This window comes from Capricornis sumatraensis, chromosome 9 (assembly GCF_032405125.1).
Source record: "Capricornis sumatraensis isolate serow.1 chromosome 9, serow.2, whole genome shotgun sequence".
NCBI lineage: Eukaryota > Metazoa > Chordata > Mammalia > Artiodactyla > Bovidae > Capricornis > Capricornis sumatraensis.
In genome coordinates, this window is record NC_091077.1 from 60,678,062 (window position 1) to 60,930,184 (window position 252,123).

Genomic DNA, 252,123 nt, shown 5'->3' on the forward strand with positions numbered 1-252,123 from the left:
TTATTGAAACATATTATATATCCATAATGTGCCATAAGTGATAAGGTAGTCCTCTATACCACTAACATGAAAAGAGGTCCAAATGTTAAGTTAAAATTTTTTTGATTCAATAAATTGTGTTAGAGAAATTATGAAGTTTGTATATTGTTGATGGAAACATAAAATGGTGCAGCCACTACGGATAACAGTTTGACAGTTCCTTAAACAGTTAAAAAGAGAACTATTATTATATGATCTAGCAATCTCACTTTTGGATATATACCCCAAAGAATTGAAAACAAGGTCTCCAAGAAATATTTGTACACCCATGTTCATAGCAGCATTATTCACAACAGATAACACATGACTGCAGCCCAAGTGTCTGTTGACAGATAAATGGATAAGCAAAAGGGATATTATTCAGCCTTAAAAAGGAAAGAAATCCTGACATATGCAACAACCTGAAGGACATGCCACTAAATGAAATTAGTGAAAGTGTTAGTTAGTTGCCCAGTAGTGTCCGACACTTTGGGACCCCATGGACTCTCTACTAGTCTCCTCTGTCCATGGAATTCTTCACGCAAGAATACTGGAGTGGGTAACCGTTCCCTTCTCCAGTGGATCTTACCTTCCCAGGGATTGAACCCAGGTCTTCTACATTGCAGGCAGATGCTTTACCATCTGAGCCACTAGGGAAGCTCAAATGAAATAAGCCAGTAACCAAATACTGTGTGATTCTGCTTATATGAGTCACTTAGAGTAATCACACGCTAGTAAAGTAATGCTCAAAATTCTCCAAGCCAGGCTTCAGCAGTACATGAACCGTGAACTTCCAGATGTTCAAGCTGGTTTTAGAAAAGGCAGAGGAACCAGAGATCAAATTGCCAACATCTGCTGGATCATGGAAAAAGCAAGAGCATTCCAGAAAAACATCTATTTCAGCTTTATTGACTATGCCAAAGCCTTTGACTGTGTGAATCACAATAAACTGTGGAAAATTCTGAAAGAGATGGGAATACCAGACCACCTGACCTGCCTCTTGAGAAACTGTATGCCGGTCAGGAAGCAACAGTTAGAACTGGACATGGAACAATAGGCTGGTTCCAAATAGGAAAAGGAGTACATCAAGGCTGTATATTGTCACCTGCTTATTTAACTTATATGCAGAGTACATCATGAGAAACGCTGGGCTGAAAGAAGCACAAACTGGAATCAAGATTGCTGGGAGAAATATCAAGAACCTCAGATATGCAGATGACACCACCCTTATGGCAGAAAATGAAGAGGAACTAAAAAGCCTCTTGATGAAAGTGAAAGAGGAGAGCAAAAAAGTTGGCTTCAAGCTCAACATTCAGAAAATGAAGATCATGGCATCTAGTCCCATCACTCCATGGCAAATAGATGGGGAAACAGTGTCAGACTTTATTTTTGGGGGGCTCCAAAATCATTGCAGATGGTGATTGCAGCCATGAATTTAAAAGACACTTACACCTTGGAAGGAAAGTTATGACCAACCTAGATAGCATATTCAAAACCAGAGACATTACTTTGTCAACCAAGGTCTGTCTAGTCAAGGCTATGGTTTTTCCTGTGGTCATGTATGGATGTGAGAGTTGGACTATGAAGAAAGCTAAGCGCTGAAGAATTGATGCTTTTGAACTGTGGTGTTGGAGAAGACTCTTGAGATTCCCCTGGACTGCAAGGAGAAACAGTCCATCCTAAAGGAGATCAGTCCTGGGTGTTCATTGAAAGGACTGACGCTAAAGCTGAAACTCCAATACTTTGGCCACCTCATGCGAAGAGTTGACTCATTGGAAAAGACTCTGATGATGGGAGGGATTGGGGGCAGGAGGAGAAGGAGGAGAAGGAGAGGATGAGATGGCTGGATGGCATCACCGACTTGATGGACATGAGTTTGAGTGAATTCCGGGAGTTGGTGATGGACAGGAAGGCCTGGCATGCTGCAATTCATGGGGTCGCAAAGAGTTGGACACAAGTGAGTGACTGGACTGAACTGAACTAGAGTAATCAAAATTATACAGTTATAAAGCAGGATAGTGGCTGCCAGGGGCTGTGGGGGAGGGGAGAATGAGGCATTATGATTTAATGAATATATAGTTTCAGTTTTATAAGATGAAAAGAGTTCTGGAATTGGATGGTGATGATAGTATCACAACATTATGAATGTATTTAATACCACTAAACTGTACAGTTAAATGTATGAGGTGATAAGTTTACATGTATTTTACCATAATAAAAATAATTGTAAAAAAATTGTGTGCAATAGTACCAAAAAAGAATAAAATATGTAGGAATAAGTTTAACCACAAAGATGCAAGACTTGTATAATAAAACTACAAAATATTGCTGAAAGAAATTAAAGGAAGTCTAAATAAATGGACATCTATGTTTGTGGATTGAAGACATAATGTTGTTAAGATGATAGTACTCCCTAAAGCAATCTACAGATACGATGAAATCTCTAAAAAAAAATTCAAATCCCACAAATTCTGTTTTTAGAAGTGGAAAAGCTGATTCTGAAGTTCATATGAAATTTCAAGGAATTCCAAGAAGCTGAAACAATCTTGAAAAAGAAAAACAAGTATGAAGACTCACCCTTCTTGATTTCAAAATTTACCACAAAGCGGCATTAATCAAAACAATGTTATTGGCATAAATATCACCTACATTTAGATAAATGGAATTGAATTGAGAGTCCAGAAATAAATCTATACATCTTCAGTTGGTTTTCAACAAGGGTACTAAGACCATTCAATGAGGGAAAGAACAATCTCTTCAGCAAATGATGCTGGGACAACTGGACGTCTACATGCAAAGGATGAAGTTGGACCACTCCCTCACAGCATATACAAAAGTTAATTCAAATTGGAAAAAAGATCTAAATATAAGAGTCAAACTATGAAACTCCTAAAAAAGAAATCATGGGGGTAAGTGTTCATGACCTTGAGTACGAGCAACAGAAGAAAAAATAAATTGGAGTTCAACAAAACTAAACATTTTTCACTGGGATGTAATTGACATATTAATTTCAGGTGTATAGCATAATGATTTTATATTTGTGTATAATGTGAAGTAATCACCACAGTAAGTTTAGTTAACATCCATTACCATACATAGTACAAATATTTTTCTCTTGTCCTGAGAACTTCTAGGTTCTACACTCTTAGCAACTTTCAAATATGCAATATAGAATTATTTTTAAATTTTTTTATTGAAATATATGATAGTTAATTTACAATGTTGTGTTACTTTCAGGTGTACAACAAAGAGGTTCAGTTATATACATTATATATATATTCAAATACACATATAATATGTTATATATTAGATTCTTTTCCATTATAGGTTATTACAAGATATTGAGTATAGATCCTTATATTATTCAGTAGGTCCTTGTTGGTTATAAAATACAGTGTTATTAACTGTAGCTGGGGCTTCCCTGGTGGCTGATTGGTAGAGAATCCACTTGCCAGTGCAGGAGATGCAGGTTTGATCCCTGGGTCAGGAAGATCCCCTGGAGAAGGAAATGGCAACCCACTCACTATTCTTGCCTGGAGTGGATATCCCACGGACAGAGGAGCCTGGCAGGGTACAGTCCATGGGGTCAGAAAAGAGTTGGACATGACTTAGTAACTAACAACAGCAATAACAATTGCTCTCTGTACTTTTTGAATGTGGTAGCTGGACTTTCAAAGATATATATGTTTTTTCCTGCATACCTGCTTTGTGTCATAAAAACAAAGTTTCTGAAACATAGAATAAAAAAAATATTTAGGTTAAAAAACACTCGTTAGTTTTTGCCCTATTTTATATTTACTAAATTAACAGATATTACTTAACATAAATTAGACAGATATTTAAAAAAATTTTCAAACAACACAGAAATCTTTAAAGTATACACAGACTACTCCTAGCTTACTTTCAAAGGGAAAATACACTTACAATAAAATATTTTTCAGTAAAACAAAGGCATCAGAGAAAGGGTCATTTGTTTTTTAACATCCCTTTTCCTTTTTTTCCTCTGAATTTTCTAGAATGATATCTATTATTCCATGTTGGAAAATGTCTGTAATTTACTGAGTTTTTCAACATAAAGCTGCCAGTTTCAAGCTGCTGATGAAGCAGTGCTGACCTGACCTTGACCTCCGAGCAGCCCTTGGACACTTCCCTCTGGCCCCACTCTCTGCAGCCTCCTTGGCTCAGACCCTGGGCCTGGCCTTTCCCGCTGCCCTCAGATGGCCTTTCCTGCCTGGCAAACTGTTCACCAGTCTCCATCTTAGGTCTCCTTAACCCTTGGCACTCACTGGTGGAATTAGGGCACAGCAGAGAGCAAGGTGCTTCCAGATTCCTCTCTAGGAGGAACGTGGGGGTTCTTTGGAAGGTATGTTTGTCCAATAAGCACAAGATTTTTACTTTGACAGTATGCTAATAGTATGCTATGGGCTTCCCTGGTGGCTCAGTGGTAAAGAATCCGCCTGCAATGCAGGAGAGGTGGGTTAGATCCCTGGGTCAGAAAGACCTCTGGAGAAGGAAATGGCAACCCACTCCAGTGTTCTTGCCTGGGAAATCCCATGTCCATGAGGTCACAAAGGCTCAAACATGACTTAGTGACTAAAGAACAAATAGTATGCTATAGTCAAATAAAAACAATGTTTTCCAAAGAATTTTTTATTCATGCTTTGTTAGGCTGAGCAAACATTAACTGTCCATTTTTAAACTGTCCATTTTAAAGAAGGCAATATGCAGGTATTGGGGGAAACCGATGGAGATGAAGGAGTGAGCCAGCTCTGGGACCACCCTCCCTGTCCCCCTGTATGGTGACAGTGGGGAGAACTCGGTGTTTGGCTGCCAGTCCCCACCCTGCAGAGGGGAAAGGAAAACAAAGACGCCTCCAGACTCCCTGTCTCCAGACTTGTTGGAAAACCTCCCTGGTCTGCGCCATGGTCTGGGACTGACGATTGAGAAATTTTGTTCTGAGATTTGTTTTCTGAGTCTTTCCTGGTCGTGACTTTTCTGCTCTGTTGTTCTGTGCACACCTCTGAGGTGATGCTAGGTCAGATCAAAGTGAACTGGTCAGAAACTTCCAAGGTCCTCTGGCAGTTGATGCAGCAAGGTCCTTACTACTCCTGGATAACCCCCCATTGCCTAAAATCGCTCAATTTGGGACTATCCTCTTTGCATTATCACTTCTAAATTTCTATTTCAAAACAAACGAGAAATTCATTTTCTCCCCTGCACTATAAAAATAAACAACTGTGTCAAATAAGAAAAAGTAGACACCCCCCGACCCCTGCTAAAGCCACAAAACATCCGCACACCCAATACTTAAAGGCAATCACTGTGACATTTTGGAGTATTTCTTTGAAGTCTTTAGGAATAACTGTCTGAGTCATTATTATTGTTTTATATAGCTGTAATCATTCCATATATCAATTTTGACCCTGTTTAATAAAACCCATTTCAAAAGAAGTATTTTTTTCATGTTACTGTATATCCTGGCTCTGCTGTGGTATTAGCTATGTTACCTTGGGTATGTTACCTACCCTCTCTGTGCCCCAGTTTCCTTATCTACAAAATAGGCTAAATATCAGTATTTACCTTATAGGGTTCCTGCTAGGATCCAGCAAGGTAATGCTAGTGAAATGCTTTGCCAACAGCTCAATGCAATAAATGTTAACAATTCACCTACAGCTAGCATAGACATGGTTGATCTGGTTTTTTGGCTCTCATGAACAGTTCTACAGTGAACACCTCTGTGTCTGAAGGCTTGTCTGTGCTGAAGATTAACTCCTTGAGAGAGACTCCTGAAATGGAATAGCTGAAACAAAGAATCTAGAGCTTTAAAAAAAATTTTTGATATTGATTGTTATAGCCAGGAGAGGAAGAATCTTGGTTTGATTTACTATTGATTACCAGCTTTATTGACACAGGACTGACATATAACATTGTATAAATTTAACATGTACAATGTGATGACTTGATACATGTAATTATTGTGAAATGTCACCACAATACCACAATTAACATATCCTTCACCTCACATAATTACTATTTTGTTGTTATGGAGATCCTGGTTTTAAGTGTAAATCTTTTCTTTGCTGGTCGAGACCTTGAGCACCCCTTCCAACCTGAGCACTCACAACTTCAGTGGTTGTGAGTTTAGAAGCCTTCTCTCTCTGAACAAGCCTACCTGGGAGTATGGTAAGACATCTTGGCATCCTATCTGTTAGAATAACCCTAAGGCTGTCTGTAAAACTGAGACAAGGATCTCATCCAAGGTGTGGTGAGGAGTAATTAATGGCTAATGGTTGGAGCTGACTTTTGTCCCCTTGGTCATAACAGACCTTTGAATTGCTTGGCCACTTTTGAGTTTCTCAGGAAAAGTGATAACAACACTAGGCCAAAGTTCGTGCTGTTTGGCCAGGCTGCCTGCCTCCAACACCCATGAGGCTGTGTGGGGGTAGAGGGGTTGATCGCAGCTCTGAGTGTTGGGCCAGGTTCATTGGGGTTGATGTCACTGGGATAGGAGACATTGCTCCTTTGATCCTCCCACACATCACACCATAGGAAATATCCCCATGCTTTGCTTATCTACCGCCCCAACTCCTGACACAACTGAAGGCTAGAGGTTTTTAACACGACATAAACAGAGGACTTGGAAAGACATGAGGCTGAGCTCTGATCTGAGGGACTAATCAAAACCATGCTTGTCCTTCTCCATAGCCCCACTTCCCAGAAAGACTAGATCAAAATTGCCTGCATTTGGGTCTGGGGATCTGCATTTTACCAAGCCCTCCAGAGGAGTTTGGTCATCAAGCCAGTGTGTAAAGGAAACACAGAGATTATATATATGCAGATGATATCTGCTCAAAAGCTTGCAAAGTCTCCCCACACTTCACCCTAAGCCAAGCTCTTGAGTAAGGCATGCTGGACTTCCGTTCTCCTGCCCCGCCAGCCCCATCTCCCTCCTCCCACCTCACTCACCATCCACTGCAGCCCTTCTGGAAAGTTCCTGGCACCCAAATTTGCTATGGACCTTTTAAAAAAGTTTTTAAAGTTTATATTGGAGTATAGCCGATTAACAATGTTGTGATAGTTTCAGGTGGATAGCAAAGGTGCTCAGCCATACATATACATGTATCCATTCTCTGCTATGGGCCTCTGGACCAGGTGCCCTTGCTCTTGCTATTCTGTTAGCTTGGTAAAATCCTTCCAAACATTTAAGGCCCAGTTCTAGCTCCAAGTCTCCATCTCTAGGACACTCCCTTTCCCAGTCCCAGCTAGAAAGAATTCCTTTTCCTTGGAGATCCCACAGACCCTCCCCATCACACCCTCACATGGCTCTGGCCACTTTTCACACTACTCTGTAGTGTTTGTTGGCTTCATCTCCCCAAATAGTCTAGAAGCTCTGAAAAGGCAGTCCCACATCTGGTTCATCTCTGTGTCCCCAGAACCCAGGGCAGGGCTTCCTGTGTCTTAAGGCTTGTTTCAGGGCAGTGGGGCCCTCTGGCCCAGGAGCTGGAGCTGGGCCCCTACCATCTGCACAGCCTCCAGGATAGTGGGGACCTCTTCTTCGCCCCACCCCACCCCAACCATCCCTCAGAGGCAGTAGCTGCAAATTGGTGACAGTCAGTCTCCATTTGAACTTACTGCCTGATCAGTTCTGGGCTTTTGCAACCAAGGTTGTGTCCCAGGGGTGGGGAGACCCAGAGGTATTCAGGAAACAGATGGTCCAGGTCTGAGCAGCAGCTCTAGGCTGGACCGTGATCACCCCAGTGTGTTTTCCTCTCTCAGAAAGAGTCTCAGAAGCCCTAGTACAGGCATTTCAAGAGCATCAGGGAGGGAAAGTCCCCAAGGCCAAGCACATAAGTTTAACAAAAATTGATCCTGTTTGCTTAACTCAAATGGGTGTTTATTAGGTCTAGTTGGTTTATAACAAAGGTATTTATTAGGTCTACCTGGCTTATTGAAAGACTTCTGTTTCCTTACTGACCTTCTGTGCCTCCTATAACTTTGTCTCTTCTATAGATTAGAAAGCAAATGCTTCTTTAAAGATTGATTTTATTGTCCTTTAGAGATTTAGCCTTGGAGTCCTGAGTATCCTGTTTGTCTAGATGAACTTAATTCTTGATTGTAAGAATAAACTTTTCACTTCTCTGAGCTCTTGGTTAATCCAGCATGTGAAATATTGGTTACTGGCTGGAATGCAAAATCTCAGTGGAGAAGGTCTTCTATGCTTGATCATCTGAGGGGTGTGTGATTTCAAGCAAGGTTCTACATAAATCAGTCCTGAATCTCCTATTCAACCAAGTCACAGTTCCCTTCCTCCTCTCTCCTTCCCACCTTCTATTCTTCCATCCCTACTTTCTCCTGTTTCCTCTTTCTTTATCCTCCTGCCATTTTTCTTTCTCCCTTTCTTTCTCCTCCCAAAGTTCTGTTCAGTTCAGTTCAGTTCAGTCGCTCAGTCGTCTCCGACTCTTTGCAAACCCAGGAATTGCAGCATGCCAGGCCTCCCTGTTCATCACCATCTCCTGGAGTTCACTCAGACTCACGTCCATCGAGTCAGTGATGCCATCCAGCCATCTCATCCTCGGTCGTCCCCTTCTCCTCCTGCCCCCAATCCCTCCCAGCATCAGAGTCTTTTCCAGTGAGTCAACTCTTCGCATGAGGTGGCCAAAGTACTGGAGTTTCAGCTTTAGCATCAGTCCTTCCAAAGAAATCCCAGGGCTGATCTCCTTCAGAATGGACTGGTTGGATCTCCTGCAGTCCAAGGGACTTGCAAGAGTCTTCTCCAACACAACAGTTCAAAAGCATCAATTCTTCAGCGCTCAGCCTTCTTCACAGTCCAATGCTCACATCCATACATGACTACTGGAAAAACCATAGCCTTGACTAGACGGACTTTAGTCGGCAAAGTAATGTCTCTGCTTTTGAATATACTAATATAGGTTGGTCATCACTTTTCTTCCAAGGAGTAAGCGTCTTTTAATTTCATGGCTGCAGTCACCATCTGCAGTGATTTTGGAGCCCAAAAAAATAAAGTCTAACACTGTTTCCACTGTTTCCCCATCTATTTGCCATGGAGTGATGGGACCAGATGCCATGATCTTCGTTTTCTGAATGTTGAACTTTAAGCCAACTTTTTCACTCTCCTCTTTCACTTTCATCAAGAGGCTTTTTAGCTCCTCTTCACTTTCTGCCATAAGGGTGGTGTCATCTGCATATCTGAGGTTCTTGATATTTTTCCCGGCAATCTTGATTCCAGCTTGTGTTTCTTCCAGCCCAGCGTTTCTCATGATGTACTCTGCATATAAGTTAAATAAGCAGGGTGACAATATACAGCCTTGACGTACTCCTTTTCCTATTTGGAACCAGTCTGTTGTTCCATGTCCAGTTCTAACTGTTGCAAACTTGCATTATCATTTTTCTATCCAATCATGTATCTGTATTTTTTCTTTCCTTCATTTATCTATCCATCCAGTTATCCTTTCTTTCTTCTTTCATTCAACCATTCATCCTACTGTCTGTCCATCTATCCATCCATCCATCCATCCTTTCTTTCTTCCTTCCTCCCATCTATCCACTCATCTGCTCATTTTTAGCATCATTAACACCAGACAGGGCTCTAGTGACTTGAACTGTCTGAGCTTAAAGCAAATGTAGTAGGAAAAATCTTACAGTGAGGAATTGGAGTGAAGAACCCTGATTTCTAATCCTCATTTTCTTCCCAGGAACCAAGTGTAAGCAGTGGTGCTCACAAACTTTTTACAGAGTGAACCAGGCATATTGCCTGACATTGGGGGTGAAAAAGCCTTGGTCACCATTCTCAGGGACAGAGAATAACAACACAGCCTAAAAGAATCACAGTCTGGTGCCCTGTAAGGCTGAAGAGGGGAGACTTCTCAACTAGAGGCAATTAAAAAGTGTTTGCTGGAGAAGTAGATGCCTGGTTGGGCCTTGGAGAATGAGCATTTGTTGTAAGGATCAATTGAGATGGTGGCATGTGAGACTGTAAAATGTAAAATTGTTACAGAGTGATTTTTAAAATGTATTATTTTATGTGTTTATTTTTACTTTTTATTTTTTGGCCATGTGGCATGTGTGATCTTAGTTCCCCAGTCAAGGCTTGATCCCATGCCCCCCGCCTTGGACGTGCAGAGTCTTAACCATTGAACTGCCAGGGAAATGAAAATAATGTATACTGAGGGAGAGGGAGAGGGTGGGATGATTTGGGAGAATGGCATTGAAACATGTATACTATCATGTAAGAAACGAAGTGCCAGTCTATGTTTGATACAGGATACAGGATGCTTGGGGCTGGTGCATGGGCATGATCCAGAGAGATGATATGGAGTGGGAGCTGGGAGGGGGATTCAGGATTGGGAGCTTGTATACACCCGTGGTGGATTCGTGTCAATGTATGGCAAAACCAATACAGTATTGTAAAGTAAAATAAAGTAAAAAAAAAAATGAAAAAAATGTATAAAATCATTAAGATATTATGATGCTAAACAGCATGTAGACTAATGACGACTGGCCTGCCTATAAAAGGCATCTGCCAGAAGCACTAGCAGATTCCTATGCAATTCTTAAGATTCAAAGACAAGTTTACTGGGATTGGAATTGGACACACATAGCAGCGAGGCCAAGTGAGGAGTACTTCAGAGTGTAGGCTTTGGTATCAGACCTGCTTGGGTCCAAGACTTGGCTGTCACTTGTTGTCCATCACCCTTCTGTGGAATGGGGCTGATAGCTTAAGGAAGATTAAATGGGATGTATATATTGAGGTTGGGGTTTCCCAGGTGGTGCTAGTGGTAAAGAACCCAACTGTAAGTGCAGGAGATGTAAGAGATATGGGTTTGATCCCTGGGTCGGGAAGATCGCCTGTAGGAGGGCATGGCAGCCCATTCCAGTATTCTTGCCTGGAGAATTCCATGGACAGAGGGACCTAGTGGGCTATAGTCCATAGAGTCACAAAGAGTCAGACATGACTGAAATGACTTGGCACACATGTGATGGGGTCATGCTTATGGTAGGTGCTCTGTAAACATCAGCTACCTCTCCCAGCTGCTCAAGGGGAGAGGACTCACTGTGATCTGACTCATACTGTTGTGAATTCATGTTTGTTTGTTTAATCTGCCACCAAATAACCAAACATGTAACCCTGGGGAAATGACTTGTTTTCTCTTGGCCCTTACCTTCCTTTTCAGTAAAGCCTCTGTAGATTCTTATAACTAAAACAAGATAAAGATCTTTAAAAATTGAAAAACGGGAGTCTATGCCTCAGCAGTGTTCGCTTTGGCACTGTTTACCACCAGGAGGTGGAGAACGGGAAATAACACTGAAGTCCAAAAAGAGTTGACTTTTGAAATACATTATGAGACTCTCTTCTTTAGCAGTGTAAATGTTGAAAAATAATAGGTCCCATGAGAAACAAGATTTTTTTCCTCTTCTTGAATGAAAATTCCCTCAGCACCCAAAACATTGCCCATCATATAAAGGTGTTTGGTATGAATGAATAAATAATACTGTCAAATTAATTTCCCAGGGCCATCCTTGAGGAATGCCCCTTTACTATTGTTTTGCTACATGGCATATACAAGTAGACCAGAAGGGCTAGTGGTGGTTTTTGAGAGACTGTGTTGGGGGAATAGCAAAGTCAGATTACAGAGAGAATGGAGCTACCAAGTGGGGTGTTTGAGAGTGCTTGCTGGATGGTGAGCAATGCAACTCTCTTTTCCATGGCCCACAAAGTCTTCAGTGAAATATGCAGTGCCTGCTGGTTCTTTTGGGATTGGATGTATTTTTGATGGGTGAAATGAAATACCGAGACTGGCCTCAGTTGGAGAATACCCGTGGGTATCCAGTCACATCTGAGTATAACGTGGAGGAAAGTGTAATGACGTGGAAAGATGTTTGCAATGTATTGTTGAAGAAAATAATTGGGTGCAGGAGGGAATGTGCAATTGCAGTCCCATTTTGATTAAAATAGAAAAACATCTGTTTGTGTCAGAATGGTGAGATTAAGGAATTTATTTTTCCTTTCTGATTATTCATGCTTTACATTTTCTTTAAGGAACATGTACTGCTTGTGAAATTGAAAATAATGGGAACTGCTGGATGAATTGAAGCTGTCCTTACTGTGTCTGACTGGTTGGTAGGGAAATTGAGCTAGAAGTGAAGTGACATTGTCAAGGTCAAGCCAAGACTGAGTGACTGAGTAGCCCATTGATTCATGGCCAGTTCAGTGACCTTTCCATTCGACTGGAAGGAAGCACCTCCAGGGTAGTGTTTTGAGCGCCTTGGACACACAGCATCTGAAAGCTCTGAAAGGCTGGACCTTCCCCTCTCCCACTTACTCCCTTTTGCTGTCCAGGGGACAATTATTGTCCAGGAGAGTGTCAGTGGCTGTAAGTGCATTCCTTCTTCTCCCATTTCAAAGGACACTCACCAGGTTTTCTTTTGCACTTCAGGTCAGTAACATGACCCTCAAGCTCCTCTGGGCAGAGAATCATGTCAGCAGGATGGGCTGTGAAGCCTCCTGCAGATTGAGCCAGTTATAATCTGTGACTCATATCTGCAGATAACAATTTTCTGTAAAGGTGTCTGCTGAGTGAGAGGCACACACAGAGAGACAGAGCTGGAGGGACAGCTAGGAAACATACCTAGGAGCGTAAACCTACAACTCTGGAACTGAAATAGTCCTTCGTGATCACCCGTCTCATCTCTGGATGAGCTTTAAACTGAGGCTCAGTTTACACAGGGCAACAGCACAGCCAGTGCCTGAACTCAGGCAGTTTTTGCTTCTAAACCATCTCTCCAGTCCATCTTTTCCTGCTCTTTCTCCCCACACCAGCCCATAGCTGCTGCCACACATCTCCCTCGGTGATCTTCCTTCAATTCAGGGTTCTGTCACAGGGGGCCCTGGAACCATGTTGAGGAACTGAGACTTTAATTTGGGGGAAGGAGACAGCATGGAAGAATTTTTAGAGTTAGATCTGGATTTCAGGTGGTGGATTTCTGAATGCTGTGTATAAGATGAGCCCAAGGAAGTTCAAGCAGACTCAGGGAGACCCAGGAGGGGGCTGCTGTAACCATTCAGAGTCAGAGGCAATGGCAACCTGGACTAAGGCTGTGGTGATGGAGAGGGAGAAAACTGGGTAGTCTCCCTGCCTCCTCAGGCCCTCACTGATCTCACGAGGCACTTAGGAAGAGGGTCAAAGGAGTATCATCCAATTTAATACCTAGTGATGGGATTATCCCACGTCCCTAGGGGCTCAGTGGTAGAAAATCCGTCTGCAAGGTAGGAGATGCAAGTTGCATCCCTGGGACAGGAAGATCCTTGGAGAATGAAATGGCAACCCACTCCAGTGTTCTTGCCTAGGAAATCCCATGGACGAGGTGCCTGGTGGGCTACAGTCCATGGGGCCGCAAAATATCAGACATGACTGAGCAAGTGAGCACTCTCAATGGGATTATATTTGTTAGGATATTTTAGGTGTGACTATGTAGAAACCCAACTCAAACTAACTTAAGCTCAACACTGTTGAACATTGCCAGGCTTGTGTTAGGTGTTCAGTAAATGATGAATGAATGAATGAATGAATGGCTCTTGACTCCTAGACCATTGTTCTTTCTACTACACATTAGGCAATACTCACTTAAGCCTAAATTCCATAACCGTAACGATGCTAAAGGCCATCTCGTCTGGGCTTGCACCCAACTCAGGAATCTCTTCTACAACATGCCTGACACATATCCATTTGGCTGGTCTTTGGAATTCTCTGGGGACAGGACACTCACTACTCTAAAAAGCAACCCATGTTTAAAAATGAAAAACATGAAAATAGATATATGGTTTAAAAATCAGCTTTATTGAAATATACATTACATACAATAAAATACACCAATTTAAGTATAACGTTTAGTTTGAAAAACATATATAGTTATGTAACCACCACCACGAGGCCCCAAACTTTGCTCTGTAATCTATTGTTTTTCCCAATCTCTGCACTCTACTTCCTCTTACTATAATTGTGCCTTTTCTAGAATTTCATTTAAATGGAATGATGCAGTATTCAATCTTTTGAGTCTGGCATTATTTCACCTAACATAATGAATTTGAGATTCTTCTCTGTTGTTGCATATGTCAAAAGTTTGTTCTTTTTTATTGCTGAACAGTATTCATTGAATAACGATTACCACGATCTGTTTATTCATTCGATTTGTTTAGTCGGTCTGCCATTTGGAGTTTTTCTAGTTTTTGGCTATTGTTAATCTACTATGATGATTCACCTATGCATCTTTATGTAAACTTTAAAAAAATTTCTTTTGTATAAATACGTAGAGTGAGATTTCTTGATCATTTGGAAGGTATATGTTTAACTTTTTAAAAAACTGGCATACTATTTTCCAAAGTGGTGTCATTTTGTCTTTGAATTATTTTTCATTCCTGTTGATATTGTATGAGAGTTCCAGTTGCTCCACATTGTTACAATTGCTGAATATGGCAAGATTTTGAAATTTCAGTCATCACAGGGAAGGGGTAGTGGTATTGCATTGTGAGGGTCATTTATGTTGCCCTAATGACTGGTACGGAGAAGGCAATGGCATCCCACTCCAGTACTCTTGCCTGGAAAATCCCATGGACAGAGGAGCCTGGAAGGCTGCAGTCCATGAGGTTGCTAAGGGTCAGACACAACTGAGCAAGTTCATTTTCACTTTTCACTTTTCACTTTCCTGCATTGGAGAAGGAAATGGCGACCCACTCCAATGTTCTTGCCTGGAGAATCCCAGGGACGGTGTAGCCTGGTGGGCTGCTGTCTATGGGGTCGCACAGAGTCAGACACGACTGAAGTGACTTATGAGTCACTGGCATATTGAGTGTAGCACTTTCACAGCATCATCTTTCAGGATTTGAAATAGCTCAACTGGAATTCCATCACCTCCACTAGCTTTGCTCATAGTGATGCTTTCCAAGGCCCACTGGACTTCACATTCCAGAATGTCTGGCTCTAGGTGAGTGATCACACCATCGTGATTATCTGGATCATGAAGATCTTTTTTGTACAGTTCTTCTGTGTATTCTTGCCACCTCTTCTTAATATCTTCTGCTTCTGTTAGGTCCATACCATTTCTGTCCTTTATCGAACCCATCTTTGCATGAAATGTTCCCTTGGTATCTCTAATTTTCTTGAAGAGATCTCTAGTCTTTCCCATTCTGTTCTTCTCCTCTATTTCTTTGCACTGTTCACTGAGGAAGGCTTTCTTATCTCTCCTTGCTATTCTTTGGAACTCTGCCTTCAGATGCTTATATCTTTCCTTTTCTCCTTTGCTTTTCGCTTCTCTTCTTTTCACAGCTATTTGTAAGGCCTCCTCAGACAGCCATTTTGCTTTTTTGCATTTCTTTTCCATGGGGATGCTCTTGATCCCTGTCTCCTGTACAATGTCACAAACCTCCGTCCATAGTTCATCAGGCACTCTATCTATCAGATCTAGTCCCTTAAATCTATTTCTCACTTCCACTGTATAATCATAAGGAATTTGATTTAGGTCTTACCTAAATGGTCTAGTGGTTTTCCCTACTTTCTTCAGCTAACAAATATTTATTTACTTACTCTGTGTCATTTACAGTGAGGGTTGTTGTATCTAAGAATAAGACTCAATTCCTGGCCTTGATTTGTTCATAGTCTTGTAGGAGGAAATGGAGACTTAAGTGAGAAAATGTTTTCACTCAAGTTGTTAGTGCATCAGTCATGGTAAGCCCAGGATACAGGGAAGCCCACTCTCCAGCCAGGTGTGATGTTGGGTGGAAGATTTGAGGTGGGGTAGGGCAAGGAGCTGAGGGGAGCTTCCACTGAAATTCTGTCATCACAGAGATGCAGGCATGTTACCTTTCATTTATCATATTAAAATATATTTTTGAATATTATGTATCATCCGTTTCACATATATAGTATATACATATTCAAATTATATATATCTACCTATCAAAGAATTCCTAAGTGATTATAAAACATCAAAGCAGATTTATACTAATTGTATATATTATATACTTTTACTGTGAGGTTTCATTAAAGGTCTTTCATTTAAGATCTATATATACACATACATATATTTATTTATTGACTATTCAGTTCTTCCACTTGGGTTGGGTCAACACTGGGTGCGTACAATCAACGAGAGAGGTTAGGGTTGCTATTGCCCTTGAAACTGAAAGTCAGAGAGCTAGAAAACTGACCCCAAATCACTCAAAAGCACAGCCAATCTTTGAACCCAAATCTTGGAACTTTAAGTCCAAATACTGCTTAGAATAGTATCTGAGCACAGTTGGGACATTTGAACCACAATTTTAAGGATAACCTACTCTAATCAGTTAAAGTTAAGGTCCAAAGCATTATGGTTTGGGTTATTTTCCAGAATTTTCCAAGTATTTATCCAAATCCCTCATTTAGCCTGTGAGGCCATGAAGGTACAGAGGGAATAGCCACACAGTGACCCAGGATCCAAGTCCAGGTCTCCTGACTCCATGCTGTCATTTTATGACAAAAGCATGCTGCTTCTTAGTGCTTACAGACTTGCTGAGTCTGTTTAATGGCAGCAGTCTGTACTGCTGTGGGCTAAGAGGTGAATGATAATGAGAAGACAGTCTCAAGAGACCTGAGCTCAAATCTTAGTCCTGCCACTTCCAAGCTGAATGACTTTGACAAGAAATGTAGCCTCTCTTGAGTCTCAGTTTCCTCATCTGTGTAATGGGGAAAATAACACCACCGACATGATACATTTGCTGGGAGGCATCAAAGAACAAAGCATGGAAATCCCTCCTCCTGAACTCTGGATTTCACTATTTGTTGAATAAATGAAGGAACACAAGCACTTAGTTCCCTGCTGCGCTCATAATAGCACTGGATAAATTACACAATGATCAGTTTTCTATTTAATAATTGCACTAAAATTATTTTTTATGAAGATCAAATTAAAGAAAATTTGAGTAGAGAACATTTTCACTAAAATCAAAACTCAAATACATAGTCTTCATTTCTCCATGTTTTCTCCAAAACTTAATCCCATTTGGAAATTGCATTAAAATGATTTATTATTAAGAAGTTGAAAATAACACTACAGAAATCCTGAAAGTATGTTTATAAATAAAACCCACCACCAAAGTACACTACCAGTTTTTATTTCTCCTATTGCCTTACAACTTTTATTCAGAAATTTTTTTTCTTCATTGGAATCAGAAAGTCTCTCTCTACTTCAAATTATACAATAAATAAAGCTCATGAACTTTGTGCTTATGATTTCTAATGGTTCCATGCTATTCTATACAGTAGAGTCATTCCAATAACTGAGAGAAACTCAGCCCCTGCAGGAAATTATAACATATTATTAAAACTGTGTTAATCAGGCTGGGACTCAAACCCAGCAAAAACCCAGAATGGGACTTGAACCTATGGGCCAGGACTGAGATCACACACCTGGTCTCAGGACTTGGTGAAGCTCAGGTTCTTGATGACTCATCACAGAAAGAATTCATTCGTTGGTAAGAAGTGGTTTATTTAGAGAGAAACACACTCCACGGACAGAGTGTGGGCCATCTCAGGAGGTGAGAGTGGCCCCAGGGTATGGAGTTGTCAGTTTTTATAGAGGTGGGTAATTTCACAGGCTAATGAGTAGAAGGAATACTCCAGCTATTTGGGGGAAGGGACAGGGATTTCCAGGGATTGGGCCACCTTTCACTTTTTGACCTTTATAGTTGGCCTTGGAACTGTCGTGGCACCTGTGGGTTTGTCAATCAGCTTGCTGATATGTTACATGAGTGTATACTGAGACTCACAGTCTAGTGGAAGTTGACTTGTCCATCATCTTGGACCTATTTGGTTCTAATCAGTTTATGCCGTGTCCTCGGGCTATGTTATTCTTTTAAAGGTTATGCCCATACATACAGTGGAATAGTAAGTACTCAGCCATTACAAAACAAAACCAAAAATGAAATAATGCCACTGCATCAACATGGATGTACCTAGAGAGTGTCATACTGAGTGAAAGAAGTCAGAGAAGGAGAAATATCATATGACATCCCTTATATGTGGAATCTAAAAAGAAAGATACAAATGAACTTACAAAACCAAGACTCACTCACTTAGAAAATGAAAATGTGGTAGCTTAAGGGATGACAACTATTTATGTGTTCATGGTTCTGCAGTGTGGTCAGAGCTTGATGGAGTTGCTGTACACAGTACTAACCGAGGCAGCTTCACTAGGGCTGGGGGCTCCAAGATGGGTTTATTCAGATGTCTGGTGTTGCATTCCGGGAGTTGGTGATGGACAGGGAGGCCTGGTGTGCTGCGATTCATGGGGTCGCAAAGAGTCGGACATGACTGAGCAACTGAACTGAACTGAACTGGTGTTGCAGCAGCGGAGGCTAAAATGGCTACAAGTCGGCTGGTTTCTGTTTCTGTGGCCCCTCATCCTTCAGGGCCTCTGTCTCTCTATGTGGTCTATTTGGCATGTTAGCAGGGTTTCTTTATGCAGTGACTGGCTTCCCAGAGAGTGAAAGTAGAAGCTCCCATTGTCCTGACTCCTAGGGCGGGTACTGGGATAGCATCCTTTCTGCTGAGTTCTCTTGGTTAAATCAAGTCAGAAAGCTAGTCTGAAATCCAGGGGAAGAACTAGATGCCACCCCTGATGTCAGAGGAGCAGTGTTCATGTGTGTGGGAAACACTGTTGGTTACCCTTTTGAGCAAGGCTTCAAACACAGGCCTGCCTGACTCCAGGCTCCAGACCCAGTCTCCCTAGCCCCAGCCCACCTTAGTGAATATTTTTGCCTGGCTAGCTTGTTCTCTTCCTTCTACTGATTTCTAAGGTGAACTCCCAGGAAGAGGGAATCCTGGTCAAAAGGCAGGCCTATTGCTGGGCTCTATGCTGAGACAAGTCGGCATCTGCAGAGCAAAGTGATCTCATGAACTTCTCCTTAAGCATCTTGCTTAAGTCTCCTCCTCCTCTTCACAAAGGAGATCCAGGTTTCATTTTATTCCTTCTATTTCTGCACCTCCTTTGACAGAGGAAATCTTGGCTCCTGGTATGGAGAACCTCTTCGGGGCTTCTCGGGGACAATAAAGTCAGCAGAGTCGTGAGGATCAGCTGCTCCTGAGCTGTGTAGATTAGTGTTCCCTGTGGGGCAGAGGCACCTCTGGCAAAGGCACCTGATGTCCTTTTGGAGAGGAAATCATATTATATCTAATATTATATATCTCGCCTATATTATATCTAGACCTTTTTCGTGGGCTATGGACCCCTCCTCATGTTGATGTTTTTAAATGCTTTATATCAGCTACAAACAATTTTTTAAAACTCAATTATATTGAAACAGTTATCACAAGATAAGAAATTTTGATATAGTAATATATATATATTTCTTCATTAACACATGAACAGCAAGATCTAATTGGTCTGATAGTTACCCTAAGTTTCAAAATAGTGATGAATGTAAATGACATTTTGTGATGAGATATGAAATATCTGTGATTTCTATTGGTGCCAAAGTTATAGGAACTTTTAATACTGCTGTGAAATATTTGCTACATTCATAATAGAAGGAAATGCTAAATTTCACTTAGAAGTTAATCGAAAGAGATATAATTATTTCACATTCAAATTAATGGTCTCTTTTTAAGAACCTTGGTTGGGGAAAGCAAGGGTGTTGAATGAAACAGCTTGACTCTAGACTCAGAGGTGGGCATGTAACCCAGTACTGACCAATCGGAGCAGGGATTGGCCTAGTGACAGGCATTTGAGCCAAATTGATATAATCAGAGTGAATCCCAGTCCTTTGCTAGGCAACTGGCACAGCTCCTTTGCTGGGCTTGCTAAGAGGATTGGGTTTAGGCCTGGAGCATACCACCTTGCCATCACCAGGACAGAACCTGTCCCAGAATGAAGCTTTCAGAGGAAAACAGAGCTGAGAAATGAACATCCACATCTTCCTGGTGATATTCCTCCTTTAAATGTGTTAATTAATGGAAGCCAATATATTATCTGTTAAAGCCAGGTTAAGTAGGGTTTTTTATTAATTGCAACCAAAGCAGCCACAACTAATGCTCTATAGTCCCAAAGCTTAGCAGAATGCCTGGCACAAAGTAGATGGGTCATGAAGGAATGATGAATGAGTTTCAAACAATGTAGTAACATGATTGATATTATTCACTAAACTCATACATGCAGGTCTGGCTTGATTGTGTATTAAAAGATGAAGTCTATACTCAAAAGAAGCATTCCACAGGCTTTTGTTGATTGAATGAATAAAACAGTGCATCCATTGTCATTATTTTCTATCCCCAGCTTTGTATAGTCTTTAGTGATATAACTAGGACCATATAACCACCTGAAGAATGTAAGTCTAGAAACACGATGCGCCAGCAGTTACAAATCAAGTCCATGGCACATTCACCCTGGGGAGAGCCATGCAGCAATTTGAAAGAATTAAAAGACACTTGCTGCTTGGAAGAAAATCTATGACAGACCTAGATAGCATATTAAAAAGCAGAGACATCACTTTGCTGACAAAGATCCATATAGTCAAAATTATGGTGTTTCCAGTAGTCGTGTATGGATGTGCAAATTGGACCATAATGAAGGCTGATTGTTGAAGAATCGATGTTTTCAAATTGTGTGCTGGAGAAGATTCTTAAGAGGACAGCAGGGAGATCAAACCAGTCAATCCTAAAGAAATCAACTCTGAATATTCATTGGAAGGACTGATGCTGAAGCTGAAGCTCCAATATTTTGGCCACCTGATGCAAAGGGCCGACTCATTGGAAAAGACCCTGCTGCTGGGACAGATTGAGGGCAGGAGGAGGAGGAGGGCAACAGAGGATGAGATGGTTGGATGGCATCACCAACTCAATGGACATGAGAAGGACAGGAAGTCTGGCATGAAGTGCTGCACTTCATGGGATTGCAAAGAATTGGACATGACTTAGTAACTGAACAACAGTTTGAAGAAATATGTAGATCTGCATGTACTGATTGGAGAAGGTGATGGCACCCCACTCCAGTACTCTTGCCTGGAAAATCCCATGGACAGAGGAGCCTGGTGGGCTGCAGTCCATGGGGTCGCTAAGAGTCGGACACGACTGAGCGACTTCACTTTCACTTTTCACTTTCCTGCATTGGAGAGGGAAATGGCAACCCACTCCAGTATCTTGCCTAGAGAATCTCAGGGATGGGAGAGCCTGGTGGGCTGCCGTCTATGGGGTCGCACAGAGTCGGACATGACTGAAGCGACTTAGCAGCAGCAGCAGCAGCATGTACTGATATGGAAAGACCTCTAAGACATATTAAGAAAGAAATTACAAAATAGTGATTATAGTAGGATTCCATTTTTGTTTAAAAGTCTCAATTGAAACTTTGAAGGTTTCTAGATTTTATAGGTATAAAAAGCAAAGAAAAAATCTCTTTTTTTCCCCTTTTCTGTAAGGCAATTCATGAAACAGTAACAGTGGGCACCTATGGGGAAGGAGTGATATTGGGTGAAGGTGATCATAGAAGCTTGTCCTTTCTTTGTATTGTTTACATTATTTTTGTTTTTTAAAAATATTCGTTTAACGTGTTTCTTTGGCTGCCCTGGGTCTTTAGTTGCAGCATGTGAACTCTTAGCTGGAGCATATGGGATCTAGTTCCCTGACCAGGGGTTGAAATTGGGCCCCCCGCACTGGGAGCATGGAGTCTTAGCTATTGGATCACCAGGGAAGTCTCTTGTTTGCGTTTTTTTATACAAGGATAAAAATAACTGTATCACACGTAATTTAAAATAATTTGTAGCGGAGGACTTGCCTGGTGGTCTGTAGTTAAGACTCTGCACTTTCAATGCAGAGGGTGTGGGTTCGATCCCTGGTTGGGGCACTGAGATCCTTACATGTCAGAGGGCAAGGCCAAAAAGTAAAAAAAAAAATTTACAATGAAAAATAATAACTCTGACAGAAGGTGGACTATTCCCTTTCAACCGATCTTTCATCTTTGGAGTTGTCTGCCAGCATTCTTCAGGGAAGCTGAAGAGCACAGGGCTGCGCCCGCCATACTGTACCCAGGATGCTCCACTGCACCCACGATGCCACACTATGTCCTCTATACCTTGCCCTGCCTGTGAGGCCATGCCCCTTTCCCTGGGACTCTGAAGGTCTGGCTGCTCCAGGAGCCAAAGAGCTTCCACCCCATATAAAACGCTCCTAGGGTGGCCTACTGACCTGGATTCTCCGCTCAGGATCCTGACTCCAACCGTCTCTGCTGCCAAACTACACGTGGCCCGAATGATTTCCCCTGCAAAGGGGAGAGGGAATCAGCATCTCACAGTCAGGGCTCTGGTCTCGGTGGGGAGACACCCTTCAAGGCACGTTTGGGATGGCCCACCCAGTCCAAGCGCATTGTTGTGCAGACGGGGAATCTGAGTCTCAGCATGGAGAAGAGGTTTGTCCAAACGTGAGTTCGGTGCCCAAGTGGGACTCCAAACTGATATCCAGTTCAAAGCTCATTTTAGGGAGGGTTCCTACCAGTTCCATCATAGCTACTCCTTTATGTTGAGATCTTAAGTCTCTGAAATGTCCCTGCTACAATGCAAATGGGCTACTTAAATAACATAGATGGCAAGTTACATTTTATTTATTATAAAAACAAAATTAAAACAAAACACAAATGAAAATATGAAAAGAAATGATTTCCACCATCCTCATCATGTTTTGTTTGTTCACACTTCTTATGTCACTCTAACATATACACTTTACATGTACATTTATGCATACAACTACAATCACTTTATAAACATTTCTATAACCCTATTTCACTTAATGTTATATATATTTTCCTGTACATTTTCCATATAGCTTTCTACCTTCTGCAAAGTATCTTCATTGTTTTTGAATTATAAAATATTTCAAACATACAGAAAAGCACGAGGAACAATGCGCTACACAGATTTAACAAACACTGATACTTTTGTTTGTTTTTAATTTTAAATTTATTTATTTTTAAACTTTAGTTTACTTTACAATACTGTATTGGTTTTGCCATACATCAACATGATTCCACCACAGGTGTACACGTGTTCCCAATCCTGAACCTCTCTTCCACCTCCCTCCCCATACCATCTCTCTGGGTCATCCCAGTGCACCAGCCCCAAGCATCCTCTATCCTGCATCGAACCTAGACTGGCGATTCATTTCTTATATGATATACATGTTTCAATGCCATTCTCCCAAATCATCCCACCCTCTCCCTCTCCCACAGAGTCCAAAAAGACTGTTCTATACATCTGTGTCTCTTTTGCTGTTTCGCATACAGGGTTATTGTTACCATCTTTCTAAATTCCATATATATCAAACGCTGATACTTTAAAAACATTTTTGAGATTAAAAACAAGATCACAGGTACAACTGGAGCTCTCTTACATACAATGTACTCTAATCCCACCAGGAGAAGCTACATAACTTGCAGGGTCTAGTGCAAAATGAAATGCAGGAACCCTTATTTAAAATCATCATGAATTTCAAGTCGGCAGCAGCAGAGTAATTAACCACGTGCAAGGCCAGTGTGACTTCAAGAGTGAGGTGGCTCACCCATAAAGCCAGTCCTGGGTCCCCGCTCTCCTCTCAATTTCCTGAAATGAGCTGTGCCTCTGCTGTTCCATGTTTGTGCTTTTACTTCATATATGGGTACTGGCTAATGCAATGGGGTATTATTTTGCATATTTAAAAATATTACATGCATAGTATAATACTGCATGTATCCTTAGGGTGCCTATTTATCTCACTCATTGCTTTTGTAATTCATCTTTGTGGATTCATGCAGCTGTTATTAATTTTCACAGTTGTCTAATATTCCATTGTGTGATCTCACCACACAGTTCATTTTTTCCTGTAACCTGTATTTTTTTTAACCATAATTAATAATACTGCAATGAACTCCCTTGAACACAGTTCTCTGTACACATGTGTGAGCTTTTGTCTACTGTCTATAACTAGGTGTGGAATTGAACTGCTCTGTCTTACTAGATGCTAAGGTTCTTTCCAATTTTTTGCTTGATATCAGTGTGCTCCCCCTGTATGTCTCCTCTCGTCCCATAGTCATCTGAAAATACTCAGGAGAACCCTTATGAGCTGCCTCTTCTCTAAGACTCATCATCCACTGAAGCCAGAGCGTGGATGTCCTGACTCTTCCCTGTAATCAGCCCATCCTTTCTTATCTATGACCAAAGCCTAGTGATCCCACTCTAAAATGTGGCCTCCACCCATTCACTCTTCCAGATCCCTCCTACTACTTTCATTGTCTTGGCTCAGGATCCCACCTCTCCCATGGGCTCTTCTCCCAGCCCCACCCGGCTTTCAGCCCTCCAGCTTCCTCCATGAAAACACTTATTACAGGGCTTTCCTGGTGGTCCAGTGGTTAGGAATCTGCCTGCCAGTGCAGAGGACATGGGTTCAATCGTGCTCCAGGAAGATTCCACATGCTATGGGGCAACTAAGCCCATGCCCCACAGCTATTGAGCCTGTGCTCTAGAGCCCACAAACGGCAACTACTGAGTCCACATGCCACAACTACTGAAGCCCATGTGCCTAGAGCCTGTGCTCCTCAACAAAAGAAGCCAGCCACTGCAGTGAGAAGCCCGAGCAGCACAACCGGAGAGCAGCCCCCGCTCGAACTGCAACGAGGAAGCCCGAGTTCAGAGATGAGACCTGGTGCACTCAGAAGTAAATGATCTTTTTTCAAAAAGGACTTATTACATCCTAGCAAACTGCATGTTGACTGGTCTCTCCCCTGCATATTGTGGAGATCAGAGCTGTGAGTTACAAGAGAGCAAAGACTATATTATGGTTACCATTTGTGGGCCTGTAGCACAGTGCCTAGCATCTGGCAGATTCTAAAAATACTTATTGAATCTATCTATTTTTCTATCTCAGTTCAGTTCAGTCACTCAGTCGTGTCCTACTCTTTGCGACCCCATGAACCGCAGCATGCCAGGCCTCCCTGTCCATCACCAACTCCTGGAATTCACCCAAGCCCATGTCCATTGAGTTGGTGATGCCGTCCAACCATCTAATCCTCTGTCGTCGTTCCCTTCTCTACATAAACATTATGCTGTAGCAGTCGCAGTTTTTGAATCAGATCCTTAGGATACGTTTCCAAAGGAGCATTATTGATGATTTAGGAAAATCCCATGGATGGAGGAGCCTGGTAGGCTGTAGTCCATGGGGTCGTGAAGAGTCAGGCACAACTGAACGACTTCACTTTCACTTTTCATTTTTATGCATTGGAGAAGGAAATGGCAACCCACTCCACTGTTCTTGCCTGGAGAATCCCAGGGATGGGGGAGCCTGGTGGGCTGCCGTCTATGGGGTCGCACAGAGTTGGACACGACTGAAGCGACTTAGCAGCAGCAGCAGCAGCAGCAGGATAATGAATGTGAAGTTCAAAGTCCTTTGTAAGTTAACTTGATCCACACAAAATTCTAGGTCAGGTAGGACAGACAGGTTGATCCTTAAAAAGGTCCCAAAGTGATAGAGTATAAAGATATTCACAAACAATAGGTACTCAGGCATTCTTACCATCTGCTTGCCTTATTTGCTAGAGATACTAAATTTAAATGTTGCCCTTTAATTCAGGTAACTCTTTAAATGTTGCTGTATTATATATGTAATACACATATATATGTATTTTATACATCTAATTATGTTATATATATACATATAAAATAACCTGGTAGAATTTACATCTCTGTAAAAAAACAGAATAATTCATATCACTGGACCTTTGTTTCTCCATCTATCAAATGGGTATAATGAGGGACCATTATACCTGTCCCACCTGTCTAGGATCATTTTGCTCTGTGGACAGATGAAGAAAAAGCAGGTGTTTCTATTCCTACCCCACTTCATTATCCCCATGCTTTGTGCACAGTCATTAACAAGCCAGAGGCGAGTGGGTGAAAACCTGTTCTTGAAAAACTGGGAAGCGGTCGTAGATGACTCCACAGCTGTTTGGTGCCCCCCACCCGCTGACTTGGGAACCCTTTTCATCATCTGTAGTGTGTAAAAGAGACTGTGATCTGCTAAGTATCCCCTAAATGTCCTGGTGAGTTTATAAGTTGGCCCTACAGGGAGAAGAGGGCAACATAAAGAAATGCTTTGCTTATGCTGGACTTTCTTTTTTTATTCTGACTCCACTGTGTGGCATATGGAACCTCCCCAAACCTGCGCCCCCTGCAGTGGAAGCATGGAGTCATAACTGCTGGATGACCAGGGAAGTCCCATGATAGAATTTCAACCACTGAAAGCTCTAGTCCCCAGTTCTGAGACCCTCGGCTGACACAGCTGGGTGGTTTCTTCCACAGGCGCAACCATGAGGAGAAGTCTGTCTTGTGAAGATACCTGATCACGATGGGTCCAACCTGGAGCCCCGGCTTCTGTCCCAGCTCTGTCCCGAAGGGGTGTGTGGCTTCGGCCACGTTCTGCTACGTGTGCAGTGAAGCCTATGGGTAACATACACTCCACAATTCTCAAGTTCTACAGTTCAATAGGAGACGGAGCCAGCTCTCCAAATTAACAATACAAACTGTGTGACTTCTTAGTTCCTCTTGGCTTGAATCCCTGCCTCCTGGGACTGCAGAAATAGGTGGGAAATAGGTGTGTCAGACTCCCTGGCCTGGGTCAGAGAATCACCGAGTTGTGGGTGGCTGGCAGGAAACTTCAGTGATGATCAAGACTCATGTCCCCTCCCCCATTCACTAGCAAAAATTTACTAAGCAATCGTTCTGAATAGAATGTGGGCAGGGGTGGCAGCTGTTGTGTTCACTGATTTATCCATGGTTCACATAATCCCAGCTGGCACATAGTGGGTGCTCATCAAATATCTATTGACTGATGGGTAGTTTCCTGCAGCACAGTCATTTAGGGGAGCCTATTAAATGCAGATTCCTGGGCCCACTGTCGACCTATTGAATTTTAATCTCTGGTGACAGGGACCAGGTATCTGTCATGACTGGGGTCTGGGGTTTACACCGTGCACAGATCTGGCTTCAGATCTCAGCTGTGTCTCTAACTGCTTGGTCTTGGACTAATCATTTCAACCCCTTTTAAGCATTTGTTTCCTCAGTCATAAAATGAATATCACACTGCCAAATACTCAAGGTGTTGAAGTCAATCTGAGATGATAATAAGCTCAGTTGTCTGGCACATGTGCAGAAGAAACTGTTAAGTTTGGGCTGGTACCTATAAACACCCATAATATCTGGGCTACAGGGTTCAGTAGAGGTTGATTTAGCTCAACTCTTTTGTTTTCTACAGGGATGGAAACAGCCTCAGAGAGGGGACGGTGATTGGAGATTATATAGCCCTTTAGGGTTCTTGAGGGCTATTATGGATCAGAGAATGTGAAGAGGTTGAGGATCTACTGAGTGGCCTTTAATAAAGGAATCCTTGGGATAAGATGCTTTTGTAAAAGAAGTTAGATATCTCAGGTCAGGTGCCTTCTCATCTGAGTCTCTTGCCAAAGAGTAGCCCATTCTGAGGACACAGGGATTAGTGAGAAAGGCCCTGTAGCTGGGCAATTAAAGAAAAAAGCTTTTGGGTGGTGCTGTTGAGGGCTTCCCTGGGAGGCCCTGTCTGGCACTGCAGCTCTGCCAGGCCAAGGCTGGTGATGGCTAGTCTTGAGGACCCTCAAAGAATGGCCTCTGGGGGATAAGGGGCATAACACCAATCAGAGGTGAGACTGGATCTGGGAGGGACGCTTCTTGGAAACAGCGTCCTGGGAGGCTCTGGCTCTGATGTCTACAGGCAGCAGCAAAAAAGCGTGGCCTCAGGAGAGCACATCTTTAGTGCTGAAGGTGATGACACCGGTGACCGTGGTGATGATGATGAGTGTGAGAATCAGCACTTCCTCTTTGCAGGCTACAGAACCAAGCAATTAATTTTACATGCATTGTTCCGTTCAGTCTTCTTAAGATCCCTACCTGGTGGAAACAGGCTTAGAGAGGTTAAGTAAACTAGCACAAAGCTAGTGAGCACCAGGATTCAAATTCAGACCTATTGGAGTTCAAGGTAGCCAGCAGCATATAAGCTCTGGAAGAGAGGAAATTAACATTGGCCAGGGCTTCGGGGGACATATATTTCACCCCCATTTTTACAGATGAGGAAACAAAGGACTACAGAGGTTAGCACTTCTCCCATGAAGTCAGGGACTGTACCAAACACTTTGCATATGTTAGCTTCTCGATCATCATAACACCCCTCTTAAGTAAGTAACTCTATGGTCCCTGTTTGTGTAGATGAGAAAACCAAAGCCTGAGAATAAATGACTTGCAGGTGCTTGAAACCAGGCACTCTGACTAGAGGGCCCACGCTCTTAACTCCCTGCGTTGCCCAATATTGGAGTGAGATGTGATGGGCTGGACCAGAGCCTGGGACTGCTGACTCCCAGGCTAGAGCTCCAAAGCTCCATGTAGGCTTTCTCTTGGGATCCATTGTTCCTTAAAAGTGCCCTGAACTAAAGCCCAGAGAGTGAAATCACGCCCTCTGGTTCTGGGAACCTCAGACTGGAGAAGGAAGCTCCTGCGCTGGTGTTCAAGTCTGAGCAGGTGTGCTGGGGACTCTCCCTGTACTCTCCTTTCCTCCTCCGGCTGGGAGGGAGCCAAGTAGGGTGGGCAGGGTGGGGCAGGCCTTGCTAGCTTGGGGTGGGAGGAGAGCGGGCGGCAGGAGGGCCCAATACAATTGGTTGAAATCTTCCCGCCTTTCTGCCTTTACCCAGGCGGTGCCCTCACCTCTCGGCTGGCAAACAGCAGGGCATGATGATAAAAGTTCAAGGCCGGCGTCAGGAGGCCTGGGGGCTCTGGATCTGGCCCTGGCACTCACTCCATGCATACCCTTGACCCCAGGCCGTTTTCTTATCTATGAAATGTGTGGTGATGGTAATGGGAGATCTAAATCCTCTGGGATTTTTAGTTAACACATTACTAAGAACCTACTATGTGCCTGGCACTGGAGACAGTATGTGCAAAAGTAAACTCAGGCCCTGCTTTCATGGGTCTTTAAAGTCTAGAAGGAAGAGGTCTGAAGATCAAATCTTCACTGTAACTACGGTAAAATGGCAACTGTTACCAGTGTTTTAAAGGTCTGCAGAGCTAAGGCAGCAGGGAATGATGGAAGTGGCAGAAGAGGGAGTTGACAGTCCGAGGCGCAGCAGGGAAGGATACAGTAAAGATGTGGTTTACTCGGTGAATGTCCGTGGGCAGGGAACAGTATTCAGTAGTTGGATGGCTTACCCAAGAAATGGGGAGGCCAGGGGCCCAGCAGGCAGCTGGCCACTTCAAGGCACTGTGGCCATGGTCAGAAAAGGAGTTAAAGTTTTCGGGGGCGAAGTACATAGTGAAGGAAGCCAGAGAGAGAGATGGCTAAGAATATGGGTCAACGCATCTTCCAAAGAAAAGATTTTTTTAAAAAAAGCTTCCCCCTCCGAGGAGCCTTCCTTGATTTCTCCACCTTTGACCTATGGTATCCCTCCCTCTCTGGCTGCAGCCCAGCGAGACACTCAAGCCTCCAGGGCAGTCAGACCTGGGCTTTGTTTTCCTGTATTAAACTACATCGTGGCTTCAAACGAGGTCCTCTGCCTTCTGAGGCCTCAGTTTCCCCAGCTGTGCCGAAGCAGGTTGTCTCTTAAGGACCCGCCCAGCGCTAACGCAACGTGATTCGGTCGGCAGGAGCAGTGGGCTGCCTGCATTGCTGCGCAGGCATCGGGCTGCTGGCTGAGTACCGTCACCCGGCTGCGGGCGCTCTCCTCCCGGGCCGGGGGCCGCGGGCGAGGATCCCGGCGCCACACATTGCGCAGGAAAGTGGGGGTGCGACCCCCGGCTTGCGCTGGCGCCCTGCGGCCCCGCCCCCGCAGCCAGCGGCCCTGCGGCAGCGGGGGCCTGAGCTCCGCCCTCCCTCCTCCCGCCGGCCGCCCTCCCTCCTCCCGCCTCCCTCACTCGCTCGCTCCCTCCCTCCCCCCGGCCGGCTCGGCGCTGACTCCGCCGCACGCTGCAGCCGCGGCTGGAAGATGGCGGGGAACGACTGCGGCTCGCTGCTGGACGAGGAGCTCTCCTCCTTCTTCCTCAACTATCTCGCGGACACGCAGGTAAGATCAGCAGGGGCCACGGCCGGGGAGCCAGGGCCGCTGAGCTGCGGGGGCTGCCGCCGCAGCTGCGGAGGCCGGGAGACAGCGGTGGGCGCATTGAGGGGATCGGGGGTTCCAGACTGCAGAGCCCCCTTCCATGCACCCTGCGATGCACTTCTTTCTGGGGACAGGTAGCTGGAGGTCCCCCCACCACGCATGCCGGACCGTTGCGGTCGCTACGGCCGCTGGGGAGGGTCTAGCCTTGGTTGCTTGGAGTCCGGCCCACCCCCACCCCCCCACCCCGCCCGCTGAGCTGGGGGGTTCGGTGCTTCCTTGAAGAGGCTGAGCCGCGTCAGGTGTTGGGGACCCTCATGCTGAGTCTGGGTGCAGAAGGCGCGCCCTCAGGCTCCCGGCACTTGCTGCCGTACTTTCACGTGGACTTGTGGCCCCGGCGCAGGCGCCTGTCCTGGTCCCCGGAGTCCCCTGATCCTCCGGTCCTGGGTACCCGGTCTTCTACAGCTAGCCCCCCCGAGGCTCTCCAAAAGCTCCCGCAGCGCGGAGTTTTCTGCCCATTGCCCGCTGAAGGCATAGGGGTCTGCAGGGCACGTGGACATGCGGGCGGGGATAGCACCTTCCTGGTTTCGCTACCCGGTGGAGCCCCCGGGGGCGAAAGCCCGGCAGGATGGGGCCGGAGGACTGTCTGGGGGCGCCTGGGTCCCCCTGCAGCGCGCGGCCCCTGGTGCGCGCTCGGCGATGCTGGGGGAAGGGCAGGCGAGGCGGCGAACCCGGCTCAGGCTGCGCCTGGGAGACCCACTGGCGACACGCGCGTGACATGAGAGGGTGCTCCGTTGGGCCGGGAGGGGCGAGGAAGCTGGTTACTTGGAAACGGGGGCGGAGGGGGTTTGCTGCTGGGATAAACAGCCGGGAAAATGCCCGCACAGGGAGTGCGCGCCCCCTACCCGTTCCCCAGTTTTCCCCACCCCTTGCCTGTTGCAAGCATAAAGTTTGGCCCCATAGTTAGGGTTTTTTCTACGGCCACCCCGGCACCGGTAGCGGGGAGGCTGAGGGTGAAGCCGAGCCGCGAATGAGACCCCGGATGCGGATGCACGCGGGAGGCAGAGGGGCTGCTGGGCTCTACCGGGCGCGGCTTGCTAGGGCTGGTTTGGTACCTGGAGTCTGAGCGCCGGTGCCGGCTTGTTTTGCATAACACTGGAAGGGAGGGGGAGGGGGGCGGGATGTGGGAGGGGAGAGAGGGAAACTTTGCTTCTTGTTATATCTGCCTGTCTTTGGGCGGCAGCAGCTGTCATGGGACCGGGTGGGCGGGGAGAGGCTTGCTAGCTGACTCCTTGCCGTGAGATGCGACTTGGAGGGGACGCAACAGCCGAGACGTTCAGCTCTGGGGGACTCTGGGTGGCGAGTCTCGCTGGCTGCTGGAACCGCGCGGCGTGGCGGGGTGTCGCCGAGAGGAAGCCCGCCACGCGTAGAAGAAGGCCGGTCCCTGATCGCTGCGGACGTCCATGCGTCAGGGAGCCGCGGGGCCTCGTGGTCGGTGGCGGGATCGTTTGGGTGGGTTCCGGGCAGGGGCCGCAGGGGCTAGTGGCGTATGATCGCGCTTCTCCAGGCCCGGGGAAAAGTGTGATGAGTGGTCTGTGCGCGGTAGTGTGTATTGGTGTGCACACGCCGCGCGCACCGGGCGCGTACCTTTACCTCTGACGAAACTGCAGCGGAGCTCCAGCGGCAATCACGGGGCGCCGGCACTCGCCCCGGGCCCCTGTCTGCTCCGAAGGCCGATCCCAGCCTCGGCACCACCACCGCGCCCACAGCCCTCTAGTCCCCAGCCCTCTAGCCGACAGTATGGGGCCGGGGGGAACTGGATACAGAGCGGGCAGAGTTGCTGCTAGGAAAGTTCTGCCCTCGGCCCTCTCGCTTGTCCGGGGGTGTCTCCAAACCACTCTACTAAGACGCGGATGTAAGAGGCCTGAAATAGCCAGAGACTCGTCCAGAGACCCACAGGAAGAACTCGTCCACTTTGGACCCGACCCAAGGTTTCAACACCATCTTCTGTGTTCTTCGGCTCACATTTGCTCTTTTAGCCGTCCAGAGTGCCTACCCAGCAGGCAAATTTCACCTAAGGAAACTAGAAATTTGGGTAATCGTGTATCAGCAGAAGCAGTGCAGTGGAAGTTAATCTGGGACGTTTTGCTTTTTTTATGTAACCACGTGATGGGCTGAGGCCCTTCGGGTGATCTCTGTCGTCCCAACTTGGGAAGTGTAATTGATAGGGGGAGCTTTGCCGCCGCCCCTAGAAGGCTCCGAGAGCCAGCCGGAAGAGGACCTGGGCGGGTCTTCGCGGGCCTCCTCATTTTACAGTTGGGGATCGAGGCTGAGAGGGCTGGACGGCTGGTACAGGACCACACAGCCAGTGGGTGACAGAGCCACCCAGGGCTCCTGACTCCAGGTCCTGTGTGTTACCTCGAAATAGCACTGGACTTGGAGTCAGAAGGCCTGAGTGGAGTCGCCTTCCCCACTCTCTGGCTGGGTGACCCCGGAGCAAGCCATTTTAACCCTTCAGCCTCCTTTCTCCCATCTGTCAAATGGGGCTGGTGGTGCCGGCAAGAGAAGCCCAAGGCCCGGTGGTTGGGGGTGAGCACTATTTGCATGTGAAATGTCTGGTCCTTCCTGTAACTTCCTCTCCTCCCCCAGACCCTCCCTGGCCCTCCCCTTCACTGTCTCCCCCTTAGGAAGGGGTGGGGAGAGTGAGTAGAAAGGTAATTTATCGGCTTTATCCCAAAGACTTGTCTTTGGCAGCTAATCCAGGGTTAGATAGAGGGAGGATTTCTGTTGTGGAGACAACTTATACCCATTCAGGTCAAAGTTCAGAAATTCAACAGATTAAGGCTTGTGAAAGTTTCTTGGAAAGGTTTGGGGCATGTGTTGCAAAGGACTCTGTGTGGGCTTCTCTTTGTTCCGGGCCCTGCCTGTAGTGCCCTCACCCACCGTCCCTGCGTGGCCCTCTCCTCTAGCAGGCCTCTCTAGCCCAGCTTGCCCTGCTTTCTCCAGCCTCTGGTTGTCTTAGTCTGTGTTATACAACCAAGCATTTTGTGTGAGAGTCCTGTGGCCCAGTAAGATTCTGGAACTGGAGTTGTGCCTTTCATGTCTTTGTGCCCCTGGTCACCTGTCACTGTGCTGAGCTCCTTTGCTTAGCTCTTGGCTAGGCACAGAAAACAGACAAGGGACACTCTCAGGCTGGTTGGGGGAACAGCTGGGCCGAGTATGGGGAGAGAGGAATGCAGAGGGCTGCAGCTGTGGGCAGTGACTTAGGCTCCAGAGACCACATAGTAAGCCCATACTAAATATGGGTTGTTTGAAGACACTTGGGACATCAATCATAGATGTGCAAACTGTCAGAGATGGCAGGATCTTTATAAATCATCAAGTCCAACCCCTTATCATTTAAAAATATTTAATAATAGAATTGTTAGGAAATACTGGCAAGCATAAAGAAAAAAAAAAAAAGAAAATATGAAATCTTACCCAAACATAACCACCATTAATTTTTATATGTGTTTTCTGACTTATTCTTTCCTATTGATTCCTATGGATTATATTTTTGTACAAAAATGGAATCATTCTTTGTATAGTAATTGTAACTTGGAATCACACCGTTCCAACATGCTTTTTTTGTCCTCCAAACAATATACTTTCCACATCAGCAAGTATTCTACCTAGTGTCTTAATATCTTAATGGTTATGTAATATTGAGGGTTGAACCAAAAGGTATTTAATCAATCCTTTGTTGTTAGTCATGTAAGTAGTTTATATATATATATATTGCTCTTGTAAGCCATGCTGAAATGAATATCTCTGCGTATGTCTTCTTTTCTTCATTTAAATTCCTAGAAATGAATTACTCTGTCAAAGGAACTATGCAGGCATCTGGTAAACACATTTCTGGATTGCCTTCTAGAAAGATTGTGCTAATTTGCACACTAGCATTGTATGGGAATGCCCAGTTCCCCATACTCAGAAAACTCTTGGCATTTTAATTGTTTTTCATTTTTACCAGTCTATTCATCAATAAATTTTGTCACCTTATTGGTTTAATGTGCATTTCTTTGATGACTTATGCTGCTGAAACTTTTCCCCAAATGATTTTGGGCCATTTATGGTCTGTTCTGTGAAATGTCGTGTTAGTGAAATTGGCCCATTTTTCAGTTGGTATGCTGTTTCCTCGTTGTTCTAAAACTGGATCTGAACACCCGAAGGAGTACCTGCCAGACGGAGAACTGGAAAAAATGGCTTGACTACTGTTGACTTGCTTGGTCTGGAATGCTGTTGCCTCCACAGCCCCTGAAACCAGGGCTAACTTCTTTTCCAAGTCAAAGTTCTGGCCATCTATGGGGCAGGTTGAAGTGTAACCTTTGCTGGGTGCCTTTACCCACTCTTCATCTGTGTGAGACCCAGGAGACTTAAAAAACTTTTTCACCTGAGCGCAGAAGGGGACACATTGCTGGCCCTGTTCACCAGAGACCCAGGGTTCACTTTCACTGGGGCTTCCTGGCTGGTGCTAATGATCAGGATGCTTATGGAACCCAGGAAAGGCAATGGCCCAGCAACTGGGCCCTGGGGGTTTATGTTTCCCCTTCACCCTAGGGCCTTCCTCTCCCCAGCTGCTGCAGGCTAGCCAGAAGCTTCATCATTGCCAGGATGTGAGTCACCCTTTTCCTTCTCTCTCTGGAACAATAGAAGGAATACTGGTTTGAGTCAGAAGAAGCCTTGCAAATGGGGGCTTATGCTGGGAAGCGAGTCCCTAACATGAGCATTGCAGTATTAATAGCTATCTCCTCCTGCATTATCATCATCATCAATGCCATTTATTGAGCATCCTCTATGTGCTGTGTGCTCTGCTGAGCCTTCTGTTTGCATTATTACATTTCATTCTCATAAAGATTCTACAAAGTATCAGTTCAGTTCAGTCGCTCAGTTGTGTCCGACTCTTTGTGACCCCATGAATCACAGCACGCCAGGCCTCCCTGTCCATCACCAACTCCCGGAGTTCACTCAGACTCATGTCCATCGAGTCAGTGATGCCATCCAGCCATCTCATCTTCTGTCGTCCCCTTCTCCTCCTGCCCCCAAATCCCTCCCAGCATCAGAGTCTTTTCCAATGAGTCAGCTCTTCGCATGAGGTGGCCAAAGTACTGGAGTTTCAGCTTTAGCATCAGTCCTTCCAAAGAAATCCCAGGGTTGATCTCCTTCAGAATGGACTGGTTGGATCTCCTTGCAGTCCAAGGGACTCTCAAGAGTCTTCTCCAACACCACAGTTCAAAAGCATCAGTTCTTCAGTGCTCAGCCTTCTTCACAGTCCAACTCTCACATCCATACATGACTACTGGGAAACCATAGCCTTGACTAGACGGAGCTTAGTCGTCAAAGTAATGTCTCTGCTTTTGAATATGCTATCTAGGTTGGTCATCACTTTTCTTCCAAGGAGTAAGCGTCTTTTAATTTCATGGCTGCAGTCACCATCTGCAGTGATTTTGGAGCCCAACAAAATAAAGTCTGTCACTATTTCCACTGTTTCCCCATCTATTTGCCATGAAGTGATGGGACCGGATGCCATGATCTCCGTTTTCTGAATGTTGAGCTTGAAGCCAACTTTTTCACTCTCCTCTTTCACTTTCATCAAGAGGCTCTTTAGTTCCTCTTCACTTTCTGCCATAAGGGTGGTGTCATCTGCATATCTGAGGTTATTGATATTTCTCCCGACAATTATGTCATTATTCCCATTTTACAGCTGAGGCATTTACAGTTTCAGAAAACTCATTGACTTGCTGAAGATGATCTACCTGCATTACCTTGGAATAAGTGGAAATGGCAGGATCAGTGGGCAAGGTCCCCAGACCTCTTGATTCCAAGTTCCATGAAGATAGGGACTACTCTCTTTCTCTTCATCGTCTTCCAGCATTTTGAGCAAATGAAGGCAAATTGTCGAGAGAAGGCAGAACTACTTCTCTAGGTCTCTGTTCCTCAATCTATGAAATGGGGGTACTAGGCCCTAACTCTCAGGATTGGAAAATAATAGAATGTACGTAAAATGAGCATCTGTTGTGCACAAAACTTGGAATCCTTCTGTCTCTGAAACACTTTAGAAGGGCAAGATCAAGGATAGAAGGATAGAATTAACTCCTGCCCATGCAAACTTTTCTCTGTAAGAAAGGGAAGCACAATTCTTGTGATAAGGATGGAGGGAACCCAAATAAAGTCATTTAGAAGAGAATGAGCAGGGTTGTTTACTGTCTCTCCCTCTCCAACATAGGTGAATGCCTCAGTTACATCCTGTGGACACTCAGCTGATGAGGAATCAATTGAACTGGATTGACCTTCCTGTTACTCTCCCTGACTTCCAGTCTGGGTCCTTGTCCATTCACAACTGGGTTCCTGTATTTACTATCACACCAGACTTTGTCCTCAGACCCGGCGGCAGACCAGTCCTCCTAGAGCACATGTCTGATGCCACCCCGTTGCTCACACATCATGCATGGCTGCTTGCTGTTCTTAGTTGCTCAGTCGTCTCCGACTCTTTGCGACCCCATGGCCTGTAGCCCGCCAGGCTCCTCTGTCTGTGGGGATTCTTCAGGCAAGAATACTGGAGTGGTTTGCCATGCCCTCCTCCAAGGGATCTTCCCAACTCAGGGGCTGAACCCAGGTCTCCTGCATTGCAGGTAATTCTTCACTGTCTGAGCCACCGAGTACTCTTAAATGCAAACCTAAAGTTTAACTTCATGCGCAAGGGCCTTCAGATACTTGAGGTTGAAGAGTTAGGCCCCTGACTTTATCCTAAGCTGTCTGCTTTCTCTTTGGGATCCTGGCCTGCCCCAGGCTATGTCATGAATCTTCCAGGAGGTATTGGCTCATGCAGCTATTTTCTGTCTTCTGTTGGAATTTCTACTATTTGCATTATTCATCCTGCACAAAACTCAGCTCCCATGCTATCATTTTAGTGACCTCTCACATCCAGGTACCACTGCTTCATCCCATGTGTAGCAGAGAGCATTCTGAAGTCAGCCTGCCTGGGTTTGAGTCCTGGTTCTGTGATTTACCAGCAGTGAGACCTTTAGCATGTCACGTGACTTCTCCGAATTTCCGTTTCCTCAGGTGTACAGATAATGATAATAGTACCTCCCTGATAAAGCTGTTTCACTATGGAGTCAATGAAAATCAAAGGACATATGGATTTAAAGCACCTAACAGAATGCATGGCATAGAAGCACTCGATGATAGATGCATCTCTTGTAACATATGTCTCATTAAGTGTTTAGGAAATCACTCCAGATTGTTAAGCTCCATGAGGGCAAGGATTTTTCTTCACTTTGTTAAACATTTTTTTCCCACAATGAATAGACAAATGCCTGGAACACAGTAGCCATTCAGAATCCTCTCTGGGTGAATAAATGAGCTAGACTATGAACCTTTTCAGAGCACGGGTTCATCAGACGAGGCAGATTAAAAAATCTTTTGGAATGACCTGAAAGTTCCTCTCCAGACATTCATCCCCAGCATTTTAATATATTCATAGGCTACCTGTGTTTCAAGCGCCTGCTCACACTTGACCACTCTGAAAAGCCTGTGAAGCACACTGTTCTGCTGACATGGAGGGTGCCGCTTACTATCTGCTAGTGCTTCGTTTTATTTTCCATGCAGCATGCAGGATCTCAATTCCCTGACCAGGGATCAAACTCATGTCCCCTGCAATGGAAGTGCGAAGTCTGAACCACTGGACAGCCCGAGAAAGCTGTGCCTGTGTGCTTTTATCCCTATAAATAAAATGACAGCTTAGAAAGGGCAAGAAAAAATATTTTTCTCCTGGTCTGGTTTTGTGTTTACCCATTAGGTAGGCAAATTTTTGAGCAGAACAATGTTTTATATGACTAGGTGTTAGGTTCTCTGCAAAGAACTTTGTATTTTAAACATTTTATGATGGAAAATAGCGAACATACACAGCCAAAGCCAGTGGCAGGAAGGGAATTGAGACTATCCATGCCACTGTCACCGGCTTTGGCCATTTTTGACGAGGCCACTCTTGTTCGTCCACTCACAGACCACATGTCATCTGTGGCTGTTCAGTGTGCATCTGTGAAGAGACTTTTGAATACTGTTGCAATGGTTTCTTCCAGTGTGAGATTGCTTCTGTTTTCCCCATTTTGTAAGTGATGAACTTGAAGCACAGAGAGGTTAAAGCAGTCATGCAGGGTCTTGGAGCTAGTGAGTGTCTAACCTGGGATTTGAACATGGGTTCTTGAGCAGTTGCTGGTGGCTCAGATGGTAAAGCATCTGTCTACAATGCGGGAGACCCGGGATCGATCCCTGGGTTGGGAAGATCCCCTGGAGAAGGAAATGGCAATCCACTCCAGTACTATTGCCTGGAAAATCCCACAGACAGAGGAGCATGGTAGGCTACAGTCCATGGGGTTGCAAAAGAGTTGGATATGACTAAATGACTTTACTTTCTTGAGCAGCTCACTCTCCTCAGCTTGGGAGGGACCTTGGAGCACATCAAATCGACTCCTACCATCCCAGGAGAAGGGACCCTGGGCAGAGAAGGAGAAGCCACCTTGTTGGATGATGCCCAGGTCTCCTACTCCCTGACTAGTTCTTTTCTGGTATCAGAACTTGAGGGGAGGGTGGGTCTTGGCTCTGGGGGAGGGACAGGGTGATGGTTCGAGGAGAGACTCTGCTGCCCGAGGTGGCCAGGCTTTGTGGTGGCTGTAGAGTCCTGGGGTGCATATCACCAACTCCTGGAACAGGCTGCAAGTTCTTCCAGCCTTCACTGTGCCTAAACCCCAGTGAGTTCACCCATTCCTCTTGCAGTTGACCTTTGTTTTTCAGTCGCTCAATCGTGTCTGACTCTGCGACCCCCATGGACTGCAGCACGCCAGGCTTCCCTGTCTGTCACCAACTCCCAGAGCTTGCTCAAATCATGTCCGCTGAGTCAGTGATGCCATCCAACCATCTCATCCTCTGTCATCCCCTTCTCCTGTGTTCAATCTTTCTCAGCATCAGGGTCTTTTCCAATGAGTCGGCTTTTAGCATCAGGTGGCCAAAGTATCGGAACTCCAGCATCAGTCCTTCCAATGAATATTAAGGATTGATTTCCTTTAGGGTTGACTGGTTTGATCTCCTTGTAGTCCAGGGGATTCTCAAGAGTCTCTTCCAACACTACAGTTCAAAAGCATCAATTCTTCAGCACTCAGCCCTCTTTATGGTCCAACTCTCACATCCATACGTGACTATGGGAAACACCATAGCTTTGGCTCTACAGATCTTTGTTGGCAGAGTAATGTTTCTGCTTTTTAACATGCAGTTGACCTTGGGTTTTCTCATTAGGTGCTCAGGACCATCCCTTGAGGGAGACAGGGTTGGGAGACAGAGCTGAGAGGAGGAAGCTGGCCTGAAGGCACATAGCTAGCTAGGCTCCTGCCCTGCCCTTCCTTTAAGGCAGAGCCTGAGTTGCCACCTGGGCCCCAGGTCTAGAGTAGGGGACCAGAGAGACTTTTACAAGTCAAGGGCAAAGTCTTTCATTAATTATCCCCAAAGGCCTGTAATTACTGCTCTTTTAGGGAAGAAAACAAAGGTTTGCTCTAATTATTTGTTTCAGTGGTTGAGAGGGCTTTGAATCCTAAGATTGTACCTTGCTTGGGGTGAGCCCTGTGGGCTTTGGCACAAGAGTTTTTTGTGTGTGTGTGTACCTTAGCACTTTTATCTAGGAAATAGGACTGATAGTAGCACATACTTAAGGGGTTTTCTGGGGAAGGGAATGGCAAGCCACTCCAGTATTCTTGCCTGAAGAATTCCTTGGACAGAGGAGCCTGACGGGCTGCAGTCCATGGGGTCGCACACATGACTGAGTGACTAACATTTGCACTCGGGCTTCCCTGGTGGCTCAGATGGTAAAGAATCCGCCTGCAATTCAGGAGACCCAGGTTTGGTCGCTGTGTTGGGAAGATCGCCTAAAGAACGAAATGGCTACCCACTTCAGTATTCTTTGCTTGGAGAATCCCATGGACAAAGGAGCCTGACAGGCTAGTCCACGGGGTTACAAAGAGATGGACAGGACTGAGCAAGTAACACTTTTACTTTTTCAAGGGGTTGTACAAAAGGCTGTTTGAGATGATGCCTGTAAAGTGTTTAGAAATGCTTAGTATATAGGAGCCATTGTTAAAAAACAGACAAATATAATTCAGACTTGCTATTTATCTTCCCACTGAACTCTTGGTCCTTGATCCTGTCTTAGCCCTGAGGTTCCTAGTATTATGATTTCCTTCACCCTGTCTTTCTGGGGGGACTAGAAAGGAATCCCCTCCAGCCTTAGCCAAGTGTTCCAATGCTGACTTTTCGAAAAGCAAATCCAGTTAGATGCTACTTAAAGAGAGGAGAAGAAATATCCGTGATTAAGAGCTCTGGGCTTTAGAGTTTAACTGCCAAGGGTTTAAATTTGTATTCTACCATTTACTAGCTGTGTGACCTTCACCAAGGGTCTTAACCTCTCTGACTCCAGTTACCTCATGCAAAACTGGGGATAATTATAGTATGTTCTTAAGATAACTGCAGGAGAGAAATGTGCCTGCCACATTGCCTGACATATAGTAAGCACCCACCTGACATATAGTAAGCCACTGTGAAGATAACAGTGGTAATTATGTAAATACACCAAGGTAGACTTGAGCTTTCAGGGAGTTGGGAGTGCCTTAGAGACCATCTTCCTCAATGCCCTTACCTTGAGGTGAAGAAGCAGACAGGGAGCAGACTAGGGAATGCCTGCATATCACCCAGCCTGGCTGCTGTCTGCTTGGCCAGAGCTGGCTCTGCATAGCAGGGACTCAACTGTCTGGGCCCCACTGTCTGGGAACTCAGCCGGGCGAGCCCTGCTCGGCTGAGATGGATGCTCCCCAGCAGCTCTGCTGCCGTGTTCTTTCCTTGTGCTTGCCTGGCAGAACAGAGTCATTTAGCAGAGGGAGAGTGAGGAGACGTTAGAAACCAGGCCCTGAGCAGTTGCAGCAGCCGGCCCACGAGTGGCTCCCTGATGTTGCCATGGCAAACAGCCTTGGCAACGTGGCTGCTTGAACCTTATTTCTGGTCTCAGGCTCTTCTCAGAGAAGTGTGGTACCCAGGACATTGGGGAGGGCCCTGCCCTGGTTCTTTGGCACTGAGGATGACCCAGCCTCCATGCTGCTAATGACCCCAGAGCCCAGGAACCCCTGCTCAAAACATCTGCAGGCTCATGCTCAGTGACCTGCAGAAGCAAGGTCCTTAGTACAGCATCCAAGACCTCAAATGCTTACCCATTTATCCATCTATTTGTCCATCTATTATTCCACTACTGTTGACCATGCAGCACTGTACCCATTGCCACAGAGCAGAACAATATATTATTTTTAACATGAATCCTGGTGTTCCTAGACTGCCCTCCTCTTCAACCATATCTTTGAACAGTGATGACGATGAGAACAGTTAAAAACTGCTAACCCTTTCAAGAAGAGCATTTAATTTCAGAGGAACCCCATGAAGTGGGGTTTACCCAACTTTGCAATTGGGTAAAGTGAGGCTGACTTCCAGTTTATGGTGCTAATATTGTTTTGCAGTTCCTTCCCTATGCCTGGCAACCCCTAGGACCCCTACCATGAGGTATCTGTTGCCCCTCCCCAACTCCAGCAGCATCCTTCAAGGCCTCAAGGGCTGCCTCCCCTAAATCCCCCTCTGAGAATTGCTCCCCCTTTGCTCTGTGATCCTATAGTCTATGACAGAATTTGCATCTCCTATCTTCATTTTGTATTCTGTCACCCTGATTAGTTTGTAGCTGCCCTTTAGCCCCTCCAAAACAAAGCACATGGGGAAACTGGCTATGGTTTTGAATGTCCTGGTGAGGCATCAGCAAAGGATTTTGTTAGTATTGTTATTAATAACAGTAAGCATAGAAAGTAGCTAACATTTCATGATCACTTAATATGTGCCAGGTACTAAGATAGGACCTTCAGGTACATTGTCAGGTAAAGGATTCTCAGCTACTTGGAGAGGTCGGTGCTATGACAAACCAGAAAATTAAAGCTACCAGATGTTCAGTGACTTGCCCCCTGTCACCCAGACAGACAGTGGAAAGGCTGGGATTTGAGCCTAGGTTTGCCTGGCTTCAGAGCTCATGGTCTTGCCCACTGCAGTGTGACCAGTCTGGCTGAGCATATAGCAAGGACTGGAATGGGGGTGATGGACAGCGGGATGGGGGCGTCTAAACTTGGCCTCAGCTGGGGGGTGCTCACTGGAAGTGAGCGGATGTGGAGGAGACAGAGTGCAGGGGCCTCAGAGTGGCATCCCTATAGCAGAGATGTGGGTATGGAGGGGTGCAGAGGAGAGTTTGCTTTGGGGGAAGATTTGTATGGGGAGGAGACCTCTATTTATTCTGGACCTTCCCTGGAGCCTTGTTAAATGCAGAACTCTGGTCCCAGCCTGTGATAACTTTTATGTGTTTATTCTTTATGTTCTCTCTTCTCTGACCAGTCAGGACCAGAGCTCCCTAAGGAAAGGGATCTTGTCAAGCTGGTTCAACATCAGATCTCCCAATGCCTTGACAGCGGCTGGTATACTGTAGGCCCCCAATAAATATTTGTTGAATTACTAAATGAATGAACAAATGCCATTTGATCTTTCAGGAATGTCACCAGCCATTTGCCTGGCCACAGAAGCCCCTTCTCTGTGTGTGGAGCTAGGATGTGTGGGTGAGGGGAGTTTAGGAGGATTGTGCTAGTTCCCACAAGGAACCCACTGCCCTTGTCTCCAAGATAAGCCTTGCACACAAAGTAATCAAAGGACAAATATCTTTTGGAGCCTCCAGAACCTCCTATCAGAACACACCTCTAGCGGGCAGGTCTTTGTGGAATGTTAAAACACGGGGTTAGGAATCCAGTCTGTTGCTCTGGCCCGACTGGGGAGGGGCTCAGAGCTTCCAGAATCTACAGGGAGGGATTTGGTCAAATGTCGCTATGTCTTCCAGGGAGACCAAAAGCAACACCTTACACCAGGCCTCATGTCCATTGCCCAGCTGCTTATTCCATTGGGTCTGGCCTCCACTCTGGAGGAAGAAAGTAGAGAGGGAATTCAGAGAGGTAAAGGGATCATTCAGGAACCCAGGACTATACTCTCTAGCCCAAGAGGATTAGCTCTAAGCCAGATCCATCATTCCTTGCTCAGAATCGCCTGGAGACTCAGTCTCTTCCATAGAAGATCACCCCTCACCCTTCCCACCTAGGGCCAATTCACTCCTTGTTTACACACAGTTCTTACAGGCTTGGCAGTCCTGTCCAAGCCTCAGGATATTAGAAGCAGCAAGTCAGTTCTGTTAGTGTGTCCACACAAGCGTGGGGTGCAGGGTGCGTTGCAGAAACACGTGGATTCAGCACTGAAAGCCACTGGGGCCTGAGCAAGCAGCCCCCTTATTCTGAAAACATTACTGTGCAAAAGTACAAAGCTAATGCCTCATAGAGACAGTGTATCATCCCCAAGGAAAGGTATATTCTGATCAGTGGTCTCTGTTCAAGAAAGCAAGAAAGTGAAATGTATTTTGGTGTCACTATCTAAAACAGGAGGTCTATCAAGAGGAGGAAAAATTCCAAAGTTGTCTATAAATGAAGCTTATTGTGAGCACACATTATTTCTTAATAATGGCTGCTGAAGAAGGAGTTGGTCTAGCTGTAAAAGTTTCTTTGAAAGCTGATGCAGTCTTGTCACGTGAGAGGTTGTCTTTTGGATTTCCAAGGCTGCAGGGAATAATAGAAAGGGCCCGTGTCACATACTGACTGGCTTCAAGAAACTGTAGCCTCGTGATGAAAGAAAGCTGACTGTCTGTTTTAAATCTTAGTTTTATGGCTATTAGCTGTATGACCCAAGGAGTTAGCCACTCTGCTCCTGTTTGCCAGCTCCCAAATGGGAATAATAATAGCTCCTACCTGCCAGAGTTGGTAGAACTAATCAGTAGTTCTCAGCCATGACTGCATATCAGAATCATCAGTGTAGTTTAAAAAAAAAATAATAATTATACGTCTGAGGCCATCCCAGACTTATTGAATGAGGATCTTTGAGAGCAACCCCTTAAGTGTCTGTGTTTTTCGAAAGCTCCCTGTCATAGACACCCTTCTTTGGTCCTAAACAAGCAGATACTATTTGTAGAGTGTCTGGAATGAACTCTCTTGTCTCCTCCCTTCTCTGTCCTTCTAGCGTTAGTCCAGAGCACAGGATACAGATGACCCAGAAGCAGATAGAAGGCCCCTTTATGATGCCTGTGTAAAGCAGGGTGGCTCCCTTATCTGGCATTTCTGCTTGACCTTCACGTTAATCTCATGTTATAGCAAGAGGAGAGCCTATGTGCCTGCTAATTCACTTCAGTTGTGTCCCACTCTCTTCAACCTTGTGAACTGTAGCCCACTAGGCTCCTCTGTCCTTGGGGATTCTCCAGGCAAGAACACTGGAGTGGGTTGCCATTCTCCTCCAGGGATATTCCCTACTCAGGGATCGAACCCACGTCTCTTGTGTCTCCTGCACTGGCAAACAGGTTCTTTCACTGCTAGCACCACCTGAGCAGCTTTCCCGTTTTACAGAGGGGCAGGTGGAGCCACAGAGGGTGATCTGATATGATCCTGCAGTGAATCAGATATTTGTCTTTATCTCTCTGTCTGTCCCACTAGAGCCTCAGCCACACACACACACACACACACACACATTTCTGGGGCAACTCAGGAGGTGGGGATCATGATGACTACAAAGGGCGTGGGTTGGAAGAACGAGAAAGGAGGGAGCTCGAGGGAAGCTAGGCTGCTTACAGACCCTTAAAGACCCATCTACAGGCTGGTGCAGGTTGTCCTACCAGGCTCTCTGATGGTGTAGAGCTGGAAGCCAGTTCTCCTGATGCCGTTAGTTGTCCTCCCAGCTCTATGCACTGCTTCTATGGAGAAGACAGGGTTTGGCTCCAGTGATAATAGGAGTAATCTTCCAGCTATGTGGTGAGGCCTTTGCACATGCTGTGCCTCTGTCAGGAACACTCTTCCCAGGCTCCCTCGCCTCCTGCAGATCTGCTGAGACATCACCTCCTCAGAGAAGCCTTCCCTGGTCTTCCTGTTCTGTCCACTTTCTGTTGCAGTGCCATGCCCTCTTTTCTTTAAGGTCTTTAACCATCCCAGGTACTTTCTTGTTTATTACTTTTCACCCCATTGAGTGGCTGTTGCCCCATCAGGACTGGATATTGCCCATCTGGTTCCCACTGCACGCCCAGAAGCTAGCCTAGGGCCTGATCCATGGTTGTTGTTCATCGAATGTTTCCTGAATGAATGAATTGTGTTGAGCCCTTACTCTGTACTGGCTATAGTGCTGAGTTCACTTAACTCTCCCAACAACCCCAGGACATACAGCCCCAAACTTCAGATGAGGGGCCTGGGGCTCAGAGGGTGAGTGTGGGCCGGGGGACTAGCTTCTCTGCTGCCCAAGACACACACAGGCACCTGGGGTTCCAATAGCACCCTGCCCCCGACGAGTCATGCCCCAGTGCTCCGGTGACCTCATGCCACTTTCCTCCTTGGGTTGGGCAACAGCACCACCCTCTCTTGTGGGTGTCACCACGGGCACCTGTCCAGCAACACCCAGGCCTCCAGCACTTGCCCTTTGTCCTGGTGGCCAAGGGAGTGGCTGCCTGGCGTGTACTTTGTAGACCAGCCCCTGCAGGAAGGTGGCTGTCTCCCTCCTCTGGAGGTGGTCTCAGACCAGTCAGTGCAGCAGGTGAGCCTAGAGGACAATGATGGTATCTTGTGTGTGTGTGTGCTAAGTTGCTTTAGTGGTGTCTGACTCTGTGGCCCTATAGACTGTAGCCCGCCAGGCTCCTCTGTGCATGAGATTCTCCAGGCAAGAATACCAGAGCGGGTTGCCATGCCCTCCTCCAGGGCATCTTCCCAACCCAGGGCTGCAAACTGCCTCACTTACATCTCCTGCACTGGTAGATGGGTTCTTTAGCCCTAGCGCCACTTTCCTAGAAGCTTGTTTCCCTAGAGACAAAATGGGCCCAGTTTAGAGGATTGGAGTGTGGGGAGAGCAGAGTGGGCGAGAGCAGTGGTCCCCAAACTTTTTGGCACCAGGGACCAGTTTCATGAAAGACAGTTTTTCCATGGACCAGTGGGAAGGGGGATAATGGTATCAGGATGATTCAAGCACATTACGTTTATTGTGTACTTTATTTCTATTATTATTACATTGGTTCCACCTCAGATCATCAGGCATTAGATCTTGGAGGTTGGGGACCCCTGGGCTAGAGAATTAGGTCAAAAGCATGAGAGGAAGGAGGGGAATGTAGAATCTACACCAGAATGAGAAGTCCTCTTCTGCTCAAGTTCATGCATGCTAAGTCACGTCAGTCATGTCCAACTCTTTGCAGCCCCATGGACTGTAGCCTGCCAGGCTCCTCTGTCAAGGGATAATCCAGGCAAGAATACTGGAGTGGGTTGCCATGCCCTCTTCCAGGGGATCTTCCTGACTTGGGGATCAAACCCACATCTCTTATTTGCTCAGGTGACCTCACAGTAAATTTTCAAGGATCTAGTTGTGGGACAACCAGAGGAGGAGAGGTGTCAGTTGGTTCCAGTAATGGACTCAGCCTGGGGTCTGGATTGTGAGGGGCAGTGGAAGGCAGAGTAGGACAGTGGTTAAGACTGGAGCTCTAAATCGGGGTCTGAGTCCAGAATCTGTCATTTAGCAGCTGAGTGGCTTAGGGAATGTTACTTAATCTGCCCAGGTCTCAGTTTCCTCAGCTGTGAAATGGGATGATGGTAAGTACATCGACGAGTGGTTGCAACGATATAGTGTCTGAAGAATTTAGTGCGGTGTGTGGAGGTGGTTCTTCTCCGTAACAGTGGCAATCAGTGACTGGTTGGTTTGATGACAGATGGATGGCAAAAACCGGTAGACCCCATGAGTTACAGAACCGTTGATTATCAGTTGGTACCTTTTCCTTTCTCTATCTGTGTGGCATTCACTTCCTCTGTGTAGGAAGCTACAATTGCAGGTTTGAACAAGCCCTGCTTCCCATCCTGGGAAGAACAGGTCCACAGATGGCTGTGGAGGGTGGCCATTACAGAGGGAGTGTCCAGGCAGCTCATGTAGCAGAAAGAGGACTGAGCAGAGAGCTAGCTGACCAGTGGGGGAGGGCATCCTAGAGAGAGGCCATCGTGTCATAAGGCGCAGCATGTCCTGTGGCTGGTGAATGAGCAGTGAGTGACTGCAGGGGGACATGGACTCCTTCCCCATCGGTGGAGGCTTTGAGCTGGCTGGATGACTCCTGTGAGGGGGAAGAACATGCAGGATGAGCTAAGTGTCTAGAAGAATCACAAGTAGGAGCACCAAGATTTCCACCCGTAGGAACTAGCAGGAGGCTGCTCCGAAGGAGTGGGGAGGTTTTGGGAGTGGGGGTTGACTCGATCTCCCCCCAGCCTCACAGGCAGGATGGAATGAGTGCTATCACCCTGTGGTCTATGCAGCCCTAGGTGTGAGTGGAGGCACAAGGCTGGAGCACAGCTTCTCACCTGCAGAACTGACCAAGGTCCTTTTGCCCAATGAGGCAGTAATCTCCATCACGGTGGGGCCAGCCCCACACAGCCACCGACTACTTGATGGACAGGGAGGAGGCTAGTAGCTTTACAGAAGAAGCCGTTAATAAATTTAATGATGAGAATGATAATTATTGCCATAATTATTATTACTATTACTCATCTCACTTCTACTATTATCCCTTTTAGCATATTACTGGGAAGTCCTCATAGTATTTTATAACCTCATGAAAATTTCCATTTTCATTTTACAGATGAAGAACCTGAGACCCAGGGATATTGAAATGTCTTACCCAATAAGGTCAATGTCTTACCTCTTAATTTGAGAAGAATATGGCATTTGTGGCCCCCAAGTTCTGCCTGGTCAAGAAGGCATGGCTTTGGAAAGGGGCCCTCAGCCATTCACGTCTGTGCCTTGTCTAGACTGAATTCCCAAGATTATCTTGAATTCTCCTTGGGGCAATGATCCTCAGTCTTTATCCACTGTGTGATTTTGCAATAGTTGCAACTCTCCCAGAAAAGTATAATTTCCAGCAACTCTTCTTTGAGTTAGGGAAGAGAAAAATCTTGTTTAGAGGATTCTGTAGCTGTCCTGGAGATGAGAGAGCTAAGAGTGCCATGGTGAGAACATAGTTCTTAGGGTCTGGAGGAAGGCCTGGATTCGGGTCCTGCCCATCCCTTTCCACTGGGTAATCCTGGACAAGTCTCACCTCCTCTCTGGGCTTGAGTTTCCCCACCTCTACCATGCTGTGACTTATCCTTTTTCTGTTATGGAGGCTCTCTTGCTTTTGTAAGTTTTGTTTGGGGCAGAACTGCCGGGTGCTAGATAGAGGGAGAAGTTTGGATACCAGGGGCAGATGGAGCTGGGGGACCATCACATCTCAGATGGGCATGTGATTTCCTTCCATCCAGGGGGCAAAGCCAGGGTCAGGCCCTCAGCTCCCCAGGTTGTGGTTCCTTTGCTGGTGACGGGTGCCGACTTGTCTTTGAACTGCAAGTTGGAAGAAGTTTGTCATGGGATCATGTGCCTTAAATGTGTGGGTTTGTAAAGAGAAGAAGGCGGAGGAGGAACTCCAGGCAAGAGAGTCCCTGATTTCCAATCTCCCCGGTGAATCATGGAACACTTGGATAAGACACTCATGAGGGTGGAAAGATGAGGTGAAAATCAGGAACTTCAGGCCAGATTTTTTTAAAGGAGCAAATTATTCAGAATCCTATTGATAGATTATATCTAAAATTGATTTCTTCCTCCCCCCCTCCCCCACAGCGCTATGTTATCTATCTGGAATCATTCTTTTATCTGTAAAACTGCCTTTCAGCTTTCCTCTCTGTTTTAGTTAAAAAAATTTTTTTTTAAGAAGGGAGGAAAGGTGTTAGTGAACTCTGAGATACCCCGAGGGTACTGCAGACTTGGCTGTGGGTGCTCTCTGAGGCCACTCGTGGGCCCTGGCCCATGGAGTCTTTCACATGCAGCTCCTGCTGGCTCAGCCACGAGGTCTGCAATTATTTAAAGAAAGCTCACAGCAAGTGGAAAAAGAGCGACCGCACTTACCGTTACCATGTGGCCAACAGGCAATTCAACACCAGAGCTACCCAACTCCCTCTGGCCCACACCAGCTGCCAGATCTTGCAGCAGGGAGATTAGGTGACAGAGGGACTGATGGGCAGGTCCACGTGCGCCCAGTGGGTGCACGCAGGCAGCCTGGCCCCGCTTTAGCCCGGCAGACAGCATTCGCCTGCATCCAGGGGAAGCTCTGCTCTGAGCCTTCCAGAGCAAGTTAGTTAAAAATCAGGTTTGTTGGGTAATAAAGGAAGCTAACAATAATGGAATTTGAAACAAACATCTGATATCATTGTAACTCAGACATTTGTCTACTTGGTCCATTTTGTTGCTGTTCAGTTACTAAGTTGTGTCTGCCTCTGTGCGACCCCGTGGACTACAGCACACCAGGCTTTCTTGTCCTTCACTATCTCCCTGAATTTGCTCAAACCCATTGAGTTGGTGATGCCATCCAACCATCTCATCTTCTGTCGCCCCCTTTTCTTGTCCTCAACCTTGCCCAGAATCAGCGTTTTTTTTCCATAATTCACCATTAATCCCCAAGTGTTTTGGAGAAATAATTTATTGCCTTAAGTTTTTTAAAAATATCTTTGTTGTTTTTTTCAACAAATATATATGTTTTAAAATTAATATTCAAAATATTAAAATCATTTTAATAAAAATTTAAAAACATTAAAAAAAAATTCCAGTGTTAGGAGCTAACTTGCCAGAGAAAGTGAGAGGCCACCCCCATCCTGTAATCTCTTACCCTCAAGAAACAACCACTCTTAGCATCTTGATTGTGTTTAAATGCCTTTTAACTGAATATGTCACTCTCTGTTTTATTTTTATGTACATTGTATTTTCTTGTTGTAAAAGTATCAACTCTTAATTTATTATTGAAATTTAAGAGAGTACAAATAGGCCAAAAGGAAACAAAGAATCTCACACCCAGGAACAACCAGTCAAAGGCAGTCATTTTTTATTTCTTGGCTTGTTCTACCACCAGCCAAACTTCCCTCCTTGGGCACACTTCCGCCTTCCAGTCCTTTATGGACTGATTTCTGCCCATGGCCTTGAGAAACAGTTAACTTTGACTGAAGTCCTGGTTTAAATGTTGCCTACTGTGTGACCTCTGTCCTTCTTCATAACACGGGATCAACCCCTGCATTGCCTTGAGAATGCACCTATCATGGATTTCAAAGCTAATTGCACATTGTATCATAAACAGATGTAAGGCAGTGTTATTACTTCACCAGCCTGCACCCACCACAGTTACGCTATTGTTTTAACTCAGACCATATCAAGTTTGGACAGTATCTGATCACCTCCAAGAGTTTCACATGACCCATCACCATTATCTCTCAGAATTTAATCATCCCAGAGATTTGGCTTTTATTCCACACACACATTTTTTTCTCCCACACACATATTATATCAAATCTTTTTATATATATTTGTTAGTATGTACAGAGCAAGTTAAGCACCCTTGCTGGTAGAGAAGGTATTTAAACCCAGATTTCCCGATTTAGAATTCTTGACTCAGCCAGACCATTTAAAGTGTTCACTGATCCACCTTGTGATTGAGGCTGCAATTGGAGCTGACCCAAGGGGAAGAAATTGGGTGGGGGTCATGTGGAGCAGGTCCTGGGAAGATCCAGCCACCTAGCAAGTTAATTTTCATACTGGTTTCAACATAGAGCATCGTTCAATGGGAAAGAAACAATAGACTTGCTTTTGTATTTATTTTGAAAACTTAATATGTGATCCTCCTTGAAAAAAATTGTAAAAGTTACAAAGGGAAGTCCTCTCTCCCATTCTCGTGCTCCTGTCCCCGCAGCAACCCTGCTACCAATTTCTAAAATGTCCTTCCAGAGAAAAACTGTGTAGCATATATACGGTCAAACTTCTGCCCCCATTTTTTGCACAAATGGTAGCAGCTAAGATTATTGCCTGTGGGTTGCTTTTTTTCCACTTAATATTATATCTTAAAAGATAATTTCTTATCAGTGTATAAAGAAAGGTCTACTTCACTTTTTATGTTGACTGTAGTTTGCTTAACCAGTTTTCGATTGGACATTTTGGTTATTCCTAATTTAGCGCTCCTACTAGTCTGTAGTGAATATTTTTGTATGAGCGTTATTTTACACTTGTGAATGGATATGTTAGGATAAATACTGCCAAATGGAATTGCCCAGTTAAAGGATGTATGCATTTTTTACTATTATTTTTAACTCTGTTATTTATTTTGCAAGGCCACACCTTGCAGCCTGTGGGATCTTAGTTCCCTGACTAGGGGTCGAACCAGTGCCCCCTGCAGTGGAAGTTCAGAGTCTTAATCACTGAACTGCCGAGGAAGTCCTAGGTGTATGCATTTAAAATTTTGATGAATGTTACCACATTCCCCTTCATGAGATTACATCAGTTTTGCATTCCCACAGAAATGAATAGGAAATGCTTGTTCAGGAACACAGCATGGTATTAACTTTTTTTTATCTTTGTTAATCTGGTGTTTCTTTGAAGTTTTAGTTTGCAGACTTCCTCTCATGGTGAAGAGTCACTTGTGTTTCCTTTCCAGTTGACTGCCTATTGTGTTGTTGACTCTTCCCGGTTTACATGGATGTGCTTGCTTTCCCTCTACTTTCCCTTACAATACCCTGGCACCTTCTTGGGCACCACCCTCCTCTCTAGCACCTCAGGTGAAGCGGAAAGCCCAGTGGACTAGAGCTGGAATCTAGATCCTGGTCCTGACACCTACCTGCAGTGTGACTTCACTAGTCACTTAAGCTTTCTGAGTCACTTTTTCCCACTCTGTAAAGTGAGGCTGTTAGTTCAAGAGCAGTGTTGTTGGATAGATTAGATAATCCATCTAAAAAGTGTTTGTAAACTGTAGAAAGCTGTAAAAACATAAAATTGCATGAATATTTACTTAGTTTCAGATGACTGAAAAAAAATTTTAGATTCTTAAAACTGGAGAGCCATATCATCTGGGTAAATAGCGATCAAATAGGTGGGGAAAGTGAGGCCCAGAGAGTAGACCTGCCAGAGCCCCAAGTCAGATACTGGTCTGGCCCAGAATAGGGTCCCAAGCTGTCTTACTACAGTGAGTCGTAGTTATGTGCAGTTTCTTTGAGAGCATTGTGATTCATACGGTTAATTATTCTAACTTCTACAGTGTCTCTGTTTCAGTGGAATGCCTTGTGGCTGAACCCCAAGAGCCCGTGGCTCAGAGCTGAGAGATATCTAGTTTGGAATCCCAGTTCTTCCCAGTGTTAACTGCAGACTCTACGCTAGGTGACTTCACCCTCTGGGGCCATGATTGCCTTCTCTGAAGAGCAGAGAGGGCTGTTGAAAGGATTACTGAGACCACAAAGGTAGAGCCTTGCCTGTCTGGCTTGGTAGGTGGCGTCATTATTACTGTTTGTCTGACACCTTGGGTTCAAGGCCTTGCACTGTCCTCCCCTTGCTGGTTGGCCATCTTACTTCACCTCTCTGAGGAAGTGTTAGCAGTTCTGGCTATACAGAATGGATTTGAAGAAGCAGTGAACTTTGTATATAAAATGCTAACCATGTAGGAGGCATCAAATAAAAAAAATAAGTTATTTAAAAAATACTGAATGAATTGTTTATTATGTGCTGACACTGGTCCAGACTGAGGATCTAGCAAAAAGAAGCAGGGTCCCTGGCCTAGGGAAGCCTACATCCTAGTTTATTGTTGTTCTTGGTCATAGTAAGGGCTGCAGAGTCTGGCCATAGTTAAGTCCTGATGTGGATTCTGCTTGACCTAGAACCCCGAGGACACACACTCTGAGGTCATTTGGGGATTTTTCCTGCTCCTGTAGACTCTGCAGATCACTTCCTGTGAAATGTTCTTTTTCTGTAATCCCAGAAAATATGACTCAACCTGCCTTCCCCTTCCCCAAATGGGGATAGGAGTTGGGGCGGGGCTCATCTGATGACCTGTGCGTGGAGGGGACCAGAGCTTTCTTGACTGCAGCTGCAGTTCTAAGATCCAGTGCCTTGTCTGACTTTCCATGGAGATAGGATCTGGCTTCCTGACCCCTGGGCCTGGATCACCCTGCCTGGTTCATTGTTCTTCTGGCTGCAGGGAGTTTCCATCTCACTCCACCTGTATTTAATGCCCATTTCCTGTGGTTGGACAAGGGGGCAAAGTGATAGACTCGGTCCTGACTGTGGGGAACTGGCACAGGGAAACAGAAAAGGAACATGATTTCAGCTAGTAATCAACTTTAAGAACAAATAAGACACGGACTGTTTGTGACCCTTTGGACTATAGCCCGCCAGGCTCCTCAGTCCATGGGATTCTCCAGGCAAGAATACTGGAGTGGGTTGCCATTTCCTCCTCCAGGGGATCTTCCTGACCCAGGGATGGAACTCACATTTCCTGTGTCTCCTACATTGCAGGTAAATTCTTTACTTGCTGAACCGTCAGGGAAGCCATTTGTGTAGAGGCCTGAGAAATAAAAAAGGAAGCAACCTCTTGGGGAAAAGCTGTTCTAGGTAGTGGGGAGCAGCATGGGCAAAAGCCTGGAGCAGCTGGGTCTGTCAGTCTTCACAAGAAACACCCACTACTTGTGCAGCCAGGATCCCAGGGGAGGCTGCATAGAGACCTGGAGTTTGAGCATCTTTGCAGAGCAGGTGATGTGCTAGTTATAAATCAGAGTAGGCCCTGCCTGAGGGGATCTGCTTGGGAGAGTTGAGTGAATACATCTGTATTTTAGCCCATCGCTTAGGCTACAATATTTCTTTGAAGTGAATAGAATGCACAAGGCCTTTCCAAGGTGCAGAATGGAAGCCTTTGCTAATTCAGAGGAGCTCCAGCAGGCTGTCCTAACAGATGAAGGCTACCTCACTGGCTCTCCATCTAGTCGTGTCAGCATCCTAAGGCACCCTCGATGCAAAGTCAATTTCCACTTAGATCTGCGATTTAACGCCCGGCTGCTCGGAGAGCTACAGAGAGTCGAGGTCAGCGCGGCTAATTGGGTTGCTTAATAAGAAGGAGATTCTTAGAATTGGAATAACTAGGCCCAGGGCAGGGTCACAGAGTGGAGAAACCACAGGGCTAGAGGAGGAGGCGAGGCCAGGAGGAGAAAGGAAGGCCCAGCCAGAGGAAAGCGCTGATCAGAGAGCTGACGAAGGTGAATGTGGGGGCCTTGGACTCCCATAGACTCCGCTGCCCTGGGAGGGAGTCTTGTTGCCCCAGAAGTTTAGAAAGAGACCCGGTGGGCAGCTTGGGACATTTTTTGGTCTTTTTCTAGAAAAATATATGTATTTATTTATTTGGCTAGGCCGGGTCTTAGATGTGGCTTGGGGGGGGGGATCCTCAGTCCTCTTTGTTGCATGTGGGATCTATATTAGATGCAGCATGTGGGATCACGCTCCCTGACCAGGGATCGAAACTGGGCCCCCTGCATTGGGAGTGTGGAGTCTTAGCCACTGGACCCCTGGTGATTAATCTCTCCTAGCAACAGCCTAGATGATGGAATCTTTTTCTCCTTCCATCTCCCTTATGCCCTTAACCCCCATCCCACACATGGTAGTGTCTGTGGGCAAAGCCAGCTGATCGTGGGGACAGGTCTACCACGTAGTGGCCATGTGAGCTCAACGGTGGTAAGGTTGTATACTCAGCCAATTCGTGACCTACTGCGGGGTGGAGTCTGGCTAGGTAACCCTGCCTTTGGGACAAATCCAGCCTCCACCTTGTTCTTAGGCCAGCGTTCACTTATTCGTCCATTCCCTTTCACCTCATCCATCATCCATCCCAACTCTGTTGGGAGCTAGAGGCGCAGCAGGACAGCCTGTCCCCACTGTCTTCAGTGCTCTGGGAAGAGGACAGAGTGGACCCGAGCACTGAATGCGTCATTATTATGGTTATACTCATCACTGAAGCCGGCAGTTACTGTTGTGAGACGGACCTCAAAAGATAGGGAGTTGGCTGGGGGGGTTGGATCCAGGCGGGATCTTCTGTGTGGTCGTGTGCTGGGCCAGGTGCCGCCTTGTGGGAGCAGGGGTCCTGTCTGGGGGCTCCCCGCCTTGGGGATTCACAGATGCCTGCAGGCCGGTTCTGCCCATGGGCTTGAGCCTGCTTCCAGGCTCCAAGGTGTCCTCTCTCTCTGTTGTGGGGTCATATCTTGCTTTTTATTTTAATTCAACAAATATTTGAATAACCACAAATGTTTATACTTATACATTTTTCACATTTTTACTTCCAGTTTTAAAGCAGATATAATTAAAGAATTGGACAGTAATTTTATACATTCACAATTCCTCTGGTTCACAGAAGAGTTACTTCTGCTTTGTTTTTCTTTTTTTCTTTTTAAGTTTTTATTTATTTATGTTTATTTGGCTGTACTGGGTCTTAGTTACAACACCCAGAATCTTTAGTTGCAGCATGTGGAATCTAGTTCCCCAACCAGGGATTGAACCCCGGCCCCCTGCATTGGGAGCTCAGAGTCCTAGCCCCTCAACCACTAGGGAAGTCCCTTTGAAGTATAAAACAAACATTTATTAAAATTTTAATTACAAAAGAATTAAATATTTTTTGAAAAAAGTTAAAGATATAGGTACGTCCTCCAAAAGGAAATAAAGACCACCCATAATTTCAGTATCCAGGCGTGGCCACCATGAATGCTTCTTCTTTCTTCCCATAAACAGTTTTCCTTAAAAAAGAGATCAGATCATATTGTCTTTGTGACTTTTCACTTAGCATTATGTTGGATAATATATCCTTATTAAGATCTCATTAATCTTCATTAAGGTTTATAGAAGGTCTTTTCCCTGGCCTTCCCTGGCCTTTTTTAATTCACTGTTTTGATGCCAGCACGATAATACTTCTCATGGCTGTAGCTAGAGATTCTGTTTTGTGGTTTGTTCAGTTATGTTTTACTCATGACCTCAGGCAAGTAGTTGACTCCTGTTTGCCTCTTTATTTATTTGTAAAAGGGAGAAATCACTGTACCTGCCTCTTGAAGTGAATGTGCAGGCTGGATGAACAGATGGGCCTGGTGCCTAGAGAATGCTGTACCAATAGCTCTGCCACCATGAAGCAGGAGGTGAGGGAAGGGGTACCACCATTCCTGATTCAGTGGCCAGGAGCTGGAGACTCAAGTCACCTGCCTTACACAGCTGACCAGAGTTGAACTTGAGCAGCATATAAATGAAAAAGTTGTGGTGCTGGGCTGCTCTCTGGGTAGGCATAGAATGTGGAGATGGAGCTCTCGCCCCTCCCCTTGTCCTCACAAACCAGAGGAAGTGCATTTGGTTAAGAATGACCCACATCCAGCACCAGGCCTGCTTCTAGCAGCAACGATGGCCAGCTGCAGGGCTGCTTCTTGGGAGCTGGTGAAGGGTCTGGCCTCCAAGAGCCTCCCAAGCTGGGGGCTCCCAACACCTGTCCTGAGTGTGGAAGCCCAGAGGGACTGAGCTAGTGACCCACACGTCAGGCAGTGTGTTAGTGGCAGAGCTGAGATTTGGATCCAGAGATTTCCTACCACATTTTCCATGTTAGATTCTTTCACCAGTGTGATAGAGCCTCTGTTATGTGCAAGGAGCTGTGGGGGTGCAAAGAAGGGCTGCAGTCTTTGTACATATATGTAGGAGATGTAGCAAGGGCCAAGGACGCAGCAGGGCCATCCACTGATTCAGTTGTTCAGCACACACCCATGGTCTGCACTGTGCACACAGCTGTGAGCAGGCAGACCGCATCAACCAGCAGACAGCAAGCTGTCAGAAGGTCGAGGCTGTTGAGTCAGCCCAGTGAGGGACATCACATCGTGGGTGGCAGTTGCTGGGAAAAACTGCTGGGGGTTGAGACTTGAGATTGGGCTGCCCCAGCTGCAGTGCCCCTGAACGCAGGAGCAGGGCCTTGGCATGGAAGATAGCTCAAGGTAGGGCTTTTGAGTCAGATCTACTTGAGTGCTGGGTCTGAGGACTCTGCCATTTATCAGTCTTTGTGACCTTGGGCAAGTTGCTTGGCTTTTCTGAGCCTCCTACCCTGTTTTAAAAGGGTGCAAGAATAAAATGCACCCTTTTAAAATGAAAATAAAATGAAAAAGCTGGTTTAAAATGCAAGTTCAAGAAACTAAGATCATGGCATCCTGGCCCATCACTTACTTCATGGCAAATAGATGGGGAAACAGTGGAAACAGTGACAGACTTTATTTTCTTGGGCTCCGATATCACTGCAGATGGTGACTGCAGCCACACAATTAAAAGATGCCTGTTCCTTGGAAGAAAAGCTATGACAAACCTAGACAGCATATTAAAAAGCAGAGACATTACTTTCTTGACAAAGGTGCATCTAGTCAAGGCTATGGTTTTTCCAGGAGTCATGTATGGATGTGAGAGTTGCACTATAAAGAAAGCCGAGCGGCAAAGGAGTCATGCTTTTGAACTGTGGTGTTGGAGAAGACTCTTGAGAGTCCCCTGGACTGCAAGGAGATCCAGCCTGTCAATTCTAAAGGAGATCTGTCCTGAATATTCATTGGAAGGACTGATGCTGAAGCTCCAGTACTTTGGCCACCTGATGTGAAGAACTGACTCATTGGAAAAGACTCTGATGTTGAGAAGGATTGAAGGCGGGAGGAGAAGGGGACGACAGAGGATGAGATGGTTGGATAGCATTACCAACTTGATGGACATGAGTTTGAGCAAGCTTCAGGAGTTGGTGATAGACAGGGAAGCCCGGAGTGTTGCAGTCCATGGGGTCTCAAAGAGTCGGACACAACTAAGTGACTGAACTGAACTGAAGAATAAAATGATAATAAACAGACATCATGTGTCTCCAGCAGTCATAGGGTTATCCTCACTAACTTCTTTGCCACTGTCCCTCACAGCAGCAGGTATGTAGAAGTCTGGGACATGTTGGGATTGGCATTGCTTGTTTGCTGTGGAGTGAAATGTAAGTGGAGCCCAAATGCTATGCAAATATGACAGACACTGCCCTACCAATGATCTAAGCACCTGCCACGCAAATAAGAAAGCCCCCGTGACCTGCTGTGTCTGGCTGCTCCTGGTAGAGGCCGAATCATTTCTGGAATTTGCCCTGAGGTGTGGCAAAATCCCATCTGACCTGGTCCCTCAGCACCCGGTGTTCCAGTGAGCCTTCTGGGAGAACCTGCCCTCCCTGAAGTAAAGATAAAAGAAAAGACTCCTGCCCTGAGCTGCAGGTCAGGGTGGAGGGGAGCAGGGTGAATTCCTTCTGGAATCTGGGCATATTTCCTGCTGTTCTAGTTATTTTGTTCAGTGACTGATGCTAGCTCCATGTCCCGCCCCTTCTCGCACACTCACAACACTGTTTTGGTTTTGTGGGCCCTGGAGGGGTTGCTTGGAGTCCAGTCCTGCTTCTGTGGCTTATTAGTTTGATAGGCTGCGGGTCCCTGCTGTCCTCAGTCTCCTTGTCCAGAACGAGGGAGCGCATGTTCTCTCTGGGCCCATGGACACTGGCAGCACGGCCTCATCCTGGGGGCTGGGGATGGGGAACAGGATAGCACACGTTTAAAGAGCTTAGTGCACGGTGCCCGTTGCTGTGAGCGCTGCTGCTTGCTCTCCCAGCTAGAGTGTCTGCCCCTGCCTTGCTGTTCCCTCCTTAGCTCTGTCTACTCCCCATTCTGTTCTCTGGTCAGACCCTCATCCTCCCTGGGTTCCCGTGAAGACTGGTGTGAGTGATGGTGTAAAGTGCAAGGGCAGAGACAAGCAGAGGGGCACATGGGGTGACTTTGGTCAGGAGGCCCTCGTGGTGGCCTCCGCGGGCCTCTCTGCTGATCCTGGCCTGACTCACCCGCTAAGGCCTCTCTCTGGATGGCTCTTGAGCTTTCCCAGGCCCCAGCCTTCTCTTCTGTCCTGAGGAAGAATTCCAAGACTCTCAAGAACAGAAGAGATTTTAGAGGCCATCCCAGCCAACGTCCTCCCGGACGGACAGGACTTAGATTTCCCAGTTGCTGCTTGTGCACGCAGGACAGGGTGCTTGCTATCTCTGGAGGCTCTCTGTTTTGTTGGGGGGACAGTTTTGGGGACATATGGGTGTTGAGCTGAATCTGTGAAGTCTATCCTTTGGCTCTCCCGGGAGCCCCCTTGGTTCCTTTGGAGAGGTGAACTGGCTGGCCCCTGCTCCCCTCGTCTCCCCTTCCCTGGACCTGTAGCCTCCCTCCCTCTGATCCTTGGCCCCGGTCCTCCAGTTCTCAGGCTGGATTCCTGGGGGAGCCAGGTGGAGTGAGAGCTTTGACATGGCCCCAGGTCCTGGGGTGACTCTTGAACTTTTCTCTTTTTTTGTTATAAAAGTTGTTAACTTGCTTTGGTTCTGAAGTTGAATAAAAGGCATCAAGCGCTTGGTGTGTTTCTCTCTCTCTTTTTATTTTGTTGTCAGGGGCTGTTGGTCATGAAGCATGGATTTTGGGGAGAAGAGAAGGTGTTTTAGGTCTTTATTGAGGTCCATTGTACGCTGGGTCATGGGTGTGGTGTGGGGAGTGTGTACATCTCGGGGATTCAGGGTGTGAGCGTGAGAGCCCCAAGGCCTTCAGAGAGCCTGTGCTCCTGGGGCTGACTAACACAGGGGCAGAGCCCTCATGTGGAACTCTGAAGATAGTGTGGACTTGTTTTACATAAGAATGTTGAAACAGAAAAGTGTGCATGTGATTTCATCGACTCTGAAAGCCAGGTACAGGCCCCACCTAAGAACTTCTATCTCAGTCTTTCTCCTTCATTGTACAGACAGAGAAACTGAGGTCCAGAGAAGTACCCTCACACTTCACAGTGAATGGTGGGAGGGCAGGGAGGCTGGGGAGGAAAGAAGCGCTCAGAGCAAGCCCAAGTGGTCAGGTGGCTCAGCCTGGAGCGGGGCTGGTGGGGTGTGCCAGGATGGGGAGGGAGGTAGGTGAGAAGGACCCTGAGGGACAGAGGCTCAGGATGTGATGTCCTCCAGCCCCGCTGAGGGGGCTGGATCCAACGTGGGGACTGGAGAGCAGGAGTGGGAATTGGTGAGAGATATGGAACCTGTGAATTCGTGTCATCAAGACAGGCTCCAGTACAAGGATGACGTGATCCTTGGCCAGTGAAGGTGCCAGACTGAGGGAGGCCAGGTGCTGGGTTGAAAAGACCTCAGCTGCCACTGTTTCAGAATTTTCCAGGGGAAGACCTGAGCCCGCAAGGGCAGGCAGCTAGGATAAAGTTAGTGAGTGTGAATGAGAGACTTCAGAGTTCCAAGGGAAGTGTGGTCTGCTTGTTGATTTAGGGCAGCAAGCAAATCAGGATATTTCATTCAAGTATTTATTTAGATGCATTTGAGGAAATGTAGCTATTATGTGTGTGTGTGTGTGTGTGTGTGTGTGTATATCTTACAAGGATGAATCTAAGGAGAAAAAAGGAAAGGATTTAAAGAAAAATTTTGGGTAAAAAAATCACTGGAGGGGTTACAAAGATATGGTAAGACTCAGGCAGCTGGCATGGGAAGCATAGCACTCTAGTGACCATTGATTGACCCGGGCTGAGTCCTGAATCCTGAGTCCTTTGCCCTAAGGTTGGGATCCACATAGGGCAAAGCATAGGCCCCAAACACTCGTGCCTCCTACTTCCCTCTTAGGACAGGCTTTCTCCCAAGAATGGCGCAGCAAACGAGGGACCCAGGGGGCCTGGAGCTACTTAGGGCTTTTCTCCAGGACCTGAGCTTCGACCTCTTCCAGGCTGATGGAGCAGAACCGGCTGGGAGCTGAAGCCCAAAGACATGGGGCTGGGCTCTAGCGTAAGTTGCTCCTAGCTCTGTGACTCAGGAAACTAAAGGAACAGTGCCATACGTCCTGCTGGGCTGTGAGATAGGGAGGCTGGGAGAGCTGCCTTGGGCCTGTGCAGTGATGGGCTCGGATAGGCCTTGGCTGTCTCAGGGCAGGGAGGGTGCAGGCTCAGTCAGGACTGTGACTGGGGCTGCCAGTAGACAAATGGCAGGAAGTGATGGAGGTGCCCCTCCCTAGGAGGGTCTGCTGGTTAGAGCAAGTCTGGTGCCCATCAGGATGGTGTCTGATTCACTTATCTGTGTACTGCTTACTACCCCTCCTGTCATTGGATAGAAGGGGTGCTGGGGGAGGAAGGAATGTGAAAATGCGAGTGGAAGGTACTTATTAATGAATGGGACTAGAGTTGCTTACCGCCAGTGCCACCAGCACTTCCCCAGTGGTGCTGGTGGTTAAGAATCCACCTGCCAAGCAGGAGACGCAGGTTCAGTTCCTGAGTCGGGAAGATCCCCTGGAGGAGGACATGGCAGCCCGCTCCAGTGTTCTTGCCTGGAAAATCCCACGGACAGAGAAGCCTGGCAGCCTATAGTCCATGGGGTCGCAAAGAGCTGGATATGACAGAGCGACTAAACAGCAACGACAAAGAGTTATTGATGGCCAAAATGCAAGAACGGGCATTTCCCCCTAGGATTTGCTGGAAGGAAACCAACTGATGTTTGACAGGTAGGGAAGTGTTAAGGGGGTACCCCGAGATAACAGGGGGCTTCCCTGGTGGCTCAGACAGTAAAGAATCTGGCTGCAATGCAGGAGACCTGGGTTCAATCCCTGGGTCTGGAATATCCCCTGGAGAAGGAAATGGCAATCCACTCCAGTATTCTTGCCTGGAGAATTCAGGAGCCTGGTGGGTTACAGTCCATGGGGTTGCAAAGAGTTGGACATGACTGAGCGACTAACACTTTCCCTTTCCGAGATAACTCAGAATTTTCTTTTTAAGGCAGACTAATCCTATGGAAGGAAAGGAGGGTTAGACCCTCTTCGTCACCTTTTCTTTATTAAATGAAGAGAATACCTCCTTTAGCTGGGGGAGGGACACAGTGGAGGCCAGCCTGGCTGGCGCTGGTTCCCCATGGGAGGCCCAGGGGCAGTCAGCTGGTGCCTTGTTGGTAAGACCTTACTGCCCGCCTGGAGCTCTTGTGACTGGAGCCACTTGGAGCTGAGGGCAAAACTTCAGGGTGGAAAGGGGAGGGAGGTGGTCATTCTTACCTGAGGTTCTCTTGCGTTTAAGAGATGCGGGCGGTGTGGCCTTGGGCATGCCACAGCACTGCTATGAGCCTTCAGTTCCTTATTTCCTCAGAATTAGGATAATAACGCCAGCTTCTATGGGATTGTTTTTAGGGTTAAATGAGGTTAAGCGTTTGACAGTACCTAGAAGATATTGTTCAATTTATTTAAAGCTGCTATTTTAATAGAGAGATTTATAAAAATGAATACATGTAAAAATTGATTGATTACTAATCTGTCACTGGTGTTACCTCTGACTCCTCTGGCAAGGCTTGGACCTTATGACTTTGTCATCGAGAAGTCTGCCACCGTGTGGCAGATCACCCAAATTGCAGGTTCAGGACTTCCGGTTTTATTTTTTATCGGCATATTTTATTTTTGTCTTCAATGGGGTGGTCTGAAAGGAGATAGATCAGAAAATCTAAGTCATGTGGTTACAGGATAACCGGGAAAGACTAGCTAAAGTATCTTTACCAGGTTAACTACAGAATACCAGACCTGGTAGGGCCTTAATGATCCAGAAATCTATATATTTAAAGGTACTACTAAATAAGCTCTTTCTTAATAGGCCAGGCAACTTGATTAGCCCTTTGCATACCTCCTCTGTAGTCTGTTCCTCATAGCAAGATCAATATTACTTACTAGTGCCATATATCAAAAGGGGAAACAGGCTCAGAAGTAACTAACTTGCCTGACAACGTGCACCTCACCTCACACAGCAGAGCTGGGGGTTAACATGCAGTCTCATTCCAAAGCTTGTGTGTGATCTTAGCCCTTTCTTCAAAAAATTATTCTTAAAATTTCAAATGTGCAGTACAGTATATTAACTATAGTTACCACACTGTACATTATACCCCTAGGAATTATAACTGGAAGCTCTTCCCTTTGACCATCTTCACTGATTCCATACCTCTCAGCTTCTGTCAACCACCAATTTGCCAGTCTGGTCTCTGTATCATTGAGTGTGTGTGTGTGTGTGTGTGTGTGTGTGTGTGTGTGTTTAACATTCTGTGTATAAGTGAGATCATATGATATTTGTCTTTCTCTATCTGACTTATTTCACTTAGCATAATGCCCTCAAGGTCCATTCATGTTATTGCAAATAGCAAGATTTCCTGCTTTTATGACTGAATTTTATGTGTGTGTTTGTGTGTACATATATATATATATATATATGGCTTCCCAGGTGGCACAGTGGTAAAGAATCCTCCTGTCAATGTAGGAGACACAAGAGACGTGGGTTCTATTCCTGGGTCAGGAAGATCCCCTGGAGTAGGAAATAGTAGCTCATTAATTCCATGGGCAGAGGAGCCTGGCAGGCTACAGCCCATGGGGTCGCAAAGAGTGGGACATGACTGAGTAACTATGTATACAGTTACTTATACATATATAAAGTAACTACTACTACTAATGTTTAGTCGCTAAGCCATGTCTGATTCTTTTGTGATTCCATGGAGTGTAGCCCCCCAGACTCCTCTGTTCATGGGATTTCCCAGGTAAGAATACTAAAGTGGGTTGCTATTTCTTTCTCTAGGAGATCTTCCTGACCCAGGGATTGAACCCAGGTCTCCTGCCTTGGCAGGTGGATCGTTTACCCCTGAGCCACCTGGGAAGCGCCTAAAATTATATATATGAAATATTCATCACAAATTCTTTATCCATTCATCTGTCGATGGACGCAGGCTGTTCCCGTGTCCTGGCGATCGTAAGCGGTGCTGCAGTGAACATGGCCGTGCAGATGATCTTTTCCAGTTAGTGCCTTTGCTTTCCTCAGATAAATACCCAGAAATATTAACCCATTTGTTGCCCCTCAACCAAGGCCAGGCCAAATATCCATACTGTTTCTGGATCCCAGAGGGTTTACTAGGCTGAGCTCTTGGTTTCTGCCTGCAGCTGGCCTGAAGAAGCATTGCATCACCCTAGGGCCTAGGTTTATGCCATGAGTCCTGCCTATGTCCTTTACAGAGCATGGTAGCACCATCATAATTTCATTGCATCCAACTGAAGGCGAAAGTGAGATGATGGAATTCTCTCCTCCCGCTTCCTGTTTCCCTCCCCTTACAGAGTCAGGTGGCTGTCCTCTCTGGGAAAGGTGGATGTTCTCTGAATGGCTCAGAGTGAAGCAGGTACTTGCTTGTACTTTGAGAACCTGAGCATGGAACCAGCCTGGTTGGGGGGGGGGGTGGGGCGGGCAGGCAGGGGTGTGAGGGGTAAGCAAAACCAGCAGGTTCCTTTCCCAGTTAGTTTGGCCGGTGGTATCAGCCTGGAGTGCCTAGTGTGGCTAGCTTGGAGATGAGGACAGGGTCCCTGCATTGAGTGAGTGGAAAGCTGTCCTGGCAACTCCCTGGCCTGGCTCCCCACAACCCACCCTGCGAGGACATCCCCTGCGCCAGGGGAGGAAGTCTGCCTGTGCTAGGCAACAACAGTCTTCTTTCTGCAGAGTTCGACATCTCGGCCTATTTCCCACGCTGGCTTGGCTGGGAGGGAAGGGTGTAGGCTGGGGTGTAAATTTCACAGAGGTGGGCTCTGGCAACCTGAGGGGGTGTTCGTGCAGGAGCCCACAAATGCATTCTTGTGTCCCCAGCCTTTCTCCTAGATCCAGGAGGTGTGGTCTGCGTGAGGCTGGCTGGAATGATTTCTTGGTGATAAAATAATTGTTTAGAATTTCAGGGCTCCCAGGGGAAGTGTTCTTCCTGGTTTTTCCTCTGACTCCACAGAGACACCAGGAAGCTTTGAGGATGTGCGGAGAGATGATGTCTTTACAAGCATGGGGTCTCAGGCTTTATTGAAGGGTCGAGTGGAGATGTCGAAACTGCAGGGAAATGGAGACTCATTCTCAGTGTAGAGGAATTCTAGAAATCTAGGATCCTCTCAGATCGTGAATTCGTGGGTACCCTTTGGTCTAACTTTCCAAAGTAAGAAAGCTTCTGTTAGTATCCCCGAAAATGCTGTACCCAATCAGTTGTCACCTCCAGGGATAAGGCATTCGTTCTCACTGTACGTACATCTGACAGCTTACGTATTTCTTTTGTTGAGATGAACTCTGCTCCCCTGGAACTTTTTAGCATTTGTATGTATTCTTCCACATGACTTCTTATGTTTTTTCCTTACAAATGATAACCAAGATGGCTAAATAGCAAACTGCAGGAGAAGTGGTTCTCACTGCGGCCAGAAGCCCATCAACGGCACCATGAACGCTGCTTCTTCTTGGGTCTGTCCTCACAGTCGAGGGCCACTGCCTTCTCTCTGGGCTTCAATTTCTTATGCATTCAACAGGAGTTGTCTTAGCTTCTTATTGCTGCTGTAACAAATCACTGCAAACAAAGTTATTATCTTACAGTTCTGGAGGTCAGACAGCCAAGATGGGTCTCATTGGACTTGCACCAAGGGTGGGGCTTCATTTCTTACTGGAGAGTCAGGGCAAAATCTGTCTTCTTGCCTTTGAAGACTTCTAGAGGCTGTACACATTCCTTGGTTGTGGTTCTGTTGCTCTGACCTCAACTTCTATCGTCACATCTCCGTTTTTGACTCTCTTGCCTCCTTATAAAAACCCTGTAATTACATGGAACCCAACCAGATAACCCAAAGTAATTTCCCCATCTCAAGATCTTAGACATCATTACATCTGCAAAACCCGTTATAACTTAGCCTAGTCCCAGGTTTGGGGGTTTAGGACACGGGCATCTGCAGGGGACAGTATTCCATCTCCAGAGCCCCCTCAGCTCTGTGACAGCTCGACGTCCCCCTCAGCTGCACCTATGCCTCCTCAGGGTTGAGGGAGCCCCCTGCTTTCTTGCCGGGTCTGGCTCCGTGGTGGGGAGGAGCTCTGAAGTCCCGAAGTCGCCTTCTCCAGCTGTCTCATTGTGCTCAGTTTCTCATGAGTGAAGTTCACAGACTTAAAAAGGGACCTAAGTTTTACATCTCATGCCTGAGTGCTCACTCAGTCGTGTCCGACTCTTTGCGACCCCATGGACTATAGCCTGCCAGGCTCCTCTGTCCATGGGATTCTCCTGGCAAGAGTGCTGGAGTGGGTTGCCATTTTCTCCTCCAGGGGATCTTCTGAACCCAGGAATCGAACCCGTGTCTCTGGTGGCTCCTGCCTTGGCAGGTGGATTCTTTACCACTGAGCCACCTGGGAAGCCCCATTCACACTTCTAGGAACCATATTTTTGTTGCCTAGTAGCCCCTCAAAGTCCAGATAAGTATAAGACATTATCCCCACCCTCAAAGAAGTTGATCATCTGATTAGAGGGAGACATACATAAGCACCCATGCAGACTTTTGACTTTGGGCAAGTAACTTAATAGCTCTAAGTCTTCTGCATGTTAGGTGGAAATAATAGCATGTTCCTTTCCCCCCAGGAGTTATGTTAAGAATAAAAACAGATTTTATTATAGAAATACAAAGGTTTATTGGAATAACTTGAAATAACCTTGAGTGGTCACATCAAAGCAGTCATAAAGACTTAAATGACTAAATGTGATACAAAACTGTTCTAGGGGCAGTGCTGACTATGGTTTATGGCTTATGGAGGAGATGAAGACCTTAGGCTTTGAAGGATCTCCATCATTGACACTGACAAATTTCTTATTCTAGAACCTTGAAGAAATTGGATGGCAGGTTTGTTGAAGCTAGGACAGAGTACAAGTGGTGCCCCCGGCAGAACGTCTAAGCTCCATGTATGTACCAGGGAACCGCAGACAGCCACCCTGGGTCACCCCTGGGCCTCAGAGTGCACACACACCATGCAGTCATCCTGCGGATGATAGATCCAGGGGAGAGGCCAGCATGGGCCCTGAAAGCAGGCCCAGGGCCATTTAGGCAGGCATATGTGGGTCCAGAGGGTTGCTGGAGGAGGGCCAGCGCCAAGCCCTCTAAGATGCAAACAAAGCCCAGTGCAGGGGCCCTGGTGGTCCAGGTCTGTCGGGCTGCTGGGGACACTAGTGGGGTGCTGCAGGCAGTGTATAGGCAAAGGCATGAGGGTGGGAGCAGCTGGGTGTGGCCATAGATTTGTGAGGTCAGACCTGGGGAGTGGAGAGAATCCGAACAAAAGCACAGCATAACGGGAAACACCTGTTATGTTGCACGTAAATTATAGCAAGGAAACTGTTTTCCTTTGCTCTGTTAGTTTTGCATAGAAAGATATTGTGAGTGGTATTCCTTTCTCCTTGTTCTTTCTGTTTGCCTGTCTGGCAGCACTGAGTAGAAAGTTCTATACTTACAGTATTGTGTTCAGTGGTGTCCTGGTGAATGTGTAACAGTGGGCTCAGGGATGGGGTGGGAGCCATCATTTTTAGGGTTGACCAGTTTCCATGATGTAAATTGCCCACCTACAGCTGATTTCATATTACCAACAGAATGTTACTGAGCGATCTCTCCAAGCTGGCTCCAGCTTTCATCTGCTCTATCAGTTCAATTCAGTTCAGTTGCTCAGTCGTGTCCGACTCTTTGCGACCCCATGAATCGCAGCATGCCAGGCCTCCCTGTCCATCACCAACTCCCGAAGTTCACTCAGATTCACGTCCATCGAGTCAGTGATGCCATCCAGCCATCTCATTCTCTGTCGTCCCTTTCTCCTCCTGCCCCCAATCCCTCCCAGCATCAGAGTCTTTTCCAATGAGTCAACTCTTTGCATGAGGTGGCCAGAGTACTGGAGTTTCAGCTTTAGCATCATTCCTTCCAAAGAACACCCAGGACTGATCTCCTTTAGGATGGACTGGTTGGATCTCCTTGCAGTCCAAGGGACTCTCAAGAGTCTTCTCCAACACCACAGTTCAAAAGCATCAATTCTTCAGCACTCAGCTTTCTTCACAGTCCAACTCTCACATCCATACATGACCACAGGAAAAACCATAGCCTTGGCTAGACAGACCTTTGTTGGCAAAGTAATGTCTCTGCTTTTGAATATGCTATCTAGATTGGTCGTAACTTTCCTTCCAAGGAGTAAGCATCTTTTAATTTCATGGCTGCAGTCACTATCTGCAGTGATTTTGGAGTCCCCCAAAATAAAGTCTGCCACTGTTTTCACTGTTTCCCCATCTATTTGCCTTGAAGTGATGGGACCAGATGCCATGATCTTCGTTTTCTGAGTGTTGAGCTTTAAGCCAACTTTTTCACTCTTCTCTTTCACTTTCATCAAGAGGCTCTTTAGTTCTTCTTCATTTTCTACCATAAGGGTGGTGTCATCTGCATATCTGAGGTTATTGATATTTCTCCCGGCAATCTTGATTCCAGCTTGTGTTTCTTCCAGTCCAGCATTTCTCATGATGTACTCTGCATATAAGTTAAATAAGCAGATATTCATTTAAAAACAAAAAATATTTATTTCATTTTATTTGATTAGTTAGGCTGTGCCCACTCTTTGTTGCAGCATGGGGGACCTTGCGTCTTCATAGCTGCATGCAGGATCTTTAGTTGCCGCATGCAGACTCTTAGTTGCAGCATGTGGGATCTAGTTCCCTGACCAGGGATGGAACTCAGGGCCCCTGCTTTGAGAGCATGGATTCTTAGCCACAGGACCAGCAAGGAAGTCCCTTTACCTTTTTATTTTAATCCTCAAACAACACTGTGAACACTTATTTCCTACTTAGAGATAAGAAGCAAGCTCAGAAGATGACGTTTCCTAACCCAGGCCTGTCAGACTGCCAAACCTACAAGCCTTTCCCCCTTTTATGGACTAAATTGCTTCCCTCCCAAAATTCATGTTTCGAAGCCCTAAACCCCAGTGCAACTGTTTTGGAGATAGGGCCTATAATGAGGTCATAAACGTGGGCCCTCGTCCAGTAGGACTGGCATCCTTATGAAGCGACAGCAGAGATCTCTCTTCACCCTCAGAGACAAGGCCATGTGAAGACAACGAGAAGGCAGACTTGCCCTGTAAGCCTTGAGGAGAGGTTTCACCATGCACCAACCCTGCTGGCAGACGTTTAGCCTCTAGAACTGTGAGAAGATGAGTTCTGTTGTTTAAGCCACCCAGTGGTATTTTGTTATGGCAGCCCTAGCTGAACAGTACATTCTAATAATATGCTAAGGCCCCAGCGTTATAGCAGTATATATACTGCCAGCTTTTTTGCGTGAGGCTTGGCCCTGCAAGAGGTATTGAGGAGTGTCTGTTCAGCAGGGGCCCGCTGGGGTGATCTTGACAGGATGGAGGTCCCCATTCTGCAGACAGGGAGACTGAGATCACCCCCAAGATCTCCTTCTGGTGAGGGGGGCTGCCGCTGTGGACTCTTGAGGGCTGGATATCACCCCAAAGGCAAGGAGGGTTTCTTTCCCTCTGGTCCTCGTGTTAGGCTTTACCACAGGGATTCCCCGGGGGTTGGATTCCGTGTCAGAGCCTCTGGGAGCTTTTTAAAAAGCCCTTCTAGTCTCCTACGACTTCCTCTGAGAATTCAGGCAGGGCCTCTGATGGGGCATTTATCTGGAGAGCGTGACTGGCTTATTGGGGTGGGTGGGGTGGGGTGGAGAAGGCAGGTCCCACAGGGACTGAGCGGAGCACTGAGAGGGTGGCCCACTGTTATGCGGCTGCTGGTCTGCTGTGTTCTGGGTGTGTGCGGGGGACATTGTACTGTGTGGGGGCAGTCACAGTGGGATCCAGAGCCAGATCTGGTGGGCTGCACACCCGCTCAGTGTGAGGCCCCTCCGCAAGCCCCCTCCAGGTAGCCCCAGGACCCTTGGATAAGCGGGCACAAGGGCAGTACTGGATGTTAGGTCCGAGTGTGTTTTATAAGCTCTGGCAGGTAAGGCCTTTGCTGTGAGCTTTTTGGGCTGGCAACTGTGATGTGTGACTGCGCGTGTGTTCCGTAGGGGCATGGTTGTAACATGTCGCTCATGGGTTAGGGTGTGATGATGGTATTTGTGTCCTGCTGACTGTCATGGGATGTGGGATTTGTGTTAATGATGCATCTTTAAGGTGCCTGGGGTGATGGATTTGGCTGGGGGCTGCGTGGTATTGCTGTGGTGTTCGTGGTGTTTGCTGTAACTGCTTAGTGACAGGGGTGGTGGCATTGTGGTCAGATTGGGTGCGCCAGGGCTTGTGACTAGGTGAAGGTGCAATTAAGGTTTGGTACGATGTGTCAATGTTTCCTGAAGGAAATCAACCCTGAATATTTATTGGAAGGACTGATGTTGAAGCTGAAGCTCCAATACTTTGGTCACCTGATGTGAAGAACCAACTCACTGGAAAATACCCTGATGCTGGGACAAATTGAGGGCAGGAGGAGAAGGGGGCGACAGAGGATGAGATGGTTGGATGGCATCACTGATTCAGTGGACATGAGTTGAAGCAAACTCTGAGAGATGGTGAAGGACAGGGAGCCTGGCGTGCTGCAGTCCATGGGGTCGCAGAGAGCTGTGCACGGCTTAGTGACTGAACAACGAGAACGACGTGCTGACATAGCGTGCCTGTGCCTGGAGTTGAAGGTTTCGGCCCCAGCTCCAGCAGTGTTCCAGGATAGTGTTTTCTTGTGGGTGCAGTGCTGGTGTTTTTGGCTGTGTGCTGGCAAAACTGATGCTTTGTCTCTACCTTCTTGATATTTGGGGATGGGGACGGGGGACCACACAGGCTGCGATGGCTTTGGGGGACAGGGATGGCTGGGGTGGTGGCCCATGCAGGCCTCCACACCTTTTATTAATGAAAACAGCCTCCAGAGGAAACACAACAGTGCCCCCCAAAGCTTAACTGGGGCAGCCCCGTGTACCCTCATATCCTATGGGCACGGATGCTGAGTGTTTGAATGAACCTGGCATTGAACTTTCTCAGCCATTGCTGCCCACAGGAGGGCCGACCCTCTGTTCCTTCTCTGTCAGGTGGGCAGTGTGGTGTGAGGGAGCCTCTTCTCTCAGAGGTGGAGTCTCAGTCTGACCCCCTCCTGGACCCCTCCCACCAAGGACAGCCCCACCTCTGCCCTGTGAGGGTCCACCCTCTTGAAATGACCACCGAACTCCTACTCCCCTTTTGAAGCCTAACTTCTCTTCCAGGAAGCCTTCCATGACTGACTCATTCTCTTCCATCTGCCCCAGCCCTGATCAGTTTCTGCCCATTTGGGGTTCTGTCAGTCTTTGCTACTGCGACCATTCACTCTCAACTTTGCATTTTGCCTCCTACTGGATTTGCTTGTTTCTTGATAAGCATTTATTGAGGGCCCACCATTTTCCAGCACTGGGCAAACAGACAAAGAAGACAGTGTCCCTGCCTTTGTGGGGGGAGACAGACACTAATTAAGTATCTATCTCAACGTGTAATTACACACTGGGAGGGTGTTATGAAGCTCACAGATTTCGTGCCTGGAGGCTCAACAACCAGGGAGGTGGACTGAGGTAGGGCCGGCAGGGTGGCCGTAAGCTGGAGACTGGAGTGAGGTGGAAGTCGATGGGGGAGGAGGGCAGAGTTTTAGGGAAGTAAGCCGATTATGAAGTTCTGAAGGAAGAGACCCAGCTGCCTGGCTTGGTGGTGACTCTTGGCCTGGGTGACTATGGACAGGTCCCAGCTTATTCTGTCCCCAGGATCCCATCTAGCCCTTCGTGGGCCCTGCTGGCACCTGCACACCCCATCAGTCAGAAAGGAGGTGCCTGCAGGGGTGCCTCAGAGTCATTTTAGCACCAGTTAGGAGAGCAAGTGAACCACTTGTCCTGGGTCCCCCTTTCAGCTCTGACTTGAATGCCCTTCTGGCAGAGGCCAGGATGGTATGGGCATCTGAGCCCATTGGGGAGCCTGGGGTTGACATCTCATAGCATCTGTGAGGCCGGGAGCCTGGGGGAGCCCCCTGTCCCCCTCTGATGAGAGGGCCCCACAGTGCTGCTGCTTCCTGGCTGGGTACGCTGGCCCCCTATTCCTCACCTGTGAAATGGAGCTAAGTCTATCGCATGCTCCCTGGGGTTGTGCAGTTCACAGGTGATGCAGTTGCCTGTCGGCCTGGCACTGAGCGAGGACTTCATGAAGACTTGCTGCCACTCTCGTCTTTCTGGGGTTGGTCCCATGGTGACTGGCCTGACCACAGTCATCACATCTGAGCATTGAGAAGAGGTTGGCGTGATTCCTCAGACTCCAGCTTTGACATTTGTTTGTTCACTCAGCAAGGAGACTGCACCCCGAGTGAGCCAGGTTCTTTTCAGGGTGAGCCAGTGTTCAGAGATGAGCTGGCTGGGTCATTCCCCCACCCCCTACATTTGATGCTGCTGCTGGGCAGGCTCTGAGCCTCCCTTCACCTCTTGCATTCATTGGCCAGCTCAGAAAATGGCTGAGATTGCTTAGGACCCGCTCAAGGAAGTCATTGAGATGAGGCTGCTGGTTTGGGAGCTGACGGCCTTTTGCTGAGGGATTGAGTTCTATCTCGAGATCTCAGAGTCCTGTGGGAAACTGCTTCACAGCATAGCTTCCAGGCCTCATGCTCAGGTCTTCTCTTGGGTCTGGGGTTGGGATTTGGCCCTGTGCCTGGGTGGCTCTGATGCTGCTGGCCATAGTTCATGGCGTTTGGAGGCCACGAACCGTCATGGAACAGAGAGGAAACGGAAGCCCAGGATTGGGTGGGGACTTGGCCAAGGACTCAGAGTGGGTGAGTGGCTGAGCTGAAGCCTCAGTCTGAGACTTTGGACTCTGAGTCCAGTGTTCCTCCCATTGTGCAGCATGGCCTTTGAGGGGAGGGGGGTGACTGCACACCAGGGTCTTCTAGGGTCGAGGTGGCCTCATCTGAGTCTCAGGCTGGGACCCTCTGAGCAACGCACTCCTCCATCAGAGCAGGGGGAGCTGCAGCCCATGCTGGCAGCTGTCAGGCAGGTGCAGATGGATGGAGCTGGTTGCACAACCTCACCTGGACTGAGCTCCCCTTTCCTCTCTGGTGGGGTGTGTTCATGGGCAACTGAGGGGTGTGTGAAGGGTGTGTAGGGGTGGGTTAGGGCAGCTCCCTGCCGCGGAGACCGCAACAGCCTCTCCTAGCCTCACATGACTGAACTCTCACCCCTTTCAGTTTCACTGAAGAAGCCCTAACTGCTGCCCCGTGAGGGCAGAGGCAACAGAGAACACGCTTCTGTGGATGCATCGCAGTAATAAGAGGGGGGATGGAGCCCCCTACCCAGGTTCTCTAGCCTGTTATTGTCAGTGACATCGCATCCCTGGGACAATCTGCTGGCTCTGTGAGTCTTCAGTTCCCGTCCCTTCAAAGGGGCTCACTTGCTTCTGCCCTGCCCACTGCCCAGGACACTTGAAGGTTGCAGTAGAATGAGGCTTCCTGGAAAGAAGAAGGGTCGTGCCTGAGATGGTACAGTAGCTGAAGCTCACAGGAGTCTGTGACTTGCCCATGGTGGACAGAACTGATCGGTCACCGTACTCTCCCCATGAGCCTGGACCGGCCTCAGCACCCTCTGCAGAACAACCAGTCAGTTGGAGCTGGCATCTGAGATAAACATTCCCAGAGATCTAGAAAGGGATGCTGAGTCTGCAGCTGGGCCTGTCTTGCGTTGAAGCTTCGGCTAGAGAACCCACTCCTCTCCCTTTGGCTTTGGATGGGAGCTAGGAGGTCCTCTGAGTCTCTGTGGCTTACCTGACCTGCATCTGCCTCGGGGCCTCCTTCCATGTCCCTCTTCCCTCCCTCCACAGGTGGCCCTGAAGGGAATCGTGGCATTAGGCACACTGAACAGTCTATAAAGGAAGAAAATCGGGTGAGATAGAAGTAAGTTAATGGAGTTCTCCTAATTTCCTCTCTCTGATGGCCTCTTAACAGTCTCCCAACACAACCAAGCTGTGTGAAGCCAACATTGCCCCCTAGTGGTTGGCATCAAGAGAGCACTGACTGCCCAGGCCTCCTCAACAGTGATTGTTACCAGCATCCTCATCCAAGGATATTTCCTTTGGACCCCTTCTGTTCTAATTCCAACGGATATCCTAGAAAAGACAGCAGAGTGTAGGTGATAAAGGCTATCCAACAGCTACTGCACCGGGAGCAGAAAGAGCTGAACCACCGCCGCGATTTCATTGCAAGCTAATTGTGTGACCATGGGCACATTCCTTTTCCTCTGTGGGCAGTGGTTTCCCCATCTGTGCTTTGGAAAGTTTGCCTGTGTGTTTTCCTAAAGGGGTACCAGAAGTTTTTTAGGCTGGACAGCTTTCTTCGTGCAGGAAATATAGTCACCAGGCCCCTGAGTCAGATCATTGTGCCAACCTGGAACGCCCAAATGCCTGTGGCAGTGGTTCCTCCTGTGGTTGGCATCCATAGACCAAGGTGTCTTCAGATCATGGATGAGGTGAATGCTGGCCTGCAGAGACCTGGACAGGCTTCTTGTACCAACTGCAACTGAGCTGCCGTGAATTCATCCAAGGCCCTGGAAGTGACCCCACCCAGAGGCCAGCACTGTAGAGTAACAGAGGGACTGAGGCCTCAGCAATAAGACCTGAGTGCATAGCTCTGCTTGGCCACTTACTGCCTCTGAGGCTTTAGACAGGTTTGAACAGGACTGAGCACAGTTCTCAGGGGATGAGGGAAATAGCCCAGTAACCTTTTCCCTTTGGCAGCGGACAGGGTGGGGCTCTTCAGGCCATTTGTACTCGACACGCATGCACAGACGTGCTCACTCTCTCATGCTCCTGCCTCGTGCCTGCCCCCGAGTCCTTACCCTCCCCTCCAGCCAGCTCTTCCACACTAGGGGTGACCATGTCCTGGTGTACTGCACGATTTAGTCTGCTATCATTTCGCACTCAGCAGATGGAGGGCCCAAGGCTCAGGAGCGGTGACAGAGCTCATCTTAGTTGAGCAGCAGCGCCCGGGCTGGGCTCCGTGTGGATGCGCTCTTGCTGTTGTCATGATTGCCGCAGTAGTTTTGTGGTTTGCTTTATCTACTATTCGTCAAGCAAGTGTGTGCCAGGGCTTTGGAGCAATTTTCTCAATCATCCATCTCTCAAGCATTGTCTGCCCACTTCACAGATTTGGAAACTTCTGAGCAAAGTCCCAAAGCGCAGGCCAAGACCACCCAGGATGGCACAGCCAGGATCTGAGGCCATTCTTTATCTCCAGGGCCTGTTCCCCTCACCCCCAAATTCTCCCATCTCCTTCCGAAAGCCCACCACCCTGGGGCCGTTGCCAGCCCTGCTCAGTAGTGAGGACTGGCCAGAGCTGCGCCCACAGCCAGGAGTGAGAGGGGGCTTGCTGGGCCTGGTGCCCGGGAATGTGTCGGGAAATTCCGCTGCCCTCCCATGCCGGGAGGGAAGAGTTAAGTGTCTGCTTTGTCCCTCGTGGATCACAGAGGCCTCACTCCTTTTACAGCCTGGGCCTCCTCCGGAAGCTGCCCCTCCCCCTGCATCCTAACATCTTGCCTTCTTTGGTCCTCTCTCCCCTTGAGGGCCGCACCACCCCATCCTCCTCCTAGAGCTCTAGCTCCCCAAGAGAGGAACTCTTAGAAGGAGGGATTTGAAACTCTCTTCTGAAATCACACACACACCCTGTCCAGCTGCTCACATGCATGGACCAGCATCACCCGGGTGTCTGCGGGTACTGGTGCATTTTATAGGTGCATGGCAGAAGAGAGGCAGCCCCTGAACCATGAGTGGGGAAGAGGCCCACGTTCCCAGCAAGAAGACTTTAGTCTGTCTCTCAGCCTCAGCCTGCATCTCGGTGAGGGGTTGGGGAGGGAAAGAGGTCTGTGAGGCTTCCTGACTCCTCCTGGGCCTCCAGGGGCCAGAGAGACCCCAGACGCTGCGAGAAGAGGTTCAGAGCAGAGCTCCCAGATTCTCTGGGTTGGGAGGACCACAAGGCTATCTCGTTGAGCCTGCCCCCACCATCTCCTGCTTGCATGCCTTGCCGTCCACCAGGCAGACTGTGTTTGCACTCATGGGTCACAGAGCCCTCACTGTCTCACAGGGCTGCCTGTGACCATCTTTGGGCAGCTCGGATTGTTGTAGGCGCTTCCTTAGGATGAATGAGCTGCAGTTTCAGCTCCCACCCTTGCCCTGGCTCAGCTTCATGGGACCTCTCAGAAGGAAGCTCTCTCCTCCTGCCAGTCACAGCCCCTCATCCCCTCTTCCCACCAGGTTCCCTCAAAACACCCAGGCCAACCATCCAGGATCTGTAACCACCTGGCTGTGGCTGGGGGATCTCAGGCAAGAACTGGCACTCAATTTCTTTGTTAGTCTAAAGGGAAGTGTGAGTGACTGTGTGACCTCAGAACTGTCTCCAAGTTTCCAGAATTCCATGGAAGGAGATTATCCAGAAGGTTCTAGAAACATCTCACGGGGAGACAGCCTGTGCCCACTGTCTGCTTCTGACAAGGAGTTTGCTTGCAGACCAGTCTTTCGGGGAGCAGGTACCCAAGAAATAATTTATAAGATCCAGTATTTTTTATTTTATTTTTAATTTAAAGATACCAGAGAAGGCAATGGCACCCTACTCCAGTACTCTTGCCTGGAAAATCCCATGGACGGAGGAGTCTGGTAGGCTGAAGTCCATGGAGTTGTAAAGAGTCAGACACGACTGAGTGACTTCACTTTCACTTTTCACTTTCCTGCATTGGAGAAGGAAATGGCAACCCACTCCAGTGTTCTTGCCTGGAGAATCCCAGGGACGGGGGAGCCTGGTGGGCTGCCGTCTATGGGGTCTCACAGAGTCAGACACGACTGAAGCGACTTAGCAGCAGCAGCAGTATTATATTTATGACTGCACTGGGTCTTCATTAATACATACAGGCTTTCTCTAGTTGTGGTGAGTGGGGCCTACTCTTTCTTGTGATGTGAGGACTTCTCTCATTGCAGTGAATTCTCTTGTTGTGAAGCACCAGCTCTAGCTGAGCAGACTTCAGCAGTTGCAGCACATGGGCTCAGTAATTGTGGCACATCAGCTTAGTTGCCTGGAGACATACAGGCTCTTCCCAGACCACGGAGTGAACCCATGTCCCTTGCATTGGCAGATGGATTCTTAACCACCGGACCACCAGGAAAGTCCAAGATCTAGTTTTTGAGTGTCCCAGATTGAAGGGCCCCATGCCAGCCTTTCCTCAGAAGGGTTTCCTCAGATTTCTCTTAACTGTGAGATAAAATCCAGGCAAGGTCCTGGCATTATCTGATCCCAGCCAGGCCTCAATTCTGAGCACAGTCCACAGAAGAGTCCTGAATTTTGAATCCTGTCTCTGCTGTGTCTTCGGTGCGTGTCCCAGACACTAAGCCTTTCTGAACTTGCGTCTCCCCATCTTTTAGGTAGGGTGAGTATTGTAGGGATTCTGTAGGCTGTGTGTTCGTTCCTGGTGCATCATAAGTGTGCAGTAACTGGTAAACAGCAGATAGTAGGCACCCCCGAGCCTGAGGAGCAGCTGCCTCTTCTGTCCCCAGAGTGTGGGTAGACCACCTCAGGCACACAGCACTCGTGCCTTCAGGATTTTATTGAACATCTGCTATATACGAGAGAGTGAGGATACAACAGTGTAAGGGCTGGCCAGTCGCTGCACCTGTGGAGCTCTCTAAAAACACAGAAACAAGGAAACAAATCAGGGGACATTTGCCATCAGGATGGTGGTAGTGCAGAAGGAGGAAGTAATGTAGGGGAGGGTGGGCATCGGGGAAGGCGTGTTCTGGGATTGACTATTGAGACTGCCAGGCAAGAAAGAGCATTTGAAAGCCCGGGCAGGGTGGGCTTTTAAGAGAAGAGGAGGGTGGTGTGGTGGAAACACGGGTGTACAGGGGAGGGAGACAGGAGCAGGTCCCAGATGTGATGAGGGCAGGTGTGCACAGAACCCTGCTGTGCTGTCCTGGTGTCTTGGCTCCAGGGCTGCTCAGGACAGGTGATGTTTGATAGAGGGGTACCCAGAGCCCACTCCCAGTCCTTCTGCGTGGGAGCTCTCCTGTGTCACTTGGCATTTGCAAACACCCTCTGGCTGGCAGCATGTGATCCCTGTACCCAAAGGTGAAAGGAGATCTAGGTGAAAGGGTCTCCTCCTGGGTGGGGTGGAGGGAGCAGAGCCTGTGATGACTCGCAGGCCTATTCCTGCTGCAGAGTTTGGAGGTGGGCAGGAGTGGGGCACAGAGCTGCGTGCGGTTGAAGGGGGGTCAGCCCACACACCCGGGGAGGCAAAGTCACCAGCATGGGTTCTAACATGGAGAGGAGCCCGTGTGCAGAGCAGCAGGAGCCAAGTGTGACCCCAGACCTGTTGGGTTCAGACTCCCATCCTGACCTCTCAACAGTCCTCAGTAAGGCCCAAGTTGGCTCGCCTGACCTTGAGTCAGGCGTAGGATTTCAAGTCAAACATTACCTAGTGGTTAGTGGGCAGAGTTCAAGAGGTAGAGGATGATATCTGGGTTCTGGTCTGGCTTTCCACCATCTCACCGTTGAACCTGAAACAGGGCCCTTCTCCCTTAGCCATGCAGTAAGAAGTCTGACCTCAGGATCTCTGAGGCCCTTCTTGCTCTGATAGTCTGTTATTCTAGTTTTTTTCTAGTCTTGCAGAACGGGGATATTTGGGGGAAGTAGGTGTATAGTGTGAAGCATGCTGAATCTCAGAAAGTTATGGGTGCTTCTGAATGCTTGGTTGTATTAATAGAAGTCTGGCCTCTAGAACTAGGGAGGAGGTGGTCCTCAACAAAGTAGGCAAACAGATGTGCTGTCAGAGAAAGAGGAACCACAAGAGAGTAGCTCTAAACCACGTGTTCTTCCAAATGGCAGGAGCTGTAAAGTGTGCAACCAAAGAAAGAAGAAGGTTTAGGGAGGGCACGAACTGCCTGTGAATATTTGACATGGGCGAGGGGTGGCACTGGAGGGGGTGCCACCCCTTAATGTGGAAAGTTTCCAACTCAGGCAAGTAAGGAGCTTCCCCGATGTCCAGAACTGACCCAGATGGAACGAACTGGGCTGCCTTGGGTGGCAGGGCACTTCCTGTCTTGGGAGGTATGAGAGGGTAGGTGGGTGGTCACCTGTTGGCTGTGACGATACTTGCTGGTTCTGCATGGCTGCCCTCCGGTGACCTGGGTTCAGGCCTGACACCTGCCACTTGATCCAGGGACAGTCACTTAGTGTCCATGTGCCTCAATTTCCTTATGTGAAAAGGGGAGAGAATACCTGTCTACCTCTCAGCCTTGCTGTCCAGGTTAGCCGAGGTGACAACTGTGGAGCCATTTGTGTGGTGCAGCTACAGGTGCGAGCAAGAGATAATTATCGGTTTTTTCCCTCCTCTGCGGTGTCTACTTGCTGCCATGCTGACGTCTGGTGGTGGGCAGGGAGTGGCTTCCCTGATGGCTCAGCGGATCTTCCCTGGGTCAGGGAGATCCCCTGAAGGGTGAAATGCCAACCCACTCCAGTATTTATGCCTGAAAAATCCCGCGGACAGAGGAGCCTGGCAAGCTACAGTCCATGGGGTTGCGGACGCGAGTCGCGCACGACTGAGCACGCATGCATAGGGAGTGGAGAATCCCTGCATTCATAGCTCACGCTGACTGATCTATATGGTGAGCTTCTGCCCTAAGGAATTTAATCTTTGGGGGAGAAGAATGAAGAGTAGATACTAAAGCAGATATGACAAAAGCTGACATGAGTACTGACAATTTGTCTGGCCGGAGCAGACATCACTAATCAATCACCATACCTTTTCCTGCAGAATCCTTACCCACACGATGGCAGCTACTACCAACTTATATTTAGCTTGTGAGACAGACTATTAGCTACTCCTAAATAAAGGGAAATAAATACTAATGCCATTCTTGGTCGGTGCCAAGCAAGTGACTCAGTAAATGCATTAAGGGAAGTGTTTGCATTGGTGGGGCATGGGGATCAGGACAGCTGTGAATTAATTAAATGATTGCAAAAGCCTCTTGGTGGAGGTGGTAATGGGCTGAGTCCAAGACAGAGGGGAGAGAAGAAAGAAGTGGGAAGGGCACTCCAGGCCACTGGCATGGCATAAGCAAAGACCCCCCTGGTGGCTCAGATGGTAAAGAATCTGCCGGTAACGCAGGAGACCCAGTTTGATTCCTGTGTCAGGAAGGTCACCTGGAGAAGGGAATGGCTAGCCACTCCAGTATTCTTGCCTGGGAAATTCTGTGGATAGAGGAGCCTGGCAGTCTAGTACGTGGGGTTGCAAAGAGTCAGAAATGACTGAGTAACTGTCAGCACAGAACACAGCAAAACAAAGAGCCAAGTGATATTGGGCTGGGAGTGGGGTTCCTGATCCCACTAGGGGCTGTAGTGAGCACTGGCCTAGGAGTCTGGTCCCTGTTCTACTACCCACTTACTATGTGACCTCGGGGAATGCTCATTCCTTGTTTTTTTTAAATTTATGCAGTTTATTTTATTATTAAGTTTTTATTTTATATTGGAGCATAGCTGATTAACAATGTTGTGATACTTTGAAGTGGACAGAAAAGGGACCCAGCCATATGTATACATGTATCCATTCTTCCTCACACTCCCCTCCTCTCCAGGCTGCCACATAACACTGAGCAGAGTTCCCTGTGCTATACAGTAGGACCTTGTTGGTTATTCATTTTAAATATAGCAGTGTGTACATGTCCGTCCCAAACTCCCCAACTATCCCTTCCCCTCATCCTCCGCCCACCCCCCGGGCCATAAGTTTACTTGCTAAGTCTGTGAATCTGTTTCTAGTTTGTAAATAAGTTCAAGGCCCATACGTTTTGTGTAAGGTAAGGGGCGAGGATTGGTCTCATATCCTCAAAGCTGTGAAGAAGTGTTAAAAGACAAATATTTCTGCAAAGACCAGTGCACACACGCACCCTTCTCCTCCAGCAGTGACTACCTAATGAATGCCTTGCTGGTAGCAGTATATGTGACCCTAATGACTCAGAAATCTGGGGCTGGAAGCAATAACCACAGCAGGAGAGTTACTGGGGATAGAAGTGAGATGTGGGCTGAGTGGGGCCTGAGCTTGATGGATCCCTGGATTTCTAGACGATGGAGTGTTTTCCCTGAGATCAGCAGAAGGTTTGGGTCCAGAGCAACTGAGCTGGGTATCTGGGCCTCTGCACCATTTCAAGGCGCCCTTTCATTCTTCGCCAAGAGGGAGGGGAGGCTGGGTATGGGCCGGGGGGCGGGGAGCTGACAGGTTCTCTTCTATTTATAGCCAGGATTTGGGGTCATGCGGCCCTGGGTGCTGGAATGGCCCCGATGCCTGGTCTTGCCAACCAGTCACAGGGTGGCGTGTCCCAGGGTCCTGCACGTTAGCAGGTGCCCTAATGTGAACCCACAGGGCTGGCCTGGGCTCTGGCCAGATGCTCAACATTCCCTCCTGAGCCCCAGCAGGCCCCTGGGGGGCTGCCAAGTACTGGCTGGGACTAGGGTGGCAGGGGTGGCAGGGGAGAGAAAAGAGGAAGGGAAGAAAGGCCTGAGTGGAGGCAGCTGGTAGGGCTGTCCTAGCCAGTGGTTCTGCACTTGCAAGGTCCTTAGGGCAGAGGTTATGGAATGAGCATCGGAACTCCTAGGTCACTGTCTCAGTGTCACACTGGAATTGCAGAGAGAGACTGGTGGCCCACTCAGGCCGTCCTCACCCCTGGGACACATCTGTTTCCCTCCTGCCACATTCAATACCCCAGAAGCCCATTAATTAACTTCCACTGAGATGCACAGCCCCCCAGTGGGATTAGGGAGTTTGTCTTGACCAGTCAGCTCATCTGCCTCATCTTGCCCTGTCGGCAATCCGTCCAGTCCATTCATTCCTGTTCATTTTACTTCCTTCCACTTAGCAGCGACTGTGTCACTCTGGCCAGTGGGACGGCACCCAGTTGGGCCTCCTGCTGCCATTTTTGTCTGCATCTCCACATGGCAGCTAGAGCACAGAGCTATCAGGTCACTGTGCTGCAGAAACGCTGTCAATGAAGCCCCATGATCTTGGGGCAAAGGGCAACCTCCCCATCGAGGCCTAGAAGTCCTTCAGGTTGCTTCCCCCTGATCCTCATCCCTGGCCCTCACTCCAGCCGGTTGAACTTTTCTCAATTCCTTCTCTTTGTGTTCTAATTACCTGGGCATTAGCCTGGGCACCACCTGATTGGATGATGGGGGCGCCTTCTTTCTATCCCTGTTGTATCCTTGGAAGCACGGCTCAGGTTCGCATTGAAGTGACAGTTCAGGAAAGAGGGAAGTGCATGTACCCTCGGGATGACAGGTTTTCTCCATACTGTGTTCAGGGTTCTGGATCCTAGAGAGAAGCCCCACCCAAGGCAGCAACAACCTTGGGTCCCAGGCAGGCCTCTTCCTTTGGGGCCTCAATCTCCTATCTGAGGATTGGACCTGGCACCTTTGTCTTAGGGCTGTTCCCGTTCTAAAGGTAGGGCAGAAAAAACGATGGGCTAACGGCATGGACTTTGCAGCCAGGTAGACCCAGATATGAATCGTGGCTTATATCACTCGCTGGGCAGGTGACCTGGGGCCTTTCTGAACCTTGGTTTCTTCATCTGTGAAGGAGGTGGAGGTACTCATTTCTGCCATCTCCAGTGAGACAGCATAGTGCCTGACAGTAAGCACGCTGGAAACGGGGACCCCTTCCTTTTTAGTTTACAATCTGATGATGAAATGTGGCAGTTCAAATGACTCATCAATTGTTATCATTAAGGAAAGTTCTTTTTTGTCCTCTTAACTTTTAGTGCCAAGCATTTATAGAATGCTGCTGCTGCTAAATCACTGCAGTCGTGTCTGACTCTGTGCAACCCCATAGACAGCAGCCCACCAGGCTATCCCATCCCTGGGATTCTCCCCTGTGTATTTGGTCCTGCCCTCTGCTTCTCCTGAGATCCCAGTCCCCATCTCTCATACAGAGTGAAGACCTCATGGTCTCCTGTGGTTCACACGAGTGGTTTGGATGAGACTGTGGAGACTGCTGTGGTTGGTGTGACTGTTGAGGGCTTGTGGCACCCCATCCCAGGCACTAAATGAGGCCAGAATATGAGATCGTTGGCTGACCCCTCCCCTCACATGTACTAGATTAGCTCCCCAATGGGCTGGGCTGGGCTTAGAGCGAAGGCAAGCCAAGGACCAAGCCTGACATCCATTCTTGATGGGAGGATGCCCCGGAGGCAGCAGCCAAGATCCAAGATCCAAGTATCTGTGCAGACCTGGACACCCTGTCGTAGGGTAGCCTTATGTGTAACCCAGCTGCATCCATGCTACAGACTGTAGAAACTGGAATTTGAGACAGTCAGGGGAGGAATGTCTCAGGTAGTAAAAAATATGGAGAAGAATTCAGAGGGTTGAAGTGAAGACCATCAAAAAGCACTAAATGTCAGTGAAATAAACCAAGGAATGAATGAACCAACAAATGAATAAAGGTCCTCTGCCAATAGAAGCAAAATTGTTTTGCAGGCCTCAGAAGCAGAGCATTAACTCCCTTGGCTGAAGTGTTGTCAATTTTATTAGGTGCCCAGAGTAGAAAAGAGACATCAGTAGAAGACCACAGGGTCAAGCTCAATGATTCTCGGACTTTTAAAAAAAATTTACCCCAACATACATGTTAGAGAACACAGGCTCACTCGTCTATGTGTGCCCAGTTTATCAGCTGTAAATTGGGTGAGAGAAGCTGCAGGGTCCATGTTCCTGCTGGAGATCTTTTCTAACCACATCAGAATCTATGTATTTAACTGTTAGGATTGCTGTGAGTGAAAGAGAGCGGACTCAAAGTCACCTCTGAAAAAGGAATTTATTGGTTTCCATAACTGAAAAATGTGGGGTTCAGGTTCAGTTTGATCCAGGAGCACTATCTTTCTTTTACTGGGGCTCCATTCTCACACAGGTTCTTCCCAGTCAATGAAAAAAAGGACTGCAAGGCCTCTCATGGATCAGCTTAGCAACTGCAATAGGATGAGAACATTCTTTCCCAATAGCACCAGCTAACATCCTGGGACTGACTCTCCTTGTTTGGATTACAGAGTACATTTTTCAGCTTCAAGCCAGTCATGATGTCTGGGAGTGTGGCTCTCTGACCAGGACTGGACCGTGGGTCTACCTCTGGAGCAAGAGTATGCATGTAGGTTCAGCATCATTGACCCATGAAATCCAGGATTAGAAGGTATTGTTCTCCTTCTAAGGAAGGATGGTGGAGAGGTAAAAACCCCTGTGCCCATTGAATTGCTCCATTTTACATTAATTAAAAACCAAATCATTCTTCAGGTTGGGTATTTAAAATAGATTAGTAACTAATTACCTCCCATACCTACCACCAGTATCCATTATCAGAGAAGACTTGCTGATGTCCAGTGCTTCCCCCAAGAGCTGACATGACTGCTAGTCAGGATGTGGGACCAGCTAAGCAAGGCATCTATGTTGAGCAGTTTCTTGGCTGTAGGGAAAGATGGATGCTGCTGTGACCACATTCTACTCACAGGGACACTATAATCTATGAGAAGTATCTGCAGGGAGGTTGACGTGTAGTAATGGGACTAGGCTATGGGTACCCCTGTCTCCCAATCAGAACTAAACTTGGAAATAGTCCAAGTTTGAATAGAAGGTTCTGTCTACACAGTGGAAGGGTTGATCATCTACCATCTGTGATCAGTTGATAATGACTGTCAAGAATACTGTGCTGGAGAGTCCAAATCTATGCTCAAGCTCAGGAGAAGCAAGGCCCATGATTGATTAGTGGTGTCTGCCATGTACATAGGCATTGAAAGTGGTGGCCTGTTTGTTGTGTAGTAGACCATTCTTGTACTTTTTTCAGCTCTCTCACTTTAGATACGAGTCAACAGAACAAATGGAGGCAACCTCAGGGCTCAAAAGGAAACCAAATGCAAAATGGGGGCTTGCCTGGGAGATACTTTGAGAATTCAGAGACTCATGCTGCTGTCTGTGTTTCCTTGTGGAATTCATTTTCCCTGCTGAAGCTTGCTTTTCTCATCTGAAAATTGGGACAAATAATCCAGTCCTGTGGACCATGCAGGGCTGTTATGAGGATAAAATAAAGTACTAAATGTGAGATCATTTTATCATACTTATAACAGCGAGCAGTTAAATGACACTTTTTATGGGCCAGACACCGTTCTAAGTGCTTTACTTATATCCTCATTAAATCCTCAGAATAACTCTGGAGTAGTTACTGTTGTTATCCTCATTTTATAGGAAATGGTACTTAGGTGCCGACGTTGTCACATTCTCAAGATCATATAACTGGGAGCAGGGTTCAGGCCCAGCCAGCCTGGTTCTGGTGTCACTGCTTTGGATCCCTTTATTCGGCATTGTGATGCTTCCCACGGTAAACTGTACAGTGCCGTGCACCTGAAAGGGATTACCTAAAGCAGTACCTCTAATTTCTTTTCTTGCTCAAGAAATGCCTCACTTGTCTACCCTCTCATTAAGACCCACGAAGGTTGCTGTGGTCTGTGTGCCAACCCTTCACAGCTCAGTGACATCTTTCTAAGACTGTGTGGGGTTAAGAAGGGGAAGCAGGGTAAATCTAAGGGTCTGCCCCTGATCTCCAGTCATGCTGCCTGGGTTCATCTCCTGGCTCTAGCTGGGTGACCTTGAGCAAGTTCTCTAATCTCTCTGAGCCTCAGTTTCCTCACCTGTACATAGAGGTGAAAATCCTACCTTCTGTGTAGGATTATTATAGGGAGTAAATGAGACAATGTAAGGGATGTGCTTGGTAACACAATAACTACTCAGTGTAGGTGATAGGAGGAGGGGTGCAGAAGCTAAAGGGACCTGAAATGGTGGGCACGAGTTGCCTCTCTTAGGACTGGGCGGAGGACCGGGGCTCTTCTTCCTGCAGCATCATTTATTATGAGGAAATTCTCCCCTCCCAAGTGAGAGCCACCACCCCCGCCCTCAGCCCCCACACGTAGGACTCAGGCACCCTGGGCATGCCTGTTTCCTCACCCCTGCGTGTTGCTGCCAGTTCTTCCCGCCGCGTTCGCTCAGCCTCCAGCTGTACTCCCTGTCCACTCTGTGTCTACCCTGCTGCAGCCCCAGTCTGGCCAGATCTAGAGTGAGCTGGTTTGTAGCCTGCATTTCCTAGGGGCCTTTGAGGCTTCAGAATTATAATAAAAGGAGCTAGCACAGCCGGAAGAGATCCTGATTCTAGGATGAGACATCTGGAAACAAGTGCTTTTGTTTTTGGACCTGATGAAGTAAAGAAACGAGTGAGAGAGCTTACTGGGGCTTTGCTTTCCTGTCAGTCGCTCTGGAGACATTCCCATCTGCAGGGAGGGCCTGGCAGTCCATGGGCAGTATGTGACAGGTACAGATTCCTGGGCTGGGGCAGGAATCTGGGCAGAGGACAGCAATGGTTGCTTCATCACTGGGAAGCTTGTTTAAAATGCAGATTCCTGGGTCTCCCCCAGTGATGGATTCAGGGCCTCTGAAGTAGGGCCCGGGAAACTTGCATTTTTACAAGCTTCCCCCAGGAGATTCTGCAGCGGGTGGTCAGGGAACCAATCCTTGAGAAATAGAGTCCTTCTTAAGAATATCCTTTGATTCTGTTGTTGTCATTCACTATTATGTTTCTCCTTAACTCTGCTTTCTCAGCCATTCCAACTTCAACTCTTGGGGGTGAAAGGCCCTGCAGGACCCCCAGAACTCCTGATTAGAAGTTTCTAGAGTTGACTCTCTACTTCTTCATTGGCTCCCCATCCCTGTTGATGTACAAGCGGCTTGGAGCCTGCCTGCTTGGACTGGGGCTGTGGGCTGACTACGTGCAGATGCTGGTGCTGAGATCGACTCTGTGATTTCATTGCCTGGAGAGGCTAGTCTTTTATAGCAAAAGTCAATTTCTGCAGAATGAGTGGTAATTAGGGAATATTAGAGCCTGAAGGAAGTTTTATTTTCTCACCCAGGACATTTTCCCCTACTGCAGACACTCTTAACTGAAGACCCAATGAGCTGAGGAGACAGGGAGAGCTGCCATCATTGGCCTGGTGTCTAGCAGCTCCCTTCCTGTTTTTACAGCCTTTTACAGATTAAGATGAGGGACCATATCCCAGTGCCTTGTGGTTTTCCTGTTTAAATATAAAAGGATACGTCTATAAAAGCTTCACTCATTCAACACACATGGGATGAATGAGCACCTGCTGGCCCCAGGGGACCCTGGGACACACAGGATTCAAAGCCTCTCCTTGGGGGAATGATGCTAACCACACACAGAGATATAAGCTGGGCAGATGGTGTCCTGGGGCAAGAATTGGGAGGGCAGGGTTTAGAAGAGGACAGAGTGACCGTCCTGGGGAGGGGAGCAGGTGGAGTGCTGGAAGGTAGAACGCCACGTCCAAAGGTGCTGAGGTGGAGCCATCAGTTGTTTGGAGTAGAGGGTGGGGTGGGGTGGGGAGGGGCAGACTTTGTAAAATAGGCATTAGCAAGCAGGCCTGGCATGGAGAGCCCTTCCAGTCCTCCTGAGGGAGGTTCTGATCCTTCAGGGATGATGGGGGCAGAGGGAGACAGTGTTCTGCCTTGGGGCCTTCAAGATGTGGGGTCTCCACCTCTTTGCTCTTCACAGGAGCTCCCCAGAGTCAAGAGTCAAAGAAAGGCTGAGACCACCTCCCAGAATGATTCATCCCACTTTGAGGATGGAGTAGGGATGGGACTAGGAGTCTGAGTGTCATTAAAGGAATGTGATTAAAAAAAAAAAACAGTTAAAAAAATATATTTTTGTTTGGCTGCACTGAGGCTTAGTTGCAGCACTTGGGATCCTCCATCTTGCTGGCATGCAGGATCTTTAGTTGTGGCATGCGAACTCTTAGATGCAGCTTGTGGGATCTAGTGCCCCAACCAGGGATCGAACCCAGGCCCCCTGCATTGGGAGCGCAGAGTCTTAGCCATTGGATCATCAGGGAAGCACCAGAGAATGTGATTTTATGGAAACACTGACACAAGAAAGCTGGGGTCGGATCCTGGCAAGCTACGCTGCTTCTGCCGCTCTGTTACAGCCCTTGTTCACTGAGCTTTTCCCATCTGAAAAGTAGATCATTCGTTTCTACCCTGAGGATTGATGTGAGGCTAAAAGAATATGCTGATGAAGGATAAGAACTTGAATGGAAAACAGATTTGGTACCTAGTCATACTGATCAGTTATAGCATCCTCATTCTTGGGTGCTTGAGTTCCCTTTGCAGTTTGCACTGCTGGCCGCTGTATAAATCCCAACAAAGAGGACATCACTGCCTTCATTCTTCCTTGTATGGGAAAAAATGTGGCTTTCACCCACTGGTTCTTGGATCTGCCCTTGGGGCCCCTGAAAGAACTTCATGTGTCTTCTCCTTGACCTTCAGAGATGGGCAGATAAAATCGCAGTGACCACAGCCTTGGAGCAGGACATGCCATCAGAGCCCGGGTCCCTGGGTTTGGTGGTGGGTGTGTCCTTCACCCCTCTGGGCCTCCCTGCCCTTGCAGTTGGGGTTGCTGGTCTAGTGACTCCCTCACCCCACAAAAAGGCCTGTGGGGGCAGCTGCTGTTGCCTACTCTTTCCTCTTGGCCTGCCTAAAGAACAGGGTGGAGGTAGGCAAGTGCTTCCTGGACAAGGGAGTGGTTTCTGCCTGCCAGGAGGAGCCCCTGAGTCACAGGAGATGTTTTCCTGTCAGAGGGAAAAGTGGTTCTATCAACACGTCCAGGGAAGGATAGAAGGAAGCTGGTTCATTTGAGCATCCTCTGTCTTCCCCAAATCCCCTTATGCTGTCACTGATAGTGTAAGTAGCCCATTGTTTAGAAGAACGTTCTTGTGCTGCCTCACTCGACACTCAAGCAACAAATGTTTGTGGGGAGGACAGATCACACCCTGGTTTCCTCATGCCTTCAGAAACATCTCATCCAGCAGCCTACGCCTTCTGGAGTCTAGAGCCGAGCCTGTAGTAGCCAAGAGCATTACCACAGGGACCAGGCCCTGAAGTCCCCCGCATGAGTCTCCTTCAGAGCCCACGGGTTCCTGTTGTTGTCCTTTGTTTGCTTTGCTGTTGTCTCTTTGTTCATTTTTGGCTACACTGAGTCTTTGCGGCTGTGCACAGGTCTTCTCTAGTTGCAGCGCATGGGAGCTACTCTCTAGTTGCAGTGTGCTGGCTTCTCATTGCAGTGGCTTCTCTCGTTGCAGAGCGCAGGCTCTAGGTGCACAGGCCTTAGTGGTTGCTCCTCAGTGTGTGGACTCTTCCTGGTGCATGGACATCCCCTGCATTGGCAAGTGAATTCTTGACCACGGGACCACCAGGGAAGTCCTTGATTCTTGTTTTAGATGGAGCCTTCAGGTTTGAGATCTGGTTGACCAGTCTGCTGTTGATTAGAACTGGTACCTAAGCAGAGAAGGGTGGAGCTTCTTGAAGACAGCAGACTCACAGCAGGAAGATGTGTCAGCCAAGCACCCAACTGTCCAGGGCAGATGATTTTGCTAAGGGCAGAGACCAGCAGCTCTGAAGATCTCAGAGTCCCGAGGGGAGGGGCAGTACTGTGTCAGAGCAGAGGACCACTTGGAGGGGGTGGTGGTTAAGATAATGGTCCCAGAGGTCAACAAAGTGAGGCCCTAAGGGCCACATCCAATCACTGCCTGTTTTTATAAATAAGGTTTTATTGGAAGCCACCATGCCTATTTGTTCACATGTCTGGCTGCTTTTACACTAAAACTCCAGGACCGAGTGGTTCACTGTATGGCTCAAAAGCCTAAAACATTTACCATTTGACCCTTTACAAAAAAAGGTTGCCAACCCCTGATGATTGAGCTACCAAGGAAGGGTTAAAATTCAGCCTTTTTCCCTGGTGGTCCAGTGGTTAAGACTCTGTACTTCTATTGCACGGGGTGTGGGTTTGATCCCTGATTAGGGAACTAGGATCCCACATGCCATGCAGCATTCCCTTCTCCCCGCCAAAATAAAAATAAGTTCAGCCTGTGTTAGAACAAGACCAGGAGGAGTGGAGGAGTGAAATCTCTTGGGGAAGAACTTCCAGACAGACTGGCTGATGGTGTTGTTCCTCACATGTTGATTCTTTAATGAATGGAAAAGGTTTCAGATCGTCTGCATTTCATAGAATTGTAAAATATTAAGGCCAAGAAGGATGTTACCGGCATCTCATCTGACTCTTGCCTATCCATATGGAGAAACTGAGAAACTGAGGCCTGGGGAGGCAAGGGGTCTTTGTTGGGTGCATATGGTGGTGGCAGCCCTCAGTGTCAAATCCAGACCAGAGCACTTTGTTCTGATTTGCTGTTCAGTGGTGTGTGTGTGTGCATGCACCCATGTGTGTTCTCACGTGCGCGTGCACACACACACACGATCAAAATCCTCTAAGCAGTAACATGGCAAAGAGATGTGTTTGCCTCTAAAGAGCTGTTGCTTATTTTGTCTTTTTCTGTGTTAGTTGCCTTTGCATTAGGAGAAGGGGGGCAAGGATTTCTGCTTTGCCCTATATAAGGAGGCCGTTGTCCCAGCCAGACCCATCCCATGGCAACAGGGCTAAAATGGAAACAGGGAGTTCTGTTTAAGGCGAGCTCCTGCACAACAGCTGCCTCCTGCCTGCTGCGGATGGAGCATTGTCTGCCCAGCACCTGCCCTTCCTGCTGTAACCCGATTGGAATGCGGACTCCAGGGGCGAGTGCTCCTGGAGCTGGTCCTTCGTGGGGGTCACTGCCCACCGATGCATGGTGTCTGTGTCGGGGCTGGGTGGAGTTCATCAGAGGCAGCTTGATGCAGTTAGAGGGGCAGTCAGACTCTCCTGCTCAGAACCTCAGTTTCCTCCACTGTAAGATAGGAGAGCTAGAGCCAGGTCTGTCTAAGGGCCCCTTTCACTCTGCTAATTCTGGCACTTGTGCCTCCCTTGGTGAGGCTCTGAAACAAAAAGGGTTTTGTTCTTATTCTAGCATGGAGGTTAAATGTCACAGCTTAGGGACTCAGATTTCCTGGGTTCCCATCCCAGCGTAATGACTTACTTAGCTGGGTGTCTCCAAGGGAAATTAGCAAACCTCTCTGGGTCTCAAGTTTCCTCATCTGTGAAATGGAGCTATAAGGGAACCTATCCCACGAGGCACCTGCACCTATTGTTTGGTTAAGCATAAGGAGAGCAGTCGGACTGATTGGTAGGCAGGCTGTTTTCCTGCTTGGGGTTCTGTGGCTCTGATTTTGAGATCTCCAGCCTCTCAGGTAAGTCTCCCTCCTGCCCCTGTGTTGCCTGGGGAATTTCCTACGCAGACAACACCCCCAGCTCTGGAAACCTGATCTGGAGATTAGAGGCCTCGATAAAGCAGCTGAGGAGAAAGGAGCCATGGGGAGTTTCCAAGGTGCTGCAGCCAAATGTGAGTCCAGGTGTGGGTGCCACATCCCTACCAGCCAGTTTCCGTGGGTTGAGTGGTCCAGCAGGGGAACAGCCTGTGAGCAGGATGACGTCGCAGCATCATGAGTTCTGGGATGCCATCAGTTCAGCCCTGCACTTCTGCGTCTTTCTGTAGAAGCATCCATCCCTGGTCTTCTCTTTGGGGATGACTTTTGGAGAAGATGGAGGAGTGGGAAGGGGTAATTTTTATTTTTATTTTTTTTTAAGAGTACGATGAAGTGATAAAGAATCCGGCTTTGGGATCAGACAGCCCTCAACCAGTTGGGGAACCTCCTTGGGCCTCCTCAGTTTCCGCCTCTGTATAAGGGAAAGAATAGCAGCTGTAAGGACTGCGTGACATAGTGCCTGCCCAGAACTCAGCCCATTTCCCCTACACAGTAAAAAGCTCATTCAGTAAAATCTGAACAGTGCTTACTGTGTGCTAACATAGTAGGAAGCAAGACAGACAGACTAGTCTTCAGCAATCAGGAGCTTCTATTTGAGTGCAGGTAGACAGATAACATGTGGATCATAATAAACTGTGGAAAATTCTGAGACCGATGGGAATACCAGACCACCTGACCTGCCTCTTGAGAAATCTGTATGCAGGTCAGGAAGTAACAGAACTGGCCATGGAACAACAGACTGATTCCAAATAGGACAAGGAGTGCGTCAAGGCTGTATATTGTCACCCTGCTTATTCAACTTCTATGCAGAGTACATCATGAGAAACGCTGGACTGGAAGAAACACAAGCTGGAATCAAGATTGCCGGGAGAAATATCAATAACCTCAGATATGCAGATGACACCACCCTTATGGCAGAAAATGAAGAGGAACTAAAAAGCCTATTGATTAAAGTGAAAGAGGAGAGCGAAAAAGTTGGCTTAAAGCTCAACATTCAGAAAATGAAGATCATGGCATCTGGTCCCATCACTTCATGGCAAATAGATGGGGAAACAGTGGAAACAGTGTCAGACTTTATTTTGGGGGGCTCTGAAATCACTACAGATGGTGACTGCAGCCATAAAATTAAAAGATGCTTACTCTTTGGAAGAAAACTTATGACCAACCTAGATCGCATATTCAAAAGCAGAGACATTACTTTGCCGACTAAAGTCCGTCTAGTCAAGGCTATGGTTTTTCCAGTGGTCATGTATGGATGTGAGAGTTGGACTGTGAAGAAGGCTGAGCACTGAAGAATTGATGCTTTTGAACTGTGGTGTTGGAGAAGACTCTTGAGAGTTCCTCGGACTGCAAGGAGATCCAACCAGTCCATTCTGAAGGACATCAGCCCTGGGATTTCTCTGGAAGGAATGATGCTAAAGCTGAAACTCCAGTACTTTGGCTACCTCATGCGAAGAGTTGACTCATTGGAAAAGACTCTGATGCTGGGAGGGATTGGGGGCAGGAGGAGAAGGGGACGACCGAGGATGAGATGGCTGGATGGGATCACTGACTCGATGGACATGAGTCTGAGTGAACTCTGGGAGATGGTGATGGACAGGGAGGGCTGGCGTGCTGCAATTCATGGGGTTGCAAAGAGTCGGACACGACTGAGCGACTGAACTGAACTGAACTGAGACAGATAACAAACACATCAACAAAATGGACAAGTTTATTTCAGACAGTGACGTGGGTCATGAAGAAATGAGATGCAGCCATGTGATGGAGAGTTTGCCAGGGTGTGGGGAGGAGTAACCACTTTATCGTGGATGGTCAGAGAAAGCCTCTCTGAAGAGGTCACATTCCGTTTCAATGTCAGGAAGGAACCAGCCATGCAAAAATAACTTATGCGAAGGCCCTGGGGCAGTGACTACTTTGCCCTCTGATGTAAAGCATGCTGGGGTGCCTGGGGCAGGTGATCAAGGCGGTAAGCAGCCAGGGAGGATGCCCGCAGCCTGGGCAAAGGCACTCTAGGCCACAGATGTTTGGATTTCCTTGTGCAATAGGAGAGTCTTTGGAGAATTTTGCGTGGGAAGTGGGTGACATGATCTAGTTTACATTTTTTTTAAGATAATTTGAGCTACTGTGTGAGGGCGAACTTGGAGTGGGATGGGCAAGGGGGGAAGTGGAGTCCTGTTGGGCAGCGCTGTGAAAGCCTAGGTAGGAGGTGGTGAGGTTATGGGCTTGTGTGGTGGCAGCAGAGATGGAGAGGGAGTGGACAGGACTGACGGATTGAATCTGGCAGGGAGGAAAAGAGGGTCCTGGGTTTCCTTCTGAGTAGTGGGGTGAAGGGTTTGCCATTTATTGGCTTTGGGAAAACTGAAGAGAAACTGGCTTGGGTGCAAATAGAATTCCATTTGGACATAAGGTTGAGATGCCAATAAGCCACCCAAGTGGAGTTGTCAGAAGGTAAGATGTGAAAGGGCTGCTTTGCAGAGTGGTTGAGGACGCGCTAATGCATGGAAGGACGCAGCTTGTTTTGAGCTGAGACAGCCTGAGTGCATATCTAGCTGGGGCTTAACCCTCTGCCAGCCCTAAGCTTCTGGATTAACTTTAAGAGCTTTCCTTAGTCACCTAACAGCTTTGCATGACCCACATCCCTCCCTGAGCCTCTGATGGGTGCAGGGCTGCTCAAACCCCTCCCCTAGAGGACTCCTAATGGCATGCAGGTGGAACCAACCCTGTCATGCCTAGGGGCAGAGTCTAGCATAGCTTGAACCAGCTACCCTGAAGAACATTCACAGGGTATGCCAGGCCCTGTGCAGAGTGCTTTACAACTGAGTTGCTTAACCCTAGGGGATAGAATTCAGAGGTCTGTGAACTTGGATGGAAAAAAAAAAAGTCACATCTTTATTTTTGCCAGCCTCCAAGTGAAATTTAGCATTTCCTCCCATTGGGAATGTAGGTGACAAACTGTAGAAGTATTAGTGGTACACTTTGACTTTGTCACCAATGGAAATCAGATAATTTTCATATCACATTACAGTTTTTTCGGATACCTAAAAATACTTATACTCATTGCTACTCTGAAATTACTGGTGATTATTACACTTGCTACTACATCTTATTTAGTATAGTAATTAGAAAGCCTGCTATATTACTGTAACATAAATTTAGTCTTTTTAATATTTTATAAATGTATTTTGATAGTGTTGATTTGCTAAATAATCCTCTTTTATGTATTTAAAAATACTTCACTTATTTTATCTTATGCATTCATAAACATTCTGAGAAGTTTATAGCCTTTACTAGACTGTCAGTGAGATTCATGACTCAAAAAAGGTTAAAGACTCCTACTTTGCAAGCATGATTTTATCATTCCCAGTTTAGAAGCTAAGTCTCAGAGAGGTTGAGATCAGGCCAGGGTCACACAGCTGATTGAGTGGCTGAGCCCAAATTAATGCGGATCTATCTGATCCCACAGTTCTTAACAGTCCCGCCACGGCCTCCAATGTTCTGTCAGCTAAACCTACAACCGATTTAAACAGAACCCACAGCACAAAAACTGTTATTTTATCCAAAAAAATCATTATGGCTTTTACATCCTAGTCCCTAGCATACTCTTGTTTTTTATAGTGGAAGAAAGTTTTTCTTACTAGCGAAATAATTTAACTTTCTTTTATGCCAGGTCTTGGGAGGGAAATTCTGAAAAGAGGCACCTTACCTAGTCTGTGCCTTTGGAGTACGTCTCAGCCCACCAGTGCGCCCCCAGTGGGTATGCGATCAGAGACAGAGAGGCATGGCCTCGACTCAGTGCTTCTTAGGCTGTCTTGTAGGCCAGTAGCCCCGAGATAACGAGAAAGCTGAGGCCTCTGGTCAGCCGGTGGCTATGGTCCCCTAGCTCCAGCCAGTGGGGTTCTGGTTCTGGCTTTTCCCCTGTGCAGCCTTGGTCTAGTTCCAACATCACTTAACTTGGCTGTGTGATCTCAAGCACATTACTTGCATTACTGGGACTCAGTTTCCTCATCTGTGAAATGGACTGGATGGTGTCTGCCTTTCTTTATTTGGTTGAGCAGGATCAATGAAATGGCTGTAGAGTGCACAGCATAAAAGAGAGGCTCACCAAAGGTTGTGATTATCATGGGCCACAGGTTACCGAGTTCTCCTTGGTCCTCAGGCAGGGGTGGGTGCTGAGGGGGACGGGAACCCCCTTGCTGCACAGGAGGTGAAGTGGGACCGTCACCAAGTTCTCGCCAAGGCCAGGAGCCAAGCCTGACCGAAGGATCCAGTCTCAGCCACAGCCCAGAGCTTCCTGGGTGATTAGTCAGGGGTGGGGAGTGGGGGCCAGACTCCCTGCCTCTCATCCCTGTCTCTGCGCCTTCCTCTGTGCCCCACACCAGATTGGTGGCTTTATTTCATGCGCCTCTATATTTAATAAGCAGGGCTGTGATGAAGTTTGGTGACCTCAGGGCCCAAATGGACTGTCTGCTGGCATCAGCCATGCTTGAGTCATTTCCCAGGGATGCGCGTTGGGCAGGTTTCCAGGAGCTGAATTTACCCTCTGATTCTCTGCTTTCCTCTTCTCTCCTCCCCATCCCCCAGCTCCATTTTAGAGTTTCCAACTTCCTTGGCTTCAGGAGGTCATGGACCAAGTTAGAAAGCAACATAGTTGTTCGTTTGGCAGGCCTCTCTGCACCCCTGCCTCAGCAGAGGCTCAGGCTCAGGCTCAGGACAATGACCCAGGCCCCTGCCTGGCTGGGGACTCCCGTGGGTGTTTGCACGTTGAGGATGCAGGCTCAGTGGCCTAACTGCCCTGAGATGCAGGCAGAATGTGGTAGGGATGCAGAGGAGAGACAAGTAGGGGCAATCAGGGCAGGCTCTGTGGGGGAGGTGGTATGTGGATTGACCACTTATTTATTTATTACTTTATTTTTGGCTGCACTGGGTCTTTGTTGTTGCCCACACCCTTTCTCTAGCTGCGGTGAACAGCGGTGGCTTCTGTTATTGCCGAGCACGTGCTCAGTGGTTGTGGCTCATGGGCTTAGTTGCTCCGAGACATGTGGAATCTTCCCAGACCAGGGATGGAACCTGTGTCCCCTGCATTGTCAGGTGGATTCTTAATCACTGGACCACCAGGGAAGTCAGAATTGGCCTTTCAAGGATGGGTTGAAGCCTGTATATGATCAATGAAAATAAAAACCTTCAAAGAGTAAAGAAAGACGTAACATAGAAAGCAGATATTGTCTGACATCCCTTATCCCCAGTCAACTCCTCATTCCTTATTCCCGAAACCCACCCCCCAACTCCTGGTGCTTTCTTTTGTGTCCTTCTGGCAATAATCTGGTCTTCCCTGGTGGCTCAGCTGGTAATCTATGAACCATCTGTCCGTCTTCCCACCCATGCATCATTTAAAAAAATAAACATGGTCATATAACGTTAACTTCCCCTTTTCTCTTAACAGCCCAGCTTGGCACCCTTCCCATAGCAGCGCTCATGGGGGTTGGTGGCTCTGACTCATAGCATGAGAACTCTGCTGGTCCTTGCAGGTGGCTGGAAGGGCATGGGGAAGATGAGAAACCCCACACTGTGTATGAAAAGCTGTGGCAGGGGAATGAGGGAAGCAATAATCTGAGTGGTTAGGAGCCCAGGCTGACCTTTGAATTTGGATGATCTGGGGATGAATCCCAGCTCCAGCACTTTCTAGCTGTGTGACCCTGGGCCAGTTTCTTTACCTCTCTGAGTTTCAGTTTCCCTATCTTCCCAATGGAGCTAATACAACCTACCTTTGAGATGTTTGGGGACTTTCACTTGCAGCTCACAGAGGTACCCAGTCAACAAGACTAGCTGCTTGTTTTTGCTGTCGTCAGGGTGGTGTGTCAGATGGGGCAGGGGGCAGCTGAGCCCTGACAGGTAGGGCCAGGTGCGTGGTGGGTGTTTCTGGAGCGATATTTGGAGAGAAGGATCTGATCGATCTAAAGCTTAAAATAGCCTGGAAGTGCAAGAACAACAATAAATAAATGGGTTCCGGATGCTTTTAAATCTTGGCATTTCCTGATCTCAGCTCAGCTGGTCCAGACAGCTTCATCAGCATTTACTGCCGAGGCCGGCGGCGCACACCTCCCCTGGCCATAGCCCAACACTGCTTTCAAGAAAATCAGATCTAGAAACGTTAGGATCTCTGGCACTGGTCCTGCAGGTCAGAGGTGGAGGCTGAGGACCAGGCAGCCTTGGGGTTTGTCCCATGTGTGTATAAAGAATTAATTAAAGCCTAGGGAAAGACGTGAGGGGTAAGGTGGGACTTCTGAGGACTGGGGAGGGCGGCCAGATGGTTGCCAGAGAATGGAGTTGTTCATTTATTCTCTGTGTTTATTAAACACTTATTATGTGCCGGGTGCCAGGGATACATTGTGGTGGTGGTTTAGTCAATAAGTCGCGTCCAACTCTTTCAAAGCTAGGGACCGTAGCCCATTAGGCTCCTCTGTCCGTGGGACTTCCCAGGCAAGAATAAGGCAGTGGGTTGCCATTCCCTTCTCCAGGGGATCTTCCCAACCCAGGGATCACACCCAGGTCTCCTGCATTGCAGGTGGATTCTTTACCAACTCAGCCACCAGGGAAGCACAAGGATACCTTGGTGAGCAATAATAACATGCCCATGCAAGTAAATGTTTAATTACCAACTGTGATAAGCTCTGAAGGCTCAGGACCTCCAGAAGGCCAGGCTCCTTCAGTAGTCTGCGTGACTCAAGGAAAGCTTCCTCAGGAGGAAAAGAGTGGAGGGTACATACGCGATAACTAGACAAAGCATCTGTGTGTGGGATTATGTTCCAGGCAGAGGGAAGAGCACATGTGAAGGTCTTATGGGAGAGAGGTCCTGGCAAGTGCTAGTGTTGGAGAGAAGGTCAGTGGGGCTGAAAGTTGGGTGGACGGTGGGTTAATGCCAGGAAATGATTTTGGACAGGTATAGAGAAGCCAGATCATGCAGAATGGTAAAGGCCTCTTAAAGAGTTTGAGTTCTTTATTCGGAGGAATTGGGAACAAGCAAGGTTTTAAACAGGGTCCAGTACAGTCAGATCTGTGACTTGAAAGCACTTGGCTGTGGCTGCCCCCTGCCCAGCAGCCTGGAGGGGGCTGGAGTAGAAGCGGGAAGCCATGGCTGCCACTAAGTTGTGAGTTGAGAGTGGTTGGACTGGATCAGTCTGAGCTGGAAGGGTTAGCACAGTGATGGGGTACAGAGGAAGTGCTGGAATCCCAAAGGGCTGCATCTGTTCCAGCAGTTGCTTCAGGTCTCCTGTGTAATAATCTCAGGAATGACCGTCATCTTTTTAGCACTTACCGTGCACCTGACACGATGCAAGCCCTTCTCATTAAATCCTAAGATCCCTATGGCTATTATTACCACCCCCTGTTTTACTGAGGCCCAGAGAGTTTAAATCATTCAGCCAAAAATCACACAGCTCAGCCCCCTGTTGTCCAGTTCCTCTGGGCTGACTGACCCTTGGATCAGTGTCCTCCAGCCAAGTTTAACCCTTCTCAGGGCTTAGCCTGAGTCCCCCGGCTTCTTTCTGTTGCTCCAGTGACCCTTGGCATTGTGCCCACCCTGGCTACAAGAACTGGTTCAGAGCTAGGCTGGAGGGGCTGTGTGTGACCTGAGAGGACACAGCCCCATGGCCCTTGCCCCTCCATCCTCAGCCTTTTATCCTCTGACGTGAGCTGAAATCGCTATGTCTCTGGGTTTCACATGTCGCCTTCCTCTTGGGGATTCAGATGGTCTCTGCTGCTTGTTTTTATTTCGCTTCTTCATTTCCTTTGCCCTCCTCCTTTCTCCCTTTGCTCCCACCCTGTCCCCATCTGTTGCTGCCCCACGGGGGTCTTTTCCTCGCCTCTCAGATGTTGCAGGCAGGACTTGGAATGGAAGCAGAGGCTCTCTTCCTTCTGGCCTTTCAGGAAGGAAGGGAACTAGCAGTGTGTGCAGCTGTTGCCTGCTGGGCACTGGGCTAGACTGTTGGCATGCGTGATCTAACATAACGCTCAGAGCAGTCCCCTGAGGTGTACACATTGTTATCTCTACTCCACAGATGCAGACGCTTGGGCTCGGAGGATTTAGGTGCTGAACTGAAGGTCACCTGTTACAATTGGTCTTCCGATTAAAAATTTTTTTGTTTCCCACACTTTAATGTGCCTGTGAATCAACCTAGGGAACTTATTAAAATGCAGGTTTTGACTCAGGAGGTGTTAGGCTTCAGCATGAGATTCTGCAGAATTGAACAACCTCCAGGCCTGGGCAATGCTGCTGGTCCGTGACCGCGCTTTGAGTAGCCGAGTGAGGAGCTAGCAGGTCTTCCACGTGCCCTCTCACAACGCCACTGCAGACACACCCCATGTGATGCCTCCTGCAGCGGTCATCACCTCCATCTCCTCCACCTCTCCCCCTTGTTGGGAATTGCCAATGGGGCAGCTAAGGCTTTCCTACTATGCCCAGGACATCATAGGCTGACCCTGCATGTCCCAAAGCCCAGCTGACTGACCGTGGTCTCCAAGCCTAACCAGTTTTGGAATATAGGGAAACTGAGGCTCAGCGAAGTGGAGGGACTTGTCCAAGGTCCAATCCCACTCAAGCAGAGAGTTCAAGATTGCTGCTCCTAATCAGTGATATTTTTGCTTCAACTGAGTCAGAGGTCTGGGAGTTCTAGTCCTGTTCCTCTCTTTAACTTTGTGACTTTAGGCAAGTTACTTCCCCTCTCTGAACCTCAGCTTCCCCATCAGAAAAAATGGCTTAACCTCTGCCCTATTGTAAGGGTCAGATGGGAGAATGTCTAGTTTACAGGTGTAAAGGGTTTTTATGAGCCCCGAGACCCCTAATCCTGGCAGGGTGGGAGGAGCCCGGTGGGTCAGAGAAGTGGGCTCCCATGGCAGGAACTTCACTCCCTGAAAGACCTAGCTGTTCTGTCTTGGAGAATCCCCCCTTCCAGCCTGTTTCCCTGCAGGCTGGGTGGTAACCAGGCATTGTCAGATGGTGCCCCTTTCCTAGCTCTGGTGCCTGTTATTCCACCGTGAGGGCCCTGGCTCTGGTTGGAAACCAAGTGGTAATATCACCCTGTGGACCACCTCCTTGTTACTTAAGAAGAAGGGAATGGAAAGGTATGATTTAGTTGACAAAAATTCACTTTACACACCCGGTGAACACACTTCCACGTGAGACAGGTTCACCTACGGCTGGAGAGAGCCAGTGCCTTGGGCCTGGGGGATGTGAGTAAGTGGGCCCTCACTGACCACATGACCAGGGAGGGCCTGCTGAGGCCAGAGAGTCTGTTTCCCACCAGCTTTATCTGGGAGCCATGGGTCTGGGTTTCTCATCATCTGACCTCTGTGAAATGTATTTCCTTAAAGGAATAAATAGATGGAGAAGGCACCCCCCTCCCCCACCACCACCAGGAAAGGAGGGTGCATGAGAGGGAGGCCTTGCAGGACTCCCAGCATTGTGAGGCAGAGCTGCCTGAACTGACCTGGGAAACTGGAGCTCTGCTCCCCAGGCCTTCCTCCACCCATCCCACAAAGATCTAGTGAGCACCTACTCTGTGCCTGACACTGTCCCAGGCACCAGGATTCAACAGAGGACAAGCCTGGACCTCTGTTCTCCTGCGGCTGGTATTCTGGAGGGGACAGTCCCTGGGGTTTATGCTGTGCATAACACACGGGGACATGATCCATAGTGGGTTAGAGGTTGGGGAAGGCCTCTCACTGAGACCCAATGCTGGATAAGTAACCTGGGACCAGGCAAGACAGATGTGTCGTAGGTGGATAGCCCAAGCTGAGAGAGTTTCACTCCAGGAGAAGAAGAAGGCCGCTGTGTCCGCAGCATGGGAAGGGCGAGAGGGCCCAGGAATTGGTGCAAGAGGAGGCAGGCCCAGGCCGTGCCAGGCCTCATAGGCTGGTGAGGACTTTGGGTTTTTGTCAGGGGCGGTGACAAGTCAAGAAAGGCTCGTACAAATGCAGGAGGGTGAGCAACGGTCCCTAGTCTCAGCTGTGCCTCCAGCTCCCTGGGGATGGTGGGCGAGCCCCAGCTTTAGCGGTATCTTCTATGGTCTACACAGCACCTTCTTACCTGGGCTTCCTGAGCCCATAAAGACTCTCCAACATTTACATTCTGCTTTGCAAAGTCATGTTAGCTCCCTGAGTCTTAGCTTCTTCATCTGTACCACGTGGAAATACCCACTTTGCTGATGGTACATACCACCTACTTGGAAAGTGTCTTCTTAGTCTGAAATTTCAAATGAACCCAGTAAAGCTTTAATAGCATATGTGAATAATAGGTATGAGTGTGTGGGTATGGGGAGGTATAAAATTCATGTGCAAAACATAATGTCGTCGTATTTCTAACATGGAAGAAAGAAACAGAAATTTGGCTTCCTGTGTATTTGGTTTTTGGCAAGCTCATAATGTTGAATTCACTCAGGTTAAATAGGAGTATGATGCGTTGCCACTGTGTAGTTTTTAGTTAATAAAAATGGAAAACCTAATTAATTAGCTCCCTCATCATCCCTCCCACTTCCAAGCCCAGGGCGCTGGCTGGCTGTGGGGGTGGAGAGCACGCAGGGGCTTCCCCAGGGAGCCCAGCGTGGGAACCACAGGACCAGATGGGCTGTGAGGCCCTTCCCGGCTCCCACGCTGTGCAGCAGCCCCAGCAGGGGCAGTTGTGGGCTGCACGTTGCTGAGTCATCTCTCCCTCCTCGGGCTGTGTGTATTGGCTGACAAGCCAAGGCTGCTGTGTTGGTGGCTGAGCCCTGGCCTGGGTTCTTGGGAAGCTGACTTCACCCCCTGCCCATTAGGCTGGGGGATCCTCAGCTATTCTCTGCTCCTCCGACTCACCCCACGGTCTCCTCTCTGCTTGAACCTCCAGGAGCCGGCCACCTTGGGGCTGCTCTTCCAGAGTAGGAGTGATGCTCCCTGGCACGACAGCATGGCCACAGTCAGCCCTGGGCAGCGTGGGGGCTGGAGATGTGAGCCGGCACCGCTGGCCTGAAGGGCGTGACATTTCCTCAAATGCCACAGAGGGGCTGCCTGACCTTCACTCTCATGCCAGACCCCTCTTTCTGCCTCTTTCTGGGTTATTTATAACAGTGTGAACAGGCAGAAGGGCTTCTCAGCTGAGCTCTGGCCCAGCTCCCCCTGGGTCTCCTCTGCCAGCCACAGCAAGGGACACATAAATAGAAGCAAAGAACGTGGACACCGTAGGACCCCAGAGAACTCCTCCAGAAGGAGTGGGCCAGGCACTTTATTTTAGGTCTCTGGGACTTTTAGCATTAATTATAATTTTATTGTGGTAAAATATGCATAAGATAATATTGGCCATTTTTAAGTGTACAATTCAGTGGCATTAAATACATTCACGATTTTGTACCAACAGCACCGCTATCCATTTCCAGGCATTTCTTCATCCTTCTCATACCTGAGGATAGCTGACACATGCTGGTCCCTCCTCCCCTGCTCTTGAGCATATTCTGATTTTGAGGGAACCCCAGAAAATGTGATGGTGAAGGACAGCAATCCTGCAGTGTGATCAGGGAGTTGAGGGGTTGTCCGTTTCAGCTGCAAGGAGTGGGTGCTTTCCCAGGGCTCCCTGTAGCCCTCTGCCTTCCTTTGCATCCAGTAAAGAAATCGGAATGGGAGAGGAGGTCCTGCTTGCTGGGAGAACCATGAATCTGCTCTAATCGCTTTTCTTAAGCAAAACCTATTCAATCAGCAAACTTCACTCCTTTCTTTATGAATCAGGCAAGTTTGTTGCAACTCACCTCAAAGCTGAATGCTGCTCACCATTGTCATGGACCATTTACGACCTTTGATAAAAATGTAATAACAGTTCCTCACCTATAGATAGCACTTTAGAGTCCCAAATGCCTCACTGGACAGGACTGGAACACCCTAGGGTTATGGGCTCCATTGTAGAGATGTGGAAACCGAGACCCCAGACTGAAGGGATCTAGGGCAGGATCCGATCTCATTTCAGTCACCAGAATATACAGAACGCATTCTCACTCCAGTACTCTTGCCTGGAAAATCCCATGGACGGTGGAGCCTGGTAGGCTGCAGTCCATGGGGTCGCGAAGAGTCAGACACGACTGAGAGACTTCACTTTCACTTTTCACTTTCATGCATTGGAGAAGGAAATGGCAACCCACTCCAGTGTTCTTGCCTGGAGAATCCCAGGGACTGGGGAGCCTGGTGGGCTGCTGTCTATGGGGTCGCACAGAATCGGACACGACTGAAGCAACTTAGCAGCAGCAGCAGCAGCAGCACAGTGAGGCAAAGGAGACACGTGGCTCAGGCACAAAATTTGAGATGACAGAAAGTTCAGTAATCAAGATAAGTTATATTTTAATGCAACACTTTAAATATGTTGCAATAGTTAATGTGTTAGTTAATCTGTTAATAGTCAATGCCAAAATACCATTTTGAATATAATAATACCACATCTTTAAAGGTAGGAAAACTGCCATGCAGAGCCAAATAGTCTGAAGCAAAAGGAAAAGTCAGTACTACTGACCTTGTCTTTATTTAGAGTCTTGATATTTTGCTCATCCTGGATTGAGGGGCAGGCATTAATTTTGATTGCTTTCACAATATTACATTAAATATGATCTGCCTTGATTGCTGGATGTTTGGTGCCTGAGGTTGGTACCTCCCACACCTCAGGCTAATCCCAGCCCTGATTCCACCTTCCAGTGTCTGTGCCCTCCTATGACAGAGGACCGCCTCTGCCTCCCAGGTCCCCAGGCCTCAAGTCCTCGTATGCCAGGGCCTTGCAGCCACCGCCGAGGGTGGCATTTGATCCTTGCCATCTATTTTTGTGCCTGCCCTTCGGTGACTGATAACATGTTGCTCTGGGTAGAGCTGCCGTGTTGAAATGGTGAGTGTCAATGTCAGGTGGCTTATGTGATCGTGTATCTTCATTCTTGACCTCTCAAAGGGGCCTGGAGCCAGGGAAGAAAAGGAGCTCCTGGCGCTTTTGCCCTCACCGAGTAGGACAAAAATCATTATCGGGTAAGTGAGGCTGCCGGGCAGTTAGGCCTCGTCTCGAGACTTCATGGAAAAAATGTCCAGGTTACATTCTCTTGCTCTTGTGCACCACCCTTTACAGTTTACAGGGCACTTCCACGTGTCTGTCACTTTGTTTACTGAGCAGCCACTACATTCTATGCATTCTGCTAGGTGCTGGGGAAACAGCGGGGAACAAGCTTCTGCTCGGATGGAACTCCTAGCTGGGGAAGGTGACATATACAAGTAGCGACATGAAAAATGGGGACGAATTCTAGAGAGGGGTGCTGCTGGTGGTTACACAACAGTGTGAATATACTTAATGCCACCCGCTTGCCCAGTTAAGAATGGTTGAAATGTTATGTATATTTTACTACAATTAAAAAAAAATACTGGGAAAGGCGGTGGGGGGATATCAGAGAGAAAAGTGCTAATTGAGGAACTTGGAGCAGGTGATGGGAGAGAGGTTGGCAGCCACTTCAGGATACAGTGGTCAGCAAGGCTCGTCTCAGAGGGACACTTAATCTGGGCTGGGGCTGATAAGAAAGGACCAGCTGTGCGCAGATGAAAGCAAGAGAAGGCTTCCCAGGCCGAGGGAGCTGCCGGCACAGAGGCCCCAGGGTGGAAACTCAAGGCACACAACCGTTCTGTGTTGCAGGCCGGTCCCTGGAGATGGAAAGAGGCTAGGGGACGCCCTGCAGCTAGCAGGTGATCAGCCAGGGCCTGCTCCGCTTCAAGCAGTCTTAACGACAGGTGGATACCTGCGCGCAGTTCGCGGTTTACAAAGCGCTTTTCCTGCCGCTCTCCCTTGAGTTCAAGAGGCCCTTGAATTCAAGTGCAGAAAATTGATAGCAATTGTAGGGGAACACAGTGTGTGAATGGCACTGCCCCGGAACAGCCTCACTCACTTGTCCGCTCGTGTCACAGAGCACACTTTACGCTTTTCAAATAAACAAAACACCACCTTTCCAAGCCAGGGGCAGCCTATGCCGGCTGGCAGGTGCCAGAATGGGTGGTGGGGGCACTGATGGCATCCCCTAAGACCTCGGTGCCAGCCACCTGCCAGAACATCCAGGAGCCGCTCCACCCCAGGTCACCTCGCTCAGGCACAGCTCTCAGAGATATTAGGGATCTCAGTTGGCAAAGGGGCTGCTGGAAGGCAACAGGGAGGAAGAAAGGATATGACTAAGATAACCTGTCCCAGGAGACTTTCTGCCTCAGTGTCCCTATCTGCAAAAGAAGAGTCTTCTGTCTCTGGAAGTGTTTCCCTAGGCTCCTCCAGTGCCTAAAGCCCCAGATCTGGGAATCCATTGTAGGGATTAATTTTCTGTGCTATGGAGGCTGCAATCCATGTATAATAGTCGCCTTATGTGATAAAGAGTGGGAACTACAGCTGGGGGTTGGAGGGGTAGGTGGAGGGCCAGAGAGGGAAATTCCTCAGACAAAGTCAGTGGAAGCACAAAACCATAAAACCTAATGCCTACCATGATTGTTCAATGAAGCCATATGGCATGCGCGTTCGTTATTGCCAGTCTTTGCCCTAGGACTGCTGGTGCTGCTGGCACTGCAATCCCAAGCTCTCTCCTGCCTAGTCCACAACCACACTGCCAGGGCTTCTATTTCCAGACTGGGGATGCACTCAACTGGATTAAGAATTTAGACTCCTGTCAAGCAATCTAAGTGCAGAGTTCTTCAGATTCTTGCCAATGTCTTCCTAATCTTCTACTTTTAATTCACCCACACATAATTTGACAGCAGGGTTTTTGTGTGTGTGTGTGTATGTGTTTTTAAGGTAAAAAAACCCCCACAAAAACAGCTCAACTTTATTGACTCCTTCCATAGCCTTCAACTTAGTTTCCATTACAGTCTCTTCTCTTATCCTCATATTTTCTCTTGATGAACCATTTCATTAAAGTTTGTAATTATCAGAATTCCTTGGTGGTCCAGTGATTAGGACTGCAAATTCCCACTGCTGTGGGACTGAGTTTGACCCCTCAGTTGGGGAACTGCAAGCTGTGCAGTGTGGCCAAATAAACAAATATTAAAAAAAAAAAAATTTGTAATGATTGGAATCATTACAATGGTGGGCTGCAGTCCATGGGGTCTCGAAGAGTTGGACATGGCTGGGCAATTTCACTTTCACTTTTCACTTTCATGCATTGGAGAAGGAAATGGCAACCCACTCTTGCCTGGAGAATCCCAGGGACAGGGGAGCCTGGTGGGCTGCCGTCTATGGGGTTGCACAGAGTCGGACACGACTGAAGTGACTTAGCAGCAGCAATGATTGGAATTCCCTGGTGGTCCAGTGGTTAGGACTCTGCACTTCCACTGCAGAGGGCACGCGTTTGATCCCTGGTCTGGGAACTAGGATCCCACATGCCCCATGGCACAGCAAAAACAAAAAAGTCTGTAATTATAGTTGTGTTTGGGAGAAAACACAACCGACATTGAACAAACAACCCAGCCACTGGAGGCAGGTGTGTAGATGACCTGGAGAGTTGTCTCTGAGACACTGGTGCACTGTGGGCCTTAGTAATGTGTTGTTACAGGAGGGGATGAAGAGTGTGGATTAACCTGGCCTGTTGCTTAGGGAAGCGTCTGTTGTACCAGAGGCCTGACAAGGCCTGATTAGGATTAGGTTTGATGGCAAGTAACAGAAAACTGCCCAAAATGATGAAAACTTTGAGGAGCTCCAAGCTGACTGCTCCCTCACGTCCTAAGGGGACTGACCCAGGGCCGATTGGTGCTTCGAAATATCAGGGACCCCACCTCCTCCATCCTGTTCACCTGCCTACCAATCAGAGCTGCTTTCTCAAAGTCACTGGTAACTAAGTTGTCATCCTCTCTGGTTGTCTGGGTCTGGCCTGACCTTGTAGCCAGTTCTGAGCCCTGGACCTGTTTTGCTGTCTGTGTTGGAGGACCCACTCCCACCAGATCTGGTGATCTTCCATCAAATCACCTTACACTAAGCCTTGAGTGAGCAGCTGTGTGGCTAGGGGTTGGGACCTGGTTGAAAAGGGCTGAATATCACTGAGTTTGTGCTTGGCAGGCCTGGGACTGACGCTTTTGTATGGAAAGGGCCTCCATGAAGTTTTGAGACACTTAGCCTTGAGTGTCTAGGTAAAAGATCCTTTCAATGGTCTGATTTATCTTTAAGCTCAGAATATTTTTTTTGTTTAGGCTGGCTCAGAGCTCCTGCATTTTCTACTTATTCTTCCTGGAGCTTAATTTTGTATCTATGACTCCTGAGTCTTATTTCAGAGGAGGCTGGTAGTATTTCTTTGTGGTCTAAAAATCAATTACTTTTCCTACTATTCTCCTGGAAGCATCTTTAGGAGTTTTGTACTAATTTGGAAGACAGTGGGAAGATTAGATTTTTTTCTTTTGGTTGTAAGAGAGATGAATCAATTATAACTTTTTCACTGATAGATGATAAACTCCAGCTGGCACCTAATCTGGAGAGGGAACTTATTTACTCACATATTTGTGAAAAACAGGGACTAGACTGGCTTCAGGCACAGCTGGATCCAAGTGTTTACACTGTTTTCTCAGGAATACATCTCTCTTTGCTTCTTGACTCTGCATTCCTTGTGCTGGCTTCATTCTCAGGCAGAAGCAAAAATGTCTCTCGATGTCTCCAGAAATACATTCAAGCAGCTGGGCACCCTTGTTCAAATGCTCCAGCACATTCCTGGTAGTCACCCTGAACCACTGCTGTGAACCAGTTGCCATCATCACTGGATGAAACACTTTAAATTGGCCAGACTATACTCACCTGGACCGACTGGGTTGGGAGGAGGGATGATATCCCCAAGGAATATCAGTGGGCTGCCACATTAGGAAGGGGAATGGGTGGGAGGCCAGCCAAATAGCAGAGGTGGGAGGAGAAAAAGGAAAACATCTTTAAAGTGAAATGACTCTGTGGGGACTTCATGCATACTTACTTCCCTCCCTTCCTAGAAGGCAAATAGAGGCGTAGGCTCATAGGTCTAGACCAGGCTGGGTCTAATGGGTGCCATGGCCATGGGTCTAATGGGTGCGGTGGCCATGAAGGCTCCTTGTTGCAAATGCTTGGGGCTCATTGGGAAGTAGAGCCGTGTTTGATTGGTGGTGTCTGCCATGGTTAGGGAGGCAGGAAAGGTGAGCCCAGTGCTAGATACCTGCACCCCTAATAGATCTCATGCCCAATCATTTAAAGCCTGAGACCATCAAATACAACTTTGTCAGTGAAGGAGGCTCCAAGCGGGCAGTAGGGCAGTGCTTAGGGCATCCAGGATGGTGGTCAAGAAGTGTGTGAGGCCCAGAGAGAGCCAGTGTGGTCTGTCTGTTAGGGCAAGACCATCCTCCAAGGGAAACCACGAGCCGTGGTAACACTGGAGTGGGGGCTGGTGCAAGCTGAAGGAAGATAGGGTTGAGGGCGTCAGCAGGTTTAGGACTGAGGGGATGGGTCAGGAGACAAGTTCTTGAAGCACTGACCCTCTGAGAGGCCCTGCTCTCCCCATCAGTGCAGTGGGAACGTTGACTACTGCCTACCTTCCTGCCTCTTGGGAAGGTATCGATGAGGTTATAGCTGTGGATGTCACTTGAATGTCAACTGTAAGTGCTATGTCTGTGACCGCCTTTCATTGGGTATCTGACACATGGCAGACCTGAGTCTGACCTGTGTTGTTTTATCTTTGTAAGGACATTGTGAAGTAGAATTTTTTAATTATCCCCATATTGTTGATAGAAACTGAGGCTACAAAATTTAGGTCCTGACCTCAAAGGATGAGTGTTAGCAACCAAGCCAGGCTTAGCCCTTTGTCCTTCTTGTCTGGGCCTCTTTCCATGTTAATACAGACCTTCCTTGTACCTTTGTTTCCCCCTCCATAAATTTCGTTTATTTATTCTGCCTTCATCTCAAAGTCTATGTGGATCACAGAAACTAGATAAGTACAAAATTGTATCAACCGCTTGAGCACGATGGGTCCATAGGGTCTGTGTGTTTGATATTCTCTTTTCCAGAGGGGGCAGTGAGAACCCAAGAGAGGAGGCGACCCACTGAAGGATGCATGGTGACTGCGGGCAGGCCCAGCACCCAGGTTCTGTCAGGGCACCTGCCCCTCCCCCTCTCCTGCTTCCTTCCACCAGGTATAACTGAGAATGTGCTCTGGGCCCGGCGTGCTAAGCTAGGCGATTTGCTGATTGTAGTCTGGAAAGTGGAGCCACCAATTTTTCCTGCAGAGGCATTCTTTCTTAAACAGGGAATCGATTTCCAACAAGATGCACAAGCTTCCAATGAAGGCACTTATGTGAACCTGGACGAAGCACAATTAATCCATTGCCAGGGGTGTTTATCTCCCAGGCAGCCATAGCCTGCTTAGATACGGGGTGTGATGTTGCTGGAGGAATGTGTGCAGATGATGCGGCAGCCAGAGGTGTTCCTGCCGCAATGGTGTAGGCAGACTTGCGGTGGGGACCACAGGGGGCTGTGTGCCTGGGGCCAGCGCACAACGCAGCATGTGTGGCCCCAGGCCTGTCCCTGCTCAGCTGCAAACTCACCCTGTGACTTGGGTCTTTCTCAGACTTTTTCCAAAGCTGTGTCTCCCCATCCATAAATGGGAATGCATGCATGTGTGCTTAGCTGCTAAGTCGTGTCCGACTCTGCAACCCTAAGGACTGTAGCCTGCCAGACTCCTCTGTCCATGGGATTCTCCAGGCAAGAGTACTGGAGTGGATTGCCATTTCCTCCTCCAGGGGATCTTCCTGAGCCAGGGATCGAACCTGCGTCTCCTGTGGCTCCTGCATTGATAGGAGGATTCTTTACCACTGTGCCACCAGGAAAGCCCATAAATGGGAGGAAATGGTTTTAAAAGTTCCTTCTCACCCTCAGAAGCAGGCTGTCAGACCATGGCACAGGCTGTGTAGGGAGCCAGCAGACCCAGGGTTGGAATCTCAGCTTTACGTTTCTGGGACCCTGGGTGCTAAGGGTAGAACTGCATCTTCCATTCGAAGATATGTTGGCCTCCTAAACCCCATTACCTCAAAATGTGACCTTATCTGGAGATAGGGTCTCTAGTACAGAGGTCATCGAGTTAAAATGAGGTCATCAGGGTGGGCCCAATCTAGGGAAATTTGGACACAGAGCCTGGCATGTGTAGGAGGAAGATGATGGGAAGAGAGACACAGGGAGAAGACGCAATCCACTTGCCAACAAGAGAGGCCTCGGAAGGCACCACCCCTGCCAGCATGTTGATCTCAGGCTTCCGGCCTCCAGAACGTGAAGGCAAAATATTTCTGTTGTTTGAGCCACGCAGTTTGTGGTGCTCTCTTACGGCAGCCCTGGCAGGCCAATACAGGGGACGGGATCTCCGAGTTTCCTGGTTAGTGGTAACAAGGGGTCAGTGACGCCTGCCCTGCAGTGTTGTTAGAGGAATCCAGTGAGAGAATGCAGATGAAGCACTTGGGCTGACCCACGGTGTATAGAAAGCGCTCAGTCATAGTGGCCTAGCCTGTGCTCTGACGCCCCTGCCCCCACCATTCTGTGAGTGGGGCCTACAGGAGCCAGCCGGTTTAGAGGCCCTTTAGTCACCTGAGGCACCCCTCCAAAAGCCTCTTTAAATATGGAGAGGGCCAGAGAAATCACTATTAATGCAACGCTTAATGGTTTTTAGCCAGAGAGTGGCCTCAGCCCTAATCGACAAGGCCGCGAAGCTGAGATTTCTTTATTTTATGTTCTAGGTACACTTTGAGTGTGTCAAGCTGCTCTGTAAATCAATAAGTGCAGTGGTCATGGCCACTTGATGGCATTTTGTAAAGGCAGTGGCATGGCTTTCATAGGAAGGATACTCACTGGATGCCCCTGAGCTAATCCATTATCCTCCTTGGACCTCAGTTTCCATATGTGCCAAGTGAAGGCAAGTCAGAAGTTCTTAGCTGTGTCTACGAAAGGCTAAGAGGTTCAGAGGTTCAGTCTGAATTCCTTGCACACACATGCATTGTGCGCACATACCATATCTGGTTCTGAAAGGGGTCTCCTGAATTGTCCACAAAGACCTGCATGGACAACATCTTGGGGCAGCTGTTCCTTGCTGATCTGGAATTCTGGAACTCTGATTTAAAAGTTGTTTATAAGATTCAAGAGGCAAGTCTTACAGAGGTAGCTGCTCTGAGTTACTAGGATGGGCTGATTCTGGAATATATAAAGAAAGAGCTCCCCAGAGAGCTTACAGGTGGGGGCTTTGCTGGCCAGTGAGCTGCCAGTTGCCCAGCATCTTTGTGTCTCTGCTTTTGGCCTTTCCTCCTGCTCCACAGGCCCTCAGTGGAGGGCCTTGGTCCTCCCAGCCCTCCCGCCTGAGTCTCTACTGGATGCTAGTCAGCCGAGCCCATCTGCTTGCTTCTACACTGGCCCCACCCCCACCATTTGCATGCTTGTGTGCTAAGTCGCCTCAGTTGTGTCCGACTCTTTACAACCCTATGGACTGTAGCCCCCCAGGCTCCTCTGTCCATGGGGATTCTCCAGGCAAGAATACTGGAGTGGGTTGCCATGCCCTCCTCCAGGATGTCTTCCCAACCCTGGGATCGAACCCCCGCATCTCTCATGTCACCTGCATTGGCAGGCGGGTTCTTTACCACTAGTGCCTCCACCCTCATCACACTTGGCATCAGACCCCAGTCCATCGAGTTCCTACCTGAGCTGGCCTCCTCTGCCTCTCTGAAGGCATCCTCTCCCTCCCCCTACTCCAGGGCTGAGCTGCAGCCTCACTGGGCTGTGGGCAAGGCCCGACACTCTAGGCTTGGTCCCCACCTGGATCTCTGCCTGAAACCTTCTCCACATCTTCAACTGCCTGGCTCCTCCTTCACGTCTCAAACCAGACGTTGGCTTCTCCAGGAAGCCTTTGGTCAACCCCATCTAAGTAGATTCCCCTCCCTCTCTTGTCCTCCATCCTTGCACCTGGTTTGTTTCTGTTGTGGCACTAACACAATCTGTAATGAAATATGTATGCGTTTTCTTTTCCCACTGAGATGGCAAATCATAAAGGAACGCATGGAGTCTTAAACATCACAGGGCCTATCTCATAGTAGCATTTAATATAATGTTTGCAGGCCCCGCTATCATGCATGGCTCATTTAAATACTGACAAAACCAAGTGCTAGTGAGGGCCTGGAACAATAGGAACTTCCATACAGCCTATGGGAGTGTGCACTGCCAAAGCAGTTTTTCAGGTAGCTTTTATCAAAGTTCACCGATGCTTTGGAGAAGGGAATAGCAACCCACTCCAGTACTCTTGCCTGGAGAATTCCACGGATGAGGAGCCTGGTGGGCGGTAGTCCGTACGGTTGCAAAGAGTCATACACAACTGAGCAGGAATGCACAGACACTTACCATATGAGCAACAGTTCCACTCCTAGATATTCACCCAAGAGAGAGAAAATCGTATGATATGTGAGTCTTTATCACGCAAAGCCTTGTACACAAGTACTGTAGGCTTGTTCATCACAGCCAAAAACTGGAAACAAACCAAACGTCTGTTTAGAACAGGCAAGACCACTGTACCCCCATGAGCCAACTCAGTAGGGGAGGAGGAGGCAGCCCCAGGGGGCGGCTGAGAATCCTCACCGAGTGACACAGGGCTTAGTTCCCATGAGTGCTGAACACATGTGGCTTGGAGGAAGACCGGGCAGATAGAGGGCAGGCATGGTTGGGAGTGCCCCTGGAGTTGCTCTCTCTGGGCATGTGCTACCTGGCCTGAAAGCAGGGACTTGCGAGAACCAGACTTGCTGCTGCCTGGGTGTACAGGATTCTTGCAAAATGCCAATTAAGACATTTGACCCAAATTCAGATAAAAGCCTTTTTCCTGTGTCAAGTTGAGCTAATAATATACATTTATTCATAATTTATGAGGCCTAGTAAGTGGTAACAATTAAGGAAAAGGCCTGGATAAAACCTATTTCTCTTCAGTGTCACGCAGGCCTCTTTCTGTTCTCAAAGGAAGTTCCACCCATTTCTTTCTGCCATGAAACTCTGCTGTTTTATATTATTTTTTAAAATTTGTCACCATTCCTGTCTGCTGCCGTTTATTGAGCACTTACCAAGCCAAGTTATAGCATTGCCTCATTTAATATTAACTGTATGAGGCAGGTGTTATTGTCCCATTTTACAGATGAGATAGTTGAGCTTCAAAGAGGTGAAGGGACTTGCCCAAGGTATCACAGCTGGTACATGGGGATTGTGATTCATAGATGCTGGACCCCAGTGTCTGAGGTATCCTGTTTCTGTGCCAGCCTCCCCCAACTCAGGCTGCTTCTGAATCTGTAAGGCACCCTTCTATTGGTAACTTTTTTTTAAATTTAATTTTTAAATTTCTTGGTTGCTCCCAGTGGCATGCAGGATCTTAATTCCTTGCATTGGAAGCTTGGAGTCTTACCCACTGGATCCCCAGGGAAGTCTCCCTTGGTAACTATTAAGCCTGGGAGGCCAGAGTGAGAAAGTGATGGCTTTCTGGGTCTGTCTTCTGGGTTAGGCTGAGAATCTGCACTGTTTCCATCAGGTTCCCAGGTGTCCTGGGACCACACTCGGAGAAGCACCGGGTTAGTCAGTGCTGGCACCGGGTCCTTCCTGACTCTCTTCTATCCCACCCACCCCTTATGGCCTTCTAGACCTCCTATGTATTGGCGCTGTAGTCTCATATGTATTATCATGGACAGTGTGTGGCTTGAGTCTGTCTCATTCTTTTTACACATGTGGGATAGTATTCTACCTGCCGATGTTCTGCAGTTTAGATTTAACATGATATGTATATATGATATGATAACATACATAATGCCCTCATTCTTTTCAACGGCACTGTAATATTCCATGATATAGATGGTTATAGTTTTACTTACCTATTGTCTGCTGGTGGGTGATCTTCTACCCTTTTAGACATGACAATTATTTCTGGGAACCTGGGTGAGTGTTTTTCTAGAATGCAGCAATCACTCAATGATGTCGGTTCTTGCTTTTTGTTGTTTCATTATTCATATAGAAGGATTGTTGCCTTCTAGAAATCCCCTTTCAAATGGGAACAGTTATAGAAAGGAGTAGATCTCTATTTACAGGTTGTAATCAAGTTTTCAACCAAACATTTCTGGGAAGAGAAAAGAGGTCCTATGTGGGCAGGGCTTTGAGGGGTGTATAGGAGTGTGGAGGAGAAGGGAAGATATAGCAGGCAGGGGCATTTGTAATGCTACAGCCTGACCTACTTCCTGGTAGGTTCAACAGCTGCAAGAGGACGAGGTAGATCTTTTCCTTTCTTGGTCACTTGGCAAAATCAGGCCCTAGACAAAGGTAGCCAAGGGTTCAGACTGGCAGCATCCTAAGTAGGAGGGTCCCTTTTTGGGTCTAGCCAGGCTCAGCTCTGACCCACTCCTTTCTACCTGTCTCCTCAGGGTGGGGGATCTGGGGAGGAACCACTCTGCGCTGACTTTCCCGAGCTCGACCTCTCCCAGCTGGATGCCAACGACTTTGACTCAGCCACCTGCTTTGAGGAGCTGCAGTGGTGCCCAGAGAACTCTGAAGCCGACCCCAGCGACTACAGCCCTGACGACTTGGAGCTCTTCCAGGTACGCCCTCCGAGCCTCACCACCGTCTGCCTCTCCATGCCTCTCTCTGCCCCTGAAAGCCTGGCTCTGCCCTGAGTCACCTTCTTCTCCACTTGCACATGCAAAGAAGTCTCTTCACCCTCTGCAGCTACTGGGACCCTGTCTGTTGTCCTGGGTCTGCACTTGGTCTTGGGCAGCTCTCGCCCTCTCAGAGGCAGTGTTATCGCCTCTGGAAAGTGGGGACTGGGAAGAGCTACTTTCTCCATGCCCCGAGTCAGAACTGAGTCTCTCTGTGAGCCAGAGCGAGTTCCTCCCTTCCTTGAATGATTGCACTGAACTCTCATTCCTACTCTGTGAGCAAGTGAGATTATCTCCCCATTTTACAGATGAGGAAACTGAGGCTTGGAGAAGATTAGCTACATGCCTAGGGTGATTTAGCTTGTCAGTAGCTGAACTAGATTGAAACCCAGTTTGCCTGCCTCCTAAGCCAGAGCTTTATAACCATGCTGACGCCATAATGGCTGACACCATAATGGGACTGACTCCCATTCTCTGTGGCAGGACTGTCCCTGTGTGTGTATATTCACTCACTTAATTTTATTAACAACTCTCAGACAGGGGTGTATTTATCTCCATATTTCCATTGGTACCTAGAGGTTCTTTATTTATTTTTTCTTTATTTTTATTAAAAAAATTTTTTTTAATTGGAGGATAATTGCTTTACCGTGTTGTATTGATTTCTGCTGTACAACAATGCAAATCAGTCATAATTATATATATACTCTCCTTCTTGAGCCTCCCTCCCCCCTTCCCAGAGAGGGTCTTTAAGAAGAAGCATGCCAGGACCTGCAGTTCATATCTATGCCTCTTCCCCTGTGAGCCCCACAGTCTTGGAGGCATGCTTCCTTTAAGAAGGCCTCTAATGTGGGATAATGTGATGTCTGGGATTTGCTTCAGAATAAAGCAATCCCTGCCTGCATTTGCATGTGTGAGTGTGCAGCATGGAGAGTAATAGGTGAAATAAGATTGACCAAGTTGAAACTGGGTGATGAGTACATTTGGAGTTATTATTCTTCCCTTGAAATATGCTCCTCTAAAAACACTGAAGGAAGAATGCGTATCTCCCTGTGCCTGTCTGACAATATAATAATAATAATAGCGATAACAATAACAACAATAATAACATACCATGTGCCAAGTCAGTGTGCCAAGAGCATCATCTCAAATAATTCTCCTGACAAATTGTATCATTCCTTCTAGAAATGCTTATGGAGCTCCCTATGTGTGTCAGACACTGCATTCAACAGTGGACTCTACGGTCTAGAGGGAAGACTGACCCTAGATCAGGTAATACATAGACAAACAGTGGTCACTAGGGACATGGCACAGTAAGAATAAACCTGGAATGAGGAGCGTCTGAAGAAACTGAGTGGTCAGGAAGGTGCTTTCTAAGAGGAGATGCTTCCACTGCAGGAGGACAAAGGAGCCTCATGATGATCCCAGAGCCAGGAAGCAGGAAGGCTTGCTGTGTTGGGGAACCGAAGAGCTGGAGGGCAGTAGCTAAAGGGAAAGTGTCAGGAAATGGGGCGTGGGGATGGGCCAGGCAGGGGCCAGATTATGCATGCTCTTCTGGGTCATATTAGTGAAAGTGATAGCCGCTCAGCTGTGTCTGACTCTTTGCAACCCCGTGGTCTGTAACCTACCTCTGTCCATCGAATTCTCCAGGCAAGAATACTAGAGTGGGTTGCCATACCCTTCTCCATGGGAACTTCCTGACCCAGGAATAGAATCTGGGACTCTTGCATTGTAAGCAAATTCTTTACCATCTGAGCCACCAGGGAAGGAGTTAGATTTTCCCCAAGATTATTCTAACCTATCAGTAAAAAAATTATAAGTAACCCATTTTACAGATGAGAAAAGTGATGCTTAGAGAGGTTAAGTAACTTGCCTAAGGCTACACAGTTAGGAAGGGTCAGTGTGTTTACTCTAATTCAGGAACCCAACCCCCTTGCTGTTGTATGAGGATCAGCAGGACTGGGCTCTGGTTCTGGCTCCTTCCGGGGCCTCTATTCTTTCTCACAACAGTGGGGTAAACTGCGCTCTGCTATTCCCTCCATCAGAGTGGGGCCAACTTCCAGGAAACACTTTCAGGTTATAGAGAACTGATGAGCAAGAGGGATTTGGATGCTGCCTAAAGACCATCCTTGATAGCTCAGTTGGTAAAGAATCCACCTGCAATGCAGAAGACCCTGGTTCAATTCCTGGGTCGGGAAGATCCTCTTCTTGGGATAAGGGATAGGCTACCCACTCCAGTGTTCTTGGGCTTACCTTGTGGCTCAGCTGGTAAAGAATAGACCTGCAACGTGAGAGACCTGGGTTGGATCCCTCAGTTGGGAAGATCCCCTGGAGAAGGGAAAGGCTACCCATGCAATTATTCTGGCCTGGAGAATTCATGGACTGTTATGGTCCATGGGGTCACAAACAGTTGGACACAACTCAGTGACTTTCGCTTAGCAACTTAAAGACCATCCCCACCCAAACTGTACAGGCCCCACCTACTCAGAGACTGGCCAGACCCACTAGTAAGCTCCTGCCAGGAGCCTACTATGTGCATGAAATGGCCTCAGACACAAGTCAGCCTGGTGTGGCCTTTGGGTTCTTTGCACAGCAAGGAAGGCAGAAGAATCTTCAGAGATGGTCAGGACTGTGGTGGAACTCTGCATACCCTGCCTCTCTCCCCTTCATGCCCTGCATTCCATAACCTGCGCCACCCATCACACCCCAGTGCCTCTCTGCCAGGGTGCTTACATGATCAATGCCTGATTCCTCCCTGATCTCCTCCCCACCCTGGAGCTTGGGGGCTGATACAGCACTGTAAATTGTCATGCTCTCAGGCTGTGCACAGAGACCAGCACTTTCTTTGGGCTTAAAAAACATTTCTATGAAACACATCCTTCAACACCCAGCTCTCACGTTAGCTCTTCCTAAGGCAGGTGGTCAGTCACTTCCTCTCTGGGCTCCCATCCTGTGCATGCATGTGACCTTCAGAATTCAAGCTTCTTGAGGGCAAGCAGTATTTTTTTCTTCTGTGAGGCCCTTGCACATTGAATTGAAAAGAGCTGGTCATAGGTGCTGAATGAAGAAACTGATTGCAATGTTTTCTTTCTTGCCAAGGACCAGACATGACCCATTCCAGAGTCCTTGAGCTGGAATTCAGAGCCCAGAGGTTCTAACACGCCCCCACCACTGACTGGGACAGAGTCCTCATTTGACCAGTGGCAGTCGTGTAGGCATGCTGCCTTGAGTCAGAGCCGTGTTCTCACAAGTCAGGTGGCACCATTGCTATGGAAACAGACCGGGAGAGTGGAGAACAGCTATCCTTACAAGAGCTGACAACTGCCCTGGAGGCAGGGACAGTGCCTTCTGTTTGTGTGCCCAGAGTGCTGGGGCCAGGGCCACAGTAGGCTAAACTTAGTGAATATTTCTGGCGGAGGCAGGCGTTTGGTTTTGTCACCATGTGCTGTGTGGCCTTGGGCTAGTAGCTCCTCCTTGTTGGGCCTCAGTTTCCCTGGGTGAGAAATGAGGAAAGAGCACAGATTAGATCAGCGGTCCTTAATCTGTTATAGAGAGAGAGCCACTGGGTCCTTTTAGACCCCCAGAAAAAAGGAAGGGAAACTGACTTCCTGGGTTTCCTGCACCCCAGTGAATGGGGGCAATCCCTGAGTGTTCTTCTGGCCCTGGGAGCCTGAACTCTGTTCTGTTGTCTTTCCCTCGGGGCCCTCCAGGTGCTCAGCATGAGGGTGCTCCCTCTGGTTTCTTGCAGGTTCCTTCTTCTCCAGCCTCAGAGCGCTCAGGAAGATTGGGGGTGGGGCCAAGCCTATTAATATCCCTTCCTCAGCTGATTAACTCTCCATTAATTTGCACTCCGTTTCTAAGCAGAGCTGGGAGAGCTGAGCTAATGGGCCTGGGAAGAGGAGAGGGGTGGCCCGGCTCCCTGTGATGTATTATCCTGGGGTGCTGGTGGGACCATGCTGAGGGCAGGGTTGGACTCTCTTCCCAGCCGGGGTCAGGACCCCCAACCCCGCCTGGCTGTTCCAAGCTGGACCTGCTAAGGGAGGGCTGAGGACAGAATGGGAAGCCCTTCTGTTAGTCATTTTGTTTTCGCCTAACCTGCTGGGGCTCCTTGGCGGTCTCTACCATCTGGTATTCATTTCAGCACCATGCCGAGTACCTAGTAAGTCCTTGACCATCCTCCCTACCCCCCTCCCAACTTGCTGTGTGATCTTGACAAGTCTCTCCCGGACCTTCATCCCCCCCACCCCAAAAAAGAGTGGCAAATAGGCTTCCCTGTGAGTTCCAACCCAGATGGTCCACAGTGTTGTCTGGGGGGTTGTGTTAAGAAAGGGCATGGAAGGAACACTGGGTGGGGGCATGAGGGATGGGACCCAGGAGCACGCAAGCTGCATGGTTGACTTTCCTGGTCACTGTGTGACCCCCACGGGCCCTTCCAGCTCTGATACTTGTGATAATTCAGAATATCTCCGGGCCTTTTTCCTCTGGCTGTGAAAGCCGGACCCCTCCTTCCTTCCAGTGCCGATGACACTGAATGACTTGTGAATCACTTCCCTCTGGAACGGGTTCTTTGAGACTCTAATCTCCCCAGTGGTCAGAGTTCATTTTTGGTTCACTCATTCTTCCATTCATCAAATCTGCCTGGAGCCTCCCACGCCCCAGGCACTGAGCTAGGCTGAGGAACAATTCACTGAGCCCTTGTGTGGCTGCCTCCAGACCAGCCTCCCTAGTAACCCTTGGAGGGAAACTGACTGGGGACCAGGTCTTCCCCCAAAGCTTCAAGGCTTAGAAACGGGAAATGACTTACCCAAGGTCACCCTGTCAGTGATAGAGTGTCCCCCAGTCAACCCCAAGAGTGGTCCTTGAGCCCCATGTCCAAGATCTTAACTCCCCATCAGGCTGGACAGATTGCTCTGGAAACACAGGTTTGGGGGCCAGCCTGTGGATGGGGATTAGGACTGCCGCTTGAGCTCTGTTGCATTCCTGAACCGGAATTCCTGGACCTGCCCTTGAACCTCCATCCTGGGGGCCTGGGTCAGGCTAACCTGAAACCTTCCTTTGACCTTTCTTTTATTCTTAGCCGTCTTGCAAAGTCACAACCACATTTGTTCTCTTCTCCGCATGTCCCCCTTTGAATTACTCAGCTGCTTCTCTGGCTGCAAGGCCTGAAACAGATTTAGTGCAGCCAAAAGGCCGTCACGGGATGTGTATTTCAGATGAACTTCCTGAAGAAAGGATAAACAACTTGACCTGGGATGGGAAAGAGCGCTGGTTAAGACATCATGTGACAGACAGGCCTCTTGCCAGAAAAAGCCCAGTAGCTGGGCTTTGGGACGCTCAGTGCCTCACCTGGAGGCAGGGTGATCTCCGTGCAGGGCTGGTGAGCTGGGAGTGTGCGTGCTGACCCTAGTGTCAGAGATCTGAGACATCAGGGAAGGAAGCCTGTTAGTTCATCTGTGTGTGCTGTGCTCTGTGTCAGGCCCGTCTCTGCCCTGGATTTGCTGTGTGGATGAATTAAATGTACCCAGGGCATGTTGGTCAACCTCCATGGGCTCAGTTTCCTCAAATGCAAAATGGCAATTAGAATAGTACCCCAGCCCCCTTTTTTATGCTATCTAGGTTTTTCATAGCTTTTCTTCCAAGGAGCAAGCATCTTTTAATTTCATGGCTGTAGTCACCATCTAATATGATAGTGGACTTTTTGCTGACAAAGGTCCATAGTCAAAGCTGTGGTTTTTCCAGTAGTCATGTATGGATGTGTGAATTGGATCATAAACAAGGCTGAGCACCAAAGACTTGATGCTTTTGCACTGTGGTGTTGAAGAAGATTCTTGAGAGTCTGTTGGACTGCAAGGAGATCAAACCAGTCCATCCTAAAGGAAATCAATCCTGAATATTCACTGGAAGAACGGATGCTGAAGCTGAAGCTCCAGTACTTTGGCCACGTGATGCGAAGAGTCGACTCCTTAGAAAAGACCGTGACGCTGGGAAAGATTGAGGGCAGGAGGAGAAGGGAACGACAGAGGATGAGATGGTTGGATGGCATCACCGACTCAATGGACATAAGTTTGAGCAAGCTCCGGGAGATGGTGAAGAACAGGGAAGCCTGGTGTGCTGCAGTCCATGGGGTCACAAAGAGTTGGAAATGACTGAGCGACTGAACAACGACCCCACCCCCACAAGGGTTATTGTGGCGTTTACCTGAGGCACTGTTTACAAAGCCTTTCTAGTTCTTTCATCAGCCAAACTCTTTGTCCCTGGTCTTGGCACTAGGCTTTCACTCTGCCTGGAATCGTCTTTCCTCAGCTCTTTGCCTGGTTGGTACCTTCTCATCTTTCAAGCCTGAGTTTCAGTATTAGCTGCTCAGAGCAGCCTTGTTTGACTGCTGTAAATAGCCTATAAATCTTTACCGCATTCTTATTCTGCATCCCAGCTTCCTTTTATTTTTTTCCCCAGGCTTTCTCACTCTCTGAAATGATCTAGTTTTGTTTCCTTGTTTAACTCTTTTCTCCACTGGAGGGGTAAACTCCATGAGCTACCAGTCTGTATCACCCGTCTCCAGTCATCGCCAGGCACAGAGCAGTAGTACACGTGTGTTAGGAGACGGGTGGGGGGCGGGGGGGGAGGAATTGCCCCCGCCACAGCCATCATTATCGCCATCACCCCCACCACTGTCGTCGCCTTCGCTGTCACCATCACCATCCTTGTAGCAAGAGTCATCGCAGCAGCGACCGTGGTGATGGTGGTGGTGGTAGTGAGGAGTGCTTGTTCTGTGCCAGGCACGGTTTTCCAAGCATCTTACATATATTTACTCAGTCCTTGACAATAGCCTTATGAAGTAGGTCCTGTTGTTATAGTTGGTAAATGTGAGATCTGGGATCCACCCCAGCTCCAGATCCCAAGCTCCTAGCCACCACACTAACCGCCCTGCCCGTCCATGAGTGAATGAGGCTGCAGGCCCTGGGAGCCCACTGGGGCATGGCAGCTGTCCTGTTGCTCTGCTCATCACTGTCACGGACGAACCTTGAAGCTTCCAGTCTTTCCACCAGCTGTCTGGGCCCCAGGGTCAGAGAGGCTGACCTGGGGCTGCCAGTGGCATAGACCAGCCTCAGTACTCTGTCCAGGAGTTTGGACACAGGAGGCTGCGGTATGAAGTGACTGTCCTTGGAGGAAGGGATGGGTGTCCCCTGATTAGCATGTGACCCCAAGCCAAGGCCCTTTCTGTTACCACCTGCTGCCTGCTCGAAAATCTCTGATTCTTAGAGTCTGTAGCACATTTCTTGGGCATCTGCTTTCCGAGGAAACTGGGAAGATCTGAGCAGGTTTGGCGGAAGGCTGATGGCGGAGGTGGTGCAGCTGCAGGTACAGAGAAGACTTCTACCCAAAGTCGCTGAGCCCAAGGCATTGGCTAACCGTGTCCCCTCTCTGCCTCTCTGCTCACTGCAGATAATCGACAATGAGAATGAGGCCCTCCTGGCAGCGCTCACCAAAACCCTGGATGACATGCCTGAGGATGTGAGTCTGGCTGCCTTGCCAGCCCTGGATGATGGAGACACACCCTCCTGTGCTTCTGCATCGCCCGTCCCCTCCTCTGCGCCCCCCAGCCCCTCTCCGGAGGGGCCCCCTGCCTCGGCCCCTGAGGTGGACGAGCTCTCGCTGGTGAGAATCTGTTTCCAACCGAAGTGATGGTGGTGGCCTGAGATGGGGTGTGTGGTTGTAGGGGTGGTGGGTGCAGGGAAACCAGCTCTAGGTCCAGCAGGGATCTCTGCGCATCACCGGCAAGGGTTCAGGGCAGACAGCCTGGACTGGTGGTAGGCAGCCTCCCTGGGCTTAACCTGCGACTCTGTAGGCCCTTTGGGATTTCATGGATTTACCCTAAGTGTGTGTTAAACCTTGAAATTAAATGCAAATATTTTCCACACACCCTTGGTGGTTCAGACGGTAAAGAATCTGCCTGCAATATGGGAGGCCTGGGTTCGATCCCTAGGTCGAGAAGATCCCCTGGAGAAGGGAAGGGAATGGCAACCCACTCCAGTATTCTTGCCTGGAGAATCCCCATAGACAGAGGAGTCTGGCAGGCTACAGCCCATGGGGTTGCAAAGAGTTGGACATGACTGAACGACTGTCTTTCACTTTCACTTTTTCACACATATACACACAGTGAAAAATGCAAGCAGGAAGTATGGAGAGTTAAAAGCATAACCTCCTTACCCATCTCATAATGGCTTTTTCTTTCCCCAGATGTAACCATGGTTACTGATCTGTTGTGTGACTTTCCTCTTCTACTTTTTTTTTTAATGACAAAAAGGAGCCTCCATTACACACAGCCTAAACCTTGCTTTTCTCAGTGAATTGTGTGGCATGGAAACTTTCAGATGAACAGAGGTAGCTCTGTTTTATCCTTTTTTTCAGCTGCATAGTGTTCCCTCATAAGAAGGTACCATAACTTCTTTAACTAATCCTCTGGTTGGTGGATATATGCATTGTTTCAACTCCTTTATTGTTCCATTGCTTTAGACTGTGTCCTTCACCAGGAGGAAGAGGATCCATTCCTAGAAAAGAAATTCCTGGGTCTTAATGTATGTGGTTTTTCAGTTTAGACAAGTACTTCCAGCCTGACCTCCAAAGAGGTTGGACCGGTTCATACTCTGACCAGCAAAAGTTAAATGCTACATGAATCAACGTGGAATGTGGAAATGTACACGTGGTATTGCAGGTTTCTGGGGAGAAGGTCTCAGCCTTTTCAGATTCCAAAGGGATTCCAGAAGTTGCCAAAAGCAGTTGCTCTTTTCGCAGGCTAAAGGTGCCAGAACCCCAGATGTACTGGCTTATGAAGTCCAGCTCATCTGTCTGGGGCTCCTTACCTCATCACTGGCACTCCTAGGGCTGGCAAGACTTAGCTGGAAAGTCAGGGCCTGTTGGAGGTGGCAGGGATCTTCGGTCATGGAGAGTTAGAGCTGGACAGGCCCTTGGTGATCATAAAGTGCACCTCTGGGGAAACTGAGGCCCAGTGAGGCGAGGGCCTCTCCCAGGATCACAGGATCACACAAGTTGGTGTGCCAGCAAGGGCTAGAGCCCAGGTCTTCTGATTCCTACTCCAGGACTGCTTTCCCTCTCTCCTGCTGACTTCATGTTCCCCAAAGCAGTGTGGGACATTTAATAAGCACCTATGCATGCCAGACTCAAGAGCGTGTTCAGCCCCACGTTTTGGCTTCTGCTGATGAGGGTCAGCGTCCTTAATCAGACCTCTTGGGTTTGAATCTCAACCCCACCAGTGAATGCTCTTGTGCTTGTCTCTGACTCAGCTTCCTGGTCTATAAGGTGGGGTTAATAGTAGTGCTTATCTCAAAGGCGGTTGGGAGGAGTACAGCAGATAATATGTACACGTAAAGCACTTAGAACACTGCTTGGTACAAAGAAACTCAATAAATGCTATCTAAGTGATAGTCACAACCATCGGCCATGGTGTTAGTGGTAGTTATAGTAGTGAAAGGTGAAAAGTGAAAGTGAAAGACACTTGGTCATGCCCGACTCTTTTCTACCCCGTGGACTATACAGTCCATGGAATTTTCCAGGCCAGAACACTGGAGTGGGTAACCATTCCCTTTTCCAGGAGATCTTCCCAACCCAGAGATCAAACCCAGGTCTCCTGCACTTCAGGCGGGTTCTTTACCAGGGAAGCCAGTATTAGTGGTAGTAATACTTTGTGTGTGTGAGCATGTGTCTGCTCAGTCGCTCAGTCACATCTGACTCTTTGTGACCCCATGGACTATATTGCCCACCAGGCACCTCTGTCCACGGAATTTCCAGGCAGGAATACTGGAGTGGGTTGCCATTTCCTTCTCCAGGGGATCATCCCGACCCAGGGATCAAACCTACATCTCTTGCGTCTTCTGCATGCCAGGTGGATTCTTTCCTACTGCACCACCTGGGAAGCCCAGTAGTAATAGTTGTAGTAGTAAGGAGGAATTCTGTATGGGGCTCTGCAGAGGGACCACACCTGGGTAGAGAGTAGAGAGCGACCCCTGCTGGTCACCAGTTGGTTGTTCCCTCTCATGCCTTGCTGTACTCCTCTTTCAGGCACTATGCTAGGCACACAGGAAACAGACTTGCCATCTAGACTCCCCGCATTCCAACATGGTTCCAGAAAGGCCCTGAAAATCTATGCTAATCCCTAACCTGGAGTCCTGGGCCCCAGAGTGTCCGCCTGCAGAACCCATGGCCCTCTGCATACGTGTGTGTTTTCTGAGGCTAGCAGCTTCTCTCGTATTCTTACAGGGACCCCTGAACCAAAAAAGACCCAATTATGTAGTCTGCCTGCTCCTGTTTTACACACACACATGCACACACACATCCATGCACACTCACAACTTTGGAGAAAGCAAGGCCAGGAAAAGAAAAGGACTCACCCAAGGTCTCACATTGAGTTGGGTTGAACTGGGTTAGAACCAGTTCCCTTGCTCTGGTATGACCATCTTTTACCGTGCGTGTCAGAGAATCACGGACATGCACATGCTGGTTTGGGGTCTCGGTAGGGTCGTGTGGCTCCTCCAGCTCCTAGGGCAGTGGGAGTGGCCTTTTCTGTGGTTCCCGGGCCCTTGGCAATCCCCCTGGGGGGTCACGTCTCCTGAGGAAACACTCAGTGCTACAATAAAAACCGCTCGTGCTTCCTGACTTGTTCTCAACTTTGGCTGTGGTAGGATCACTGGCGAAACCCCCAGGTGTGCTCAGCTCCCTGCTTTGTTGGCTGGAATACACTGAGCACATTTCCTCTGGGTGTAGAAGTGTGAAAAGCTTATCAACTTTTATAGAAAAATTAGAAAAGCCAGACAAGCATCAGCTTAGGATGCTTCCACTTGTGTGAAAACAGCTGGCTTGGTTGGAGGTGATGTGTGCATATATACATTCCTGTATTGTGTGTGTGTATATAGTTCTGAGTCCCACCTCAGGAAAGGGTCTCAAGAAGGTGGTTAATAGCAGTTGCCTCTGGGACCTTGGACAAGAGGGAGACTAGCTCCCCACTGTCTTCCCGTTAGTATTTGTGGTATGTGTATTTTTCACCATTTCCAGGTATTACTTGTTTAAGGTAAGGACTCCATTTTCTAAACAATATGATTAAACAAAAAGAACAAAGGAAAATCAGCTAAAATTCTACACCAAAGAAACATTGTGGGACCTCACTATCCAGACTCTGTGTGTGTGTGTGTGTGTGTGTGTGTGTGTGTGTGTGTGTGTACTACAAGTGTACGTAGAGTGTCCCAATCACGTATGTGCATCACATTTCAATGGTAGCATGGATAGACATCACTTGAGATCTGTTTGGGTTTCTGAAGATCGTAGATATTTCTCTTGGGTTATTCACTCTGCAAAGGACTTTACATTTTACTGGGATACTTGTGTCTGTTTGGCATTGCTACACAACCTGCTTTCTGTACTTAATGTATTCTAGGCCAATAAGTGCCCTCCCTGTGTTCTTCCATGCTCCCATGATGATGGGGTCAGAGTGTGGTCAGTCCTGGGGGGGTTGGCTCCGGGCCGGACTTCTCCCTAAGATGTGCTTCCCTGTGTCTCTGGCTGTAGCTCAGCCCTGGCTTCTCCCATCTCCTCCTCCCACAGCTGCAGAAACTCCTTCTTGCCACGTCCTACCCAACCTCGACCTCCGATGGCCAGAAGGAAGGGACCGCATGGCGCCAGGCAGGCCTCAGGTCCAGAAATCAGCGGCCTTGTGTCAAGGTATGTCTACACATGCCCCCAAACCCACCCAGGACTCCTCCAGGAGGGTCTCTGGGCTGGGGATGTACCCTTCCACTCTTGTTAGAGGCCATCAAGTTCAATACATTCACAGTCCGCTCTTTGTTCCTCACACAGCCCTTGTTGCTGATGTGCTGGACACTACTTGAAACCTAGGCTGGTCTGGGGTTCTAGAAAGAGCCCTGGACTTTTTCATGTCCAGTTGACCTTGAAGTACATGGGTCTGAACCGCACAGGGCCACTTTTCCGTGGATTTTTGTCAGTAGTAAACATTACAGTACTGCAGGATCTGAGTTCATTGAATCCATAGACGCAGAGGAGCCGTGGGTACTGACGAGTGACTATCAGTCACATGTGAATTTTCCACTGTGTGGAAATTTTCAACTGTAGGGACTTCCCTGGTGGTCCAGTGGCTAAGAGTCCATGCTCCCAGTGCAGGGCGGCCAGATTCAATCTGGTCAAGGAACTAGATCCCATATGCCTCAACTAAAAGCCAGCGCAGCCAAATAAATAAATATTAAAGAAAAAGCCAACTCAACCTCAGTGTTCCAGGCAGTCTTAGATGTTGAGTTATAGCGGGGACAAGGAGGCTGTGGCCTGCCCTCAGGAAGCTTATTCTAATGAGGTGACAGAAGCCAACATAATATCTTTGCTGGTACCATGGAGACCACAAGGAGGAGTTTGAATTTCTCCTGGGAGTGGGGCGCATCAGAGAGCTGAAAGCGCCATCATGAACACCCAGGAGGGAAGCAAATCCTTTTCCCTTTCTTGGGCTCCATCTTCTGAGACCTCCAAGGAGGGGTTTCCAAGGTGACTTCCCAGTGCTCTTGTTACTCAGAGCCTGCACCCGGCCCTTCCTCTTGTTCCCAGACACTGTTGCCACGGGCTGCTGCGGACAGCCCACCCCTCCAGGCAGACTCAGGATAGTATCTTTCTCAGGTGGTGGCTCAGTGTAGGAGCCTGTCCCCTCCTGGTCTCCCTGAAGGTAGGGGAGGAGGGAGGACCCTCTCCCTGTGCTCCCTCCCTACTTGTCCTGGCTGGCCTCCCAAAAGAGAGGGCCATCCCTCATGTTCCATTTTGTCAAAGAGGTGGCAGCTAAGCCCCTCTGTGAGCCAGCCTGCCCTCTGGGAGGTTCGGAAGCATTGCTGCGGGAGGGGGCATGAGAGACAGCAGGACAGCCAGCCTGGCCTCAGCAGAGAGACGGTTGCTCTGGGGGTGGAGCCCCTATGTAGACAAGTGAAGGCAGATAAGTCTGGAGAGGGCAGTTGGCTGGGGCCACGTTGCAGAGCACCCCTGGCCAGGGGCTTCCTCTTTGCTACACGGGCACTGGAAAGCTACTGAATTTTCTTTTTTTTTTTTCTTTTAAAGAGCCTTATGAAGGTGCCACTTACATACCATAAAAGGCACCTGTTTTAAAAGTATGATTCAGTGATTTTTAAGAAACTTACAGAGTTGTGCAGCCATGACCACAATCCAGTTTTAGAACATTTCCATCCTCCCAGGAAGATCCCCAGTGTCTCTATTTACAGTCAGTCCTTGTTCCCACGCTCTGCCCCAAGCAGCCACTAATGTACTTCTTGGCGCTCTCACCGAGGGCTCCACACAGGGGAGCAGGGTAGTCAGAACAGGGCTTTGGCGGTAAACCTGGAAAGGGCGGGATCCATAGCTGGGGTCCCTGTTAGGAGGCTGCCCGTTCCTTCATTCTCATCCCCTGAGCGCTGCCAAGTGCCGGGTTCTGTGCTGGAAGCTGGGGATGGAGCAATGAAACCCAGCGTGATCATCCTGGAGAGACAGGCTGGGCCTGGCCAGTGGTGCAGTTGTGGGCAGCAGGGAGAAGCCGTGCGGGTCTCCCTCCTCATTCTGGCCTCTTTCCCTCTCCAGATGGATGGCCCCCAAGACAGGAAGGCCCCCACGCTGTACTCTCAGAGCCGGAGCTGCACGGAGCTACACAAACACCTCACCTCGGCACCATCCTGCGCCCGGGCTAAAGCCCTCTCCCCAGATAGAGGCCTGCAGCCACCACCATCCTTGAGTCCCCGGCTCCCCACCAAGGAGGATGAGGAGGTGGGCGGGGACTGCCCAAGCCCCCAGCTGGCTCCAGCCTCTCCCGGGGACTCACCAGCGCTGGGCAGGACAGACCCCAGCGCCCAGGCTTCCCAGGAGGACCTGCAGGCCATGGTGCAACTCATCCGCTACATGCACACCTACTGCCTCCCACAGAGGAAGCTGCCCGCACAGGCCCCAGAGCCAGCTCCCCAGCCCAGCAGCAGCCCCGCCAAGCAGGTCAGACCCCGGCCTCGGTCCCAGCTCCCCGCCAAAGCCGCCTGGACCGAGTTCTCCATCCTAAGGGAACTTCTGGCTCAAGATGTCCTCTGCGATGTCAGCAAACCCTACCGCCTGGCCACACCTGTCTATGCCTCCCTCACTCCCCGGCCCCGGCCCAAGGACAGCCAGGCCTCCGCTGGCCACCCGGGCCCTGTGGAGGAGGTGAGGGTCTCACCTTCACCCAAGAGTTCAGGGCCCAGACCCAGCCTGCGCCCGCTGCGGCTGCAGGTGAAAGGGCACGTCAGCCGGTCGGCCAGGCTGCAGCCGGAGGAGAAAGAGGAGGAAGAAGAGGAGGAGGAGGAAGAAGAAAAAGAGGAAGAGGACGAGGAGGAATGGGGCCGGAAAAGGCCAGGGCGTGGCCTGCCGTGGACCAAGCTGGGGAGGAAGCCGGAGAGCTCCGTGTGCCCTGTGCGGCGTTCCAGGAGACTGAACCCCGAGCTCGGCCCCTGGCTGACGTTCACCGATGAGCCCATGGTCCCTGCAGAGCCCCAGGGGCCTCTGCCCTCGCGCTTGGCCCCCGAAGCCTATGACGTGGAGGGGGAGCCTGGCAGCCCCACGGATGAGGACAGTGGCCAAGACCAGCCGCTCCTGCGGGGACCCCAGATCCCAGCTCTAGAGAGCCCCTGTGAGAGCGGGTGTGGGGACACAGACGAGGACCCCAGTTGCCCTCGGCTCTCTTCCAGAGGTAGTCGGAGTTGGTGGTCCAAGAGAGGGGGCGGGGCTGAGGTGTGGCTGACCCCACTGCACTGGAACCAGGAGCCCCGGGTTGGGCAAACCCCTCTCCCTCTCTGGCTCTCAACTTTCCTTCCTGTATAATGGGCTTAGCTGGGCAGACCTTCAGGAGTTACCTGAGCATCTCTGAGTTTTTCATCATGCGTGGGCCAGACGTCCTTAATGAACAAGGAGCAAGATGCCCGCGTTCTTGGGGCTTGTGTATCAGTGGGGAAGATGGGTAGTCATAAAGTGAGCAAGAAAGGAAACTAATTACAAATTGTGATAAACCCTCTAAAGAAGACTTCCTGGGTAACAATGTGATGGACGGTGTGAGTCTCTAAATTCAGCTCCACAATGAGGGTGAATTTTAAATCGTAACAAGAGTGAGGATAATAATACAGCAGTCATCTATTTTACACTTGCTCTGCCAGGCTTGGTCTGTGATTTAATACAGATTATCCCCATTGATCCTCATAGGAAAACTGTGTGGTGGGTGCTGTTGTAATTCCTGTTTTAAGACATGGAACAAAGGCACAGAGGTGTCTAATGGTTAGTCAACTAGTTAGTCCTGCATCTCTTGGGGGCTGAGCCCACAGATACTGGCCTTGGAAGCTGGAATGCTTCACCACGCGCGCTATACTGATTGGCCATAAGGGGTCGCCCTAGTACCCATCAACGCTGCAAAAGCAGTAGCCCCGCCCGCTGTAAATGCCTGCTGTGTCTGGGGGAATGAAGGTTTTGAGCTGTTCCTGCTTGTCCCTAAAAATGGCAGAGGCTTTTGGGTCACATGCCTGAAAGAAGCTGTGCTTGGTACCGATGCAGTTCAGAGGGAAACACCCTCTCTAGCAATGCCATGTTGAAGAATCTTATATTTCTGTTTTCTCTTCTTTTCAGATTCTCCCAGGTGCCTCATGCTGGCCTTGTCGCAAAGGTAGATTTCTGGAAATTGCTGACTTATTATTCCATGAGACCTTTTCTGGTTGGGTGTAGGGTGGCTCATTGGCCCCTGAGCCTGATCCTGTCCCCACATACCCCTGCCCTCATTACCATGTGGTGTTCTCAGGAGCTGGGTTTCCTTGATAGGCAGTTTGGTTTTAGAAGCTGGTCTCTGCAGGCCAAGGAGATGGAGAATTTCATGGGGAGAAGCTGACAGTGCTGTGGCTTTGGGCAAGTGCCTCCTCTCTGGGCCTCAGCTGTTCCATTGTAAAATAAGGCTGACAATGATTGTCCTGTCTCCACCTCCCTCAGATATCTCCTGTGTCTCCTAAAAGCTGTATAGCTTTTAATTCCCCTGACAGCCAGGATGGGGATTCTCCTGCAAATTCTCCCCAGGCCTCATTTTTGTGGGCTACAGAAGCAGGATCTGTCACAGTGTGCCCTTGCTCTCCTGGCGTGCTCGGGGAGGTGGAACCTGCTACTGACTGGCGTCTTTCCTTCCCGTCCTCCAGCCCCGCTGGTGACCCTCCTTTCGGCAAGAAGAGCTTCGAGCAGACCTTGACGGTAGAGCTCTGTGGCACGGCAGGTAAGCTAGGGGCTCAACGGGGAGGCGCCCTTGGGGAAGAAGCACCTCAGGGAGTAAGGGGGTACCCCAACAAGCCCTCCTTGCCACCACTGCACAGGCTACGCTGGATCTGGAGATTCCCATTGAGGGAGTTATAAGGAGAGTCAGGACCCAGGCTCAGCTGTTTGGCTGCCAACAGTTGGCACATGACCTGATGTAAAAAAAAAAAAAAAGGGAGAGAGAGAGATGCATGAGACATGTGTCTTCCCCTGAAGCAGCCCGCAGTCCTATGTGGGAAACAGACTCGCACCATGACAAGTATTGTTTGATATGGGCTTGTTCCAAAGACCTTGCAAGAGCTCTGGGAGCATAGGGGAAGGGACAGCATGGGGAGGGGCAGGGTGTGGCCTGAGAAGATGCAAGTGTACCCAGAGCAGCAGGCATTTTAGCTGCGTTTGCAGGGTGGTAGAGGTGGAGGAGACAAAAACACAACAGAAGGGTGTTCTTGGCAGCAGAATTGGCATGAGCAAAAAGGCACAGAAAAGCGGAGGTACAGGTGCATCGGAGGAGACCGGCCATGGTAGTGCTAGGGGGCCAGGCAAGAGCAAACATCAAAGGCTGAGAGGAATGTCGGGCTGAAGGGGTTCACGTAGATCCTCAAGGCTCCAAGGAGCCCCAGAAAGGAAGAGATCGCTGGCATTTTGGCAAGTTCCTTCTGGTACCTGGGGGAGGGTGAAGGCTCAGGTCAGTTGCAGGACCACCTAAGGTCACTGTGGTGGTCAAATCCAGATGGGAGGTTTTGGCCTGTGGTATCTGCCACCTCTGTACCCTGGGAGACTTCAGAGGTATTTGGGATGACCATTTGGGAGGGCTTGTGGAATGATGCAATGTGGAGCAGGAAGAGAGATCTCAGATAACCTGGAGGCTTCTGCAAGGCTACAGAAGGGATGGCAAATGGATTTCATCACATGCCAGCTCCAAAAAACTGTTGACGGACTGTATGAGATGGAGTCCCAGGCCACGTCCCGGCTCAGTCAGCAGCGCAGTGATCGATTAGCGATGCCTGCCATCCACTGGGTCTGGAGAGTGGTGAGACGCATGCTATTTCTCTGCCCTCCCAAAGGAGGGTTTCAGTGCTCCTTGGAGAAATGATCTGTCTCACATTTTTCCTCTTGCTTGGGTAGGACTCACTCCGCCTACCACGCCTCCATATAAGCCCACAGAGGAAGACCCCTTCAAGCCAGACATCAAGCACAGCCCTGGCAAAGACAGAGCTCCCACCCCAGAGGGTCCCCAGCTCGGGGCCACCGCCGAGGCTGCCCACAAGCTGCCAAAGAAGCGCCCAGAGCGGAGCGAGCTGCTGTCCCACCTGCGGCATGCCCCAGCCCAGCCAGCCTCCCAGGCTGGCCAGAAGCGACCCTTCTCCTGTTCCTTCGGCGACCATGACTACTGCCAGGTGCTGAAGCCAGATGGTGCCCTGCAGAGGAAGGTGCTGAGGTCCTGGGAGCCGTCTGGGGCCCACCTGAAGGACTGGCCCCAGCCAGGGCCCCCACGGGCTGAGGCCCAGGCCGCTGGCAGGGAAGAAGACGGAAGCTGTGATGTTGGTGCCCCCACCAAGGACAGCGTGCTGCTGAGAGACCACGAGATCCGTGCCAGCCTCACTAAGCACTTTGGGCTCCTAGAGACAGCCTTGGAGGATGAAGACCTGGCCTCCTGCAAGAGCCCCGAGTATGACACTGTCTTTGAAGACAGCAGCAGCAGCAGTGGTGAGAGCACCTTCCTCCTGGAGGAGGAGGACGACGAGGAGGACGACGATGAAGAAGAAGACTCGGGGGTCAGCCCCCCTCGCTCTGACCACTGCCCCTACCAGAGCCCACCCAGCAAGGCTAGTCGGCGGCTCTGTCCCCGCAGCCGCTCCAGCTCTGGCTCCTCATCCTGCCGCTCCCGGTCACCAGCCACACGGAGGACCTTCAGGTATGGATGGGTGGGTGGCCTCAGGATGGATGGTGGGCAGCTGAGCACCCCAGTTCTGAGGTGTCAGGGGAGAGAGGAGCCCTGAGACCAGGACCCCAGCTTCCTGTGTGGCCTGTGTCCTGGTCAGAGGCCCTGGAGGTGGACTCCTTGGGGAGTTATGGGCAAGTCCTGAAGCCAAGCGAAGCCTGCGGTGTGGTCCAGTGGTTCAGTGAGGAGTGGTCCAGATAGCCTGGCCTCGGGGGAGGAAGAAAACGCACTTTCTGGCCTTTTGTGACCTTACTCATCTGTTTCTGCTTTTATATTTGTAAAATAGGTAGGTTTTTGTGTAAACATATACACTTGACCTTTGAATAATGTAAGGATTAGGGACACCAATCCTCCACACAGTCAGAAATTGTGTATAACTTATAGTCTGCTCTCCTCATCCAAGGTAACTCCGTATCTGCAGATTCAGCAACTTCTGACAGTGTGGTATTTACTACTGAAAAAAAACCCGTGTTGGTGGACCCTCAGAGTTCAAACCTGTGTTGTTCAGGGGTCAACACATCTATACAGTGTAATACCTATGTGACATTTACTTGTAAAACAAAGATTAGCAGAATTCTAACTTGTGTTCTAAAAAAACACCAAAAACCCGGCTTTAAAGCAATGGTAAGGTTTATTCTCATTTCTCGGTGCTGTGGAGTTGTGCAATCTTCCAGCAGTCAGCCACCCAGTGGGAGAGCTCTTTTTCCTTCGCACCAGGATGACGTGTCATAAGCATTTGCTTATCCCGTCTTGGCTCACTGAACCGGACTGTAGAAGGAGCCGTTCCAGAATTCTGTGGGCAGCTGGGCAGAAAGAATGGAAGTCTGGCGTCTTTTGGTGGAGACAGGTTGCTTCTCTTCCCTGATGACAGCAGGATCCGGCTCTTTGGATGGGGAGGCTTTAGAAGCGTGGGTGCAGGTCCCAAACCCTCTGCTCGAGATGCACCTGAGTGACCACCAGATGGCGCTCCTGGGTTCAGAGCAGTGCAGCAAGCAGGATCCCCGGGAGGCCTCCTTGCCAAGCTGTTGGCTGGGCCCCGCCCTCTGAGCCTCAGGTTTTGTAGGTCGGGGGTGGGGTGGAGAATTTCTAACAAGTTCCGGGGTAATGATGACATTGCTAGAGCGCTAGACTCTGAGAAACAGAATTCAGGTAGTAGAAAGATAACCTTAGAAAAATTCCTGTTTATATTTTCTTATCTCTACTGGTGGCTCTTGGAGAAGGAAATGGCAACCCACTCCAGTACTCTTGCCTGGAGAATTCCATGGATGGAGGAGCCTGGTAGGCTACATACAGTCCATGGGGTTGCAAAGAGTCAGACACTACCGAGCGACTTCACTTTCTTTCTAGCTATAGTTCCTTTTGGAGAAGGAAATGGCAACCGACTCCAGTGTTCTTGCCTGGAGAGTCCCATGGGCGGAGGGGCCTGGTGGGCTATGGTCTATGGGGTTGCAAAGAGTCGGACATGACTGAGCAACTAACACACACACACACACTGGTGGCTCTTAATTGAAAATCTGATGAAAACAAAGCTTCCTTTCCCCATTAAAATGTACACAGACAACTAATTGGGCATTGGATTTTAGGGGACTTCTGGACACCACCCTCCCCCCCCCCCAACCCCAGACACTAATATGCTGAAGCCCTGGACTATCTGTTATTTAAAATAAACTCGTTTTGAGCAATTTCTGTAAAAGCCTGTCTATGTAATAAGCCAGAACAGTTAGTCAGAGCCATCTTCTGTCAGACCTCTCTGAGCCCCCCTTTCAGCTCTGTTCTCCTTTCCCCAGCGGGTCGCTTTGAGCTAGTCTGTCTGTGTTCACGTTAGCTGGTTTCTTCTGCAGTGTCTGTTCAGGAGCTACTAAGGTTCTTCTCCTGTTGAAGCACATCCCCCAAGGCCAGAGCTGGAGCTTCTTGGCTTCCTTCCCCTCCTGGCCTGCTCAGCCCTTTACCCATGGGCTTGGCACAAGAGTCAGGGGCCTCTCTCAATCACCATGGATTCTCCTTTTCCTCTTTCTCACTTTTGGGCTAAGTTCAGGCTGGCTTTCGCCGGAGAAAGTTAATTGTTAACTTGGTTCCTACTCAGCTGCCTAGCAGAGCTTGATGGCTAGTCAGTTGGATAAACTAGTCATCAGCCTTCTCCAGACCAGCATTTCTCTACTTTTGCTTCTGCTACCAAACATCAATCAACAGGAAGGCTTTGAGCTGGTTTAACAAGCCCTACAGCACCTTCAGGGCTTCCCTGGTGGCTCAGACAGTAAAGTGTCTGCCTGCAGTGTGGGAGACCCAGGTTCGATCCCTGGGTTGGGAAGATCCCCTGGAGAAGGAAATGGCAGCCCACTCCAGTACTCTCGCCTGGAAAATTCCGTGGACTGAGAGGCTCCTCAGAGCCTGGTAGGCTATAGTGCATGGGATCACAAAGAGTCGCACATGACTGAGCAACTTCACTTACTTCACTTTGCAGCACCTGCAAGTCCCTCTCAGCTCTTCATGGGGGAAGACTTAATGCTGCTGCAAGTAGATAACGGTACTCTCATTATATAGCGCTTTAAAGTTTCCAAGTCACATCCCTTTCTATTACCCTCTTTGAGCTTCACAGAGTTACTTGAGGGAATCTCAAGTGCTTTTCATCCCCATTTTATAGATGAGGAAACTGAGGCTCAAAAAGGTTCAATAGGAAAATATAGCCAGCAAGTACTGAGCCATTCCTGGGCTAAGCATGTACAGGTATGTTCTGATTTGATCCTCCCAAATGGCTGAGGAGGCAAATATAATTGATTCTCCTTAGTTTACAGATGAAGAACTGGCTTAAGTAGCCGGTCCCGGGTCACCAGCAGAGAGATAGTAGAATCAGCATCGGAATACTAGCTGACCCTGGAGCCCCTGCTCTCATTCTCTGCTGTGTTCCCAAGGATGCAGATGGTGTGTGGCAGAGTCAGCACTCGACCCCCCTTACATGCGGAGCTCCTTCCCCTCCAGCAGCCGGGCCACTGGGAAGAGAGAGCATTGTGCAGACAGGTGCCTGGGAGGGCGCAGGCCTGCGGCACCCAGGAGCTTCTCCAGCTGAGTAGCCCACTGGCTGCTTGGGGTGTGGGGGCTGTGATGGCCGAGGTTGCTGCCTGGCCAGACAGCACAAATGGAGCGGGAGCCGTGGGTCTAGAATCAGCAGACCTCCGACTAGCTCTGGCTTCCCCACTTCTTAGCTTTGGGGAAAATTTCATCTTGAACCTGAGCCTTAAGATTTTCATCTGAAAAATGGGGAAGGAGGAGACCTCAGAGGATATTTCTTCATCAGGTTAAATACCATAATGAAGCGAAAGGGCCTTTCCCACCCCCAACAGCATAGAAAGGTTCACAGGGCTTATGGTTAGCAATGTAGAAGGCGTGTGTCAGTCACATGTTCAGACCCAACATGCGGCCCTGGTGGTCACCGCTGAGGCGGAGAGCTGGGCTCCCTACCCTAGTCCTACCTTCACTAATGAATGGGTCCTAACAAAGCGGAAGAAACATCGCTCGCCTCCTGGAGCAAGTCCTCCTCCCGCCCCACTGTGGTCCCTGCTAAGAGTGAGTGAGTCTGCTTTGCTTGTTCACTGACAGATGTGAGAGCAGAGGGTCGTGTTCAGACGGAACGCCAAGCGTCCGGCATGCCAGGAAGCGGCGGGAAAAGGCCATTGTAAGTGACTTGGGGCCCCAGAGCCCAGAGTGAATGGGGACAAGCAGGGGCATCAGGAAGTGTGGGGGCTTCAGAGACCTGAAGTGCTCTGAGGTCATCTGGACTACAGGAGATAGTTGTATTTCTCTCATTTACAAAAGCACAAGAGTCACCAAAGGGCATCAAAGGTGGCGCGTGCAAAATGCAGCCAAGGGCCTGTCTGGGAGTGGGGTGGGGTGGTGTGCTGTTGGTGAGGATTTAGGGCTCAGTATCAGAGGCTCGACAGGGCCCAGGGGGTGAGCACTGATGAGGGAGCAGAGCCAGCCCTGCTTCCACTTCTGTGTGACCTTGAGCAACTTCCTTGAGCCTCAGTTTACTCATCTGTATATAGGGTCCCCTGGTGTGATCTGGGCTAAAGGACCAAGAGAGCCTGCCCGAATCTCTAGTCCTCCCCCAGAGTTAGTCCAGAGGCCCAGGCCGTGCCTGGTGGACCTGTTGCAGAGCACCACGCGGGGAAAAGTCATTAGGCAGCTGGAGTCAGTGCCCTCATATCATTAGCAAGGAGGGAAGGGAAAGCAAGAGAGAAGCACAGAAAGACTCTCACTGGATTTCCATACACCCCACCCCACCACCCCCACACCCTGCCCCCACGTGCCCCCCCTCCCCCGACAACGTGGTACTTCAGGGCAGGGCACGCTTGAGGTACGCATACCCCAGAGGTGTCCTCGCAGCTGTCTGCAAGCAGGTACTTAAAACCACATGGAGCAACTTCTTGGGATCCTTGTGTGACCATTCAGTAGTTGTGGCATGCCTGGCCCTATTCTAGATGCTGGATGGCAACAGTGAATGAGACAAACAAGGTCTCCACTCCTATGGTTGGGCCAGAAGGGAGAGGGAGACGACAGACTCATAAGCAAAGCAGTAAACACTGTAATTACAGATTGGGAGGTGCACTGTGAAATTAATCACGCCACGACTAAGATGTCTGAAACAAATCATGTTATGACTTGTGGGGAGGATTTATTTACATGGTTGTCTGGGAGGGGCATCTTCAGAGAGCTAGGCCCCAAGGGATGGAAGAAGCCATCCAAGCAGGGGGGGCAAAGGCTGGAGAGAGCCTTTGAGTTCAAGGTCCTGGAGGAGGCGGGTCGGGGGAGGAGAGGGGGGTGGGCAGGGGGCGGTTGCACTCTTACACGGAGCTGACCTGGGCCACCCTGGGGAACATACCTAGTGCCTGTGACTGTACAGCAGTGCTCTCTCTGGACCGCTGCCCTCTGAGGTGCCTGGCTGGAGGATCGCTGGCCTTAACCTGTTCCGGAGAAAGCGTGTCTAGACCAGACCCTGGTGGTCTTGCCCACCGGGAGCACAGCTGGAATTTCTCCAGCAAATCAAAGCTACTCTTCCGATGGCCATGCCTTTAACTGGATCCAGTCACTAGTTGATGGTGGGGGGTGCGGGGAGGTCCCAACCAGGCTTCCCTGATGCACCCCCCCGCCTCTGCTGGGCCGGTCTAGGGGCCTGGCTCCTAAAGGTGACCAGTGTCTACATAGTATCCTGGCAAAACCAAAGCTATCGGTGTCTCCACATCCTTAGGCCCCGGTCCCGCTGTTGTCCTCCCCACCCCCTCGGGCCTGTAGTGACCCGGCCGCCAGTGCTCGTCCTCTAGCATCCTCAGCACCTCCCCCGGTGCCAGAAGAAGTCAGGCCCCAAACAGATACAGAAGCTACATTAGTAGCGGTGACTCCCTCTCCTGTCTCCGCCCAGTCTCTGTTCATTCCCTTCATGTACGCAATCGCTTCCGTCCGGGCCACCTCTCTTCCGATGCCTTACAGCCCCCTCCTTCCATAAGGCAGGTCGTCTGGGATAGCGCCTGTCATTGTCCTGTCTCTGACTCCAGTCCCAGCTGGTGTCGCTTGCTCAGCCGGGTGGCATGGACTGGGGATGAGGACTCTGTGGGAGCCCGCCATCTAGGGGGCTCTAGGAAGCAACCCGAATGACAGGTCCCTCTGTGTCCTCCTCGGGCAGGGCGAAGGCCGCGTGGTGTACATCCGAAATCTCTCCAGTGACATGAGCTCACGTGAGCTGAAGAGGCGCTTTGAAGTGTTTGGTGAGATTGTGGAGTGCCAGGTGCTCACGAGAAGCAAGAGGTGAGTCAGGCTCTCACAGAGGAGGGGAGTAGGGGTGTGGAGAGGTCCCAATTCAGGGCTCACCACCCTGAAGGTGCCCAAGAAGACTTCCAGGACAAACCTACCATTAGGTACAGGAGAAAGGAGGACCAGTAACAACTCTGCAACCCAGGAATCGCCGCAAACATGTACTGATGTCTGCTAAAGTGCGAGGCAACTTTCACGCATTGTCTTACTTCAGTTTTCCGACTTGCGTGTGACACATGCAGCCTTACTCTTTCCATTGCTTTCCTTTCTGGGTGGCGCAGATAAGTCAGCTGAGCAGCTAGTTAGTGGCAGAGCAGGATCTGCAGCCCATGTGTCAGCTTCTGGTTATCCATCCTAGAGCTGGTATGGGGCTGCCAAAAGCCCGTGGTGGCTGAAGGCACACTTGCATTGCACTCTTGGCTGCAAACCCCATGTTATTCCATCCCTTGTTCCTCTGCAGCTGCAGCCCTGTGTCCCACTCACCCAGGGAAGCAGTGTTTCATCTCTCTGGAGATCTGTAAGAATAGGCTGCATATAAATGCACAACTTACGTGTCAAAACTTCATCAGATTTGAAATAATTCTGAAGTATCTCCTGTTATTACTTGCAAACTGAGTTATTAAGGTTTTAAAATTCTAATTTAATAATGACTTTTAAAAACTTCAGTGAGAAAATAGTTTCTACATAAGAATCATTACACATCTCACAACCCTTACGATGGCTGTGGAAAAGTAACAAGTGAGGATGTGGAGAGACTGGAATCCTCGTGTGCTATGAGTTGGAATGTAGTGGGTTGGCCAAAAAGTTCATTTGGGTTTTTCCAACCGATGTTATGGAAACCCAAACAAGCCAATAAAAGGTGCAACCAATTATGGAAAATAGTATGGGGATTCCTCATAAAATTAAACATAAAATCACCATGTGACCCAGCCATTCCTCTTCTGGGTATATAATCAGAAGAATTGAAAGCAAGATCTTGAAGAGGTATTTGCACATACATGTTCATAGCACTATTATTCACAATATCCAAGAGTTGGCAACAACTCAAGAAGAATGGATAAGCAAGATGTATATGCATGCCGTGGAATATTAGTCTTCGGAAGGATGGGAGTCCATCCTGTCACATGCTACAGCATGCGTGGACTTTGAGGACGTTATGCTGGGTGAAATAAGCCAGTCACAAAAGGACACATGCTGTGTGATTCCGCTTACATGAGGGATCTAAAGGAGTTAAATGCACAGACATGGAAAGTAGAATGGTGGTGGCCAGGGGCTGGGAGAAGAGGGTATAAGGCGTTGCTGTTTAATGGGTTCAAAGTTTTGGTTTTGCGAGATGAAAAATTTCTAGAGATCCATCTTACAACAGTGTAAGTTAACACAATGTGGCTCTAGTGGTAAAGAATCCACCTGCCAATGCAGGAGATGTAAGAGACATGGGTTCAAACCCTGGGTTGGGAAGATCTCCTGGAGTAGGGAATGACAACCCAGTCCAGTGTTCTTGCCTGGAAAATCCCATGAGTGGAGGAGCCTGGTGGGCTCCAGTCCATAGCGTCACTAAGAGCTGGACACGACTGAAGCCACTTAGCATGCACGCATGTACTTAACACAACTGAACCATACACTGAAAAATAATAAAGGCGGTAAATTTTATGATATGCATTTTTGTCATAATTTGTTTTAAAAAGTCATGACGCAGATTAAACTATGTACGTTCTGTGCAGTCTTCAGGATATCCCATGAAGGTATCCCATGTAAAAACAAAGCAAGCAAATTAATCTCTAAGGAGACGGTTCCGTTTGGTAAGATTTAAAGAGTACTCAGGAGTCTCAGATATTTAGAGTCAGAGGGTTCCAGCCTTGGCCTGGTTCATAGAGGTGTCAGGAAACGCAGTTCAGTCGAGTGTTTGTGAGGCACTCGAGGTCGGTAGGGCTGTGCTGAGTGGTAGGATGGTGCTGTCCTTGAGTCTGAGTAGCAGACCAATAGATCAGGATTCATTTGATTGTGGAACTGATGAGTGTAGATCTGACTTTAGGTCCCCCTCATGTTGGCATTCTTCTCAGGCAGGCTTCCCTCTTGCTTGCAAAGTGGTTATCTCCAGCAGTAAGCATATCTCCTACCCAGGGAAGCAGGAGTTCCAGCAAAGATATGGCATGGAATCTTCGGGGTTCTGTTTTGGGTGACAGGTTCATGCTTGAACAATCACTACAGCCAAGGAGGGTCACTGTCTTGTGCCTTTTCCTGGTGCCCTGAGCCCAGCTGAGCACCGGGTGGTGTTGTCAGAGGGCAGGGAGAGAAAGCTGAATAGGCAGGCGTGAAGGAGGAGACGTATGTGCAGAATCAGCGATCTTACGGAAGGCGAAGGACAGGTTAACAGCCAAAGAAGTAGCGGCTGAGGGACTTCCCCGGTGGTCCGCTGGTTAAGAATCCAGCTCCAGTGCAGAGGACGTGCATTCAGTCCCTGGTCGGGGAACTAAGATCCCATGTGCCATGGGGCAGCTAAGCCTGTGTGCCACCACTAGAGACCCTGTGTGCGGCTAGAGAATCCGCTTGCCACGACTACTGAGCCCGTGTGCTCTGGAGCCCATGAGCTCCAAGAAGAGCAGCCCAAATGCCGCAGCTAGAGAAAGCCCACGCGCTGCAGCACAGCCAAAGAAATGAACGAACGTTTAATTAAGAAAAGGAAGTGGCATTTGAGGCTGACTTTGAAGCGTGCGGGGGTGGTAGGATGGAGTGTAGGTGTGGCCGATCCTGAAAAATGGGGATCATGAAGGAAATAGAGAGGACCACGAAGAGCCTCAGATTTCACGGCAGGAAGCCTGGGTGTGAGTCCCTGCTCTGCCCTCTGTCTTTGGGCAGATCCTGAACTCAGAGCCTGTTCTTCGTCCCAGAGTTCCTGGTCACAGGGGTGTGAAGAGCATGTGAGGCGATGGGGGGCGGCCAGCACTTACTAGTGCTTTATTGCCAACCCAGTGACCGTCATCGGGTCTTTCGGGGAGCCCTGCGGCACAGTCATGAGCCGCTGACTCATGACTCGTGGTTTCCCACTCCTCACCTGGTAGCAGCTGGTCTGACAGTGCCCACCAGGCTGGCCCAGTGACACGCTGCCCGTTTCCTGTCCTTCCAGAGGCGAGAAGCATGGCCTCATCACCTACCGGTGTTCTGAGCACGCAGCCCTGTCCCTGAGGAATGGCGCCGCCCTGAGGAAGCGCAGCGAGCCCTCCTTCCAGCTGAGCTACGGGGGGCTCCGGCACTTCTGCTGGCCCCGCTATACTGACTACGGTGAGTATGCAGGCCCTGTGCATCCCGCTCATACCCGAAGCTCTGGGGGCAGTGGCTTCCTTTATTGAACCGAAAGTCCCCTCTGGACATGGCTCCCATGCCCAGGTTGCCCTGTGATTGTTGCTTCGTCGCTGAGTCGTGTCCAACTCTTTGTGACCCCAGGGAGTACAGCCCATCAGGCTCTCTGTCCATGAGGTTTCCCAGGCAGGAATCCTGGAGTGGGTTGCCGTTTCCTTCTCCGGGGGATTGTCCTGACCCAGGGATTGAACCCATGTCTCCTGCATTGGCAGGCAGATTCTTTACCCCTGAGCCATGGGGGAAGACCAGGCTCCCCCATGCTGGTGGGAATAACTTGGCAGCCACTCAGCCTGGAGGCTGTCCTCTTGCTTTCCTTCTGGCCTCTGGCCCATCTTGCCCTATGCCAGGACTGGTACCAAAGAGGTGAAGCCTCTCGTGGTCCCTTGGAAGGTCCAGCCTCGTGTTCGCAGCCAGGGGGCCGAACCACGGCTTCCGTGTCTGTGACCTCACAGGGCCGGTAGCCGCCCTGCCATCCATGGTGGCCCTGACAGGCAGCAGCCTTGTCCATTACTGGGCCACAGCGAAATGATATTGTCACCACACCCTTAGCATCTGGGGACAAGTTGGTAAAGAAGGACAAGTACAGTTTGGGAGAGAGTTCGTGGGAGGCCAGAGTCTGCTGCAGCCTCCGCACTGCAGATCTGAGAGTCAGGAGACCCCAGAGGCACCTGGCCAGGCAGTGCTCCTGACTTTGTGTCCCCCGTGGGGACCCAGTTCCCCAGCCACACACTGAGGACATCGTAGTTGTCTGCCTTATGTGACTTCTGCACTGGTTTCCTAAAGGGCAAGAAACCATTAGGGGAAGGAGAATTAGAGGCTGTTGGAGCGGGAAAGGAGCCCTGGGGGGAGGGCTCTGGTTCAGGCATCCCCAGCCTGCAACCAGGGCAGCCGAGCCCCCAAGACACCACCCACATGGCAGAGGTGGCCCGGAGGAGCGCAGAGCCACTGCCCACTGCTGTCTGAAACCTCAGGCCACCTCCGCTCCGTGGGGCTGACCCTGGTGGCAGATTTTCTGATTGGCAGGCTTTCTGAATCGCTCTGCCTTCCCCTCTCACTGACTCCTCCACCCCCGCCCAGATTCTAATTCAGAAGAGGCCCTGCCTGCGTCAGTGAAAACCAAGTACGAAGCCATGGATTTTGACAGCTTACTGAAGGAGGCCCAGCAGAGCCTGCACTGATAACAGCCTTAACCTTCGAGGAATACCTCAATACCTCAGACAAGGCCCTTCCAAAATGTTTACGTTTTCAAAGAAATTAAGTATATGAGAAGGAGAGAGAGCGAGTGCATGAGAGAGAGAGAGAAACTCGGAACTGCTGTCCTTTTAAAAAAAAAAAAGATCAATGTTTACATTGAACAAAGCTGCTTCTGTCTGTGAGTTTCCATGGTGTTGATGTTCCACTGCCACATTAGTGTCCTTGCTTCCGACGGGTGTCCTGGGTGCGCGCCAGATGCTTGGTCTGGCACCCACCTCCCCTTCCTCCCCGACCGACGTCCCCTCGTAGACATGCAGCTGTGTTCACCATACCATTTCTCGTCTGTAGTGTGTGATGATGAAATTGTTACTCGTGAATAGAATCAGGATTATAAACTCATTTCTAATTGAAGAAAAAAAAAGTATATCCTTAAAATAATGTATTTATGGCTCAGATGTCCTGTGCCTGGGATTCTTATATTGCTTCCTTGATTTTGTTAACTATGCACTGTCACGAGGTGTTTGCCACTGACCTGCACTGCTCCCTTTACCGGAAGGCCCCAGAAGTGCTGGCGGCCGGAAGCCTGGTCACCAGGGAGGAGTGGCATGCAGCCACCATCAGGAGCGATGGAGAGAGGGCCTGTTCCTGGGCCTGTTCTGCCAAGTGCTGCCTTGTCTCTCACTGAGCAAGCTGGGGTCCGTTTACAGTCGGTGCCCAGCTCACACTTAGAGTTTGTGCCTGGACATGAGTGCCCAGATCCCTGCGGACCTTGGAAAGAAGGTGGGGTGAGCTGCATTATTCCTGTTTTCCAGGTGAGGCCAGCAGCGCCCCAGGAGGCAAAATGACTTGCCCAGGATTTCACAGCCTGTGAGACTTTAGTGGCCCAGCCCAGGCCCCTCCTCCTGCCTTAGCTAGGGTAAAGAGGCAAAGTTGCAAGGACTGGTAGAAGTGGGTTCAACTGAAAAGTACAACAGGCTAGGCGCCTCCAGGCTCATTTTGGGGGGCAAGTTGGCAGCTCCCTCGTCAATATTGGGCAAGTTCAGGCTTTGGCACCAGTCTTGATCCAAGGGGTCCTGAGGTGTGCTTACACCTGTGGACACGCCCTCAGAGCTTCAGGGACACACCTGGAGTGATGCGGAGAGACGGTCTGGGAGCAGTCACCCTTTTGGGGCCAGCTACCACCTCATCCTCCTTCAGCTTGACTTCCTTTTTCTTCACCTGTGAAGTTGTTTAGGTGGCAGGGGTGACGGGGAGCAGGAGGGGATGTGAGGCATGGGGATAAATAAGACAATCTCCAAGCTCCTTTCCAACTTAGAAAACATTCTCATTGGGTTTTATTTTAAAGTTTGTGTTCTTGAGTGGTATCAAAGCCATGTCCACCTTGGATGTTCAGGAGGTGCCTTGGGGGCCATTTGTGAGGGGGAGCATGGCCAGGCAGGGTGAGAGCGCACTGCTACAGCTTCAGACAGAGTGGCTCCAACTTGGTCTTTTTCACACATCAGAGTTCCTTGGGGAGTTTTTGTATTTGAAAGAAAAAAGATCCTGCTGCTTAAAAAAGTTTGAACTTGGCTCATGTAACTAAACAAAATGATATAATCTATTACTAATGCCAAGCCTTGTTCTTTGGCAATTGGTAGTTATGGGGTTTGGGTTTTCTATTTATGTTCTTAAGATTATAAAATACCTCAGTAGGTTAACTGGGCCAGTAAACCTCTCCTGAAAGGTGAGCATACTTCAAGACCACAGAGAAGGTTGGAGAGCAATGGCACTGGAAGAAACAGGGAATCTGAGTTCCTGTGTATCAAGTCACTTCACCTCTCTGGACCCCAGTTTTCTTTTTATGTGAAATGGACCAAGGAGGAGAATTAGGCAGGCTGATCTCTAAGGTCCCTGCCAGCTGATAGCTGTGGCTTCTAAGGTGGTATCTAGCAAGTACATGGCGCATGGGCCACTATTCCCACAGCCTTGGGCAGTTGCAGACATGACTAGTTGACCACTGCACTCATGTTCTTTGAACTTGGTCATGCTCAACAATCCTCATCACAGTGCTCTGAGCAGTCATGACTAGTTGATCAGAGTTTAACCCATCTGACATTCTGGTCTAATCTTTGAAAGTTTTCTGTCATACAGAACCCTGTGGTGGCCAGGTTTCATGCTGGCCCATCCCTGTCCGTCATGTCCTGATCTATGAGAGAAGATTGCCCTTAAGCCGTCCCTTGGCACAGGACTCCCAGTACCACTCTGACATGATCCTGCTTGGAGGTGGGGGCCAAGAGGAATAGTGGACAGGAATATGTTTGAAGAAAGCAGGGTTGATAAGGATAGACCAAAAAGGAGAATTTCCATGGCACGAGTCTGTACATTATAAATTCCCTTTATAGCTGTTCACTGCCTAGCACACAGTAGGCACACAGTAAATCATTATGGGATAGAATGGAATGGAATAGAATTTAAATCCACCTGATATCTCCCCTAACTCCTGATTTGCACCAACGAGTAAACTGAAATTTCATCCTGTGGAAAAAATAGAAAGGAACTATGCATTCAGAGTGGAGAGAGCTGCGTTGAGTACTGGCTTTGCCAAGAACTAACTCTGTGACTTAAATAAGTCAGAGTCCCTTCCTCTCCCTAAGTCTCAGTGTGCTAGGAGGGGTTGGACTAGAAGACCTCTGAGCCTCTCCTGTTTGCTTCTTCCCTGATTGCACTAGACCAGGGGTTCTACCATGGGCAGCTGGTACCTTAGGGTGAAGAAATGCAGATTTTTAGTGAAGGACAAGTTTCTTCCCTCTACTGGGTCAGCTGAAGCTGCCCTTTCACTTCAGATTAATACAAGGCACTTGAAGGTGGTCAGACACTAGCCCTTGAGCAGAGATTTGAGTTTAGTCCTGGGACGTGATATACTTAAGGTTGGGGGCTGGGGCCTGTGGATGGGAGAGGGTGCCTGCCGAGGGCATCAAGCAGTTTCTTCTTACCATCCCATACGTAAAAGGAGACAAGTTCTAAAATTGACCAACCCTGCAGACAACCTCCATCCGAAGACTCATTCGGTGCTGTGTACTATTTACCAAGGAGACTCCAAGGTCTCTCCAGGAAAACCAGTCAGCCTTGGTCTCTTTCCTACCAAATTAAGGAGTCACCCAGAGGGAGCAGCTGCCATTGGCAAGCATCTCACTGTAGCTCTGTCCTCGTGTTTGCTCTCCGTCATGTTTACATGTGATTGCCATACACGCTTACAGTAGACTGTGTCAGTAGCCACCCACACAAGGCAGGTTGTACTGTCCATCTCTGTGCCGTGCTGGTGTTTTCCAAATATGTTCCATCTAAATGCTAAGTGGAATTCTTCCATCTCCTTCCTCAGTCGGTACAAGGCTGAATCAGAATCCTCACTCTCGGGGGCTCTGGTTAATGAAGGAAAATGCATCAAAGAGGTAAAGAATATGAGTGGATGGAGTGCAGCTAAGGCCCTGACCCTTTTCTCCCCATCACACCTTGACCCCCAATCAGAACACTGCTTTGAGGTATCAATACAAAGCACCAGTCAGGTGTCTGCAGCTGCTGTGAGCTCTCATAGCCCTGGGTGTGGAATGTGCTCAGGAGAGAGGCGGGGCTTTGGGAGCTCCAGGGTGGGAAGAGGGAGGGGTAGGGGATGCTCTGAACTGCAGAGACTCGGTACTCAGGTCTTTATGTGGGAAGAGATGCAATAAGAAATCTGTCTCGCCGAAAGCCTGTGTTGATGTTTGGAGAGCGATTTCTTCTAGGCGTATGCAGTATGCACGCTGAGGGGACAGGGACGGCATGACAGTGCAGCCCTTCTGCATGGACAGCTTGAAACCCTCTCTCAGGCCTCGGGTTCAGTTGCAATGACAGCCGAGCCCCCAGCTAGAGCGATGGGATGGCCCAGCTGTGAAGCAGAATCAACCCCAAAGGATTTGTTGATCTGACTCACTCATGTCGAAACTGCAGTCTTTTCTTAAACCGTTTGTGATTTAGCAGTTGTCCTCAGACATGACCAAGGAAAGAAGCTGAATGTATAGTAGCAAATAAAGTGAACCTAACGGTTTCAATGGCCAAAGAAGAGGGGTCCTTCCCATTGGGGCAGAAGGAACCTGGCTAGTGCTTATGTGCAATATGTTTAAGCTGGGCCCCAAGTCCCTGAGACGTTTGCACACATAGATGGGCTCCAGGACTGTCTGCTGAGTCCAGGGGTACAGGGTAAATGGAGGGAGAGCTCGGGAGCTGGGAAACCTTCGTGCATAGAGATGCCCTTGGCTCGAAACAGACATAGAGTGGAGGGCCCCTGGGAGCCGGCTGTGGAATGCCCAGGAAGCAGGCAGAGGCTGACTTTGCATTAAACCAGTAAAAGCACTTTGAGAAACCCATGACACTAAGCCTGGCTCCATGTTTCTCCACTGGCAAACATGGATCTCCCTGGGGGATGTGAGGTCCTCTCCTAGGCACTGGGACAGGGGGCCAGGAAAGGGGCCGGTGAGGGAGGAAGGCAGAGATGCCTTCATAGACATCAGCCGAGGCAGAGCCCATCCTAGGGCCAGTCCTAAAAAACATGGAGCAGTGCTTTTTGATCTGGTACCTATTTTTGTTAAAAAAAAAAAAATGAAGACAGCACAGCCAATTGAAATGGGTTTGCAGAGCAAGTCACTTACCTATAAGCCATCTTAAAGTGAGAAACCCAATGTTTCTTACTTGCTATGTGATCTTGGGCCTCTGTTTCCTCATTTACAGATGGAAATGAGTATTGGATGGGCTGAGCGCTAAAGTCTCTTTCACCTCTGATGGGCTAAGATTCCCATCCTGGAGCACCAGGAAGCCATCATTAACTCATGAAACCAATTCCATTCTCTGGCTGCGCCCAACTCATGTTCAGGGTGAGAGTTCTCTGCAAGGTTACCAACTAGCAGGGAATTCAAATCCACATGGTCCTGGCCGAGTAACCTTATATGAGGAGGCCAGCTCCCCAGGACAGATCTAAGCCATAGTTTCTGGTGGGGATGGGTAGAGGTTAAACCCCAGCTTGGCTGGGTGGCGATGTCAAATCTCATATTAGCTTTGTCTTCCTCCCCACCAAACAGCTTTCAATCTGAATGTTGTGACCTCTTGGCTGTTTCTCTCTTGCTGTCAGACAATACTAGCAATACACTTGTTTTTGCAAAACAGCTTAACTTAGGTACTTTTCACACATTTGTTTCAAATGATTGTAAAACATACGGGGCAACAGGAGGCATGGATCACACTGCATATGTTTAGGGCAGCTTTTGTTTTTTGTTCCTTTAATGGTATAGCAGTGGTAGCTGAGGCTCTGAGATTTTGTGGAGCAGATTTTCAGAAAACTCTGTTTCATCAGAATGCCTTTCACATTCAGAAGCAGCACAGAAATCCAACTGCCCAAACTGGGGGCTCGAAGAATAGGGTTTTGCAGGTGGTCAGTCTCTGGGCTATTCAATAATGCCTCCAAAAGGTGTTTTATAGCTAGGACCCCCTCTGTGCTGTATGTTTTGTCAAAGGATCCTCCAGGTCTCCACTTTGCCGGCCTCGCTCATGGGTGACTTTTGAAGGGATTGGTCAGCTTCCACCTCAGCACTTTGCCTTATCAATGTCTAGTCGCCATCTAGTGGCCAAAGACTGTATCCACCAGCTACCCAGATAGAAGGCAAATAAAGCCTTTCGACCACCTTGCAGTCCAACACCAATGTTGGGAATGAAATGCAAGGACATGAGCGAACTGTCTGTGTGTTTAGAGCCCAGTGTAACACCAGTCAGAAGCCCCAGAAGCAACCACTCAGACTGAAAAATACACTAGCTCTCCTGAGGGCAGTGGAAACATGAGTGGACCCGGCCCAAGTGCCCAAGAGGGGTTTACTGTAACTGCAATACTGGCAGCCCAGCTGCTGACCTTATAAGTGAACCTCTGCCAGGTGGCCCCCACTGGACCCTCAGGACAAGCAGAGAGGTTGTGCATGAGGATTTTGGGGGGAGCCTGGCCGTGGCCTTTGATATGGTCTACTGAATAGCCAAACAGCTTTTGTTTGCTTGTTTTGTATTTTGTATTTAAAAATCTTGTCAAATGTTTTTGTGTTAGGAATAAAAAGTCATAAACTACTCCCAACTTTGTTTCTTGAGGAATGTTCTGATTCCAACAGAAAGAGGTTGGAAATCTCAAGGGGTGTGTGGTCAGGGTGGTCAGTGGACCAGGGAAGTGGACCGCTTGGATTTCCAAATGGTTTCAGTGGAAGATGACCATCCAGAAGTGCGATGTGGGGCAGTCTGCTCCGGAAATTCACACCCACCCTCCCCCTTCACCTCCTTGTGCTGCGATATTAGCATTAGCATTGGCTTGGAGCATCTGCTTCTTCCAGAGGTGGCTGCTAATGTTGAAACCAACCCAAGATTTCTCACCCCACCCACCCCAGGTTTCTAAAGAGATGGTGTCTGTAGCTAGCCTTAATTGACTAGGCAAGGTGGTCCCTATGGTCCCTTCCAGCATTTCCAAATCTTGGACTCAAATCCTTTTCTCTTGGTGTGATCATGAGCCTAGAGAATTCTGAGCAATAGGAAGCCAGGGCTTTCCTCGGCTCTGTAACAGGGTCAAACCAGGGAATGGCTCACCTTGTGAGGTTTGGGTATCCCCAGGGGTACTACTGTAGGGGGCATTATTTATTAGGAAGCTCAACAAGGTAACTACAGCCTGGGGTGCGTGAGTGCAAGGCTGTGTGTGTGTGTGTGTGTGTGTGTGTGTGTCTGCACGTGTGCACGCTAATGTGTGTGTGTGTGTGTGGAATTACATTGATGCATTTCTTGAGAAAGGTGCAAGAATTTCACCTACACAGAGGGACACATCTGCTTTGTTATTTATAATAGAAAGCTAAATTTTAATTTTTTAAAGGACACTGCTAATGATTGAGAATCGAGTTTTTAGTTTTGCTATTTTTTTTAATTGGTAGAGGATTTTTTATATATTTTTTCCATTTTGTTGGGTTGTGTCCTTATTTATATAAATACTTTATCTGTGAGAGGCAAGGAAGAAAACTTCTTTGCTTTTAATTATTGTGGTTGTCATTGTCCCTATTTTATTTCTGGTGTGATTTATCTGTCTTACCTTCTAAATGAGAAAATGTTTTCCTGTATTTGTACATTGTCAGATTCTATAGTTTCATAGATAATTTAACCAAATTGCTCTATGTATTATTATTCTGTGAGTATAAAGTTCTATTTTAATGTCTGTAAATACTTCAGAACTGGCTTCTTTTCTCAAACTCCACTGTGGAGTTATTGTTTACATCACAAAAACTGTAGAATCTCTATGCTCATGTACTGTAAATAGTGAAGTGATCTGCTTATAAATAAACTTAACAAATACACTATGGAGATTAAAAAGAAAATACCACCCACAGCTCTGCCCAGGTGTGTCTTTCTTTATTGGGTCCTATGTGCTTGTTGAGGGTTGCTCCGGCTACTAACTAGGAAAAGGCTTCTAGTTTCAGGGTCATCTCTCAGAGAAGACCTCAGCCCAGGGTGCCTCTCCAAAACTTTCCAAGTTTGCTTGTCCTTTCTTCATAGCACTTTTCATGGATCACAAGGAACCATTCAGACTTGCTTCCCATAACATTGTTCCATTACCAACTTATTGCCAGTATGACTTATAAAGCTATACCACCTTCTGAACGAGGACTCCCTTGTTTTGGTATATCTGCTTTTCCACACACACATACTACATATATGTGCTAAAAGAGATATTTTGACATTATGGTTTCAGGCAAAGACACTTGCCAGTTGACAACTGTGAAACAGTCTCTGGACAGAGAATATGGAAAAGAGACTTGAATTATGTACCATATTTGGGTGAACTTGAAACATTTTCCTTTGCTTACTTACTCCCAGTGAGAGCAGTGAAGAGTGGCATCTCCCAGGACCTTTCATCTTGGATGTGTGTGTTATTGCTGCGAAGTTGCCCTGGGTTGAGCCAATATGGCCAGGCCTTAACACCTGGCACGGATCTGTCATTGGCTGCAGGCCACCACCCTCAGGCAAACTGTCTCCCTGGGGATGAGGTAATCCCGAAGGGACTGAGTCTGAGGGCTGCTTGTTGACAGCGTTCATCACTGCTGAGACCACAGTCTTCAGTAAAGACTGTGTAAAGGGTCTGGGGAGCTCATCACAGTATCTGCCACAACTGGATATTAGGGGTTCATGTGTGGCGTGTGGTCATGATGTGATTATGTTTGAAAACACCCATTCATCTTTAAAGATGCATAATGCAGGAGTCAATGATATGCCTGGAATTTGCTTTTAAATATTTCAGCTAAGGAAAAAAAAAAAGAAAACTCTAAAAGGACAGATGAAGCGAATGCGGCAAAAATCCTGATGTTAGAGTCTGCTTGACGGGTAGGAGTCAATTCATTGTGTAATTCTCTACTTCTGTGAATGGTTGCATGTTTGTGTACTATAAAATGAAAGTATAAGAACACAAAAGATTCTAGGTAAGTAGGTGAGTCCCGCACTAATGTTTGGGTCTGTGAAAGCTAAAATGTCGGTTGTCACTCAATAAAAAGTTCTCACAGCTGAAAAAGAGGCTTGAAAGCCACTAGGAAAGATGTAAACTAAATTCTCTTTCAGTTTTCAAGCCCCACAACTCTGACTTCTCGAGCAGGTGAAGTGTGGTTTCCCACCGGCCTGGGTCCTCTCGTTCATGAAGGGTGGGGCCGGCCTGGGCCCTGGGTCCTCGCTCTGCTATTGGACACAGCAAGACTTGGATGCAGGCCCGCCCCCAGGTTGCTTTCCGCTGGGCTGACTTCCTGTGGCTGCTGCAATCAGGAAAGACGACACACCAGGTGAGAGGAGGCTGCCGCGGGCTTTCCCTATGACCTTGTTTGGACCAAGAGTTGCAAACTCAAGGGCTTTGGAGGTCCTACATCCACCGCGATTGGAGTTTGTCCTACTCTGGTCAGGGGCGGTTGGGGAGGAGTAGAGGGGAGGCTCCTTTGCTGGGAGCCTCAGTCTTGGGAACCAAGCTGTGCCACTGCTGAGGTGTGATTTGACCACGACACTTCACCTCTGCGAGCCTCTGTGCTCTCTTATGTAGAATGGGGGCAGTTGGGTTGTGGAAGGGCCTGAATGGGCCTACGTGTGTAAGGCTCTGTGGTCGTGAGCGCCCAGTGTGTGTGTGGGGTTGGGCCCCCCATCCTCCCGCTTCCGCAAACCTTGGTTGGCTGCCTGCTGTTTCTGCTTCTCCCCCTCCAGCTCCTTCATCTTGGTCTCGTACTCATCGGCAAGCGCTTTCCACTCCTTGCGGTTGTTGGTGATCCCATCCAGCATGGGAGTGATCTCCTCGTGGAAACGGGAGAATTCCTGCAAGAGACAGAGCCTCTGGCACAGGCACAGAGCCCTGGGATCCGGCTCCAGGCAGAGCACAGCGTGTCACGTCCTCACTGGAGTGAGCTTCCCCAGGGGGGCGGCAGCTTCCATCACCCAGTGGTGTTGGAGACGACACTGCAGGGCCCTCCGTCACAAGGTCCCATACCTCGCTTGCGTAATACCCTCCTGCGGCACCACCTGGCTTTCAGGATGGATCACAAACTCCACAAGGCTCCCAGACCCAGTGGTCTTCCTCATCACCAGCTGGAACCCTCCGGACATTCCAGATCTCCGTCTGGGCCTCACACCAGCTCGTCGCTTTGCTGGAACTCTCTAACTTCCCCCTCGTTTCCCTTGAGGGCTCTACTCAGACATCACTTCCCTAGGGAAGCCTCTTCTGATCCCCAAGGTAAGCCGAATCCTCTATTAGCAGCTCCCCAAACCCTACATTCCCACCTCACATTTCACTGCAGTGACCCCCTCTGCTAGTCTGCCTCCGGAGCTGTGCGCTGGGGAGGCAGGCACATCTCTGCTCGTTCACTGGGGTGACCCTGGCCCAATACAAGGTCTGGGGCACAAAGATGCGACAAGGAGTCTAACGGTCTCTTAGCCCTAGAATAAAAATAATGCCTTTAAGCACAGCATGAGACAGTTTATGATGCTCTGTGTCTCCTTTGGTCTCCTGTGTCTCCTTCAGAAAACTCCTGCCAGGTGGGACAATGAGACTCCTCACTTCTAGATTTTTGGGTGAAGAAATGGAGATGCAGATTGGCAGAGATTTGCATAAGGTGAGAAAGGCACATCCAGGGTTCACTTCAGAGTTCAGCCAGAGCTAGCTGTGCTCAGATCACTTCTGCCACCAGCCGTGTGACCTTGGGCAGGTCCCCATGAAATTGGGACGGTACCTCATGGAGTTGCTGTGATAATGCACGTAAAGCTCTTAGCCCAGGCCCCATTGTTTTGTATATTACTGATGATCACAGAGAGCATCAGCTACCCTGCCCTGTTGCTTGGAGGATCCCCGTTAGTCTGCGTTGTATCAGAGATGCACTCGTGCGCCCCCTGCGGGCAGAAGGGCTGTAGCTCAAGTGAAAGTGAAAGTTGCTTAGTCGTGTCTGACTCTGTGTGACCACATGGACTATGTAGTCCATGGAATTCTCCAGGCCAGAATACTCGAGTGGGTGGCCTTTCCCTTCTCCAGGGGATCTTCCCAACCCAGAGATCAGACCCAGGTCTCCAGCATTGCAGGCGGATTCTTTACCTGCTGAGCCACAAGGGAAGCCCAAGAACACTGGAGTGGGTAGCCTATCCCTTCTCCAGTGGATCTTCCTGACCCAGAAACCGAACCGGAGTCTCCTGCATTGCAGGTGGATTCCTTAACAATGAGTTTATCAGGAAAGCGCCCACGCAGCAGAAAGAGCCCTCAAATACAGGGTCAGGCTCCCCCTCTGATGCTGTGTCCTGGCCCTGTCATTTCTCCTCTCTGACATCTGTCTCCTCGTGTAACATAGCCAAAATAAAAATAACCAATGGGAGGTGGATGGTGGCACAGATAATATGGATAGGGGCATGGCGGGGTTCTCAAGAGGGAGACTTTAACGTTGAGCCAAAGCTCAAAGAGAAAATTCGGAGTATCTTTCGACAGTTGAGTAACTGTGACCTGTCATATTCCCGCCAGCTGGGGAAGTTAACTGGACATGTGTCTGCTATGCTCCCCATGTCTCTGCCTGAAAAGATGATACATCATTTTAACCCACAACTATTTACTGAACAACTCTGGGCTTCCTTGATAGCTCAGTTGGTAAAGAATCCACCTGCAATGCAGGAGACCCCGGTTCGATTCCTGGGTCAGGAAGATCCCCGGGAGAAGGGATAGACTACCCACTCCAGCATTCTTGGGTTTCCCTTGTGGCTCATATGGTAAAGAATCCGCCTGCAATGTGGGAGACCTAGGTTAGATCCCTGGGTTGGTAAGATCCCCTGGAGAAGGGAAAGGCTACCCACTCGCATATTCTGGCCTGGAGAATTCATGGACTATACAGTCCATGGGGTCGCAAAGGGTCAGACACGACTGAGCAACCTTCACTTAGGATGTATGAAGCTCCAGGCTCTGGCCTGGGTGAAAAGTCACAGAAGCTCTTATGGGGCTGTCCTGACAACCAAATGCCACTGGAGGTGAGATGCATTTTGTAAAGTAGCACTCACAGGTCACTTGCCAGGGTTTTTTATTCCTGATATCATTTGGGAATCCCAGGCTCATCAGAGACATTTTGTTGGGCCTGAGAAAGCGAAGGACCTACCTTGTAGACAAAGGTGCAAACAAAGTCGATGAAGCCGACCTGAAGCTTAGGGAGTTCATCTGCCTTGTTTCTGTCCATCATGGGCTGTCGGGGAGAGAGAGTTAATTGCACTGGGCCCCTGTTGGGCTGATGCAGCAGGGAACCCATCCTACCTATAAAGTGAAGCATTCTTCCAAAACAAAGACCCTCTCACTGGTCTCCCTGAGTCTGGTGGGGAGCCAGCGGACCATTCCAGCCAAGTTTACTTTCAACGTCGATAGATTCACAGCTGGACAGGTCTTCCCCTTGCATGGTCCGTGCTGTTAGCACAGAGCCATGGGAGGTAGACTCCTAGACTGTCGGAACTGAAAGGGAAATCTAAGTTTTGGCCACTTGTCAATCTCGACTGAGCTGACGGAGCCAAGGATACACCTTAGAGCAGGGTCTCCAAACTTTGGGAGGGAGTATGTTGCTGGGCCCACCTCCAGAGTTTCTGTCCAGGTAGGTCCAGGGTGTGCATGGCGGGGGAGGAGGTGGAGTGGTCTGTGGACTTGCATCTCTAATGTGTACCCAGGTAACAAGGTTGATGGTGGTCTCCAGGGAACACACTTCGAGAACCACTGCATTAGGGGAAGGTCATCTCTGTGGTAAGGTCACACATCTGTGTGTCAAGGATGAAGGGGCACATCTCTCCATCATGGCCAGGTCACTGCCCTCCACCAGAACAAGATCACACGCCCAGTATCAGGCTGAGGTCCCTTCTCTACTCACAATGGGATTCTGTTGCAGCACCGTGCGCTCCAGGTCACCTTGTTCCCAGAATTCAGCAGCAACCAGCAGAGCCACCTGCAACAGGCAGATGCCCTCCACAGAGTCAGGTCCCAGCCCCGGTCCTACCCCTGCTCCCATCCCACTTGGGCTTCCAGCTCAGCAAAAAACACTCCACTCCTGCCCTACCACCCCATGCTATGTCATCACAAGGGATTCCCACGTCTTGCCAGAGGATAATGGAGCAGTGGGCTGCCTCAGCAGCTAGAGAATCCAAGCTGCATTAGCTGCTGTCACCAGGACTGGGATTCTCCTCCTCTCAGGACAGGAGGAGTGCGTACCCTGCTCTGCACCTCCCAAGGCTTGGTGATGGCTGAGAGATCACAGGCGGTCATCATCATGGCCCTGCACACAAGGACACCATCCATCAGTCCGGAGGGAGTCAGTGCTGTATATCTGGTTGAGTCCATCTATCTCTTCTTTTTCTGCCCCTACTGGTAGGTGGCCTCATCCCATTGTGAACAGAGGTGTCAATGCCCAACTGCATCTGAAGGTCAGGTTTTGAAGTCAAACAGATTTAAATCCTGCCTTTGTCAGTTATTAGGAGTTTGGCCTTAGGCAATTAAACGAAGTTCTCCGTGCTGCAGTTTTCTTGTCTGTGATAACACTGCTACTTTCTTCACGGAGTGAGTGCAAGATTCAATGAGATAATGTGTGTAAAAATCTTTGCATGGTGCCTAGATATATTATGTGCACAATGTGTGTGTGTTAGCCAGTCGTGTCTGTTAGCCTGCCAGGCTCCTCTGTCCATGGAATTTTCCAGGCAAGAATACTGGAGTGGGTTGACATTCCCTTCTCCAGGATGTCTTCCCAATCCAGGGATCAAACTGGGGTCTCCTGCATTGCAGGCAGATTCTTTACTGTCTGAGGCACCGGGGAAGCCCATGTGCACAGTAAACTGGCAATTATCAGGAACACATGTTGGGTTTCCATACATTAGGTGCCCCACACTGTTCTAGGCATTTTATAAATATCAATTTCATTTAAATCTCATCACATCCTCAGAGTTCCTTCTGACTAGAATAGAACAGTATTTCTCAACCTTTTTCTCTTCATCCTCCCTGATCTATTGTCAAAGAACCTTTTTATACATCTTTCCTATAACCACTTCACCATGAAATTTTAATAACACAGACATACTGTACCTCTGGAGGGCCACAGATCACTGTATTATCTAAGATTTTTTTTTTGCTCCTCTCCTGAGAACTACTTTTTGCCTCATCAGGTAATGCATGATGAAAGGAGAAGGACAACCCTGGTCATTGTGAGGAAGCCTTATGTTAAGAAGTAGAGGAATGGACTGAGGAAAGAAAGGATTAAAAGATAAACTCTTAAAAGACTTTCACAGTAATAGGAAGGTAAGACAGGTATTGTTACATAGTTAGGTATGACATAAGACAGAAAGGGAAGGACCATGTGAAAAGAATTGGAGCAAGAGGAGGGAATTTGATAAGGTATTTCAGAGATGGGGCACGGTGGTATGAAGTCTGGGATGGGAATCCAGGGTCATGTGCTGTGGGTGTCAATCCCATGCTGGGGAGTGCAGGTGTGTCCAATAAGCAGGAAGCGCATTGACGTTTCAGGGTTGGATCATGACTCATCAGAGCTGCTTGGCGGCACCTGTGGGATAGAGCAGCGAGAGGGAGGGAGGCAGGGAGGAAGGAAGGGGAGATGCTGCAGCAGCTCAGGAAGGACAGCAGAGGGCCTGAACTCCCTGGCTGGGAGAGCATGGGATCAACCCCATGTGGTAGAGTCAACCCCGCTTGGTGAGAGGATGGGCAGAGACTGGGGGGGATAGTTGGAGAAGCCTGGGGCTCTGAACCTAACTAGGACTTGGATGATTTTACAATTAACCAGATATATCTGGCATAGGTTACATAAGCTGGTCTGGGAGGCCTTAAGAGTTATGAAATGTTAACAAGTTTAACTATCTTGAACCTCAAAAACTCAAAAAATTCTTTAAGTAAATAAGCTTTCAGGAATGCATACGTCTTCTTAGGAACACATTCAGTAGTACTGTTAGTCGTGCAGTCGTATCCGACTCTTTGCGACCCCATGGACTGTAGCCCACCAGGCTCCTCTGTCCATGGGATTCTCCAGGCAAGAATACTGGAGTGGGTTGCCGTTCCCTTCTCCAGGGGATCTTCCTGACCCAGTGATCAAACCTGGGACTCCTGCATTACAGGCAGATTCTTTCCATATGAGCCACAGAGAAGTCCCATAGGAAAACATTATTCCTTGTAATAGCATCAGAACACATGCCTGTTGCTTACTGTTAAGTGTTGTCAACTTGCTACACTTACTGTCAAACACATTAAGCAAATGAATGTTTGGTTGCACATCCAGGAGTCACTGGTTCCTTGTTACCCGTCAGCGTCCACATTGTGAGTGGACACAGGAGAGCTCTGGATGTTTACTTTCCCTGGGTGAAGAAAGCATGTGACAATTACTCCCAGGAGTTAGGGAAACACCTAAATGTTTTATAGATAGATATTTGATATGTGCATGGGATGGGGGCTGGGGGTGGGGGACCCTTGGACACCAGAAAAGTCAGTCCCAAGCTTCATGCCCTAAAGACAAGGCATTACATTCACTTCAGCACTGTGGCCTTAGGTGTTCTCTGACCAAGACGCTATGTCAGGCATTAGGGACCCAGAGAGGCCTGTGGGGAGTCACGTAAGGAGCAGAGGGGACACACATTCTAGGCAGAGAGAGAACATCTAGTGCAAAGGCCTTGGTGGAAGAGAGCCTGGAAGCAAGGAGGGGCTCAGGGAGCAGGTGGAAGAGGGGTTGAGAGGGGACCTGAGACGAACAGGGTAGACCCAGAGCCCAGGTGCGGGGACGTTTTCATACTAAGAGCAACAGGAAGAGTCACTGAAGAGTGGGGGAGGGGTCATATTTGCATTTTGCAGAGAACAACACAATGGCTTCAGTAATGAGGTCCCGGGAGCCCAGTTAGGAAGCCATTGAAGGGTCCAGACAAGAGATGGATGTGGCAATAAAATGAAGCATCCAGACAGACAAGGCATTTAAAAGTAAACTCAGCATGACTTGGGGATAGATTAGACATGCAGAGTGAGGTAGACGGCAGTGTCAGGATGAAAGAGGACACCGCGGTTATTATGCAGAAGAGAGCTAGAGTAAGTCTTGAAGACTTGTGGAGAAATTTGAACCTTATCCTCAAGGCGGGTGAGAGTCATCAATTGTGGGGGCGGATGAAGTTGAACAGTATGAAAGTGAGTGCAAGGCTTTGGAGTCAGACCGAGCAATTAGATCCTCACTCTTGTCCTTAGTTGTCATATCCAGGACAAGTGACTTATGTCTTTGAGGCTCTCTCTGATCTTTGGTGAAACAAGATAATCACATTAGGTTGGGTCGTACAAAATTCTGATTTTGTGGGTCACGAACTGTCAATTGCAGCAACATGGATGAGCTAGAGATCGTCATACTGAGGGGAGTAAGTCAGAGAAGGAGAAATATCGTATGGCATTTTAAATGTGTAATCTAAAGAACGATACAAATGAACTTACAAAACAGAGACTAGTAGACTTAGCGAACTTATGGTTGCCAGGGGAAGGATGGGGAACAGGATAATTAAAGAGTTTGGGGTGGATATGTACATCCTGCTGAATTTAAAATGGATAACCAACAAGGACCTACTGTTAATATATACCACATGGAACCCTGCTCAATGTTATGTGGCAGCCTGGATGGGAGTTTGAGGGAGAGTGGATACATGGATATGTATGGCTGAGTCCCTTTGTAGTTCACCTGAAATTATCACAACATTGTTTGTCAGCTATATATAAAAAAGTTAAAAAAAAATGAAACAGTTGAAAGTCAGCAATTTCATGGGCTCAATGCAATATATCTGTCCTAGGGGTTACTGTGACCAATACATAAGATGATTTTATAAGTGCTACCATGGTCCTTATCTTCATCACTATCACCTGCATCATATTAATCACCAGGATGGGCTCCTGTGCACCAGGCCCAAAGCAAACATCACTTCTGCTCAGCTGAGATGCTCAGCAGTGCTTCTCCTTGACCCTTAGCTCGAAGCGTGACCCTGGAAGCATCCCAGGGACCCTTGCGAGGCATTCAGACTCTTCCTGGAATTACCCTTGGTCTGAAGTGGATAGCTGCGGGGGAAGTTTGAAGGGAGCCAAGGAAAGCTGTGGGTGTATGGGAAGGGGATAGGGTGACCTGGTTGATGTTCCACGAATGCCCATGCGACACTAGGTAAGTCACTTTGTCTCTCTGAGCCTCATTTTTTTCATCTGTAAAACATGAGACCAGGAGGCACCAACTTTTTCTGTAAAGGGCCAGATAGCAAATATTTTAGGTTTTGCAGAGCATGTGCACTCGATTGCATTACTCAGTTTCATCATCACAATGGGAAAGCAGCCACAGATAAGATCAGTTGGTGCTTGGCCACCAGAAAGGTGCTGCTGAGGCCTGGGCTTCGTGGCCTGGGGCTTGAGGGGGGTTGGAGGTTGTTAACTCACCCAGCACACCTTTGCTGAGTGCTCACTGTATGCCAGGCCCTGGAGAGATTGCTGAGGACTTAGGACTGAGAGCAGCCCTGGAGGCATTTACCATTAAAATAGCTCTTAATTGACTGGCCCCACACCATTGGGGTTCATGAATTGTGCAGTTTGCCGTGTTTTTGGTGTCTTTGTGGTTTTCATACTTTTCCTCTGGTCCTTCTCAAAGTTCCACTCTCTTGAACACAGTGAGCACCTTATGCCAGGTACCATGTGACACTGGAGCCGAAGTGATGAGCTCACTGGGTTTTAAGTGGCTCTTAATTGCTGCTTGACAACAGCTATATACAAAGTCTTGGCCACTATTCCGTTATTTGCAGGATGTATATTAGAAGAACATGTTTAGCACAGTGGTTGCCTTTGGATTCAAATGCAAAAACTGTTTTAAAATTCTTTTATGGGGTAGGGGAAAGGGTGGAGAAGGAAGGACTTATTACTTGCAGCAAATAAGGGGAACACCAGGGCATCTTTTCCCAAAGCCGTGTCTCCCTGAACTAGCAAAACTGGGGACATTTGAAACTATGGGTACATGTGTATTTCTGAGGGGGCTTGAGTAGAGAATTCAGCACAGAATTGGAGCAAAGACTGAGTCCAAGTTTCACTTGATTGAAGTCAGGAGGGTCCACATTATCATTCCATTCCTTACCTGGGTGGGGGCCTTAGTTCCCGGTGGCAGAACTTACCGAAGTTCAACTTCTTTATGTCTCACGGGGAAAGAATTTGGTGAGAGACAATGTGATAGGTAAGAAGTGGACTTATTTAGAGAGGTACACATTCCATTGACAGAATGTGGTCTGTCTCAAAAGGCAAGAGTGGCCCTGTGAGAAAAACACTCCACAGACAGAGTGTGGGCAGATTCTAAATTCTTAACATTCATTTCTAGATGGTTGGTTGGATGGGGAAGGGGAGGATGAGCTGCAGAGTAAAAAAAAAAGAAAGAAAATGACAGGGTCACTTATTTCTAAGTCAGTGCCTAAGTAGGTTCAGGTTACTTTTAGGCACTTGTGAAAATATTTAAATTTTAGTTTCTTTAAAAAAAAAAACAACATAGTAATACTGAATATATGAATAATGAGTTAAGCCTGGATTATATTCGCGTTTATATTAACAGTCATGAAATATGATTTTTATTTATTTAAATGGAGAAAGACGGCATTAAGGCAAAAGTACCTATGACCCATCCACAAATGTCATAATGTGGCCCTCTATTAAAGGATATCAATCTATGGGTACTAAAATTGGAATTCTTATAATTTCTTTTTTGTTTTATAGTAGTTTTTTTTTTAATAGCTCAAGGACAAAATTACAAACTTTATTAAAATAAATGCAATTTATATTTTCAAGTATAGCAGCTGGGTCAGAGATCATCTGCTGCTGCTGCTGCTGTCACGTCAGTCGTGTCCGACTCTGTGCGACCCCATAGACAGCACCCAACAGGCTCCTCTGTCCCTAGGATTCACCAGGCAAGAACACTAGAGTGGGTTGCCATTTCCTTCTCCAATGCATGAAAGTGAAAAGTGAAAGTGAAGTTGCTCAGTCATGTCCGACTCTTAGCGACCCCATGAACTGCAGCCTACCATGCTCCTTCATCCATGGGATTCTCCAGGCAAGAGTACTGGAGTGGGTTGCCATTGCCTTCTCCTTTATAATTTCTATTTATCAGGAAATATTATTCGCTATTATCTTTATTCCCTCCACCATAGTTTGAAGGTGAAGTCGTTCAGTCGTGTCTGACTCTTTGCAACCCCATGGACTGTAGCCCACCAGGCTCCTCACTCCATGGAATTTTCCAGGCAAGAGTACTGGAGTGGGTTGCCATTTCCTTCTCCAGAGGATATTCCCAACCCAGAGATCAAACCTGGGTCTCCCGCACTGCATGCAGACACTTTACCATCTGAGCCACCAGCGAAGCCCTGATTCCACCATAGTTTGGACCCAGGTAAACAGCAGGGAGGGAACACAACTCTACCCAACAACAGAAAATTGGATTAAAGATTTACTGAGCATGGCCACGCCCATCAGAACAAGACCCAGTTTCCCCCTGTCAGTCTCTCCCATCAGGAAGCTTCCATAAGCCTCTTATCCTTCTCTATCAGAGGGCAGACAGCATGAAAACCATAATCACAGAAAACTAACCAATCTGATCACATGGACCACAGCCTTGTCTAACTCAGTCAAACTATGAGCCATGCCGTATAGGGCCACCCAAGACGGACAGGTCATGGTGGAGAGTTCTGACAAAACGTGGTCCACTGGACACAGGAATGGCAAACCACTTTAGTATTCTTGCCTTGAGAACTCCATGAACAGTATGAAAAGACAAAAAGATAGGACAATGAAAGATGAACTCCTCAGGTCGTTAGGTGCCCAATATGCTACTGGAGATCATTGGAGAAACTCTAGAAAGAAAGAAGAGACAGGGCCAAAGCAAAAACAACACCCAGTTGTAGATGTGACTGGTGATGGAAGCAAGGTCCGATGCTATAAAGAGCAATATTGCATAGGAACATGGAATGTTAGGTCCATGAATCAAGGCAAATTGGAACTGGTCTGGTTCCAAATAGGAAAAGGAGTGCGTCAAGGCTGTATATTGTCACCCGGCTTATTTAACTTATATGCAGAGTACATCATTAGAAACACTGGGTTGGAAGAAACACAAGCTGGAATCAAGACTGCCGGGAGAAATATCAATAACCTCAGACATGCAGATGATACCACCCTTATGGCAGAAAGTGAAGAGGAACTAAAAAGCCTCTTGATGAAAGTGAAAGAGGAGAGTGAAAAAGTTGGCTTCAAGCTCAACATTCAGAGAACAAAGATCATGGCATCTGGTCCCATCACTTCATGGCAAATAGATGGGGAAACAGTAGAAACAGTGTCAGACTTTATTTTGGGGGGCTCCAAAATCACTGCAGATGGTGACTGCAGCCATGAAATTAAAAGACGCTTACTCCTTGGAAGAAAAGTTATGACCAATCTAGATAGCATACTCAAAAGCAGAGACATTACTTTGCCGACTAAGGTCCGTCTAGTCAAGGCTATGGTTTTTCCTGTGGTCATGTATGGATGTGAGAGTTGGACTGTGAAGAAGGCTGAGTGCCAAAGAATTGATGCTTTTGAACTGTGGTGTTGGAGAAGACTCTTGAGAGTCCCTTGGACTGCAAGGAGATCCAACTGGTCCATTCTGAAGGAGATCAACCCTGGGATTTCTTTGGAAGGAATGATGCTAAAGCTGAAGCTCCAGTACTTTGGCCACCTCATGCGAAGAGTTGACTCATTGGAAAAGACTCAGATGCTGGGAGGGATTGGGGACAGGAGGAGAAGGGGACAACCGAGGAGAAGATGGCTGGATGGCATCACTGACTCAACGGACGTAAGTCTGAGTGAACTCCAGGAGATGGTGATGGACAGGGAGGCCTGGTGTGCTGCGATTCATGGGGTCGCAAAGAGTAGGACACGGCTGAGCAACTGAACTGAACTGAACTGAAAAAGGAGATGGCAAGAGGGAACACTGACATTTTAGGAATGAGCGAACTAAAATGGACTGGAACGGGTGAATTTAACTTGAATGACCATTATATCTACTACTGTGGGCAAGAATCCCTTAGAAGAAATGGAGTAGCCGTCATAGTCAACAGAAGAGTGTGAAATGCAGTACTTGGATGCCATCTCAAAAACGACAGAATGATCTCTGTTCATTTCCAAGGCAAACCATTCACTATCACGGTAATCCAAGTCTATGCCCTGACCAGTAATGCTGAAGAAGCTGAAGCTGAATGGTTCTATGAAGACCTACAAGACCTTCTAGAACTAACACCTCAAAAAGATGTCCTTTTCATTATAGGGGACTGGAATGCAAAAGTAGGAAGTCAAGAAACACTTGGAGTAACAGGCAAATTTGGCCTTGGAGTACAGAATGAAGCAGGGCAAAGGCTAAGAGTTTTGCTAAGAGAACGCACTGGTCATAGCAAACACCCTCTTCCAAAAACACAAGAGAAGACTCTACACATGGACATCATCAGATGGTCAATACAGAAATCAGATTGATTATATTCTTTGCAGCCAAAGATTGAGGAACCCTATACAGTCAGCAAAAACTAGACCAGGAGCTGACTGTGGCTCAGATCATGAACTCCTTATTGCCAAATTCAGACTTAAATTGAAGAAGGTAGGGAAAACCACTAGACCATTCAGGTATGACCTAAATCAAATCCGTAATGATTATACAGTGAAAGTGAGAAATAGATTCAAGGGATCTGATAGAGTGCCTGATGAACTATGGATGGAGGTTTGTGACATTGTACAGGAGACAGGGATAAAGACCATCCCCAAGAAAAAGAAATGCAAATAGGCAAAATGGCTGTCTGAGGAGGCCTTACAAATAGCTGTAAAAGAAGAAAAGTGAAAAGCAAAAGAGTAAAGGAAAGATATACCCATTTGAATGCAGAGTTCCAAAGAATAACAAGAAGAGATAAGAAAGCCTTCCTCAGTGATCAGTGCAAAGAAATAGAGGAAAACAATAGAATGGGAAAGACTAGAGATCTCAAGAAAATTAGAGATACCAAGGGAACATTTCATGCAAAGATGGGCTTGATAAAAGACATGAATGGTATAACAGAAGCAGAAGATATTAAGAAGAGGTGGCAAGAATGCACAGAAGAACTGTACAAAAAAGATCTTCATGACCCAGATAATCACGATGGTATGATCACTCACCTAGAGCCAGACATCCTGGAATGTGAAGCCAAGTGGGCCTTAGGAAGCATCACTACGAACAAAGCTAGTGGAGGTGATGGAATTCCAGTTGAGTTATTTCAAATCCTGAAAGATGATGCTGTGAAAGTGCTGCACTCAATATGCCAGCAAATTTGGAAAACTCAGCAGTGGCCACAGGACTGGAAAAGGTCAGTTTTCATTCCAATCCCAAGGAAAGGCAATGCCAAAGAATGCTCAAACTACTGCACAATTGCACTCATCTCACACACTAGTAAAGCAATGCTCAAAATTCTCCAAGCCAGGCTTCAACAGTATGTGAACCGTGAACTTCCAGACGTTCCAGCTTGTTTTAGAAAAGGCAGAGGAACCAGATATCAAATTACCAACGTCCGCTGGATCATTGAAAAAGCAAGAGAGTTCCAGAGAAATATCTGTTTCTGCTATTGACTATGCCAAAGCCTTTGTGTGGATCATCACAAATTGTGGAAAATTCTTCAAGAGAAGGGAATACCAGACCACCTGACCTGCCTCCTGAGAAATCTGTATGCAGGTTAGGAAGCAATAGTTAGAACTGGACATGGAACAACAGTCTGGTTCCAGATCGGGAAAGGAGTACATCAAGGCTGTATATTTTCACCCTGCTTATTTAAAGAGTACATCATAAGAAATGCTGGGCTGGATGAAGCACAAGCTGGAATCAAGATTGCCAGGAGAAATATGAATAATCTCAGATATGCAGATGACACCACCCTTATGGCAGAAAGTGAAGAACTTAAGAGTCTCTTGATGAAAGTGAAAGAGGAGAGTGAAAAAGTTGGCTTAAAGCTCAACATCCAAAAAACTAAGATCATGGCATCTGGTCCCATCACTTCATGGCAAATAGATGGGGAAACAGTGGAAACAGTGACAGAGTTTATTTTGGGGGGCTGCAAAATCAGTGCCAATGGTGATTGCAGCCATGAAATAAAAAGATGCTTACTCCTTGGAAGGAAAGTTATGACCAAACTAGATAGCATATTAAAAAGCAGAAACATTACTTTGCCAACAAAAGTCTGTCTAGTTAAGGCTATTGTTTTTCCACTTGTCATATATGGATGTGAGTGTTGGGCTATAAAGAAAACTGAGCTCCGAAGGATTGATGCTTTTGAACTGTGGTGTTGGAGAAGACTCTTGAGAGTCCCTTGGACTGCAAGGAGATCCAACCAGTCCATCCTAGAGGAGATCAGTCCTGGGTGTTCATTGGAAGGACTGAAGCTGAAGCTGAAACTCCAATACTTTGGCCACCTGGTGCAGAGAGCTGACTCATTTGAAAAGACCCTGATGCTGGGAAAGATTGAAGGTGGGAGGAGAAGGGGATGACAGAGGATGAGATGGTTGGATGGCATCACCGACTCAATGGATAAGAGTCTAAGTAAACTCCAGGAGTTGGTGATGGACAGGGAGGCCTGGCATGCTGCAGTCCATGGGGTTGCAAAGAGTAGGACAGGACTGAGAGACTGAACTGAACTGATTATTCTTTTTATTTCCCCCCCCCCCAACCATTAAAAAGATAATTGCCATTCATAGCTCATGGCAGGTGGCAGGCCTCACGCTCTAGCCATGGAGGATCTCTAAGCCATCCAGGGTATCGTCTGTCATATTACCAGGTTTGAAACCTTCAATTCGGTGGAGACCGAAAGGATTTAATGACAAGTGGAAGTCATGCCCTGATTCTGAAGGTACTGTAACATCCTGGTCCTACAGTAAGCACAGTGAGTTAGCCTGACCCAAGAGATAGCAAAGCAGGAGACTCGCAGATGTGGTTGGGACTTCCCTAGTGGTCCAGTGCCTAGGACTCCGCAGGAACTTCCACTGCAGAGGGCATGGGTTTGATCCCTGGTCAGGGAAGTAAGATCCCACATACGTCAGGATGAGGAGAAAAAAAAAAAATACCTCAAGGATTGAGGTGTGGACCTCAGATAAGATGAAGCTTACTGACCCGAGCGCTCCAAGGTAATCAGAGTGGAGGAGACAAGTGTCGGGGTTTTTTCCTCAAAACAACCAATTCTGTCACCAACTGGGTGTCCTCTGATTCAGTTCAATTCATTTCAATACAATTCACTTTTAACCCTTGACTAGCATCAGACTTTGCATGTTGGAGGGCTCCGTCCAAAAAGACTTCCCTCACCTTGGAAATCAGTTGCAAGTATCAGAGCCCCAGGCTACAACACCTCTGACCTGACTACAGAGGCAAGGGGTTCTCATGAACCCCAGGTTCAAAAACTTGTTAGGACAGCCCACAAAACTTCGGAAAACTCTTCTGTTTGCCAGTTTACTGTATAGGATATAACTTAGGAATAGCCAAATGGAAGAGATGCACAGGACAAGGTGTGGGGTCATGGGTGCCTGCAGAGCTCCCATGCTCTTTTCCAGCATGTCGATGTGTTCACTGACCTAGTGGCTCTTCAAACTGTTTCTCATAGGTTTTTATGGAGATTTTGCCCCATAAACATGGTTTATTAAATCACTGGCCACTGACTGATTCAGTCTTCAGTCCTCTTCCCCTCCCCAGAGGTTGGGCTGGGGCTGAAAGTTCCAAGCTTCTAATCTTTGTCTTTCTAGTGATCAGCACCCACCCCGAAGCCCTCTAGGGTTCCACCAAGAGTTGCCTCATTAGAGCCAAAAGAAAGTGAAAGTGGCCCAGTTGTGTCCGACTCTTTGCGACTCCATGGACTTTATAGTCCATGGAATTCTCCAGGCCAGAATACTCGAGTGGGTAGCCTTTCCCTGCTCCAGGTGATCTTCCCAACCCAGGGATTGAACCCAGGTCTCCTGCATTACAGGCAGATTCTTTACCAGCTGAGCCAGCAGGGTAGCCCAAGAATACTGGAGTGGGTAGCCTATCCCTTCTCCAGGGGATCTTCCCAGCCCAGGAATCGAACTGGGGTCTCCTGCATTACAGGCAGATTCCTTACCAGCTGAGCCACCAGGGAAACCCTTAGAACCAAAGACACTCCAATCAAGTCTGTGACTCATCACTATCAAGGGTTTTAGAATCTGTGTTGGGAAATGGGGACAAAGGCCAAAATACATAGGTCTCTTTATATCACAGGAAAAGCCTGGCACTGTGCCTGTCAAGAGCAATGCAACACAGCACTCCACATGCCCCGGCTCAGCCCCTGTGATAATCCATAAGATAGACACTACTGTTACTCTCTGAGCAGATGAGGAAACAGGCACAGAGAAGTGAAGTCACCTGCTCAAGGTCAATCACCAATACGTGAGAGAGATGAGACCAGACCTTCTGGAGTGAAGCCCTAAGTGTGTAACAGGTACACTATACCCAGGTGTGTAGTAGCTCTAATTGTGTGTCTAATCACCTAATAGATGGACCAGCCCCAAGACTGCTTCACAACAGTGCTTTCCTACCAGGTGCCACTTTTGCTTCCAGGGGATATTTGGCCATGTCTGGAGATAGTTCTTGGCACAGCTGGGGAGGAGGGGCTGCTACTGGGGTCTACTGAGTAGAAAGGGATTATGTTAAAGATCTTTAAAGGCACAGGACAGCCCCTATTACAGTTATTGCTCCCAAATGTCAATAGTGTTAAGATTGAGAACCCTACTTTATAGATCTTTGAACATTTTTCACTGAGCGCCTACCAGAAGAATTCTGAAAAATGTTTACCTTCTTGTACATTTTTAAGTTGACATCTTGACTGTTCAAATGGTTGCATTATTCTTTAAATAAAAAGAAATCTAAATAGCATAGCATTTTTATATCAACCCTCAGTGTACCATCCATTTAAAAACAAGTGAACCAGCATTTCTTTAAGATTCTAGAGTTTTAAAGGCTTCCCAGGTGGTGCTAGTGGTAAAGAACCTGCCTGCCAATGCAGGAGATAAAAGGCTTTGCCTAGAGAATCCCATGGACAAGGGAGCCTGGTGGGCTACAATCCACAGGGTCAGAAAGAGTCAGACACTACTGAAGGGACTTAGCATGCACACGCTAACCTAAGACCAGAAACCATAAATCTCCTGGAGGAAAAGGTGGGCAGAACACTCTTTGACATAAATTGTCCCGATATTTTTTTGAATCTGTCTTCTGAAGCAAAGGAAGGAAAAGCAAAAGTAAACAAATGGGACCTAATTAAACTGAAAAGCTTTTTCACAGCAACGGAAACCATTGACAAACCAAAGATTCAACCCATAGAATGAGAAAAAATATTTGCAATTGATATGTCTAATAAGTTTAATATCCAAAGATATGAACTATTGCTACAATATCAAAAAAACAGCCTAAAAAACAAAAAAGCGAACAATTTGATTAAAAAATGAGCAGGACTGAATAGACATTTTTCCAAAGAGGAAATGCAGATTACCAGTAGGAACATGGAAAGATGTTTAACATTGCTAATCATCAGGGAAATGCAAATCAAAATCACAATGAGAGATCACCTCACACTTGTCAGAAAGATCATCATCATAAAAAAAAAATGCTGATGAGAGTGTGGAGAAAAGGGAACTCTTATACACTGTTGGTAGGAATGTAAATTGGTTTAGCCATTGTGGAAAACAGTATGACAGTTTCTCATAAAACTAAAAACAGAACTACCATATGACCCAGAAACTCCACTCCTGGTTATATATCTGGGAAAAAACCACTAGTTCAAAAAGATACATGCATCCCAATGTTCTTGGCAGCACTGTTTACAATTGTCAAGATATTGAAGCAACCTCAGTGTCTGTCAACAGATGAAGGGATAAAGATGTGGTGTGTATGTGTATATGTGTGTGTACATACACATATATGTATATGTATGTGCACACACATATACACACACACACATACATCCATCCAATGGAGTAATGAAATTTTGTATTTGCAGCAACATAGATTGACTTGGATGGTACTATGCTAAGAGAAATCAGTTAAAGCAAGGCAAATACTATATGATGTCTTTTAAACGTGGAATCTAAAAAATACAACAAACTAGTGAACATGATGAAAGAAGCAGCAGCAGACTCACAGATATGAAGGACAAACTGGAGATACAGTGGTTACCAGCAGGGAGAGGGAAGAGGGCAATAACGGTAGAAGAAATTAAGAGATACAAACTACTATGTATAAAATAAGCTACATGGATGTATTGTACAGCACAGAATATAGCCTATGTTTTCTAATAACTATAAATGGAGTATAACCTCTAAAAATTGTGACTCCTCACCATATTATACATCTAAAAGTTACATAATATTGTACATCAACTATTCTTCAATTTTAAAAAGAAGTCTGGAACTTTGCATTCTTTTTTTCTGCATAAACATGTATTTCCAGTCAACTTCCCCTACAGAGTTTATCCTAAGGTTTTATATTTGTGTGTGTGTGTGTATGTGTATCTACATATGTGTATAACTGTATATATATTACAGATATTCAAATATATATATGAAATGTGTTGATCACTTTTTCATACTGATTTTTAACCAAATATGTCCATTAACTGAAATATGTAACTAAATATTGTTGTCTTTGATCATAGATCTCCAAGTATAGAAAACTTTTCTTCTGGATTAAATTACTATTATTACATGATTAACCAATACAATAAAATATATTACCTATTTTTTAGAAATTATTAAAAACTCAAATATTTTTAGAAGTTCGTCTATTGATAGAGAGGATGGGACTATTTTTTTTTTTTTAATCAGTTAATGCATGGGGAATTCCCTGGCAGTCTAGTGGTTAGAACTCTGAGCTTTCACTGCCAAGGCGAGAGTTCAGTCCCTAGTTGGGGACCTAAGATCCCATAAGCCATGTGACATGGCCAAAAATGAGTTCGTGAATATTTCATACTGCAAGACTAATTAGATGCAACAATTAGAAACCCTGGGAATGGAAAAAGTTTTGTTACAACATCATTCCATTCTTTAAATTCTTCCACATTATCAGTTGACAGTTTAATCAGATTCTCCTTTAAGTTTGTCCAAAGCAAACATTAGAGTCATTTACTTCTTTAGTTTCTGGGAAATATGCCATAAAGATATGACTATAGGATTCCTCATATGACTATGAATTGTACCCCAGACACTTTCTGTGTGGCACTTTGGTTAACCCAAGATACTCAGAATATGTTAGGTCAATTACAATACTATTTATTTTAATATATCTTCCAGTTTTATGTTTTTTGACTTTTTTTTATATTGGAGCAATTTGATTAACAATGTTGCATTAGCTTCAAGTGTACAGCAAGTGATTCAGTTATACACGTATCTGTTCTTTTTCAAATTCTTTTCCCATTTAGGTTATTACAGAATAGTGAGCAGAGTTCCCTGTGCTGTGCAGTATGTCCTTGTTTAAATATAGTAGTGTATATATGTCATCCCAAACTCCCAATTTATCCCTCCCCCTCCCAGTGCTGTATTTTTTATAAAGTGCTTTTATTTTATCACAACATTTAGCGACATTTTCATCAAAACTTTGAACCTTCAAGTTTGACTCATTTATTTCTGGAAATGTCTGCCATGTAACATAATTGGAAATGCCAGTCTTTTATTGTCAACTAAAGCCTGCAAATAAGACTTGTTTCAGAAAGAATCTGAACTTTATTTTTCATTTCATATAAGCATGTTATTAGAATACATTCTGCTGACCCCCACCTTATTTTTTATTCTTAATTCTAAGAAAGGCAGAGGTACTAATAGATAGATGGACAGGTATGTAGGTAGACTAGATAGATTGATGGATAGACAGACAGAAGCATGGATGAAATCAAGTACTGCTACCTTTTTGATGGCCCTGATAGCAGGGGGCCATCCCACACCCCTAACAGCAGAGAACGCGGTTCATTCTCTGAAGGAAGTAGAGTGCTAAATAAGAGATGCTTAGCTCCTGCTGCCCCACTGTACAAAGGACAAAGCTCTCTGCTTCTAACGCCCTAACAAAATAAATATATAAGACAGGGAAGGTCCAAAGCCCTCCCTTGGGTTTATAACGCTGTGATTAAAAGGAGCTTTGAAAACACCAATATTTATTGTCCCTCTGTTTGATGCCCCAGGGGTCTTTACACTATAGACTTCAAGAAAGGGCAAGTTTGTCTTTATTTTGTCACAAGGGATAAGAGTGAGGAACTGACCATGCCTCACCTACTGTGCTTTCTCTGGAAGATAATGTAAAGAGAGAAAATACGGATTCCCTTGAGACCATCCAAGCCTGTGTTTGTCTTGGAAGGCTTTGCAAGGGCTATGTGTGCAGTCTGAAGACATCTGCTTAAGACTACCTTGGCTTTTACAATGATTCAAGAAGTCTTGCTTCTGGCTTTATTTTTTTTTGAAACCTTTCATGTCATACCTTTGTAAGTTGCATGATACTGCACTGTGTGAAAATAATACAATGTATTTAACCTGGTCCCCCATGATGGTCTTTTAAGTTTTTTCAATATTTTTTATGATTACAAGTAATGTTGCAATGAATAACTCTATGTATACTTCTTGTAGCACAGGTGGGAGAAATTCTGTAGGGTAAATCCTGGATCTGGGATTCCCTGGGTCAAAGAGTATGGCTGGTTTCAATTTTGATAGGCATTGCCCTTCGTAAAACTGCACCTATTGGAGAGTTACCTGGCCGTCCAGGGGTTAGGACTTGGCGCTTTCACTGCAATGGCCCTGGGTGGTCAGGGTACTGAGATCTTGCAGCCAAAAAAAGTATAAGCCAACATTGAAAAACAAAGAAACAAAAACTGCACCTATTTACATTCCCACCACAGTGAACAGGATCGCCTGCTGCCCACCTCTCTGCCCAACACCACGTGTTAGCAAACATTTCACCTTAGCCAATAGGAGGGATGAATAGTTATATCCCAAAGTAGTTTTATTTTTCATTTGTCTCTCTATGGCTAAGGTCATCATCTTTTCATATGTTTACACCCCACTGTAATTCCTTTACTGGGAAATGTTTGCTCACGCCTTTTGCTCATTTTCCTGTGGGATTAGTCTTTTTCTTGAATTATATTAACACTACTGAGGAAACTAGCTCTTTTTCTGTCAGAAGCATTACACATATTTCCCCACCGTGTATCACTTAAATTCTGACTTTAGCTCTGAGTTCTTGTGGGTGTTGTCCAGAAATCTCTAAAGTTTCATGTAGTCAAATTTATCAATCTCTTTACGACTTTTGAATTTTATGTCACACTTAGAAAAGCTTACTCTTTTCAATTCTCCCAAGCTTTTTTCCTCTCTCCATATTATTAGTTTATTTTCACATTATTTTAAAATCCTTGATTCATCTTGAATTTATTTGTTATAGGAGTGAAATAGAGGTCTGCCTCTGTGACCACCTATGGCAGAATCTGAAATATATTTCTTCTTTGTCCCTGGTTCCTCACACAGAGCTCCTAAAACCCTTGGGATTTCCCTAGTGATACAGTGTCTTGTCCTTCCCAAGAAGCCCCCTTTGGGTTTATGCTAATGAAGTGACTTAGAGTGACTGAGGGTAGGGTCCTTAGATGGGGTCAGGCCTACCTGAAAGACCAAGGGAATAGAGGGATGGACTTTCAGCCCCACCTGCTGGCCTCTGGGAAAGGGATGGGGGTAGGGGGGAACTGCAGATTAAGCTTTGTAAAAACTATTGAACAAAGATATAATAAGCATCAGCATGGATGAACACACCCCAGTTCTGCAGTAATGGAAGACCCTGCATTCAGCACCCTTCTAGCCTTACCTTATGTACCTCTTTGGCCCTTCTTCTGTATTCTTTGTCACAATCCTTATACTAAACTAGTAATGTAAGTAAATGCTTCTCTGAGCTCTGTGGGCCATGCTAACAAATTAATCAAACCCAAGGAGGAGTTCACAGCAACTTCCAGTTTATAGCTGGGCAATCAGAAGCACAGGCAACCCGGACTGGCTTCATCTGAAAGGAAGCCAGTCTTGTGAGGCTGAGCCCTTAGTCTGTGGGGTCTGCTGCTATCTCCAGGTAGATAGTGTGAGATTTGAGTTAAATTTGTAGGACAGCCTGTCAGTGTTCACTGAGCACTGGAGAACTGCTTGCTGGTCTTGAGGGGAAAAAAAATCCATCAGATCACCTCATGGTCCCAACACCATTTATGAAATTATCCTTCTCCACTGGCAGAAAATCTACTTTTAGCACAGGCATTGTCTTTTGAGTCTGTCTACTGACCTCTCCTGCTCATACCTAGGACCGAGCTATCTTCAGTTCTGCTGGCCCCTATTATTTCCTTTTTTCCTCAGAATTTTCTGGCTCTTTTTGCATACTTAACTCTCATAAGGATTTTGGAATTTCCTTCCTAATTCTCCACAAAATAAAGTTGATATTTTCTTTGGAATCACTTTAAATAAATAACTAAATAGGGAGAACAGACAGCTTTGTAATAATAAGTGCCCCTGTCCAAGAGCTTAGGCTTCTTGCCACTCGTTCAGTCCTTCTGCAGCTCCATTTGAAATGTCATGCAGCAGCTCCTGGTCTGCCTGGGAGCAGCTATCGCTAGAGCATGCCTCCTTGTTCAGTGGCCTCAGGTCACACTGCTCCCCAGGGTGGGAGGACCTTTGGGGAGGCTTGGTTGGACAACTTCACAGCTGAGAGAAAGACAACTGGCCCCATCGTCCCTGAGCCTGTCCCAGCAGCTGTCTCTTCTCTGGACTTGCGAAATTCGTGACTTGATTAAACCTTACCTCTGCAGAAGCATCTAGGGATAAACAAACAACAGTTCTCTGGGTCCTGGGTCGGGCATTGTCTCCTTTAGTATCACCCAGGACCTGTCACAGGGAAGCCAGGGGACCCGTTGGCTTGGGCCACATAGTCATGAAAGGACTCAAATTTGCATTTCTCACCCCATCATCAACTGAGGTGAATCAAGGAAGCACACTGAGAACCTAAAAAACTAAACCAGAAAACTTTGAGTCGCATTACCAGACCTCGTGCCAACCAAGCACTATGAATGTCACACAAACCAGGGAACTAACTTGTGAATTGCATGCCTGCTTTTGCCATGTATAAAGGAACACTAAAGAGATTAAGCCCATGTATTCTGAGGAACACTTAGCTATCACTCAAACCATAATTGGTTTAATGCTCTGTGTTTTATCATAAACTTTATCACCAAAATTTATATCACTTTACCACCAAAATTCTGCATTTTAGCACAGAAGTACTTCAAATCTTGTACTTTTTGTGTACAGAGAGATATGCATGCATGCATGCATTCTTAGTTGCTCACTTGTGTCTGACCATTTGCAACCCCATGGACTGTAGCCCACCAGGCTCCCCTGTCCATGGGACTCTCCAGGCAAGAATACTGGAGTGGGTTGCCGTTTTCTTCTCAAAGGTATCTTCCCCACCCAGGGACTGAACTCATGTCTCCTGCATTACAGGTGGTCTCCTGTATTGGAGGCAGATTCTTTACTTACTGAGCCATAGGTACTGTCTTGTATTTTTGTGCTAGAATGAAGAGTAAACATATCATTTCTGCAGCGCTGTTTTGGCATGACTTCTTTGTTTTGTGTGTCAGAGGCCCCCAGAATGAAAAGTTTTGCAGGGCTCTCTTGAAGACAGAGAGGCCTGTCAGTATAGCATCTTGCCTTTTGACCCTGGGCTTAAGGGAATCAGGGTTTAAGTCTTGTCTCAACTCACATAACGATTTCCTTCCGTGTCTGATCCAGCATCATGTACTGCGTCCACTCCTGTTGAGTCTCGTATGTCTTAGACTGATCCACGATCTTTTGGAACATCGTCCTTTTCCTACAAAAAAACACCAGTTTGTTAAAGGAGCACATATTAGAATACGGCAACCCCTGGCCTTCTAATGTTGGGTGTTTCAGAGGCTAATTATGGCAGTGTAATTTTTAAAAAGAAAGGTGAAAAGAACCAATGCCTGGGAGTGAAGACCTAGGTTCTAACTCAGACTCTACCATGGGTTTATTATCTGAACTTAGCTAATCTTCCCCCGATCTCAGTTTCCCCATCTGTATAACAGGATAAGACTATTTGAGTCAGAGCTGTAGTGAGAATGGATGTGTCCATAGTGCAAGTGTGGTACCTGGCACACAATACTCACTAAATCAGTTAGAACTGTGGTGTTCATTATTTTTATAATAATCAGTATTCTTTTTTGTTTGTCCATGCCTTGCAGCTTGCAGGATCTTATTTCCCCTACTAGGGACAGAACCTGGGCCCATGGCAGTAAAACCCCCAAGTCTTAACCACTGGACTGGCAGGGAATTCCCTAATCATTTTTATTCTTAAAATGAGAAGAAATACCAACTTGAAATACAAGGCAAGGTCTGTAGCAATGATTGCGATGTCCATCATGTGGATTGCATGCTCATGCTGCCTGCGATTGAGGTTCTGAAAGATATTTAGGCTCTAAAGAGAAAATGGAGGGATAGAAGTGATGTGAGAAGGGAGAAGTGATGCTGGAGGTAAAGTCATTCAATTCCCAGTGGCTGCCCCAGGTGACCAGACAGACGGTCCAGATCAACGCCTGGCTACGCTCAGGCTTCTTGTGAGATGGGGACTCCTTCTCAGGCCCCAAAGCCAGTGTAGAGGGCCCTCATCCTACCTCATCTCTCAACAGTGTTTTACCAAACTCCAAGTGGTGTCTTTCCAGGATGGAGGACCCATGGAGCTTGGCCAGTGGGTTCTGGGATCTGAATGGGAGAGAAAGACAAACACAGAGAGAGGATTAACATGGACTGGCTGAGATGAAGGTTAAAGACATCATCCATTCCTGTCACCTCCTAATTCTGCAGGCAGAGAGGTTGAAGTGCAAGAATGAGAAGGGACTCGTCACACAGTACGACGGTGGGAAATAGGACTAGATAGCAGGTGTCCTGGCTCTCATACTCTAACTTTCTCCATAACTAACTCTGGGCCTCTTTGGGGACATGGCCTCCCTAGAAGTGTGAACCCTTATCCCCAGAAAAAGACACAAACACAATACCACATGCAGTTGTACAAACCCACCCCATAGCCATCCACGGACACTGGCCAGTACTTTAAAGATCGCCAAGCCCCAGATCTTCCAAGCCTGATTCTGAGAAGTCACTGGATTCCCACAAGCAACATATCTATTCACGTCTTTATTCAATAAATATTCGCTGAGCCCTTGTTGTGTGCCAGGCACTGAGATCAGTACTTCGCCTTCTACAAGGTAAAGTGTAAACATAATCTCTAACCTTGGAGCAGCAGGCAAAAACCGAGAAAACTCACAGAAGCATGACTCACGGTCTGTGGGCCCTGGGCAGAGCTGGGTATGACACTAGTCCCTGCTCTGCCAGTCCACATGGTGGTCATGAGGGCCCCCCAAGACCATGGTTCATGGCCCCTACTTCAGAGACTATCTAGAATATAAGCTCTGTGAGGTCAGGGACTGGGTCTGGTTTGTTCACCGTGGAACCTCCTTTGCCTAACATAGGGCCTACCACACTGGCCTTTTACACATTATAAACCCAAGGTGAATAAATGAATCATTAGCAGTTACTAACATCTTGGCTTAAATTAGTTCAGTAGGTAGGAGAGGAAGGAGCAGAGTGAGAAAGTTTAATATATTAGTTTCCTGTTGCTGCTCTAAAAAAATCACCACAAACTTAAATGGCTTAAAACAATAAAAATTTAGTGTCTTCCAGCTCTGGAGTTTAGAAGTCTAAAATGGTCTGAAGAGCTGCTTTCCTTCTGGAGGTTCTAGAGGAGAATGTTTCCTTGCCTTTTCTAGCTTCTAGAGGCCCCTAATTCCCTGGCTTGTGATCCATCCTTCATCCTCAAAGCCAACAGTGTAGCATCTTCTGTCCTCCCTGAGTTCCTACCTCCTTCTTACAAGGACTCTTCTAACTATTTGGGGCCCACTTGGATAACCCAAGATAATCCCTATATTTCAACATCCTTAATCATGTTTATGAAGTTTCTTTTGAATGCAAGGCAACATATCCCCAGGCCCCAGGCACTGGGATGTGGACATATTTGAGCTTCATTATTCTATCACAGGAGTTTACCCAGAACCAAAGGGTAGGAGGAAGTGGGAAGCTGTGGACCGTGGGAATTCCCCATGGCAAGTGAGTCTGTCTAAGACCCATTCAGATCTAGGTAATCAATCCCAGAGGCAGGAGGTAGAGAGCAGGGCCAGGAAGGGCTGACTCACTTCATCTGGTAGAGATTGTTAGTGCCTCTGTGGTCAATGTCGTGGCAGAAGGCGGCAGTAACCATGGCCAAGGCCTCCAGGTCTGTGAAGTATCGCTTCAGCTTTCCGGTCTGGAAGGGCAGTCAGAGATGCTGCTCACTCCTTTTGTGGGGGGCTTGGAAGCAGGACTGAGAGAGCAGGAGTAAGGAGGAGGGCCTGGCGCTTGGAAACACAGGTCTGATCTTGGCTTGACCCCTGGTGCCACAGGATGACCAGACATTTGCCAGGACTGAGATGTGGGATATGGTACTTTCTGTGCCTATAAAATCCCATGGACGGAAGCGCCTGGTGGGCTGCAGTCCATGGGGTCACTAGGAGTCAGACACAACTAAGCGACTTCACTTTCACTTTTCACTTTCCTGCATTGGAGAAGGAAATGGCAACCCACTCCAGTGTTCTTGCCTGGAGAATCCCATGGACGGGGGAGCCTGGTGGGCTGCCGTCTATGGGGTCGCACAGAGTCGGACACGACTGAAGCGACTCGGCGGCAGCAGCAACAGTGCTAGAACTGGGACAGTCCAGGCAAAGGTGATGGTGGGTCATTTTACTTTCGAGTCACCTTAGCTGGTCCCACCTCCCTCTGGGCCTTAAAGTGGAGGGCGTCAGACTGGATGATTGCTGAGAAACAGACGACCCTGGACTTTGAGGATTTAGAGGGTGTTGGAACATGTCCAGACTGGTAAAACAAACCTTCCAAACCTGGTCTACTGGTTAAAACACAGCTCAGAAGAATTTTTCCCTGGGTGTCCTCACTTAACTCTTTGTTTGTGCTGGGTGTTGGAGTCAAGGGTGGAAAGAGCCCTGAGGAGGTGCTGCTGACTTGTGACTCTAAGAAATAAATCACTTATAAGTGGTATGTTTTTCACCTTCAGAGGCAGCCTGGCTAGAATTCCTGCCCCCAGGCCCCAGTGCTTTCTCTGGCCTGACCATTCCAGACACGAGGGAAAGGAATGAGGATGGGGACACTGGGCAAGGGCAGAGATTTGTTTCATAACCTGGATGGGAAAACACTTTTAAATGAAATATAAAAACTCCAAACCTTCTGAGACAAAATGACTCATACATATACATATTGGTATGTCCATCTAAGGACATAATAGCGTTGTTTGTAATAGTGAAAGATCAAAAGCAATCCTCATGTCAACAATAGCGGAGCTGCTGCTGCTGCTAAGTCGCTTCAGTTATGTCCTACTCTGTGTGACCACATAGACAGCAGCCCACCAGGCTACCCCATCCCTGGGATTCTCCAGGCAAGAACACTGGAGTGGGTTGCCATTTCCTTCTCTAACACATGAAAGTGAAAACTGAAAGTGAGGATGCTCAGTCGTGTTCAACTCTTAGTGACCCCATGGACCGCAGCCTACCAGGCTCCTCTGTCCACGGGGTTGTCCAGGCAAGAGTACTGGAGTGGGTTGCCACTGCCTTCTCCGAATAGAGGAGCTAGGTAAAGAAATTGTTGTCTACTTAAACAATGCAAAATACTATGAAGTCATAAAATTAGATCATAGATAAGCCTTGAAGACATTATGCCAAGTGAAATTAATCAGACACAAAAGGACAAATACTGTATGATTTTACTTAGGTGAGGTACCTATAAGAAAGGGAATTCATAGAGACTGAAAGAGCAGAATGCTGGTCCCCAGGGGTTGGAGACTGAGAAAGTGGGGAGTTGTGTTCATGTTGTTGTTTAGTGGAGATAGGGTGTCTGGGAAGTTGGAAAAGTTCTAGAGATGGAGAGTAGTGATGGTTGCACAATACTGTGAATGTACTTGATGCCACTGAATTATGCACCTAAAAATGGCTTAAATGGTAAATTTTAGGTTATATATGTTTTACCACAATAAAATATATATATAGAAAAATGTGATTGATATATTTATATATTTTCAAATAAAAAAGCATATTATAGAATCATATTGTTTAATTGGTTATAAATAAAATAAATTTTGTGTATGTGTGTGTGAACAAATCTATCTCGATGCTTCTAGAAGGAAATCTAGAAGGAGCTGTGCCATGGTTTTCTCCAAATACTGGCTTGGGGGTGGGAGTAGAATGCTGCCTCTTTCACTTTTTATTTTACATACTTCTTGCTTCTTGGAATTCATTTATGCTAAGCATGTACTCTTGTTGTCTATTTTTTAAAAAGGCAATAAACAGAAGAATGATGCCGCTGCTGCCTGGGGCGCTGCATTGAGGAGTCCAGGGTAGCGGGAGCCCCTAGCAGCCCGAGGTCCCTCCCGCCACGCCGCCGGGTCCCCCTGTTCTCGTACCACCAGCAGCGAGAACATGGTCTGCCCCACGTTGAAGCCGTGCCGCCAGTTGTGGTAGGTGATCCTGCGGTAGCCCTTACTCAGGGAGTACATGAACCGCACCAGGGCCTGCAAACCAACACACAGCACACTGTAAAGCAGCAGCACTGCACTGGGGCGGGCGGGGGCCCTGCCGGGCTGAGCCCCTCAGTGTTCCAGTCCCCGCACTGGACCACAAGTGGGAGCTCGCAATAGATGGCTATGAGCGTGAGAGCACTTTGAAACGGCTGGATACTATGACAATGGACGTGGTTATGAATCCAGGCCCTGGGAGAAGCTTGCAGGAAGTGTAGGAGAGAAAAGCAAAAGCGAGACGAAATCAGTGGTTCTCAAACTTGAGTGCGTGTCTGCATCGCTGCGGGGTGTGGGAAGGTCTTGTTAAAACAATTTCTGATTCCTCACAGCCAGGGGAGAGAGGAGGGGGAGAAAGAGAGTGTATGTGTGGGTGCTGGTGGACCCGGGCTGGCACTGATCCATTTTCAGGTGATACTGATGTGGTTCAAAGCACAGTTAGGACTGCTGCTTTAATCAAAGAAGTCTGGGAAATTCTGCACACAATACACCCCCAGCTCCACCTTTCTGTCCATCCCCATGCCTCTAGATGCACAGCACACCTAAGGAATCCTGCAGGGGAAAAGCCCTGTCTAAAGGGATTTAACACACAGTTCCCACCCTGTTGAACTGTAGGAACTTTTTTTTTTTTGCCTTGCTTCAGAACTCAGTGCCTCAGAACCCACCTTGAGAAACACAGTTCAGAGGAACCATGTGTCTCTTTTCTGGTAAATGACTCATCTGTGTGTTGTGACTAATGCTTTAAATCTTAAAAACTGAGAGTACCCTCTTTCTAAGGTAGTTTACAGATTGAGGTGTGTGTGTGTGTGTGTGTTTTAAGCAAGCAAGAAAGGAAGGGAAAAAAAGGGAAACCAAAGATTTGTTTCAACCTCACCTCTTGAGGAATGTGAAATTTATCCACCACTTTGAGCTCATAGTACATCTGTATTCCACATTTCACCAGCTCCAGTTCCGTCAGGGGCAGGTCGCTGAAGTGGAATTTATTGATTTCATATTTGTCTGCATCTGGCAGCTCTCCTTGCTGTATGAAACGTGGAGTCAAGTGACTGGGGCACATGAGGAATTCCTTGGTCCCTCCCTCACCCCACCCCCGACCTGCCCTGTCCCTGATCTGAATCTGCTGGAAGGATCAGAGCAGAGTGGCAAGGGCCACACTTGGCAGAGATGCTCCCCACACATGCTTGGGGCATGCATGCCCTGCGCTTGCAACAGGTCAGGACGGAGCGGCTGCCCAGCTCACCAGGATCTCAGCCAATTCTTCTTCCTCGCATTCCCACGGCTCCTTCCCATATACCTCTCTGGTTTTCTGCCAGGGCCCGAAAGAGCAGAGAAAAACATTAGTTTACTACATCTGAGGTCAAAGTATGTCTCTACTTTTCCATTTCCCTTTTTCTTCTTCCTCCAAAGTTCTTGCAACAGAGCTACCAACTCAGAGAGTCTCCCATTCAGCGTTTACTGACAAGTAAATTCAAGGTCATGGGATCTGGAGTCATGGAGTCCTGCGTGCAAATTCACACTCTACCAATTGGATCCCCCATTCCTCATCTGCAAAATGGGGATACTAAAAGTACTTAACTGGCAGATTAAAATTATGTTATCCAAAGTCATTTAAAAAATGTTTATGAAATTAAAATAATGCATGTAAATCGCTGAGAGCAGTGCTCAGTATATAGTGAGTGCTAGGATTAAATAATGCTGTGATATTCTTACTGTTTCTATTACTAACTGGGAGCCTGGAGGTCTTCTTGCTCATGGCCCTGGCTTTTCCTCTTACTATGTGACTTGAGCCAAGTTCCTTCCCCTCTGGTCCTATTTCCCGTGTGTTACAGGGGGAGAGGAACCTGGACCCAATAACTTGTTCCAGATTTCTTGATCTAGAGCAGAGTCTACTTAAGTGTTCACTATGCCTCCATAGGGTCTACATATACATCATGTGGCTTAAAATTGTGGACTGAGACAAGCAAACCATTAACCAGTTTATCCACACTAGATATTTTCTTCTCTGGATTTCTCAGTTATTGGGATCAAAATGATCCAATTTGTTGTGATATCTTTCCAGCTTAAGAAATGCCCTCTGAACAAACTGGCTTATATTTTTCAACTTGTGCAGTGCATAAACCCAACAAGTCTTGGAACTCAGCTGGGCATCATATCTAATGCTCTTTGGTTAATTCAGTTTGCTTCTAAAATCTTGATCTTTTTGAGTCCCAGATTCCAGGAATGGTGGATCAGTGATTCTCACATATCTCGGAAAGCCTGTCATCCCATTTCCCACCCACATGGGACTCTCCTCTATAGCACCCTTGATATGTGATCATCCAGCCTGTGGTGCAATATTTCCCATGACAGGGTGCTCGCTACCTTCCAAGGAAGCCCTTTCATAACAGTGATAATTTGCTCATTATCCTGATAAATGTTAAATGGGAACTATTTAGTGAGCTGTGTGATTTGGGGATAATTTCCTTCCCCCTTCTAGGCCTCAATTTCTTCATGTCTACAATAGGGTGAAAATCCTTACTGTGCCCATCTTACTGGGCTATTGTAAGCATCACAGGTATGAAATACCAGATATACTCTATAGCGATGAAACTATGTGATGGCTTCCTGCCAACATCTGACCCTACCCTCTCAACTATTTCTTTGCTCAGAAAGTTTGACCTCCTAAGGCAGGTCTGATCCTGTCTCTGTAATTTAGAGCAAGACTCTCTGAGCCTCCAGCTTCTCAACTATAAAATAGGTGCGGTTAGCTGACCTCATGGAGGGAGGCTCTGAGCGACTGACCATTGTCCGTTGGTCTGTCAGATAGAGCTTCCTCTCAGAGTGGGAATTGTGGTTGGTGACTCCATCTCTAGTACCAACCATGTCAGCCCTGAGCACAGAGGAAAATGGAGTTTCTAGAGCTGTTAAGCCAAGGCATGGTTTTAAGACTGAGGTAATGAAGAAAGCTGAGCACTAAAGAATTGATGCTTTTGAACTGTGGTGTTGGAGAAGACTCTTGAGAGTCCCTTGGACTGCAAGGAGATCCAACTAGTCCATTCTGAAGGAGATCAGCTCTGGGATTTCTTTGGAAGGAATCATGCTAAAGCTGAAGCTCCAGTACTTTTGTCACCTCATGCGAAGAGTTGACTCATTGGAAAAGACTCTGATGCTGGGAGGGATTGAGGGCAGGAGGAGAAGGGGACGACTGAGGCTGAGATGGCTGGATGGCATCACCGACTCGATGGACATGAGTCTGAGTGAACTCCGGGAGTTGGTGATGGATAGGGAGGCCTGGCATGCTGCAATTCATGGGATCGCAAAGAGTCGGACACAACTGAGTCACTGAACTGAACTGAACTGAACTGAACTTGAGAGTCCCTTGGACTGCAAGGAGATCCAACCAGTCCATCCTAAAGGAGATCAGTCCTGAGTGTTCATTGGAAGGACTGATGTTGAAGCTGAAACTCCAATACTTGGGCCACCTGATGTGAAGAGCTGACTCATTTGAAAAGACCCTGATGCTGGGAAAGATTGAGGGCAGGAGGAGAAGGGGACAACAGAGCATCAGATGGTTGGATGGCATCACTGACTCAACGGACATGGGTTTGGGTGGACTCTGGGAGTTGGTGATGGACATGGAGGCCTGGTGTGCTGCGGTTCATGGGATTGCAGAGTCAGACACGACTGAGCGACTGAACTGAACTGAACCCTGGGAGGGACAGCTGTTCCCAGAACAGCCTTTTCTTGAGGAGAAACAGGGAAAAACCACTACCCACCAAGATTGTCTGGATTTCTTCATTGTCACACTTCACGTGGTATTTCACCATGTCTTGGAAAATATCCTTCCTGTTTTCAAGTTTGTTCATCGACTCGTAAGTGTCAGGATTTAAGACAGACCAGCCCAGGAACTGAGCCAAAGACTGAAAGGAGAGAAAGGGAGAGTCAGAGGGAGAACGTTCTGGTCTGGTCCTTTCTCTGTAACTTGGGGCAAGACTCTCTAAGCCTCTATCTTCTCAGCTGTAAAACAGGTGTGGTTAGCTGTGCGCTGGCCTCCTCAAAGGGATGCTGTGAGGATAAGATAAAATGATGGATGAGAATACGCTTTGAGTAAAGCTCTAGTACAAAGTGTCATCCTCATGCATAACATCTTCACAAAAAGGGAATGTGTTGTCCCTATGTGAGGACAGAGCGTGTAAATGAACTCTGTGCTTTCTGCCCAACTTTACTGTGAACTTAAAGCTTCTCTAAAAGGTAAAGTTTGCTAATTTTTAAAGAAGGGAATGCAGGAGGACAGCCAAACAAAAACATTGGATCAGGAAAGTATCTACAAGGGGAGCCCCCATCCATCCTGGGCTGGGACGGCAGCATGCTAGGTCCCCACCACGTGGCTCTGGAAGTCCCACGTCCAGAGTCACCTCTGAGAATCCCACATCCAAAAGCCTCCTTAAAAACCATACCTCCATGAGGGTCTCATCCATTTCATCAAAGGGTTTCCCATCTTTGCGATTGTAAAACGTGGCCACCCCAACAATTTCTTCCTTCTTGTTCACAATTGGCATAGAAAGGACATTTTTAATCATCCATCCAGACTCATCCAGAGGCTCTTTCTGCAAGAGAAGAGCCAGAATAAGTTGCCCGGGTACCAGGCTACAGAGACATCCATGATGGATTTCATGCCGTGTTGTGACCCTGCTTGGCCAAGGGGGTGGCAGGAGGTTAGACCTTGTTGGATTACACCTGGTTTTAGTCACCAAACGCCACGAGCAGTTTTGCCCATCTGTTGGGAGCTCCATAAGACAAATAGCAATACCATTTTCATTCCTAAGATATCAGGGCTGTTATGTGCCAGGCAGTGAGTTGTGTGTTGCTGGCTCTAAGGTTGCCCACAACCAATACAGGGAGGCAGTGATTCCCTTTCAGATACAGGAGCTGACTGTGGAGGACTGGCTTAGCAGGGGCCCTGGTGATACTTGTAACTTTGAACTCATCAAGTAGATATAACCTGCACCTTTTGACTGCCGATCTGCCTGTCTGTGTTCCTTTTGGCATGTCATTTTATCTCCATGGGCCTCAATTTTCTCATCTATACATGGCGATGGTAGTAAGAGCATGTGCCTCATGGGACAAATGAGAAAATAGAGGTGAAATTTCTTGGTCAATTAGAAGGTGCTCTTTGTGAGTCATTTCCTATTTCACCCCCACTTCCATCATCTATAGAAATGGGAATAACTAGACTAGATACTTTCTAGGCTCTTTTCCCACTGATTCATTAAAGATTTATCAAGTGTTTTACAACGTGCAAGAGCTAGAATCTGAGGAGACCAAGGCAAGTAAGGCACAGGTGTTGTTCTCAAGTTGCCCATCATCTGGAAGGTAAGGAGGCCATCAGATGGCACGCAGGAAGTTCTCTCAGGTACTGTGGGAGCCAGGGAAGGGAAGGAAGTCAAGAAAGGTTTCCTGGAGTCAGAGGGTCTTCCAGCTCAGGTGTTCACAGGTTTTGAAGGTGGAAAGATGACGGTTGTTATTATTTCTGTAACACTGGCACTTAGCACCTGGTAGGAGAGTGACTCCAGAGGGATGAAGAACAGAGTCCAAAGGGCTCAGGGCTGTCAGTCAGGAAATGAGTTTAAGGCCTGCCTTCCTCCCCACTCTCTTCCTCACCTTGGGGGAGTCCTTTCCCTCTGAAGGCCCTGATAAGGAGGCAGATTTTATCAAGAGTGAAATGGGAAAGCATTAAAGATTTTTAAGGAGAGAAGTTATTTGAGACAACCTATGTTTTTTTAAAACATCACTTGGGCTACTTTGTGGAGATAGAAGACTATGATCTAAAAACAGGATCAGATTTGATTTATGAATATGAGTAAACTGTAATCAGGTGACTTGGGTAAAGACCAAGTTCTCTTTTGGTTATAATCATGGTAGCAACTCTCAGCAACAATCAGCCTTGTCATACTGATATGGTCAACATCACAACACAAGACATAGAGTTTTAACCTTGGAAGGATATTCTCTCCAAGGTTTTTCATAATGTTCTTTAAGGAGTAAACACATAAGCCACTAATTTCTATCTGAGTCCCTTTTATTTCCTTCTTCATTATTTTCTGACCGCTCATGATTTGTTTTCTGTGTATCTAGCATGCTAAACTCAAAATATTGACAGGGCACCTGCGGCTGAAGATGTTAAGAAAGATAAGCCACAACCTTTGACCTAAGGAAGCCAATATTTTGCCAAGAAGAATTAGTCTAAAAGGCAAGGAAGGAGCATAAAATATGAGGTAAGGGAAACGGAGTGACAAAGACAAACTCCTTGGCATGGCCTTCCAGGCCCTGGATGGCCTGGCCTCTGTCTCCCTCTCTAGAATTTCCTCCTGCCACTCTCCCCTCAGGCTCACTGGTCTACTCTTCCTTCCACAAGCCTTCTCTTTCCTGCAGTCCTCTCTTCATTTTTTACTGTCCAAATGTGCTTTCTCAAGGACGCTTTCCTTGATTCCTTCTGGATGAACTCAGGCCCCCCTGAGATTTCCCTCTACCCTCCTCCTGGCCAGCACGCCACATGTCTCTCTCCCCATGTGATCATGAGCTCCTGGCAAACGTAGACCATACCTGTCTGGTCCACCTCTGTAGCCAGTGTGGCACTGTGCCAATGCCTGGCCCAGACCGTGCCCTCCACAAACAGTTTTTTAAAAAGACACACAGATGACATCAAATGGAATACTAAACAATATTCTGTGATCATCTTAAGGAGACAGAAATGATACTCAGCCAGGGGAAGCAGAATAAAACTTCATAAAAGTTTCATAGCATTGAGTTTGTCATTGAAGGGCAGAGGGCATCTGGGCAAGAGATGGTAGTGAGAGAGAGAACTGCATAAGCAAAGGTCCTGAGGCCAGAAAGCAAAGGCTATAAACCTTAAAACCAAATGGAACCTTGGCATTCACCAAATTAATTCTCTCCCCACTTCCATTGTCACATGACTTTTTTCCACTCACATTTTCACTTTATTGAGATTGCTTCCCAATAAAGTAGATGGATTTTAATGTATTCTAATCCTCCTTGCGGGGAAAAATACCATATAACTAAGAGAGCAAATGAAAAATGACTTACCTGGAATGCAAAAAAGTCCTCTGCAGGTGCATTCATGATGTTGCAAATCTGAAAGCCGTGAAGAGGAATAATGAAGTTTTGCTTAGACTTGATAGAGTACACATCGAGGGCACTGGGCATGCTATTTTCAAAAATACCACATCCCTGCCCCACGGCACTCACATTCTTTTCATTAGGTAGACATTCTCATGATGGTTTTGAATTATTAACTGAGGTTCCTGAACAGGAAAGCTGCCTTATAAACATGACTTCTTACCATTTGCCTTACTTCTGAGTCATTTCTAAGCTTTGAGAAAGTTAAGGCTACAGTTTGTCATTTTTAAAAGCTGTATAGTGTCCCATTTTCTTTTTTTACATTAGCTTTTTTTTCATATTTCATTTTTAAGTTATATATCCAGAGACCTATTCTTTTTCAGATGTTTTTCCCAAATAGGTTATTACGGAGTATGTGTAGAGTTCCCTCTGCTATACAGTAGATCACTGTTGATTATCTATTTTATATATAGTGGAGTATATATATTAATCTGAACCTCTGGATTTATCCCTCCCCCCGCCCACTACCTTTCCCCTTTACGTAACAATAAGTTTGTTTTCTAAGTCTATGAGTCTGTTTCTGCTTTGTGTATAAGTTCATTTGTGTCTCTTTGTTTAGATTCCATACATACCTGATAGCATGTGCTTTGTAGCATCACATATAATCACTTCTATGTGGAATCTAATTTATTGTTTGTAGACTTTTTGATGATGGCCGTACTGACTAGTGTGAGGTGATAACCTCATTGTAGTTTTGATTTGCATTTATCTAATAATTAGTCATGTTGAGCGTATGTTTTTGGCCATCTGTATACTTTCTTTGGAGAAATACCTGTTTAGAATCTTCTGCTGAGTTTTTGATTGCGTCGTCCTTTCTTTCGGATATAGATCTGTATGAACTTTCTGTAAGTTTTGGAGATTAATCCTTTGTTGTTTACTTTGCAAATATTTTCTCTATTCTGTCAGTTTTCTTTTTGTTCTGTTTGTGGTTACCTTAGCTACACAAGAGCTTTTTAAGTTTAATTAGGTCTCATTTATTTATTTTTGCTTCTTTTTGCATTTCTTTGGGAGGTGGATCTATAAAGATATTGGTGTGATTTATGTCAGAGAGTGGTCTGCCTCTGTTTTCCTCTAGGAGTTTTATAGAGTCTGGTCCTACATTTAGGTCTTTAATTCATTTTGAGTTTATTTTTGTACATGGTGTCAGAGAATGTTCTAATTTCACTCTTTTACACATAGCTGTCCAGTTTCCCAGCACCACTTATTGAAGAGGCTGTCTTTTCTCCATTGTATATTTTTGCCTCCTTTGTTGTAGATTAATTGGCCATAGCTTGTGGGTGTATTTCTGGACTTTTTATCCTGTTCCATTGATCTATAAGTCTGTCTTTGTACTGACACCATACTGTTTTGGTTACTGTAGCTTTATAGTAAGGTGTCCCATTTTCTTTCCCCCTTTTGTTCAGATTGGATTATGTCCAGTTTTTAATTAATGAAAATAATGCTACTGTAAACATCTTTGAAATGATTATATTTGTTTTGCTGGGCAAGAGTTTTTCCTTGTGGTATAAATGTCACAGCAGATGAAGAAATAAAAAGTGCTGTAGCTCTGGTTGCATGTTGCAAAATTTCTCTCCTGACAGCTAGGCCAGTTTACTCTACTGCACCAGTGATACTTATCTGATCCCTCCAGAGCCCTGCCCATGGGGCCACTGTTCAGATTTTTCCATAAGATGTTGCAGAAAACCTAAATGAACTTTTTGGCCTATCCAGTAGTAACCATCCAGGTTTTCTCTTTCTTCTCTTGCATTCTCTGCTTTCTCATTACCCACCCACACCTCAGAAGACCACCTGCTGGTTTCTGTCCCCACCCCCCTATCCCGCCACCTTACCACCAAGCCTGTTCTTATTAGGGATGTCAATGACCTCCTAACTGCCAAACCCAATGGGGATTTTCAGCTCTTATCTCACTGGATCACTTTAGTTGCATTTGGTATTCTCTCTATTGAAATTTTCCACTCCCTTGGTTTCCATGACAGTACCCACTCCTGGGTCTCCAGACACTTCTGAACCCTTCTACCAATTTTCCTTCACACACTCTTCTTCCGCCACCCAGTCTTCAAATGTTGGCATCCTCCAATATCCTAATTGAGTTCCTCTCACTCTCCCTGGTAACTTTATCCACACTCATGGTTTCAAGTACCATCTGCTACTGGGTGCAAAATGGTCAAGGATTATAATGTTTTCTCTACCATATTATCTTCTGCATTGTAGTCAGTATGAATCTCTACCTTTTGTTGACACAAATCTCCATCTTCATCCCTTATCTAGCTCCACAGCAGCAGAGTCATCTCTCTAGCTACTTGCTGGACACCTACTCTTGAAAAAAGTCTCTGTCACACCTTACCTGAAACTGATCTCAGCAGGTAACATCCCAACCTGGTGGCAGCATTATCCATCCAGTCTAGAAATCTGAAGCTGGCTTTGACGCTCTTCTCCCTGTCTCTCTGCTCACAATCAGTCACGAAGCCCTCCACTGTTAGATCTGAGTTCTGATCTTCCTCTCTCCACCTCATCTTTGTTTGAGTCGTGAGTATTAAATGACCAAATGTATTTACTGCCTGGCTTATCATCAGCACGCTGTGGCTGTTTACTGTTCTTTACTGCCTCTGCCTTTGTTGAGATGTTCATCAGCTCTTGTTTGTGACGACATTCTTTTCTCTCTGCTTCCAATCTTAAGTCTCTCCAGATCTATTTTCCAGGGAGCTTTCAGAATTTTCTTTCTAAAATGAAATTTATTGTGTCAACCTCTTACTTAAAAACCTGTCACCTGTGGATTAAAGTTCCACCCTCTTGATCTAGCATCCAAAGCTGCTGTCATCTGGCCCCTCCCTTTGTCCCTCTCAAGCCTCATCTCTTCCCATCTTCCTGTCTCAAACCTAACACTCCAGCTACTCCAAACTGCACACACCATGTTGCTCCCAATCTCCAAGCTAGAGTTGTTGGCCCTTGTTGTTTTCTCCACTATGTTGCTTCCTGGTCCCTACCTGCCTTACCCCTATTTATTTTAAAACTCAACTCATACCAAAACACCCTGGAAAGTAAAGGCTGGTTTAGATGCTCCGCCCCCCGCCTTTGTGTTCCTAGAATATATCATGTATATCTCTATTGTGACCCTATTGTATTATAATATAAACATCTGTTCATAAAGATATCTCTCATTTGATGGTGATCTTCAGGACAGAAATTATTTGACTCATCTATCTTTGTATCCCCACAGCCAACTGCAGCACCTGGCACACAGGAATGCCCAATAAATAAACACCCTGATACATGAACAGCACTGTGTAGTGTGTGCCTGAGAAAGGATACAGAGATGAGCAGCCTCAAATTTGGGGGTGATGTGCTGCTAACACCCATGGCCCTTCTCTCGAGGGCAGGGGATGCTGTCACTCTCCCCTGGACCCTGTGGGTAGGGCATGTGGGAGACAGAGCATTTGAGCTCCGCTGTGTGGTTAGAAATGCGGCAGGAATGGGGCCTTGGGAGGGGCAACCAGGTCTCTGGGATAAGAGGCTGGGTCTTGCTCTGTGGTGAGCCTCGTGGACCAGCCAGTCATGACATTATCCCTGATATTTGCATAAGTATCTTTGGTTGTCAGGGAGACTTACACTTCTCTGTCTCATGTTTCTTCAAATGTCAATTCTCTGCACATCCCCTTGGACCAGCCATTAGGTGAGTTGAGAAACAAGAGAATCAGGCTTTGAGAGATCCATACTTCCCATAGTTTTTCCCACTCTCTTGATCTGAAATCCCTTCACTCTTAAACATTAAGAAGAATGATTCAAAAACTGATTCAAAACTCTCCCCCTTCAACGTTATATTACTTACCAGGCCATTTTGGGCAACATAAGTGGGGAGACCGCTCACTAAAGCCCAGTGGTCTGGAGGTGGATTCCTGTCAAGACCAAAGACAGTGGTGACTTTTGAGGTGGGGACAGATGGACTAAAAACTTGAAACTGGATCTTACCCTCCCTCTTCCCTCTGGTGGCTCCAAGTACCACCCCCACCAAGATCAAGCCCCAAATCTTGGCTAAGCATCTTAATGTCCAAATGTAGACATTGAAAAAAAGTCATAAATCAGTTTTATGGATTTCATGCTCTCTAAGAGACAAATTGATCCAACAGATGGTTATTGGCTGCTGAGAAAAACCGGATGCCATCATTTCCCTCCACCAGTCCTTATGTAGAGTGAGTTGCTCAATACTGTATAGAGTGAGGGAAACTCACCTAGGATGAGCTGCTACCACATGCCAAGCACTAAGCTAGGAGCTTTACATACTTATTTATCCCTCATTCCCAAGTGACTCAGATTCCCAGTGACTCTCCTGCCTGCATTGCAGGAGACCCAGGTTTGATTCCTGGATCAGAAAGATCCCATGAAGAAGGGAATGGCAACCCATTCCAGTATTCTTGCCTGGAAAATTCCATGGACAGAGGAATCTGGCAGGCTACAGTCCATGGGACTGCAAAGAGTCAGACACGACTGAGTGACTAACATACACAGCAATATCACAATTTAGACTTATATATTTATTTTATATGGTATATTTTTACTTGTTTATTGCTAAAAATACATAGAAAAATGTATTAAGAACTTCAGTTGTTTGGAAGTGAACACCTATGGAACTATACCTATGAAACTCGAACAACCTGTCGGCATCTTGGAAATCCTTAACCTGCCCCTCCCGCTCACAACCTTCTCCTGAACCCCAAAGGGAATGGTTGTCCCAGCTTTAGGATTCTTGCTTTCTGTGGAGCTTTACCACCTGGTTTCTTGTGCCCTGTTTCACATACTTTTCAACTTCATTCAAGTAGACTCATTCAATGTACATGCATTATTTTGTTGGACTTCTTTTTCATGTTGCTATAATTCATTTGTTTGATAGACTTAAACGATTTTTCCTTGTAAGCTTGTATATAATTTATGCATTCAACTGTTGATGGACATTCCCCTTAGTGTGAGTCTAATATGAATATTGCTGCTTCCAACTCTCTGGTATATGCGTGCTCTCAGTTCCATGTGGTATTTCTGGAGTAGAAATACTGGGTCATAAGATGTGCATATCTCAACTTTACTTGAGAAAGCCAAATTGTTTTCTAAAATCCAATCTGCACTACCATTGGTGGTATATTAGAGTTGCCTTTGCTCCATGTCTCTGTCAATGCTTTAGTATTTTCAGACATTAAAAAAATATATTTTTTAAGGTTAATAAAGTTCTCTATGGAAATAATTATAACATGTTTCTGTTAATGTGACAGATTTTATAGATTGATTGTTCTAATGTTAGCCTTGCATTCCTGGAATAAACTCAATTGGGTCATGATGTATAACCCTTTTTAGTTATTATCTGCTAAAATTTTTTTAGGATCTTTGCATCTAGGTTCACAAGTAAGCTTGGTATGAATTTTCCTCTTTCATACAGACTTTGTTGAGTTTTGGTGTCAAGTTTATACTAGTCACTTCTTTTTTCTCTATTCTCCTGGATAATTTGTATGAGAATTGTGTTATTTCTTCCTTAAATATTTAGTAAAACTCATCTCTGAAGGCATGTGAGCCTGAAATGTCTTTGTGGAAGGGTTTTAATTACTGTTATAAATAAGACTATTGTGATTTTCTATTTTTTTGTGATTTATATTTAGTAGGTTTTATTTTTATAGGAATTTGCCTCTTTCATCTAGATTTAAAATATTCTGGGCATAATATCCTTTTATGGTATCCTGTTAGTGTCTGTATGATTGTGGTTATTCCCCTTTTCCTTTCTAATACAGTTCATTCGAGTTCCTATTTTTCTTGCTCAGTCTTGCCAGAAATTCATCAATTTTATTAATCTGTCCAAGAAAAAAACTTTTGGCATTTGTTCAATATTTTGTTAATATTTAATTAATTTCTGGGCTTATCTTTATTATTTTGGAAGGGTATGCTTGTTTGTTGTTAGTTTCTTGAGATCATGTGATGGATAGCTCCTATCTGCCCTTCCAGAGCCACTTCCAACCTGCTCCTCCCTGTCACGGGAGGCCAGTCTGTGTGGATTTCATCAACAGGGTGTCTGGCCTTCTAGCTTCTGACTGAGTTTAAACTGAAGGGGAGACCTGGCCAAAACTACAGGGCGGTAGAACAGGAAGATCAGGCTATTTATTTCCTTGGGTTCCTCCGACAGCGTTGCTCTGAGTTTGTTTTGTCTGCACTTCTCTAATGATGGCCTGCTCTACATGACGGTTTCCCCTCACCACATTCCAGAAATTTCCTTGGGGCCCAGAAGTGCTTACAACTTTACTACTAAAATATTCTCTTGTGGTTGATTTCCTTCATTCCACCCACACACACCTCTGTAATTCATCCCTTTGTAAATAAACCCTCCTTGATTTACCCTGATTAAAAAAATTTTTTTGACTGTGCTTGGTCGTAGTGGTGGTACACAGAATCTTTAGTTGTAGCATTCAAACTTTTAGTTGCAGCATGTGGGATCTAGTTCCCTGATCAGGATCAAACCCAGGCCCCCTGCATTGGGGGCGTAGAGTCTGAGCCACTGGACCACCAGGGAAGTCTCGAAATACCCTGATTTAAACGTGACACCTAGTACCTGTTGGGACCCTGGCTGATATAATTTTGGTACACAGTTTATTACTTTATTTTTTATTTTCTAGTATGAAAGTGTAATATTGTAAATTTCACCTTAGGTATGATTTCACTGCATCACATTGGTTTTATAACATATCATGTGATATTGTTGTTCTTTTCAGTTCAGAAAATATAATAATTTCCATTGAGTTCTTCTTTTACCCATGGATCATATGGAAGTGTATTCCTTTTTTTTTATATATAAAAGTAGTTTCTAGTTTCCAAGCATATGAAGATTTTTTTTTTCCTAATTAGCTCTTTGTTATTAGTTTCTAGCATATTTTCATTGTGACTAGAGGACATTTCTGTATGATTTCAATCATTTGAGGTTTGTTTTATGGTCTGTTATATCACCAGTTATCATAAAGAAACAAGTATTCTTGAAAAGACTGAGTGTTCTATAGTTCGGGTGTGAGATGTCATGTTTTATTAATGTATATATCCATGAGATTGTTTGGTAATTATCTTATTTAAATATTCTCTATTCTGTTTATTTTAGTCTGCTGTATCAATTAGCAAACATGAATTTGTCCATAAATTCTTAAGTTTCTGTCAGTTTTTTCTTTCTTTTTGAGGCCACGTTATTAAGCATATACACATTTGTAAATTCTTTCCAGAAAGTCAAGTTGAATTGACCCCTTTATCATTAAGAAGTGACTATCTTTACTAATGTGTACCTTGACACCTATTTTAATCTGATAGTAACATAGTTACATCAGTTTTCTTTTGATTATGATTTTCGAGGCATATCTTTTGTTCATTCTTTCATTTTCTCTGTATGATCTTTTAGATAGGTCTCTTGTAAAGAGGATATATGGTACTTCTTCATATATCAATATATCTTGGAACTCATCCGTTCTTAGAAGAACCCAGCCTGTGGGATCTAAACTGCCTGAGCCCTACAGTGCAAGTACAGAGTCCTAACCCCTGGACTTCCAGGAAATTCCCAAGAACCGTTTCTTATACGCACTTGAGAAAGATAATATTCTGCCAGTCAATCTGTGATACAAAGCTTTATGAACTTGAAATTCTGCATGAATATCGACGGAGCTCTCTTGGCATCTAGATTCAGGGTTTATCACACCTCGCATCTTTCCCCTGTCTCTTTGTGCCATTCAAAGCTGCTTTTTGTTTTGGTGTTGCATCATAGTATAATCTCTTGAAGTTACTTCTGGGAATTTGTATTAAATTCAGTGTGGATATAGCCCCACTGTAGAAGGCAGCGAGGTGGATGTTATCAGAGACTAGAGGATGTGATGCTTGGTGAGAAGTGGTGAGATGGGGAATGCTAGGACCTGTGATAACTCTGAACACGGACAATGAGTCTGATAAACCGGCACCTCTAGAGAAGGGGTCAGAAAACAGGATGGGGGCAGAGTATGCCGTTGACAAGAAAAAAAAAGAAAAAGAAATGAATTTAGAAAAGACTTAGTTGTTGTGTAAATAGGACTGAACAGAGAAAACTCAGAAACTCCGGAACTTAAAGCAATCTCTCATCCCTCATCAGGAAAAGATAAACCAGAGAACTGGGTTATCTGAGTGACAGCATTATCAAAACTCTTTGACAACAGTTGAGACCTCTCACACCTACTGTTTAAGGATGGAGGTGACTTGCAATAAATCACTTCATTTGAACCAGAAATGGGAGGAAAGGTGAGGCTCTCCACCGAGGCTGATTCTGGCCTCAAGGAGTCTGAAGTTCACTTGGGAAAGTGCCAAGCCTCAGACAGAACTATGGGCATGGCTCCTGGCACTCACAGAGGATTCGAATAGGTAAACAGCCAACTGAGTTTTGGGGCATGCTCTCCTGGCCAAAAAGTTCAAGCTTACATGCAAAACATTCTTGACTATTGGAATCTTAAAATGGACTTTGAGGCCCCACCATCTGTAGGTAGGCCTCACCCTCTGGGATTTCAGCCTTTTCATTATCCTCCTTGATCACATAAGACATTAGAGGGGAATTCGCTGGTTATCTAGTGGTTAGGACTCTGAGCTGTCCCTGATGAGGGCGCAGATTCAATCTCTGGGGAACCAAGACCCCACATGGTACAACCAGAAAAAAAACCAGACACTAGAGAGTAAGCCTTCCCTGGGAGCTGAATCACTTCGTTTGCTAACTTCCTGCCTTTCCCTCACCCTCTGCCTTAGGCCCCAGATGTGCCTCCACAGAAAACCATTGAAAAGCACTGATCAGATCCATGGTCTCATTCCATAGAGAGGCCACTTACTAAACTGGACTTGGGATTTGAACTCACAGCAGCTGACTAAGAATCCAGCCTCATTTTCCAGCCTGCATGATCTTTCCCACCCTTTCGCATTGTCTCTTTGTTGCTCTGCCTGAGTGTGTGGCCTTCTTGGGTTTGGTTAGCGTTGATTTTTGAATGAGTGTGTTATGGACACTAATGCGCCTGCAATTCTGCACGTTTGGAGAAGAGACTTACGGGATGACTTTGATGTCTTCTTTGCCATGCAGGATGTAGTCAATTACCTTGTAAAAGTTGATTTCCTAGGCAGAAGAGAGAGAAATATATACTTTCAGAGTCTGAGACAGAACTCCAGCAGGAGTATGTCCTTGAGAAAGGCTTTGTTCTTTCCCCTGTGCCCTGTGGTTTTCCAGAAGCACTGGCCTGGCCCTCTGAGGCCGTGTCCCAGTGCCCCTGGAGCTCACTGTCAGCTGAGTCTCAAGATTCATCCTGCTCTTCCCTGGAGCCAGCTCACAGTGGCCAGGCAGGGGCTGGGATCTGGGGCTTCAAAAAGGAGTAGGAAGTGTGCCGAGGGGGCCTGGGGGTTCAGTACAAGGAGAAAAGATTACTGCTGGAGACTAGTGAGAGAAGATGTAAGGGGGCTTCTGTCCCATTAGCATCATCATTAACCCCACCATCCTCCATGCAGAGTCAGCTTCACGGTCACAGCCCCTTCCTCCTTCACTCAGCTCCTCTCTACTTTGTCAGCTCTTTCAGACTTGCCTTCCCAATCATGCCCTATGCGTCCCACTCACTTTCCACCTCCTCCATCCTTCCTACCTCCTTGCACCATTAAAACCCCCATTCTCTTACAGTAGATCTGCTCAATTACATGAAAAATGTAATTGGGGAAAAATCCATTACCTTATTAAAATGTCTAAACACCTACATGTGGTAGGCATGTTAGCATTTTACAAATTCAAAAGCTGAGACCCAGAGAAGGGAAAGGACACATTTATTATAAGACAGTGAACTAGGATTAGAACCTAGGCCCTTGACTCCAGGCCGAGAGCTCTTTCTGCTGTGTCACTTAAGGGTCATCGGCTTAAATAGTGTGTTCCTCTCCATATCACCCTCACCTAGAACAAGGTTACTCAAAGTGTGGTCCCTGGATTGGTACCAGTGTCTACACTATTTATTACTATTCCACGATGAGATAAAAGCAGAAATTGGCAGTCAGCGTTTAGAAAGGTTTATAGCAATTTGACTGAGTTATGTTATGTCTGCTGAAACTAATAATTTTTAAAAGACAACATTTTGTATGGCTTCTAAAATTTTTAGAAGACAATTTTTTCAAATATAGACCTTTATCATATCTTGAAAAGTATTAGTCCAAAATGAATTAGAAATTTTAAAAAATTATTCCTTAATCCAGGCATTTTGAGAAGTATTGCCCTAGAATTTAAAATGTAGATATCTGAGCCCACTCAGGCCACCTGACTGAGAACCTCCACAAATAGAAATTCCTCATCTAGTCCAGGTACCTAGTTGATGGGCAATTGTGACCTGCAGAATCATGAGGGAGAAGGAGACACTCTGCCCCTCAATGCTCAGCATTGGAAGCAGTTACAGTGACTGTGCCCTTTCAGAGCACCCATGGCTGCTCCAGGGTAGGTAGGAACTCCCTTCAGCGGGAAGCATGCAGGGGGAGGCCAGGTGCCCCCCGCAGCACGATGAAATGGAGTCAGAAATAGATCTATAGTGCAAAGACTCAGGCTCTGGTCTTGGTTCCACTTGATGTCCTCTCTGGGCCCAGCTGTAAGATGGGTAGTACTTGTTTATTGTCGGTATCAAGTAGCAGAACTCTTTCTCCTCACAAAGCATAGGCCCTACTCCTAGAAAGCAGAGGAAAGCAATGCCACCCTGATGGGCGCAGAGTCCGGTACCTCGAGCTCCTGCATCTCTGGGTTCTCCCTCGCTGCCTGTCCTCTATTGCCCCATTCACCCCTCCTCGCTGAGGCAGCCACTGTGGAAACCTAGAATTCTAAAGATAATCCGGTAATTTAAAACACTGCACTGGGGAATCCATAAAGCCCATTCCAGCTTTGAGTCTAAGACTGTAGGTGGATAGTAAGCATGCATAGCCTCTTATAGATTAAAATGCACATATTCTTTGACTCAGTAATTCTACATATGCTAATAAACCCTATAGATATATACCCAAACGTAGGTAAAAGCATTGTTTTCCCCACCTAGGGCTTTCAGCCAGACTGCTTTAAAAAGCCTAGAGATAGCTGATGTCCAGCCCTTGGAGATGATTAAAAAACAGTGCCTGTGCGTAGTGGGTGCTTGTGTCTCCAGAGTTGTATCTGTGCTGATAGGGAAAGGTGCCAGATATTCTCAGGTGGAAAAGTAAGGCACAAAATAGAATCATCACATTTGTCAAGGGGGGTGGTGGTGGAATACATACATTTATTGTTGTTCGGTCACTAAGTTATGTCCAGCTCTTTGAGACCCCACAGACTGCAGCACACCAGGCTTTCCTGTCCTTCACTATCTCCTGGATTTTGCTCACATTCATGACCATTGAGTCGGTGATGCTATCTAACCATCTCATCCACTGTTGCCCTCTTCTCTTTTTGTCTTCAATCTTTCTTGGCATCAGGGTCTTTCCAACGAGTTGGCTTTTTGTATCAGGTGGCCAGAGTACTGGGGCTTCAGCTTTAGCATCAGTCCTTACACTGAATATTCAAGGTTGGTTTCCTTTAGGATTGACTGGCATGATCTCCTTGCAGTCCAAGGGACGGTCAAAAGTCTTCTCCAGCACCACAATTTGAAAGCGTCAGTTCTTTGGCGTTCAACTTTCTTTATGGTCCAACTCTCACATCCATACCTGACTACTAGAAAAACCATAGCTTTGACTATATGAACCTTTGTCAGCAAAGTAATGCCTCTGCTTTTTAATATGCTGTCTAGGTTTGTCATAGCTTTTTTTCCAAGGAGCAAGCATCTTTTAATTTCATGGCTGCAGTCACCATCTGAAGTGATTTTGGAGCCCAAGAAAATAAAATTTGTCACTGCTTCTACTTTTTCCCCTTCTACTCACCATGAAATGATGGGACCGGATGCCATGATCTTAGTTTTTTGTATGTTGAGTTTTAAGCCAGCTTTTTCACTCTTCTCTATTACCCTTATCAAGAGGCTCTTCAGTTCCTCATCACTTTCTGCCATTAGAGTGGTATCATCTGCATATTTAAGGTTGTTGATATTTCTCCTGGCAATCTTGATTCCAGCTTGTGATTCATTGAGCCCAGGATTACTCTGCCTAAAAGTTAAATAAGCAGGGTAACAGTATACAGCCTTGATGTACTCCTTTCCCAATTTTGAACCAGTCCATTGTTCCATGTCCACTTCTAACTGTTGCTTCTTGACCTGCATACAGGTTTCTTAGGAGGCAGGTAAAGTGGTCTGGTATTCCCATCTCTTTAAGAATTTTCCACAGTTTGTTGTGATCCATATAGAAAAAGGCTTAAGTGTAGTCAATGAAGCAGAAGTAGATTTTTTTTGGAATTCCCTTGCTTTCTCTATGATCCAGTGCTAAGTTGCCTCAGTCATGTCCAACTCTTTGCAGTCCTAAGGACTATAGCCCTTCAGGCTCGTCTGTCCATGGGATTCTCCAGGCAAGAATACTGGAGTGGGTTGCCATGCCCTCCCTCAGGGGATCTTCCCGATACAGGGATCAAACCCTTGTCTCTTATGTCTCCTGCATTGGCAAGCAGATTCTTTATCACTAGTGCCACCTGGGAATCCCTATTATCCAATGAATGCTGGCAATTTGATCTCTGGTTCCTCTGCCTTTTCCAAACCCAGCTTGTATATGTGCATACAGAAATATCCATAGACATTTGAGAAAGATAGACCACTCATAGTGGCTGCCTAGCTGCTTCAAGGCAGGCTAGATTTCTGTACTGTGCCCTTTTGTATGGTGCGAGCTCGTCTCTGTTCTCATGTATTACTTTTTCAGTAAATATAAACAAATTGTGCTAAGAACATTTTAAAACTATGAAGTCATATCCTATGGGCAGTTCTAGAAATCTGTTGGGCCTTTGGCAGAGCTGTTTCCTCTGGCTGGGGAGATGGCTTTCTTGCTTCAGGGTCATCTGTCCTTGGACCTGGGATGTTCACTGCTCCTCAGGTAACCTGCTGGCTCTCTGGGCCTGGTAGACTGCCCTACCCAGAGGTCTCTACCAGGTTCCTTCAGAAAGATGAGAGATGGACTTTTTTCTTTTAAACTTACGTAAGACTCAGTTTTACCTTCACAGACAGCAACAGAAAAATCAGTGTTCTCTAGATAAATAAAACTTTTTCCACACGCTGTAGCTCAGCCAAGTTACTTTCAAGGCCATATTCATGTAGGAGTCCACCCGCTTTTGGAAAATCAAAACCAAGCCATCAATGAGGGCCTTTGTCACCTTGCACCTAAGCAGCTGACACTGTAACACAGGGTCTTTGAGAGAGCCAGATATAGCCAGAGCCAGATCATCATGCATGGAAATATACCAGTTTTAGAAGAAGTGCCATTTTTGTTTTTTTCATGAAGCCTATGTAGCTGTTTTTCATAATGAAAGCACACACACATACAATGCTTTATTTTTAAAAGGAGATGAAGTGAGGTATAGCTGCTTTGGCAGAGCTTCAGAGGTTAATTGGTCAAAATCCAGACAGAAACTGTGTTTCCAGCGTGAACATGGCAGATCAATTGTGAGAGTGATGTTAGAAGGCAACAGGGGATGTTAAGGAGCATGATTGCAATGATAGTTACCTGAAATGAAAGTATCCAGGGTTTGAAACTGTGTAAATGGTTTTTCCCCTTTAAGCCTTTAATGTCCTCTGCTATCCAATAGACATAAAGAGAATGTTGTTGTTGTTTGGTCGCTCAATCGTATACAACTCTTGCCCCACAGACTGTAGCCTGCCAGGCTCCTCTGTCCAAGGGATTTCCCAGGCAAGAATACTGGAGTAGGTTGCCATTTTCTTCTCCAGGGGATCTTCCTGACCCAGGGATTGAACTCATGTCTCCTGCTTGTCAGGCAGACTCTTTACCGCTGAGCTACCTGGATACCTCCTCCATAAGCTGATGAGAAGAGTATATGACAGACTCCAGGTGAAGTGCCCGGCAGAGAGTGAGACTTACGTTGCCGAGGTTGTCGGAGTGCCTACCAAGTCAGTGTGATTCACTTTAGCTACCATGGCCTGCCTGCTGCTGAGCTGCTAAGTCACTTCAGTCGTGTCCGACTCTGTGCGACCCCATAGACGGCAGCCCACCAGGCTCCACCGTCCCTGGGATTCTTTAGGCAAGAACACTGGAGTGGGTTGCCATTTCCTTCTCCAGTGCATGAAGGTGAAAAGTGAAAGTAAAGTTGCTCAGTCGTGTCCGACTCTTCGCGACCCCATGGACTGCGGCCTACCAGGCTCCTCTGTCCATGGGAGTTTCCAGCCAAGAGTACTGGAGTGGGGTGCCATTGCCTTCTCCGATGGCCTGCCTAGGTCAGTTTGATTAGGTCAGCTTGATTACCTGGGTGTTCCAGATAAGGAAGGGGAGGCTGAGAGAGGTACCCAAGGCTATACGGGCAGCTGCTGGAGCAGAGACCTGAATTTAGTCTTTTTCCCTTCACCTTATGCTCTTTCCAGAAGATCTGCTTTTGTCCAGTCCTGTCCTGCTGCATCTGGGCCCTGGCTCAGGCCTTTGTGTGTTTTCCTCACCAGCTGTGTCCTAAACATCAGACTGCCTTTGGAGATAAATTCGGTGATAGCATTCCATAGAAGAGAAAGTGGAGACCCTAAGGGGTTATTTGACCAAGCTCACCCTACAGGCTAGCAACCCACTAAGACCAAAGTTCTTTGTCTTCTGGCCTTTTCCATTGCAACCTAACATCTCACACTCTTGCAAGGACTAAGTCATTGCTGCATGAGGTGGAGGAGGGTTTGGGGAAGAAAAGTTTTGCCCATGAATGCGCTGGTCACCTCAGTGAAACTCAAGCTTCTGAAGTGATCAGATGACGAGCATCCCTTTTAGGCTGGAGCTTAGTGAGAAAATGTCCTCTTCAGTTCAATCTTTTTTAAAAAAAAAAACACAAAAACCTTTTATTTACCCACTCCAGTCCTCTTGCCTGGAAAATCCCATGGATGGAGGAGCCTGGTGCGCTGCAGTCCATGGGGTCGCTAAGAGTCGGACATGACTGAGTGACTTCACTTTCACTTTTCACTTTCCTGCATTGGAGAAGGAAATGGCAACCCACTCCAGTGTTCTTGCCTGGAGAATCCCAGGGACGGGGGAGCCTGGTGGGCTGCCGTCTATGGGGTCTCACAGAGTCGGACACGACTGAAGCGACTTAGCAGCAGCAGCAGCATAGCCGATTAACAATGTGATAGTTTCAACTGGACAGCAAATGGCCTCAGTCAAACATATACATATGTATTCTCCCCCATCTTCAGTTCAATCTTGAAGATAGGGATCCTCAAGAGTGAAGAACCAGATAAGTTAGATAGGGCCTGATATTTTTCTAGGCCTTCTGGAGTTGGAGATGACCTCTGACCTCAGGGCTCAGCTCATAAAGCAGCCCAGGAAACTGAAATTAATTGAGGTTGGTGGAGTCTGAAAGCTAGAATGGTCTCTACCCTAGTTCCTAAAATTCTAAATTTCTGGAAGAAACAAAACCAGCTCATATGTGAATCTGATGGAAACTCAGTAGTAACATCTCACCTATGCCAATACAGCAAGCTGTATTTAAAAAGGAAAAATGTCCCCAAACAGTTTTTTGATAGTAGCACATGATGTTAGACTTGCAGACTTAGTCCTCCAAAATAAAAACATGAAACTGTATGGGCAAAATAGTAGTTTGAAACTGGACAGCGGCAGATTATAAAGGTCATTTTGGATAGAGCACAGCAGACATTGTCGATTCCAAGGCTGAAATCTTTTTTGGTGTGTATATGAAGCTCACAGCCAGGGTGTTAATTCTGAATACCTAGAGTTTGAATTAAGGTTGAATAAAGTCTGTCTCACACACACACACACACACACACACACGCAGACTGTCCTTTATTTTGGGTAGTGTTAGTGTTGGCTAGGGGGAATCAGGCCTCCTAGCAGAAATGGTGTACCATGTTGGACAGCCTGGAAGGTTTTGTGAGAAGATGACTGGACTAAAGCTCAGTTCAGGATATAGCTATGCTGCTTACTTATTCTCTGTGGCCTCCGCTAAAGTCATTCCACGGGTTCTCTAGGCCATTGGAGTGCCAGGTCTGTTTACCCTGCTTCATCTTTGCATCCCCACATATTTCATTACAGCTTCTCCAAAGTGTTTATGTCTCATCTTTAAAATGTACCAATAGTAGGAGGCCAGAGGTCATACACTGAAATGCCAAGGGAGACCTAATGGAAACAAAACGAGAGGAGGCAGCCAGGGGTCCACAAGAGGGAGTCAGGGGGACTGTGGCAAACTAGGGAGCTCAGGCCGGGTTGCAAGGGGGTAGCTGCTACTCAGCTCCAGTCAAATTTAACCTGTGGGATGGGGGTGGGGGAGCTGTGCAGTTTTGAATGATCTGCCACCTTTTCAAAAGAATCTGAGAATCTAGACATTTGTTGGAAATAAAGAATTAAAAAACTTTCATAGCTAAACATATTTATCTATTGACTGGAAATGAACTTCCAGCTATCAACGTGTACATGTAGATTAGATTTTGAGATTATTCACATACACTGAATTATTTACATACAGCTTTAATAGTCTACAGTTCTGCTGAGTGAATCCTTAAGCAGGTTGCTTGATCTTTCTGGACTTCTTTCCCCATCTATGGAATAAGAATAGTTTTCCTCTTCTGTCAGTCCCACCAGGTTGTTGTGAAACTCCAGGGAGATATTAAAACACCTTGCAAAATACAGAGCTTGAGCAATCATGAGGAATTACCATAATTTCAAAGGTGACGACCCAACCCAGAAGAGGTAAATACCTAAGTGGTAGAGAAACTTCAGCAGGGCCTACAGTGTCTTACATTATATTTCATTAAACATTTGTTCATACTGAACAGGCCAGAGGGAGACCTACCCTTCCATCCGGAGTCCTGGGACCAGCGTAGGGTGGAGCCTCACCCATCAGGACTGGCCACACGTCAAAAAATTCCTAGGATTGAGAAAAACAATAATTATGCGTCTTGAAAGCAGATCAAAAAAGGAGATTAAGAAAAGCAGACTCACCTGGATGAGTCATCTATCACTGAAATTTGGAAGATGGGAAGAACTCAGTGGAAACTAAGCTTGGCAGGGCTGCAAGATTCCCTAGACTTGGAAAAAGTCAATTATGTCTGTGCTTTGAAATATATCAGTATCATCAGAACTGGATCTGTCTAATCAATAACCAAGAATTGGGAGGTGAGCAAGAGCAACCGCATACTTCCTCTGCTGTGGGACATGAGAAGGAGAAAGGGGACTCTATGGCCAAGAAATTTACCTTACATACCTGCTAAACATGTGATCAAATGTTTAGCTAGAACAATAGCTTACAGTATCATTTATAGTGGTGAAAAATTAGAAAAAACCTACGATGGCACAATGGTAAAGAATCTGCCTACAATGCAGGAGACATGGGTTTGATCCCTAGGTCAGGAAGAGTCCCATGGAACAGGAAATGGCAACCCACTCCAGTATTCTTGCCTGGAGAGCCTCATGGACAGAGGAGCCTGGAGGGCTACACTCCATAGGTTCACAAAGAGTTGGATATGACTTAGTGACTGAGGACGAAGTATTCAAAAGGAGGAGACTTATTAAATCAATTTTGGGGCATCTAGTAACAAGCATATTACAGATGTGTATGTATTGATTAAAAAGATGTCTATGATACATCAATGAGTAAAGATACATAGATCATGTGATCCCCAATGGTTTAACCCTATATAGAAAATGCTCTCAAAGAATTCACAACAAAGCATTAACAATTGATTTCCTTGAGGGGATTGAAATGAGATTATTTAGCAATTCTTCCTTAATAAAATGTATGGCTTTCATAATAAAAAAATTTTTTTTCCAAATAAGGAAAGAGAAACAATGGTGCCAAATATGGACAGATAGACCTTTATCTGAGCTTCAACAGGAAAGGATGATACCTGTAAGATAACTGGCAAAGACAGGGGCAGAGAGAGGAGAGAAAAGGGTCAGCAAAGGCTCTGCATGGTCACGCAGCCCCAGGAGAAGAAACTGACTAGGATGCCTCACAGGCTTCCTTGCTGCTTCTCCTCTGGCTTTTCTACGACACATGCTCCTGCACACTTGGGTTGGGCCAAATCTGGGCCTGAGGAGGAGGTCTCTGTCCTCCAGTGCCTCTCTGTTCGCTTATCTGCTGTGTTTAGAGACAGTGATCCACTCACTCTGGGTTACCATGGGCAGGATGTCAAGCCGCTCTGCTTCTTGAACTCTCTCTCTGTCTCATTTGAAAATACTTGTTGTGGTGGTTTGTCTGCTCTTATACCATCCAGAGGGCAAGCAGATGGGAAATGAAGTCCACATGAAATTCACATTTCACATCCTCACCCTTCTGCCCAGGTGGACTCTTCCTCTTGACTATCGACAACAGGAAGCAATTCAGTAATGGGTGAAAATGAGAGCTGGGGACCTACCTAAGCTCCACAGCATGCTTCGTGCTGGATAGAGACAAGGTAGGGTTCATGCCCAGAGGAAACTACTATCTCATGGAGGAGACAACTAAGCCTTGGAGTGACTTTAGTAAGGTAGCCAGGGTAAGAATCAAAACAGTAATAAAAAGAGAACACAAATGTTAGAGGAGACCAGAAGAAGGATATCAGGCTGACACTGTCAAGGTCAAACACTGCATGGTTTTGAAGACTGTCCTGAGGAGAAGCAGATGTCAACAAAGTGCGGGCTGGAATGTGGGGCATGTTTGTGCCTGCCTTCCTCTGTCTCTGTCTCTCTTTCATTTCTAAACAGCCTTCCTGAGATATAATTCATACACCATGTGACTCGCCCAGCTTAAGTGTACAATTCAATGGCCTTTATTGACATTTTTCATAAAGTCAATACTTCAGTTAAGAATTTAGCAATCTAGGGTAGGGCAAGGTGGCAGGGGAGGGGGAAGAGAACCAGTTCTTAGAGTGATTATAGGCAACCCAACCCACTTCTAATTGCTAGATTGTTCCATCTATTGGGGATGACTAAATCAGGATATTCTCACTTAAATATGACTTTCCCTTTGGAGGGAGAGTTCAAAAGAAACAGAGGGCAGAATGCTGCAGCTCAGAGCTGTGTTTTGATCTTTTAAAATAAAAACTGAGCACCTTAAAATGGACTCTTGAATTCAACTACTCAGAAATTCTTCTGATTAGAAAAGAACCATTCCCACTATGGAAGATATAGGGAGATTCCTTAAAAAACTAGGAAGAAAACCACCATATGACCCAGCAATCCCACTCCTAGGCATATACCCTGAGGAAACCAAAATTTAAAAAGACACCTGTATCCCATTGTTCACTGCAGCACTATTTACATAGCTAAAACATGGAAGCAACCTAGATGTGCATCGACAGACGAATGGATAAAGAATTGGTGGTATATATACACGATGGAATATTACTCAGCCATAAAAAGAATGCATTTGAGTCAGTTATGATGAGGTGGATGAACCTAGAACCTATTATACAGGGTGAAGTGAGTCAGAAGGAGAAAGATAAATATCGTTTTCTAACACATATATATGGAATCTGGAAAAATGGTACTGAAGAATTTATTTACAGGGCAGCAGTGGAGAAACAGACATGGAGAATAGACATATGGACATGGGGAGAGGGGAGGGGAGGGTGAGATGTATGGAAGGAGTAACACGGAACTCACATTACCATGTGTAAAATAGATGGCCAATGGAAATTTGCTGTATGGCTCAGGAAACTCAAACAGGGGCTCTGTATCAATCTAGAGGGGTGGGATGGGACAGGAGATGGGAGGGAGGTTCAAAAGGGAGGGAATATATGTGTACCTATGGCTGATTTGACAGAAAACAACAAAATTCTGTAAAGCAATTATCCTTCAATGAAAGACAAATTAATTAAAAAAAAGAACCATTCATTTATATGAATTCATTTAGTGCTTTCTGAAGGAGTATCAGTGTTATTGCTGGATTTAGCCATGTTTGGCAAAATATTTGATTCAGGAATTTAACAAAATCAAAGGGACGGCTGCACTAAAACCAGAAGTTCCCTGAAATCAGTATATGACTCAACTGCGCCAGAGTCACTTAGGGAGCTATTTTAAAGTCAAAAATCAGAATAATAAACCCACGAATATATGAAAATCTGATATATTGTAAAATGGCATATCAAAATGGTGGCATTTCAAAACAGTAGAGAAAGGGTAGACTATTCTTTAAATGGGAAATTATGAGGACATCACAAAATTTACCCCTACCTTATAACGTATTAATAATTTCAAGATGAGTAAAAGATGAAAATGTATTAATCAAAGCACATCAGGTTATTTCAGACTATAATATTAAGGTTGAGGAAGTCTTTCTTAAACAAAATTCAAAACACAGAAGCCATAAAATTTAAATCTTCTGTATGATGAAAGATGCCATAGACAAAGTTAAAATATAATCCACAGGTGACAGATACATAAGCCATATAAGTGAAAGTGAAGTCGCTCAGTCATGTCTGACTCTTGCGACCCCATGGACTGTAGCCTACCAAGCTCCTCTGTCCATGGGATTTTCCAGGCAAGAGTACTGGAGTGGATTGCCATTTCCTTCTCCAGATATAATATAAAGCACTCATATATTTTAATAAGAAATAGACAAAGAATTCAATTTTAAAGGTGGAGAAATGGGAAATATATTGCACAGAAAAACTTGGGCAATATATGTAAAAAGAAAAGTTAATTACAAATAAATATATAAAATGTATTTACCCTTCTATGATAATCAGTGGAAAAAAAATTAGAAAAAAAGAATAATAACATTTTTTGCTGGTTTAAGTAGGAAAAATAAAAAAGATTTATGATACACAGAATTGGGGGCAGGAGTTTGGAGAAAGGGAACTCTCATGCAGTGCAAGTAGGAGTATTAAATGATTTAGCCTTTAGGGGGAAAATTTGGGGAAAGCGAAATAAAAATTTTTTCTTAGTAATCTACTTCCACACCTTTGTTCTATAGATAGTCTCTGTCAAGTGGACAGGAATTTAACTCCAAGGTTGTTCATTACAGCATTGCCTTTAATTGCAAGACTATCCAGAAATGATTTAAATGCCCAGAAATAGGGGAAAGGATAAATTAATTATGGTATACCCATACTATTTTTAAAAATGAGGTAAATCTATGTGGACTAAAGAACAAAGAAAGAGGATTTCTACTACTACCAGTGGTAGCCAGTCTGTTTCAAACCAATCCTCCAACTGAGAATTATCATGAAATCTGGACTGTGTATATGTATGTGTGTATGTGTATATAAACATTTACGTGAAGGAATGATAGCGCTAGCAAGGCAGCAATAATTTGATGGGCCAAGATCTCACAGAGAAGGGAAGCCCAGAGATATGAGCCTGATGCCTGATTCAACTTTTCCTCTTACTGACACCAAAGATGTTGTGGAGCAACTGGAAAGGTGTGCAAAGCTTTCAGTAGACCTACTTGGCTAGTAGGACTAGGTTGAAATTTGGGACCTGCCAAAAAGGAGGCATCCTTGAAAACAACCCAGGTTTTAAGCTGGTCCTTCCTAAAGATTTATACTCTAAGAGTAAAAGTGAATCAGAAACAGAATAACCCTCACAAAAACTGAAGACCAGCTTCAGTTGAGCTTTCAGTTGAGCTTCAAATTGGCTCAGTCCTCGATTAGATTCAGATACTCTGCCTTTGTCTCAACTTATAACCAGAAGTAACATAAATCCCCTTTGGAGGAATACAGCATTGCCAAGAGTTTCAAATCATCTCTAAAACATTTTATACAGATTTCTAGTGTTCAAACAAAAATAAATGGGAGTGTACAAAATAGGGATTAACTGAAAAATCAAGAAATAAAGCAGATTATAGAAAGAGGAACCATAGAATATATATGTGTACCAAAAAAATATGTACTAGAGTGTTTATGATAGCAATATTCATAAAAGCCCAAACTGGAAAATTCAAATGTCTATCAGTGGTAGAATAAATAAATACTTTGTGGATTACTCATATAATGGAATATTCTACAAGAATGAACATTAATGAACTAATTAATGAAAATTGATGACTATGATGAGCAATAAGAATGAATCTTACAACCCAAATTTTGATCAAAAGAAGTTAGACACAGAAGAGTATAATTCCATTTATATGAATTTCAAAATTAGGAAAAGCTAACATGGCTTTAAAGGTCAGAGAGTGGTTACCTTTTGGGAGGAAGGAATGGGAGTTACTAGAGAGAGGTAAGAAAGGGGTTTCTGAGGGGCCAGTAATGTTCTATTCCTTAATCTTGGTGGTAGTTATGTGGAATGTTCACTTTGTGATAATTCACTGAACTATTTTCCTGTAATAGTGCTTTTCTCTCTGTGTTTGTTATATGTACATATATTATTTAAAAATCCACATGTACTACTATGGAATTATGTTTGTAGAGCATTATGTAAAAAAGGCAGATTATCGTGTTGCCCAGCAATTTATTTTTTAAATTGGGTTATCTTTTTATTGTTGAGTAGTAAGAGATTTTTGTTTTCCCCTTCATGAGCAAACATCAAACTTGAAAAAAAGATGGAAGTATAGTTGATTTAAAGTATTGTGACAGTTTCAGCAAAGTGATTATTATATAATTTTTTCCATTATTTTTTAAACTAACAAATGTATCATGACTATTTTATTTGTTTATTTTTTAATATTTATTTGACTGCACCTGGTCTTCAATGCAGTTCACAGGATCTTTGATCTTTTGCTGTGGTATGAAAACTTTTAGTTGCAGTACATAGGATCTAGTTCCCGACCAAGGATCAAACCTGGGCCCCCTGCACTGGGACCACAGAGTCTTAGCCAGTGGACCACCTTCTGTTGTAGGTTATTACAAGATACTGAGTATAATTCCCTGTGCTATACAGTAAATTCTTGTTGCCTGTCTATTTCATATATAATAGTTTGTATCTGTTAATCCTATACTCCTAATTTTAAGAGTTCTTTTCATATTTTACATACTTGTCTTTTCAAAAGCTTTCTTCATTACTGTCCTTTCAAGCACAAAAGTTTTAAATTTTTGTGAAGCCCAGTTTATCTGTTTTTCCTTTGTTACTTGTGCTTTTGATATCATATCCAAGAAACCATTGCCTTATCCAGGGCCACAAAGATTTGCATCGATATTTTCTTTTTTTAAAAGTAATTTATTTTTTAATTGAAGGATAATTGCTTTACAGAATTTTGTATTCTGTCAAGCATCAACATGAATCAGCCATAGGTATACCTATGTCTCCCCAGTCGTGAACCTCCTTCCCATCTCCCTCCCCACCCCACCCCTCTAGGTTGATACAGAGCCCCTGTTTGAGTTCCCTGAGTCATAGAGCAAATTCCCATTGGCTGTCTATATTACATAAAGTAATATAAGTTTCTATGTTACTCTCTCCATACATCTCACCCTCTCTTCCCCGTGCCCCACCCTGTGTCCTCTCCATTGCTGCCCTGCAGATAAATTCATAGGTACCATATTTCTAGATTCCTTGTTTATTTGTTTGGCTGAATTACATGGCTTTCAGGCTCTTAGTTCCCCAACCAGGGATTGAACCTAGGCCCTGGGCAATGAAAGCGCTAAGTCCTACCCAATGGACCACCAGGGATAGACAATACTACAATAGTACACAATATTTATCTTTCTTTTTCTGACTTACTTCACTCTGTATAATAGGCTCTAAGTTTGTCCACCTCATTAGAACTGACTCAAATGTGTTCCTTTTAATGGCTGAGTTATATTACATTTTATATATATATATATACCACAGCTTCTTTATCCACTCATCTGCTAGTGGACATCTAGGTTGCTTCCATGTTCTAGCTATTGCAAATAGTGTTGCAATAAACATTGGGGTACATGAGTCTTTTTCAATTTTGGATTTCCTCAGGGTATATGCCTAGGAATGGGATTGCTGGGTCATATGGTGGTTTTATTTCTAGTTTTTTTAAGAAATCTTCATACCATCTTCCATAGTGGTTGTATCAATTTACATTCCCACCAACAGTGCAAGAGGCTTCCCATTTCTCCACACCCTCTCCAGCATTTATTGTTTGTAGACCTCCTGATGATGGCCATTTCTGATCAGTGTGAGGTGGTATCTCATTGGAGTTTTGATTTGTATTTCTATAATAATGAGCGATGTTGAGCATCTTTTCATGTTTTTATTAGCCATCTGTATGTCTTCTTTGGAGAAATGTCTGTTTAGGTCTTTTCCCAACTCTTTGATTGGGTTGTTTGTTTTTCTCGTATTGACTTATATGAGCAGCTTGTATATTTTGGAAATTAATCCTTTGTCAGTTGTTTTGTTTGCTATAATTTTCTCCCATTCTGAGGGTTGTCTTTTCACTTTGTTTATAGTTTCCTTTGCTGTGCAAAAGCTTTTAAGTTTAATTAGGTCCCACTTGTTTTACATCTATATTTTCTTTTAAGAGTTTTTATAGTTTAAGGTCTGTGGTCCATTTTGAGTTAATTTTTGTATATGATGTGAAGTAGGGCCCCAAATTCATTCTTTTGTGTGTGGCTATCCAGTTGTTTCAGCACCATGTGTTAAAAGGACTATTCTTTTGCCTTTGAATGGTCTTGGCACCCTAGTTGAAAATCAACTGACCATGGTTTTTATATGTGACCACAATTTTTTATATGCAGTTTGCTAGTATTTTGTTGAAGATATTTTGCCTCTGTATTCAGATAATATATTGATCGGTATGATTTTTTCTTGTAATATGTTTGGTATCAGGGTAATATTGGCCTCATAGAATGAGTAGAGAAATGTTCCATCTTCTTCTATTTTTGTAAGAGTTTGTGAAGTATTTGTATTATTTTTTCTTTAAACACTTGGTGGAATTTATCAGTGAAAATATCTGACTGTGGGCTTTTCTTTGGAGGAAGTTTTTTTTTTAATTACCAACTCTATCTCTTTATTTGTTATAGGTCTAGTCAGATTTTCTATTTACTCTTTTAAATTTAATTTTTATTCTATTTTTTCTTTTTTCACAATAATTATTACTTTGGCTGCACCATGCAGCACGTGGGCTCTTAGTTTCCCAACCAGGGATTGAACGCATGCCCCCTGTAGCAGAAGCACAGAGTCTTAACCACTGGAAAACCAGGGAAGTCCTAAATTTTATTTCCTGATGGAGTATAGTTGATTTACAATGTTACAATATTTTCAGGTATATGGCTAAGTGATTCAGTTATATAAACACATTATCCATTCTTTTTTTAGATTCTTTTTCCTGAGTAGATTTCTCTGTTATACAGTAGGTCCTTGTAGATTATTTCATATATTTATTAGTGTGTATCTGTTAATCCCAAACTCCTAATTAATCCCTCCCTTTTGCATTTCCCCTCGAGTAACCATAAGTTTGTTTTCAAACCTGTGAGTCTGTTTCTGTTTTGTGTACAAGTTTATCAATTTTGTAGATTCCATGTATAAGTGATATCATATGATATGTGCTTTTGTCTGTCTGAGTTACTTTACTTAGTATGATAATCTTTAGGTCCCTCCATGTTGCCACAAATGGCATTATTGTATTCTTTTTCCGGCTGAATAATATTCCACTATATATATTGGGTTGGCCAAAAAGTTCATTTGAGTTTTTCCATGACATCTTCTTTCCATGTCTTGGCTATTGTGAATAGTGCTGCTATGAACATAGGGATACATGTATCTTTTTGAATTACCGTTTTGTCTGGATATATATCCAGGGATGAGATTACTGGATCATATGATAATTCTATTTTTAGTTTTCTGAGGAACCTCTATACTATTCTCCATAATGACTGTACCAGTTTACATTCTCACGAACAGGGTAGGAGGGTTCTCTTTTCTCCACACCCTCTCCAGCATTTATCATTTGTAAACTTTTTGATGATTAGCTCGGCAATTTCGAAACTGTTCCTCAGAAGATTCTAATTTACTGTCACATTTGGGAGCCTCTGGACTAGACCTAAGGTCTTTTCCAACCCCAGATTCTGTAATTCATTTATTCATTCAACCAAATATTTGGAGGATCTCTACTGGGCTGTGTACTGCATGCAACATGACAAAGGGCACAAAATGAAACCGACAGTTTAGTCTTAGGACTTTGGAGAGGAAATGTATGTAGGTAACTCTGGAACTCTGTGTCAAGGCAGAAAATGATTAGCTGCAAAGACAGGCAGAGAAAGAACAATGGGAGAGTCAGTTTGGTGAAACCTGGCTGAAAAAACTGGCTGGAGGCCATTTGAGTCTCTCTGCCTCCTTAGCCAACATGGCCTCAGAGCATTCTGAGGGGCCAGATCTAAGTATGTACCCCCACTTTCACGGCCTGGATGAGCTCTGGCCTCCACACACCATAGGAGAGGCTTCTGCCCACCTTTGAGTGTATTTTCTGACAGTTTCTAAAGTTGGCAACTTTCTTCTTGCTGCACTCTCACCTTACATGGAAACTTCTTTATCACTTACCTTTACCACCTCATCATGCCTTCTTCTCACATGCTCATTTTTTCCCTAAGGACTAGGGAAGATACAGGTTATTTTTCCTCCCCTGTGCCCTGGAATGCCTTGTCCTCTGTAAAGGCTGGTACTCCTCTCCTATGAAAAGACCTATGAAAAACCTTTCATACCATCTTCCTCCTGCCAGCCATTTCCCTGTGCAACCGAATTCATGACACAAGGCTGGGTCCCACCTGGTATATAGCTGCTATATATTTAACCTGTTCTTGGAAATGTCTGCTCTTAAGTGTTCTCACCTTCTGTTTGGTCATGTCTAAGAGCCCCACAGAGTATCTGTCACAGTTGAGGAAGGCGCGGACTGTGTACAGGGCTTTGTGGAACTGCCTCTCAATGTCTGTAAGCTCTTCAAAGACTTTGCTCCCAGACCACAGCAGTATCTGAAGAAATACAAAAACATAGTTAGTGTTCCTGAGGCACAGAGCAGCAGCTCACAATAACCAAGAATAACTGTCCCCATTTTGTAGATGGAGAAAATGACGTGAGGTGAATAATGGGGCAGCTTCTATTGGGTCCAACTCTTTCCAATTCTTTTATTTCCTAGGTTGTTAATAACAATGATTACAACAAACATTGACAGAGCCCAAGTATCCTATATACTTTGTCCCATAATTAGCCCCATTTTTCAAAAGAGGAGGCTGAAGCTGGGAGAGGTTAAGTGATTTGCTCAAGGTCTTAGAACTGGTAAACGGCTTAGCAGGGATTCAGATACAAGCTGGCTGACATGAAAGCATATTCGTGCAGTCACCCTGGGTTACAGCTTTACAGACATCCATGACTCATGCACCCCAGGGATGCTGGGAGAGACTGTTCGATACTTCCCAGGCACTTCTGTCACTACTGCCTTCTAGTTGAGCACATCAGTGCTTCAGGAAGAGGACACCTTCAGTCCAGTCCATTCCCTCAAGTCAAGCCCTTTACCTGGCCACGCCGAGTCTCACAGTTGTGCAGGTAACTCAGGTGGAACACCTTCATGATTAGATTTGCAAAGTTGAGGTACTTGAGAAGAATCTGAAAATCAAACAGCATGAGGAGAAACAGATGAGAAGGAGAATTCCCTCTTCTGGCCATTTCTACCATCAGCCAATAAGTTTGAACATTTTCAAAGCTTCATCTGAGACAGTTTGAGCAGATGGATCATGGAAAGCTGACTCATAAAATGTTGCATTCTGTGAGGGTAAAACTCACAGAATGTAGAACGTCAATGTTATTAGAAGTGTATTCATGAGAAGTTGCTAGTGTTCATTGAGTTTGCAGGCCCCGTGATAAGTCATGTATATATGTTATCCTGATGGCCACAAATGACCTCAAGAGATACTATAGATACTCTATTATCCCCATTTTACAAATAAGTAATCTGAGGTTCAGAAAAATGTGCCCAAGTCAAACAGATATTAGCAGAACCAGAATCATTATCCTTACATTCTTATCTCCAAAGCCCAACATCTTAATGATTATCCTGTCCTGCCTCCCTCACAGATCATCAGACCGCTAACTTCCTTATCTTACAGAGCGGAAAGCCAAGATCAGGACAAATAGCAAGGGTCAGAGGGTTTGTGAGCTGGGAGAATGTGCTGGCGTGGCCAGCCCAGCAATTTCTAAGCACTCTTACCTCTTCATCATTCTTGGTGAAGTGGGGCCCATCCACTTTATTCACAGCCATGATTATGGCCACCACGTCCTTCCCATTCATTATGGGAGAAGCCAAGATGTTCCTAGTCTGGTACTCTGTGAGGGTGTCCACGAAGTCACAGAAATGCTCATCCTGAAGGTAGACAAAGAAAAGCATGAGTGGGCAGAGGAAGAGCAAAGACAGGAAAACAACCCAGAGTCCCAGGTGCCCATGGTTGCTGTTGTTGTCCAGTCACTCAGTCATGTCTGACTCTTTGCAACCCCATGGACTGCAGCACACCAGGCAACCCTGGCCTTCACTGTCTTCTGGAGCTTGCTCAAATTCACGTCCATTGAGTCAGTGATGCCATCCAACCATCTTGTCCTCTGTTGTGCTCTTCTCCTCCTCCTTTCAATCTTTCCCAGCATCAGGGTCTTTTCTAATGAGCTGGTCTTCACATCAGGTGGCCAAAATATTGGAGTTTCAGCTTCAGCATCAGTCCTTCCAATGAATATTGAGGGTTGATTTCCTTTAGGATGGACTGGTTGGATCTCCTTGCAGTCCAAGGGACTCTCAACAGTCTTCTCCCACACCACAGTGCAAAAGCATCAATTTTTCGGCACTCAGCCTTCTTTATGGTCCAACTCTCACATCCATACATGCTGCTGCTGCTACTGCTGCTAAGTCACTTCAGTCGTGTCCGACTCTGTGCGACCCCATAGATGGCAGCCCATCAGTCTCCCCCATCCCTGGGATTCTCCAGGCAAGAACACTGGAGTGGGTTGCCATCTCCTTCTCCAATGCATGAAAGTGAAGTCACTCAGTCTTGTCCGACCCTCAGCGACCCCATGGACTGCAGTCTACCAGGCTCCTCCATCCATGGGATTTTCCAGGCAAGAGTACTGGAGTGGGGTTCCATTGCCTTCTCCATCCATACATGACTACTGGAAAAACCATAGATTTGACTAGATGGACCTTTGTCAGCAAAGTAATGTCTCTGCTTTTTAATATGCTATCTAAGTTGGTCTTAGCTTTTCTTCCAAGGAGCAAGCATGTTTTAATCTCATGGCTACAGTCTCCATTTGCAGTGATTTTGGAGCCCAAGAAAATAAAGTCTCACTGTTTCCATTGTTTCCCCATCTATTTGCCATGATGTGGTGGGACCAGATTCCATGATTATCATTTTTTGAATGTTGAGTTTTAAGCCAGCTTTTTCACTCTCCTCTTTCACTTTCATCAAGAGGCTCTTTAGTTCCTCTTTGCTTTCTGCCATAAGGGTGGTGTCATGTGCATATCTGAGGTTACTGATATTTCTCCTGGCAATCTTGATTCCAGCTTGTGCTTCATTCAGCCCAGCGTTTCTCATGACGTACTCTGCATAGAAGTTGAATAAGCAGGATGACAATATACAGCCTTGATGTACTCCTTTCTCAATTTGGAACGAGTCTGTTGTTCCATTTCTGGTTCTAACTGTTGCTTTTTGACCTGCTAGAGGTTTCCCGAGAGACAGGTAAGGTGGTCTGGTATTCCCATCTCTTTAAGAATTTTCCACAGTTTGCTGCAGAGGTGGAGTAAAGAAGCTCCCCATTCTCTTGTTGACAAAAGAATGAAGCCAGTTCCATCTACTCCCCTTCATCAGGGACAAGGCAATTAGAGATAATTTCTGCCCTGGAAGCCTCCAAAATCCAGTAGAAGAAACTCTGAAATACAGCTTACAAAGGGTTATGGAGACATGAGCAAAGCACTGGAGGGACCCAAGGATGGAGGTGGAGGGTTGGCTTTGTCTGTGGAGGAAGATTTTGAGAAGGCTCTCTTCCTTTGATGACAGTTAAGTGTAAATCAGAAACTTGAGTGAGGAAGAGACCTTAGTGAGTATCATCGTCGCATTTGCTAGTAGGTGTTGTGTGTGGCGCTTTGCCTGCATCAGCTCACTGTATTCTTCCCAATAACCCCAGAAATGGGACCATTAGCAGTTCATCTTACAAAGGGGGAAACTGAAACTCAAGATTAACATTGCTTATTACTTGTGTGTGTATGTGATTTGAGAAACTGCCCTCAGCTCTGCTGCTTCATCCAGGGAAGCTTTATTTCAGGGAAGCCTGAATAAGGGTAGACCTGGGTCTGGGTCTTTGAACCAAAGAATTTGTTACTTCCAGCTTTTATTTATTCATTTATTGGCTGCAATGGGTCTCCGTTGCTGCGTGCAGGCTTTCTCTAGTTGGGGCGAGTCAGGGTTACTCTTCATTGTGGTTCATGGGCTCCTCATTGTGGTGGTCTCTCTTATGAAGCACAGGCTGTAAGCATTCAGGCTTCAACAGTTACAGCACATGGTCTCGGGAGTTGTGGTTCGTGAGCTTTAGAGTCTGGGCTCAGTGGCTCTGGCTCACGGGCTTAATTGCTCTGAGACATGTGGACTCTTTACAGAGCAGGCCTGAACCTGTACCCCCTGCATTCGCAGGCAGGTTTTTATCCACTGCACCACCAGGGAAGTCCACTTTCAGCTTTTTTTGCGATCGAGTTCTAGCACCACACAGCCAATCCAATGGCTATCCCCGTTCCACAAATCTCAACGGAAGCCCCACTCTGTGTCAGGCCTTATGCTAAGCACCGGGGACAGAGGGAAGACTAAAATTCAGGCCAGCACACAGATGAATCACACAGAATTAACAGAATTAACACAGGTTGGCTCAAAGCAGTCGGAGTGCAGAAGAGCACACACCTCCTACACCCCACCCCGAAGGCAAACTCGGAGGCCAGTATAGGGTGGTACAGTCTGGGTGGTCAGAAAGTGGGGACAGAGCCTGAATTGTTGTCTTAAATCCAAAAGAATCCACCTTTCTGTTTCTTGGTCACACTGTGAGGCTTCCCAACAGTCAGCGTTGCTGGGAACATAAGCCAGCCGAGTTGTGTACAGTTCATGCTGTTCTGAGAAGGAAATGTATTTTGCAGAGCCAGTTCACAGAGCTGTGCTAGAACTAGGACTTTCCCACAATGCAGAAGTTGTGCATCTGTGGATTCTTCCAGTTGGAATGGGATTAAATAAACAGGCCCTGGTGTCGATGAAGCTGTCTCGAACCAGGTGAAGGGTAAAGGAATTAAGAGAAGCCTGTAGCACTCAACTTGAATTAGTGTTGGAGGATTAAGCAAAATCTCTAAAGAGGTATTAACCGTAAGGGTTTTCCATGTCACTCTCTAAGGACAGCTGATGAATACAAGCCTGAGTGAGACATGCCCAGATTCATTTCATCAAGTCAGTTCAGTCTTTCAGTATTCACTTCTGTCAAGGAAAGCAGTACTTGGGCCTTACCTGCATCTGAGGCAGATGTTACTAAAGCCACAAGTACCTTTTCTCCCACTGAGTTCTCAGCCCTAGAACTTTCTCACAAATAGCACAGCTGCCAATTGACTGGTGTCTGTATAATCATTGGCATCCTTATATTTTTAGCATATACAGTGTTCTCAGCTGTGTCATAGAACCTCAACTTATCAGTGGCAGAGGGACCTTAAAGGCCAACTGCTAAAACTATTTTGTTTATTTATTTTTTATTTGGCTGTGCCTGGTCTTAGTTGCTGCATGAGGGACCTTTTTCTTTAGTGGTGGCATTCGAACTCTTAGTTGCAGCATGTTGGATCTAGTTCCCTGATCAAGGACTGAACGTGGGCCCCCTGCATTGGGAACACAGTCTTAACCGTTAGACCACCAGGGAAGTCGCTAACCTATCTGTTTTAAAGCCTAGGAATCAGAAGTTGAGCGGAAGAAAGCCCAAGTCATTCATTCATTCAGTTGGCATTAACAGAAAGCCTTTAATGTATGCTAGTACTTTGGCCACCTCATGCAAAGAGTTGACTCATTGGAAAAGACTCTGATGCTGGGAGGGATTGGGGGCAGGAGGAGAAGGGGACAACAGAGGATGAGATGGCTGGTTGGCATCACTGACTCGATGGATGTGAGTCTGAGTGAACTCTGGGAGTTGGTGATGGACAGGGAGGCCTGGCGTGCTGCAATTCATGGGGTCACAAAGAGTTGGATGCGACTGAACTGACCTAAAATGAACTGAGGCAGTTTAGGCAGTGAACAAGACAGGTGAATATCTTTCCCTAGTAAAGCTTCCACTCAAATGGGGTGGACAGACAAAAGGCAAGTAAACAGCTGCTTTGAAGAAGAGAAACTGGATGACGCTATAGAAAGTGATGGAAGCGGGGGTAGGTTGATGCTGCTCTGGTCAGTCCTGGTGGGTAGGGAGGCTTCTCTAAGAGGTAATAAAGAGAGTGAAGGCTCAGAAGAGCCAGCCAGACAGTAGTGTATTTCAAGCAGAGGGCACGGAGGACGCCAAGGAGCAGGGGGCAATGAACTGACTGATCTGAGAAACAGGAAGAAGGCCTGCTTAGTGAGGGAGACTGGAGGGCAAGGAAGTCAGAGAGGTGGCATGCGTGCCTATGTGCATGCTAAGCTGCTTCAGTCGTGTCTGACTCTTTGTGATTCTATGGGCTGTAGCCAGCCAGGCTCCTTTGTCCAAGGGATTCTCCAGGCAAGAATACTGGAGTGGGTAACCATTTCCTTCTCCAGGGGATCTTCTCAACTCAGGGATCAAACTCAGGTCTCCCACATTGAAGGCAGATTCTTTACCATCTGAGCCACCAGGGAAGCCCCTCAGAAAGGTGGGCAGAGGCCTTATGTGACAGGGCCTTGGAGGCCAATGGAAGAGCTTTGATTTTATTCCAGTGTAATTCAAGACTGCTTTTTATTCATGGAAACCCAGTTTCTCTTTTCAAATATCCTCTGTGCCAAGCTCCAGTGTATCCCATGATGAAATCTATTTATTGAATGACTTTCACTTTCAATGATGTACTGGGCCCAGAGCCAGACAATTCATTAACTCTCACATCTTCCCTATCACATAGAACTCTCTCCTTCCCTGTTTTATAGACCATTCTCCTGCTCATAAATGGCACAGCCTCTGTATTCATTCATTCATTCACTGATACACTGATCAGCTCATTGATGGATTGATTCATTCATCCACTTATATTTACTGAGCACTGGCTCTGTGAGAGGCACTGGGTCTGCCAAGACCAGTAAGAAAGGTGAGATTGTCCTCAGTGGGTTATCACTGTACAGTGGGGACATCATGTAAAGCATGAATTCACAATTCAAGCCATAACGTGAAGAAAGCCCCCAGAGAATTGATGGTATCCTGGGGCCCCAGGAGGTAGTGACTTGTTCTCTGAGTGGCTTCATGAGCCTGTCAGTAGTTGAAACCTCTCCAAGCCTCAGTTTCCTCTTTGGTAAAATCACCGTGTCAGACCAGGTCCTTTCTGAGGTTTCTTTCTGGCCTGGCATGCTGGGTTCCAGGTGTCATAGGGCGGGAAGGAGAGCAGGACAACCAGTGTAAGAGCCTCTGGAGATGACAGTGCTTTCAGCTTCAGTCTTCAGAAATGGGATTGTTACTGTCTGGAAGAAACTCACTGTTTTCCTTTACTCTCACATAACTACCATATTCACAACACTTTGCAAACCAGATATGTAGATGTTTTTTTCCCCACACTGACCTGTTCTCTGACACTAGCTGGGTATCCAACAATTCAGTTCAGTTCTGACACTGTTTACCTGGAGAACAGGAATGTACAACTGAAGGGTTCAGTCCCTGAAGACTGCCCCTGCTTCCGATGCCAATGTCAAGTCATAGGTTGCCATCTGTACTTCTGCTAACTGACTGTAAATCGAGGTTCCAGTGACTCAATCCTTGGGTTTGATTACTTGCCAGAAAAGCTCATAGAACTCAGGAAAGTGTTTATATTTACAGTCTTAGAATAAGTGTACCGATGAACTGTCAGATAAAGAGATATATAAGGTGAGATCCAGAAAGGTCCTGTGTGCCAAAGATTCTGTCCCCTGGAGTTGAGGTGTACACTGCCCTCCCAGCACATGCATATATTCACCAGCCCAGAAGCTCTCTGAACCCTGTACTTTTGAGGTTTTTTATGACAGTTTAATCACAAAGGCATAATCAATTATTAACCCCATTTCCAGCCCTTCTCCCCTCTTACGAGAATGTTGTTGTTTAGTTGCTAAGTCGTGTCCAACTCTTTTGTAACCCCCTGGACTGTAGCCTTCCAGGCTCCTCTATCCATGGGATTTCCCAGGCAAGAATACTGGAGTAGGTTGCCATTTCCTTCTCCAGGGGATGTTGCCGACCCAGGGATCGAACCTGAGTCTCTCGCACTGGTGCGTGTATGCTAAGTCTCTTCAGTCATGTCCGACTCTTTGCAACCCTATGGACCATAGCGTGCCAGGCTCCTCTGTCCATGGGATTCTCCAGGCAACGGTACTGGAGTGGATTGCCATGCCCTCCTCCAGGAGATTGAACCTGCATCTCTTATGTCCTCCTGCATTGGCAGGCGAGTTCTTTACCACTAGGGCCACCTGGGAAACCCCCTTAAGAGAATAGGGGATGGGCTGAAGGTTTCAAGTGTCTAATCAAGGCTTGATCTTTCTGGTCCCCATCCAAGAGTCCACCAAGAGTCCTCTCATTAGAACAAAAGACCACCTACCACTCAGGAAACTCCAAGGGATTTAGGAGCTCTGTGTCAGATGGTTCTATCACTCAGGAAATTACAAGGGTCAGTTCTGTGTCAGGAACCAGGACAAAGATCAAATAAATATTTCTTCTTATAAATCACAATATCACAGCCCACTGGGAAAGGGCCATCACTTATTAATTCACTCAATAAACTGTAATGAGAAACCACTCTGTCCCAGGCCCTGGGCTAGGTCTCGTGACCAGTAGTGGTGAATAAGATATGCGGGAACAGACAAGCTTTGTGGGCTTTCCCAAGGAGAAAGGGTAAAGAATAAATACACAGACATACACTGACTGTCAAGTAGGGTTGCCAGATTTAGCAAATGAACACAGGATTAATTAGATTTGAATTCCAGGGAAACGATTTCTTAGTATGTCATGTACTGCATAGGGGATACTATCATGTGAGCTGGGCACTCTTGGCAGTTGCTTTCATTTTTGCAATGTAAGTGTATGACTTGGGCTTGGGTTGCTGACATCCATCTCAAAGATGTCTGTCTGGCCATCTCAAACAGACACACTGTCAGCCACACACTAGATAAAGAGCCATGCCACCTCCTCACACTGAGGCTCCTTTGTTTTAAAGATCTTGGTTGATTTTGATACCTGATCATTTGGAGCCAGTTTTCGCTTTCTATTTTCTCTTACCAAGATTTCAATTTCTGTTCTTAGGTTTTAAATTCGCTAATAAAGAGTAAACCTGTGAAACCCTCAACCCTCACTGAAAGTCCTAGGCCAGAGCCCACTCTCTCCCTCTCTAACCTGAGACCTTCTTGTGCGGCCCCAGGTATGCAATGTAATTTCTAGGTCTTATAAGTAATAAGCCTTTGTTTTTTCAAAGTTTCCTGATCACTAGTGCTAAAGGGTATCTTGCATTCATCGTAAGAACCACATGGGCTTGTCCAGTCACAGCATTGATTACTGACAGTTTAACAGTTATTAGCACAAAACACATACTAAACTAGTTCTCTGGGGCTTCCATGGTGGTCCAGTGCTTAATACTCACACTTCCATCACAGGAGGCATGGATTCAATCCCTGCTTGGGGAACTAAGATCCCACATGCCGTGCAGCTCAGCCAAAAAAAAAAAAAAGTACTCTTTGTTTATCTAAGATTCAAATTCAACTGGGCAGCTTACATTATATCTGGCAGCCCTAATGACAAGTTGCCCCCGCGAGGGTCCCAAGGATAAGTAAGAATGTGTCAGAGCATGGGAACCACATTATAACCATGGGAAACCCCATTCATGGTTTCACATTTTTCAATGCAGTAATTACAACCACTTTCAGGTTTTGGTGGGGGCTGACGGGAAGTGTGCTAAAGGGTAAGAGTATCACTTATTAGTGGTTCAGGGACCACCCACCCCCCAATCTACGCCATATCCCTGCTTCTTCTCCATCCAGCTCCCAGTGTCTGTCCACAGACCCCAATAAAGTATGATATCTCAAGGAGGAAGATATGTACAACTGAAGGACCCAGGCTTGCTGACCTGAACTGACATCACTCCAGGCCTGAGGCACACACCAAGGGGGCTGCCTGGCCCAAAAGCTTCCTGGGAACACAGCCATCCTGTCCAGGGTGAACTTTGGGGCTGACAAAGAAACAGCAGGCTGTCCTTTAGTGCAGGGGCTCAGCAAACTCTTCGGGATATTTTAGGATCAGAGAGTCTACTTAAATCCTCAGTCCCTTAACACCAGGGTCCACAGAAGCTTTCAGCCCCTCTGTTCTGTCTTTCCCACAAACAGAATCTAAACTGAAAGCTCCAGAAAGGCAAGACTGGATTCCTCTCCAAGCCCCACACAGCCCTGGTCCAGCATCTATTCCATAGAATAAATTCCTTAACAGCAACCACAAAGTAGCAGTGATATTAACAAGGAGGAGAAGCTGTCATAAGAGCCTGAACTATGTGCTAAGAACTTTGCTAGAGGAGAAAGAATTATCTCGTTTTATCCTACAACAACACTTAGAGAAGCTAGGTTTTCTCCCTCTATTTTACAAATTAGGAAGTGAGCCCAAACAAGCTAAAGAGTTTGCCAAGGCCATGTTATTAGAAAGGGAGTCTTGATTCACACCCAGATCTGACCTCAAAGCATAACTTCTCAATTTTCTGCCATGTAATTTGAAAAGACTGCACTTAGTTTAATGCACTCATTTTATAGGCCAGGAGGAAGTAGAGAACAGCAGAGCAGTGAAGGGTGTGGCACCAGTCAGAGTGCCAGAATTCAAATCCCTGCTCTGCCACTTTCTGTGCGACTGAGAAAAGATTTTAATTTCATCATCTGTAAAACAGGGATACTCAGTTATAAGACTGTGACAACCCATGTTGGCTACAGTTGAAGTCTAGAGAGAGTTGAAGGGAGAAGAGATTCCAATCCAGTTGAATGAGTCTTCAGGAAATTTCCCTGGGTGCCAAATTACCCTTACCCTAGGAGGGCCAAGGAGAGAGGAACCCCATAGGAGATCTAACCCAGCATACTTCAAAGAAAACCAGGTTCCACAAAAGCCCAAGTCTGTGCCTTTCATCTTGCCAAGTAACTCAAGGGACTTTCTAGTGGTTTAGTAGCTAAGACTCTGCCCTCCCAGTGCAAGGGGCCAGGGTGCGATCCCTGGTCAGGAAACTAAATCCCATGCGCTGCAGCTAAGAGTTTGCCAGCCCCAACTAATGATTTTCCCATGCCATAACTAGAGGATCCTTCGTGCCATCACTAAGACCTGGTGAAGCCAAATAATGAATTAACTAACTTTTTTCAAAAAAGGAACCCAAGTGAAAAAGATGATCCATTGGAATTCTCACATCTGTGCATGTGAAGTCCAGGAAGCTCTGCTCTGATGCCTTGGTGACTTTGGGCAAGCCCCTTCTCAAGATCTTCTGACTCCAGACTTCTCATCCATTAAACAAGTCAGCTGGATGAGACGATCTCTGAAGCCCCATACCTCCCCAACTTTTAATTTTAAGACCTTTAATCTGAAATTAGGTCAGAGGTAAGGGGAACACAAAGTCACAAAATGTCCAGGCTGGATCTTGGGAATGACTGAACACAGGCTCCTGGTTAGGCCAGTGCAGCAATAAATGAGACCCACATTGGCCTTGACAGCATAGGGCAAATATTGGGGTGAGACAGGTGTTAAAGGGATCATTGCAAAATTACTGGAGTGTGAGTCTTTTCTCTAAGTGTTTGTTGAACATCTGCTTTGTGCCAAACCTTTGCTATAAAGTGGACAAACATTTGGTATAAACTGGACAAAAAGGCAGGCATGGTCCCTGGCCTCCAGGGCTTACTGTGGTAAATGGTTTTAGGGAGGAAACTTACAGAAGGATCTGAGAGGGTCTCCCTGAGGAAGTGAACTTTAAGCTAAGATCTGAAGGATGAGTAGGAGTGGACTCTGGCAGATGGTTATGGGGAGAACTGCATTAAATGATTTGCTGTAGGTGATCAAAGAAGTCTTTGTCAGAGCTGCCAGGAGAATCCCACAGAACCCTAACCTCTTAGAAGACAGGGCCAAGTGCTTAACCAAGTGGTCAACTTAGCATTTCCGTAATGACTGCCAGCCTATGTCTCCTGACGCAAGGCACAAAGTACAAATAACATCACTTCTGTGATAGTCCTGCCAGAAATGCATAGCCTGAATCTAAATGTGAAGACACATCAGACAAGCCCAAATGGAGGGACATTTCTGCAGAACAAGTTGGCCTGTAACCTTCAAAAACATCAGCGTCATGGAAAACAAAGATAGATTGAGAAACTGTTTCAGATTGGAAACTAAAGAGACAGTGCTAAATGGGCATCATTGAGACGATTTGCAAATATGGACTGAATATGGACTGTTCACTAGATAATAGTATTGTAATCACTGTCACATTTCCTGAGTTTGATCATTGTACTTTGGCTATGTAAGAAATGTCCTTGTTCTGAAATCACACAGAAAAATTCCTGGGGTTAAAAGGATGCGTTGTCTGTGTTTGTCTCCCAAATGGCTCAGAAAAAATAGAGACATAAAGCAAATGTGGTAAGGTGTAAGTGAAAGTTGCTCAGTCGGGTCCAACTCTTTGAGACCCCATGGACTATACGGTCCATGGAATTCTCCAGGCCAGAATACTAGCATGGATAGTCATTCCCTTCTCCAGGGGATCTTCCCAACCCAGGGATCGAACCCAGGTCTCCCATGTTGCAGGTGGATTGTTTCCCAGCTGAGCCACTAGGGAAGCCGGGTAAGGGGTAAACAGTTGATGAACTGGAATGAATATACAGTTCTTGGTACTGTATTTTAAACTCTTCTGATTTTTTTTTTTCAAAATAAAAAGTTATCAATAAACAAATAGAGAGACTTCCCTGGTGATCTAGTGGTCAAGAATGTACCTGGCAATGCAGGGGACACAGGTTCCATCCCTGGTCCAAGAGGATCCCACATGCCACAGGGCAACTAAGCCTGTGCGCCACAACTACTGAGCCCAAGGACCTAGAGCTCAAGCTCCACCAACAAGAGAAGCCACCACACGCCACAAGGAAGAGTAGCCCCTCGCTCACAGCAACTAGAGAAAGCCCTCACAGAGCAACGAAGACCCAGAACAATGAAAAATAAATTAATTAAAAAAAAATAGACAAGTAAAAGAGGAAAGAAAAGTGCCAAGTGGTCACCAGCCCAGTCTTGGTGGCTGACAGCTCCCCGTCCCATATACCCTCCCCTCCAAACCCCATGGAATAATGCCTCCCTGTCCCTGACTCCCATGGGGAAGAGGATACCTCCTCTGTGTTGGGGACGTTGACGATCTTTTTAGAGAGCGCAACATGGCCCACCACTCCCATGTCCAGGGGAAAGACGATCTCCGAGTCAGGCGCCACCAGGCACTCCTCGAGCACAGCATCCTTGTGGACGTTGAAGAGCCGGGTGGCCAGCTCCGCGATGCCGTTCCGGGCCCTGTACATGAATAGGCTCATGCGGTCGGCCTGCAGCAGGAAGCACAGCTTCTTCATGACGTTGAAGATGCACTTCTCGGCCTGCAGGTTGTCCTGAAAGTCCCTCAGGAGGTCGAAGATAATTTCACTCTCTTCCACGCTGCTCAGCGGGTGGTAGTTGCTGAAGTCCACGGCCGCCTCCCTGGGTCCCAGCAGATCTGAGATGACCTTGGCCCGGTAGCGCAGGTTGTAGTACTGTTTGGCAAAGCTGACATTCGAGTCCAGAAACTTCTGTACTTCCTCTGCCGTCACCTCGCCCATGGCTGGGAATTGCACTATTTCTGTGGATGGGGCTGAGGCTGGCCTAGACTTCTCTGAGTCTTGTCTGTGAACCTCGTTGGTGTGGCTGCAGAGCAGAATGAGTGAGCTTGGGAGATTAAATCATTAATATTTCCCCAGAACAAGGATTATGAGGATCAGGGTGTTCCGGATGCTCCTGGGCCCCAGATGGGAGAGGTGAGAGTTCTCTTTTCACCTTGGTCTGCTAATAGGAGAAGAAAATTTGGCACGGAGCTGGCATTGAGATGAAGTAAAAGAAAACACCAAAAACAGAGGCTGCAAACTGGTAACACAAGACATATACTGTTATAAAGATGCTTTCTTTGCCCTCTATGGTATTTTTCTTCTACATTTGACATGAAAGCCCATGTTTACTGTTTAACAGGTTCGTTTAGCTTCTCTTAGAGAATCAGAAGATCTAACAACTCCATATCCAGTTTCTCTGTGGCAGAAATGGCTAGAGCCGAGAGGAACTGGGCATTCACCTCCTGCCCCTGGCCCCTCACCCCACTCTTCTTCACCCCATCCCCAGGATCTCCCTAACACACGGCTTCCCTCTGCATGCTCACCACTGAACCTGCTTCCCTTGTGTACATTATGGGCCAAATCTCCACATTACATCTCTGAATTTGAAGGACCTTTATAAAAACAGGGCTTCCCTGGTGGCTCAGCTGGGAAAGAATCCACCTGCAATGAGGGGGACCTGGGTTTGATCCCTGGGTTGGGAAGATCCCCTGGAGAAGGGAAAGGCTACCCACTCCAGTATTCTGGCCTGGAGAATTCCATGGACTGTATAGTCCATGGGGTCGCAAAGAGTAGGACACGACTGAGTGACTTTCACTTTTCACTTTATAAAAACAACACCTTTCAGAGTTTTTTTTCTATTACAATACACATGTTTACTGCAGAAAATACACACAAAAGACCCTTAAAATCACCCATAATCCTGCCATTCAGAGGTAACCTTTAGTTAACATTTTTGTTTCTGCCCTTTCCGTAGAGGCTTAACTTTCTATTGTCCTTCAGTCCCTGATCTTTGTTTTGGCATTTTAGGGTGCTTTTGCTGGCTTCAGTCAGTATCTTCTTGGGTTGTCAGTCAGAAACGCACACAATAGTGTGGATTTTATCAGGTCCAGTGAGGCTCAAAATACCAGAATCCTCATTAGGTTGTCTCTCTGAACCCACCAGGGCAGGAAGAGAGGAGAGCATTCTTTCTGCATGAAATATACTGTAGTGACTATGGATATATATATATGAGAGCCTGGCACACCTGTGTTGTAAATACTGTGGAATGTAGGATCATAGACTGTGGTTGGCACTTTGAACTGTGTAGTGAACTTTAATGGAAAGTATTAATAGATCACTCCCTTTATTGTAGAGTGTAATTAATTCCCAGGATACTGTGCCTATTCAATACTGTGTATACAGATGACCCTTGGTCTGGTGGACCTCGCAATAACTTTTCCATAACTAACGTGAGCCCTCTGTCTAGAATGTGAATCCCTGGCTCGCCAGCTCCTCAGCCTCAAGGTCTCAGCTCATGCTAGTCACCCTTAATTGTCTTATCTCAAGGAGCCCCAGTCACTCTCTCCCCAATTCCTGCCTGTCATATCATCCATTTATTTCCTTTATTACTAATAAAACGTGTTTCCTTGTTCTATGTTTGTCTACTCTGTGTCTTCTTCTCTTTACTGTGAGCTCGCTCCAGTGAGGGCAGGCACCTGTCAGGACTGATTCCTGACGCTTTGCATAATCCTTGATGCTCAGTAATGTTGTTTTTAAATGACGTTCGTGGTGGTTCATTTTATGTGTTAGTTGGGCTAAAGGAAGCCGAGGTAGCTAGTAAAACATTACTTCTGGGTTTGTCATTAAGGGTGTTTCAGAAGAGATTAGTTTAGTCAGTAGACAAAAATTTTACCCTCCCCAGCACAGGTGAGCATTCCCCAATACATCAGGAGATTGAATAGGAAAAAAAAAAAAAAAACAAAAATGGTGAGGGGAGGGTGAATTGGCCCTCTGCTTGAGCGGGGACATATATCTTCTCCTGCCCGTAGATGTTGGCACTCCTGATTCCTGGACTCAGACCAGGACTTAAACCTTCGACCCCTGGACTCAAACTGAATTATATTACTCTTGACTAACACAAAGTCCTGTATTTCTTTTTTTGGCTGCACCGGGTCTTCCCTGAGGTTTATGGGCTTCTCTCTAGTAGTGGCATGTGGGCTTAGTTGTCCTGCAGCATCTGGAATCTTAGTTCCTCAACCAGGGATTGAACCCTCATCCCCTGCATTGAAAGACAGATTCCTAACTAACTACTGGACCACCAGGGAAGTCCCACAAAGTCCTATATATTCTTGATTAAAATTTAGAAAGTTCAGGAAGTCACAAAGGAAAAAATTGAAATAAAACATAATCCCAGATATTATCATCGCCAATATTCTCTGTATATTTTTAAACCTTTCCATACCTATCTATATCTATACATATATTCTCAACCTTGACATTTTGGGCTCAGTAATTCTTTGTTGTGGGAAGCTGTCCTGTATACTATAAAGATGTTTAGCAACATTCCTGGCCTCTACCCACTAGATGCCAGTAGCACTCCCTCCCCTTTAAGTTGTGGAAATAAAAAACATTTCCAGACGTTTCCAAATGTCCCCTGAGATCAAATTATTCCTATTGAGAACAACTGCTCCACTGCTGTGCTGTTTCTAATTTTGTAGTAGTATAAATTATGCTGTAATGAACACTTACATTTCTATGTGGAAATATCTAGAAGTGAAACCCCAGGCCCAAAGAGCTTGCAGCTATCTAAGGGTTTGAATACATAATGCAAAATTTGCTCTAAGAGGCTCTATCAGAGTGTGTGAGGCTGTTCTTACCCCTACTGAGCCCCTCAAAAAATTGAGCAATCTTTCTTAATCCTGACATAAATAGCACTCTGAAATTTGACCCCAATATTCCTTCTTATTTTATTTTGCACAGTTTCTCTACACATACTCTAAGCTCCACCCTAGTGTTTTTCATTCTCTCTGACTTTGCCTCTTGATTCTTGCTGAGCCCTTGACCTGTCCCATACCACCCAGTCCAAATGCTGTTCCCACCATGGATTCTTTATGCTGCAGTTAGACTTTTTCTACTTTGAACTCCAAACTATTGGTTTGCTTCCATGTCAATAGGAGTTTCTACAATCTAGTCTGTGTTATTTCTATACATTTGTACTCTCATCAAACTCAAAGTCTTTGAGGATAGAAGTAAAGCTTTACCCATTTTAAAAAGTCTCTAAAACAGCCCAGCCCAGGTCCTTTCCTATCATATGCCCACCGGGCTTAGTTCTGGTTGGGAATATAAGCAACTCTTTTGCAAGAAATCTATTTTTACCTTATTTTTCAATATGCCAGAATGAGACAGTCAAATCTGCTAACAAACTTCAGTGCTGATTGTTGGCTAGGTAGGGATAAGCTAGTATTTGTATTAGGTCACCTCCTATAAGCCTGTTCAATGGGCCTGATTTCAGATGTCAGTGAAGGAAATTTGAAGCTTCTTTCATTGGAAACAGGGGCTACCAGTACTCATAGGAGAGAATGTTTTCTGTCCAGTCTAAACACGAACATGTTCTACTTGAAAGGAGAAAACAGGACTGTAGGCCCAACAATGCCACTGACTCATTCTATGACCTTGGAAAGGTTCTGTCTTCTCTCAAGGCTCTGTTGATTTTCCTAAGAACAAAACAGAAGAGTTGAATAACATCATCTCTAGCACTCCTGGTTCCAGGACTCCGAACGGGCTGGAGTGAGGGAAGACTGACCAGATGGTTGACCTGTCTGTTTCTGACCACAAGCCTTGCCAAAGGATCCTCCTGGAAGAAAAGCTGGAACTATTTGTTTAACATAATCTCTACCCCAAGATCTATATTTCACTGAAAAGAAAATTGAAAAGCTTTGAAAATTTAGGTGACTCAAATCATAGGTGATTTTAAAATTTGTGTTTATTGAGATAAAATTCACATTACATAAAAACATCTTTTTAAAGGGTACAATTCTGTGGTTTTTAGTGTATTTCATATGTTGTGCCCCCACTAATCTATTTTCTCATCCTCTGGTAACTACTAATCTACTTTCTCTATGGATTTATCTATTCTGGACATTTCATATAAATAGAATTCTATGATATGTGTGTGGCCTTTGTGTCTGACTGTTAGGGGAAGCACAGTGATTGAAACCGCCCACCCTGGCCAGCACCATAGTAACCATTTGCATGCGTTGTTTTATGACAGGAGATCCTGATAAGGAATACGGAACTAATAAGCCACCACCAACCAGAAGAGTTCAGGAAAGGTCGAAAGGAGACATTGTGTGTCCGTCCACTTCCCAGAATCCCTCTTGCTAGCATCCATCTTGGCTGAGCGATGCGTGCACCACCAGGAAAGACTGAATTAGAATGACTGGCCAAAGACCACCCAGAAACTAATCCCATCACCATAAAACCCGAGACTTCGAGCCACGCGGCAGAGCTGTTCTCCTGGGTTCCCTTACCCTACTGCTCTCCACCCGGGTGCCCTTTCCCAATAAAGTCTCTTGCTTTGTCAGCACGTCTCCTCTGACAATTGATTTCCGAGTGTTAGACAAGAGCCCAGTTTCGGGCCCTGGAAGGGGTCCCCCTTCCTGCAACGTGACCATTCTCATTTAGCATATTTTCAAGGTTCATCCATACTGCAGCATGTAACAGAGCTTCATTCTTTTTTCTGACTGAATAATGTTCTATTATGATGGATAGAGATACCACATTTCATTTACCCATTTATTAGTTGGTGGACATGTAGGTTGTTCTCACTTTTTAGCTATGCAAGTCTTTGCGTGGACAAGTGTTTTTGGTTCTTAGGTATATACACAGGAGTGGAACTGCTGGGTCCACAGGTGGTTTTAAGACACTGAGTTAGGAGGTAAAGAGGGAGGAATAAAGGAAAGAAACAGGGCACAGCAAGGAATCAACTGGGTGAAGGAGAGGTATGTGTGGAAAGATGTTTTGTGAAGCACCTTTTGGAAAGAAGAGGAGCCTGAAATTCAGGACCTGCTAGAACGGGAGTGGGTTGTGTTGTATGTCAGTGGCCACCACAAATCCTAGTGTTGTGTGAAATGGTGTCCACAGGCCCCCACTGTTCATCACTTGTGTTAATAGCAATGGTGAGGGAACTGAGGATGTTCAACTCGGAAGAGGCTCTGAAAGATTATTGGGAGTGGAGTGTGCCAGCTTGTTCAGTGAGGAACCAGAGAGCCAGACAAGCCAGTAGGTCAGTAGGTCAGAGACAAAAGTTATTATAATTAGGCAACACCAAGGAATTCCCTGGCGGTTCAGTGGTTAGGACTTAGCACTCTTACTGCCAGGGCCCTAGGTTTGATCCCTGGTTGTGGAACTAAGATAGCCCAAGCCTTGCAGTGAGGGGAAAAAAAAGCAATACCCATAGTGCTTAAGAGGTGGTGTGTAAATTATTCAATATCCTTGGACCTCACTTTGGCTAGCTGTAAAATTAGAATTCTTTTACATGGTGGTTGTGGAGATGAAATAATATATTGTGTAATGTGCAGCTATGTACCCAGTGCATGTTAAGTTGAACCATATAAAATTGCTCCTCTTTGACTATTTTTGTCCTCCAGGGACAGCAGTTTCAGACTGTTCAATTTAATAGTAGTCATTCAATCAATATTAGTTATCACAACTATCGAAGATTAACTGGATTACCTTAAAGATAGTCAAGTCCTTGTCATCGAAGGTAGGTAAGCCCAGGACAAGGCAGAGGATTCGAATATCAGCATTTAAATAGGAAGATGATTCCTGTTAATCGGTAAGGAAGTGGTTGCAAATATTTTAAAAATAATTTTTATTGGAGTATAGTTGATTTACGATTTTCCCAGAGGAATGAGGAACTGGCCTAGAATGAGGATTGAGAGACTGGAGGGGAGGAAGTGGGTACAGAAGCAAGAAAAAGGTGTGGGAGACACACTGGTTGACTGGGAGACAGGGCCTGGAAACAGTGCCGTCAGCCTGGGTAATTTACGTCACTGGGCGTTGAGTGCCCCCCTTCAGGACCTTTCGCTGGCATTAAATGTTGATTTAGCCTCCATTTCCTGATTGGAGGACTTTCACCTCTGGCTTGCCAAACCGCACCACCGCTGTGAAGCCATAGAAGGGAAGGGTTTTCCTGGCCCCACCTTGGAACTGCTGGAATGGCCTCCAGCCTCATTTTGTCAGGCTCCATCCTCATTTTATGGCTTCCCAGGAGTCACAATGGTAAAGAATCCACTTGCCAGTGCAGGAGACACACGAGACTTGGGTTCTATTCCTGGGTCAGGAAGATCCCCTGGAGCTGAAAATGGCAACTTACTCCAGTATTCTTGCCTGGAAAATTCCACGGACAGAGGAGCCTGGTGGGCTACTGTCCATGGGGTCACAAAGAGTCAGACATGACTGAGCGACTGAACACACACACAAACACACCCTCATTTTATACTTAATCTTGGCTGTCTGCCATATTTCATTTGTTCTTTTCCTTGACCTAGAGTTGATGTCAGTTCCTCACTGTCCTGCCTCCTGATGTTGACGTAATGCCTTTATTCAGCTACATGGGTTTCCTGTTGAGTCTGCCTCCAGAGCGTGGCTAGTCTGTGAAGTTCTCTTTGTTTTACTTTGAGGATCTAACCTGGGTGATGGATGAGCCATGAAAAATTTTCTCCTTAGGTGCATTTTAACCTTTACATCATTTTTATTTTCTCTTCTTTTTTAATATTAATTTTTATTTATTTGTCTATGCTGGGATCTTCAGTTGCTGTATGTGAGCTCTTAGCTGAGGCCTGTGGGATCTAGTTCCCTAAACAGGGATCAAACAATTTCCTAAACTCTGGTCTCAACTTTCTCATTTGCCAGTTGTGATTGCAAATTGCAATAATGACTCTTATTTTATATAACTGTGGTGAGGCTTAGTGGCAGTGTATGTATAAAACTTTCTTTGTGGCTAGTTCTCAATAAAAAGTGTATGTTAGTCATTCAGTCATGTTTGACTCTTTGTGGCCCTATGGAGTGTAGCCCATCAGGCTCTGCTGCCCATGGGATTCTCCAGGCAAGGATACTGGAGTGGGTTGCCATTCCCTTCTGCAGGGGATCTTCCTGACCCAGGGATCAAACCCAGATCTCCTGCATTGCAGGCAGATTCGTTACCATCTGAGCCACCAGGGAAGCCCATAAAGGTAGTTTAAGACTTTTTGGGCTGCACCACAGAACATGCGGGATCTTAGTTCCCCAACTAGGGATCAAACCCCTGCTCCTTACATTGGAGGTATGGAGTCTTAACCACTAGACCACCAGGGAAGTCCCTAGATATTTTGTTTAAATGTATGTAAACATCTTTCTGTGCCATTAAATATTCCATTACCACATGACTTTTAATGGCCTCACAGAGTTCCACTGGGTGGCTGTACCATAATTTAACATATTTCTAACTATTGGTTATTTAGGCTGATTTTTTTCCTTCTTTTTTTCTTTTCTTTGGTATTCTTAAAGAACATTTGCTAAATCTTTGTGCACTTTCTTATTGTCTTATCTTTTAATAAAAATATGAACAGAAAGAACAATTTCAACTACTAATCTTTCAAGATGTTGTCCTGGCTATCCAAAAATAAAAGCGTTTAAGTAAAGAAATGTTGAGAAAGTCAGTATTTTAGTGCAGAGATCATGTTCCATCTTGAATGACCATTTCCCACAGCACCTAGCTCAGAATCCTGAAGGAGCAAATCTGGAATGCTGGGACTTGTTATCACTATGAAACACCAAATAACAGATCACTTTCTGTACCTAAATATTATAGCAAGGGTGACTTGTACGGTTTCACCCCCAGTGTAAGAGTCACATTTCTTTTCTTCCTCCAAATCAAATCGTATATGTTCCAAGCCCCCATCCCACAGTGCTGGCAGGATATCCAATCTCAATAATTACTGTGACCATTGTTCCACCCCAGGGTCATGTGAAGCCCTGTTGGTCTAACTCAGTTCAGCTGGAGAAAAGCCCTGTAACCTTCATTTGGTCCATTCTGCGTCCACACATGTGCCCCTTGTCCAAACTGATAATGCCCTGAAACAGCGCTCTTCTTGGCCAGGGTTCTGGGGTCATTTCTATGGCTTCAGCCTCCCAGAGCTACCAAAAGGCACCCACGTGGCAAACCTTCCCACCTCCCCAGAGCAGGACGAGGCCCAGGTCCTTACCACTTGAAGATCCTGCCAAGCCTAGCCCTCTTGGCAGAGGCTTTCAAAAATCTCCTCGCCTCCTCCATTCTTTCTCTCTCCAAGATAATTCAGTCTAATTTCCCTCAAAGGCCAAAAAGAGAGGATCTCTCCTTGAGTCTGAGAATAGTTACTTCCTATCCTGCCACACAGCATCCTTGGGAGGCAAGTGATCAAGAAGTGCCAAGCCCCCTCTAGGAACTGGGGAAGAGGGAGCTGAGGAAAAGTGGAGAGGAATTCCCTGGGGGTCTGTGGCTAAAACTCCTTGTTACCAGTGAAAGAGGCCCAGGTTCAATTCCTGGTCAGGGAACTGGATCCCACCACTAAGAGCCCACATGCCAGAACTAAGACCCAGCATGGTAAAGTTAATTAATTAGTTAAAAAGAATGGAAACAATATAAATGTCCATCAATGCTTACATGAATGATGGTCCCCCTAAAGAGTGGGATACCATGAAGCTGCTATGGCCAAGGATAGCCACAGCGATATTCCTTCTCCACCCCATATGTCCTTCTCACAATGTGACTTGGACATGTCTCTTATTGAGACTTGCAAGTAAGTGACTTTTGAGGCCAGATCCTAAAAGGCTATACAGAATCCTATTACTGGAACCTTTGAAGTCTTCAGAGGTCATTTAAGCACAGACTGCCCTGAAAATGCCATGATGTGAGGAGGCCTAAACTAGCCCATAGAGAGAGACACAGGGTGAGGCCCTGAGTCTGCGTGAAGAGAGATGTTCAGCCTTCAGCTTCTTCATTCCCTGTCTCCACTCTAGCCACTATCTGACTATATAGCTCTATCAGAGATCCAAGCCAGAACCACCCATGGAAACTCTTACCAAACCTCTGACCCACGGCAACCATGAGAAATAACAAAATGACGATTGGTATTTTAAGCCACTAAGCTTTGGAGTGATTTGTTACTTAGCAATAGATAGTTCATAAAGGAGCTCTTTATGCATTGAGATAGAAGAATCTTCAAAGTTTAGTATTATTAATTTCTAAGAATATAGAATAATAATTTATGCCCATTTCTTTAAAAAAAATTTTATTTATTTATTTTGCTGTGTCAGGTCTTAGTGACAGCATGCAGGATCTTCACTGTCATGCGGGATCTTTCACTGTAGTGCATGGACTCTCTAGTTGTGGCACACAAGCTCCAGAGTGTGCAGGCTCAGTAGTTGCAGTAGGCGGATTTAGTTGCTCTGAGGCATATGGGATCTTAGTTCCCTTATCAGGGATCGAACCCATGTCTGTTATTGCAAGATGGATTCTTAACCACTGGATCACCAGGGAAGTCCCTGCCCATTTTTTTTTTAAGTATATATAAGAGTGACTAATTGGTTGATTGGGGAAGTCTTGTACATGCATAGATCACTGGCTTATCAACCCTAGGTGTACGTTAGAATCTTCTGGTGGGCTTTTAAAAAGCATCACCTGATGTGCCTGAGCCCACTCTTTCCCAACTCAATCATAATATCTGAGGATGAGACCAAAGTATTTTTATTTTCTAAAAGCTTCCCAAGAGATTCTGATGTGTAGCCAGAGTAGAGAACTGCTGGTATAGACTAACCTGGAAGGCAACACAGGAAGCTGGTGCTGTGTTTGCCTCCAGAAAGGGATGCTGGGGTAAGAATAGAGAGTGTAGGAGAGAGATCTACTTTTCATTGTAAACTCTTTGATATTTTGAACTTGTTTACTACGTGTTACCTATTTCTAAGAATAATCAGTGTTAGTTGCTCAGTCGTGTCCGACTCTTTGCAACCTCGTGGACTGTAGCCCATCAAGCTCCTCTGTCCATGGGATTCTCCAGGCAAGAATACTGGAGTGGGTAGCCTATCCCTTCTCCAGAGGATCTTCCTGACCCAAGAATCGAACTGGAGCCTCCTGCATTGCATGCAGATTCTTTACCAGTTGAGCTACCAGTGAGTTCTGCCAAAGAACAATCAAGTTAAATTAAAAAGAAAAAAAAAAAGAAAATGAAAAAAGCAAAACAGCTATATCAGCAGAAGGTGAGGTGAAGTTGCTCAGTCGTGTCCGACTCTTTGTGACCCCATGGACTTCTCCGTCCATGGGATTCTCCAGGCAAGAATACTGGAGTGGATTGCCATTTCCTTCTCCAGGGGATCTTCCTGACCCAGGGATCGAACCCCGGTCTCCCACATTGGAGGCAGACTTCAGCAGAAATGAATCCCAAGTAGCAAATCAGGAACAGTCCACTCAACAGTGGAGTCTCAGAGGAAGTGACTTGTCCTTCCTGGAAGAGTGGGTAGTCAGGAAGGGCTGAGGAACTGAATCCTGAAGTAATCCCTAACCTGAGATGACTTCTTTGCTGGCCCATAACATCCCCAGTTAACACATCATTAGCTACACTTTGGAAAAGAGTTTGGGACAGAGTAATGGCTACAATGTAAAACCCTCTGGCTGCTAGTCACCTCTGTGCACCCTGAGACCAATGGGACGGAAATGCTCAGGCTTGGTTGGGAGGGGTGAAGAGATCTGGGTTCTGGCTGGCTGGGCTGCTGACATGCTGTTATTGAGGAAAAGCTGATTATTACTTAGTCAGCTCTCCTTTAGCAGGGATTTGGCTATCTGTTTCACACCTTAAGATTCCTGCTGCAGAGAATTGGAGCATGATGAAGTACAATAGGAATGGTGGACCAATGTCTAGCTGTATGAGGCCCCTGGGGATTTGTATGTGAGTGGGTGAGAGGACCACAACATTAAATAGCAGCCTGGATGCTGAATTAGTGGGGTGAGAGCCACCAATGACAGGCTCGGGAGAGAGACAGCTATAACAAAGAAAACCCCTACTTGTCAGTTGAGTGGCTCTGTTAAGTAACAACATTCCAAGCTGCAATTTCTTCATCTGCAAAGTAGATGAGGGGCTTCCATGTGGCTTAGTGGTAAAGAATCTGCCTGGCAATGCAGGAATTGCCTGTTCTATCCCTGGGTAGGGAAGATGCCCTGGAGAAGGAAATGGCAACCTGCTCCAATATTCTTTCCTGAGAAATCCCATGGACAGAGGAGCCTGGTGGATTATATAGTCCATAGGACACGACTTAGCAACTCAAAAACAACAAAAGTTGATGAGAACGTATGGAATAAGAGAGAGAAAATGATAGCCCTTATTATATTAAACCAGTCCTTAGTGGTATCTATTACACACAGGGATGAGGATAGAGTCTTACATTTGACTAACACAGTGAGTGTAGTGGTAAGAGTGGGCTTTGCAGGCAGCTATAATTGGATTGAAATCATGCTGTTGTCATTTATTAATAACTGTGGGACTGTGGATAAATCACCTAACATCTCTGAGTCTCATTTCTTCACCTGATAAAGGGAGAATCATAACATAACACCCCCTCAAAAGCTTCAGCTGCTGCTGCTAAGTTGCTTCAGTCATGTCCGACTTTGTGCGACCCCATAGACAGCCCACCAGGCTCCTATGTCCACAGGATTCTCTAGGCAAGAATACTGGAGTGGGTTGCAATTTCCTTCTCCACAAAAGCTTCTATGAGGCCTAAATAAGATAATAAATGTGAAGTTTGTGCATCCAGAAATAAATAACCAGAAATTGTTAACTGTTGTCTTCTGTTTGTTTGCAACTTATAAGGAGTGGACAAAATACATTACCCATTGTCTTACTTGACCCTCTCCAGGACTCTTGAGTGTGGGGCCATTAATTACTCTTGGAAAGGTGAGATTATGCGATTTGTTCTCATTGCTAAGGGATTGCACCAGGAGCAGAACCCAGGTGTTCTAATCCTAATATGGCTTGTGACTCTGGAAGTTCTGAATCTGGTGGGTGACAGAAACCTGAGGCTCATCTCAGGATAAGAAAGGGAGTTCCTTGAATGTGTTCTTGAAAAGGGAAGAAAAGGAAGCTAACCATTTTGTTTCCTTCACTGGTTTTCTTTCACTCCCATCTATCCTATCATTCTATGTAATCATCATCTGTGAACCCCCCTACAGGCAATACAAGATGGAAAATGAACAAATGAACATATAATCCATATCGGATAGTGCTTAGTTCGTGGCACATAATTAAATGAAGACTACATGCTAGAAAGTGATGAGCAGGACAGTCGCCAAGGAAAGGGCAGGCAGGTCTTTAGGCTGACACTGGAGAAATAAGTAAAAACCAGGTACTGGAACCAGTCAGTGTCTAGGTAGAGAAAGAGAACAAGCTTGGCAAAAGAGGCTAGGATGGAGGAGAGGGCTGAGGGAAGGAGAGTTGTGACGTTAGAAGGAAGGAGCCAGGGCCCAGAACATTGAGGACTTTGGAGGAATAGGGAGAAATCTGACATTATATATGAATGTCAAGGAAAGCCACAGAGGAATTATATTTCATATTTATTTTTATATACTCATTTACATCTTTAAAAGAAACTTTGAGTATTGGTACCTTCGGTGGAGAGTAAGTTAAACTGGGGCAAGAGGCCCTTTTACTTTGTAGTGACCTTTTCCCATTTAGGGCCTCCATTTCTCTCTCAGTGGATTTTCCTGGTGGCTCAGACGGTAAAGAATCTTCTCGCCTATGTGAGAGATCTGGGTTCAATCCCTGAGTCAGGAAGATTCCCTGAAGAAGGAAGTAGCAACCCACTCCATTATTTTTGCCTGGGAAATCCCACGGACAGAAATGCCTGGCGGGCTATATAGTCCATGGGGTCGCAAAGAGTCGGACACGACACTGAGCGACTAGCACTTTTTTTCCTCTATCAATAAAAGAGAGGGGTGCCAAAAAGTCGAAGATGAAAACGATACCCCTCTTAAAGGAAGAACAGTTTAAGCTCTCCTTAGAGCATTTCCACGTCTTGCCCGATAGCGAGTCCTCGCATCACCCTCAAGGATAAGCCAGAGGACCGTGATCTGCCCACTTTCAACAGACGAAATCGCCTTTATAATCAGGAACGCGTGGCTGCTTCTGTACAGGACAGCCAATCGCGAGGAGGAAAGCGGCTTGGGGGCGGCACTCTTGCCGGCTCTGGCCGCGTCATTGGCTGATAGCCGCGTCGCTCTCTCGCAGTGCCACGTGACTGCGCATGCTGAATTTTCGCTCTATAGTCGCCTTCCGCACCTCCCGGCGGGTGCCTGCTCGCGGCTTGCCTCAGTCCCGCCCAGGCGGGCCACACCTCCTCCTGGGGCAGGGCGATGGGCGGGCGAGGGGACTGGCGGGTTAAAGGGAGCCCGGCCCGGGAGTGGGCTACCTACGCTCGCGCCACGCTACCGCCTCAGTCCTTCCGCGGCGGAGGACGCGCCTTGGAGCCGGGTCTCACGGTACGGCCGAGACTCGAGAGGTGAGGCGAGGGGAGGGACTCGAGCCCGGGGAGAGTGAGCAGTTCTGGCCTCCGCGCGGGCAGCGGGCTCCTCTTGGAGTCGTCTTCACCAGTGTCCCACGTGTGGTGGGAGGAAGCCTTCGCCAACGGTCGCTGCGGGCAGTCGTGGCTGGGCCGTGAGAGGTGGGCGTGCCTCGGGGTTATTTCCTCTGTCGGCAGGGGCGGAGGCAGGGTCAGCGTCGAATTCCCATATCCCCACCCAGGGAACTCCACCCAGAGAACCCGACCCAGCTCCTGCGCTTGAGGTCTGTTCGTCCTTCCGCGTCTAACGCGCCGGGTGGTCCTCAGCTCGTAGCTGAAGGTGCGGCTCTTCCGCCGGAGTCCTCTGTGCCATCCAGAACCCAGATATCTGGGAGCAGGACCGAGGAGATGAGGGCCACCTTCACCACTTCAGATGGGTAAACTCGCCTTGGGCAGGAGAGAGGACTTGATTATCTTGGTTTTAAAAACCACGCACCAGGTTAAGTACAAATCAGACCTCTGCTTCTTTGGGATTCATAGACTGAAGTTGAAGTCCTTTCGCTGGTGAGATGGAGACACTGAAAGGACACAAAAAGGGACAGAGCCTTGCTGAAGTCACACAGCAAGTCATTTGCAGAGCTAGGACTTGTACCCAGCTCTTCCAGACTCATCCAGACTATTAGACTGGTCCCCTTCTTTGCGCAGATTGTTGGACCACGGTGAGTTAGAAGCATTCAAGACTTAAACTCCTTTCTGGCACTCATTCTAGAACCTTTTTTCTTCATTCCTAGGGCTCTTTATGTGAAATCTGGAACTAATATGATATCAGATATTGAGTTAAGCAGAAGTTCTTGTATTCAAAAGTTGAGTGAATGAGAAATGGAGAGCCAAAGCTGTTGGCAAGAAATGTCCTTTTTTTTTTTTTTCTCTCTCTTCAGTAATCTTAAAGGATGAAGACTAGTAGCTGTCATTTTTTAAGCAAATGCTATGTGCTAGGCACTGTGCTAGGTACTTTACTTGGCTTCATTTTAAAACAACACTGCAAGTTAGGAAATGTTATCTCCATTTTACAGGTGAGAAATTAATGCTGAGTAAAATGAAGTTTTTCACTTGGTGCAATACAGATATTGAACAGTGTGGCTGGGATCTGATTAGAGTTCTTTCTGACTTCAGAACATACCTAGTGATTCTTGAAATATGACCCACAGTCTACTTACTGGCTCAGAATCACCCAAGGGGCTGTCTTGAATCTCATCCCTGGGTTTGTCTGAGAATCTGCATCTTAACAGATCTCTTGTTGGGGGTCATTGTAATAAAATTTGCTGTCTCCTGGAGGAAGATCTAGAGATGATGTATTGGGATTTGACAAGATCTAAATTAGATTCACTAGGGGTCCTTTTGAGAATTGATGTTACTTTTAATGGGTATAAATTGTTAGATAGATGCCAAACTAATTTCTTGACACAAACTTGGTTATGGGGTATGAGGGTGGAGGGGGAGGAGTGATTCCCTTTTCTTCACCAACATAACTCTTAAACTGTTACTCATCCATTTGCTTAAATACTTGTTAAGCTCTTATTAGGTCCTATACAGTTTCAAGGTACAGGGGATACAGTTGCAAACTGCATTAATTATCAAAATTAATAATAGACTCAGAAATGAGTTGAGTACTTGGCCACAGAATTACTGCTTTGAACTAGCTCCTAAGACCTCTTAGCAAGGAAGCAAATTTGGGGTCCGTGTGGTATTTTAGAGAAGGAAATGGCATTTTGGAGAAGGAAATGGCAACCCACTCCAGTGTTCTTGCCAGAAGAATCCCAGGGACGGAGGAGCCTGGTGGGCTGCCGTCTGTGGGGTCACACAGAGTCGGACACGACTGAAGTGACTTAGCAGTAGCAGTAGGAAGCTTGGAAATTGGAAAATGAGGATTGAGAATCTGGTTCTACCAGTTGAACAAGTGACTAAACTTTGATTTTTCTCATACTGGAGAATAGGAATTCGTACTCTAAATTTTCTAAATTTACTCGTAAATTTTCAGATTTACTGAGGAGGCAAGTTGGAAGATGCTGATGAAATCTTACTAAATTTTTATTACGTTTTTTTTCTTTTTTTCTTATTTAGGTGAAATTTCTTTGAAAGCAGTGTAGTGCTGTGCAAGGAACTATTTATTTTACCATGGTTTTACAGTAAGTTATTTTCTTCTTGGGTATTTTATTATTTTGTCTTATACTGGGCTTTATAAAAGAAACAATATATCATAGTGCTTATACTACTGATGTAAGCCTTGTGGTGGTGGTTCTTTTTGCATCACAGACATTAATGGACATTGTTAACCATTTGTGATAACTGAAAAGTAGGGAATTTTAAAAAATTATTTATTTACGTTTGGCTGTGCTGGGTCTTCGTTGCTGCTCGGGCTTTTCTCTAGTTGTGGTGCTTGGGCTTCTCATTGGAGTGATTTCTCTTATTAAGGAGCACGGACTCTAAAGCACAGACTCAGTAGTTGGGGCACACAGGCTTAGTTGCTCGGAGGCATGTGGGATCTTCCTGGATCAGGGATCAAACCCACATTTCCTGCACTGGCAGGCAAAAATCTTTACCACTGAGCCACCAGGGAAACCCCAGGAGGGGTTTTTTTTAAGTTATTTATTTATTTAAACAAATTTTTGGCTCCTCTGGGTCTTGGTTGCTTTGCACTGGCTTTCTTTAGTTGCGGTAAGCGGAGGCTACTCATTGCAGTGGCTTCTCTTCTTGCGGAGCACAGGCTCTAGGCACGTGGGCTTCATTAGTTGTGGCACATGGGCTTACTTTCCCCTCCGTATGTGGAATCTTCCCAGACCAGGGATCAAACCCATCTTCCCTGCATTAGCAGGCAAATTCTTATCCACTGTGCCACCAGGGAAGTCCAGGAATTTTTTTTTTTTTTTTGTCTTCACTATATTTACTTGGAACTTCACCTGTTTCTTCATTTCAGTAAACATAAATCTGTAGCCATACATGGCAAGTTGGAGGCATTGCGTTAGATTCTGGGTGTGTAGACACTGGGTTGACTTGGTGTCTGTCCTGAAAATGGTACTCGTGTTTGAGAGACTTGAGCGACTTGAGTGCTAAATATGTCATTTGTTGGAGAAACAGCCTGTGAAATTTCAGCCCCCTTCTTCTATGGCATTTGAGGTGAGACTTAAAAGATTAGAAAAAGGACTAAGACAGATGAAGACAGAGGAAAGGGCATTCCAGACTAAGGAATGACATGAGCAAGGGCCCCAAAGGACGAAGGCTGTTTAGTATTTTCATGGACTGGTGATTGGAACACTGGTGCATGAAAAGAAGCAAGAGAAAGGCAGCTGCAGGCTTATTTACAGAGAGAAGACTAAACTTATTTGACTATATTCAAGGAGGTAGAGAGTTATTGCAGATTTTTGAAGAGTGTATCCAAATGATTTGATGTCATGTTGTTAATGAATGCTCCTTTTGAAGAAGAGGCAGCATGGGATGGTGGTTAAAAACATTGCTTCTATTTAGTGTTTAAGGCTGAAGTGTGTCTGCAACTTTCAAATAGTTGAAAGAAAAATCACCAAACAAACCAATTGGTATGTGTAAAGAGTGCAAAAGTAGTACAGATATAGCAAAACATTAACAGTTGGTGAATTGTTAAGTGGGTGAGTTATGAATAACCAGTGTCCATGTATCATTCTTTCAACTTTTCTGAATATTTGAAAGGTTTCAAAATAAGCTATTCAGAGACAGAGAGTAGGCTTGAATCAGACAGGTCTTGATTCTCATCATGATTCTACTGCTTAAAAGCTGTGTGAGTGCTGGAAAATTATTTCCAAACAACAGAGTCCACACCTATTCCAGCCCAGTTTAACTGAGATTTTCCACTTAGGAAAAGAGACTTTTTGTTCACATTAATATTAGGTTAATGTTAAGACCTCAAGTTTTCCACAAACTTTCAGTTTAGTTCAATTCAGTTCAGTTGCTCAGTCGTGTCCGACTCTCTGTGACTCCATGAATTGCAGCACGCCAGGCCTCCCTGTCCATCACCAACTCCCGGAGTTCACTCAGACTCAGGTCCATCGAGTCAGTGATGCCATCCAGCCATCTCACCCTCTGTCATCCCCTTCTCCTCCTGCCCCCAATCCCTCCCAGCATCAGAGTCTTTTCCAATGAGTCAACTCTGCATGAGCTGGCCAAGATTGAGGTTATTTTATATAGTAACAGTTTATATCCCCTGCTATGTCTTTTTTTTTTTGCCTGTGACAACGTGGCATGTGGGATATTAGTTCCCTGACCAGGGATTAAATCCTCATCCCCTGCATTGGATGCATGGAGTCTTAACTGCTGGACCACCAGAGAAGTCCACCCTTCTCTGTCTTCTTTTGGATTATTTAGTATTTTCTATGGTCCCATTTTATCTCCATTGTTCATTTGCCATAACTTTTTGTTATTAATGGGATTGCTTTAGAGTTTATAGCATCTGTAACTATCACAGTTTGCCTTCAAGTGATATTATATCATTTCATGTATAGTATAGGATGCAACTCTATGCTTGCTCCTGGTTTTGTATATATTAAATGATATATAGCATAACATTGGCCTTATTAACCATCTTAAATGTTCAGTAGCATTAAGTATATAAGTAGAATTATATAATATTTGTCCTTTTGTGTCTGGCTTCTTTCACTCATCTCTGCTGTAGATGAAGAGTATCTGAGCTTTATTTCTTTTAATTGGCTAAGTAATATTTCATTGTGTGGCCTAGACCATAGTTTTTTTTCCCATTCATTTATTGACAGATACTTGGGTTATTTCTGCCTTTTGACTATTGTGATTAATACTGTTGTGAACGTTTGTGTACAGGTAATTGGTTCCTGTTTTTAGTTCTTTGGGGGATATACCTAGGAGTGGAATTGTTGGGTTATATAGTAATTCTGTGTAACTGTTTGAGGAACTACCAAACTGTTTTCTGCAGTGTTTTTACCATTTTACATTCCCAATGCAATGCATCAATTACGTTTCAAAGAAACAATCAAGTTTTAAAAGTTAAAAATTATTTTTGAAAAAACTTTTTTTGTTAAAATAATTAAAAAAAACCAACAACAATCTATCCAACAGAAAACTTAGTACATGCCTCTTGGGTGCCCAGTTCTATGCAAGGTGTTATGAGAGTTCACAAAAAGCATAAAGTAGCTCCTTGAATAATTTTTAATCTAGTTGAAAAGATAAAATGTATATTCAACAGACATTTATTGAACATCCAAACAATGAGAATCCAGAGATAAATGAGATTCTGTTTATGTGCTGATGATCTATGTTCTCTTCCCCTCCTCATTTATTTTTTTTTCAATTTTGGCTTCTCTCCTATGCTTGACATCCCCAGTTTCTTTTTTCTTGCTTTCTCTTTTTTTTTTGCCACACCATGCAGCATGTGTGATCTTAGTTCCCTGACCAGGGATCAAATGCACGATCCCTGTAGTGGAAGGCCAGAGTCCTAACCACTGAACCACCAGGAAAGTCCCCAAAATGTCCATTCCTAATTGCTTACTGGATATCCTCATTTGGATATCTAAAAATCTCAAACCTATGAAATATAAGGCAACCTTTTTGTTGCTTCCTGTCTTTCCATTCTCTCCTCGATAGTCCATGCACTATCCTTTTCTGTGGTCCACCTCAGAATTCATCTTAGATGTGTCCATTTCCTACAGGCATCATCTTTTGTCTAGTTGCACCTCTGAAACATTAAACCTCCTTTCCTGCCCTGTCTTGGAGTTTATGTCTTTGTCTGCCATAGCTTACAGGATGAAGTCCAGGCTTCTTGGGATTATATAAGGACCTGTCTTGCACTCCAGTCTTACCTTCTGCAGTTTCGCTCCAGAAATCTGGCAAGCTAGGTGACCTTTTTCTGGGTCTTGGATTTTTCTGGGACCTTCCACTTGCCTGAGTTTCTTTTCGTTTCTTACCTACTTTGCAACTTCCTCACATTGACCTACAGTCTATTCCCTATCTCAGAGTATGGCAAACCTCTGTTATGGCACTTAGAGTGTTATAGTTTATCTGTTTATAAATCTGTCTTAACCCACTAATTGTGGGTAGAAACTGGGTTTCTTATCCATTTTCATATGAATTTATTGATCTCCTACTATGTGCTACTGTGTGTTCTTACTGGGGATACAGTAGGTATGAAAAAGACCGTAAATAATATTTTTTAAAAAGTATAAATGCACAATATAATTGCAGAAGTCTATGAAAGTGCTGTGAAGAAAATAAAGCCAGATAAGGATTTTTGAGAGGAGTGGCAGTATTATTTGGTATGGTCAAGGAAGGCCATTATATGGAAATGAGGCCTGAAGAATGAGAAAAGGCCTGCAAGATCGGAGTGTGTGTTTGTTCCAGGCAGAGAAGTTGAGCAAGTGCAGAGACCTTAATAAGAGAATCAACTTGGCATGTGTTTGGCATGTTCCAGTAACAGCAAGAAGGCCAGTAGGAAATGAGGGTGGAGAGTTGGACAGGGTTTAGATATTATTAGCTGTTGGAGTAGCCCAGTTGAGATCTGATGGTGGAGGGAAGTAAGAAGTGACTGGATTCCAGATACTTTGGACAGTGGGGAGAGGATGGATATATTTAAGGCAGAGCAGATGGGGGGTGGGGGGGAGGGGTATGTGGGGGGTAAACAAAAGCAAAACCGACCCCTAGATTTGTAGTCTAGGTTCTGATGCACTGTGTCTAGCACAGTGGTTAGCTTGGAGTAGATGAGGAGACCCGTACTCAGTCTCTAGGAGCTCACATAGAAAGTTAACCAGTCCATCCTTGGAAGGCTGTTGACACTTAGGAACATTTGTGGAGCAAGCAGGGGTGCAGGCCCACAGAACAAAGACGGGTCTGAATGTTCATCTCATAGTATTTGAACTTCTTAGTCTGCAGCAGAGGGCTGGATCAGTGGCCAGGGCTGAGCCATCCTGGTTGTAGGCACCCATGGATGGGATGGAGCTGGATACAAAAGCTTTAGCTCATCCTTTTAGCTTCCCAGGCTGTACAATGTCATGATCTTCCCTGAACTTATCTGACAACAGTGAGCTAGAGGATCAGATGGAACTGTGTAAATGGAGACTCTGTCTTGGTTTTACCTGTTTATGGTTTAGTTTTTTTATTTTTAAATAATCTTAAAACTACTCTTTATTCATAAAGGGCAGAAAAGTAAAATACTAATTACTGAGTTGAAAAAGAAATAGCATAAAAGACTAGAAGATGTAATGAGATAACAGATAATTATTATCAAATGAGTGATACAGTAAGTGATTTTCTCAAAAACCTTCAGGGCTTGTGCACTGTCTGCACGTGAAAGTCTGCCTTTCTTACCTGGCATACCGAGGCTCCACAATACCTTTGCCCCTCAGTACCTTTGCCGCTTTCTCTCTCACTGATCTTCCATATGCACCTGGTGGTTTAAACGTATCATACTAATTTCTCATTCTTTCCCTCCAACCCCAGAACTCTTGTTGTTTGTGTTTTCTTCTCCCTCATCCATTTTCCAAGTCTTCATTCTTTCATTTCTGACCCAGACTTCAGAGCCCAGGTAGGTACGTTGTTCCTTTGAAGCCTTGCTAAACTGTTCATCTCTTGCAGATTTCTTCCCTGCTTAGATGCTCTGATCATAGTAGTTGGCAGCTTCGAGTGTATTTAACAGTGAGTTGTCTAATATACAGTTAGAGTCTAAAGTACAGTAGAGCAAAGCATGAATATGGAACCATTATGCTTCAGAGGGAGACTTTACCAGTCTCTGAGGACTATTGCCTTCCAAAAAGGCATTTCGATTTCACAAATTGCAAAACTGTCTTATATACACTATTGGTTAAAATATGCTATAATTACTAACCAAAAAGTAGACATTGTTTCTCTTATATCTGCAAAATTCCAAAAAGAAGTTGGCCGACTGCTGTCAGGCTCACATGGAAGGGATGTCCCTCCCTTTTCGTCCAGTGCTCTCTGTTGTTCAGTCGCTCAGTTGTGTCTGACTCTGTGCGACCTCATGGTCTGCAGCACCTAGGCTTGCCTGTCCTTCACTGTCTCCCGGAGTTTGCTCAGATTCATGTCCACTGAGTCTGTGTTGCCATCCAGCTATCTCACTCTCTGTTGCCTCCTTCTCCTCCTGCCCTCAATCTTTCCCAGAATCAGTAATTCACACGGAAAACAGTGCCAGGGCTGCTGTTTCATCACCAGGAAAAGAGAACTAAGTAGTCACAACTTCATGTGCCTGATCAAAGAAGGAAGTACAGAAATGTTCTTTCTGTGTTGCCTGAACTGCTATTATACTTTAATATATGAATGTATAAATGTATTTTTCAAATATTTTGTTGGTTATTTTTCTCCAGTTCCTGTAAGATAATGTGAAAGGTTCAAGTGTTTTCCTTTTGAGCCTTTTTTATCCCTCACTCTCAAACATCAATGTTGATAAAGAGAAAGATTATCCTGGATGATACAGGAGAACCCTATTTTATTAAATTTCATGGAATATATAGTAGGTATTCCAACTTTTTAAAAATGGGGGTCTGGCTATCAACTATATTTCAGGATAAACACTGTAACTTCTTAATTTTCATGAAGCAGTTGGTGAATACTATAATTAAACAGTAACAGGTTTGAGGGAATGAGAGGATTTTTGTGCAAAAAAAGGATACTTGAAAAATGTGTTCCACAGTAGATATTTCCACCTGAAAATAAATACTGCTTTGCATACTACCTTTTCTGTGTTTCAGCTATTTATTTAGCAAATATTTTCATTTCATTATGTTTTGGAAAGCATACACTTGGACACAGTAGGGGATACAGAGATGAACCAGAATGGAACTTGCTCTTAAGGAGCTTAATTCATACGGAGGTCATATCTACAATTTAGTTTAAGATAATTTTTAATGTAGTTTTTTGGGGGAGGGTTTAAAATAGGCTTGAAAAAAGGGGGAAAAGTAGTTTTGTGAAGGATTCTAGAGGGTGACTAGGATCAGTAAAAGACTATAGATAGTTTTTGGATTCAAACTGATGGCTAAGTCAGTTCCACTTCTAGGACTGCTTGTCAGTGAATACCTGTTTTAGCTCCACCTCAGTTTTTGAGAGCTGCCGATGGGAAAGGACCACGCCATGGCTATAGAGAAAGGAGAGCTGGACACAAGTTTGTTGGCGTCAGTGCTAGGTCATTCTGGGTAGCAGGTGGGTGCAACTGGGATCTGTAGGGTACCTGAATTTTAAAGTGTTTAGAGATAAGTGAGGTTAAAGAAAACTAACTCGTGACATGGATAGTAATATGCTCAAAAAAAGAGCTATTCTTAGAGTCTTAAAACCTGGATTTTATTATCTGGTTAAGTTACTTACAAGCTATATGAATTACTGTAAGTCATTTCACTTTATTATAGTCTGTATCTTTATATTTAAAGTGGGTTTCTTATAGATAGACAGCATATAATTGGGTCTTTTAAAATCTTATCTGGCAATCTATTTAATTGGTATGTCTAGACTATTCACACTTAATGTGATTTTTTTATATGTTTGAATTAAATCCTACCATCTTACTAGCTATTTTCAACGTGTTCTGTCTGTTTTGGGTCTCATTTTTCATTTGGGTTAATTGAGAATTTTTTACAATTCTGTGCTATCTCCACAAGTAGCTTATTATTTATATCTTTAAAAATTTAGTGGTTACCCTTGAGTTTACAGTATACATCTTCCTTCATAGTATTGTACTACTTCATATATAGTACAAGATCTTAGAATTCTTAATTCTGCCTACCGTAATTTGTACTCTTATGCTTTTTATTTTGCATATGCTATAAACAAAATGCATTTCTATTTTTGCTTTAGGAAGTTATCTTTTAAAGCAATTAAAGAGTTCTAATTAAAAATAAATTTTATTTTCATTTGTTCCATTTTCTAGACTTTATTTCTTTGTTGTGTATTGTGCACACCTGAGTTTTTGTCTGGTTGTGTGTGTGTAGTAGCAGTAGTAGTGCTGGTCTGCTGGCAATAAATTCTCTTCATGTTTGTCTGAGAAAGTTTTTATTTCTTTTTCATCCTTCAAAAAATGTGTTTTTTTTCTGGGTTAACAGTTATATTTCTGTGATAAAAGTATCACTGCATCTTCTGGCTTATATGGTTCCCAAAGAGAAGTCTGCTATAATTCATGTCTTTGTTCCTATATTTAGCATGTTTTTTTTCCCCCTTCCTTTGGCTGTCTTCAGAATTTTATCTTTATCTTTGTTTTCAGCAGTTTGAATACGATCTCTCTAGGTGTGTGGTGCTGTGTTGTTTGGTTTCGTTTTATATTTGTCCTTCTTAGTATCCTCTGAGATTCTTGGATCTGTAGTTTGGTGTCTGTCATTAATTTTGGAAGATTCTTGACTATTATATCTTCAAATATTCCTTCTACCCACTCTATGTCTTCCCCTT

The 252,123-nt window shown here is 46.4% G+C and overlaps 2 protein-coding genes across 3 annotated transcripts; one reads left to right on the forward strand and one right to left on the reverse strand.

The window, feature by feature from the left end:
* Positions 1 to 30,078: 30,078 nt before the first annotated feature.
* Positions 30,079 to 143,683, forward strand: PPARGC1B (PPARG coactivator 1 beta). Of its 2 annotated transcripts, XM_068980774.1 has the most exons (12): positions 30,079 to 30,156; positions 114,830 to 115,003; positions 122,501 to 122,713; positions 126,671 to 126,787; positions 128,687 to 129,815; positions 130,739 to 130,775; positions 131,293 to 131,366; positions 132,530 to 133,319; positions 136,941 to 137,016; positions 139,021 to 139,142; positions 142,273 to 142,427; positions 143,583 to 143,683. In XM_068980774.1, the coding sequence occupies exons 1-12, from the start codon at positions 30,079 to 30,081 to the stop codon at positions 143,681 to 143,683; spliced, it is 3,066 nt and encodes a 1,021-aa protein (XP_068836875.1). The 2 variants fall into 2 exon arrangements, with proteins under 2 accessions (XP_068836875.1, XP_068836876.1); XM_068980775.1 differs by lacking the exon at positions 126,671 to 126,787.
* An 8,758-nt stretch (positions 143,684 to 152,441) lies between these two features.
* Positions 152,442 to 228,102, reverse strand: PDE6A (phosphodiesterase 6A). The gene is made up of 22 exons (XM_068979633.1): positions 227,629 to 228,102; positions 216,306 to 216,458; positions 215,615 to 215,704; positions 214,933 to 215,073; positions 205,068 to 205,142; positions 197,218 to 197,282; positions 191,985 to 192,051; positions 188,066 to 188,113; positions 185,419 to 185,568; positions 184,738 to 184,881; positions 182,223 to 182,288; positions 181,857 to 182,003; positions 180,872 to 180,979; positions 178,563 to 178,672; positions 176,988 to 177,075; positions 176,691 to 176,791; positions 176,060 to 176,167; positions 156,454 to 156,517; positions 156,116 to 156,190; positions 155,366 to 155,449; positions 152,912 to 153,059; positions 152,442 to 152,515 (listed from the first exon to the last, which is right to left on the reverse strand). The coding sequence occupies exons 1-22, from the start codon at positions 228,100 to 228,102 to the stop codon at positions 152,442 to 152,444; spliced, it is 2,580 nt and encodes an 859-aa protein (XP_068835734.1).
* Positions 228,103 to 252,123: the final 24,021 nt, after the last annotated feature.

Excerpts from the sequence above, each read along its gene's own strand:
- PDE6A (XM_068979633.1), bottom strand. The coding sequence starts at position 228,102 with ATGGGCGAGGTGACGGCAGAGGAAGTACAGAAGTTTCTGGACTCGAAT. Across the intron at positions 192,052-197,217 it reads GAAGACATCAAAGTCATCCC|GAATCCACCTCCAGACCACT; the intron begins GTAAGTCTCTTC and ends TGGTCTTGACAG. Across the intron at positions 182,004-182,222 it reads AAGAATTGGCTGAGATCCTG|CAAGGAGAGCTGCCAGATGC; the intron begins GTGAGCTGGGCA and ends CGTTTCATACAG.
- PPARGC1B (XM_068980774.1), top strand. The coding sequence starts at position 30,079 with ATGGCGGGGAACGACTGCGGCTCGCTGCTGGACGAGGAGCTCTCCTCC. Across the intron at positions 131,367-132,529 it reads AGAGCTCTGTGGCACGGCAG|GACTCACTCCGCCTACCACG; the intron begins GTAAGCTAGGGG and ends TTGCTTGGGTAG. Across the intron at positions 133,320-136,940 it reads GCCACACGGAGGACCTTCAG|ATGTGAGAGCAGAGGGTCGT; the intron begins GTATGGATGGGT and ends GTTCACTGACAG.